This window comes from Triturus cristatus, chromosome 4_1 (genome assembly GCF_964204655.1).
Source record: "Triturus cristatus chromosome 4_1, aTriCri1.1, whole genome shotgun sequence".
In the NCBI taxonomy this organism is placed as follows: domain Eukaryota; kingdom Metazoa; phylum Chordata; class Amphibia; order Caudata; family Salamandridae; genus Triturus; species Triturus cristatus.
Window position 1 is genome coordinate 1,085,004,770 of NC_140585.1, and position 288,358 is coordinate 1,085,293,127.

Genomic DNA, 288,358 nt, shown 5'->3' on the forward strand with positions numbered 1-288,358 from the left:
ATGCGGTACATGGCCATGACGTCAAAGCTCCCGTAACCTTTGGAATCCCTGCCACAGTCCCAGGACAAAGCAGAAGCCAAGGAGAACCACAAGGCACACATGCTGACACCTGCCAACATTGCAGGCCTGAACCTGAAGAGTGGGAGCAGTCACACACACATACACATGTCTCAATCACCGAAAGGTAAAACCTAGGGACAACTACATGATATTATTATTATTATTTCTGAGTTTGTAGAGTGCCTGGTTACACTTACCAGTGTGTCTCCGCGCTATCAAGGATTGCAACAGCACCTACTCAACGAGACCAAGTAAAGCAGAGGGGTTAGCCTTTAGGGAAGAGAAGCGTCTTCAACTCTTTTCGAAAAGTCAGTTCTGATGATTATATCCGTAGACGGGGGGGGAGGGTATTCCATCTACGGGCAGTTAGGGAGTGGAAGGATCTCCCTCCCATCCTAGCCTTCTTAATTCTAGGGGCCGAGAGGAGTCCAGCTCCGAGGGATCGCAACTGTCGAGCAGGAATGTAGGGAGAAAGCAAGTTGCGCAGGAAGCCCGGGCACTTCCCCTGCACTATCCTGTGGGCAATGCATAGAGCCTTGAAATCAATACGTTCCTTGATAGGGAGCCAGTGTAATTTCTCCAAGGCTTTTTTTGAGGGAGCTCTTCTTGGTAGCCGGAGCACCAGGCGAGCAGCGGCGTTTTGCAAACAAACAAGTGCCTTGGGGACCCCTGACTGTGTCCCATCTGCGTCTGACCACATCATCACCACTCCAAACTGACAAATCCCAATAATGAAACACCAATGAACAGTAGTGTGTCATGCACCCACACATCTGGTAGCCCAGGACAAAGATGTGGGATGAACACAGTAGAACTCAGCAAGCATAAACAACAGGAACATATCAAGGGAACACTGCCTGTGTATAAAATGGGATGTGGACACACACACACATGCTCACACAACACACACCATGGGCCCAGGAAATGTCACGAAACAACACACTTACTTGAGGGGACTCAACTCCTGTGGAAGCTCAGCTGTGCCAAACATAATCCCAGCAGGTCTCAGTCATGTCAGCAGAACACTTGGTCAGTCAGCCATTAGTTACCACCCAATGAAGGCTCTGGTCACAACAGCCTGGGTACTGGAGTGTCCCTTAAGTCAGCTGCACATACTCAATACATATGTCTAGCAAGTTGCACAGAGTACCCATTTGCTCCTACACCAATGATGCCCACACCTGCAGGTCCAGTGACGATGTGCCCACAGTCAGGGAAATAGACAAATTGGACAATGGGAAGCACATCATATGTGCATATGTGCAAGCCCCAGATGTGACCATGCAAATAAAATGTTTACAGAGATGTTCACAAATTGTTAATCATGACACACCCAGTTAGCTGCAGAGGATGACATGGATACCGACCAGAATAGGATACATATCTCACGGGCCACATGGAGTACATCACATCAACACCTCAGTATTCAACATTGAAATCCAGCATTATAACTGCAAGGTCATGGTAAACATCAACAACATAATGTACAGCTAAATCAAATTCACAAGGATAAATACAAATTCTTTATTTAGCAAAATTGAAATGCAAATGCAAAGTCCTTTCAAAACAAAGGCCAATGGCCAGTCCATATCCAAATGTCAACAATGTGATTTGAGTGATAACTGTCAGACCTTGCTGGTAAGGACAGGGGGCATCCACTCGGAGGGGCATACATGGGGGCAGGCCAGGCACCACAGGGACAGGATCAGGGCTCAGCAGAAGGAGGCAGTGAAGGGGTGGTGGATGCAGGAGAGTCACTGGTAACTGCAGTGGAGGTGTCTGACATAGTGGGTGCAGTCACAACTGTGGGGCACAAGTCAGATGGGGTGGGTGCCGGCACAACTGCAGTGGTCAGGTCAGATGGAGTGGACTGGGTCCCCACTGCAGTGCCCAAGTCAGACGGGGTGGCCGTGGACTCCACTGCAGTGCCTAACTCCATGGGAGTGCAATGGGGTACAGGTTAGGTCAGCAGGACAGAGGGGTGTCCACGGTCCCCACACCAGTGGCACAAACAGTCTGACCGGAGGGGTGGGGGTGGAAGAGCAAGTGGTGGGGGGAGGGCCGGAGCATTTTGGGGATGGTGTATCTGTGGGTGGGGGAACCTGAGGCAGGGTGTGGCAGGGGAACCTCTGGAGTGGTGGCCTGGGGGATGGAGGACGGAGGCTATGTCGTGGAGCTGCGGGGCGGGGTGGGGTCTTGTTCTTTTGGCTCTGGGGGGGCTTGCGGGTGGGGGCCTCAGTTTGACTGTGCCTCGGGGAGGGTGTCCAGGTGTGAGGGGCACTCCCCTCTGTCTGTGGGGACTTCCTCTTCCCCATGTAAGCTGGATCTGCTGGATCGGTGGGGAAGAGGCCAAGGTCACAGAGGAAGAACTTCTTGGGAGATGGGGTTGCAGCTGAGGCAAGGGAAGGGGTCTTGAAGGGAGAGGTATCGGAGGACTGCAGAGTGGTTGTGGATGCCTGTGTGTGTGTGTTTGCAAACCATCCCCTGTGAGTGTGGTATCAGTCCCCTGGGGTTGCTTGTGTGCACGTCTAGACCTTGTTTTGGGTGTTTGTGTGCTGCCCGTGTCTGTGGGTTTGGGTGAATGTGCTGGTGTGTGTGTGCTTGGGACAGGTAGGGTGCTAGGAATCGTGGCTGGGGCAGGGGTAGGAGGGGTGAGGGACTGTTGGAGGAGGGACACTGCTGCCATCAGGGAGGAGGCCAGGGACTGATTGGTCCTCTGTAGGGCAGACATGCCCGATGAAATGCCCTCCAGTTGTGTCAACAGACTGGTGTGTGCATGGAGGACACTCAGCATTGATATCTGCCCTACATGGATCTGTCAAAGCAATTCCACAGTCTCCACACTCAGGGCAGCAGGGCAGCAGGGGACACTGGGGCAGGGGGTGTGGTGCCTGGCACAAAGGAGACATGCTCCCGAACATGGGAGCCTCCACGGACCTCTGGGATGGGAGCCGATGGGAGGGTGGTGATGGTGGTAGTGGCGGGGACAGCCTCACTAGCTGGGGTTTGGTGGCTGCTGACACCCGCCTCCACAAGGGAGTCATCCTCCGAGATGCTGTGGCCCTCAGTTGGGGTGGATGGTGCTGAGGACTCCTCGGTGTGGCTCCACTCGCCCTCCGTGCCACTGGGTCCCTCCAACTCCTCGCTTTCTGTCCCAGTCTGGCTCTGTGGCTCCTCCTGGTCCGTGGAACTGTCCCCTCCTGTGGCAGTGGATGTATCTGGATAGAATTAGGAAAAAAGAACAACATAAGTCACCTGCACTTGTTGCAGGGATTCTGCTTATGCACAGAACTATGTGCAGTAAACCAGGACCTCAGTGAATTGTGGTGTACCAAAAACTCACCTCAGCACCCAGAACCCCTATCCGACCAGCATCAGTGTCCCATTCATTATCCGTATCATCACGTAGGTCCCAATGTATAGACAACCCAGAACAAGCGACTAAGAGTATTCTCAGGAATGGTGGGAATCGGAAATACCTGTTCGCTATTATACATATATCAATCCACAACAAAGTAATCAGAGACACAGTGAAGTTTAAAAGGTTTATTTTATAAACTATGTGTCCTAAGATGCAGTACTTTGGCTAAAATAAGCAGACAAATGATTATAATTAAAACCATCAGCATTGTTACAATACCATAGAAAATGAAAGGAGAAATCATAGTATAAATGACAGTGGCATACACCCACCTTCCTTTCACTAGTAAACTAATATTATTAGACTAGCAGAAGGTCTCTTAGGCTTGAATGGGGAACCCCATACCGTAAAGATCAGCTTTAGGTTGATCACATCACAGGATCAGCTTTGCTCTGTGCCTGGGAATGTTCTTCTCCAGAATGTGTTTCAAACGCATGCAAACTGTAATATTAAAGGCTCTCGACATTCAGGTATTTGCAGCTGTGTGCATATTATGGCTAGAGAGTGGGCCGATCAACCTGGATTCAAAAACATACATTGTCTGGCTGCTCAAAGTGTTTTGCACACAATGTTCAGACCAAGGTCGCAGTGCACGTCTAGGGAGGTGATCAACAGACGGTTCTCATGTGAAGCAAAGGCAAGCAAGCAGTTTCTCAAATATTAACATGTATCTGCAGCAAAAGTGGCAAGATGGCTTTCTAAAAGCTAACGATCTTATGCTAACATAGCAATGTATGTGGACACCTTCAATACACCCCCCTTGATTGGACTACGAGCAACTAGGGATACAATAAGGAATGCAGAGTTCAAGATCGATAGAGCAGAACCAAGTGCATGTATTGTATATCCAAAAGGAGCAGTGAAAGTTCGAAAAAAACGTTAAAAAAACCAAAATGATGGAAGAAAAAAAAAATGTTTGGTTTGTTTTAGAGGAACGGGACGATAATCAAGTTAATCAATAAATGGGTAAACACAGTATGTAGCAACAGCTTCCAAAAGGAAGTCATTGGAACGAGATGCACAAAATTCCGCCATCCAGTTCAGCAAGGTAAACGAACATACATGTTCTTCGACCACTGGAGCCTCTAGCACGTTCAGAGGACAACTGACGTGTTCTTCTAAATAACTTCGTGCCAAGAAGTAATACGCTGTCGTTCCGATGTCCGAGTTCCAAAGGACTCCATGTGCCGCTCCACAGGCCATAATCCTGACACCAGAACAGTCCAACTCATGAGCCACTAATGGACTCATTAGTCGATCATAATCCGGGGCAGGAGACACCGAGTTTGACAAGCACAAATCCAGAGCCCATTCGAAAGGACAATCTAGGCAATGAAAAACAGGTTGTACGCATTTAAAGTAGGCAAACCGGAAAGATAATCCATAGGCAATGCTCAGGGTTGCCAGAGGTAAATTTCCATAGTATTCAAGCATCCGGTTACGAAGATGGAGAAGCCGGACCAGGCTGTCGCGTGACACAGAGTGTGCAGCCATTGCGCAGTATGCAGACCAACAGCAGTATGCCAGCCACGAGAGCGAGAATCAATGGAAGCCCTCCAAAGACGCTGGAAAAAATAGAATGAAAAAAGGCCGGTATCACACCAAAAATAGTTTGGAAGGAGGTCACGAGGCCGGAGCCCACAATTTTGAAAAAATGCACCAAGCCAGTTGTTGACGAGGCGTTGAATATAGTCTGAATTAGGGCACCAAAATGAAGTGAGAGAGCAGTATTTAAAAGAGCCTGCACCTTGGTACGGGTGTTGGCTACGTGAAGGACAAATGTTTCACGGGACGAAGTCAGAGCGACCTCTTTTTAAGACAATAGAGCCCTTATTCGGCTCATCTTGTTGAACTCTGCTTTCAAGGTTGAAATGGAAGGCCAGATGGATACATCCAGCCGCCCATGCGGGGGTGGGAAAAGGACATTTTTACAGCAAACTACCCTCTGTGATACAGTCACAATGTAGGGAATTCCCACTAGCATTCCGCAGCAAGCCTCGTTATTCAAAAGCAAATAACTACTGTTAGCTAGCAACGTGAAAGAAGGTGTAATAGCTGGCACTGGAATCCCTTTCAGGACGCACGCTAAATTAGGAGCGTGCACATTGCACGCGCCATGCAATTGGATGTGCCTACAGACTACAGAGTGATCAGGTGCGGAAGTACATTCCTCACCTTTCAAGTAGACCTCTTTACCGTCTCTCATGCACCTGTATGTAAATGGGAGTGACCAGATTTCATGCAGAAAAGCAGTACCCAATGGTTCATATCTGCCTAGGGCATAATGTTTCATGCACGAACTGAACTTGAACAATGGAAATGGCAATGTGATTAACCCGTGGATAAGCCACACAGCTGAGTTCAATTCGGCCACTGAGAAAGGTAAAGGTTCTAATTTTTCAATATGCAGTAATGAATATGTTGCATCTTTCATGGACATGAATTGTTGTTTCACAGTTAAATTAAAAGGAAGGAATAACGATGAAGTATTCATATAGTCCCAGGGGACTTTCCCAGCTTTTAACGTTTGCAATGTCCATGCAAACTGCATTATAGAACGCAATTGATTCTGACCATGATATAAAACAGACACTTCATCCTGCACAATATCAACAACAGATGAAACAATATTATCTAATGTGTAAATTCTGGAAGAAAGGGTGTTAATGCTATTATCTATAACAGCTAGCACTTTTTCCATATTGGCTTGATCAATAGCTCTCAATCTGGAAGCAGCTTCAATTTGTGACAATTTCCAAACCTCGTTATAAATAGCATACACCCATCTCTTGGACCTGCCACCCACAGGACCTTTAACAAAATCATTCAAATCTATTTTGTCATGTAATTTAGATAAATTAACTTTAACAGATGCTAAGGTGGAGTGTTGCAGCCAAGACTGGCATAACTTCCCAACAGAGTAGGTAGTAACAGAATGAGAAGACTCAAAGCGGGGGTCTACACGATCTTGCGTATACCCAGGCTTCAGACCCCAAAAACGATGTTGACAGGAATCTGAACGCGTTTGCCAAGTCAACCATCCTTCAGAGTGGAACTTAGAAATATTGAAGGATGAATTAGTAACGTACGACTGCAACGCATCAAGGGACAGATCTGTATGATTATCCCAATTTGGGTAAGCACCCAGATCCGGAATAGATGGGGAATTCAGTTTTTTAGAAGTAGCCAATCCAAAGCAGGTGGTCTGAAAAATAGTCGAATTCAAAAACAACATGAGGTTCGGGATAAGGCAGGCACGATGCAAAGCTTCTGTTCCTTGTACCTGCCAAGGTTTAGAATCCCAGACAGACTTCAGATCAATAGTATCTTTCCACAGATTATAACCCCTGACCGCTAAATCATCCAAATAGGATTTGGAATATAATAATTTAGTGTGTGTCAGCCTAACCTTCGAGGCAGACTCTGCTGCCATTTTAAAATAAAAGGCGGCCGGTTCAGAAATACTGAAATCAGTAAAATAGGCAAATTTGTTCACCAATGTGCTTGAGCTGCCTAACATTGGCGTTGGACAATGTTCCCATTGTGGATAATTTACAAAATTACGAACTGTATTGGCTTTATGTAGGAAATGATTGCCATAATGTTGATAGCAAAACTGCTCTCCATAATTAGCAGTATCTAAATACAAATCCTCAGCATCAAATGCGGCATTATATTTCAAATCAGAAAACAGTGCTTCAATGGTCTGAACGTCCCAATCATCAGAACGGATGTTTTGTTTAACTACATCCCCCATAGAAACACGAAATACATTTGGTACATTGATAACCTCAGTCGGACCATGAATTTGAAATTTAACAGCATCCCACGCAATCCCATCTAACACAGGCCAGGCAGTAATATTCACAAATGTCTGATCCCTTTTCATGATGTGTGACGAGGAGTGAGGGGCCAAAGGTCCATCAATTAGTCTAATTGTAGATCTTTCTTTTAGGTAGTGTCCGTTCACTAGACGAAAAAATACCACTACAAATCCGATGGACATAAATAAAAAAACACATATGAGCATCAGCCAAATGTAAGTCCAAGGAGGAATCAAAAAAGGTTTTTTAAACCAAACAGCAAAAATAGAAACTTTTGATGGGGTTCTGGAAGTCATAGAATTAGTGTCAATGGAGTAACGTGACTGTGTAACTGCGGTAGATTGTAAACCAGGTAATGTTACATCTGCAGGATAAGCATCCTCAGTATCTTCAGGTTGACCACCAGCCGGTGGTAGCAATAAAGGAGCAGTAACTGTATGCATCTCGATGGCAACATCAGGCATGGTGTTAGGAGCTGGAGCCAACACAGATTTTCTCAGCATCGCAGGGCAAGAAACCGCTGGAGTCATACTAAGAAGAATCGGCCACTCGCTGTAGTTTGACATTGTCAATGGAGATGTACCTGTTATCCTTGCGACCAGGAAGTGGAGGTAAAATGACTGTTCTTGTACCCTTCACGCCGAGCACTGGAACCGGGACACGGTAAGAGGGGCCGAACTCCTTCTTGTTCTCCACCTTCTCACGGACCAGGTCACCAACTCGAGGTAGCCAGCCGACTACCGGAATCTGAAGTGCAGCATCAGATGTGGAGGGCATGTGTTCCTTCGCGAGACTGTCTCTGGTCTCTTGTAGAGTCTGTAATACAGCACAGTGATCATCTACGTCAAAGGGTGCGGCAGACGCCACCATGTCTAGACCATCAAGGTCCGGGACAAACATATTTATGCCAAAGAGCATCATGTATGGGGTCCGCCCACCCAGAGACCTTCTAGGGAGATTATTAAGTGCACGTTGGACGTTATACAAATGGGCTAGCCAGTTTCGACCAGTGCCTAAAACCCTAGCTGTCAAAGATTGCATTAAGTCACGGTTCATCCGCTCCACTACACTATTACCCTCAGGCCGGTATGAAGACAAAAATTTGACTTGGACCCCCAAATTTTTCATTGCTTCTTTGTACGCCTTAGAGGCGAACGCAGGGCCCTGATCAGAATGAAAGGTACCACATGCAAAACTTCCCACAAACACACACAAATCCCTGATGACAGTACGGGCATCAGCACTCCTTTGTGGCCATACCCACAGAAAACGTGTGCACGAATCCACTGCAACTAAGATATACTTGTACGCAGTATCAGAAGAGAAAGGACCGCAGTGATCCAAATAAACACACCCAAGTGGTTTATTGGAAATGTACAACTGAGTTTGTGGTGGACGCGCAGCAGTTGAAGGTTTAATCTGCTAGCAAATGTCACAATCAAGAACATTAGTGCGAGTTTGTTTATATAACCCGCGCCACCAGTAATGTTGTTGTAACATAGAAACAGTTGCTGCAACGCCGGCATGGGCAGACGCCATGCCCTCGTGAGCCGCTGATATCAGAGATGGTCTGCAGTCCGCGTTGGGAATCAATCTGTCACCAACGTCGTTAATTCTCACTAATGGGACTTTATCAGGACTTAAGTGATAATGGTAATGAGAAGGGAACCCTCTCGGGTAATTACCTACCTTCTCTGTAGCAGCAATAGCTGCCAAAATGTCATCATCGATCTTACTTTTGGATCTTGTAACTGCCGCTACATTATATGTCGCCACTGCTGTTTTCGCTGCTTCGTCAACTAAGCTGTTTCCGACAGCGTGGACACCAACTCGTTGGTGCCCAAGAGTGTGAATTACATTCACGAGAGGCAGATGTTCTTTAAGTTCTGCGACTCGAACCCAAAGCATTTTATGCTTAATTGTGCTACCTTTGGAATCACGATATTAATTTTGAGACCAAAAGAAAAGATTGTCATTAAATGACTGAACACAGTAAAATGAGTCACTTACTATAATAGTAGTGACTCGAGGATTAGCAAACTCCAGTGCAAGCACCAGAGCACGTAGCTCTGCTAACTGTGCGGTACAATCGCCCAATGTCTGCGTATGCACAACATCAGATAGGAATTCACCATTTACGAAAGTACCTGCCACAATTGCGCAGGCTGCCAAATAGGCATGCTTCGATCCAGTCGCCGGTTGCACCAAACCATCGGTATAAATGACACAATGGTAATCTTCGAGCGGGCGCAAAGACAGAGGAGCAGGATGAACAAACTCATACTGTAAATACTCCTGAGTCTGTAATGAGGCATCAAAGATATAGGTGACATCTGGCGATGTCAACGAAGTGGCCCATTGTATCCAACATGGATGCAAAGCTTTAGAATTAGGTACACTTGCTTTCGTCACTGCCTCCAGGGCAGGATATGGTGTTACCACCAACATGCGTTTTCCTTGCGACAGTGCTCGTTCTTTCAGAATCGCCATCTGTACTGCCGTCATGGAGGAAAAACGCAGTTCTGCCGAAGTGTACAGGTGTGATTTGTATGCAATGGGGACGGTGTCGCCCTCATTGAACGTTAAATACGTGAAACCCACTGCTCCTGGCACAATTCTTATTACCAGGTTTCTGTGGTTATCACGCGTCAGTAAGTACTTTGAAGCAAGAAGATCAGCCTGTAATGATTGCAAAATGGCTGAATGCTCTGGCAGCCAGCTCGATTTGGAAAAAGTAGGTTGTACCAAGGCATAAAGCGGCTTGATACGCTGGGCATAATCAGGAATATACGTACGACCGAAATTCAGAAAGCCCAGCAAAGACTGTCATTTTTTCAATGTTGTCGGAGCACGCAAGCATGCACACTTTTCCAGAAAGTGAGGAGCCAGTCCTCGACCTTCATTGTTGAGCTCGTAGCCCAAAAACAACACTGTATACTCTGCAATGTGAGACTTCGCAAAGTTGAATATGTAACCGAAGTCTGCAAACATTACAATAATGCGATCAACGCGACACAGATGCGGCCACAACTCGTCATCTGTGCGATAGATATCATCAACATACGAGTACGCATCAGGGTCTATGCTCTCCAATAGAGAGACTACACATGCGGCAAAGACGCCAGGGCTGTTTTTATAGCCCATGGCTAATCTTTTAAATAGTTTTTGCTTGCCGCCAGATGTAAATGCTGTCCACTGACTACTAAGTGAGGACAGGTTATGGCTATAAAAGCCATTGGATATGTCAAGTGTGGTTTTAAATCGTTTACGTAAAAGACTATCCACTAGTGCAGAACTGTGGGTATTCTGTACTGCGCATGTCCGGCAATGAGAGTTTAGGTGCCAGTAATCCAAAACCAGGCGGTACGACCCATCAGGCTTCGTCACAGTGAACAAAGGATTATTCATTGGTGACACACATGTTTCAATAACACCCTGATATTCCAATTGATCAAGGATTTCCGCGACGTGAGATCTTGCTTCGCGGTGCATGGGATATTGGGGTTGTGGCTGGGGCATAGACTGTAAGGGAATCTCATGGCTGGCGGACAATTTATCCCAGCCTACCTGAGTACGATACAAAGCCGGTGCAAGCACCTGAGCCCACCCGCGGCAAACCTTTCAGCATGCTCCCTAGGCACAGTATGCGCAAAGGACGGGAGGATAACCTCCTCCCCTCTGGGAGCATCTAAAATGAAAGTCGGGGGTCAGTCCGCCTCCACCAAGAGAATGTCATAGGAAGAGGTCTGATTATCCCAAAAAATCCCTTGAATTGTGCGTTGTATGTCACCTTCTATTAAGAGGACTGTCATATAGTCTGTCAGGGGGAGCCACTCTAGTATCCGCAGTTTCTACAGTAATGAACGTGTCAGGTGCTGTCGCTTCCAGATATGGACGTAGTGCTTGCCGCACTACTGTAACCTCTGCCGCGCTATCGAGCAGCGTTATCGCCCATGTCAGGTTCAGAAGTTGCGTCCGTACTATCTGTGGCATACCTTGCTGTTAATGCAGCAACCTTCTTCTTTTGAAACGGGGGACGTTGACGTGCAAACTTGTCTTGCTTGCCTCTACCTTCAGCCTGACGGGGTTGCTCACGACCTTGCTGGGCACCCCGGCCTCTGCCACATTCTCCTCCACCGGACTGTGAGGCCAATGTATCCTGTGAAGAACGAGGAGAACGTTCAGTAACCTGAAATCTATCAGGTGACTTAATACTAGTGCGATCACGCAAATCGTATGTGCGCTCACTAGGTGGCCGAGTGGGAGACGCAGGACGAGACCCTTGCTTCTGTTGCTGCTTTCCCTGTATCTTTTGTCTCCAATTTTGCTTTGGAAAATTAGGACGATCGTCTTGAACAGACGAGCTCACCTTAGTTTGTTGTATCAGGTCAGGAATTACAATAGTTGGTTTAACCCCTAAACTACTGCGGCCAATTGTTCGATATGCTTCCGCAATAATCTTAGGCAACTCTTTCGGCTTATCGAGTTCATCGACGTGGGCTAAGCCATTAGCCACTTGGAACTGTACCGCATCTCCCTGGACGAGAGCGGCAACTATGTCGGACACCCCGACAAGTCGCATTCCCAACTTAACTGCCGCCTCCGGACTGTGATTATCCTGAACACGTTTAATAACGGAGGGGAGCACAGCCATAGACGGAGTGCTGAAGCACTTCGAGTAGACCGCTGCAAAAACCTTACCCCAGGTGTCACAATCGGAGACTTCTGGGACCAAGTCCTTGGGCAAACTTATGGTGAGTATTCTGTGTTTCTCCACTGTCGTAGAGTGTGGAAACACTGCTTCCGGTTGGTCAAATTTCTCGGCAAGCCAATAAGGCAAATCGTCCTTATTCTGGGGGCGCTTGCCCATCACCGAATTAACTATGACTGGGCTGATAACAACCGCAGGATGACCAGCTTGTAGACATGCAACAGCAGTTGCCCCCACATGCACGTTGCGCGAAACGTATTGCACCAAAGCCCTATATATTGTAATAAGGGCTGTATGGAGTGTACGCAATTCATCCACCGCAATAGTCAAATAGCGGGGATGAGGCGTAATGCCGGCCAGCACCGGCCACGTGGCCCCTGGAATTGACAAAGGGCCGAGTCTAGCCGGTGCAACCACATGGGGAAGTGCGCCATTAAACCAAATCCTATGCTGCCAGGCCGAAAGTGGAATCTCTAGTGTCCTATATGGCGTATAATTGGCTGGGACCCGTGTGTGAGTATACGAGTGAAACGTTTTATCATCCGCATTTACCGCCGGGAGCGTCACCCAAGAGTAAAACAACTCAAAAGGGTGAGAGCCATCAGCACTCACCACAAAAATAACAGCCATCCCATCGTCCGGTACCCCATACTGCGTCAAATGATGCCGCAAAGGCGTACGACTATGCGCTGCAATTTCGACTGCCATAAGGACACAGAGAATAACAACAATGTAATTTACTGTAGCATACAGGTTCAGAAATACAAAAACACCTTTTTAATTTACAAGCTTGTATGAACCTATTATGTTACTAACAGGTAGGTGAAAATCCATCACTCCCGTTATCCGGAAACAAGAGTGAGGGTGTTGTGGAATAATATAAGTGCTACTAAGGCGTTTCAAATCAAAAGACCAAACGTTAGGTGCACCATGTTGCAGGGATTCTGCTTATGCACAGAACTATGCGCAGGAAATCAGGACCTCAGTGAATTGTGGTGTACCTAAAACTCACCTCAGCACCCAGAACCCCTATCCGACCAGCATCAGTGTTCCATTCGTTATCCGTATCATCACGGAGGTCCCAATGTATAGACAACCCAGAACAAGCGACTAAGAGTATTCTCAGGAATGGTGGGAATCGGAAATACCTGTTCGCTATTATACATATATCAATCCACAACAAAGTAATCAGAGACACAGTGAAGTTTAAAAGGTTTATTTTTATAAACTACGTGTCCTAAGATGCAGTACTTTGGCTAACATAAGCAGACAAATGATTATAATTAAAACCATCAGCATTGTTACAATACCATAGAAAATGAAAGGAGAAATCATAGTATAAATGACAGTGGCCTACAGCCACCTTCCTTTCGCTAGTAAACTAATATTATTAGACTAGCAGAAGGTCTCTTAGGCTTGAATGGGGAACCCCATACCGTAAAGATCAGCTTTAGGTTGATCACATCACAGGATCAGCTTTGCTCTGCGCCTGGAAATGTTCTTCTCCAGAATGTGTTTCAAACGCATGCAAACTGTTTATATTAAAGGCTCTCGACATTCAGGTATTTGCAGCTGTGTGCATATTATGGCTAGAGAGTGGGCCGATCAACCTGGATTCAAAAGCATACATTGTTTGGCTGCTCAAAGTGTTTTGCACACAATATTCAGACCAAGGTCGCAGTGCACATCTAGGGAGGTGAACAACAGACGGTTCTCATGTGAAGCAAAGGCAAGCAAGCAGTTTCTCAAATAATAACATGTATCTGCAGTGTCGCGTGCAAAAGCAGCAAAAGTGGCAAGATGGCTTTCTAAAAGCTAACGCGCTTATGCTAACATAGCAATGTATGTGGACACCTTCACTACACACTGACCACACACACCACAGTGAGTACAGCACATCACAGGGCAAGCCCTGGCATCATCAGCTGAACACTGCTCAAAGTGCTCACACTGGTTTGAATAAGCCAATTGTCAGTCTCACCATCAACCATGGCACTCATATCCCTCCTGGACTTGCACCCATATGTCTGTTGCATGTTGGATGCTAATACCCCAATGGCCACACATGCACCACCTACACAATTGTTGGACATGCAAGTGAACATGTAGGAGTATGTTACTGAACACACATCACATCTCTTTCCACTGACTCAGTACAGGTGTCAGGAAGAAGGGATGGCCAGAGCCTCATTTCACATGCTTGTGATGCATACCAGAAACACACACTATGATGTTCTCATGTCCTGATAGTCAATGCCACAATGGGGTGCATGGAGCATATTTGACCCCAATGCAGGATCACTCATAGCAAGTTAAATGCCATGGCATAGGCATGCCTGGAAAGTCAGTCATCACTGTCTCCTGTCACAGGGGCAGGGCATCCAGACAACAACAGTATGCACTGTGTCACAATCATAGGCCATGTGTAAAGCAAACTCTGCAGCTGACAAGTGCACTTGTCCATCCCCTGCAAAAAACATATCCCGGACCCAGATGACCCCACATCATACAAAACAGACATATGAGTATCTGCGAACACAACTCCCTGTACATGAGCACATCACAGTCTGATGTGCATGAAACACAGCTGCCTGAATTTCACAATTGCATACACCATTGTGCACTGTCAAGTGATCACACACCTATATGTCACACAGGTCTTGTCTCCTATAGTCACATCTCAGATGTCCTGCTGACCCTCAAACTCATGAACACCCCACTTGTCCTGGAAAGGAAGCCACACCACAATGACACAGAGGCAGAAACCCGAAGGCACATGTCACTAAGCACAACCTGTAAGTTGATACACAGGAGTGGGATTACAGAGTGTTTCTAAATGCCCTTGAGTAGGCATGACTGCCCAGGTCTATGTGAAACAGTGCATAGCCCTGGACAGTAGGCAGGTGGCTAAGCAAGTGTGACACACTTGATATACATACTCCTGAGGCCCAACATTTGGAGTCCCCTGCTGCATGGGTGTGTTTGAAATACCTCCAGCAATTGGAACACACAGATCACATGTCAGATCTCAGGCATTGTGTAAACAATTGACCCACCCATGAAACACACAACAGAGTCATGGTAACAGATGCTGTCCGGAACCTTAAGCATAGCTGACTGCAGGGACACAGTGCCCTAGTGACACAAGCCACAGACTGTAGGGTCCACACCTGTGGAACAGATGAGGAGGGTGCATCACACAATTGAGGGACATGAGTCCAGGACTACAAGACCTACGAAATATGGAAGTGTGACCAGGCGAAAAGACTGCAAATAGCATGTCAGACATAGTACACAGATTAGGCATGGACTTACCCCCTCCTTGCTGCTCTCTGGCCTTTAGCTGCCCATCCAGGTCGGGGAAGACCACCGCCAGAATCCTGAGCATGTGGGGGGGTCAGGGTCTGGTGTCTGCCCCTCCTGCGAGGAGGCGACAGCTTTAGCTGGACCCTTGCGATCCTCCGGGTCCAGCCCCGAAGGTCCTGCCACCTCTTCTGGCAGTTGCGGATCCAGCGCCTGTAGACCCCCACTGATCGAACTGCCTGGGCGATGGTCAGCCAGATCTCCTGCTTCTGGTAGGCATCAACCTGTGAGGATGACAAAGTTAAAAGTCCTTTATTACACATGCCCCATATTTGTGCTGCAAACAGTTGGATATACATGTCGTCATCACAAAGGAAAATGAGTTACACAGGTAGTGCACCCATGGAAATGGACAAATGCCCTGCATGTCTGACATGTTAACATTGCCTGGGAAGTTGAAGCTTGCACAAATGCACTATTGCTGCAGAACACCTGTTCATCACATGTACCTACACACTTTGGGGGTTGAAAGTACTCAGTGAGTACGCTTGCCACTGGTGTACACACTGCTAGTACTGCTAGTCAGACAACATGCACAATTAGGAAGGCAGTGGACTGCACACTCACCTGCTCCCCTGGTTTCCTATACAGCTTGCAGTACTGTGGAAGGAGCCCGTCCAGCAGGGCCTGGTTCTCCTCCTCAGTGAAGGCTGGGGCCCTCTCCAGAGTGCATGCCATAGCAGTAGCCAGAGGATGCAGAGACAGCAGCAGTGGTAGCAGAGATGTGGTCCAGTAGCATGTAGTGCAGGCAAGTGAGCTCCCTGGGGGCCAGCCAGCCTTATATCTGTGCTGCAGAGGCAGAATCTGTGCCATGTGTCCCAAGTGATAGGTCCAACACGGTTGCATTCTATGAATCTAGCCAATCCATGGAATTGTATGACTCGTACACGTCTTCCGCATCGTTCAAATCTTCACCTTCATAAAACCCTAGAAATTGCAACATTGTTGTAGGCATCCAGCTGAATTTCCAGTGCACGACTCGTACAAGTTTTGAATCCGCGTCCATCTCCATGACAGTCCAGAGCCAATGGGTGCGCATGGCTCAGTCAACTGACTGTACAACGCGTAGTGTGAAAATCCACACGCACCCGTCTCCATACGATTCAATGGCCAAGGTGTGCGCAGGGCTCGGTCCATGCCTGCAGATGCATATGCATGATAGTCACCCGCATCGGTTCTCATTGCAGTCAATGGCCAAGCGTGCGCATGGCTCGGTCCAGAACTGTGCAATGCTTATGCATGATAGTCACCCGTAACAGTTCACATTGCAGTCAATGGCTAAGCATACGCATGGCTCGGTCCATGCCTGCACGACGCATATGCATGATAGTCAGTCGCATCGGTTCACATTGCAGTCAATGGCTAAGCGTACGCACGGCTCGGTCCATGCCTGCACGACGCGTATGCATGATAGTCACCCGCATCGGTTCACATTGCAGTCAATGGCTAAGCGTACTCACGGCTCGGTCCATGCCGGCATGACGCGTATGCATGATAGTCACCTGCATCGGTTCACATTGCAGTCAACGGCTAAGCGTACGCATGGCTCAGTCCATGCCTACACGATGCGTATGCACGATAGTCACCCGCATCGGTTCACATTGCAGTCAATGGCTAAGCGTACGCACGGCTCGGTCCATGCCTGCACGACGCGTATGCATGATAGTCACCCGCATCGGTTCACATTGCAGTCAGTGGCTAAGCGTACGCACGGCTCGGTCCATGCCTGCACGACGCGTATGCATGATAGTCACCTGCATCGGTTCTCATTGCAGTCAATGGCTAAGCGTGCGCACGGCTCGGTCCTGAACTGTGCAATGCTTCTCTGTAGAAGTCACCTGTGTCGGTTGAAATTGGTGTGACTTTTTGACAGCTTCCACACACAATTACTTGCCAGGGACTCAGGTGCACACCTACCACACTACAGCATGTGCCACATTGTGTCCCATGGCATGTAAGGCTGCATTACCTGTGTGTGTGGGGGGGCAATATTTGGTTTGTTGTGTGGCACTTTGGTGCAGCCACTCCCAGGCTGTGCACGTGTTCATGAGGACAGAATCCTTTGTGTGTTGTGCACATTACCACTGTGATGTGCAACAGTACAGTTATGGACATGAGTCATGGACACAGTTGCAGGTTGGATATGTTTAGGACATGGCACATACACCCTGAGTCCTGGGTGGGATGGTATGTACATCACAGTGAGACCCATAGCCACAATTCTGATGTACACCCACAGTATGTGTGCATGTTGTGTCTCAGATGTGTCTAATCAAATGTGCCCAATGGGAGACAGTCTCCACATCCATGTGGTTTGTGCATCAACATTGATGTTGTGTGTGTGTCTACGAGACGTCCATGTAGGGCCTGCAGAGACAACAGTGGCCACTACCTGTGGGACTCATGGTTGTTTTGTGGCGTGTACATGATACGCCATGTCATGCCAGTGTTCATCTGGCAATACAGGGGCCCTGGGTATCTGCATGTCAAAAAGCTGTGAAGCCTGGGAGACATCAGGCCTCACTTGTCACTGTGGTGTGTGTTTGGAACGTGACAGCAGTACATAGTTACCGTGACACAGCCCAATGATTGGCCATTGCACTACATGGAACATATGTAGACATGTGGACTTGAGATGTGAGGTGATGGGCATGTAGGTGACATATGTGTCCATACCCAACAGCACACACCTCAGTACATTGTGTATTGTCATGATGTATCATGTGATATTTTGCTTGGTCATTGCCACATGGGTGAATTAATCGACAATCTTCTTTGTTCATCTCTGTACTGCAGGGCACCAGCTGTCCATAGACCGTTCCCAGACCTTGAAACCATGCAGAAACGCGACTGCATCCGACGGTATCGCTTCACCAGGCCACTGATTGAGGAGTTGGCGGAGCAGTTGGCACCACATCTGCTACCTGGCCGGACATACCCTACAGCACTGACCCCAGAGGTGAAGGTGATGGCAGCCCTGCACTTCTTTGCTGCTGGTACCTTCCAGTACACTGTGGCTACTGCTGGTGGTATGTCGCAAACTATGTTCAGTCGTGTGCTACGCGATATCTTGGAGGGGATGTTGCATTCCCTTGACCTGTACATCACGTTTCCTAGCCCAGGTCAACTCACTGACATAAAGGATGCTTTTTATACACTGGGGAGGATGCCGAACGTCATCGGATCTATTGATGGTACACACGTGGCCCTGGTACCATCACGGGCACATGAGCAGGCATAACGGAACAGGAAACATTTCCACTCCATCAATGCTCTGGTGGTATGTCTTGCAGACATGTGTCTCACACATGTGTGTGCACGTTTCCCCGGTTCTGCGCACGATGCCTACATCATGAGGAGTAGTCGCATTGCAACACTGATGTCACAGATGCCAAACCAGCGTGCCTGGCTTGTCGGTGTGTACTGACTGTTTACCATTGTGTGTGTTTGGCAATGTTGTATTCCACCCTCTTTCAAAACTCAGCTAATTGTTCAATTGTTTGTATGTAGGTGACTGCGGATACCCCAACATGCCGTAGTTGCTGACACCCCTCAGGAACCCTGTGACACCAGCCGAGATGCTCTACAATGAGGCACATGGTCGGACCAGGAGGGTGATTGAACGGAACTTTGATCTCCTGAAAAGCTGCTTCCGCTGCCTGGACAAGACCGGAGGGGCCCTCCCATATGACCCTGCAAAGGTGTGCAAAATTATCCTTGTATGCAGCATGCTACACAACATGGCAGTGTGGAAGAAGTTGCCTCTCATCCAGGATGACGATGACCTACATCCGCCACCTGTGGAGGATCCAGGCCTGGGCTACGATGCCAGTGAAGATGATGATGAGGGTGACATCCGCACAGCTCATCAACAACTTCTTCACCTGAATGTGAGTTTACAGGGTTGTTATGTCAATGTATTGAGTTAGCCTGAAATGTGTTGGGGCTGCTCTGTCGCTGTTTGAGTGTGCCTGTGTGCTACTTGCTGGATGCGTGCAGTGATGTGTCCTTTCAGGTGGTCTGTACTCCACAATAGTGTTAAAATGCTAACTTGTTTCTGTGTAGGTTTCTTTTGACATGTTTTGTGCATGTGTATTGCATTTCTCTCCTGTTCTGCTGTGCTTTTGATGTGTCTTATGTCTGTCCTTCCCAGGGCACTTTGCCTGTTGTTTGGTCAACACTGACCCCCAACACCCAGAATCCATCCCCAGTGTGGAAGTTGTTGATTCCCATCAAGTGATGTACCACACACCCCTAGACTTCAATTCTCCGACACTTTGTGACCGTGTGTCCACTGTCACGTAGAATTACCTTGCAACTGTTGTGGAATAAAAATGTTGCTGATGTGTAATGAACCTGTGTTACGCTTTGTTATGTGCGCTGTCTGTCTTCCCACATCTGACTGACATTTGCTTACCTCACGTGTGGGCTTGTATCCACTGACTGTGGATAGGTGTAGTGTCTGTGCATTCCACTGTATTTCAGGTCAACATCATTGTATGGGATGAGTTACATGGCCATGGTGAGTATGTGTCGTGGTGCCATAGTGGTGTGTTTCCCTCACATGTGTCACATCACCATGACTCACATAACGGTGATCACATTGCTGTAGTATTTGGCATGCACTGTGTTCTTTAGCAGATCAACATCTCCATGACAAATAACAACTTGGAATCACAACAGAAGCAAGTATAGTGTACTGGTGAGTTTATTTACAAACATCTGTGAGGATAGTGCACAGGATGGTGGGTGCTGTACATTGGGTTTTGAATTCAAAGTTCACAGTAGAGTTGGAAGTGTTGGTAGCTGAAATGTCCAGAGTAAAGTCAACAGTCATCTGCTACATTGGACCAACATGAAACCTCCATGTCATGTAGGCGAGTTGTGTTAGATACGACAAGGTGAACGGTTTGTGCACAAAGAACATTTTCCAGAACAGGTTTTGAGGCCCTAGGGGATGTGCATGGCCGTCTGCGTCTCACTTGTCCTTCTTCGGACGGCCCCTCTTCTTCTTCGGGGGGTGGGATCCTCAGGTGCAGGCGTCTGTGGTGCAGAGGACTCTCCGCCAGAGTCATCCTCCCTCCCTCTGGCACTGGCAGATCTTGCGGCAACAGATGTTGTGGCCACACAGGGAGGTGTAGACATGTTGGTGCTTATCTGAGCAGGCATGTGAGTATGTCCCTATGCACCACAGTAAGTGCATCCCACTTTGCCTCCATGCGAGCATGATGGGCAACCTGCTCCTGTTAAATGTCCTTGAGGATCCACTATCTGGCCGAATCCTCCGGTGCTATCCTGGTACTCATCTATGATGCGTGCCAGTTGGGGGTCATCATGCAGTCCAGACCCCTCTGCAAGCCGCGACCTCTGCCTACCACCCCTCCCACCACCCCTAGCAACATGGGCAGCACCTGCGGTGGAACGCACAGGTGACACTGGGCCCCCTTGGGTGTTGTTACTGGTGGTGTTGTCCGTAGCTTCCTGGGGGTCCTGTGTCCCTGTGCTGTCGGTATTCTGTGTCCTTGGTCTGTGCGTCTTGGTGGGGGTGCTCTGTCTGTTGCCAGATGTTGGAGGTGTGGGTACAGGGGGTGCAGATGTTTGTACTGCTGGTGCTGCATGATGACTCACACCGGAGGTGCCAGGTTGTTCTTCTTCATCTGAAGAGGACAGAGATTGATCCACACCAGAGAGCTGAGGGTCCACCGGAGTCTGGGACAGGGACTCCTCTTCATTTGCTGCTGTGTCCCCAGCACCACCTGTGTTTGGAAGAGACACTCAATGTAAGTTATGTTTCTACAGGAATCAATGGTTCACATGCATGACATTTGCTACTGTACGTCAGGATGCGTGCCTGTACAATGCTTTGTCCAAAGTTGTCACGGACAGAGATTTATATTGTTGTAGCACATTGCCCAGCCAACATAAAGCATTTCAATGTGCATGTCGAAGTGTGTGCGTGACCAGCACATGTATAGATTTGGCTGTACATGGCCATTACTACTCAAGGGCCATCACGTTGCTGACACATGTGTGTCATCCCTGTACACATTTGACCTTTAACAAGGACATACGTGCAATTCCACTGAGGATATGTTGTAAGATTGGGGCATGTGTGGTAGCAGATTTTGCTAGTCTTTGTGTGTCACATTGGTGTATTGGTACGACATGGTCACAGTCTGGTATGCCTGTGATCTCTTGGGAGAAAGTGTTTTTTTTACAGTGTTCCTAGTTCCCATCTCATTTCATACAAGTAATGAGTCTGGTGCTGAGTTTTGTACGTGCATATGTGATTTGACTTCTCAATGTTCTCCATGGTGACATGGATTGGGCAAGGAAGCACTCTGGCTTTTCAATGCTCATGACAGTGAGAGCCGGTGTTGTGTGTGTTGCGGTTTGGCTGCTGTGAGTAGCATGTCTCCTCCAGTGCAGTCCAGGTTAGAACGTGTGTCTACAGTGTCTATGTCAGTGAGTGGTGTGTTGTGTGAAGGATGCATATGTTGCAGCACGATGTAGGAGTGGAATGCAGCTCACAACAGCACAGAGTGTGAATGAGACCATGCTACAGTGTCTGCTATATTGGTGTGTCCATTCCATTCACTGTCAGATGTCCCCTGTCAATGATGTATATGTGAGTTCCTGTGTGTTTTGTGCAATGTTATATATATGGGTCTCCACATTTGTCATCTGCAAGACACACCTCCACAGCCAGGCCAGGGGGCACCCCTGGACACTGCATCCCCAGACAGTGAGTTTGAACATATGGTTACAATGGCTGTGTGTACAACCGTGTTTGGTTTTGCCAGTGCATATGTGTGATTTTCAGCCACATCGTTTATCAGGCCCATGTGTCAGACATTTTGCCCGGGCATTATCTTTGTGAGTGACTGGTACCACGTGTGCAATGTGTTTTAGCTTAGAAGGTGTGTGTATGGCCAGCATCTGTGTTATTTGTTTTCAAGTCAGGACCTCCTTCTCCCCCAGGCTAGTTATCCCATCATGAAGCATGCCACCATTGCAGTGGGTGCAGGTTAACTTTCAGGATGTCAATCAGTGCAGTCCTGGTGTTTGTTGGTGCCCAGTTCCCAGCAGGGCCTTGTGCTCCCGACAACAGAGCCCAGTGTCAGACATCTTGTCAGTCCATTTCCACTCCCTGTGAGGTGAGCATGGTTCAGTGTGAGCTTGCTGGGCACTGTGGGTGGGTGGGGATTGTCTGTGACTGCAACTCCCATCATGCTTTTGGCTACACCCCCCTTCCCAGCATGCCCATACTTCCTTCCTTTTGACTCTTCTTCCCTGTGAGGGAGTGTGACAGCAATGGCAAGATGGCTGACTGTGAAGTCCTGGTGTTTGTTTGGCTACAATTCCAAAGAGATCCCCTGTGCTTCACACGGCAGAACACAGTGCGGTGTATCTTTGGGTGATATTTCACTACTGTGTGAGTCAATGCATTATACCCGGGGAGTTGTGTGGAGTTTGTGTTGAGGGGTGTGTGTGTCTACACATGCTGGTAAGTATGGTCAGAGCTGTCAGTCCTCCTTCCCACCCAGCCAGACATCCCACCATAAAACGTGCTTCCATTGGAGGGCGTGCAAGTTGGCTTTCAGGATGTCAGGCAGCAGTGTCCTGCTTCTGATTTGCTCACAACCCCTACCTGGGCCCTGTGCTCCCCACAGCAGGACCCAGTGTCAGCCATCTTGTCAGTCATTTTCCACTCCCTGTGATGTGGGCATGGTTCAGAGAGGTCTTGATGGGCCAATTGGGAGGGGGAGTATTATCTGTGACTACAAACCCCATCATGCTTTTGGATACACTCACTTCACCTGCATACCCACTATTCCTTCCTGTCAGTCAGCTGCACTGTGAGGTAGTGTGTTTGTGGTGGCAAACTGTCTGACAGTGTTTATTGAGCTTTGTGCCACTGCCTTGCTCTATTTGTTGGTAGGTTTGTACATGTCATGACACAGTTACAAGTCACTATGAGATGGCAGGTATTGTGTTTGTCTGACTAGCATACACATCTTGGGATGATTATCTATTGGTTACTGTGGCTTTGCTAACGGTGCATGGTTTCACTGTTCTCTTGCCACACAACATTGAGTATATTGGTTGTGTACTCACCAGGCTCTGGTTTGTCTGATAGACCATGTACGCTCTCTGGTGGTAGGATGTCCCGCACCTTCTCCTCCCAGGACCTGAAGCATACTGATTTGGCAGGAGGGCTACCACCAGTGCACTGACTCAAGGTGTGATCCTTCTCGATGAGTTTCTTGACCCTCCTGCGCACGTCATACCACCTGTTCTGGATATCATCCTTTGTGCGCAATATTGGTGCTTGTGTGTTCACCTTGTCCACAATCCTTGCCCACATCTTTGTTTTCTGTGACATGGGGGTCCTTTGGACCAATGTACCAAACTACTGATGATCTCATCTACCAGCACTTCTAACTCACTATCTGTGAACTTTGGATTCTTCTTTGGGGGCATGGTGATGGGTGGTGGTGGTTAGTGATGTGTGTGTGAGGGTGCAAGTAAGGGTGGGTGAGTGTCAGCTTTGCTAGGTGTATGTGTGAGTGCTTTTGGTGAGGTGCTAATGGTGTGAAAGTTGTGTGATGGGTGAGTTGTGAGTGTGTCTGCTGTCTGATGGTGTTCTCTGCTGGCTGTTCTCTTGAATTTGCAAAGGATCATGGTAGTGATTAGTGTCCTTTATAGAGGTGGAGTTGTGGGTGTGTCTTTGTTCCAAGTTTTTAAAAAATTTTTATTGACTTTGTCATTGCTTGTTTGGTCCTTTTTTTGTATTTTTTCCTTTGGCTTTTCTAGGCATGAAGGAGACTTTCTTCTGACCGAGACGGACGCTGATGTTGGCTCGTGCGGGCTTCTCTGGGTCTTTCACGCTGACTTTCTTCTGTGTTTCATACGCGTCGGTCGCAGAGATCTCTATTGCTTCAGGTCCCTGTTTTCTGTGCGTGTCGGTCATGCGGCTTGGGCTCCGTGCGAGTCGGTCTGGTTTTACACGCATTGCATCATACTGCGCGGATCGGACATCGAGGGTACGTGTCAGTCGGGTTCATTCCTGGTGCGTGTCGGTCGGTGCGAATCGCGTATGGTTTCTGTGCGAATCACTGGCTTCCCTACGGCTCGGTCATACGGCTTATATTCCGTACGTATCGGTATTAATTCACACGTGTTGCATCGTACTGCATGGGTCGTACGGCGCCGGTCCGTGCCGTTCGGTCTCCGTTCCCAGTCCGTATCGATTGGTACATTTTGCGGCCGGAATCGGCCCCTTATTGCTTGTTCTTCGTTTTCTAACTTTTATTCTTTTGATCTTTTAACCTTATCAGACCTGAGATTCTTGCGACTCTCTTTTTTTCTGTATCCATTCTTTGTCATCTCTTATTAGAAATTTTTGAGAGTATATTTGTCTTCAATATAGACTCTATGTAGCGGTGATATAATATGACTGGACTACTTTTTCACTTCTTATTTTTTAATCCTCATTCGTTTATTGTCCTGCATGTCATTCTGTATCTTTTCTCCTTAGCCTGCATAAGTTATCATTTTAATGTATTTGTAACTTTCAACCTGTGTCTTTGTGACCACACTTTGCGATTATTGAATATAAATCTGCATATCATGTGCTCATGTTCTGATTTTTTATCATGTAAACTTTATGCAATCGCAATATGGACATCGAGTGTATCAATTCTGCTCATTGTTCGTTCTAGGCACGTCCCACTACCAATTTGTTCGGTTCATGAGCCCTGAGGAAGGTGAGACCCACACTGGGGTCTAACACGAAACGCGCCGGCGAACGATTAGCAATATGGAGCTTTATGATTGAATCCTCCCTCTGGATATGAATTGCACCTATTATTTGACTATTTAGCTGATCTTTATGTTCTTATTCCTTATTCTACATTTAGTTACACTGATAATCTGTGCAAGGTGTGTAGTATGTGTGGTTATGAATTTGGATGTTTGATGTTTTGAGTGAATGTGGTGTGGGATGTGCTTTTTGACTATTTTATCTTCACATATATTTAAAAAAATGTATTTGCTGAAGTAATAATTAATTAAAAAAAAATATATATCAACTTTGTTAATCCATGTGTGGTGTGATCACATTCAATGGCCAGTGTTGTTAGTCTTCTATTAATTAGTGACTTATTGCACGATATGATTCGTACAGGTAGAGAATTTGCTCTTTGACTCTATTATTGATTTCCCCTGATGCTCTCTATCTATATCCTGTTCCGGGGCCCCCTCTGTATGAGCGGATGTACGGACTCGGTTCAACCGGACTCCCATAGCACTCTATGGGAGCTTGTGTATGGACGCATACACAGGCTCTCATAGCAAAAAAGGGGTGGATTGGGAAAGTTGTACACACCTGGCGGGCACCTCATTTTACCCGCAACACTGTGCATGCCTGGATCGGGGGGACCCATGCGCACGCCCGTGAACGATTCGGAGTGCTCCGGGTGAAGAGGGGCCTGCTCTGGCCCCCAAATTCTGATTCCTACTGCTGCTAACACTCACTGAGACCGAGTCGATAGAGCTGTCTGAATTGTGCATCATGCTTGCCCATTCGGAATCTGGCTACATTGCGTGGCACGATTTGGCTCTGTACGAGTCGGACGGATAGATCTGGGTTCGTAAATGATTCAGTCGGCGTAGACACGATCTTCGCATCGTACTTGGTCATTTGTAACAGGGGACGATTCGGATGGAAAGATAGGCTCCGAATCGGATTTGCTGTTTACGAATCCCCTTTAGAGGCCTTCCTTACGAGATCAGAATCGACCCCCAAGTGTAGGCCAATTGTACCATTTTTTAGAGAGAGCACAAGCACTTTAGCACAAGTTAGCAGGGAAAACGTGCACCTAGTGCCAACAAAACAATTTCAGCTAAGTAAGGGAGGGAAGGCAAAACATTTAGGGGAATAAAATACCAAGGATTTCTGGTCTACCAACTCCCAAGTACAGCCAAGTAGCTTATCCTTCTAAGTGGTCAGCAGTTAAAAAACCTTCCCCTTTCTGTGCTCTGTGGCAGGCCATGGTATTCTGAGCCAGGGTCGTTAACTCTCCCAGCTAGCTGTGGTGCTTTGATGAGCAGCAGTACTGTTTTAAAGCCTAGTCTGATTCAGGCAGCCCTAATCTCCTTATTTATACTGTGACCTTTCCAGTTAAGTTCTAAATAGTCTTATGTTACCATTAAATCAGATTTTAAAAGCTGAGTGGGACACAACTTTCAATGAATTTTGTAGCATTTTCCTTACTGAATTAATTGTTTTAATCACTCTCAGGCCTGTCCTATTGAAGATTTAACTGAAATTACACTGTCTCTTTGAGGGTACAATTTTTAAAGGACCCTATTCACAAAATTGTATCTTACACTTTTGAGTAAATTACATTTTTTTTTAATAATTAACATTTTTGAGTATGTTTACAATTTTTTGGCTATTCACAGTATCTGAGGGTAAATTTACTCCAAAAGTGTAACTTACATGTCTCCACCAATCTGAAGGGCCTGCCTGGTGGCTATCCACAAACTGCAAGGGCTATTTACAATTTTGAATAGTTTACACTTGTAATCTACTTTGAAGCTTCTGAGTAGCTTTGGACTAAAAATTTGTGGATAGTCAAAAGTAGTTATTTTACTCAACTGTGTAAGAGTACATTAGACATGTAAATTAGTCAGATATATAAGTTACCTTTGTGAATCGTTAAAGCATTTTGTAGAACATTTTGTAGTGCTACAATGATACTACAAAATGCAGTTTGTGTGTAGTCACCAGACCATTCAATTTAGTGGAGGCATCTAAATTACATTTTTGGAGTAAATTTACACTTTGATTTTTTTAATAGCCAAAAAGTAGTAAACTTACTTAAAAGTGTAAGTCACCTTTGTGAAACAGGCCCTATGATGTGTCATTTTTAATATATATACTATGCACCATACCTTGCAGGATTAAAAGGCAGACTGGGGGGTGGTTTATTAATATACAAAAACAGGTTTTCCGACATGGCAAATTAACTTTCCCTAGCCATGTGCTGCTGCCGTCCTTTTACACTGCAGTCCAGTTCATGCTCTGTGATGCTCATGGGAACCATTTTTGTCATATATATGGGTGGTGTAAAATACACACTCCAACCTACAGATAATATTTAACTCTGATGCTCTATCTACTATGCCCTTACAGAAACAAAAGTAGACCAAATGTGTGAAATCAATTTTATCAATATTATTTTAGGGCCAGATTACACACATCGAAGAACTAAATAGGAGTGTCACAGTGCAGAGTCCAAAAGCAAGGTCCACAGTAATATGAGCAATTTAGGGTGGCCATGCAGGAAAGGTATATTTGCCATTACAATGTAAAAAGGAAGAATGTGTAGTAAATAAAAGTTGAAGGGCTATGCTCAATGAATGCAGCACAGATAGAGTGAAATAGAATCTTTTTTATTTTTTAAGAGGTAGAATTCTATTTATGATTGTTTTTCTCCATTGAGTTGATAGATGCTGATGTTGTACAGCTGCTGATGTTGTGAGTGCAAATCCCCTAAAGCACTCGTTGCAACATAATTAAATATTAGATTTTCATAAAAGTCAACTTTTTCTTCTGAATATCCTTCTCGGATTTGGCACAGTCAACCAAAACAATGGTTAAGTGTAGCAGAACTTGCAACAGGACATTCCACTCTGTTTAAAATATCGCTTTCATCTAAAAAAATATTTTTCTTTATGAGAAATATGTCCAGCCTCATAAACTATGGTAATGCTTGTTGTAATTCTCTTCCCTATCTGAATGCCAATGCCTACTTCAATGTTTACAACGTGTAAATGAAATGGAAAATAGTGGCAAAGTAAAGTTACGTGAAATTTCTCAAATTTATGCTTTTGAGGGTGTGCACTAACTTCCAAATGGTCACCAAGGGGCCTCTCTGTGAGCAACAAGGACCTTAAACTATTATTGTGGAAATTTTGATGCAGGTTTTCCATGGTAGAGGCTACATCCAACAATGTAAGTGTTGGCAGACCCTGATTCACTGACTCCACACTTGCCATCACTTCACCCTCTTTTTCATCCCATTCCTGATATATGAGGGTGACCCAGCCCCAGAAAAAGGCCCATGTAAGCACTTAAGCCCAGTTTTATGTGTTTTAAACTTCTGACCTTCTATGGGAGAGATAGGAAAGTCAGTTTCTAGAGGAACGTCCCTGTTTTTCCTGTCTCCTATAGAGGCAGAAACCTGGTTACTTTGGCACCTGCCCTGGGTGACTGAAGGGTTATTAATGCTATTGCTACAGCTAATAATATTTTGCTCTTGAGATGGATGCAGCCATAGATGTAGGCTCACTGTATGGCCACTATTATATTGTTAGCTGGTTTCATGATGATCAGAGACTCATCACTTACGGAGTGTTCAGGAAGCAAAGACCTGGTTTCGGAAGTGGAGATGAAAGATCTGCAGGTGTTTCAACAGCAGTGGTAGTTTTAGATTTGGAACAAGGTATAGCTATGTTAACTGTGTTCTGCTAGCTATTGTTGTGATATATTTGCTGACATTGTTTTATGAACTTAAGTTGTCATTGATCGCTCTGAACTGTAGACACTATCTGCTATGTTGCCCTGAGCATTCACTGCTATTCATCCAGGAACAGAATCTTAAAACATTTTCAAATTGCTTCTGATGAAAGGGGCTATAAGAAACATAAGCACCATTGGCATTATCATTCACCCAATCGCTATGGATCGGGACTGGTGATTCCTTCACTCTCTTAACCTCTTGATCAACCTCTTGATCCTGCCACTGATTGTATGTACCTTAAGTCCCTTTACAGTTTAAAGACATAGTGAACCCTGACTTTGAGAAGTGGTTTGCTCCCTAACTGAGGTGTCTTTGTATCACCCTACTGCAAAGCTCTAATAAATGATTCCCAAATGGGAAATAATGTAGATGAACTTGTCTTAAAGTTGTCTCAATGGAGATGATGATAATCATGATACTGAATCTAAAGGACACTATATCAAAACACAGGTACTGGAGGAGATAGTCTTCTCCTCAACTTCCTATTGGGCCAAGTTGTATCCAATGGTTGATCAGGACTTTTCAAATGGCTTTATGGTGAACTTTCTTCCTCTGTGTCTCAATGGCCTCTCATTCATTGCTTCTGAAGGTCCTGAACCTTCAGACTCTATGTACAAAAGGGTCTTATTCTTCTAGAAAATGTAACTTACTGCAGCCTCATTTGCTATTCATTTGTAGGCTTACATCACTGATATTGTCCAGGCCTTGATTAAGGATTCCAAGGCCCATGCTGTGGAAATTGGAGAAGGAACAGATTGTGTTGGTCTTTTGGATATGATAAACAGTTCCAATTTGAGTTTGGTATTGCCTTTCACAATCTCAAATCGTTTTCCTTCAGTGCTGTTTACTTTGTAGTTTTGTGAGACATGACTAGCCCTGCATATGAAGTACAGACCTGGTGCAGAGATCTCTTTGGCCTAAATTACCATTCCTGGGTAAGCACCTACGTGTGCCTTATGCAGAGAAATGCATGAAACAGACAGCAGTTGATAAAGGTTAATTATTCCATTTCATCCATGCCCTTCTCCAGCTGCCTTGTGCAATCCTGCCCCCGAATATCCTTCCCTGTATCTGGCTGTGTCCAGAGAATGATTTTCTAGAGGCCATTGCAGGGGTAGTGGGCTGAGGCCATTTCATGAGATGGTAATCCCCCTTCTGCAGAAAATCAGCATTCCTGACTACACCTAAAATTTCAACATTTTGACTACACAAGGACCTTTGGGGGAGTAGGGGGTGGAGGTTGTGGTCTTTCCTTAGCTCTTGTTTGAAGAATATACTAAACCAATGGGTACTGGCATGATACAGCAAAGACATTCTACTGATATTGCCCAGGACCCACCCTTTCAAACGTTCTGTGCTACTACATAGCTAAAGAATTGCCAGAAACAGGGAGGTCTTCCTCAAGCAATCCATGTCCTACTCAAGAAAGGAGGAACAATTCCATGCCAGTGTCAGAACAGGTGAATACTTTTTATGGTTCAAAGCCTTTATTGTAGTTTCTACCAATTATAAATTTGCGTTAGAATGTCTTAGTTCACATTGTTCCTTTATGGATGAACTCTGCAGTGAGTACCAAAGCTTTCAGGGTAGGCTTGTCTTGTTATCAGTTTTGAGGAGTAGCATGTTGTACATCACATTGTTCCTTTCAGGATGAACACTCTGCAGTTCATCATCGATGGGAGTCCTCTTCTGACTCTAGGTTGTGCACTTTCATCTCATCATCTTGGCAGATCACTAGCACTTATCTTACTTTGAGATTGAAGAGGATCTTTTCCCGTTTCAGTTTCTCTCCTTGGGAAACGGCCTTCACAACACAGGCTTCAGCAAGCGTGTTGTTTTGCAACAAACACTGCTTGCCCTAACCACGCATATGAGTGGTTAAGGCAGTCTGTGTTCTAGCTGTCTGAGCGAATGGGTGGGAAAAGGAACCGAAAGGATTGCAGAAGGACGAAGGAATGGGATGCAGCTTGGTATGTTGGGCTGGGGCCAGGGGAAGGTGGGGGTAGGTTTTAGGGTTGGGGGCAGTTTTTATGGCTCAGGGTGAGGGTGCTGGGGTTGGGATCGTTTTTTGGGCTGGGGGCAAGTTTTAGGGCTCAGGGTAGGGGGTTGGGGTAGTTAATAGGGCTGTGGCAGGTAGATTACAAAGCAGGAGGGCCGAATTTTAGGGCTCAGAGTAGGGGGAGCTGGGGTGGAATCTTTACCACACATATACCTTTACCAATCATGCCTTTACAATTACATTTGTTGTAAAGGCATGCGTGGTGAAGATGCGGTCACTGTAAAGGCTGCATGGTTAAGGCATGCGTGGTTCAGGCATGCTTGGTTGTGTCATACAACCCTCTCTTTTGATCTGATTCCACTCCCATGAGTCACAAAGGCCTTGGTTCTATTGCTATCACTCCTTCACAGAGAAGGGATCCATGTACGTCCATATATGACTAACTAGCTGGTTCACTGTCCCACTTTGCGGAATGCTTCTAAGTACACTCTATCGGTATGTTCTCTGCTGCAGGACCACAGGTCGCAGTTAAACATGGGAAAAATCCTACCTTCCATCAAATCAGACTCCTGAGTTCGGTAGAGACCAGTTTGAGTTGTCTGCTGGGATGTTTTTCTTCTTTCTTATTGGGACCTCATTTGACAAACTCAGCTCCTTTCTCTGTTGGTAAGTACCTTCACCTCATTTTCTCTCTGTCTTTAGGTTAGAGAACACATGGCAACCTCAGTCGTCATGATCCCACGGGCAGGTATCAACACAAATTCCCTGGATTGTCACATTCTGTTTTGCTGGAGCCATTTTTCTTTGGATCTTGAGACATTGATTCTGGTCTCCACAACCCCTTAACCTTCTCTGTAGTAGTGACTTGTAATGGGGAATATTTCCAGGAGAGTGGATCTGACTCATCTTGCTCTAGTGATTTTGACCATGGAAGTCAAAATAAAGGTTTAGGGGAACTCTTGGCCTTGCCACCTGCCAGGGTCCTTTACTAAAGATGGAAACAACAAGATGTGAAAAACTTTCTGGTATTCTGAGAGCTTTATGTCATGTCTCTGCCTCTGTAGAGAGGAGGGGGTCCTTATCTAGACATATAATAATCAGGTGGAAATGTGTTATGTAGATGGTCGGGGAATTTGTTTCCAATCCATGTCAGTAGTGTGCTTTGGCATGTTCATTTAAGATGCTTGACTGCTTCTTAATCCCAGAGTGAATAATGTGGGAGCACACACTTGGAGCATTGCCTTTGCATACTCCATAAACTCCTCTCTGAGTGTGAGCTGTTCTTTTCAGAGGAGGAGGGATCGACCAGTTGCAGGCATGGATACAATAACATCGCCTTGGTCATAAGGTCTGCTGTTTGCATTTTGAATCATTAGGGAAAAAGCCCAGATAATGAACGTGGCAATGCTTGTCACAAGAAGTGCTGATTTCCCTTCCTCAGGGAAAAATCACATTAGCAGGAATGGCTACCTTCAAAATCCTGTCTTTTCTTCATAGGCCTTCCCTCATTTACCCATCCCCGCTGTGCCTTCATTTGACAGTTTGGCCTCTGAAATTCTAGGTCTCTATAGTTGGGTTATCTCTAAGGGAGGGCGGAACTTGCAGAGTTTTACTCCGTGGAATTCCATCGAGTTACATTGAAACTGCGTGAGATTCCACGAGCTCCACCAACAGGCCTAAAATATGCACTTTGCGCTGCCTTCGCTGCAATTTAGTGCCGGTATTATGACTAGTGCTGAAAAATCAGCGCAAACAACACCATGCTAAATGCAATATTGTGCGGCCATTTGAGTTTATTTTGCATCAATTAGAGTAGAAAATCTAATCAAGCAGCAGCAAATCTACATGAGAAGCAACCCTCTGACTGCCCGTGACTACCCACATTAGGAAAGCATGCTAGGGGATGCTAAGTCACACTCGTGCTTGCCAGCTCGCATTTCTGGAGCCTCGCTAGAAAAGGAATTCCACCACACGGTAATTTGTGGTATTCGGCCAGAATCGACAAATTCCACTGATTCCCCCAGTGGAATGAAACATTACACCCACCCCTATTTCTTCCTCTGACATGGACCTGGCTCTACATACAGACCATCTACCTCACCTTCCTATTACCAGCATTGGGTGTGCCTTTGTTAAATGGTTTTCTGCCTGGTGTTTAGTACAAATTTACTGTGCCACAATGCAATACCTTGACTTCTGCGGGAGGGGTTACCTGGGGGCTTGCTGGTTCTTCCTTGGGCAGTCAGCTGGCTGCTTTCCAGGATCTTCACTCCCATGTGTGGCCAGGGCCAGCATTAGTGCTGGTGGCGTCCTGTGCGACAATGTTTTTTGCCCACCTCCCCTTGACCTCCTCCTAGGATTCCATCACTAGCAAGCTGCAAAAATGCTCCTCATCTCTCCATAGCTCCTCTCTCACATGTGTTTCATTTGTTTGAAAGTGCTGGTAGAATCTGGCTTTACTATTCCACTCAGCTATCCACTTTAAATACAGATCTGTTCTTTGCAGTCTGGCTTATGTGCTACTTTATAGGGAGTCAAAACTGCTTACAAATAAGCCCTCTTTGTAGCAGGTGTCTTAATCACAAGAGTTATCTTGACATTTATATTGCTGTCTGAAAGCTGGAAGCACAAAGAGCTCTGCAGCAGGTGCTTTTAAACCTTAAGTTATTGTTTAAGACAGCGTCCCACCTGAGGTTAGTGCCCTCCCCCCTCCAGGTCAGTACTCCCTTCCAGGTCAGCGCCCAGTGCAGCCGCATTGGTTGCTCTGCTCTAAAGCTGGCCCTGTAGGTGGCTTAGATTAAATTCTTGAGCTTGCAACCCACCTTTAGCGCAATTTGGATTTAGTGAGGCCTAATGTGCATTCCAAGTCCTTCTTGTGATCACCCTGTTCTTACAGCTTTTTACTCTTCTACTTTTGAACGTGTAGAGGGGACTCATTCGAAGATCCTCAGGGTTAAGTGTGTGCTTCTTCAAGCCATTACCTTTGTTCATAGGCTGTGGTGTGTTTGTTTTGTTCTTATTTTGATACATGCCTTCATTTTCTTTCCGAGAGGTTTGTCTTCCTTCTGTCATTCAATTTTCTTCTCAAGGTCTTTTCAAGAAGTCTCCTACACTGAGACATTGTCCTTCCATATTTGGGCCCTTGGTGTTTGTCGAGCTTGATTGGCATTCCTTGGATGTTGGCATGGAAATATGGATATATTTGTAGCATAGCTTAGTTTTTTTTAGCTTTGATTCCCTATTTGTCACTTTTGGGGTTGGTAAGCAGGATCAACAACTTTCTGTATAAACTCTTAGGGGCATATTCTCAAGGACACATCGCCGATTTAGCTGCACTTTTCCACCACAAAAGTGGCAATAGATTTATCGCCCTGTTCACAAGCCTGCACTAACAGCTGACATGGCCAGTTTTCCTGCAATAGCTGCCACAAAAAAACATCGCCAAGGCTGACAGCGACAACTAACGCTAATCATATGCAGAGTAGGCGTTTCCGTCCAATAACTCACAATAACACCACTTCGCGATATTCTCAACGACCAGCCAGAACGTCGATGCCAAAAACAGGCGATAAGGCACGCTAGCAGCAGGGACTTAAGACCTGCTTTTTTCTGGTCTTAAGTAGGACGAAAACCTGCAGTAGAAAGGGAGCCCAGCCCAGAGCCACATCTGAAGATGCCAAGGAGCTACTAATTATGCAGCTCGGAGACCCAAGAGGGCCACAACACCCACCACCCCCAGACCCACCCCCAGGACCACCCCGCACAGACTACCACAGAGGCAGCGCAGAACAAGACAGCGGACCTTCTGAAAACGCAGCAGCCTCAGAGACTTAACACCAGGGGGAGTCATTGCCCACTACAGGTTCAAAAGGCCAACCATCCTCTGCATCCTGACCCACATTGCACACAGGCTGACAGTACCAACACAGCGGACAACCAACATCCCTTCGCAGACAAAGCTGCTGGCTGTGCTGCACTTGTTGGCCCCTGGTACCTTCCAACCAACAACTGCCAGAGTTGGAGGAGTCTCACAGCCAGCCCTATCAAAGTTCCTCACACCTGTCTTGGATGCCATCATCAGCTTGATACCCCAGCACCTTCACTTCCCCCACACTGTGCAGGAACAACTGGAGACCAAGCAAGGCATCTATGCCATAGTTGGCTTCCCTCACGTGTTGGGGGCAATTGACTGCACACATGTCCCACTTGTGCCCCCTGCCGACACTGCACACAATTACAGCAACAGAAAGCACATGCATTCCATCAATGTGCAGGCAATGGTGGACCACCAGGGACTGTTCAGCAATGTCGTCGCCAACTTCCCAGGCAGTGTGCATCTTCCAACAGTCCATCATCAACCAGCGCTTTCAGGATGGCACCTATGGGAATGGACTGCTCGTTAGTAAGTACCAACTGAACACACCACACACCTCAACTCCACAATCATACAACTCACAACTGTGGGAATGCACATGTAACAAAATCACATACAACATGCCAAACAACATGCCCACCTACCAGACACGACAACACAAGTAACTGTGGTAACGGGCCAGACATGTAGACAAACCCTCCACAAAGGCATAGCCCCTCTGCCACACAATTGCAGAATGTGGGGAGAGGTGGGAACCAAGTATGTGCGAAGGAGGTAAGTGACCCATGAATAAAGATGTACACAATGCCAAGTGTGAAAGTGATGTGCTGGACAGACTTGAGTATGCAGAGAACAGACATGTCCATGTGGACATATATTGCTGGTGTTTGCAGTGTTGTGGACATTGGATGCAACCATGTTACCTCAGGCAGTGCAGAAGACTTTGGAAATTTAGCTATGTCACCCCGCTGTAAGTGTAAGTGTAGTGGGCTGGGCCGGTGTACGCCAGTCCAGTGTAGGAGTGTGAATAAACACCCCGGGGCTCTGGGCGTGGTTCACTTCCGGGACGGCCCCCAAAGTAACTACTGTGTGTGTCTCTGTGTCTGCAATATCCTGACCATAGGCCTACACACACGTGGCCGACCACCTCCAACTGACAAATCTACACCGGCGACAAGGTGGCTATGTCAGACGTCACCCGGCGCATATCTCGTCATTGCCTGCAGGGGCATGTCTGCCAGGGCAGTGCCCCTCACCCTGCCATGAGGCCGCCACTGTGACCGGTGGTGCCTGTGCGATCTTGTGCGCCTGTTGCACCCCAGCCCACTTGTCTCCAGTTCAGCCGGCACCCAACGGTAATTGCCAGCCCCTGCGCATCCAGGCGTAACTGCTCACCTGACAACACCGATGTGTCTCCAAGAGGGTCCAACATGTGCAGGTGCAATCTACAAGCCTGAGGCTCACGAGCTTGGCAGCTTCCTCCGCTGATCGCTGGCTTCCGCGCACCAGGCCCCCAGCGCACCCAGCGGCACCGCACCATGGAGTTCTGTGTGCGCTGACTGCTCCCTTTGGCCTACACTGCGGTCCAGCAGGTCTCAGACAAATCCATTCCAGTCCGCCCCAATAGGCCTACTGCATCATCGCAGGCTGCACACCCGCTCAGCTCTTCTGGTGGGACTAACTCAGTGCACCACCAATCATCGACACGTGGCGGTAGGCCCGTGCCAGACGCAGTGCCTCAGGTGCCACTACCTCGGTGCACTGCAAGTCATCATCCCATGGGGCTACCCCACAAGTCCACCTCCAGCAGCTAACAGCATTTCCTCGGTAACGCCACTGGAGCCCTTCACAGTCACATGGCCACCCCCGTCTCAGTCAGGCCGCTGGAAAGCCTGGGTGGAATGTCTGGAGACGTACTCTGAAGCGCACGACATCCCAGCGCTGCGGCGTGGGCCCACGTGTAGGCATGTGAGGAGTGTGAAGAAATGGCCCGGGGCTCTGGGCGTGGTTCAGTTCTGAGCTGGCCACAAACGTGACTATTGCGTGTGTCTCTGTTGTAGTGTCGGCACCACCCGGCCCTTAATTGACAATGTTGCAATGTAGCATGCACCCGGAGGGCGGGCTTGCCCGAATGGATAAATAAAAGAGCACAGGACCGCTTGGGGTCTTGGCTCATACCTGCCAACTGTTGTGTGTGTATCTTCATTGCCGCAGCATAAGCCAAAGGCCTAGCCTCAATCACAGCACAAGTTCAGCCAGGCCTGAACTCGTGGCCACCCACCTTCAACGGCCCACATCACAGTGCTGTTGTCAGGCTTGCGGACATGCGCAGACAGGCATGACAATGGTGTGCCGTAGGAGTACAAGTGATGCAACCGTGCAGCGCACACAAGTAAATAGGCTCGGGGGAGGGAGGAGCAGCTGTGAGGCCACGTAATACAGATTGATCCCGCACATTTGCTAGAATCAAATATATGGCCAACATGAATCCCAAAGTCGCACAAATCACACACCACACAACTTGTGAGTATGCCAACACAGCATGCAGTACCACCAATTTACACTAATCTCACTTACCTCTCACAGGTGATCAAGGATATGCACTCTGCCCGTGGATGATGACACCCCTCCAAGCCCCGAACACCCCGGCCCAGAGGCAGTACAATGTGGCCCACAAACACACCACAGGCATTGTTGAGCACACATTTGGTGTGTTAAAGTCACGTTTCAGGTGCCTGGACATCACAGGTGGAAAACTCCTGTACAGCCCAGATACAGTGTGCAAGATGATCATTGCATGTTGTGTGTTGCACAACATATGTGTACGCACCAATGTCCCATGGATCCAAGTGACAGATGCACCCGACAATGATGAGGAAGAAGAGGCAGGTGGACCACACCCCACTGCAGCAGGAATAGCCCGAAGGAACACAATCATTAACAATTTCTTCGCATGAGCACGTCACATTGTGACTGTCCTTAGCAATCATGGAACAGTACAAAATGACCACATGAAGAGCATGTGCAAATAATTTCATTGCAACACACATTCCCTTTGTGCATATCAGTCCTCTGCATTAACACATCACTTTGACAAGTGTAAGTGCAACATTAAGTGCTAACAATCTCACAAATGGCAAATAGATGGTAGGGATGTCACCTCTGTGCAGAGAGGCTGTTTAGGGTGTCACGTATTCGAAATTCTATTTCAAGGTGTGAAATGTAGTACGTAATCCTATTCATCAGCGTATCACATGTGTACAAAAACATGTCATGAAGGCTGTAATTGGTGTTAAAAAATAGACAACAGGGTGTCATTTGGGGTCAGATATGAGATTTCGGGTGTCATTTGGGGTCAAATATGAACCACCCTGATGCAGAGATGCACCTTGTGACTCAAGTCCCACAACATGAGCAGCATGGACATAAGGGGGATGACGTCAGGGGTTGTTTGTGCACATGGATGTGTCAGAGTGTGACCTGCTCCTTTACAGATGTAGTCCACACTCAGCCACCTCAGTGTCGTGGCGTGCACCATTTCATGATAATTGGACTGCAGCCATGCTAATCGTCATGAAGTGTCACTTGCATTGTCAGTGTGGCTCATGGACCTGCAGTTTTGCTGGGTTCAGCACATGTGCATGGGTTTGTAGAGAGATTAGTGAAGTGTGGGGAGGGCCCCCTCTGGGTGCATTGTCGACGGGGGCCTACTTGCTGTTTCTATGTGTACTGCAGTATGCCAAGGAGATCAGGGACATGATCCAGAGTCATTGTGGGTGTGCACTGTGCTATACTTCATTGTGCATGTGTACCATTGTGCCCATCTCTCCCCGTCCCCCCAGTCCCTGGTCTTTACTCACCCTGTTGGGTCAGGTCATGTTGAGCAGTGTCCGATCCCCAACTCCTGCCACCATCTCCCCACTGATGACTGTGGACATCATTTCCTCCATCTCATCCAGCTCCTGCTGTGGCTCTGGACTCCCACCTCCAGTATGCATTGCTGCTTTCCGGTAGTTAGCGAGTTTCAGCTTGGTTTTGCGCTTCACATCATTCCAGCGCTTCTTGGCACTTCACTCCGACTGCATTTACCTTGGCCAAGATGGACTGCCATATTGCATTTCTAGTTGCCAATGACACAAGCGAGGTGATGAACAGTTGTTGGTGGTGTTTTATCGCCCCAGAGACAGAGACGGCACTTCCGTATATATTTTTGGGTTGCAGGAGTATTCCTTAGCTTCGGGTCCTGAAGACGGGCAGAGAACTAGGCAATGCGGCTGGCTGGCTCGGACACAGTAAGTGGCACAGGTTGTACCGGTCAACACGAGGTATGTCTCCTGCAGCGTGACATCGCATTTACTGCTTTTTCTGTCTCCCACCCACCAGCGTGTGGTTTAGAGTTGCCACCCTCTGCCAGGACCCATGCTGCCTAATCTCATCATTCTGAATCGTAAGACTCCTACCTCCTTTTCATGTTGTTCCACCTTGTCAGTATAGGCACTTTTTCTCAAGGCTAGTCTAACATTGACGACCAACTCTGGTCATAGGTAAATACCTAATGACTGTAGAGTTCCTTCACATACAATAAACTTAATTGATATATCGGTACACCCGGCAACCTTAATGCCGCACATGCATAATCATGCCTAGAATCCTACATTAAAGATACTATTAGGCATGATCAAGCGCCTACTGGGCCCATTTGGATTTTTGTTGAACAGAGAAAGCACACAGATGCTTTCTTAAGGGCATTTACAATAGTACTTTATCGCTCATTTGCTAAAATTGTACACAAGGCGATTTGTCTATGTGTGTCTTGTCTTGTGTATCTGTATGTTATTGTTTCTTTTGCCTTACAGATATGCTACACATTCAGAAGTGCTGAAGGCGTGTCTTTCAGAACCATGAGTAAACCGGATCTCTAATTGGCCATAGGTTAGGGTGCTCCTTAGTGAGTGCATACCGCCATGGTCCCTGGTCCTGAAGAAAGCCTCGCGATTGGCACAACGAGGCTGAAACATGTCGACCTAATGTTTTAATTTTGGATGTGGTGATCAATTTAATCAGTCACAACATCCACCATACACTTTTTTAACCTAGTCTTACTACACTGTCATAAAAAAAATGTAAGGAGTAGTAAACACTATTTTAACATCACATTCTACACTATCACTTGCACTCAACACTCAAAAATCCTGCTCCGCTGTAATCAGGCGTTGAAGCACACCGGGGAGGCATTCGGCCTCTCTGGTGGGAGTCCAATGATGAAGCATGTCACCAACCAGGTTGGTGAGTGAGGACCCTTTTCAAAAACATGAGTGATTTTTGTTCATAGACCTTGAAATTCTGGCTTCACTCTTTTGTTGTTTATACATATACCTCTGGGGATTAAGAGTGGAGATAAAGAGTTTCCCTCTCTCTTTGTTTTGATATATATGGTGTTCTATCACCACCATAATCAGGTTCTTGTTTTCCTGCGGACTGAATTGCGGGTTCCTCTTCTTCTTCTCCTTGTCCTTCTCCTTCCCCGAGGTCCCTGGATGGTCCTCCGGGGGGTTTGTGGGGTTCTGGTTGGCCTCTGTAGTTCCTCCAGCTTCCTCCATGATGCTTCTCAGTTCTTTGGGGGTTTTTTTCTTTTCTTTTTTTTGGGCAGCTTTTATGGTGAATTTTCCCGCCTGACGTGGGAATAGCAAGCCTGGCGCTGCTTATTGCTGATATTTTTATCGCTGTTAGACCCATCGCAACTTTTTTCACGTTTGTGTTTCCTTTTTTACCGGCGTCCCGGTAATTTTAATGCAGACATTTGATGCTTTATCGGGGAACTATCGCCTGTTGTTGGTGTGTTGAGAATACACCGTTAAAACGGCATTTGTTTCCCACGATAGACGGCGTTATGTAAAATTGTGTTAGCCTAGGTTGCCGATGATTATCGCACGTTCTTGAGAATATCCCCCATAGTCTCCTGATTCAAACTGCGATATCCATGGAGAATGAATTGTCAGCTGTTACTCTAAATGCATAGGTTCTGGGCGGTTCTGCTCGTGGCCCTTGTGGATGTGTGTGGGCAGCCACGTGGGCCTCGCTTAAAATATTAATTAAACATTGCAGACTTCTGGTTGTGCCTCCTTTTTGTTCTGCTCTTTGTGGTTCCATAGTTATGTGATTGTTCTGTTAGTTGTATTGAATAAATTGCTGCGTGCAACACCATTCTCTTATTATGTTTGATTTCAGTGCTTGTTTTTATTGCATGTTATGTACTCGTAGATTAGTACTCGGACAAGGAAGAGAGGTGAAGTGGTGCTAACCTGATCACTTACTGGTAATTATTCGGTGCTCTCAGATCTAGCCTTCCTCATCCTACTCGTATTTCTCTCAGTGGCATAACACACACTGATGGGGCCTTCCTGCAGAATGTGAAGAAGGACCCCTGAGTCTCCTGTATCTCACTGATATTCATTGGCCTTTAGTGAAAGGGGGACCCTTGAAGGGGTGAGGGCCCCTACTGCACCCCTGATTTTTGTCCCAGCCACACAAGAAGTGGAAGACTTGTACGTTTTTGTCCGTCTTATAGCTACTTGTAGTGTGACCATCTCATCCCTTACAGGGAAGGAGTTTAAAAATGTGTTTAAGGGCTTTCCAGAGCCTGTCTCTGCAGGTGGGTCACCCTCATAGATTAGGACTATGACAAGAAAGAGTAGAACTCAGTGTATACAAGACGACCTGTAAGAAATGGCGTCATTTGCAATCACAAGTGGGTTGAGATTTTTTCACACATAGATTGGCTCTTAGCGTCTATGTGATTAACACTTTAGAGAAATTTCATGAAAGGCTTAATTTATTACTCACAACATTTCAAATACACAGGTCTGGGTTGTTACTCTACAAGAACTAGGGGCACACATAGAAATTACCCCTCATTCTTTTATTGTTGCAAGATTCCATTTATTTACTCAACTGAATTAATTGGTTGCAAATGGGATAGCTTCAATAAATGTAATAAGTGGTGGACAGATAATATGGGTTATTGATTTCCCAGGTGGCACCATGAGCTCAAGCATGCTGTGATCTGAAGCTAGCAGGTTTGAATGCTGGCGTGGTTTAATCAGACGTTTCTCCATACAAGGTGGTAAAGCGAATGTCATAAAATAGGAAAATAGAAAAACCTGTAGTATGCAGCACATTGAAACTGCAGGGGTGTGGTATGAATCATTATATAAAAACACATTATTATTGAACCCATCTCTACGTTTGGATACACTTATGATTCCTGAATTTACAGCAATACAGAACTATTATATGTAATAACATTGAATAACTAGGGTACACAAACATATGAAAACCAGGAAAAATGCCACCATGAAAATAACATTTATATATATCAGGTGTGTAATTTACCCCACAATATAGGGATATTGGACAGAAATGTTTGTACAACCACTCGATTAGGGAAGTCCTTTTTGACGTTTCACTCATACATTAACACATTTAAGGACATAATTCTAATTTCAATTGTTTTTCAGCACCAATGGGTTTTTAAGACAGTCTGCGCAGGTTTCATCTCTATTTATTTCCAGTCACATCACAATATCTGAATATATTCAAGTGTTACTTGATTCAGCTTGTGACACATTACACTTCACAAGTGAACATGACCCCGCAGTCTACTTATGAAAATCCGCCCTGGCCATGTCCGTTTTTACAAACTCTTTTAAGAGAGCTTACTGGCAAGATTAGGTTATCATCGCAGACCATGGCTGTCTTGTGTCACTTCCTCTGAAAATGAGTCTTGACTTCAGGCTTTTGAATAAAGCTTACTGAACTGCTAAACTCCAGGACAGAAACCCTGTTAGAGGATTTGCTGGTTGTTAAAGTTGTGATAAAGGAATTTTGAAGTAAAGGAATTCTGAAGCTGAATAAGGGGATGTAGCTTCACTTAAATATTACAACATGTGTATTTAGTGACTGGGATGCTCCTCTGAATGGTGTGTTACCTTTACTTCGCAGGCTCTGTAGCAAGTTTTTTTTTATAATGTTGCAAAAAGTGCAAATTATCTTGGGAATTCTCTCGGATTATCATTGTCTTCCACTTTTTTATAAAATGTGACTTTTTTGTAGGTTATGAGACCGATGATGCGTCAAATTGGCTAAACCCATAATTATTTTGTAAAGGATGCAGCAACAGAATTGTGTAAATCCTTTGGCCTTCACTGTTGTTCTTTTTTTCATGAAAGGTAAGCCTAATTATTCACTGGGACCCCCAGGCCCAAGAAAAGCGTTTAAAAAATAAATAATGGCAGAATTTGTGCTGAGTGCGCAAATCCCACCGGAAAAAAAAGAACGAAGCACGGGCTCCCGTGCTTCATTTTAATCAGCCCCTGGGTGGGTCAGGTCCCGGGAGCAATAAAAAAATATAGTGTGGGGGCACCCCCGCAGCCCCGGGGATCGCCACCTCCCCAGGGCCATGTTGATTACATGTGGGGGGGCACGCAGCCCCCCGCAGCCCCGGGGACCGCCACCTCCCTGGGGTATTTTTTTAAAATTAAAGGTGTGGGGGGTTCCTGCCCCTGGGCGCTGCCCTGGGGCATATTTGCAAAGTGGTGTAAAAAAGGGGGCGTGGCCTCAGACCATTCTCAGCAATCCAGCTGTGTGGGGCTTACTGGAGGTACCTGGTGGGCTAGTTGGCCCCTAGGACTCTCCGGATTGAAGGGGACTTAATCTACCAATCAAGAACGCGCCAGGAGGCGTGTTTGCAGAGTGGTGGAGAAAGGAGGTGAGGCCTGCTATGAGTACTTACCAATGCTGCTGTGTGGGACTTACCGGAGGTAATAGGAGGAGTAGTTGGCCCCCAAGGTTGTCTTTCGGGGCCAACTACCCCTCCTGTTACCTCCAGTAAGTCCCACACAGTGGGATTGCTAAGAGGTCTTCTGAGGCCATGCCCCCCCCTTTCTCCACCACTCTGCAAATGCACCTCCTGGAACACTACTGGTTGGGGGATGAAGTCCACTTTACTCCTGAGGGTCTTTGGGGGCCAAGAAGCCCTCCTGGTACCTCCTGTAAGTCCTACGCAGCCGAATTCCTGAGCATTGATCAGAGGCCCAGCGCCCTTTCTCCATTACTCTGCAAACATGACCACTATGTTATAGATAAAAATTGCATTTAAAAAACCTTAGCAATTCACTGAAAAAAACATAGAATTCAGGGACGTTATAGTTAGAAATATATATGATTAGTTGGACATTTCACTCGTACAAAACCAGAGAAATTCGGCCATTATAGTTAGTTGAGCTAACTATAACTCGCGTCCCCGCAATGCACTGCTGATAACGTCATATATTACATCACTCATGACATGGTCAGTGACATCACTGATGACATCACTGATGACATCTCAAATGACATCACTGATGGCATCATCCTCTTAATATCTGACGTACCTCATCACACCCTAATATAACCTTTCATACACCCACTCTAAAATACAGACTACCATTCTCGAAACAATAGACACACCAATACCAGTTAGTACATACCCACTCACTGATTCATAGGTCTACACACATCCACTCAGTCACTGATACAATCACTCATACACACAGTCACTCATCAATACAGCCTCTGATATATGCACTCATACACCCATACAGACACTCACATACTGCCACCCATCCTCAGAGATACTCACTCACCTAGTCAGTCACCCAAAGACTCAATCACACTGCCTTTTACTCACCAATACACTTATACACACACCACCTCACTTATTCATACAGATACTACCACATACGTACTCTCTTATACAATCACTGACACAAGCACACTCTCACAGTCCCTCACTCTCACATATAGTTGCTTATATACTCCAACATTCACATATACTGCCTTTCACATATGTAGTTACTCACAGATATACCACTGAGACATCCATTCACTCACCAACACAGTCATATGCACACTCACTCACCCATAGAGGCCCTCACAGACCCACTCATGCACCCACTGAATCACCCACTCACACATCCATGGAGGGAGTCACACACCCCTCACCCAACCACACAGACACTCAGGCACCCATACAGCATACAGGTAATCAGACAACCAATCATTAATCCATATAGACACTCATGTAGCTACTCACTAACCCATGCAGCCACTTACACACCAACTGACAGACTGATACAGACATTCACACAGATTAGTCATTCACCCATGCATTCACTAAGACACGTTTAATCTCTCACTTAAACAGTCATTCACCCACTAAATTGTCCATTCAGACACTCATACACCTACTCATTCTTAAACACACCTTTGAGTATCTGTATTTAACATTCTTAAACTTTTACAAATCACGCAGTGCCTGGATTATGTCATCAGTGATGTCATTTGAGATGGCATCAGTGATGTCACTGACCATGTCATGAGTGATGTAATATGTGGCGTCCTCAGCAGTGCAGTGCATTGCGTGGGCACGGGTTATAGTTAGCTCAACTAACTATAACGGACACATCTCTCTTGTTTTGTACAATTGAAATGTCCAACTAACTATAACATCCCTGAAACCTGTGGTTTTTTTCAGTGAATATCTATCTATCTATCTATCTATCTATCTATCTATCTATCTATCTATCTATCTATCTATCTATCTATCTATCTATCTATCTATCTATCTATCTATCTATAGATAGATAGATAAACTCTATACATTTTACTCCTGCTTACCACTACTAATGGGCTTGTGCCCCCCTTCCAAACATGAGAAAAATATCATAAGCCATATTGGTACAATTCATTTGACTTATTCTCTAGTAAATAAAACAGGTAATGGTGCCCAGAGCCTGTAAATAATTAAATGGCACTAGTGGGCTGCAGCCCTCTTTGTGCCACTCACTAAAGTAGCACTGTAAAACATGACTCAGGCCTGCCATTTCAGCCTGGAGTGCAATTTTGAATTGTCATTTTGACCTGGTAAAACAATCTTTTTACAAGGCTTAAGTCTTCTTTTTTAATACTTATAAATTGGACTTAAATAGGTCCTAAGGTCGCATGGTAGTTCAAAAGTAGGACATGAGTACATACGTTTTAGTGTCTTGGTAGTGAAAAAAAAAAAGTCCTTTACATCTGTGGCAAGGCTGGCCCCACGTAGACTAACATTGGTTTACCTTATTACATTTAATAAGTGACACACTCAGTTTGGGAACAGCTAGAAAAATACTTCTTTCACTCATTTGAATATCTCATTTAAAATCCTCTTTAGTGGTAAAGTTGGATCTTAAATTACTTTTTTGCCATTTTCCTGCCTAAACTACATGTGGCTTTTTGTAAGTGGCCAAGGTCACCTAGCACAACAAAACCTGACCTTGTCCTTTCTGCTGGCCTTTGTAGGAGCGAAACCGGACGCCCAAGTGTTGCCATCAGGGTCCTGGAACCTTGGCTGGTGTCAGAGTTCACTCCCCGCTTGACTGAAAATTTCACCGGATTTGACCAGTGGGGCTGAGTGGAGATTGGGATACTTGATGCCATGGAACTGGTGTCCCCATTCCTATTTCTTCTATGCTGTAGAGGGTGGAGCTGGGTTTACTGGGGAGCATGAGCCTTTCGAGGAAGAGGTGGTGGAGGGTGACCTCTGCACTACAGGGCACACCACAAGGGCCAGCTTGTGACTGAGTGGGGCAGGATTGGGGGTGATGGATCCCCATGCTTCACCATCTGGATGCCTGGGACCGCCTTCGGATCCCCTCGTTCCTTGAGACATTGACCTCATATTCCTGATGTTTGTGAGGGCAGGCAGGGATGCTATGCCGTAGCATCATAGCCCGCACTAAGGGATACAGGTACACAGCGCTGGGATTGCAGCACAACCCCATTGAGTCATGCAAGGGGGCAGTTCCACCAGTTGCTGCGGATAAACTGAACTTGAAAATAAATTTGGTGACTGCAACACATGAGGTGCTGGAAAGCGAGACTGATAAGGTCTCTGTGGACTTGGGAAACATTCAGGATGACCACCTCAAACTTGCTGACAAGGTGAAGCGAAACTCCGAGGCTCTTGAGGATGTAGAGCCCATGGTCCAGGGTCTGCTGAATACGGTGGTGGCCTTCACCCGGTGAATAGACTTGCAGAATAAATGATCGGATAATGCGGAGGGACATAGCCAGTGAAACAACTTTAAAATTGTAGGGCTGCCCGAGAATATAGAGGGGCCTAACATGGTGACCTTTCTTGAGACCTGGCTGTCCAATGTGTTAGCTCCTAGGAGCCTCTCACATTCTTTGCCATGGAGAGGGTGCATAGGGTACCCGCGGTAATGCCACACCCTGGGTGCCCCCCTGCCCAGGTGTTGTACGCTTGCTGCATTTCTGGGACAAGGGCGTCTTTCTACAGAAAACCCAGGAATCCATATTTTTCAAGAAGGAAAATACTGCGGTCTCTATCTTCCTGGACTACACAATGAGGTTCAGCAAACAAGGGCGTCCTTTTCGAGGTCAAGAAAGAACTAAGAGAGGTTGGTGTCCACTACATGCTCTTGTTCCCTGCCTGCCTCAAGGTCACAGCAGGTGACTAGATCATGCTTTTTAATGATCCACCCTCGGTCTAGGAGTGGTTGGAGACTTATAAGAGAGGCACAGGGCGGGGCTCAGACACTGGACCCTTGAAATCGTAACAGCACTGCAGGGGGCTTCTGATATGTGTCCCATGGAACGTCAAGCGGCACATCTGCAGGGTACAATAGTTGTATACAAATTTTTTCCCCTACCTTAAAGTATTGAATAGATAAATAATTTTTTCTCCTCCTTTCATAATCATGCAATGTGTAATGTAAAATTATTTATAGATATAATTAATGCATGAGGGGCACGTTGTTATTGAAAGTTAACTGGTTACCCCTTCTGAGGATATTATTCAAGGTATACCCCATTGGTGATGTAAGGGCCTCACACAACAGCACCTTGCAGCTCCTAAATCATCAACTTTGCTTAATTCAATGCAGAATGGAGCAGGATGAAGCAGGGTCTTGCATCGCATCACTGTGCAGCTCCTGATTGTTGGGCTAACTATATCTAGTGCAGGACAACACAGAATCTTGCATCAGACTCAGAGCTCCTGATCGGTGGCTTTACTGGATCCAACATAGAACTGTTCATCCCAGTACTGCGTAGCTCCTGATTGACAACTGTACGGGCCTGATGAAGAGCGACGCAGAACCTTGCCACGCAGCAATGCACAGCTTCCTCATAAAGGACAAAAGGTGCATCTCCCAGATGGTTGCATGTGGTCCCATACCCGACTGGCACGCCATCACGGTTGACCTGAACTTTTGTCTTTGTCCTGATCTGGCATGACCAGATACCTACAGTTCGGCCTTCGTGCACGTTTGCCACTTTTTTCACTTTAAACTTGTCAAACTCTTAACTCTGGTTCCACTGAGTTTTGTCATTTTGGTGTCATTTTATTTAAGGAAATAATCTCTATTTTTCAAAATTTGTTTGAGATTGTTCTAGGGTTGTGTTATCACTTTATTACTGTTTGAGTGCTGTGTAAATAGTTTATACATTGCCTCTAAATTAAGCCTGACTGCTTTGTGCCAAGCTATCAGTGGGTTAAGCACAGGTTTACTCAGTGACTTTTGTGGTTCATACTGAAAGAATTGTGATTATTAGTTGATGGGGGCTCTCACCCCTCTCAACTAATAGCCTGATTTCTTACACAGAGGTCTGACTGAAAGTAGGTAGTGGCTTAAAGCCAAAGCATTTCCAAAATATCTGTGAGAAAAGCGAGAGCCACTGTTGACAAAAGAATATTCTCCGGTAGATATGTGGACACGTACTCATTCTTAAATTGTAATGGAATGCTATACACAAATCCTATGTGGCAAGGACATTTATATAGGTAGATGTTTTTTGCAGAACATTCATTAAGATTTTGAGGCAACAGCAGATTGTAGAATAATATAGAATGTAGGGGTGTCCCAGTTATATGTGGTTTATCTCACAAAGGTGGTGTAGATATGGCTCTAAAGCTGTATGGCTCAGTAGCATGTGTAATGTATTTTACTAAACCCCGCCATGCCATTTTAAGACAGGAGAAAGAGGAATGGCTGGCTCCTGAGGCAGCTGCTGGAATCGAGCCAGGTGCATCAGAGCCAGCCTCCCTTAGCTTCCCATAGTGAAATGGCTGTTGGTGCTCCAGGTGGAACCAAGGTGCCCGTAGTACAAATAAACAGGAGGCAGTCAAAGACGCCTTACTACCCAGCCAAAGCATTTCTGCATAGCAGCACAGTTGCTCATCTCATATGCATGCTGTACAGCAAGGGATCGCCCTATAAGCTCCCATGCACAATTAAAATTAGCTTATTGACCTCCTAGTGGACTCCACAAAGGGCAGGAACAACACCAGATATATTTTCAGAGTCTTTCGGGGCTGCAGGGAGCACACCAGTTCCCCAGAAATGTGTTTTCTAAAAAGACCTATATATTCAAGCTAGTGTCCTGTTGCGTAATTTGATCTACTCTGCAGTGAAGTGTATCAAGTGAAGTTGATCAGGCAGGGCATCCTTTACTGGATGCAATAACTTCATCAAAGACAGTGCAATGAAAACTTACATAGAAGAAGAAAAACTGTATTTGACTAATGGGCAAATACATACAAAGCAATAAAATAAAAACAATTAATGATAAAGGTTTATGGTGTTGAGACCCTACTCTGTTATTATGTTCTGCTGTTCTATTTTCTCAACCTGGAGAATAACCCTACCTTCATACTTGCTTGTAGGCCACAGCACATAGTCTCAAACTAGATATATTTGTAAATGAAAGGGAAAAGAGGATAAAGGTTTTTCTACTTGTGATAGAATTACAAATCCCCTTGGAAAAAGTTGGGGTTTTCACCCGATTGTTAAACCCACTTTATTCACTAGCCATTCGTGCCCTGTTCTACATTCTTGGTATGACTGACGTTGACCAGTTCTTGCTTCTCGAAGTCATTACCACGCAATCTGAAGAGGTCGATCTCCTTTTTATTCTCATGGTAATGTTCTTGTCGTGCCACTTAAATGCCACGCGACCACTCATGTATTTGCACCTTGGCAACTATTTCAAAGTTCTGAACATGGCTGTGCAATTGTTTTTAACATGGGGTTGGAAAAAGCCTACATCCATCCTTTTTTTACACTCAGCCAGCCATACAAAAGCCTAGATTTACAATGCATTGTGTTGAGTTTGTGTTACTTTTCTAACACAAACCCAATACAAAGTGTTCAGCTGGATTTACAAGCTAACACAAATCATGATTTGTGTAGGATTGTAAAACAAATTTGCGAAATGCACTAATTTTGCTGACTCCTACTACTGATAAGTTGCTTGCACTTTGCTTTATTGTGTGTAAATCTATTTAGTTCAGAGCCTCAATGTCATCAATAATTTAAATGGAGCGTTGTCAAAATGGCAGCCGAATCAGAAGCACTCGGAGGCTGGCCCTCCGTTTATCCTGGGTCCAAACTGGGGTGGCGTGGTGAGCAAAAGAACGATGGATCAAACCCAGATCCTTGTGACTAGTGGTGAGTGTTTACATTGTCCAGCATTCTGTCCATCATTTGTTCCTTTTTCTTTTGTCGCCCTAACTGGGAAGGGTATGCCCAGACTTGGGTCCCATGCTCACATGGGCCACAGGATTCAAGCTAGCCTGGCTGATGAGGGGCGATGCCCCGAAACCGGTCCTAGAATGCTTGTTTCTGGTCTGGGGAGTACCTGGCTTGGCAGTTGAGGTGGACTGTTCCCATGAGGGGCAAGGTCAAGACTACTTTGCTTATGGCTGGGTTAAAACTGGGGTGGCGTGGTGAGCAAAAGAACAATGGCTTAAACCCAGATCCTTGTGACTGTGGGTTGTTTTCATTGTTCAGCATTCTGTCCATCATTTGTTCCTTTTGCTTTTGTCACCTTAAGTGGGAAGGGTATGCCCAGACTTGGGTCCCGTGCTCTGCTCACTACACCACTGGATTCAAGCTAGCCTGGCTGATGAAGGGTGATGCCCTGAAACCGGTCCCAGGATGCTTGTTTGTGATCCAGAGAGGACCTGGCTTGGCATGTCGGGCTGCCCTGTTCCCACAAGGACCAGGGCCAAGACTCATTTGCATGTGTCTGGGTCCCAAACTAGGGTGGTGTGGTGAGCAAAAGAATGATGGATTCAGCCCAGATCCTTGTGACTGGGGGTGAATGTTTGCATTGTCCATCATTCCGTCCATCAATTGTTTCTTTTGCATATGCCGCCCTGAGTGGGAAGGGTATGCCCAGGCGTGGGTCCCGTGCTCACTACACCACTGGATTCAAGCAAGCCTGGTTGATGAAGGGTGATGCCCTGAAACCAGTCCCAGGATGCTTGTTTTTGGTCCAGGGAGGACCTGGCTTGGCAGTTCGGGCTGGACTGTTCCCACAAGGAACAGGGTTAAGACCGATTTGCATATGGCTCGGTCCAAACTGGGGTGGTGAGCAAAAGAATGATGGATTTAATCCAGATCCTTGTGACTGGGGATGAATGTTTGCATTGTTCAGCATTCTGTCCATCATTTGTTTCTTTTGCATATGTCGCCAAATCTTCACCACTCCAGAAGGCGTGTTGACTTGGCTACACACCAAGGGACTGTTCCAGGCTCCTCTTGAGGGTTCAACTGCTGGGGAATGTTTGGTGCCCTGACCTCGACAACGACAGCGGAGATCCAGCAAAACCCGACCTTCTCATGATCGGGTAGTGGCTAAACAGGCATGGGTGGTGCAGGAAGCTTTGCAGCACAAATCCATTTGCATTGTGGCAGACAAAACATTTATTGTAATTCGGCTCTGACACGGGTGGCTCTGGGGGTCCTCGACAGCTGCCGTCCACTGGTGTCCTAAAATTAGCCCACCATTAGCTGATGATTTGTAACAAATACTTCTATGGGCCTTATAGGAGCATGTCTAAACAGTAGGACCATAAGCACAACTGGGCATTTTCAAGGTAAACCATTGCGATTTGAGCGGGCTGGATTTTGAGTACTCTGATTCGGACTCACGTCATGGTGATGTTGGACACTAGAGTTTCCATGCTCCACACAGAGACTCCAAAGTGGACATGTTTTGCCAACTGCATAGTTTGCTAAGTTTTTTGTTGCTTGTTGGGGTCGTATGACCAGGGACTCAACTATCACCTGATCTGGGGAGTAGTTATGCTACTTGTATTGCTTTTTGTTTGTTCCTATAGGAGTCTATATTTACAGTAAGGCATATTTGGGAGCTCTTATTGGTAGTGGCCAGAGATACAGTACATCAGTGTGGAGAGTGTTAGACATGGGGTGCAAGAAGATCTGGTACATCAGCTTATTGCCTGGTACGCACTTTACCATTTCACATCATGGGTACACGCACAAATAGTCTTACCCCTCAATATAATGTGATAACAAGGAATGGGCACAGTACAGAACATCCTGCCAAAAAATACTACCTCAAGCACCGCCACATGCATATTGCCATGTTGCAGGAAATGCATCTCACGGCCACAGAACTCCAGAAGGTCCGCACAATGTGGTGGGGACAGGTTTATGACACGTCCTCATCAGAATATGTGCGAGGAGTGCTTTTATGGATTGATCCATGCATCCCATACATAGTATATCACCACAGTGCAGATGCCAGTGGCAGATATATAATAATAGAGGGGCACTTAGATGGGACTCAGCTGACACTTGTGGGGATCTATGCACCCAACTCCAATCATCATCAGAAAACTTTATTCGATCTTTAATTAAATCAGATCATAAAAGTACATAAAACCACTATATAAAATCCTATCTAAACACAATTCATATTCTAAAAGGTCCAAACTAATCAAGTTCATAAATCCATGCCCCCATTACTACGCACTTAAGGTCATAAAAGATGCAATAGATTTAAAAGAAGTTACTAAAAAGTTTTAAAAAACCGCAAGCAATAAAAGGATCCCCAAAATTAATTCATAAGCCGCGTATTTTCTTTTCTGTTTGCATGCCCATAAAAAGGATGCCACAGCAAAACAAACCAACAGGTTGGGTAATGATTTAAAAAAATGTAATGCAACCCGACATAAGCAAAAGTGGTGCCTCTTTAAGGGAGAGGTTCAGGCACTCATCAACAGTGCCCTTCCCTTGTTGGAATCCATACTGGACCTGCATTAAAATATTCCTGTCTCGAGCCCATAGTTCAAGTCCAGACAGGAGGAGACGACCCATCAATTTGGCTGTCGTGTCTATGAGAGATATGGGTCTATAGTTTTTTGGATTACCCTTATCTCCCTTTTTATGAATGGAGACTATTACACTTGTCCTCCACGAAGGTAGTGGGCCTATTTGCGCAATCTTAATAAAAACATTTGTCAGCAGGGGGACTCAAAGATCCTGATCCTCCTGGAAGAAATCTATGAGAACCCTGTCTGGACCCGGCGCTTTCCCGTGCTGCATGTCTCTAAACCACACTTTACCTCTGAGAGAAAGAACACTAGAGAGTTAGACGCTATTGGGTTGTGGAGACTGGGCGGAGTGTCAATAAGGGAAAAAATACTTGAATAATGAGCCACCAATCTTCTTCACCTACATGAGACTCTAATGTGGGGTCTCCTTGGGTCTTAAAGTAGGGGGCATTAATCGCATAACAGAACTCTTTAATGTTTCCTGTTTCTGAGGTCTCCTTTAGTCTTGCCCAGATCTCCTCCCTTAGTACCCTTTCCCTAGACTTTCTTGCCATTTTAAACTCCCTGCGCAGTGATGCAATTAATAATGCGTCTCTAGGATGGGTCCTGAGTGCAATATCCAGGGCCTTTCTTGATTTTGAACAAGATTTATCAAACCAGCCCTTTGCCCTTTTGGGTCTATAACTTGTTAACTCGCTGCTTATGTTTTCTAGGATTTTCGTAAACCCTAGTAACATTACGCGGGGAGAGATATTCAAGTCCAAGCAGGTTTCGATACAATCAAGAGAGTTGCTCGTCATTTTGAAAACAAATTTAGAACTATCAATCTGGGCCCACTTCAGCTGGTTTCCTTTTCTTCTCGCTATGAGTGGTGGATCAACGTCCTGTTCGGTGGGCACTTCTCTGGAGACAGATCGAAACTTGCAGTTTAAGATGGCATGATCTCTAAAGTCGTGAATTGGGCATCAACGTTGGTTCAAGTCTCATTAAAAGGGTTTAAGACCACGATAAAATTGATAGTTGTTTCGTAGTCAGACCGTCGAAAGCTTTTTAACAAGGAGTCTGAGAGGGAAGAATGCTTATTCACACAATCACCAAATTCCTGGCTGATAGTATTCGATTTAGAATATTACCATAAGTGCAGTGGGAAAAATGACATATCAGAATGACATATCGGATTACCCGTAAGGTCCACCAAACCACATACATTCTCTAGGTTATATTGAGAAGGATGAATGTTAAAATCTCCCAGCCATATAAGATGTATGGGTTCCTTTAACCTTGGTAATATTTCATCCAATTCCCTATTTACTTCGTCAACAGCCAGGTACATATTAGGCCCGAAATTGTTATTGTAGAAGTTAATTAAAAGCCAAATGCCTTGTTTAGCCAACTCAGGAATGAGGATGTGGAAACGCTGGCTCTTGTCTACAAACTTCTTTATTTTCAGGACCAATGTGTTTGAAATCAGTGTTAACAAGCCTCCCTTATATCTCCCCGATGACGACGGAGCAGCCCTAGTTTGAAAAGAGCAATAACCATTTACAAAAATCGCGTCTGTTGCCCAGGTTCCTTTCAAGGAAATTATGTCACAATTCTGCCAAGTTTTTACCCACTGGTTATCACCCAGCTCATTTGGTATACCTGAGACATTACAGGATGCTAATAAAAATGTACTAGCCTCCCTTGACTTCTGCTCAGACGATCTAGTGGACTCGGTAATGTAAGGTGGTACAGTTTGTAGTAGCGAAAGCCCCTCAGGTGGCCTTGGGGGCAGTCAGTCACAGAGGTCCATACCTGAGAGTGGGGCAAATCTATTCGAAGTAGATATGCCCGAGTTTCCCAGGAAGGTAAGATTTGTATGACCCTCCCTATATTACCGTATTGGTTCCAGAGCTATATGAGGGACAGGTGTATAAAAGTGACTTAAATGGAGGGCTACAATCTGGGAGTCCCTGGGTGGTACTCTGTGTAACTGAAACAAAAGCGATCTCCAAGCAATGAGATTTATTTGATTCACTTACCCCAGCACTTTTCTGGGATCCGCATGCACTGGACCTTAGGGGTGAGGACTTCAATTGCTTGCCCGATGTGATCTGAGATCGTTCCCTCCTTCCTCTGTGTAATGTGACATGTATCAGGACAACACAACAATCACTAATGGGTGACTCAAGAGCACTTGTATGATGTGTGGCACCTGAGAAACGCGGAGACTGTGAATATTCATTTTACTCCCCGGTTCATGATATCTACACCAGACTCAATTTGATTCTTTGGACCAACCGACTAGGAACACAGATTACCCGTTCAGAGTACCTGGTCCGCACTCTATCGGACCATTGTCCATTGCAAATAGTCCGGCAGTGGGGCCGACCGTGCCCAAGAATATCCACTTGGCAGTTGCAGACTGAACCACTGCTTGATCCCCCTTTTGGAGACAATATCTCGAAATGCATCACTCAATATTTTGATCTCAATAAGGGATACACCCCATTCAGGTCTTTGGAATGGGATGTGCACATAGTGGTTGTATGGGGGCACTGAATATGGCTGCCATGTGGGGGGTCCTTCACGTGCTTCAGGATGAACTAATGGTGATAGATCGCGAACTGCGCCCCTTGGAGATGGTCGTTGTTGCTCACGAAACATGGATTGGGTGTCTTAGGCAACTCCGTGACCAGTACAGGGAGGCAGAAACAACATTAGGTCAACATGTTATAAATATCAACTGGCCATGTTGCAAGCAGAAGGGGACCAATCGGGCAGAATACTGGCATGGCTGGTTAAAGAGAACCAGCTGTGCACTCCCATTGGAGCAATTAGATGTGATGATGGCTCGTTGGTAGTCACACAGGCTGATCTTAATGCTGCTTTTTGTGGCTATTATTATACCCTCTATTACTTAGGGTTCCCCTGCTCCTGATCTACTGTGCAGGTTCTTTAGCTGACTTCTGTTACCTCACCTATCCCTGCTTCAGAAGGTCAACTTGGATGAGCTCATTCACCCACGCACACAAAGCACTGCACAACACCGGACAAGCGTACCTCAATAGCAGACTCAGCTTCTATACCCACACCCGCCAGCTCCGATCCACCAGCCTCGCCCTCGCTGCTGTCCCCCGCATCCAACGAGCGACCTCCGGTGGCAGAGCCTTCTCCTTCCTCGCCGCCAAGACCTGGAACTCCCTCCCTACCCACCTACGACAGACCCAAGACCTGCTCTCCATAAGAAGACTCCTCAAGACCTGGCTCTTCGAGCAGTAGCGGCACCCCCTCCCCTCAGCGCCTTGAGACCCTCACGGATATGTAGTGCGCTCTACAAGTACATTGATTGATTGATTGATTGATTGATTGATTGATTGGAGGAGATTAGAACAGCCATAACCCAAATTGCCTGCAATTAAATGTCAGTTACAGATGGGCTGCCAATGGATTTTTATGCAACATTCCCCACCCTGGTTTCTCAACACCTCCTAGATGAGTTCAATGAGACTAAGTCCAATGGCCAGCTTCTGGACTTACTCCGCAAGGCGTTGATCATGGTCCTCCCCAATTTGGGACCCGACCCTTTAGATGTGTGTTCATACTGACTGTTGTCCCTCCTTAACCTGGAATGTAAAGCCTTGGGGAAGGTGCTCACATACAGATTGCTCCCTACAATTAGCTCACTGGTATATGATGACCAGTCGGGATTTATACTAGGGCATAACATCTTCCTCAATGCCGGCGGATTTGGCGGATTAGCCATGACACCCCACTGGTGGCACATGGCAGATTGGCGGTGTCTCATGACATCAAAAAAGCTTTTGATACCCTGAGCTGGGAGTTTTTGTTGGCAAGTCTGTAGAGTATGGGATTCGGACCAGGGTTTCTGGGCTGGATTCACACATCGTACTCAGACCAGACGGTTAGAGTTCGCACAGGTCAGTTGATCTCTGACAGATTCCCCATCCAGAGGGGCACTAGGCAAGGGTGCCCATTATTACCATTGCTCTTCGTGATGGAGCCATTAGCTTGCCGTTTGTGCATGCCAGCACAAGAATGGGGATTCAGGAACTGGACATCTATCATATTGTGTTACTCTATACTGATGATGCCCTGGTCTATTTCCGTGAGGTTGGGGCCTCCCTTACGAGCTTGATGCGCTTATTGGATGACTTTGGTGTGGGTTCTCTACTCAGGGTCAAGAGGCCTAAATCCTGTCTCTTCCCTCTTACCCCTGTGCCCTAAAGAGATGCATCAACAGAACACCAGCTTAAATGGTGTCATAATACATTTAAATTCCTGGGCATTCACATATATCACACTGATATGGCCCTTACAGACGGCAACGTGAGTGCTAAGATTGATTTGTGGATCCCTCTCCTTCTGGCGCTCCTTTCCCTTTGCTCCTTTAGGGCAAGTGGCAATTGCCAAGATGCTAGAGCTACCCCGGTTGCTGTATTTTTTTGTGGCACTTCTGCTCGTGCTCGCTCCGTGGCTTTTTTGGCGGTTGAATGGTCTTCTGCTGGACCTGATTTAGGGGGTGGTTCCTTCTCACCATTGCACAAAGATACTTTCTTGAGGCTGGGCTTGGCACTCTAAACTTTGAATTGTATTATGCTGCGGCACAGCTAAAATGCCCACTGTGCTGGTTGGACGTAACTCCATGTCCTAAGCAAATGGCTATCCGACAGGTGCTGAGCCTGATGATGATGGTGCAGACCTGCAGGCATCAGTTTGTGCAATGTAAGAACTCCTCCACTCCTTACTCATCATCAATAGTACAGGGACAACTACTGGGCATTCAGGAATTGGCCGGGAGACTTGATTTAACACCTTGGAGGGCAACAGTAATTGTTAGCATGGGAGATCTTTTTGACAGGGAAGTCCTTAGGACCTTGCAGAATGTCATGGACATGTATTATATAGGTGCTGGATAATTCTTGACGAACCGCGCCATCAAACAAATAGTGTGAAATACTTGGGAGACTGGGGATGTGGAACCGTCCCCATATCCTGTCTTACATGCACTTCTCACGCATGGTGGCACACGTTGAGTAACCTCCAAGTTATACTTAACACTGACATCTGGTGATTTAGGAGACATGGGGAGGGCGCTGACCAGATAGAACTCTGTCCTTCATCAGCCATTGACGTACGAGGCTTGGGCACAGCGCTTCAGCACGTGAAAGTGTCCCGGAATCCCAGATTCTGCTTCACACAATTTAATTACACAAAGCACACTTATTTTTCTCCCCAGTGCTTCAAGCACATGTTCCCCGCATCCACGCCTGAGTGTCCGTGGTGTGGGTTAGTAGAGGCCAGTTTTTATCACACGGTATAGGACTGCTTATCCCTAAAACTGATGTTGGTGAAGGTCATGGCCACCATGGCAGAACTTGATAGGCATGCTTTGGAGCCCACTCCTAAATTCTGTCTCCTGGGCTTTCATACCAAGGCCAAGGGTGATAAACATTTACATTGGTTTCTAGATCTTGCATTTCTACTTTTCAAAATGCTAATTGCAATTACATGAAAGGCACCCTTGGTTTCGGATACCCAGAGGTACAGTGAGCACATGAAGAGGCTAATGCGCTGTGCACTAGGGGAGTGATCAGGGTGGAGGGGACTGGGACACTTATAATGCAAATATTGAGGCAAAGAATGACACCCGTCCACCTTTATTGTCTTGTCCTATGTGGGTACTATTGCTCATCGTTACCTGCCTTTCTCTGTAATATGGTGGTCCCCATGCTCCTCTAGATTGGCACATGATTGCATAGGGTTTCCATCGGTGACAATCATTTACAGTCATAGCGTTAGTGCTGCTGTAGCCACTGAGGTTGTTATCTGACTCGTTGCTTCCTCATCGGTCTTCTGTGTCACACTGCACACCTCAGACATTGCTTTTTGCATGGATTTCCCTACCATTTCTACTCCACAACTATTTCTTTGTTGTCTGTATTATTTATTCCTGCTTGGATATAGTTAAATATGATGTAATGACATGATGTCCTATGCATATGCACAGTATGCCTTTGTTAATGCCTTGAATGCTTTTATGATGACTCCATCGTTGTTAATGATACACAATAAACATATATTTAAAAAAAACTCTGATTTAAATAATTATTCACAAGGCATTGGTGAGCACTTTGTAATCACCTCTGATTCGATAGAATAACAGCTACTTAAGGCATTTTGAGTTAATTTCCTATTCTCTGGGCAGTGGGTTCCTGGCTTACTTCTCATTGTCCAGTGACCCCTCTCTGCCACTATACTGCCAGGTCTCTCGGAATGTTGTTTAATTTTTTCACTTCAGGGCCAAACAGATCTAATCAATGGACTACCACGTCATAACAGGCTGATATCTGTAAAAGTCTGCCCACTGTATTATATTGCTGTATCTATCTATCTATCTATCTATCTATCTATCTATCTATCTATCTATCTATCTATCTATCTATCTATCTATCTATCTATCTATCTATCTATCTATCTATCTATCTGTCTGTCTGTCTGTCTGTCTGTCTGTCTGTCTGTCTGTCTGTCTGTCTGTCTGTCTGTCTGTCTGTCTGTCTGTCTGTCTTTCTATCTATCTATCTATCTATCTATCTATCTATCTATCTATCTATCTATCTATCTATCTATCTATCTATCTATAATTATAAACCATAAAACAGGACACAATACATTAGTAAACTTCACAAGTGGGTATCAACAAGGGAAAGAAAGGCCTGAAAAATAAACAACAGCCTACAGAATGTCAAAGGAGAGTAACAAGTATAATGAACATATTATCGCGCAATAATCACAGCCCACTACTGTTCATTATAGCAGAAAAGGCCACTTTATTAAGACAGTTGAAAATTTCCCATTCGTATAACTATAAACAATATGACATCATAATTAACTTACATTGTTTTGTCACAAAAACTCCTAAACTTTTTCCAATCAACTAAATCAAAACTTCTATAATACACCCCATGTCATTGTTAACCCCAACTTTTCTCTTCCCCACCCCTGCATTCAGTCATTCCCCCCGCCCCCTAGGGGTGCGTAAGGGTGCTCCAGACTTACCACCCCCCAAAGAACGCATCATTAAAATAAGGAAAAAATTGGGAATCTTCAAAACCGTCCTAGAGTGGCAATAACGATTTTTTGTTTGTTTGTTTGTTTTTGTGCTTCTTTTATATCTAGGGTGTGAGGGTGGGACAACGGGAAAACAGGGACACGACACCCCAGGGCACCGCTGATGCAAGTGCCTTAAAGCAAATGCCACCTATACTTATAGCCTTCTAAACTCCTCCCCTCCTACCTAACTAACTACACCTGACCACTCGCGCGGCCGTTCGATTGCGCAAAATAGCCCAGGTGGAGACCGGCTTTGACCATGCTCCACCTGGGTTCCCATTGCGCAATAATCACAGCCCACTACTGTTCATTATAGCAGAAAAGGTCACTTTATTAAGACAGTTGGCAATTTCCCAATTTTATAACTATAAACAATATGACATCATAAATAACTTACATTGTTTTTTCACAAAAAACCCCAAACTTTTTCCAACCAACTCAATCAAAACTTCTATAATACACCCCATGTCATTGTAATCCCCAACTTTTCTCTTCCCCACCCCTGCATTCAGTCATTTCCCCCCCGCCCCCTAGGGGTGGGTAAGGCCGCTCCAGACTCACCACCCCCCCAAAAAAAACACCACCCAGGAAAACTCCTAGAGTTTTCCTGGCCCCACCCAAAACTGTTCTGAAAAGGAAAAACATCAAAAACTGTGATTACACCATATATTCTCATTCCATAAATGTGCAAGCAAATCCCTCATTTCCAACAAATAATAAGCCTGTCCCAGTTTTGATAAATGAACACCATTGTCCCTAAATAGGTGTCCTTTTTCCTTTGTAATGTTATCGTTAGATAGTACTTTAATCCCCATGGCTTGACAAAAAACTTTCATAGCCCGGTTGAGTTTGCGTCTGGCCTTTTCAACTGCTGCATGACTCCTGGCCCCCCTCCAATGTTTCTTGTAAATTAATTCTCTCCAAACTAGACAAGTGCCCACCCAATTGTTTTTGATAACAGCGAGGTCCAGTTTCATTTGTTTGATGAGGACAAACCGGACAACAACACCAAATCATTTCCCCCAGATGTATGATTAACATATCCGGAGGACCCCTAGAGGAAAAAAAGTCAGTCAACGTAGGAAACAAACACTCCCACAGTGTACCACTTTTACCCTTCCATAAAATCTCATGCCCTGCACTTGGAAGTCCATGGGATCTGCCATAGATCTGTTGTTCTGCGAAAATCGCTGCCCACTTTATGAACGAATGGCCCACTATCCAGGTGTTTATTTTCGCTGACAATGGGCCCTGTATGCAACCAAGATGGAAAAACAAAATTAGCAAAGAAGGAAAACAAAAACCAATCATTTCCTAACATAAGGAGCACAACAAGAAGATTTCCACCTCCCAATGCGCCGAATGTCATCCCATGCCCAACCCAACCCAACCTTGCAGCTTCCGTAGCAGCTCCAATACGAAAGGAATGTGTGCCAAACAATGAAGGATTTTGTCCCAACCTAAGGAGAGCCTTTCTTAAATCTGCCAGCAGGTGAGCACTAGTGAGCTTGGAGCCATTCTTATGACAAAATATGGCACCAGAACCAAGACCAACTGCACTGCTAAAGTGTTCCCACTCCACCACTGGGCAACAGTCCTTTCACCACTCCTGTTCAAATATACCCAAGTGCCCCTACCTAACTGGTCTGTTTTAGATGCCCTCAGCTAAATCCTACGTTTTGACTGCTGCAAAAACACCTCATCAATGCAAATGCCGGGTTGACCACGCAATCCCAACAGCTCGGAAACCCTGAATGCTCAAAAAAATAGCCAAATCATACACAAAAGAAAACGAAAAACTTCCCAATCGTCGTAGTAACAAGAAGGCAACAGAAGCAAAAGTTGTTGCAATAGATCAAAAGTCACTGGCTGACGTAAAGTCGCTGTATGTTTCCGCTTCCTGCTAAGGCCTTTTAAAACTTTTTTTACCAAACAACCTACAACTGGGTCATATCCCCACCAAAGCTGACCATAAAATGAAATCCCAGCCAACTTTCCTGCGATAGTGGAGTGAGATAGACCCTTGTTAATTAAATGCAATACGAACCCCAGAATCAACTGTTCAGAAATAACCACCCTCCCGTACTGAAAATCAAAATTGCCATAACTTAGGAACTCCATCCAAACCTGACGATAGTTTCTCCTAGTAAAGGGGGCCACAGATTTTTCCACTAACTCTGTGATCTTCAATCCCCCAACTCCCAAACGCTCTGTGGGATCAAAGTCTTGATGAGGGCTGCCCCTGGCTCCAAACTGTGGAACTTCTGCCAATGGAAGCGAGACAAAGCGTCTGCTGTTGAGTTATTGGTACCAGGAATATGCCAAGCCTTAAAAACAATGTTTAACTGTAAACTCTTTAACATTAAAGCCCACAAGAGACAAAGAACTCTCAGATCCTTAGCTCTTTGTCTGTTGATGAGCTCAACCACTGCCATGTTATCAAGGTGAAAAAGTACCGACCTGTCTCTGAACTCTTCCCCCAAACAATAAGAGCCACAATCAGAGGAAAAAGTTCCTGAAAAGCAATGCTGCGCCCATGCTGCAACCAATGGGAAGGCCAACATTCTGCACACCACCGCCCCTCCCAGAACAGGGCAAAACCATGAGTACCCGACGCATCCGAGTAATGTTGAACCTGCCACAACATGTTGTCTTCAACAAAATACAGGGAGACTCCGTTGAAATCTTTCAGAAAATGCAACCAGATACGGAGATCTTCCCTGACAGCCTTGGAAATCCTGACCTTGTGATGCGGGAGGAAGACCCCAGACATTGACATTCCCAACCGCCTGCAAAAAGTCCTGCCAGCCCTGACCACTCTGCATGCAAAGTTCAAATAACCCAACAAGCGCTGAACCTGCCGGAGTTCCAATTTTGGCTGATCAAGGACCGATATCAAGAATTACCGAATTTCTTGCACTTTCCCTGCGGGCAACCTAGCCATAATGTCCATTGTGTCAATTTCAATCCCTAGAAATGTTAGTCTTGTACTAGGACCCTCTCTTTTCTCAGGAGCTAAAGGGACACCCCATTCCTGAGCCATGTCCTGAAAGCTTTTCAATGCCAAACTACACTGATTAGACTGCCTAGCACCAATGAACATAAATCATCCAAATAGTGGCAGACAAGTGCATGTCCACTGAACTGGGTAAAGCACCACTGTAAAAAAGTGCTAAATCTCTCAAAGAGGGCACAAGAAACAGAACATCCCATGGGAAGGACTTTGTCAAAGTAAAAGGCTCCATAAAAAAACATGCCCAGTAGTTCAAAAGCCGAAGGGTGGTTCGGCAACAGTCGAAAAGCCGATTTAATATTGCTCTTGGCCAACTTCGCCCCAGCCCCCACAAACCTAACCAACTTCAGGGCGTCATCCACAGAAGCGTATAACAAACTGGTGTCTGCTGGGGAAATGAAATCATAGATAGACTGGCCCTCCGGCCAGGATAAGTGATGGATCAAATGATAATCCCCTCTGTTTTCTTGGGGACCACTCCCAAAGGTGAGACAATCAGATTCCCAAAAGGACTCTGCAAGAAGGGGCAAGATATTCTACATGCCTGTGATTCTGCATTGAGATTTTGCTGCACTACCTGAGGAAGCTCCTTAGCAGATTTGAGATTGTCTGCCCATCTGTGCTGACAGGGCCCCTAGTATCCAATTTTAAAACCTTCCCTGAAACCCCAGTACAAACTAGATGCAGCTTCTACATCTGGATAACAGCCCAACCAATGTTCCAGCACTTCCAGTCTAATTGGGGTAGAAGCCCTTTGGTGAATGTGGAAAGGTTGTGCCCCTCCCCCTCTGAAATCTGCCTTGATCTCCGACTTTAGAGCCTGCGAAGCATTGAGTGGCTGGGTGCTTTCACCCACATTGCGAGCATTCGTGCTTGTAACAACAAAATTGTCTGCTACAAAATCCTCTATTAAAATTCCAGCATGCCCCTGGAACCGATGATTGTCCCCTCCCATGCCAACCCACCCTATCCTCAGTGGGGCGATGTCGAAAGGGCCGATATGTGATTGGCAAACCACTGGCAGTATGAGTCGTTGCTGGCGGGTGAGTGGAAGACATCCATTGGAGCCACAGCTCATCGTAGCTTAACCACGCACAGCCACCAAAGTGCATTTGGGCCTTGCGAATGATATCAATATATTTGAACATAGCCACTGCCCTGTCCTGGTGATGTTCGCAATATATGCTCCCATATATGAGGAAAGCAGACGTCCAGTTGTCAATGTTTTTAGTAACCCTAGGCCGTTTGGCAAGCTCCCACTCTTCTTCCTTGGATCCCTCCTTAGCCAGAATGTCCCTATGTAATAACTTGAAAACTTCCACAAACTCATGCATCCAAATCCTATTCTTAGTTTTCTCAGAAAGGTGGGACCCCAAAGGCATTGAAATACCCATATATGGGAGCTTTTTATGAATGTTCCAATATTACTCCTGTATATCTTTCCTAGAATGAGGTAACTCAGCCCCTTGCTTTGGCTGACTGGTAGGAGCCACATCTAACGTGACCCTACCCGTAGCCTTGACTGGCGCAATGGAATTCTGAACTCCCACTCCAGGTTGAGGGGTCAAGTCAGCAACCAACAACCCATCCCCAACACCAATAGAATGCTTACTGTGCTCTCTCATCTCAGAATGAGTCCACCTGTCCCACAATTGTGACTTACCTGATGGTAACTGAGCTGAGCGTTTTTGGAATTCCCTAGGGTCATCCCATTGACAAGGGCCGCTTAGCCATTCTTGATCCGGTGTTCGGTCCGCTCTAGACTTCTGTAACACACTAAGCACAGTTGTTGCCCCCAATGAGCCCCTTTTTACCCCACTCTTCAAGTGCGGAACTGTCAATGGTTCAACACCGCCCACGTCTCTCAACTCCCCCTCTTCCAATTCATCGCTGTCATCCCTGTAAACCAAATTAGCATCATACATATCCAAAACAGCGGTACTCAACCCCGGCTTTTCCCCATCTCCCACACCCCCTCATACGACCTCCTATGATGAGCCACCATCCGCTTCTGATGACCAGCAGTAGAAAGAAAATCCGCACGTGAACTTCCTTGTGTGTCAGACCAGCGCAGCAAAGCCGCATCGTGCTCCACCGTGTGACATGTGGAGCCACCATACTCCGTTGTAACGGATGAAAAAACTTGTGCCTTCCAACCGCTCGTGCTTGAAGAAGGCGTTGTACCTCGTGCCCCCTCCCGACCGTCGCAAAGCCGAGCTTACAGCTGCTGCTGAAGAGACCCCCTCTGAATGTTCCACCCAGACCCACTGGCCAGACTGGGGATCCATGACAGAGCCAAAACAATGAGGAGGCCGTGAAGGGACATGATAAGCTGTAGGCACCTCAAAAACATCCCCCGAAGCCAACCCTACATGCTGGGCACTTGCCACATCCTGACGACTCTGACATAGTGAAAAAACAACCTGCTCACTGTCTGCGTCCCCCATCCTGGTTAACATTCATCAAAGCATCAGACACCTCCACTGGATGAGAGCCCACATATCCTGCACCAGAGAAAACTCCCTCACTAGCGGACAATGGTACTGAAAACTCACCACCCAGGGGAATAGCAGTCACCACTGCAGACGAGTAATAGCTTGTGTTAGCAGGCTCAGCAAAACTCTTCTTCCCGCTGTCGCTGGAATGAGCAACAAGCGAAGAGGAGCAGCGAGAAGAATGTGGAAGGGGCGCAATGTTCACCTTATGTGGGCCAAATTGAACACCTGCCTGGAAAGGCCCAACTGCCACAGCCTTTGGAAAATTATCAGCTTTGAACTGAGGCTTTCCCATGCCAAAAACCAGAGGATGAGACTGAAGACTCAAGTCCCGCCCCCTCCAAGGTAATCCCCGACATAGGGAGTCAGCGCGCTTGGCCCTGGAAGCCCCTCCTCCCCGAGACGTAGAACGCCTCATTTTACGACCCACACATGAGCCAGAAAGACAGGAGAGACGCTCCGCTGCATAGGGGCCAGACTGAGCTGCACTTGAACTGGCCGCGGCAACACGCGGCCCCAAAGAGACGCTCCGGACCGTGTTGAGATCTGCACCGGTAGGCGGGACAAGCGCGGGACGTGGCGGCGCCTTGCCGGCGCTCTGCAACAGCCTTTTCCACCCATTTTGCTGCCTGCCGCTTAGGGCGTGCACATCCCCCATTCCTCACCAGGGACCCCAGGCCGCAGCAAGTCCTCTCACCCCACGGCACACAGCACGCGAATAGCAGCGCGCACCTCCTTATTGCCCACCATACCTGGCCACAATTAACAAAAAATGCTATAGTAAATACCTGGTGTAACTACGCGACAACAACGGGAAAACAGCGACACGACACTCAGGGCACTGCTGACGCAAGTGCCTTCCCGCCAATACCACCTATACTTATAGCCTCCTAAACCACTCCCCTCCTACCTAACTAACTACACCTGACCCCTCGCGCAGCCGTTCGATTGCACGAAATAGCCCAGGTGGAGACCGGCTCATGCCATGCTCCACCTGGGTTCCCATTCTAGCTCTAGTAAATCTCTAAACCACCATCAAAGAGATTACATTTTTGTAACATATTGTGTCAAACCTTCTTCTTCATGGTAGATAATAAGGACATATGTTAATATAAAAAAGAAAACATGACACGAGGGAGCAAGAGAGGAACAAAAGAGGGGGTGGGAGTTCTGCAGGAGCAAATTAACACCCTCAAGTGGTGCAGGAGCAGAAGCAAGGGTTTCAGCAGCAAAGAAGCAACTGAGAAGAGGCTGGGTTAACATTTAAAAAAACAAATGGGCTGTCAGTGACTGAGAAGCAAAGGAATTGCTATGAGCGAGGGGTGGGCAAGGCAGAGAGCATTAGTGCTTGTAAGTAGCCATGAGGAAGAGAGCAAAAGAATACATTCGCATCCATAGAGTGCTGGAAGAAAGGGAAGCAAAAGCAGTTCCATAAATGTAATTAGTGGAACGACACTGGCCATCCACCAAACATAATAAAGATGAAATGCTTAGATGCAGGACAAACAGAGAAAAGTGAGAAATCCATCAAAGACGAGGAAGGGACATGAGCTATACAGTAAAGCCATTCAATGCCACATTTTACATGATTGCGCAAGAAAGAACAGCAGGCATACATACAAGCTTCTCATTCCTGATTTAGTAAATGATTTACATGTTCCTTTAAAGTTAGGAAACATCAGAGAGGCAGATTATGAAAGTAAATAGTGGAAGGCTATCTCAAGAATCCAGAATTATTTCTGTGCTCTTAGGTATGACATCCAGAGAAGCGGCACTATAAAACCTCCTGCCCTGCCCAAGTGCCTTGTAACATACCTGCCGCTTAGTTCATCACTTAAATTCATCCATGCACGTTTGTTGCCTTTTCCCTTTTTAGTTCTATTCCTTTTCCTTTCTTACTTTACCTTAATTGCCTATACCCTTCGACCTACTTATTGAATTTTGAACTTACACTTAGGACTTGTTTACACTTGGCTACCCTCTCCCCTGTTGCCGTCCTGGATCACCAGTCCTCAGGGGCGTAACACAGGCCCCAGCAGCCCCCGTGGTGCGGGGGCCCCTGAACTGTAGGGGGCCCCCTCAGCACAGTACTGACTGAGGCCCGAGAGCTCTGGATGAAACCCGGAGCAAAAAAAAAAAACCTCTGTGTTCAGCAAAATGTTAAAGCATTGGTTAAGCCAATACGTCTGGCTATATGCTTTACTGGCATTGCTTCTTTGTTGCCGAGTTTGTGCTGTGTTTAGTTGCTTCATTGGTGAATCTGAGATTGTGCAAAATGTTGAATGGGTTTGTACATAAATGGATGAATGAGTGTTTCAATGAATGGATAATTGATAGGTAAGTGAATGAATGCATGTATGGATATTTGAATGGGTAATTTCTTGAAAGAATAGTAAATAAAAAAATGGAATATGATTAAAGTGTGATGGCAAGGATGGGTGCAGAGAGGTTAAACCAATCAATGGCAGAAGTGATAATGTTATTAAAATGCTAAGGATTGCCAATATTATGCCAGTGCAAGCATTACACCAAGCATGGGCACCATTATACCAACAATGTCCACAATATATAGAGAATAACCTCAAGTATGGCAATTCAGTCATCTCATAGGAGTGAGCAGTATCCTGCCATGGGAGTCAAAGCTGTTCCAAAGAATTGCAGCCCTAAGGCTATAGCCAGCATTGGGCAAAGGTAAAATAAGGCTTTTGGTCTAAGTTTAGAACAAAAGTCTAACTTTATTACTTGTAGGTATTCACAAAGATGAGTTACGAGTAGTATCTTTATGATTGAGGAGTTTCTGCACTCGGGTGGACCTCTGCCCCAAGTGCGGAGATTCCATTCCGAGTGCAGTGACTCTGCTAGGAGTGTGGAAACTCTGCAGCTGTAAAGATTTTACTTGCAACTTACCTTTGTGCACACTGAAAAGTAGTAAAGTTGGACTTTTGGTCTAAACTTAGACCAAAAGTCTAACTTTGCCTTTGTGAATTGGGCCCATTGTGTTTGAGGTGGGTATGAACATATCAGTGATTTCTACATTCTGTCAAAATTGCCATCATTATGACAAGAATTGCCTTAATAATGCCAGAGACAGAAATATACTAAAGTGGATACCATCATGTCATGGTATCCACAGTATATACAAAGAACTGTTACTATTAAGCTACGGCCTGCATTATGCTGCGGATGGCTTCCATCATGCTTTGAATGCCAACATTACACCTATAGTACATAACCTATAGTCCTTTTGCCCATCACTTTCAGCTACACATACAGACAAAGAATGATGTTTACCTTACCAAAACTATAAACTACTAAGTGAATTTTCTATAAGGTGCAAATGCATACTCATTTGCCAATGCCCTTTTTTGGGTCGAGCCTGTAACAGCGCATGCACTGTTCTGGCGAAGACTTCATGTAGGGGATTTCGAAAACGGACCTAAGAATCGCACACGCTTGTGCGTGTGCTTTTTGTTTTGGCCCACGCTATTGGCCTTTGCGTGCTCCTTTTCAACAAAGACAGCACGCAATTGGCCAAAGGCAGGCGCATTGCTCTTCTCATGGCCTATTGGTGTCGGTTACTAGCAGGGCCGGCATGTGGCTTCAATTATCGTGCCCAGACACGGGCGTGATAATTGAAACCAGATGTCTCGCTGTGGCGCGTGCGCGCGCACCACTCATTCTTTTTTACAGCTGATTAAGCGGGAATTTGCTCATGGAGCGGCCTGCAGGGTCCATGCAGCACGGACTCAGCACTGATTGCTTTTCAAAAAGGTTTGGCGGAGTTCCAAGCATTACTCACCTATGTGTGCCTCGGGGAATGGCCTGTGTGCGTGTATCTATCTGTGTGCAGGACTGCACGCCTGCGCAGGATGTACAAATGTCTTTCTGAATTATTGTGTGTAAGTATACAAGTGTTTGTGTCTGGATGTGTCTCCTTGTCTATGTATGGACGCCTCTCACTGCTTATGTTTCCCTGTGCATGAGTGTGTGTGTGTGTGTTTAAGATAGAATATTCTTTAAAAATAGTTCTCGCGGGTTTTAAGAAAAGGTCTAACAATAAAGACCATATGAAAATGCATATCTGATAACACAATTCGGTGTAGATTATCACATTTCACATAAGCCACAGATCACAGATCACAAAGATGACGTGCTATCGTTTTGCTCAAGGACCGTATGTCACAGAGCGATATCTCACTACAGCTCATTGCATTCCCTTTCTATCTCCCTGTCCTCTCCCTGCTCTCTGTTGCCCAGCCCCCTCTCTCTCTCTCTCTCTCTCTCTCACTCTCTCTCTCTCTCTCTCTCTCTGTTCTGCTGTCTCGCCTTACCCTGCATGGGCGAGGATGCACGCTGTGGGGGGCACTTTCACAGTTGTGCTCTCTCTCCTTATCTTTGTTTTAATCTCTCCCTTCCTCTTGCCTCCTTCTATTACCCCACCCCCATCCACTCCCAGAGATTATCTTGGGTGCCACTGCCACAGATGTCTTACAGCAGCTCCAGACACGTGCAGTAGTTATTTGAACCTACATTGCACTAGAGTTGTGTGTACATCCCTAATGCAGCACACTAAACTAAGAACTGCACCCAAGATGCAGAGCGCTATAGAGGTGTGCACAACCCACTATACTAAACGTCTGTTTGCAGATCATGGACCTACTAAAGCACCCTCAAGTGTGCATATTCATGACCTTATTAACTGAGCCAGTTTGGGTTGTGACAACACTCGACTTGCGTGCACACTTCCCGCTCAGTAACTAGTTTATACAGCTCCAGATGAGGTTGATAGTGAGATGGCTTCCTAATGTATGCATACAAGTGTGTAAAATTACGATGGTACCAGGTCCAATTCTAATACTGGAAAAGTATCTGAAAAAGCAAGATGCTTTAAAAAGCTGTGGAAAAACACAGCATGATGGATGCACTGTGTAATTTCAATGTGTTCATTCAGAACGTGTTATGTCAAGAGCTGCATGATCTACAAAGAAAAGTATTTTCCTGGCTAAGAACATGACAGGTTATGTTCATGGCATGCTCATTGCTTGTGTAAGCCTCACCACGAAGATCTTGGCGTCTGCGCCAGGGCCACACTGACATTGTCACGGGCTTCTTGCCTTAATCAGTGTCCCATCAGCACTGCCAGGGACCCACCGCAATGGTCGGTGTCTTAATACTGACAAAGTGATCATCTGGCAGCCAGGGCCCAGCATGTGTGGCCCCAAATCTACTTCTACTACAAGCCATGCCTGAAATGAGCAGCTTTGTACCTAACTCCATGCCTTCACTGTGCCACTTCATGCCACGCTCACAGAAGGAATAGTAGATTTTGGACCACACACTTCAGCATACGATGTGCAGCTTTGTAGAATACTTTGGGTTGGGTGTGTAGATGTGTAGCCTACTCCTGGGCCTGTGAAGATCTGCTTTATAGCTCACACCTTTTCAGCAATATGCCGCTTTGAAGCTCACTCATACTCAATGTGCAGCTTTGCAGCTCACTCGTCTCCCTGCGTTTTGCGTCTTGGTTGCCTACTACTGGTTATGCGATGTGCAGTTGTGTTGCCCGCGCTGAGGCTTGTGGTGTGCAGCTTTATAGCCCACTGCAGAGACTGAGAAAGATCACTCCAAATATAAGTCTTCCTAACACATTCCAGAAAGGTGACCGACAGCCACGCATTTACTATGGAGTTTTGCCACAGAAAAGAAGCATTTGCAGTGCAATAGGTCTCGCATTTATGCGAGTTTGAGCTATTGGCATTGTAACTGACAATGCCTTTTATTTATGTTTTAAAAAATAAAGCATAAATAAAAGGCATTTTCATTTACAGTGCCAATTGCTCACACTCGCGTAAATGTGTGATCTATTGCATTGCAAATGCTTGTTATAGCAATGTTAGAGGCTCGTGGTGATTTGATACAACACAGAGACCATGATTTAGTATGCCTTTTAGAATGGTCATGTAATCTCAGCTGATGCCACAACACAATGCAACACCACTGCAATAAAACAGCACAGCAAAACAACAGCACACCACAAGGTCAATATACCAAAACATCACAAACATAACAGAATAACAATACAAATTACTGATTACCTTTACTTTGTTGTATGACTCTTATGTTATTGTTTGGCTTTTGTTTTAGTTTTGTAGTACTGTGCTGGGTTGCTATATCAAGTTCTTTGATATACTGTTTTGCTGTTATAGCACTATTTAGTGTTTGTGGTATTTTGTTGCATTTGTATTCTACTGTGTTGTTTTCCAAATGGTTTTTTGTTTTGAATTTGATGTTATTGTATGTCTGCCATGGTGTGTCATTCTGGAGTTATGCTTGCATTTTGTCTCTCATATTTGTTGTGTTTTTGTGCTGTGCTTTTGTAGTTGGTTGAGTTATGTGTCTTGTGTTGATACATTGCTTTGTTGTGTGTGTGCCATTGTTGTGTGTTATTTTTGTGTTTTTGTGCTATGGTTGTTGTGTTTTTTTTCTGTGTTACCTTTGGTTTCTAAGTAGTGTTGTTCTAATGTTGTAATGAATGTGTTGTTAAGGTTGTGTGTTTATGACAATACGTTGTTCTACTGTGTTATTATAATGTTGTGGTACTATAATGTAATATTGTTGAATTTAGTCATTGTTGTGCCTCCACTGCGATCCATCTGCAGTGTGGGTAAGAAGTACAGTGTGGGGTTACAGTGTGACTTTTAGAGGTAGTAGAGCAATGGTGGAGATTGTGTGGTGCTATGACTTTGTACTGCATTGGTAGGGGAGAGGTTGTGGATGTGGTTAGTTTAAGGGAGTTGATAGGTTAGGTGAAAGTACCTTCATGGTGGGTGGAAGGTCAATGGAGGGAAGTGGTAGCATGGTAGTGGGGTTTGGTAGGTTGACGATGGTGGGAATTACTGTGGTTCTGTTAAGTGTTAATAGATTATTGGGTTCATAGTACAACTATGGAGTGTGGTAGTGTAAAGGTGATGGGTGAACTCATGGTACTGGGATATGTGTTTGAAGGAAGGCAATCCCATCGTGGGGTTTATAGCGTGCTGCTATTTCTTGTCATATGGTGCTAGCGCAGAATGTGGTGCCTGGATGTGTGGTATTGTTATGGTGGTCGGTAGTAGTGAGGTATTTTAGTGGGCGACCCATGGACCAAGCACTGCAAAAAGCTCTTACAGGAGAAGAATATAACAGAGTTTATTCAGAAGAGAAAGAATAGATCTGTTCATTTTAGTGGTAAGAGAGAGAGGGAATCATGAGCTCTAAATGGGAAATAAATCTAAGCTTCAGGAAGTGTAGGAAGAAGGTGAGGATTCATTGATGAGAACAATTCATGCTGATTACTAGCCTGAAAAAGGGGCTTTTAGCAGTGTTTTATTTAGTAGCAGAGCAGCTTCGCTTAGTTAAGAACCTGGGAAGGTAGCAGGGTTTAGTAGCAGAGCAGCCTTGCTTAGTTAAGAACCTGGGAAGGTAGCAGGGTGGGTTGTGCTTGCACCGAAGACGGCCAAGAAGAGCCCTCAAGAATGATGTAGAGAGAAGTGGAGCTGGGAGGGGAGAAGTATCCAACAGTAAAGGAGCAGAGGCCTGGAGAAAGAAGCAAAATGCAAATGAAAGGAAGTGAATAAAGGAGGCCTGGGGTTCACAACATGAGAAGGAATAAATGTTCAGTCCCTCCTGAGGTCAGATGTAAGGATTCACACGATTGCAGGACTAGCCCAGATTCCACTTGATACAAAGCTGAGGCCAGAATGTCGAGGGGCACTTTCAGGACCTGACTGGAGCAGGGGCACTTTCAGGACCTGGCAGGAGCAGGCAGAGGTGGACAGGAGCAGGCAGGGGCTGTCAGGAGAAGGCAGGGGAGTGGAGGAGCAGGCAGGAGCAGGCAGGAGCAGACAGGGGCAGACAAGAGCAGGCAGGGCTTGACAGGAGCAGGCAGGGGCGGACAGGAGCAGGCAGGGGCAGGCAGGAGCAGGCAGGGGCAGACAGGGGCAGACAGGAGCAGGCAGGAGCAGGCAGGGGCAGACAGGAGCAGGCAGGGTCAGTCAGGGTCTGACTGGATCAGGCAGTGGCAGACAGGAGCAGAGCAGGCATTGTCTGACAAGGTCAGACACGGACAGGCAGAAAGAGGCAGGGACAGACGGGAGCAGGCAGGACCTGACAAGAGCAGACAGGGGCAGACAAAAGCAGTCAGGATCTGACAGGAGCAGGCAGGGGCAGACAGGAGCAGGCAGGGCCTGACAGGAGCAGGCAGGGGCAGACAGGAGCAGGCAGGGGCAGACAGGAGCAGACAGAACCTGACAGGAGCAGGGGCAGATAGGAGCAGGCAGGGGCAGATAGTAGCATGGGGGCCTAACAAGAGCAGGCAAGGGCAGACAGGAGCAGGTGGGGCAGGCAGGGTCTGACAGGAGCAGGTAGGGGCAGACAAGAGCAGTCAGGATCTGACAGGAGCAGGCAGGGGCAAGCAGGGTCTGACAGGAGCAGGCAGGGGCAGACAGTAGCAGGCAGGGCCTAACAAGAGCAGGCAGGGGCCTACAGGAGCAGGCGGGACAGGCAGGGTCTGACAGGAGCAGACGGGGCAGGCAGGAGCAAGCAAGGCAGGCAGGGGCAAACTGGAGCAGGCGGCAAAGGTAGGGTCTGACAGGAGCAGACGGGCAGGCAGGAGCAGGCGGGGAGGCAGGGTCTGACAGGAGCAGGTGGGGCAGGCAGCAGCAGACAAGAGCAGTCAGGATCTGACAGGAGCAGGCAGGGGCAGGCAGGAGGAGGCAGGAGCAGACAGGTGCAGTCAGGATCTGACAGGAGCAGGCAGGGATAGGCAGGTAGCTTGTTCCACACAGGAGAAAGTTATCCAGCCAAGGGCTTCACACAGGCCGCAGGGCTGAGATCTGGGTGCCGCCGTCTGCCTCCAGTGATAGATCTAACTTCTGGGCCATGCTTTGCAGGGGGCTGTGGAGCTTTCCAGGAACTCTCAAGTATTTCTAGCAAAACTGCAAATCCAGTTGAGAAAGGTATACATATTGTTTCCTCCCGAGAATGTTTGAAGATCTTGGAAAAGTAGTGTTTCAATTAACTGACCCAGAATGTTGAGAGAGATTGGACTGAAGTTATTAATATCCCGAGGGTGCAGCAAACCTTTTTCAGGAGGGGTTTCACAACTGCATTTTTCCAGGCATTGAGGAAGGTGCCTTGTCCTAAAGGAAGACTCAACAATTCCAACAGGGGAACTTGATAAGCAGAAACAGAGCTCCTTTAGCTTCTCCGGGCAGAATCTGAAGGGGGTCCTGTGGGCGCAACCTGCAAGGGTGGCATCAAGGTTGGTTGCATCAACAGGTGCACAGGAGGTACGGTATCAAGGTTGGTTGCATCAACAGGTGCAAAGGAGGTACAGGTGGTAAGATCTTAAAGAAAGGTTGTTGAGTGTAGGTATTATTTCAGTCTGAATGTTTTCATGTATTTGTTTAATCTTAAAAAGAAAGTGCCAGACCTTTGCAAAGTTGTTGAGACTTTTAGAGAGTACCTGAACAAATATTGGGAGATTGCAATCCCTCTAAAAAAATGAAATGACTCTTTTGAGAGGTTCAGAGCTGGAGAGATGCAATCTAAAAAGCACTTGGGAGAGTGTCTCTACCACAAATAAGTGACAAGAGAAAAAGATGAAGGCCTAGTAAGGGAGCAGCAGAATGAATGGCTTCTTCAATGAATGCAAATTCACAGACTCCACATCATGTGAACATGTAAGCGCTGCACAATCAGGAAACTCCAGCCATGAGCTGAGGTCTCCCAGGACCATCATGAGACTCCAGCCATAACCTGAGGTCTCCTAAGACCGTCAGGAGACTCCAGTCACAGCCTGAGGTCTTCCAGGACCTTCAGGAGACTCCAGCCATAAGCTGAGGTCTCCCTGGACCGTCAGGAGACTCCAGCCATAAGCTGAGGTTTACGAGGACTATCAGGAGACTCCAACCATAAGCTGAGGTCACCCAGGACCATCAGCATACTCCAGCCACAACCTGGGATCTCCGAGGACCTTCAGGAGACTCCAGCCATAAGCTGAGGTCTCCCACGACCATCAGGAGACGCCAGCCATAAGCTGAGTCTCCCAGGACCATCAGGAGACTCCAACTATATACCAGGACCATCAGGAGACTCCCGCCATGAGCTGAGGTCTCCCAGGATCATCAGGAGACTCCAACCATAAGCTGAGGTCTCCCAGGACAGTCAGGAGACTCCAGCCATAAGCTGAGGTCTCCAAAGACCATCAGGAGACTCCTGCCATAGCCTGAGGTCTCCCAGGACCATCGGAAGACTCCAGCCATAACCTGAGGTCTCCCAGGACAATCAGAAGTCTCCAGCCATACGCTGGGGTCTCCAAGGAGATGTCCTTTCTGTAGGCCAGAAAAGAACGTTCCTCCACTAAAGAGAAAAGGGTGGAGGTTAAGATGAACATTGAGACCCCGACATTGCCATATCAGAACTGGTTTGTAAAGACCGGGGGCATATTTGTGAGAGCCTTGTGGCAGTGGCGTAACAATGCCTCCGCTGCCTCTGCAGTGCAGAGGGCCCCCAAGCTTCAAGGGTCACCTTCAGGTCAGTGACCCAGCCTGAAAGCTCCTGAGTGACTCCGGAGGGAGCCCCTCCATGTACTTTGCAGGGGGGCCCCCTCATGTATCGTTACGCCACTGCCAGTCCTGGTTGGTCATCGAGCTCATAACAGATCATCACTGCTGAGAAAGGGAGCACCAGCGATGGTGAGTCAATATCCAGTGGCTGTCCGTAACCAGTATCCCTGGTGCCTCTCCCTTTCTCCATTTTCCCCCTGGCTACCAATTGAAAAATTGGCTTGCTATTTCAACTAGAATGGATGAATGAGTAGTATTCTCACTGAGGCCCTTTTGGTTAAATCACACTTTTATCAAAACCTGACATTCAATCAAGAGGAAAGGATTGATGCACACCCCATTATATATATATTTATTTTAATGCTTTCTAGACAAAAGGTCTTTGACAATAGATAGGTAACGGCGAGACCCGAGCTGAAGAATTTCTGTGGGCACAAAGTTAGGAAGTTTAGGGATCGGTTTATGTATGGTAACCTATGATTTCCATATGCAAGTAAATCAACATTTGGTAACCACTATGAGTGTGCAATTTTACAACAAAATTGTGTTTGTTCACAACTAAATTATAATGCTGTTTTTCTTGATCGTTTACGAATAAATACCGAATAATTACAATGACAGCTTTCTCTTGCCTCTCTAACATATAGATGCAAACAATGCCCTAAAAAATAGCTCATTTAAAAGCACTGGAAGTTCAAATTCAATTATCTTGCTGCCAGCAATGCTGAATATTGCAATCAACATGCCCGTCAATTATTTATATGATACAGAAAATAATCTGAGAAACGTGTGTTGAAATAAATTGGGGTGAATGACTTCAAAACTAAATAAATGATTGTTTGCATGTTTTAGATCTCTACAGAAAAACAAACTCATATTTTTTGAAAGTTGACCTGTGGTTAAAAAAAACTATTCAATTGCTGTGAGGATCTAAAGGCTAAATCAGCAGTAGCAATTAGACATCTGGCACCAAAGACAGCCAATAGATAAAACTGGTTATTGGCGTTCCTCTGTGTAAAATGGAACATCACTTCTGGCACAGAAAAAGATGTGGACACAGAGCGTTTGTGGGAGCATATATCCATAACTGGTTTCATTGCACAGCAGGCATTATTTAACACAGTTTTCATGAAACAAGCTGATTTGCTACTGTGTAAAAAACAAAAAAACACCCGGCATATGGACAGGAAAATATGAATGTTTACTGTCATCTTTTACATGTTAAACAGGGAAGTGTGATTGCTTTGTTTAATATAGTGTTAATGATGTGGGATAATTGCCTCCTGACCAGAAAATTAATGATCCTAAAGGGAGCATAGGGAAACTTTCTTCAATAGTGTCTACCTCCTACGGCATTATCTGTTGGAAATCAAATTGTTCACCTAATGGCCACTGTCTGGATCTGCTTTGTGACTCACAAGTTGATTTCTATGACTCATGTCTCATCATAGGTACCTGGGCACAAAATAAGGCATGTTACATAAATACAATCATGATTCAAAACACCTGTGCAGTTAAGTAATTAATAGGCCTGGGCGAAAATTTCGTTCCGTTCGCGGAAATTGCGATAATTTGACATTTTCGCGTTCCGCAGAGAGCGCGAAAATGTCAAAAATTCCGGTTTCTGCAGCTTGGCGATAATTTGTTTCTTGCTCGCGCTGTAAAATAATACATTCTCGCGCGCACGCGATCGCCTTACCTGAATCCCTGCGTTCGCCGACAAGTTTTCTTGATCCGGTCGCGTTCTCCATGAGATGTTGTATTGTTTTTAGCCATTTGCGCTGTCTCGAGACAGTTCGCGCCCGCAGTGACGTCATGCGTCGTGCGATCACGTCTTTCTTCTCGCGATCATGCACCGCGAGACAACTCAAAACAAGATGGCCGCGCCCGCAAGCAACCACTTGGGTAAGTTGGTGACCCGCAACCATGCAGAAAATCTCGCGAACATGCCGGAAAAAAACTTCCGCATCTTCGCGATATTTCCGCTTGTTTGCGATAATTTTAAACATTTTCGCGATAATTTGCGAAAGTTAATTTAGCAAATTCCGCCCACCCCTAGTAATTAACAAATAAGTTAAAAAAAAGTAATAGAAAGTAAAGGTTTTAAAAATGGAGAAAATTCAACGTAGAAATTAAAAGTTAGACCAAACATTTATTGGAACCACCTATTGGGAAGTACAGGTAATTAAAGTAGCTTGAAATAGTTATTTTTATCAGTGCTAGCATTGGAGACGAAGTAGGGATGGCCACTCAGGTGAGGGTAGTCATCTTTCGAGGAGCCTCTGCTGCACCTCAAACTCACAAAGTATGAGCCAACACAGATTTTCAAAAGGCGAACAGAGTGGAGAAAAGGCCCCATTCTGCATCCATTCTTCACACATACATGAGGAGGGAGAAGTCCCCAACACCCCCGGTTCCATAGTGCACTGTGTATGATACCCACTTACAACATGCATGGGATGGGCTATATTCTCCATAATTGGTCTCCCGTGAACACTGTGTAGAATCCAAATGTTAGCCTCTACTGAGGTGAAGGAGCTAGAAGAGGAGTGGGGATGCCACCCACCTATGAGTTTTGTTGAAGGAAAGCCAACCTCATCTGCATGGAGAACATCCTTAATTCTTTGAAATACCACTGAAGAACTGGGTACACCAGCGCACATATCAAAGCATTGTTGTGGGAATGCTGCCATGACACTTCTGTACGCAGTCTTTGAATTTCACCGAAGACATTTGGCCTTCATCAGCCTCCATCACCCTAGAGGTGACCATGTTTCTAAGGGCAATATATACTTGCTGAAGTGAAGGAGTGAGGTTGGCATTGGTGGCCACCTGTGTTCTCCCTCGAAATAGCATTGCACTATTGTTGAATGTGGGGCCACCAAATGTTGTATTAATGGTACACTCTGTATTTGGGGCTGTAATTATGTACCCAATTTCTGTTTCCAACATTATGAAAAGCTCTGCTTTTATGGATCTTCGTTCTTCACGTGAGGCTTATACTTCATAGGGCTATCTACTTCCTTTATGGTAATAAGGTTGCCACATTTTGCTGTGTGATATAGTATCTCGATAAAGGCTAAATGACCCTACATTATTGTCATGACCCCCTCCTATGCCCCATCATGAGCCCTCTGTGTAGTGAGTCTAGCACGTAGGGCCCATGTTGGATTACCACTGTGAAATGTAATGGTTTGCTATGATATACCATGGCTGATGTTCCCCACAGCCTTAAGTTCCATTGCACTTGAGTCGGGCAAGCATTTCCCCTGAACACGAGAATCAATGAAGTACCTTGAACCCATTGTTGCTAAAGCCTTGATGTGGTTTTCCATTGTTTACATTTGAGGAAAAGAGATACATTAGTTTCCTGCTTAATTGGTTCCATCCGCTAAGTTGCCCCTGCCCTTCCTGAAGGGTCAAACTATTGTACTAACACTTGTTTCCTTCAGGGGTCATTGAGAACCTTCCATTCTATTACGTGTTCCAAATGCCACAGGTAAGCCATCTACATCCAGTGATGTCCTCATATGGTATATCAGCTGGGCCCAAACCTGAATCATGGCTTGACCTTGTTCCCTGGCTGAACACTCTTCACCTGTTTTACTCACCAGCAGGATACACCAGAATTGAGTGGAGCTCTTGTCTTCTTGAGTCTCAGTTGAACCCATGGTTCCAGCTCCATCTTCATCTTTGTCATCTCTGCTTCCTGTACCATGACTCCTGTTGCCCTGCGACTCCCTGTGTCAAGGCCTCAAGGTCTTCTTTGAACTTCTTACAAACTGGAAGACAAGGGTAAGTACTTGATATCAGATTAGCACACACTAATCCTCTTATAGTATTAGCAAGACTGAGCTATCATTGCTTTCAAGATTTTAGACATCTCCAAGCTTGAGACACTTCTTGTCAACTTGGCACTTGAACTGTAATAGCGCGAGAACTTAACACCCTACATCTGTGTTTCTCTGACGAACAGTTGTGACAAGAGAAAGCACATGAGTGCTTGATATATGTATTTTCGAGGTAAACCTTTGGAATTCCAGAAACTCCAATCTGTATTTGGAGTGATTTCTAGGGAGTGTCAGAAATTCCAATCTGTGAATTTGGTTATTCTGCTCTCATGCGTTGTTTCTGAATGGAGACTGTAAGTATATGTTACTGAAGTCAAGTATGGTCTTTGTATAACGAAGTTCACTGACGGTAACTGCCTACTCTTGTCATTTGCAGTTTATTTTTTTATGTATTTTTTATTTAAAGAGTTTTATAAAGCAAGGACATATCCCATCAGGGTGTGAGAGCGCTTAACAATCGAGGAACAGGTTATACATACAGAGTGAATAGCAGAGATAGTTATGAGTGAGAGCAGCAACAATTGCAGAGTATACATTTAGTACGTTGAAGCACAATCAAATATAGTCAACAAAAGATTCATCCTGTGTTCCGTAAACCTGTTCATAAAGATATTTGTTCATCAGAAATCTTTTCATTTCTATTTTGAAGGCAGTAATCAAGGGATTGGTTCCGATGGTGGGTGGCAGTGAGTGCCAAATTCTAGGTGCTAGGCAAGAGTATGAGTGGTTATATGTTGTCTTCTTCTTAAGCTTCTGCGGATTCAGCAATAGTGAATAGGCACTTCCCAAAGAGCAACTACCTACTGACCACTCCAGGTTATTAGCTAGGTAAATGAGAGTGTTGTGGTGCATAGCCATATCAGTCATGCAGGCTATTTTCAGATGAATTTGTGCTTCAAGTCGGAGCCGGTTTAAAATGTTTAGATCTAGAATGATGTGATCAAACTTCCTGGATCCAGAGACAAGTCTAGCTGCTGAGTTCAGTACAGGTCTTAATGGTGCTAACCTGGTTTTGGGCAGGCCTGCAAGAGTAGCACTCCCGTGGTCTAATCAGAAAATATCAAGGGTTTGTACTGCCATGTGAAGGTCATCAGGGGGCAGGAAAGGTTTAATTTTATTTAGGATGCTTAGCTGATAGTTGGCTCTCTTTGTTGTTGCGCTGATATGAACTTGCATATTCAGATGTTTGTCCAGAGTTATACCAAGCGATCTCGTGGAGTTGATGATGGTGGGAAAACAGTTGAGAGCTGTAAGTTGTGTGAGCCATACCTGTATTGGGATAGGGCAGTTGTGGGGGGTGATCAGGAGGAATTCCATTTTGAGGGCATTGAGCATGTAGTGGTTGTGAGCTAACCAGTGCTGGGTTTGCAGCAGGTTGTGGTTGAGAGTCTTGACGTCTTCGGGGGTTGAGATTTTCAAGTCTAATTGAGTGTCATCAGCATATATATGATAAAGAATATTTGAGTGCTTTAGAATTTCTGTGAGGGGTTCCATAAACAGATTGAATAGGTAGGAGAGAGAGTGGATCCTTTAGGTACTCTGATGTAGACCGGAGTGGAGTCAGAGAGGGTATGCTTGATTTTTATTCTTTGAGATATGTCATGTAGGAATGATGCTAACCACCTTGCAACGGGTCTGGATAGCCCCATCCTTGTCTCCGGAAGGCTGATCAAGCTGTCATGTTTGACTGTGTCAAATGCAGAGGATAGATCCAGCAGTATAAGTAGGCATGATTCATTTTGATCAAGCAGTCTCAGGGCATCATCAACAATAGGTGTTAGCGCTGTTTCAGTGCTATGACCCTTTCTGAAGCCAGATTGGCAGTCGTCCAGAAGAGAGAGGGAACTTATTGATATGGTCATAGAGCTGTAAATGAACACATTTTTCTAGGACCTTTGCTAGTGTAGGGAGGTTGGTAATAGGACAGAGGATATGGAGGTCAGACTGATCGGCATTAGGCTCTTCGAGTATAGGAGTGACTTGTCCTATTTTTAGACAGTCCAGCATCAGGCCCTGAGATAGGAATGCATTGATAATCCTGGTCCAGAGTGGTAGAATGGAGGTTTTTAGTTCTTTGGTAAGGTTAGCCGGCACAGGTTCAGAGAAATGGTTGGAGGCTTTTAGCGATATTATGATGTTGAGTATGTCGACTTTGTCTGGAATTTGGAAAGCATTCCATCCAGCCTTGTTTTTTGAGGAGGAACTTGTTTGGGGGTATTCCCCAGTTGTTGGATGGGACAGTGATTGGGGAGGGAATGGTTTGGATGATGTTGGGAGGCGGGAAGTAGTTCTGATTCAATCTTCTTTGTTTTATCCCTGAAATGGGTGGAGAAGTCTTTTTCACAGAATGCTGATACTTTATCTCCCAAGTGGGAGTTAGGGTTGTTGGTTGCTTGTTGCTTGATAAGTTCAAAACCTTTGTTGGGTCTATTATGGGCTTCATCTAGTTGTGTCTTGAAGTATTCTGCTTTGGATCTTCAAATGTGTTTTTTAGGAACTTCTTTTCGACCTCAGATGCTTGAGGTGAGAGAGGGAGGGAGAGATTCTATAAGTTCTTTCGGCAAGTCTTGTGTCTTCCTTCATTAGGGTTGCAGTTGAACAAGGGTTTGGATTGATTGAAGGTGAGTCTTTTTTAGCTGTTTCAGAGCAAATGTGTCGAGAAAATCTGACATAGATTGGAAATAGGGATCTGTGACATCGTTAACATTCACCATGTTAGTAGGAGGTTGTAAGATTTTGTAGCTGATAGAGATAGCGCAGTAAGGTTAACATTTTCATGTCTCTGGTCCATTGTTTGGTTTTACGTGGTTGCCCCTGTCACACTAGTGTGTTTTCCAAGATAAGGAACAAAACTAGATAGTGATTAGACCACTCACAAGGGGATATGGATTCCATTTGTAGGACATTATTTTTGGAGATGATAAGGTCGAGGATTGCGCCTCTATTATGTGCAGGGCTACTACATGGGTGGGTGAGATTGAGGTCCAAGAGGAAGACTGTGAAGGTGTTCAATAAATGGTCATTAGTGTCATTCCTGTGAATGTTGAAGTCTCAGAGGAAGATCTGGTGGGTGTTTTTGTCTGATTTAGATACAATGGTCTCTGTTAGCTGTTCGATGATGAAAGGAAGATTGTTGCCTGGTGCATGGTATAGAGTGTGTAGAGTGCATACTATCTTGTTGTGTTCCATGTATCAATACCTAGATATTCACACGAGGGTATTGGAGCAGTGAGAACTTGTTTCAGGGTGACCAAGGAGTGGTAGATGCATGGTGCGCCACCTCCTGTTTTTCTGAGTCTATCTAGTCTGATGATGTAAAAGTTAGGTGGAACTAGAATGTCCTTAATGGGTATGGAAGTATCATTGAGCCAGGTTTCTGCTAAGATTAAGAGGTCAAGGTCTTGGGCAAGGATGAGATCAGCGATGTCTGCCGCATGTTTAACCACTGATCTGCAGTTGTAAAGCATTGACTTGATATGAGATTTGTTAATTAGTGTTTTATGATGAGTAGTTGGGACCTGTAGAAGATTACACCTGTTCAGAGTTTCAAGGTTTAGACTAGGTTCTCTGAGAGGTTTGGAGGGGATGCTCTGGATAGTGAACTGAGAAGGGGATGGGCCTACAGGAATGGGGTTGTAGAAACCTAGTAGGGAGTTAATATCATTGTCAGTAAGATGTTCGGTGATTCTTTGCGGCCTTGTAGAAGCATTGGGATAGGGTCTTGATCTAAAAGGTGTAATAATAGGGTTCTCAGTGTTTGAAGTCATATGCATGGATATGTTGGTACATCTGTTTGTAGTTAGGGTGTGCTGATTAGGGTCTGTAGTTCTGTTGACTTTGGGTGTTTAAGTGTGGTTCCAATGTTTCTTCTGTTTTGAGGTGGTGAGTATATATTTCTGGAGATCTGCTTTGATATGCTGAAGGTCTCTCTCCATGGCGTTGAGTTTGTCCTCCAGGGTAGGGTGACTGATGTTATAGGAGCAGGCATGGCTTGCCTGGGTATAGCAGTAGTGGGCAGATTCTCCAGGGTGGTGGGATAGACAGGAGTGGACTGGTAGGGGGCAGGAGAGGTGTGGGAAGAGGGAGGGGTTAAGGGCCAGAATTATGGGAACTGGGAGTGGTGGTAGGAAGCAGAGATGAGGCAGGAGAGGTGAGGGAAGAGGGAGGGATGTGGGCCAGAGTAATGGGAGCTGGGAAAGATGGTAGGTAGACGAGATGGCAGATGTCTCCCTGTCTCGTCAGTTGCAGGAATTGGGTTTTGCTGGTCATTGAATGTGATTATGCTAGTGGAAGAGGTGGAGTGAATATTCAATATGTTTTCTAAGCATGAGGAGAGGGAGCATCTGTCCCTGGATGGACGGATAGAGGTCCAGGGGCCATTCTATTTGCGGTCTCTGACAGGCTCACAGTCTTGTATATTAGTTTCACTCCTCCTGTGGGATAGAGGAAAGGGCATGAGAGATGGGAGGATGGTAGGAGAGTAGGACGAGACACTGTTATGATGAGATGGTCTGCATTTAATGGAGTTGGTTCTGTTGTTGTAGGAAGGGGAATGGTTGCGAGATGACTTAGGTGGTAAGGTGGGGAAGGAAGAGGGATGCGACTGTGCTTCGGTAGTGAGATGGTAGGCAGAGCTATTGGGGTAGGAGTGGCAATGTTCAAGGCCGTGTTTTTGATCATTTAAAATATTTTGTTGAATCATTTTACATTCCGGTCGGGTGATTGTATGAGTATGTTTCCATTGTTGTATAATGAGATTGTTGCTTCGGCCAGGAAGATAGGTGAAGGTACAATGGAAAAGCGTAGTCCGTGGGGTTTTTCCTTGGAAGAATGAATTCGGAGTAAGGAGTTAATGGATCTCCTCCATTGTGCTCTTCTGTTTGTGAAGATTATGATATCATTAACTAGGGTGCATTTTTTGGGACAGATTTAAGAGTCAGAGATCAGCGTTTCTGAGTTCTGTTCGGGTAATCTGTGTTTGAAATTCTTCGTTGCATTTTTAGGTTTGGAGGGTAGATAATCTTGAAAGCATTGTGGTCCACCCGAGCCAATAAGTTATCATCAGAATTCTGTGTGTATTGTTCAATGTTGAGAGGAAAAAATAATCTAATTCTGTGGAATGGTGGAGATCGCTGACCACTACAAAATGGCTGCCCTATTCGAAAGCTAGTATTCTGACATCATAGTCCTTCACTCCTTTCTAGGGACCTGAAGAGAGAAGTCAGGATTAGTTTTGACTATGAATAGATTATAGGGACACCATTTTGGTAGAGAGGATTCCAGGGCACTGAGAGCCCCAGCATGGTGGACCCAACAGCAGCCACTGATAGCCAGGTGCAGTCCGATATGAAGGGGAGCACCCCAAAGTCTGCTGCCAGACAGACCATACGTTGTAGGCGAGCAGCGGGCGAGGTCTGTAGCTCTTCCCTCCTCAAAGCCTATATATAGTGAAAAACAATGAGGACCCACAATTGTGACCACAGTCCCCTGGTGATGACATTCAGATCACTGCCATGGAGCCACAAGGATGTCCACTACGATAAAACCCCTAAAACGAGTGCTGTGCGGAGCATGAGTGCCCTGCCATTTAACATGGGGGCTACGAGGTTCTCCCCACCAGGGAGAGTCAGAGGCAAGGTGCAGCCTTCCCGGCCCTCGTGCAGGACAGCAAAATGGTGAAATGAGATAAACAAAATCAGAGACAGCAGAGGAACAAAGAGAAAAGCAAAAGCATAACCTGGTCTCACCTCTAATCAGCTCATCCTCTCTGCAACCAGCATGGGGTATCTTTGAGCTGAGACCCTCGGTGGGAAGGACCGTCCAGGGAATCAAATCCCATTTGTGGTCAACTCCATCTCATGGAGATCAGCAGGGAGGCCTCAGCGTCATGTCAGGTAGTTGGTGGTCATCTGGTGGAACCCGCAGCGAGTAGCATCCACTGGGCTGCCCAGCTCCCCAACCAATGATTGAGGACCCTGCAACCGCCAATCCTCATGTCCAAGCTAATCCCATCATGGAGTTCCAGCAGCTGAGTAGGGCGAAGGGCAGGTCCATGACCTGGTCCGGAATCTGCTGTTCAAACTCACCCGGCTCCTATGTGATACCTCACAGAGCCCTGATGTGAGAACGTCGTCTTCACCTGCATGTGGATCTCCAGTGGTAGGGGCGGAGGTCCTGCAGGCACTGGGACCCGTTCCTGCAGTTGACCATCATGATGGATCCCCAGTGCTGTTTCTGCAGGCAAGGAGCTCACTGTTGTCAAATATCTTCGATTCTGTCTGTGGGAGTAGTCAGCTTCCGGGTAAAAGCATGTATATGCAGTGTGTCAGGAGGCCGATATTGTTGATAGCGATGTTGTTGTTGGCGGGGGTAATGCGGGAATATTTACAGATTGTAGATCCCCAACCCGGGAGCCTTCCTAAGGAGCTCCTGCATGGCAGCCATTTTGGGTCAGTGTATTGCAACTTCACAAAACCTGAGGTCATGGTCCAGTGCAAATCTACCTCACAAACACCGAAGTTCTTGGGAGTGTCAAATCCTGTTATCCTGTTATGCAGTGTTGCACAGCCACTGAGCAGACCCAGTACTGCAAGTCTCTCTTTTCTTATTTTATCGCAACCCCCTTTCCCCACAGTGGCAGTACTTGATTTAATGAGCCTGGTTATCAAATGGACGAACTGAGTGCATTACAATTATACTCTACCATGTCTGCTTTTAGGAGCTCTCCCTTAGGAGGGAATACCCCTGAAAACATGTTCCATTGATCAAATTACGATCTAAGGCAAGGTAATCCATTATAAACATTTACATTGAACTGACAGCCTTAGGGTGGTTTCTCCCCAACTTGTTGCCAGCCTCCCTCTATTTCTGACACCATTGTTGCTGGTTTTAGGACTCTGTGAACATTATCACTGCTGACCAGTTCTAAAGGGGTAGTGCTTCCCCCCTAAACTTGGCTTAACCCCAAATGGCATATCTAAGTCACTTATACATCCCTAGTAGTGTGTACTATATGTGCCTAGGGCCTGTAAATGTAATGGTACTAGTGGACCTGCAGCAGTCCTTGTGCTATGCACTTAAGTAGCCCTCTAATCAGTGGCTCAGATCTGCGATTGCAGAGTCTGTATGTACAGTTTAACACTGCTACTTCAACCTGGCATCATAAACCTCCTGCCATGCCTAAACCATCCCTTTTAGACATACAGGTCACCCCCAAGGTAGGTCCTGTATGACCCACAGGGCAGGAGCAATGCATTTAAAAGGCAGGACATGTGTTTTCAAGTTTTACATGTCTTGGTAGTGATAAACTTCCAATTTTGTTTTTCACAACTGCAAGGCCTATCTGTTCCATGGGATAACATTGAGACTACCTCATGTCATGTTTAGGGCTCCCTGTTTTGCCTTTTTACTGATGTTTACAGATAAATACAGACAGAAAAACATTTATTTTCCTGTCTGTATTTATTTTTAAATTTGGATAAAAATGGAAATTGGGTTGTTTTTTGAGCGATTTTAAATGCTATCAATCATGACTACCAGGCAAATAGCTCTGTCGATCGAAAGGTAAGAGGGTTAAAAAAAGAAAGGAATTTTAGTCAAAGAGCCTTAAACATCAATAGATATGCACAACCTTGATATTAAAATGTGCATGTTTTCTTATAAGAGCATATTTTATCATCTGAGTGTGTTTTTATATCCCTGAAACCTGTCAGTCGTTCAGGCATGAGTGTACATTTATTGGTCAAATAAATGTAGAACTATACTAATTTCAGATACATTTTTTCACAAAACCCAAAATAAAAATGGATAAATACAGATAAAATTAGCAAAAAATAAATCTGAATAAATACAGATGGAAATGTCAAAAAAATGAATACCATAAAACCGGGAGCCCTAGTCATGTTATGTTGTTATGTTAGCGGGATTTGTAGAGTCCATTACTCCCCGGAGGCGTCTAAGTGCTATTCAGTTCCAGCTCAGAGTGTTGCAGGACCGCAAAGCTACCAAGGCTTGAACAACCAGGTCTTTACTACTTTCCTGAAGGTAAGGAGACTGGGCGCTGTTTTTATGCAGAGGGGCACAATGCTCTTTCCACCCCACCGTACTTGTTTCAACCTTGGAAGTACTGCTAATTTAGGATTTACTGAAAGAAAATTTCTAACAGGGAGATACAGTTTGAAGCTATGAATCAGAGAGTCAGAACCGAGATCATGAAAATGCTTTATTAACTAGACAGAACACCTAAAAGGTGATACGTTGTTTAATAGGAAGCCAATGCAAATTCTTTATGTCTTGGGACACTGAGCAAAATTTTGGAATTTTTAGCAAACGTCTAGCTGCAGCATCTGAAGTTTTTAATATTGTACTTGTGAGTGGTCAGAAGCAGACTATTACAATAGTCTATTTTAGATAAGATTAGAGAGGTGGCTAATGTATTTTGCAATTTGGCAGGTATAAAAGGCAGAATCTTTTTAATTATTCTAAGGGTATTAAAAGGGGATGAAGTAAGCTTATTTACCTAAGTTAATTTTATTATCAGTAATCACTCCCAAATTTCGAACCTTTGCCACTGGAGGAGGGATAGGGCCCATGATAGCTGGCCTGGCTGATGGGCCCCAAAAGCACGATTGGGGCCCAGAAAGTAGGACATCTGTTTTTCCTGCGTTCAATTTAAGGCAGTTACTGTCCATCCAATCGTGGCCAGCCAGCATGCAGTCAAGAAATCTAAGACCTGTGCCAACATCATTTTCTCCTATGGAAACCACAATTTGAGTGTTGTTAGCATAGGATGTAAGGGAAAAACCAAAGCTTCTTATCAAATTAACTAAAGGGAAAACATAAATATTAAAAAGGGTAGGGCTCAATGAGGATTCTTGCAGGACTCAACATGGAAGGGAAAAAGGATGAGGCAAAGTTCTCACCAATTTTACTACTTGCTCTTAATCCGTTAAGTAGAATTTTAACAAGTTACAAGCCAGGCCTGCGACCCCACAATTTGCTAACCCACCTCGTAGTAATTTGTGACTGACAGTGTCAAAAGCAGCCGAGAGATCAAGCAGAATAAGGGCTGCCCCCTTTCCTTGATCCAAAACTTGCCTGATCTTTTTGATTGCCTTGAGCAAAGCTGTCTCCTTGCTGTGACTTTCCGAAAGTCAAATTGGGTGGTGTCTAGAAGCTTGTTGGACTCAATAAATGTTACCAGCTGGTCATTCAAAAAATATTCAGCTGTTTTAGCTGGTAGTGGAAGACGGGAAACAACGATAATTGGTTGGGTCATTATGGTCAAGTGAGGCTTTTTTTAGAAGGGGGATCAAGGCTGCTTTCTTCCAAATGTTTGGGAGGATGCTAGTTTGACACATGGCTTGATAGATAAGCATTAATTTTGACATGATAACCTCTGCTGCCAGTTTAACTATGTTAGGTGGGCAAGGATCATATGAGGACCCGAAGTAGAAGTTTGCAGTAAGTTTCTAATGTCCGCATTTGGTGGGCCGATAAATTCTCTCAGAATTTTTGTTGTCTCGAAGGGCGGATTACCCATATTGGTGGATGATATAGTGGGCACTGACTTAGATTTTGAGATTTTTTTAAAAATTGTTTCTACTTTTTCTAAAAAGAACTTTGCCAGAGTATCACAAACAAATTGACTAGCAGTCAGGGTTTTATTGCAATTATTAGTTAATTCTGTGATTGTCCGAAAAAGTTCTTTAGTCGAGTCTTTAGCTTACTCAATCTTCTTTGTAAGGTAAGATGCCTCCTTGGCTTTCATTATAGGATCTTTATAAATGGCTATATACTGTTTATATTTTGCCTTCTCTTCCTCTTTATAGGCCATTCTCCATCTTCTTTCCTGTTTTCTACAATTTTGCTTACACTTTCTAAGTTCCAATGAGAAACAAGGGGCAGAGGTACTTTGCCATTTTATTTTAATCGTTCTAGTGGGAGCCACTTGATTTGAAGCAGTTTCCAGCCAATTATTATATTGTTTGGCTGCTGCCTCAACATCATTTACTAGAACTAGGGATGTATTATCCAGTACTTAATTAAGATGGTCTGGCTGTACATTCCGCCAAGCTGGTGAAGGGAAAGTAGATGGTAATTTCTTTATATTAGAATTCAATTGTAGGGGGGGGCGTGGTCTCACGCCGCGTCAAGATGGCGGCTGACCCGTGAGCTCTGTTTTAATGCGGAGGTTTTATATCAACAACAGCCCGTAACCTGGCGGTTGGGAACCTACGGAGGATGCGTTCGGTGTCCTAAAGGGTTGGTGCGGCGATTGGTGTCGTCCTCACCTTGGAATGCGCCTTCCTAAGCCCGGAGAACGTGGCGATGCTCTTCCCTCAGCAACTTCGAGTGACGGCCGCCATTTTGTGTGGACTGCTCGTTTCTGCCTGCATTTCATGAGGTAAACCGGCGCTTTGATAATGTCGCGCTGCAACGTTTTTTTCTTCTCTTTTTTCGCTCTTCCTCCTGTGTTACTATAAATAAAGGACTTTTTGCTTGCTGTCACCGAAATATTGCGGATGGTGATTTTTTTTTTTCACCCTTATTTCATCGTTTGCCCTAGCTGCAGCGTGGTTTTTGAACTAACCTCTTCAGAGTTGTTGCCAGTTGCGCTATTTTCTCCTTCTACTGGATTTTTTTTTTCTCTTTTGCCCTATTTTCACTGTTTGCTTGTCATATTTCCGAGACTCTTATCTACTGCTATGCTATTTTAACGCATAAGGGCATACCACCAATAGAATTGTCATTTTGGTGGCGAATGGGCAGACAGAAGTCCCTATTGAGAATCACCTATCGTTCACCTTGTCATTCCAAGATGGCTACAGGCAACTAGAGCAGTTTCGTCTGGCACCAAATCCAAGAGAGCCAAAAATGACCCTCCTTCACCCATTCTATCATCTCACAATCCGGTTCTCGATACTATTTTGGATGAAGTGCGTGGCCTTAAATCTTTCATGGCCACTACAAATGAGAAGCTCCAATTAATTGAAGATCGTTGGATTACTATGGAGGCTAAGGTATTCGACATGGAGCAGCGCATTAGTGATGTCCAGGACATTTCTACTAAAATCCCACTTTTGGAAAAAGAAATCCATCATCTCAATCTCCTCACTGAGGACCTCGAAAATCGAAATAGGCGCAATAATTTACGCCTTTATGGTTTACCAGAAAATCTTGAGGGCCCAGATATGCTTCTTTTTCTGAAGACATTTTTGACTGAACTTTTAGGTATCGCCCCTGACCCTGCTTTGAACATCCAGCGTGCGCATCGCCTGGGTCGTTTTCAGCCTCATGCTTCTAAGCCCAGGGGTATTATCATGCTTTTTCTAGAGTTTACTGACCTAATGCGAGTCCTCACAGCTGCCAGATCAAAACGTCACCTTACTTGGTCAGGTCACAACATCTTTATTTCACAAGACTTATCGAATGCTACCAACACACGAAGAAAGGAATTTCTGGCACTTCGTCCTCAAATGAGACAGCTGAATATCTGCTACGGAATCCTCCATCCTTGTTTGTGTAAAATCACACATGAAGGCTCTACTCGCTCATTTGATGACCCTCTTAAACTGAAACTGTTCCTTCAATCCATCACTTCACTTCCTGCAACTGGCTCTAATTCCGTTCCCTAATGCCCTCTAATTTGTTTGCTTCTTTTTTTTCTTTCTCATTCGGCTGTGTAGTGTAATATTTTTTTGTTTTTTCATTTTTGCCCTCTGCCGTCCAGTCTTTCGTTGGTGCTGTTACGCCCCATGCATTTGTTTTCGTTTTTGTCTTTTAGGTCTGGAGTTTCTTCCTTGATCTACCTTCTCTTCCTTTATTTTCTATCTTCGCTTTCTTTCTTTGCTTTGATATATTATGCCTTTGTTTGCTTTTTAATCTACCTAATGTTAGTTCGCTTATTACTTATGTCCTTTGGAACTGTGTATTATGTTACTGTCTTTGTTTTTTATTCTAATCAATTATGGTGTCTCTTTTTTTCTAGCTGTTTCCCTGTAGTGTTTCAACTCCTTCCATATTGTACCCCTCCGTCCCTCCATTATGTGTAAGTTTGTTACATGGAACGTTCGTGGTCTTGGCAACCCCGTCAAACGTCAGAAGGTACTCTCTCATTTATCTAAACTTAACTCTCAAATATCTTTCATTCAAGAAACTCATTGTAATGTTGAAGAATCTCTTAAGTTGAAAAGACAATGGGTTGGTCAGGTTGTTCACTCCCCAGCCTCCAGTAAGAAAGGGGGTGTTGCTATATTATTTCACAAATCGTTATCTGTACAAATTGTTTCTACGCAAAATGATTCGGATGGACGATGGGTAATGGCCAAGGTTGTTGTGCAAGGCAAAGATTTGATCTTACTGAATATTTATGGCCCGGTTAAACCTGACCCCAAATTTTGGCATGATATTAAAGTCCTACTTTCCACCTTTGATTGTCCTAATATTATTATTGGGGGTGACTTCAACCAATGGATTGATCCTTTTTCCGATAGGCAATCTAAATCCAAATTCCAACCTGACAAGTCCTATAAGGCTTTTCAATCGGCCATTACCTCTCGTCCTCTATTTGATGTTTGGAAAACATGTAACCCGGACTCTCTGGAATTCACGTTTTTCTCCAATGTGCATCTTACGCGTTCCAGGATTGACTACATCTTAGTTAGCAAATCCCTACTCCCAACGATTCAATCCTCGGAAATTGGTTCAATTTTTATTTCTGACCATGCTCCAGTCCTTACAGTTCTGGACTTTTCGTTGAACCTCCAAAAATCTAGTCGTTGGAAGCTTAACAATGCTTTGCTATCAGACAATACCTACATTACTGAAGCTATTGCCTTTGTTAAAGAGTTTTTCCTTTTTAACAATCCTTCAGCAACCTCTGTTTCTAATAATTGGGACGCTTTTAAGGCCTCCTTTCGGGCTTTTACTATTTCTTATGTGTCTAGGAAAAAGAAAATTGCTCGGAATAAGTATTTAGCTTCTTTTCAAAAGCTTAAACTTCTTGAGCATAATTATTTCACTTCCAAATCACCCTCTGCATTACATGAGCTCATTAAAGCCAAGTCTGACCTTAATAAACTTGCAACTGTGAAAGCTTGTAATATTCTTCTTAAAATTAAGTCTAAATATCATGGGGGCCAAAATAAAGCTGGCAAGATGTTAGCCAATTATTTAAAGCTCAAATCTGAGCGTAAAAATATTGGTCCCATTTTAGACGGGTCTACTAACAGGTTGATGTCCTCCGATGACGATATTGCAAATATCTTTCATGACTATTATGAGGCCCTATATTCTGACGACACCAACCCTTCCAACCAAAATTTGGATACCTTTTTTTCCGGCCTTCCTCCTCCCCCTTCCCTACCTGGTGAATTTGAACTATTGGAGGTTCCGATTACTGCCCATGAAATAATTACTGCCATTAAATCCCTAAAAAAATCTAAGGCCCCTGGGCCTGATGGCCTATCTGTTGAGTTTTACTCTACCTTTGCATCGCTTTTTGTCCCTAAGCTGCTGTCACTGTTCAATTCCTTTATTAATGATGCAAAGGCTTCTGGCTCCTTTATGGATGCTCTTATAATCATCATCCCCAAACCTGACAAAGATCATTCCTTATGCAAAAATTATCGCCCCATTTCACTAATCAACTATGACTGTAAGATATTTGCAAAGATTCTCGCTAGTCGTCTGGAGACTCTTCTTCCATTACTGGTTAAGACTGATCAAGTTGGTTTTATTAAAGGTAGATTGGCAGCTGATAATGCTCGAATGTTTACTAATATTATATCTCTTGCAAAAAAAATGTAAATCTCCTCTTGCAGCATTGTCTCTAGATGCCGAAAAGGCGTTTGACCGCATTAATTGGCAGTTTATGTTTCGAACCCTCCAATGGTTTGGTTTTGGTCCATCCTTCATTTCATATATTAAATTATTGTACTCCTGCCCCCAAGCCAGTATTTTTGTAAACAATCATTTTTCTAAATCTTTTCCTCTCTCTCGTGGTACACGTCAGGGCTGTCCTCTCTCCCCCTTGTTGTTTGTCCTGTGTCTTGAACCCTTCCTTGAGCGTATTCAAGTTAATTCTCATATTTCTGGCTTTACCTATAATTTATTAGAAATTAAATTATCTGCCTATGCTGATGATATTTTAGTGTATATGGCTAATCCAACTACTTCTCTTCCCCCCTTTATGGATGAGGTACGGTTATACTCCAGCATTTCTGGTTATAAACTGAATCTCTCTAAGACAGAAGTTTTACCCCTGAATTCGTTATGTTATCATTATATGTTTAATGACACTAACTTTACTTGGTGCCCCACGAAAATTAAATACCTAGGAGTTTGGTTCTCTGCATCCCTACCTGACACAATTAAATATACATTTGCTGCATTCATTACTAAAATTCAATCTTTGCTTCTTACCTGGTCCCCATTATTTCTATCCTGGTGGGGAAGATTGGATAAAATGATGATAGTACCTCATGTCCTTTATATTTTGTCTATGTTGCCTATTCGCATCCCCAATTCTTATCTATCACGAATTAATTCCATTTGTATAAAATTTTTATGGAATAAGAAACATCCACGTATTTCCCTTCTCAAACTTAAGCGCCCTAAATCCGAAGGTGGAGTGCGTTTCCCAGATTTTAAGGCGTATCACTCAGCTTTTATAATTAAACAGTCCTTTGCCCTATCCTTTGATTTCGCTGACTCTCCTGTACCACGTTGGATTGTTTTTGAGCGCTCCTCTTTAAAGGACTTCTCATTTCAGAATGTGCTTTACATGTCTAATTGCTCTTTCATTTCTCATAACCCTACTATAAAATACTCCCAAAATCTATTATATAATACATTCACTAAGGATTTAACCCCTTTTCAATGTTTACTTTCCTCTACTCTTTGGTATAATAAATTTCTTCGTTACAAGGGTAAATCCTTTTACTACAAACACTGGAAAGAGAAGGGTATTATTTTTGTTCATCAATTAATTTCTCAACACTCTGTTATTTCCTTCCTGGATTTACAGCTACGATTCCAATTACCTGACACCTCTCATTCCGAGTATCTGTTAATTTCAGCTGCTTTACAAACTCAGTTAACATCTTTTGACTCTTCTGTCACCGCACCATCCCTTACTCCTCCTTCACCATTATACAGTCTATTCTCCTTGCATAAACCTAAAGCAGCTCTTGTTTACAAATTATTGTTGTCACATACAACTGAGAGACCCAAATCCTCTATTGAGTTGGCCTGGGAAGTAGACATTTCTCCTTCTCTCATCTCCCAAAAAATTAAATCTGATCTTCTCTGGCTACCTTTCACTTCTTATCTTTCTCTACATACTCCTCTTCCCTATTTTGGTATATCTACCGGATATATTATATGGTCTTAGGACATTTGCTATTCTTTGATTCATATGCTATGATTTTTCGTTCTTTATTGCTTTGACCTTTTTCTCGTCTTTTTACTTTTCTTTCTTTTCTCTCCTTAGTTCGTTTTCTCTCCTTATTTTCTCCTTTTCTGATATTGTTTGATCTCTCTATGGGTTTATTGTACTCTGATTCTTATTTACTGGTTTACTACAATTTGTAAGTGCGATTTTGATTTTTTATCTGATTATATTCTTTATGTATTTTGTGTTTTCTCGTTTTTTAAAAATTCAATAAAAATTTCTTAAACAGAAAAAAGAATTCAATTGTAGAAGAGAAAGTTCAAAGAAGTTCTATGGTCAGACAATTCTACTTGAGATATCTTTACATTGATTAGGTCGTGTTATTAGTAAAATCCCATCCAAGGTGTGACCCGCCTGATGTGTTGATTCTTGTACTATTTGAGCTAAGCCTAACGCCGAGAAAGTTTGTGGAAATGCTGCGGTATCAGGGTCTGAATTCACCTCTTGATGGTAATTGAAATCGCTCAGAACTGTGTAGTTGGTTTCTAGGATAGATTTCTCCAGAAGGCCAGCTGTTTTCCTGAGGAAAGCTTTTTCTGTAACTAGGTGGTCTATATGAGACCACCTAACTTTTAGGTCACATGAGGGACAGTCGACCAATAAATTAAGTGTTAGTAGGGAACAATTGATATTAATACAACTTTCCTTCTTACCTTTATTGAGTGCTCATAGGGCTTCTTGGTTTAGTTGCAAAGTTTTCTGATCTGGTTCCAAAAGACCAGGATTTCGAGCCCTGGGCCAGATCCAGGCTCCGACAGTCGCAGACGGACTTGCCTTATGCACAGCTTTGACGCGCTCGTTGCGTGCCTGTTTTCCATCTGATTAAAAGCCTAATCTCCTGGAAGTTAGAACAAGCATTGGCATAGCCAATAGGTCACGCCTTTGGGACCTCTAAGTGTTTAGCCATGCAAGTTCAAACATCAAAGTGGCCGTGCGGCCGCGAAAGTGAAAGTAATCGCAGTCAAGCGTGGTGCACGCGCCCGTGCACATGCACTGTAGCTCTAGGCTGGCTTGGTAGCACTTTTTGGAGCCCTCTCAAAAAGTCTCGCCAGTCCAGCGCATGCGCTGAGTCAGGCGAGACCTAAAAAAGAGCATATATTAGGAGAAAAAGTCTATTGCTAGAGTTCCACATCTGGCTTCATCGTTCAGAAAGAAAAAAATTAGAAAAGCTCCAACCTTCCCTTTGAAATTACAATTTTTATATTCTATTTCTTGTGAATTAAAGATTTAATTATGTAAAAATGTGTATGATGTTTACTTTTTTCTGTCTTTTGTGTATTTTTTAGAGGTTCAAATCATAGATATCGCTTAGACTGGCGTCCCAAGCTTCAAGTAGTGATTCACTGGGGTCCACAGAAGGCACATTAAGAACTGCTGCCCTAGAGCGTCACTGCCTGAAAACTATGCAACAGTTATGGTTTCTGTATCAAATATATGGATATGAGAAACACGAATTGAACAAAGTAAGCGTCCACAGCCTGTCTTCACACCAATCTGAATGGCATAGAAAAGTTACAACTCCTGCAAAATGTCTCGGGTTCTAAACTAACACCATGGGGACAAGAAAGAAACTAGTTATTCCACACACTGGTGAAAAAATCATACAGGATATATAAACTGAAACACCAACAAATCAAGAAAAAAAATGATTTTTCGGATTAAGTACAACGCACAGATGAATGCATGAAATCTACTGGTTTTCCGATTTTCAACGGAAGAGTTATGTTAAAAACTATCTGACACCAACCACAGGGCAAAAGAACACCATAACTGGTACATGCTAGAAAACTGGGAAATTTCAAGCTGTTAATCAAGTAAAGTCCTAACTTTAATAAAGACACAAATGTGAGAATTATGCATCACGTTCTTGCTACTTTTTTTTGCTAAGAGCAGCCAAAATGAAAACATTCAGATAAAGAAAAAAAGAACACATGAAAATACTGGAGCAGAATTACCTAGCAACACAATATAGGTGTATTAATAAAGAACTTATAAATAGTCATAGGAAAGCCAGTCCTTTCTCTTTCTTGGTGCAACTTCTTATCAAAACTTGTGTAGAAAAAGGATGGAAAACAATTGCAACAAGATGGGAAGCCAGGAGCCACAGCTTTGTCCTCTAAATGTTAATCTGGGAACTAGTGGAATTGTAGTTTGTACAAATCTGAGGAAAACATTGAAAAGCAATAAGGAAAATGATGTATCAGAATTACCAGGCCAAGATTTTCAACACTGCATCCCAGAGAGAAGAATATTTAGATAAAGGAGGCATACTCATCCTAATTCCTGAAGTAATCTGCAGATTAACCAGTGTTTGCCAAAAAGACTGACCTCCATTATGATTGTGATTCAGAGATATTGCAGACCTTTGATTTGTGATGGTTCTGTAAAACCTGCCTTAAGTGACTACCTGGCACATGCATCAACAATGCCATTTGCGACTCCTTATTAGCGAAAAATAAGGATTCGCTAATAAGGAATAGCAAAAGGCTATGCATGTAGAAATCGCTTACAGAATAGCGATTTCTAAACATTCCTTAATTGCGACTTGCAAATTGCGAGTCGCAATTAAGGAATACCTCCCCATTTATTCCTATGGGCCTAGAGGCCCATAGGAATAAATGGGAAGACTTTCTCAATTTGCGATTCTCAATTAGAGAATCGCAAATTGCTTATGCAATTTCAAGGGTGCCAGGGTGTCAAAAGGACACCCTATTGCACCCCTGAAATCTGCATATGAGTACATCTTGCACACACACATGCCCCAAGGGCATGTGTGTGTGTAAAATGGAACTTTGAGAAGTGCACTTTAGTGCATTTTTCAACGTTTTTGCAAATTACCATGAAGTTCAACTTCATGGTAATTTGCTCCCCTATTAGCGAAATCGCTAATATTTTTACTTTAATGCATTGCATTTAAGGAATCTCAATTTGAGATTCCTTAAATGCAGTCGCAATTTAAGTAATCGCAATTTAGAGATCACTTAAATTGCGATTTTTGCATTTGGGATGATGCATCCCAAATGCAAAAATACCGGTCGCAAAGGGGCAGATTCTGAGAATCTGCCCGTTTGCGACCGGTTTTTGCTTTGATGCATGTGGTCCTATACTCCTTAAGAAATTAGCATTGATGGATATAGCTACTGTAAATGGGCCAGAGTTTGATTCCGAACACTAGTGTGATGAGACCGACCATGCAGACTTGCACATTTGATTGCTCGAGGAGCACCACAAACTTGCAATGAGTCTGTCAAATGTTGCCGAAAGTTAACCCATGGTGGCCGACACCTACCAAGGTGCCAGCTGAAGGGGGGCCGAAATGATCAGGCTTCTAAAGGAGAGGACAGAAAACGAGTAGGACTACTGGAAAGTCCACCTGCATCTGGAAGAGATATGGGAAACAAATTTGAAGCAGTAAGAAATCAAAAACTTCTAATACTGTGCTTGATGTCTCTGATCCATCTTACCAGCAGTCTTCTATGCAACAGCAGGAGAAAATACATTCTTGTACTCACTGCTGCTGTTTACCGTGTTCCACTGCAGCCATTTTTTTTGTCTTGCCCAGTATTCTGAAGCCTTATGGATCTGGACAATCCTAACAGCTTTAAGGTTGCTTATGAATAATCAGCAAAGGGATGAGGCATAGTAAGGGGGGGTGTTGTACGTGAATCCTTTCCTGCGCTGTTGAATGTTTTTAGTACTGACTAATCTGGTCAAGAACACTGCACACAGGCTCTTGGTGCCACAACTACACAACCTAAACCATAGCAAGTTAAGGAGCATGTTTAAAAATAAAAAAATAGTTTTGAAGAAGTGCCATATTAGTCTCATAACAAAAAATCTTGCACATTTAGCTCCTGGGCTAAGTTTTGGAGGACATACAAATTCACGTATTATTCAATCTTTGAGTCAGCTGGCTGCTAAGAGACGTTTATTCTCCTTTTGTAGGGTGCATAGGTATGTAAACGTGGTGCATAAGGGGTCAGATCCTAGCCAGGATTACATGCATCACTGTTATCACTATTTGCCACCATGTACAGAATTATACTGCAGCACATCATAATGTATCCCTGCTGCCCATTATGGTATAGATGTGCACTAATTCACCAGTGATTGCCAGCAATGCAACCACGATATGCACATACTTATGAATCATGCTGCAAGGTTTGATCACCAATGCTGTTTTTGGGGTTTTTTAGACCCCATCTGATATATTGTATGGGAGTCATTTTAAGATGCATTCCCCAGTGGAACTTAAACATTTACCTTCATACACACATCAAGACTAGTATTACTACACGCCACGTGTTACAGAACTCACAATACCAATGAGACAGCAGAACAACAAAACTATTGACCCAATGTACCACAAATTACAAGGCTCGTGAGAAATCAACACGATAGCAGCACTACCAAAAAAATACAGAAATCACTATCAGCTGAAAAACAGACAACAAGATAGTGCTACCATACACAAAATACAGAAATTAAGAGCCACAAGAAAGTCACTGGATACCTGTACCACCAGCCAAGTCCAAAAGAAATTGTGTGATCTGGGAGATGGCAGGATAACAAAACTTCTAACCAACGTGCTACAGAAAGCAAAGGTGACGAGTACTCATGAAGAAAGCAGCAATCAAATACCGAAAAAATTTAACTGCCAGAGTATTCTACGTTATCTATACTACATCCCATGCAGAAAAGAGCTACTGTATCATGCATTGAGAGCATTACTAACAACCAGGGCCAGGGATGTGGGTTCATTGCTGCCTGCCAAGAAGAGCAAGAAACTGACTGGACAGCGAATCTACCAATTATTGTGAAAGAATAACATGAAATTAGTGCCCGCCAAAGCGTTACGGAAACCACAAAAAAATAGAGCCTGCTGGATAACAATACTGACAAATACAGTGTTACAGAAATTGCAAAAACTTTAAGAACTTGAAAGGATGACTGCATAGCCTAACAAAGTTATTGAAATTGCCACTGTAGTAGATCGGTCAACCAAACAAAAGAAATTTGAGAAAAGCACGAAAAACAAAATGGCAATGATCACAACCAAGGGTTACGGACTCATGAGACCTGATAAAACCAGACAATACAGGCTTGCTCCCAACCTAAAACTGAATCACATGATATGTCCGAGGACGAAGATAAAGTTATACAGGCACCTACTAAGAGAATCAGAAATCTTGAGATCTGAAAAAGAATTACAGGACAGTACTAGTACTTACCAAATAGAGACATTACAACAGTTATGAGAACGTGTCAGGATTGCAGTTGGCTAATCAAGAGCTACACAAATCAGAATACAGAATGGTAGGTGGCACCGTATGCAGTGATGCCGCCCGCTAACTGAAATACCAACAGCGACTACAGGCCGGCTACATACTCTGAGTTACGCCTGTAACAGATTGTTAGGGAAATCCCAAGAGCTGAGACAATCGTTAGATAGTGGATCTGCCATCAGACGGTCACAGAAATCAAGAGAACAGTGACAGGATAGCGTATTACCTCATAATGTGTTACAGAAGCAAAATGCAAGCAAGCTACAGGACTGCAGCACTGCCAAGACCGGGTGGTGGTAGTAGTACTACTAAGTAACATATTAGAGTAAGAGCTCCTATAGGAATTCAAGACGCTAAGCACTGAGTTAAAAAAAATGCATGTTATGCCAAAACAGAGTGATTACACAGACTTGTTTTGATTCTACCAGTCACTACAGACCAATGACGTTTTGTGAGTTGTACAAGACAATGCTTTATTAAAACGTTAACTCAATTACAACAAGCATTAGCCGCGCGGCTAATAGCGATCGCGATCAAAGCGAAAGTGATCGCGAGGACGGGATGCGCTGTGTGGCAAGCACGCGAGTGGTGCGCGCGTAGCAGTGATTGTCGGCTGCGCGTGTGCACGCTCGCATGCACTCAAGCTTTAAGCCACAGGCAGCACTTTAAAAATCCCACATACAAAATGTCTCTCCGAGCCAGCGCATGCGCTGGGCTCAGCGAGACCTAAAAAGCTGGACTGCCAACAACCAAAAATGGTGGCTGGCAAAAGGGCGGAACTAGATGCACAAAGGAAACTCCCTCTGCTCAATCAGTAAGCACCCGCGGTGGACCAGAGAGTTGGGAGGCAGAAAGGAGGTAAGATTCCCACAGTTAAAAGAAAAGGATTAAATAAAAAACATAAGCACCAAGAGGAATGGTTAAAAGCAACCAATCTCAGTCATCAACTGCAAGGTATTGACCTCCCAAGATCAGGAGAGCATGCAATAAAAACTTTAAGGTTATAACAGCACCTTACTTGTACAAATGTCCGTTGCTCACCCCGGTTTCCATCTGGTTAAAAGCCTAATACCTCAGAAGTTAGAAAAAGATGGACCGCCAAAAATGGCGGCTGGCAAAAGGGCGGAACTAGAGGCACAAAGGAAACTCTCTCCGCTCAATTGGGAAGCACCCTTGGCGAACCAGTGAGTCAGGAGGCAGAAAGGAGGCAAGGTTCCCACTGTTAAGGAGATGAAAAACATACGCACATAGAGGAATGGTTAAAAGCAATCAATATCAGTTGTCAACTGCAAGGTATTGACCCGAGATCAGGAGAGCATACAATAAAAATGTTAAGATTATAACAGCGCCTTATTTGCAAAAATGGCCGCTTATTACATCCTTTAAGTGTAATTTTAAGTTGTAAATAGATATGCTTTTCAAGTTTGGTGTCACTGAATTCACAATTTAAAACCACAAGTTATGGTGATGTTGGATTTTAAGTCACAGTTTAGCAATTGCCACTTTTAGAAAGCTGGCATTTCCTTACTTTAGGCATTCTGTGCCTGCTGTCTGTCTCTGAATACACATCTGGGATGGGTGATGGCTGGCCTTTGTGCATTCCCTCTTGACAGCCACACACAAAGGGAGCTTAGATGTGACTGATGAGCCATCTACATCCTGATGGGCCATCCTGGGCAGGGTGAAAGGGAGGGACTCACACTTACACCGGAATAGCCTGGGTTCTGTCCCGATGCAAAGTGCTGCATACCCCCCTGTAGCGAGTCATTAGCAAGGGCAGGAAGGGAGGCACTCTGCACACTTCAAAGCTTTCTTTGAAGTCTCCCCCACTTCAAGGGTACAACTGGGTTTAAGTACTGGACCTCTGATACCATGACTTCAGTACACTTCTGGACCAGTGACCACTCTGCCAGGAAGAAGAACTGCTGTGCTACTTGAAGGACTGCCACTCTGCTGGACTGTTGCTATGCTGGACTCTTGCCCTGCTGTGTTCTTGCTTTGCTGAGTTGCCCTGCTGTCGCACACGTGGTCACAGCAAAACCTGTCCATTTACCACTTCTATACATACCACTTTGTCCTCAATTAGGTAATTAGTTTTGGAAAGAGTTACGTACATCAAAACCCAATTCCAAGAGAATAAGGACATATTTCATGCAATGCAGGGAAGCCAGTAAAGTTGTTGTACTGCATTGCGTGAAAGGGAGGAAGCAAAAATGCTCTATACATACCAAGATGTTGTGCATTTCTGCTGTCTCTTAGCACTTTTGCACTGCATGCTGCCTAGCGCCAATGCAGGCACCCTTTCACTATGGTGCAAGTGTGCTTGCATTACAGGAAGGATATTTTTTGTGCAGGAATGGCCATCTTCCTGCACACAATAAATCCTTAAAGACATTTTCGTCTATTTATGTGTGCTGCAAAATGCAGCACATGTGGAAAGAGGAATTAACGAGGAGAAATAAATACATATTTCACTTATTCAGCCTCGTTCAGGGAGGTGTAGTATTCTGGCGCAATCCGACGCTTACACACTTTAGTAAATCTTGGATTTCATCAAAACCCATAGGTGGGTGACTAGGAATGTCCCAGCTCCACATATGAAACTTCTCCCTGATGCAAAGTAACACACGGCAGTGTGATGCACTGCCTTGCAATACTTTGTATTTGGTAAACAATGCAAAGTCACACAAAGTGGCTTTGCATGGCATAGTAAACCTCTAAAATGAATTTGTGTTAAAGTTGCGCCACAAAAGTGAAGCATTCATGACATAAAATCTTAAGGGCATATTATCAAGGACGGCATTAAAATTATCACCGGTTTAGCTGCATAAAACTGCCGCTAAAGTGGCGATAATGGGCTTGATAATATGCCCTGGAGAATTCCAATTGAAGCCCATGTTCACACCAGAACATGGACTTCTATTGGAATTCTCCAGGGGCCTTAATAATTCACGCAAAATGCATCAGATACTCACATACTTAGACTGTCACCATATTCAAGTAATCTTTTTGCAGGAAATTCCCCTTACACTTCACACTGATTGCTCATTGGGCGCCTGCTAGGCAGCACATAGAATCACATTGTCTAATTCCTTCCATTCAAGGGGGGTGATGATCCTTTTAAAAACGGAGTCTCCTTCCATCTCATGCACACTCAGGTGGAGGATCAGGAGAGATAAGTGTTCGTGTCAGTACACTTTGAGGCACCCATGTCCCTTTGGTTAAACATATAGCCCCTCTCTTTGCAGATTCCTATCCATACCCATCCACATTTTATGTGGCGTTTTCAGGTTACTGCATTTTTAGACCTGACATTCAGGGATGAAATGCTCTCTGCAATTGATGATTATTTCAGGGAGAACATTAGTTCAGTGTATAGTGCAGGCCACGTTTGAGAGGCATTTAAAGCTGTGCTTCACAAGTTTCATCTTGGATGAATAGGAACTTGTTAAAACTGAACAGCGACAAGACGGAGGTTCTATTAGTGGGTACTCAAACCCACTTGTGGGTTCCTCGTCTGTGGCCACAGGCTATGGATATAATTCCATCACCAGTCCAGGTGGTAAAAAATATGGAAGTATGTCTCAATGACAAGTTGTCTATGAGCCATCTGACTAACAAAGTAGCAGCCACCTATTTCAGCATCCTCAAGTGGTTACATAAAGTTTTGCAGTATCTTCCAGCCCCTACCCAAAGAACGGTCGACCAGGCCCTTGTAATATCTAGATTGGACTACCGCAATGTTCTATACTTGGGGGCTACCCCTTTCTGACTTAAACATTTGCAGACCATACAGAATGCGGTGGCATGGCCTCTTCTCCATGCATCCAGATTCACTGCATCTGCCAGCTTGTTGTACACTCTTCACTGGCTGGCAATTGCACATCGGGTACAATTCAAAGCCTTATGCTATATGCATAAATGCCTCAGACAAACAGGACCTATGTACCTGAGACCTCTTCTATCGTGCTACACACATAAACGCTTGCTCTGCTCTAGCCATCTGGAGCTGGCTGTAGTCCCCAGATTCAAGTGAACCTGTCAAGGAGGATGGACATTTGTATATCTGGGTCCAAAATTGTGGAACACCTTGCCACAAACATTATGAACCTGCAAATCACTCATGGCCTTTCGTAAGCTGCTCAAAACATGGCTGTTTCTATATTCTCATTAACAGTCATCTTATTCTCTGCAATGCGGGTCTAGTGAGGTGCCAAGCCTGGGAAACCTTTGTTAGGTAGCCACGCGCCCTACAAATTGCAGAAATATAATAAATAAATAAAGCCAGTATTTGGGGGTTCTGTATTGGTGCACAGGCTGCTACACTAAAGAGAATGCGCATACAATTGCAGAATGTAGAGCAAACGTTGCACACTCTGGATCACAACTATGAATCTAACAAAGATCCTCATACCCTGGCTGCTATACAAGCTCAGATCTCAAATTTGCATAATACTGCAGATCAAGAACTTTGCTATTTATCAAAATGGCATGTGGTTAGAACTTATGGGGCGAGAGGATTATCACAACGTAGCTTGGCCACTAAATTGAAATCGTTCTGGGCCCAAACGCACACAGTCAAGATCACCTCCCTTGATGGTGCAGATCTTTATGACATTCCAATCATTCTGGCTAGATTTACTGACTTTTATTCTCACCTCTATGGTGCGCATATTATCGTGCCTATAGATGACATAGTGAACTATGTAGATGATATTGCCCAAGTGTGGTTTTGGCTGGTCAGCATGAATACCAATCTCAACCTATCACAATAGATGACATCAAAGGGGCTATAGCTGCCCTGCCCACAGTTAAAACCCCAGGTCTAGGCAGCATGAATAATGAGTTTTCTAATGAGTTTGCCTCTCTCCTTGCACTGTATAAGGTGATGAATGAGGAGCCTATAATAATCACATACACTCACCAACCCTTCAGGAGGCACTCATTATTGCTTTGTTGAAACACGATAAAGCACAGGAACTCCGCAGAGTGCAGAAAACTCCACAAACGCCGCGAACGGAGTGAAGTTCGCTGCCCAGGCCTACTGACAACCTGGGATACCACAAAATACAACACCAATGGCATTGAGCCCAATATAAATGAAAGCAACCAATAATAACAGGAAACTCTTTGTGATGGCGATGCCTCTTCGTAGACAGACATATGGTCCACGTAATATGGGATTGCCAGAAGCTCCCTCTGTACTGGACTGCTGTCTGGAGGGAAATAAAACAGCAGTCAGGAATTGTAGGGGAATTGGGAGTCTCGGTAGTAATTCTGTATGACTTCTCGCAGTACCCAGAAATCACCACACAACACGGGCAATGGTTTGTCACAGCATAACAGTTGCTAAGCTTTGCATTCTCCACTACCGGAAGACTTACACTTTTCCCACGGTTGAATTGTGTTTGATGGAAATGTTTCAAATGTCCTACTATGAAAAACTCATATACAATCTAGTAGACCGATTACCCAGTTTTTAGATACTATGGGACAAATTCCTCACCCATGATTGAGCTCTACTCTTACTGGTGAGACGATCCCAATCGCTTTTCAGACTGACTTGGATTCTTTAACACTAACGTGGTGGTACTTTAAACAGTCATAAACACACGCGCACTGATGCTTGATTAAAGTTGACTTCTAATATGGTATGGACTGTATTGTTGTTAGAATTGCTTAGGCAGAATTGTTAGGTCAGAGATAGCTCCCTGCATATGGGATTTTGATCTCTGCCTTCTTATATGGGGTAATGTCTATGCTGAATCATAGAGACAAACACAAATGCATTTGTCTTTACAACATTTCTTGTTTACCTTCTCTTTAGGACATGTACACTATACAGTTGAAAAATCAATAAAGAATCTGTATTAAAAAAATAAAAGCAATTTTACAGACATGTTGGTCTGCTGACCCCAGCAGGCCATCATTCCTGTGACTAACCAAGTATGGTGGGTCTCAAATTGTTATCTACCTCTTACATATTAATTAAGTATGTTGAACTGCAACCCACAATGAATCAGCATTTAATTAAGCAGCGCATTAAGACATAGGTTGGTTACCAAAATACCATGCCTTCAGTAGATCTACCGAATCCATGTTAGTAAATTTCTAATAAGAAATCACAAAATGCAAATCACTATTTGATGCAATTTACAATTTCTTATTAGAAATATTTGTACATCAGGCCCCAAATTTGCAGTTTTTTCATGCATATGTAACCTCACCTATGTTAGCCTATGTAACTCCTTTACCTGAAATGTACATATCTTGACCTTGAAATAGACAAAAATCCAATGAATTTATTTACGCCATTGTATCCATCACCAGGTCGGTGTTGTCTTCAAATGCACATAGAATCAATTGAGTTTTGCATTGTTGCACATTATATAGTAGATGAACAATAGAAAAATATCCTGTGTGAAACAATGCAATTTTAAATTGCATGTAACAATTTAAGCATAAACACTTTCTTCACATATGTATGCTTTACCTGCATTCTGTGCACCTCCTCCAGAGACATGTACTCAGACAGTTGGTTTACTGGAGTAGCAATAATGGCAACTTGGGTGTCACCTGACCAGCTGACTTAATTTTGAAAGTGATGATCATCTGGAATTTATGTCTGTTTCCAATTTTTATGTGTGCTAAGGATAAATATTCAAAATATACTGATGGAAGATTCTATATAAATATAAATGTCAGCTGACATGTTTCACAGGGAGAGATAGCCATTGGATATTATCAAGGCATGTGATGATTCAAAAGTTTGAAGTAACCAATGCTTTTTGTCTCTCCCATTTTTGATGGTCCATTCAAGTCCTGCATAATGTCTTGGTGGATCTTTGCTTCCACAACAGAAATGACAGAACAAGAGAACTGACTAACTGCTCAGAATTGTGAATGAATAAATTGATGATCAACAATCTAGACAAAATTTAGCATACTTGGCAGCGGTGGCCAGCACGGATTGGAGGTAGGAGGGCGGGAGGTGGGAAGGGGAGTGAAAGTGGGTATTAAAAAATAAAGGAAAAAGAAAAAAGTATCTTCTCCCTGCTTCTTCGCCGCATTTTCCTCTGTAGTATCTGGCTCGGATATCAAGGAAGCACACCCATGCTCTCAGTCAGCCAATCACAACGCTGCCTTAGCAGCGCTTTGATTGGTCTGAGCACTGTGGTTCGGCACTCAGATGCTTACTGGGAGCCTGGGTATTTTCTGCACGCAGGCTGTAATGCAGCCTACATGGAGAAAATGCGAAGAGCACATGACTGTTTGGCCGGCCAGAGAGAACCGGTCAAACAGTCATTGAGCACTTAGGCGAGTGCTACCACTCCTCTCCTGCCCTGCTCTGTGAGCAGAGCAGCCCCGCAAAGCTGTCGGAAGTAGGACAAAATAAAAACAGAACAGAAGTTGTTATCAATAAATGTTCCCTTTATTTCACTGCTAAAAAGCAGTGGGGCGAAGCTTCTCCACCTTAGCGGAGGAGCCGCCACTGATACTTGGAGTGTCCAAGAATATGTAAAAAATAGCTGTCCTTTAAATAGGAGTGCATGTGGCTTGGGTAATATTAGCCGATATTCAGCCACTATGGTGGTCAAAAAGACTAGATGTCTGTAGAACAATTGTGAGAACAAGGCAAAATGAAGGATCCTCTTACACTAACCCTTTATAACATGCTCTTATAAATCTGTCAGAATTACATTCAATATTTGTGTCTGTTTGCTGCCCCTCCTGAGCCTCCAAATGTTCCACACAGTTTTACTAGACCTGCAGGTCCTACCTTCAGGCTCTCATCACACGTTTATCAGAAGACGATGGGGTATTTACCGCACATCGTAAAGTACCATTACTCCAAAGTGAGATATATATATACCACATGTGGTGAATACATCCTACTTCATGTTTTCAATACAAAAATCAATCATTAAATGTGGAATTGGTTTTTCACATACCAAGTGCAGCATTTTCTACATTTTTCTCAGTAGTTTCCAGCATTGCTCGCGGGTGGGGGGGTGGGCATGAGAAGTAGCACGGGGATTCATGGGGGGATAGTGGGGGTGTTGCAGGGAAATGAAATTAAACGTACCTTTCTGTCGGGTCCCGCGCCTTCTCTGCTCCTGCTCTCCTGCTCTCCTGCCTCCGACAGGAGCAGGAAGCAGGCAGCCAGGCTCTCCCCTAAGCCAATCACAACACTGCAATGCAGCACTGTGATTGGTTTGGACGGCGCCCAGTCAGGGGTTAGTGAGGTGGGCATGCTCTCCATGCAGGCTGCAATGTAGCCTGCATAGAGAAGGGTAGAGTGCGCATGACTGGTTTGGGCAGCTTAAGAGGGCCGACCAAATAGTCTTTGCACACTCAGGAGTAGGCAAACCACTCCTCCCCTGCCTTGCTTAAAGAGCAGAGCAGCCCCGCCCACCCGCCTGCCAATGATGAACAAGGCAAACATAAAATGGTAATAACTAAAAGTTATTACCATTTTATGTTTTGGCTTTCTCGCACTGTGACAAGGAAGTGAGGTGACACTCCTCCACCCTAGTGGAGGAGCCGCCCCTGCTATTTCTTGACCTTCTACATTTTAAATTTCAAGAATGTATCAGGGGAAAACTGAAAAAAGTGCAATAATTCCTATATAACTTGTAATTCCGTTCCTGCGCAAACACATGTTTACCCCGAGACAAGCATAATGAGGGCCCATGTCTGTGAGTGTGACTCCTCCTCATACTGTCAGTCTGTGACATATGAAGCAGTGGTAGCAAAAGTGAAAGTGGCCGTGACATCACTGGAAGTTGTTATTGCTAAAAGTAATTCCATAGCCCTTTGGTCATACCGCAACCTGTATTGACAGCAAGCACTGTTTGATGGGACCAGTGAGAGTGGTGTTTGCATCAAATGCCATTCAGTGACAGCATCAGAAAGAATATGGGAATGTGCAAACAGAGTTATCTGAACATTTGCTATTATTTTGGAATTAAGTCAAAATGGCTTAAAATAATGTTAACCTCACAACTTTTGTATTTTTTAAGAGGAGAGAATGGAGCCATGATAAATTGATGCACGTTTTCAATTTCAAATGTATTGTATTATTTTAAAAAACATTCCAAATACACCAACTATGTAAAACTTGAAGCAAGTGAAACACGGGAAACAGCCTTTACCACAAAGCATTTTCTACGCATTACGTTTACAACGATACACTTACCTCGTAAAAGTCTTCACAACGCGTAATGCTTCAACGACCATCTTCACCACGCAAGCAACGTCATCACGGAACAACGTCATCCTAATCCGAAAAAAAGCATAAGTCCGTTTTCAGTGTCGGCGGAGACCTGCGGAAAAAGGAAAAAAAAAAGAAAAAAGGGGGCTTGGGGGGGTCTCCCCCCCCCAAAAAAGAAAAAGCGGAGTAAAGGTAAAAACGAGGTAACGGCAAAGCGTGGAAAACACATTCCGTTGTAACGCATGCGTGGTAAAGGCATGCGTTGCAACGGAATGCGTAGTAACGACATATATTCGTGAAACACACTTTGAGAAACAGTTTACTTTATGACATTATTTTTTGCCACTTTCTTTGAAACTAATTGGAACCAGTTTGCAACTGAGCTTTGTATCTGATACACAGACTGTGTCATCACAGCCCAGATTTACAAAAAAATATGCAAAACTGTATAGTGCAAGAAAAAGTTGTGCTGCGTTATGCAACGTTTTGACCATATAACAAAGCGTAGCACTTTGACGCAAAGCTATGCATGGTAGTGCAAGAAGCTATGACACAATTCCTCCTTGAATGCCACAAACTGGACCTGCATGCCGCAAGGCAGTGTTGTATAATCCTAGATGCTTTTGCGTCACTTCCCCTTTCAAAACAATGCAAATCTCATTCAACGTTTCTGTACTTTCACCGTGCAAAGCAGAAAGATGCTACTATCCAGGAGTTTATTTTCCATGACAGCCCTTTGCAGGATGGTAGCAGAATGAAAAAGGTGAATTTCACTGAAGTAAAAAGGTTTTTTGATTTCTGAGGTGACACAATAAAAGAAGTATTGCAGGTCACCTCCGGATTACCATTATCCAACATGCATTCGCAATGCAATAGGTCTCGCATTTACAAAACTCTCGTAAATACAACACCTATTGAATTGCAAATGCTTGTTTGTAAAAGTGCCCTTGCGGTGCTTTAACAAAAAACTTTTCCTTAGATGAGTGGTGTCTAAAGAAAGGGGCACAGCCGCCATGAAACTGAAAGCGCGGTATGGGGCTCTTTTACAAAAATAATAATTTGTTTCTCATCTTGACAAACAAATGCTTGACAAACCATTAAAGTGAAAGTGCGGCATGGGGTAGTTTAATTATACAAAAAAACAAAAAAAAAACAAAGGCACAACTGCCACTGTATGAGTGTGCCATGCTATAAAAATAAATAAAACTAAAGCAATGGGGGAGAGAGTGTCATACAGGCAAGAGAAAAACATTTAAGAAAATAATGCTTGGAGGCTGTAATTAAAGACTACAGAGTAACAGCACATGTAACAGGGGGTGTCCTCATGGGAGGTTACAAAATGAGACACGGTGTTAATAAAGAGGGACTAGTAAGCCTTTTGACCAAAGAAAATCTACAGTTTCCAAAGGTCAATGACACAAGCCAATGAAAAACACGGGCAGAGAGTGGGCGGAGCTTCAATTCCATGCCTGAATACAGCATGCCTGGCAGAGCAGTGCATGCACTGCCCAAGCTCGACCTAAAAAGGAAGACTTATGGCGAGGGACAGTTTATGTGGCTCACCATGTTTTGTATTTGTACATTAATCTAGCTTGGCCTAGGGTACCTTATATCAATAGACAATTATTTTCTGAATGCAGACATTTTTCAACTCCTGTAATGTAAATCAGAATGTATTCACCATGTGCTCCACCTTGAGCTGAAAACGATTTTTTTTAAACTTACATGAACACATTGAAAAATTATTGAAAACATTTTAATGTTTATCAAATGTTATAAGGTTTTACAATGAGTCAATGTATTATATACATTGGTTCCACATTACACAATGCAACACACTTGTAAGATCACTTAATTCTCCAAGGAATAGGGTACTGTATCAGTCTTTTGTTATCTATTACAATTTTTTGTTGTTTTCATCTGCCTGCTCACTTAGGGCCCGATTGCGATGCTGGTGAGACGGCCACCGACAGCCCGTTGGTGATGGTCCCACCACCATTGGTGACTGAATCACCGCCCGCCACATTAGGATGGTGGGCTGTGTGTTGGCGGTCGGATAGACCAACCGCCACATCTCCGACGGGCTCCTTGAGCCCACCGGTGCGGCGGAGGGTGTTGTAGTCCCTACCACGGTGGCTGTGCCTGCCTGGCACAGCCGTAGGGATTACAATATCCCTTTTTGTTTGCCTTTTCATGGTGGTTAACCCTGTCATGAAAAGGCTGGTGCAAATGGAATTTGGGGGCCCATAGCAGGCACCCCCTTAACCCCAGCACTCCGATGTGGGCAGTGGGGGGGCACCTATGCTGCCCCCTTACATGGCTCTGCACCATGTGGCAGGCACCACATGGTGCCTGCCAAATAGTGCAGGGATAAGTGCAGTATCCCTATTTTGCATTGCAGCTTGTATTGCAGCTAGCAGCACCACTGCAATACAAAGTATAGGCATTGCGACACCCCTGGTGGCGGTCGCATTGTAATGCCTATGTCGGGACCGCCAAATGCCTGACGGAAGGTCCCGATTACCGATAGGATGGCAGGCGGACAAAAGTTCGCCAGCCATTCAAATCAGCCCCTCAGTTATCTACATCAAAATAATGAAATTGATATTACAAAATGTTGAATCATAAATATACAAAGACATCATTCTGCATGAAGTTCATGGTAACTCTGTTGTCAGGCTTAAATTTAGAATTGACCTTCCAATACAGTATGTGAAGATAGTATTATTTTGGGACAATACAATCCCATCAAACATTTCTTTACCTGGAAGGAAGTGTCTCTTAGATGCTGTTGCTTTTAACTATGATGTTTTTTTACAATGAAAAACTTCCTCTAAATAATGAATAAATGACTACTATGTAGGTCATGTATCTCACAGGTGAAGGTGCATTATATGTCAAAGTAGGACATGTAGGAAGTCAACAATAACATGTAATTACAATGAATAACACCCAGAATCTATTTTCCCTGTAAGACGTCTGGCTGGTGCATTGAAAAGGACTAGGATGCTGTATTAAATGTACTTTCTCAATAGTATGTCTACGGACCGACTACACAAAACATAAAAACACTACTTTCAATATCTATTGAAAAAATCAACCTAATGTAGAACTCTACTTTGTGATAGGTATGTATGTAAATGTTTTTTTATGCCTGAAGCTCCTTGAGGATAATTTACATTAGTTTTCCAACGGTCAACTGGCAGATGATTTGTCTGGATTCGGTGTGTTAACTGCTAACAGAAAAGAGAAAATGGAGTATACTGCTGGTTTACTTTCTCCTGCAGGAAGACCAGTTGACCTCGGGGCAGGCACTTTCTTTTTTTGCGAAAGGGGCCCTCCCCTCTCACAAGCACAAGTCCGCTGTCACCTGAACAGGGACCTTCCTTTCTAATCATACTCATGCAGCCAAATAAACTAGTGGGATTAAAGCTATTCCCCAGAATTGTTTTTACACTCACCACAGAAGTGAGGCTGCTCATTACCCTAGTCATACTTCTGTGTAGCCACACAGGCTCAGCACAAGGGTTGGAGTGTTTCGATGTTTTTGATTTAGTGATTGATGGCCACTGTGGTATTGTTAGCAGTAAGGAGCACAGTAACTGCTGGCTAAGTGGGTGCAGTTACCCTTTGAATTTTTATTTCTATTAATTATGTATAGTCCAGAAGTCACCTCCACCCACAAGCTAGTGTCCGGCATAAAGGTGGCACACCAACACACCTTTTTTTCATAAAAAAATCAAGACCTGTGGAACTACAGAAAACAACTGCACCTACTGTTCCAGACATGTTAATAGACATGGAGGACTGGACCTAGAACAGCACTCCAAGGAAAATTTGCAATGGCTTCATGTATATTAGCTTTTTAAATAAAAAAATATAATTTTGAAATAGTAAAACATTTAGTTTACAAGTTATCTAATTTCAATGTATGTAGTTATATTTATATTTGTAAAACAAAACTTGATGACTATTTTTAAGAATAGAAATCAAATTTGCATTAGGGTTTTCTATTATGTACTAATACAGTACATTCGACTAATTCCGTACACCTACATCAAGGCTTACCTATGTAATGCATATGTAGCTCTACATGTAGAAATTGCAATGTAAATAAGGTACATGATTACCTGATTTTACTTTGTAGCTGCATGAAAGTGTGTGACCTTTTACAACACACTATCAAGCATCTACATTTTGTGTGGCTGTACATAGGAAAAGTCACACATTACATTGCAAAAATGCATAAGGCTACTTGAATGATGCAAAGGGAACTGTAATTTTTTTGTTTGGAGTTTCAGTTCTTGTAATGTGAGAAGTTGTTTTGGTGGTCTGGAGAGTGTGTTGCGATTTTGAAGGAGTGTGTTGTGATTGTGCCTGTGACTGTGTTTGTTCTGTTAAGTATTGTCTGTATTTCCATCTCCTTCCTCCACTTTACTTGCACTTTCCTGTTTATTCCAGTCTTTTTTGCCTGTTTTTCCCTGTCGCTGCTGCCCCCGCGGCCCCTCCCTCCCAGCACGACCAGCGTGACCGGCCCAAGCCAGTTCCCCTCCCCGCTCCCGCTTCCCAGTTGTCCAGCCCTCCCCAACCCCTATTAATGGCGGCCGGCGCGCGCAGTGGGCGCACCGTTGGTGCGCCCTAAAGACAAGTCCTTCTGCACCCATCTGCGACCCGACCGCGACCAGCGCCAGGAAACCTGGACCTCCACACCGCTGATGCTATGACCAGCGGCACTCCACGCACTCAACCCAGGACGCAACAACAATTCAAAGCTTGCATCACCAGCCAACACCAACGGATCCTTCAGCTGTCCCGCTGCCGGCACACCTACAGCACCGCCAGGAATTCTGACCCAGCACAACTCACCCGCAAGAACATACCCAAACCAAGGACCCTGTAATGCATCCTCCTCAACGTCCGATCACTCCACAAACACCCCACCAAAATCTGGGACCTCCTCGACAGCACCACCCCGGACGTAGCATTCTTCACCGAAACCTGGACCAACACTCCCTCAGGACCGGACATCGTCATTACCCAAGGATACAAGATCTCCAGGAAGGACCACTCAACTCGCCCTGCAGGGGGAATCGCCATCGTCCACGAATCCACACTCTGCCTGAGCACTCTCCCCGACGAGCCCACAGACCTGATGGAACACCTTCACTTCAAGATACTGACCAGCTCTACCACCACCCTCTGAGGAACCCTCATCTACCGACCCCTTGTACCCCGCGGACCATTCGCCAACTCCATCACGGACATCATCTCCCCGCATGTCATCGCATCCACCAACTACACCCTGCTGGGAGACCTCAACTTCCATCTCGACAAGCAACTGGACCGCAGCACCACATTCCTCCTGGACAGCCTCCGCAACATTGGACTCCGCCAGATTGTGACCGAACCCACGCACTCAGCAGGATACATCCTTGACCCCCTCTTCACAACAGGAAACTCCATCACTTTCAGCCACACGACCGAACTCCCATGGACAGACCACCTATGCGTCCACTTCACCTTCAGAACACCCACCATCCACAGGCACCAGCACCTGCTCCCACGAAGAAACTGGACCAAAAACACCGATGACCAGCTCACCTCCTCACTCAGCAGCTCCATCCCAACCATGGGGAAGACAACGACCCCAACACCGCAGCCCAAACCCTGAACAGATGGATCTCCAACAGCACCAACACCATAGCCCCCCTCAAGAAAAATACAACTCTCATGCCAAGAAAGCCGGATGGTTTACCACTGAACTTCGAGAGTCCAGACGCATGGCCCGCCACCTAGAAAAGGCCTGGAGGAAATCCAAATTCACAGAGGCCCACAACGACTTCAGAGCTGCCACCAACGCCCACCACCAACTCATCAGGAAAAAAGCGATTGAAGACAGAATCTCCACACATGGGCACAACAGCAAAGAACTCTTCAGCATCATCAAGGAGTTCACCCAACCCACCAGCGAGTCTACTGACATCCCTCCCTCACAGGACCTCTGCAACAAACTCAGCACCTTCTTCCACCACAAAATCAAGAACATCTACAACAACTTCGACAAAGACAACCAACACACTGAACCCTCACCAGCCAACAGATGTTTAATTAATTAAACATCTTCTTTTTGGTGTTGATAATAGTAACATTTATTACATTACCCCTTGGTTTATATATGGGTTACATCATATTTTAAATATAATGCAAGTAGAAGTAGAACACATTTAACTGTGACTTTTACCTGATTTACAAATATAGGTTGACCTGTACGTGACCTTCAAAAGTAAGATATTATATCTTAGAAATGGATGGATTAATAAAAGTATCCAACTTCTAGTTTTCAGTAAGTCCGTCACAGGGACAGTACTTAATTGTTACAAGTACATAGGCATGTGTAACATCCTTCCTCTAACGCCCAAGTCAAAAGGAATTATCATGTCAAAAGAAAGAGGGAGATGTGTTGTGAAGTTTTAAAGATTTGTCATGTTATTTTACAGTGTTTATTTAACAATCATACATTGATGAATGTTGATGTTATATTTGTGTTTAGACAATATGGATGAGCAACAAAAAAATACTATTCCAATTTTATTGACTGGAGGCTATTGTTTGGGGTTTTCATTAAATGACAAAAATGTATGAAGCTGCTAGGAGCAAAGATTGATCAAATCTGGCCAACATCAAGAAACAGTTCCCTTAATCCCAGCAACAGCAGCAACAGCAACAGAGGCCCAAGGCCTGGGCACTAAAGGACTAGAGGGGGACAAAACATACTTAGTTTTCTTAAAAAAAATGCACCAGTAACAGCAAGAGACTGAACAATATTGAGAAATACTCTGGGAATGTGAATCTTCAATTACACCAAATAAAAATCATTTTACGGAAATTCTTAAAATTAAATTACATAACTATACAGCAAATTTGGAGACAGCTATTTTTATAAGGTTTGTTTTAATATGAATGTTAGTGGGGCCAGGGTTTTACTTAATTATTGTTTAATTTGTCAGATTAGATTAGAATTAGTTAGAGATTACGTAAAGATAGTGGAGAACTATGTGTAGAAAACTAAGTTATAAGGTAGTAGGTGTGTGGATTAGAGGGGATGGAAAAATGGTTTCATCTACTTTTTTAGATATATATTTAATATATGTTTAGGTTAGAAATATATGTGTAGTTACTTTAGAATATTAAATATGTAAAGTTAATATAGGGGTTTGGGTTTTAGCTAAATAGATGTGTTAGATTTTATTGATACATATTTAAAGTAGTTTTATACTTTTCTACTGGCCATTTGGTAGGAATAGTATGGAATTAGAGTAGTTAGTTTATTAAAGTTTTAAATGTTTGTTATTTATGATAAAATGAACAAAAGTTTATTCTCTATTAATAAAGCATTCTACATATTAAAGAAATTGATTACTAACAACAGATGAATGACAGTATTGAAAGAAACAAAATATTTAAGATTTGAATAATACACATACATATGTTTTAAAGGACGATTTTTATATGGCATTGAATGTGAACAGATTCCGGATGATAGTATGTAAATTATGCTTCACACATTGTGCTGGGCCTGGCCCTCTCTGCAGGGTCACCCTCACATGTTTTGCCATTACACTCCACTTTTTTTGCTGAATTTGTTTTTGTTGGCCTTAGGACTCTGTGCACTTCACAACTGCTAGCCAGAGCTAAAGTGCTTATGCTCTCTCTTTTAAACATGAATTGATTGGCTAACACCTGTTTGGCATATTTAGTTTACTTAAAAGTCCCTTGTGGAGCGGTATTACATGTGCCCAGGGTCTGCAAATGAAATGCTACCAGTGATCCTGCAGCACTTATTGTGCCACCCACTTACTTAACAACCTTAAAACATGGCCTAGACCTCCCACTACAGTCTGAATGCAATTTTTTTAACTGCCATGTCGATTTGGCATTAAACCACCCTTGCTAAGGCTTGCACCCCCTTTCTATTACATATATGCCAACCTGAAGGTAGGCCCTAGGTAGTTCATCAGGCAGGATGCTGTGTAATTGAAAGGCTGTACATGTACATTTAATGTCCTGGTAGTGAAAATAATCTGCATTCGTTTTTCACTACTTTGAGGCCTACCCCTCCATTGGATAACATTGGAGATTTCTTATTATATTTAATAAGCTGTAATTTCCAATTGGTACTATGTTTGATGTCTTTTAGAGTTGTAATGAAATAACCTGTTTAACAGTAAAATCAAGTTTTTTATCACAATTTTTAAAAGGGCACTTTTATATAGTAGCCCCTTTGTGCCTGCAACCTGCCCTTGGTCACATGACTTGGTGTAACTGACAGTTCGCCTTTGTGAATTCCTCCTAGACAGTCTCACAATAGAGGGATTAAGTGTGCCTGAATGGCAATCTGCTGGCAGGATGGGGGCTGAGCAAAGCCACACATGCAACTGAAAAACCTGTGCTCTGCCTTCACCCAAGGGGACTAATGAGCCCACATTGGAGCCAGGGCAGGGGAGACAGGACATTCTATGTACTTCAAAGCAAATTTCTATAAGTTTCTCCCACCTTGCAGAAGGAGGCCATCAAGGTATAAAAATTAACCCTGGGCGTAGTGGCCGTAGTGGGGTTACGTGGAGCAGCGCGTAGTGTGGCAAAATCTACGCACACATGCGCGCTCCGCGTAGCCCCACTACGCGCCGCCCACCTCCCGCCCGCCCTCATACTAAAATACCTTAAAGAATGTAAAAAGTAAATAAAATGACCTTACCTGCAGTGCAGCGTCCCGGGGCTCCCTCTTCTTGCTTGCCGGTAACTTCTTCACACAAATGCGCATGCGCGGGCGTCCACGCATGCGGATTTGTGTGAAGAAGTTACCGGCAAGCAGAAAGAGGGAGTCCCGGGACGCCGCACTGCAGGTAAGGTCTTTTATTTACTTTTTATATTCTTTAAAGTATTTTAAAATGAGGGCAGGCGGGCGACGGGTGGCGGGCAGCTCCGCTTCGCAGCGGTGTAGGCGTCGCGCTGCCTGCTACGCCTACTTCGTAAACGGCGAAGCAGGCAGCGCTATGTGCACTCCATGGGCGAAGCGGAGCATGACGCCCACCCTTAATAAAAATAGTACCTCAGACGCCAAAGTTCAGTAAACTTCTGGACCTGTGGGTACTCTGCCAAGAAGGATCACTGTGCTGCTGGAAGGACTGCCACTCTGCTGTACTGCTGCCCTGTTGCCCTGCTGCTCCACTGCCTACTGCCTGGATACAAGGACTAGATCATCATCTGTCCCAAGACCACCAGAGTGAGTCACAAAAACTAGTTTGCTGGCATCCTGTCTAGAGCCACTGGGACCCAAAAGGCTTCCTGCATCTTGAAGCCACACCTCAACCCAGCCTGATTGAGTTCCGACCATCCAAATGATGCCCTTCCAGCCCTGAACTCTTGGATTTGGTGCAAAGGAACTAGAGAGTTAAAATCCAAAACTGAGGAATTACAAATATTGGCAAAAAATTGCTGTGAGAACCAGAAGGAAACCGGGAGCAACCTGCTTGCTGACTCGCCTGAGGTGCATCGCCAGTCCGAGTGACATTGCGACTCCTCCCACTACATTTTTTTCCGCAGCAGCAAATCCTATTCAGCGTACTTTACCAAAGGGCTATCAGACCTCGTGGAACAGTTTTTATCTACAGCCCTCTGTAGTGTCAGGCTGGAGATTTACAACTTCCCTTTTAGAGACTGAGTTGCTTATTTACAAGCCAGTCTGCATCACGTTTGCACCACACAACGTGGTACATATGCAACACAAACCTTAAGTGTGATTTATGAAGTCACAATAAGGCCATTTTGCGATGCCCTGAGTGGCTCCATAAATCTGGAATAAAGCAACGCAGCACATCTCAAATCGATGTGCTGCAATGCAGGCACTCTTGCAACATGGGCCAAGGGTGCCTGCATTGGCGCTAGGCTGCCTAAAGGGCGCCAGTGCAAGGCAAAAGGTAGGAATGTGCCTTATTGCCTTAAATATGGTGCATTCCTTCCCTTTCCCTGTCACACAGTGCAGCAAGGTGACTTGTTTCACTGCTCGGCATTAAATTCTCATAAATAGGCCCCAAAGTCTGACCATAGAAATCTTCACGGCAGCTCCGACCTAAGGCTATCCAATGATGATGCTCGCTCCTTGGACACCTCCTGCAGCCATGCCCGGCTGAACTTTACCTTCTCAGGCAATTTTTCTCAGAATTTCTTCTAAGTCCGAAGTTAAGTGCTGATTGGGTCCAATCCACATTTTGTATCTGAACCATGGTCCATGGTCTTTGGCAATATTTTTTAGTTTTGTCCCGTTCTCATGTGACCAGATGTCTGCTGTTTGCATTTTGATCGTTAAGGCGCTCATTTTAACTAAAAACTTTAAACATTCATAACTCCTGTTCCTCAGATTGGATTTTTATCATTTTGGTGTCAAATAATGTATTAAAATGTACTCTATTTTTCTAAATTGGATTGGGATTTTTCTTGTATTGTGTTTTCACTTTATTACTGTTCCTGTGCTTCACAAATACTTTATATATTGCTTCTACGTTAAGCCTGACTGCTTGTTTGTGCTAAACTACCCAGGATTAAGCACAGCTTAATTTAGCGACTTTTTGCGGTTCATCCTGCATGGCATTGTTCCTGTTGCTTGACCAGGGCTCACACCCCAGTCAACAAACAGCCCAATTTCCCACACATTTAATACACCATACAAATCTAGTGTATTTTATATGCAACATAATATAATATAGGATAAACATATGCTTAGGTCAAATGTATTCATTTCATTATTTATGTAATTGTTGAAATTTTAAATAGGTACTCAGTGAATAGTAAACGTAAGGGGGCTATTTCTAAAACATTTTAATGTAAAAACAAAATGCATAACTAGGTCTTTTCTTCTTATATGTCCCCCCTAAGAATCCTTTTCAGTTTGTGATTCTGGACTATCACGTCTCTTCATTATCCACAGACAAATCTGCATCTAAATCAATTGAAACTCTGACCGCACAATATCGGGCAGAGTGGCACAACAACTATCTTTTTGCTAGCTTTCTCTTGCGATGATGGTCATTTAACTCCAAACAGCCCATTAATTTGTAGTATTCTTACATGATGTTTTATTCCATATGTTTCTCTACTCTAGCTGCTCAGCCTGTGTGTCTTCTGTATGGAATGTTGGTGAGTGGACCTTCAGTAGAATGCCTGGGTGACTGGATGATGAGTGACAGTTGGTGAGAGGGGCTGAGCAGCTAGCAGGCTGCTCCTGGTGGGGCTGTTTATTACCTGTGATTTACCACCTACAGGACTTATACACCTGTTATGATGACTTGATGAAGACTTTTACTACCTGTGAATAAACCTACTTGGTTTACACCTTACCAGCGTAGCGTGGTTACTACATTAATTTTGGCGACGAGTTGGAGACCTCCACACGCACTACAAGTTGTACTAATAGCCTGAAGTAACTTGAAGATGATTTCCACAACATGTTGGGAAGAAGCTATAGCAAGGAGAAGAAGACAGGCGTAGACAACAGTGACAAGAAAATAAAAACAGGTACCAAAAGATGAAATAAAGAGACTTAAGGAGCAACAAAGAGAACATAATCAGCACGCTGTGCAGCCCCACCAGTGTCCATCAGATCGGACCGCCCCTTCCCAAGCGTGCTGTGTGGTGTTCACCTGGGACATATGGATGTTATTTGCGCATTCAAGAGAAGTAAGCATGATCTTTCTACTTGTATTTGGCTCTTTTAAATCAAATGAATGCTGAGTAAGCACATTTGTTTCGTGTCATATTGCGCCAAACAAGCATGTTGTACCTCATGTTGCATCTCATGAAGACACAATGGCAAGGAATACGTTTACATGTAAAGTATGTCATAATATTTACTCCATAATTACTTGGGGATACATGTTAAAGGTGTTCTGCATGTTCATATTGTTGACATTGGGTAGGATAATTAACAGATTCATGTTGCTACTTGCACATATGCATTTCTTTGGGAGATGAAATTAAAATCTTGCTTGTTTATGTACTTTCTGAGTGAAAATTGTTCTTCTTAGATATACTAACTAAACTTCACATATATTATGTATTGATGGTTCTACCGCTCGATATCTGCAGCCCTAAATCATGAGCAGTGAAGAATAATGCAACACATCGCTGAAATCCAATTTATGAGATCCTAAAAAGAGCATCATAAAAAGCATATTTCTATCAGGAAACTGCATCACCTGGGAAAGTTTTGATATCTTTTTGCCCATCTGCTTGATTTTATTGTTTCACATAAAATGAAATACTTTTTCAGTACAGAATAAAACCGTATGGGAGCACGAATTGTAGGGGTGAAACTATCAAGTGCTGTAATTGAATGAAACTTGTTTCCCCATGTGAAAAACTGCCGGGCACCCTTTCAGGGTGAAATGACCGCGGGCAATTACAAATCATGTCCCACGGCAAAATATTGAAAAATGTGAGGAAATGTTTTGGCAAAAATAAGAACAGTCTGAAATCAAACTGAATACAAAATAATGGTTAATCATTTCAGAAATTTGAGCGCTCTGAATATACATTTTATTTTTAGACTTGCTAACCGAATAAAACTGGCAGAAATAACAAATACACAGACTAAAAACAGCAGGGGTAATGACATCGACTGGCTATATGCCTTGTTTTGATTTGTTTAAAACGGAAAAGCCAATTTTCTGAAAATCTAACTCCTAAATTACATTCAGTCCGGATCTAAACTATTCAGAAAGACCAGGGATCAGAATTTATCGGGTGAGATAAATAGTATTCAATTGCAATTTCTCCCGAGAGTATGGGTCATAACAGAGGTGGTTGATGCTTATTCTGCTAAATATTCGTGTCCATCGCTTTATTTGCCTGGCATTATTCCTACTAATTGCTGTAGGTTTTACTTTTTGAAATTTACCAGAAGAAATTGAAGGGGGGGGTGTGCTTATCCAATACATTGTAATTGCATTAATCTGGCCAACCGTAATGGCTGCCTAAGTGTGAAGCAATACCAACTTTAAGGCCTTCTGTAGGAAAGTGGGTTATTATTTAAGAGAGGTGGAAGCCAAACTCAAATAATAAATGCAATCCTTATCAGAGTGAACCACAAAAGTTACTATATAAACCAGTGCTTAATCCTCTGGTAGTTTGGCACAAAGCAGTCAGTCTTAACAGGTAATGTGTAAAGTATTTATACAGCACTCAAACAGTAATAAAGAACAAGAACAATCCCAAACTAATTTTAGAAAAAAAATTGAATTTTCAATAAAGAGAATGGCACCAAAATGATCAACATCCAATTAGTAGAACCAGAGATAATAGCGCCCAAAAGGCGCAAATCGCAAACTGCAGGTATCTGGTCGCGTTGGATGGGGACAAAATCACAAGTTCAGGCTGGCTGAGAAGGAGTGCAGGCCGGATACAGGACTGGGTTTCTCTCACTGGGAATTGTACTTTATGTACTTGATGCGAGGTCTGTACTGCATTACTTTGAGAGGCTTAGCGTCACTCTGCGTTCCTTTTGAAGAAGCTTTCCGCTGTGCAGCGAGGCTCTGCGGTGCTTTGTATTGTTCGGTGCTGGTTTGATGAAGGTTTCAGTTGGGTGGTGAAGCTTGCATGGCTTTGCTTTGCTTGGCGTCGGATCCAATGAAACTTTCAGCTATGTGGGGAGGCTCTGGAGGACTTCATGTTGCTTGGCATTGGATGAAAGATCTGAGGTAGGAACTGCATGGCTTTGTGAGGCTGAGTTTAGCTTTGCACTTAATATGGTGAAGCTTTTGGGCAGACTCTGTGCTGTGTGGCTCTGCAATGCTTTGCCTTCCTCAGGGTCTGATCCGGTGAAGCCTTCAGTTTGGAACTGCACAGCCTTGCGGCGCCCTGCATTGCCTGACACCAGATTGGAAGGAAGGAGCCTTCAGTTTGTCAGAAAGGAGTACACTCTAATGCCAATCAATGGTCTAGGACACTGGGGGCCACCTCTTTGGGATCAGAACTCACTGCAGTAGAGGCCTGCAGCAGAGCTCAGGCAGGCAAAGTTAGTGTTGGTCAGCTAGCCGGTTGCAGGGCGGGTACTCTGGAAGCACATTGTGTCCCTGTAGCTCACATGGAAGGTCCGCCAACTGACCCTTGAAGTCACTCTGGATAGCCTGGGATGAAGACAAGCAGGTCCAATATTCCTTCTTCAGACAACAAGGCAGTCCTTCTAGGAGCAGGACAGTCCTTCTGGCAGGAGGGCAGCCCTTCTTTTGAAACTTCCACAGGGCCTGGAGTGTTCTGACAAGTGGTTCTGAGGATCCTCTTTGTGTATATGGTGCCAGCTTTTTTGTGGGTTACTGTCCTAACCTGCTCCCAAAACGAGATCTGGTCAGTGTTTTCATTGTCTTGACCCCAAAATGTCTAGGGTGACAAAAACAAGTGTAGGCCTGGTGTCAGCTTTCTTTGTGTATGCTACACGCAGGGCCTGTTGAAATGAAATTAGTGCACGGTACAGCTAATCGCCAACCATCCTGTGAGGAAAACCATCACACTTAGGTTCCCTTTGTCTCACTGTCTGGAAGTAAAACACAAACTCCAACAGCAGAGCCATTCACAGCCATCTGACGCAGGACACTGGCAGAAAGGCACAGTTGGTTGAGACGAGAAAATGACAACTTTATACAAGCGCCATTTTATTTTCAAAAGTGTAACATTACCAATATAAGTAAGCAAAATTCATTTGAATGCAAACAGCACATCTCTATCTGTTCTCAATCTGATTTTAGCACTTATTGGATATATTAAGATAACCAGGACATGGAAAACTTAAACATGTACTATATTTTAAACACCATACCATCCACCCTGCCCTAGCAGTGGTTATGTCCTACTTTAGGGGTTGAATTATAAGTTTTAAAAAGGAAGGTAGAGGCCTGCCAAAAAGGGGATTTTGCCAGGTCAAAATGGCAGTTTAAAACTCCAGTGGCGGACCCGAGACATGTTTTTAAAAGGCTACAATGAGTGCAGCGGCCCACTAGTTGCATTTTATTCACAGGTATTGGGTGCATGTAGTACAATTCACTAGGGGCTAAGAAAATTAAATGTGCCAATAAGATGTAGTCCAAAGTTAACATGTTCTAAGGAGTGAGCACAAGCACTTTAGCATTGGTTAGCAGGGATAAAGTGCACAAAGTAATAATGGCACCAAAAATAAGTTCAGCAGAAATCATGGAGTGAAGGCAAAATGTTTGGGAAAATACCATGGGAAGGATGTCAGGTCTTACACCTTTCAATTAGAATCATTCTAGAGACGGGCATATGTACAACGGTATGAACTTTTCTACTGTCGAAGCTGAACTACTGAAGTTCACTTTTGGCCGGGCTTACAGATGCTGCATAAACATTGTAAAATCCATTTACCACATAGGCCCAAATGATATTGAGATCACTCCTCTATCGCCACACCACCCCTGTCCAAAACCCTGTACACTTTTATTTTGGTTAGTACTGTCTATCATTAACATTCTGCATAAAAACTGTTCACCTCAATCCAGCCACAAAATATAGGACAGATGGAAAGTGTCTTGCTGTCAAATGGCTGTGATATTGTTGCGGGGATTCTGCTCATGCACAGAACTATGCGCAGGAAACCAGGACCTCAGTGAATTGTGGTGTACCAAAAAACTCACCTCAGTCCCCAGAACCCCTATCCGACTAGCATCAGTGTCTCATTCGTTCTCCGTACTATCTTGAAGCTACCAATGATTAGACAACCCAGAACAAACGACTTAGAATACTCTCAGGAATGGTGGGAATCAAGAACAACTTTTCGTTGTTATTCTCATATTAGTCCACAACGTGAGTAATCAGAGACATGGAAAAGTTTAAAATGTTTATTTTTAAGTACGTGCTCTAAGATGCAATTTTGGCTAACATAAGCAAACAAATTATTAGAAATAATACCATCAGCATTGTTACAATTCCTTAGAAAACAAAGGGAGAAATCATATTATAATGACAGTGGAAACAGGTCCTATAATACCTTGTGTACCACCCTCCCCTGGCTAATAAGCTATTTTTTTTAATAATATAGGATGTCTCTAGGTTTGAATGGGGAATCCAATACCTCCAAGATCAGCTTAGGTGAATCACATCACAGGATCAGCACTGCTCTCTGTGTCTGGAAAGGTTTTCTCCAAGAGTGCCAGCATCATGCATGCATTGCAATATTAAAGGCACCCGAGTTTCAGATATTTGCAGCTGTGTGCTTGTTGTGTCTAGAGCGTGGGACGATCAACCTGAATTCAACAGCATACGTTATTATTTGACCTTGACGGTTTCTGCACACAGTGTTCAGACTAAGGTCGCGGTGCACGTCTGGGGATGTGAAAAACAGACCGTTCTCATGTGAAGAAAAAGCAAGCAAGCAGTTTTATTTATAATAACAGCTACCTGTAGTGTCGTGTGCAAAAGAGGCAAGATGGCGTTAACATCCAAAACGCTTATGCTAACATAGCAATGTAGGAACGCAGAGTTCAAGTTTGCGTGAGACAAAACCAAGTTCATATATTGCCAATCCGTATAATTGGTAGTGAAAGTTCAAAATGTTTGTTGGGAAAAAGTAAAAAACAAAAACATTACTCAGGGGCCATATACAGTCCAATCCGGAGTAAAAAACTAAAAGCAAAAAAATTAGAGTAAGTACGTGCGGAAGATGGACAACGGGCAATTTAAACCACCAATGTATAGGTACAGTATGTTGCAACAGCCTCCAAGAGAAAGTCATTGTAATCTTCAGTAAATGATTCAACCATCCAATCTAATAAAGTAAAGGAACATACATGTTCTTCGATAACCGGAGCCTCTAGCACCATCAGAGGACAACTTGCGTGTTCTTCGAGATAACTTTGCGCCAGGAAGTCACAGGCTGCTGCATATATATCCCAATTTCCTAGGATTCCGTGCGCAGCTGCACAGGTCATAATCTCGATACCAGAACAGTCCAACTCATGAGCCGCTAAGGGACTCATTAGTCGATCATAATCCGGGGCAGGAGACACCTTGTTTCACAGGCACAAATCCAGAGCCCATTCAAATGAACAATCTGGGCAAGAGAAAACAGGTTGCATGCAAGTAAAGTATGAGAACCGGAAGGACAATCCATAGGCTACGCTCAAAGTGGCCAGAGGTAGTGTTCCATAGTATTCAAGCATCCGGTTGCGCAGTTGGAGCAGCCGGGGCAGACTGTCGTGTGACACAGATCGCGCAGCCATTGCGGAGCAAACAAATCAACAGCAGCACACCAGCAGTCAAGGCGAGGATTAATGGAAGCCCGACGAAGACGCTGGAAAAAATAGAATGAAAAAATGCCGGTATCACACCAAATATTGTTTGGAACGAGGTCTCAAGGCCGGAGCCCACAACTTTGAAAAAATGTGCCAAGCCAGTTGTTGACGAGGCATTGAATATAGTGTGAATCAGAGCACCGAAATGAAGTGGGAGATCAGTATTTAAAAGAGCATGCACCTCGGTGCGGGTGTTAGCTATGTGAAGGACAAATGTTTCACGAGAGGAAGTTAGGGTGACTTCTTTTATAGACAATAGAGCCCTTATTCTGCTCATCTTGTTGAACTCTGCTTTCAAGGTTGGGATGGAAGGCCAGATGGATACATCGAGTCTCCCATGCGGGGATGCGAAAAGCACATTCTTACAACAGACTAATCGTTGTGAGACAGCTACAATGTATGGAATCCCTGCTAGCATCCCGCAACACGCCTCATTATTTAAAAGCAAATAGCTACCGTTAGCTAATAACGTGAAAGTTGGCGTAATTTCTGGCACAGCATTTCCCTTCAAAATGCAAGCTAAATTCGGGGCGTGAACATTGCAAGCGCCATGCAATTGGATGTTCCTACAAACTATTGAGTGATCAGGAGTGGAAGTGCAATCCTCTCCTTTTAAATAAACCTCTTTCATGTACCTGTATGTAAATGGGAGTGACCAAACTTCATGTAGAAAAGCGGTACCTAATGGTTCATATCTGCCTAAGGCATAGTGTTTCATACATGAACTGAACTTAAACAATGGAAAAGGTAATGTGATTAACACATGGATAAGCCACACAGCTGAGTTCGATTCGGCCACAGAGAATGGTAAAGGTTCCAACTTTTCAATATGCAATAGTGAATATGTTGCATCCTTCATGGACATGAACTGTTGTTTATCAGTCAGATTAAACGGCAGGAAGAAAGAGGATGTATTCATGTAGTCTCAGGGAACTTTCCCAGCCTTCAATGTTTGTAAAGTTCATGCAAACTGCATTATAGAACGCAATTGATTTTGACCATGATATAGGACAGATATGTCATCCTGTACAATATCCACAACAGATGAAACAATATTATCTAATGTGTAAATCCTGGAAGAAAGAGAGTTAATGCTATTATCAATGACAGCAAGCACTTTTTCTATATGTGCTTGATCAATAGCTCTCAATCTAGAAGCAGCTTCAATTTGAGATAATTTCCAAACTTCGTTGTAAATAGCATGTATCCATCTTTTGGACCTGCCACCCACAGGGCCCTTAAAAAAATCATTCAAATCTACATCATCAGTTAATTTGGACAAATGAAGCTTAACTGATACCAAGGTGGAATGTTTAAGCCAGTTTTGACATCATTTTCCTACCGAATAGCTAGTAACAGAATGGGAGGATTCAAACCGGAGGTCAACCCTAACCTGTGTGTAGCCAGATTTCAGCCCCAGAAAACGATGTTGACATGAGTCAGAAGTTTTTTGCCATATCAACCATCCTTGGGGATCTAAGCTGGAAATATTGAAGGATGTATTTGTAATCAGTGACTGCAATTTATCCATGGACAGATCTGTGTGATTATCCCAGGAAGGATAAGCACCCAGATCAGGAATAGTAGGGGTGTTCATCTTTTTAGAAGTAGCCAATTCAAAGCAGGTGGTTTGAAAAATAGTAGAATTTAAAAATAACATATGGTTCAGGATAAGGCACGCACGATGCAAAGACTCAGAGCCTTACAACTGCCAGGTTTTAGAACCCCAAACAGATTTAAGATCAATGGTATTTTTCCACAGCTCATAGCCCCCTATAGCCAAATCATCCATAAAGGACTTTGAATACAGTAATTTTGTATGTGTCAGTCTAACTTTGGAAACTGACCCAGCAGATATTTTAAAATAAAAGGCTTCAGGTTCAGATGAAATCAATAAAATATGTAAATTTCTTCACTAAAGTTTTGGAACTCCTTTCAATGGGAGCTGGAAAATGTTCCCATTGTGTATGATTAAAGATATTTCTAAATGTATTTGCTTTGTGCTGGAAATGATTGCCATAGTGTTGGTAGCAGAACAACTCTCCATAATTTGCTGAGTCTAAATAGAAATCTTCAGCATTAAAAGCAGCATAATATTTCAAATCAGAAAAAAGAGCCTCTACGGCTTGGACATCCCAATCATCAGAGCGTGTGTTTTGTTTCAGAACATCCCCCCATAGAAACACAAAGTACATTGGGGACATTAATCACCTCTGTAGGGCCATGAATTAGAAATTGTACAGCATCCCATACAATCCCATCTAACACAGGCCAGGCAGTGATATTAACAAAAGTCTGGTCCCTCTTCATGATGTGTGAAGAGGAGTGGGGTGCCAAAGTTCCATCAATTAATCTAATTGCAGATCTTTCGGTCAGATAATGTCCATTCACTAGACGAAGAAAGACAACTACAAATCCAATAGACATGAACAAAAAAATAGATATGAGCACCAGCCAAATGTAAGTCCAAGGGGGAATTAAAAAATGTCTTTTAAACCAAACAGCAAAAGTAGAAATTTTCGATGGGGCATTCGATGTTGTAGAGTTAGTGTCAAATGAAAAACGTGACTGGTCAACTGCGCTTGATTGCATACAAGGCAACGACACATCTGTGGGATAGGTATACTCAGTATCTTCATGGGGACCACCAGCCGGTGGAGTCAATAAAGTATTAGTAACTGTATGGATCTCGATGGCAATGTCAGGCCTGTTTGTATTTGCCGGAGCCAAAACAGAATTTCTCAGCATTGCTGGACAAGAGAGCACTGGAGTCATACTAAGAAGAACCGGCCACTCGTTGTAGTTTGACATTGTCAATGGAGAAAGTGGAGGTAAAATGACTGTTCTTGTACCCTGAACGCCAAGCACTGGAACAGGTGCAAGATAAGAGGGGCCGAACTCCCTCTTGTTCTCTACCTTCTCACAGACCAGGTCACCAACTCAGGGTAGCCAGCCAACTACCAGAATCTGAAGTGCAGCATCAGTTGTGGAGGGCAAGTGTTCCTTTGCAAGACTGTCTCCAGTCTCTTGTAGATTCTGTAACACAGCAGAATGATCATCTACGTCAAAGGGTGCGGCTGACGCCGCCATGTCTAAACCATCAAGGTCCGGGACAAACATTGTTATGCCAAAGAGCATTTCGTATGGGGTCCGCCCACCCAGAGACCTTCTAGGGAGATTATTGAGTGCACGTTGAACGCTATACAAATGGGTCAACCAGTTCCTGCCAGTACCTAAAACCCTAGCTGTCAAGGATTGCTTTAAGTCACAGTTCATTCGCTCCACAACAGAATTGCCCTCAGGGCTATATGGAGATGAACATATGACTTAGACCCCCAAAGATCTCATGGCATCCTTGTACGCCTTAGAGGTGAACGCCGGACCCTGGTCCGAATGGAGGGTACCACATGCAAAAATTCCCACAAAGACACACAAATCCCTGATGACAGTTCAAGCATCAGCACTCCTTTGTGGCCAGACCCATAGAGAACGTGTGCACGAGTCCACTGCAACTAAGATGTACTTATAGGCAGTATCAGAGGAGAAAGGACCACAGTGATCTAAATAAGCACATCCAAGTGGTTTATTAGATATGTACAACTGTGTTTGAGGTGGATGCGCAGCAGCCGAAGGTTTAATATGCTGGCAAATGTCACAAGTAAGGACATAATCACAAGTCTGTTTATACAATCCGCGCCACCAGTAATGTTGTTGTAAGATAGTGACAGTCGCAGAGATGCCTGCAGGGGCTGAAGCCATACCTTCGTGAGCGGCTGTTATCAAGGCAAGTCTGCGGTCCGCATTGGGAATCAACCTGTCACCAATGTCGTTAATTCTCACATAGGGAACTTTATCAGGACTTAAATGATAAGAGTATTTAGAAGGGAAACCTCAATGGTAATTATCACCCTTCTCTGTTGCAGCAATGGCTGCAAGATGTCATCATCAATTTTACTTTTGGATCTTGTAACTGCTGCTACCAGATATGTTGCTACTGTTGTTTTCGCTGCTTCGTCAGCTAAACTGTTGCCAACAGCGTTTACCCCTACGCACTGGTGACCAAAAGTATGAAGTACATTCACGAGCGGCAGACGTTGTTTAAGTTCTGCGACTCGAACCCAAAGCATTTTATTTTTGATTGTGCTACCTTTGGAGTCAAGATACTCATTTTGAGACCAAAAGAATAAATTGTCTTTGAAAGACTGTACACAGTAGTATGAGTCACTCATAATAAGAGTAGTCACTCGAGGATCAGCAAACTCCAGTGCAAGCACCAAAGTCCGTAGCTCTGCCAACTGGGCGGTACAATCACCCAATGTCTGCGTATGCACGACATCAGACTTGAATTCTCCATTCACAAAAGTACAAGCCACTATTGTGCAGGCCGCTGAATAAGCATGCTTAGATTCCGTCTCCGGTTGCGCCGAACCATCAGTGTAAATGATACAATGGTAATCCTCAAGCGGGCGCAAAGACAGAGGAGCTGGATGTACAAATTCATACTGTAAATACTCCTGAATCTGCAATGAGGCATCAAAGATGAATGTGACATCCGGAGATGTCAACGAAGTGGCCCATTGTATCCACCGTGGATGCAAAGCTTTAGAATTCGGTACACTGGCCTTCGTCACTGCCTCCAGGGCAGGATACGGTGTGTCAACCAACATGCGTTTTCCTTGTGATAGCACTCTCTCTTTTAGAATCGCCATCTGTACTGCAGTTAACACCTTTTCTACTGTGGAAAAGCACATTTCAGCCGAAGTGTACAAGTGTGACTTGTAAGCAATGGGGACGGTGTCCCCTTCATTAAATGCCAAGTACGTGAAACCCACTGCGCCAGGCACAATTCCTATTACGAGGTTTGTGTGGTAATCACGTGTCAATAAGTATTTTGAAGCAAGACGATAAGCCTGCAACGAGTGCAGCATAGCTGAATGTTCTGGCAGCCAGCAAGATTTGGCAAAAGTAGGTTGTACCAAGGCATATAGCGGCTTGATACGCTGGGCATAATCGGGAATGTAAGTACGCCTGAAATAAAAAAAAACAGCAAAGACTGTAGTTCTTTCAGTGTTGTTGGAGCGTGCAAACATGCGCATTTCTCCAGGAAGTGAGGTGCTAAACCTCGTTCTTCGTTGTTGAGTTAATTGCCCAAAAACAACACTGTGTACTCTGCAATGTGTGATTTTGCAAAGTTAAATTTGTATCCAAAGTCCGCAAACATGACAATGATGCGGTCAACGCGACACAGATGCGGCCATAATTAGTCGTCTGTGAGATAAATATCGTCAACATACAAGTACGCATCAGGGTCTATGCTTTCTAACAGAGAGACTACACGTGCGGCAAAGACTCCTGGACTGTTTTTGTAGCCCATGGCTAATCTTTTAAACTGTTTTGTTTGCCGCCTGAAGTAAAGGCTGCCCATTGACTACTAATAGATGACAGGTTATGGCTATAAAAGCCGATAATCCAAAACGAGGCGGTACAACCCATCAGGATTGGTTACAGTAAAAAGAGGATTATTCATGGGTGACACATGTTTCAATTACACCTTGATATTCCAATTGTTCAAGGATTTCTGTGACGTGAGATCTAGCTTCTCGGCGCATGGGATATTGGGGTTGTGGCTGTGGCATAGACCGTAACGGAATCTCATGGCTTGGTGATAATTTATCCCACCCAACCTGAGTACTGTACAACGCCGGAGTAAGCACCTGTACCCACTCTTCTGCAAAGTTCTGAGCTTGCTCCTTTGGCACAGTGTGCGCAAAAGATGGGAGGATTACCTCCTCCCTTCTAGGAGCTGCCAAAACTAAAGTTGGGGGCCAGTTCACCTCTGCTAACAAAATGTCATATGTAGAGGTCAGATTCTCCCAAAAAATCCCTTTTATGGTACGTTGTATGTCACCTTCAATTAAAAGGACTATGTCATATAGTCTGTCAGGGGGAGCTACTCTAGTGTCAGCAGTTTCTACAGTAATAAATGTGTCAGTTGCTGTCGCCTTCAGAAATGGACGTAGTGCTTGCCGCACTATTGTAACCTCGGCTGCGCTGTCTAGCAGCGTTTGTGCCCATGTCAGGTTCCGAAGCTGTGTTCTCACTATCTGTGGCATACCTCGCTGTTAGTGCAGCAACTTTCTTTTTCTGAAACGGAGGTCGTTGACGTGCAAATTCGTCCTGCTTACCTTTACCATCAGCCGGGCGGGACTGCTCACGTCCTTGAAGGGCACCCCGACCTCAGCCACGTTCTCCTCCACCGGACTGTGAGACCGATGTTTCCTGTGAAGAACGAGGAGAACGTTGATCAGGAATCTGAAATCTGTCAGATCTAATTCTTGTGCGATCGCACAATTCATAAGTGCGTTCAGTAGTCGCTTGTATCGGTGATGCTGGACGAGACCCCTGTTTCTGTTGCTGCGTCCCCTGTTTCTTAGTTTTCCAATTTTGTTTAGGAAAAGCTGGACGGTCGTCTTTAGTAGTCTTAACCGTCTGAGTTTGCGGTTGCGCTGTTGTTTTTGCAAAAGTCTTAACACCCAAACTATTGCGGCAAATGGTCGTATAAGCCTCCGCAATAATTTTTGGTAACTGCCGGGGTTTATCGACGTCGTCGATGAGGCGCAGCGCATTAGACACCTGAAAGTTAATAGTATCTCTCTTGACATAAGCAGGATGAGATCAGCAACTACATCAAACACACCGACAAGTCTCATTCCCTACTCGACTGCGGCCTCCGGACCGTGCTCATCCTGAACACGCTTAATCACGGAGGGCAGTACAGTCATAGACGGTGTGCCGAAGCACTTCGCGTAGACCGCTGCAAATACTTTACCCCAGTTCTCACAATCTGTTACTTCTGGGACTAAGTCTTTCTGCAAACTAATTGTAAGGATCCTGTGTTTTTCCACAGGAGTAGAATTAGGAAATACTGCTTCCAGTTGGTCAAATTTCTCAGCAAGCCAATAAGGCATATCGTCCTTATTCTGGGGGCGCTTGCCCATCACCGAATTTACCATGACGGGGCTAATAATGATTCCGGCCAGTCTAACTGGTTGCGTCCCCACCTGGACATTGCGAGAGACATATTGCACCAAAGCCCCATGTACCGCAATCAAGGCGGTATGTAGTTGACGTAAGTCATCCACCGGGGCTTGCACATATCGTGGATGAGGTGTGAACCCGGCCAAGACTGGCCAAGTGGCCCCAGGAATGGGCAAGGGACCTAACCGAACCGGAGTTACGGTGTGGGGGAGGGCGCCATTGAACCAAATATGATGCTACGAAGCAGAAATAGGAATTTCTTTAGTCCTATACGGCGTGTAATTCGCTGGAACTGCCGTAGGAGTGTACAAGTGGAACATCTTATCATCTGGATTCACTCCCGGAGAGGTAACCCAAGAGTAAAAAAGCTCATAAGGGAACGATGCATCAGTACTCACTACAAAGATAATTGACATTCCATCGTCTGGCACCCCGAACTGCGTCAAATGACGCCGGAGAGGTGCGCGACTATGCGCTGCAATAGCAACTTCAGCCATAAGTACGCAGAGAAGAAAAACAGTCTATATTAAACCGTAGCACAAAAAAGGGTCAGTAAATCAAAAATTAAACCTTTTTAATTGTAAAGCTTGAATGAACCTATAATTCCACTATATAGGTAGGTTTAAACCGTCACTCCCGTCAACCGGAATCAAGAGTGAGGGACTTGTGGACAAATATAAGCACTACTAAGGCGTCTCAATCATAAGACCAAAACGTTAGGTGCGTCATGTTGCGAGGATTCTGCTCATGCACAGAACTATGCGCAGGAAACCAGGACCTCAGTGAATTGTGGTGTACCAAAAAACTCACCTCAGTACCCAGAACCCCTATCTGACTAGCATCAGTGTCTCATTCGTTCTCCGTACTATCTCGAAGCTACCAATGATTAGACAACCCAGAACAAGTGACTTAGAATACTCTCAGGAATGGTGGGAATCAAGAACACCTTTTCATTGTTATTCTCATATCAGTCCCCAAGATGAGTAATCAGAGACACGGAAACGTTTAAAATGTTTATTTTTAACTACGTGCTCTAAGATGCAGTATTTTGGCTAACATAAACAAACAAAATATTAGAAATAATACCATCTGCATTGTTACAATTCCAAAGGGAGAAATCATATTATAATGATTCTGGAAACAGGTCCTATAATACCTTGTGTACCACCCTGCCCTGGCTAATAAGCTAGTTTTATATAGTAATAGAAGGTCTCTAGGTTTGAATGGGGAACCCCATACCTCCAAGATCAGCTTAGGTGAATCATATCACAGGATCAGCACTGTTCTCTGTGTCTGGAAAGGTTTTCTCCAAGAGTGCCAGCATCATGCATGCAATGCAATATTAAAGGCAGCCGAGTTTCAGATATTTGCAGCTGTGTGCTTGTTGTGTCTAGAGTGTGGGCCGATCAACCTGAATTCAACAGCATACATTGTTATTTAACCTTGACGATTTCTGCACACAGTGTTCAGCCTAAGGTCGCTGTGCACGTCTAGGGATGTGAAAAACAGACCGTTCTCATGTGAAGAAAAAGCAAGCAAGCAGTTTTACTTAGAATAACAGCTACCTGTAGTGTCCTGAACAAAAGCAGCAATGTGGCAAGATGGCGTTAACATCCAAAACGCTTATGTTAACATAGCAATGTGTGCAGGCAAAACCCTGTCTTCACTACAATATATGACACAGCAAGAAAGATATATGCCTTGAAATTCTAAACTTGGAAAAAAGGATAAACGTTAAATAAATCTTGCTTCAATTGTGCCTCATAAATAAGCAATATACTGCACACTGAGCTCCAACACGGTCTACCCTCTTAAAGGGGCCAGCAAATACAAATAAACAAATCAAGTCCTCTTCCCAAAGTTGCATCATGGGCAAACACCAACCATAAGTTTCCTGAATCTATCTTTGCAGGATGAACCCCAGTTCATGAAGTCAACTGTGACTTTATGCACTTGATGGCCCCCTTAAATATCAGCAAAGAAAAGAAAACGGAACATGTCTCATTACAAAATTCCTGAACAAGCTTTGATTACCCATGTTCTGCCATTGGGCAATCTGTTGCACTCTGCCTCCCATATTCCAGACCTACCCATTCTTTCCCTGTGTCCAGTCACAGGAATAGCTTAACTACCTATTAAGCATGTGCACACTGGTGCTCTTAGATAGTAACCTCCACACTGCACCCCTCTCCTCAGCACAATCACAAAAGCATTTCCCTAGCCATCCTTCTAGAATGGACCATCAAACCAACATTCACGCTTCACATCAAGAAGCTCAGTGGTTTTGAACGTTTTAACCAGCATATTTTTACATTTTCACTTACCTAAACCCTTTGGTTTTTTCAGTGAATTTCTAAGGTTTTTTTTATCGGAAAGTAATATATTATTACCATATATAAAGCCAAACCCTCCTGCCATACATGCAGTTTGACTGCGGGGCCTGAGGCCAAACCCCTCCCCAACATTCTATGCATAAAGTAGATCTATCATCTTCACAAATCACCAATAATTTCGATCAAATATATTTTTCAATAATAGACATGATGCAATGCTTATTAGTATGGAATATTAAAAAATAATTAATAAAGTTTTACTAAACTGCATGTCTGTGACTCTTTCTTTTTACATAGTTTTTAATATTACATTTTATGAGCGATAAATGAGTAAATAAAAAGTCATAGGCAAATTGTTCTTTTTTGAGAAAAAAAAGATATATATTTTTTTTTTAACATTATCCAGCCCCAAGAAAATAATCATATAATCATTGCGGGTGCAACAGGAGCTTGCATTGCTCTCATCCTATCAAAGCAGTTTTCTTTGGCTACCATAGGGTGTGAGCAATTCAATATATTTCCCTGCATGAGAGCATGGGCAGGAAAATTACAAAGATCTACGACCAGGTGGGAGCAGCTTTGTGATCTCACCAGGTCGGGGAACATTGTATTTTCCCTGCCCAAGCCCATGAGCAGGTAAAGTGATGATTTGCCGGAGATTGGGGACCCCCGGACACCGTACCTGAGCCTGCCCTGGGGGATGGGGTCTCTTTGGTCATTGTGTGGCTCAGGTAGTACAGCCTCCTCCCCATCAACTGATTTGCGACCTCTGGGATGAGGTTCCTGGGGCCTTTTCTGGCTTTGGGAGAAGGGCTATGCAGCCTCCCCTTTATTTAAAACACAGCCCCAGGGGATGAGGTCCTTTTTAAGTTCAGGGAGGTAGGCCACCACCCCCTCCCTTTAAATTGTTTTATAGTCCAGAGGCATTTGAAGGCTTCAAGAGGGGGACCGTATGGCCCTATCCCTTTATTAATTGATACAGCTCCAAGGGGTGGGATCTCTGGTTCCTTTTTAGGCTGAGGGAGGGTGGGTGCATGACCCCTCTCCCGTTCATTGAAATATGGAGGGATGTGTCCTCTTAGAGGTTTGGGGAAGGGAGGAATCGCTGCTTTCTCTACAATTTGCAAATGCACCGCCTCCCTAGTGTATCCCAGAGTATCTTTTCGTTTGTTGGGAGCCCATGTTTTTTTAGAAAAAAAATTCATTGCCGATTTGCAGGAAAATTAAAAAAGATTTTTTTGGGGCCCAATATATATATATTCACTGAAAAACCCATAGGTTTCAGGGACGTTATAGTTTGAAATTAGCATTTAAAAAAACGTAGAAATTTGCTGAAAAAAACCACAGGTTTCAGGGACGTTTTAGTTAGTTGGACACTTCACTCGTACAAAACCAGAGAAATTTGGCCGTTATAGTTAGTTGAGCTAACTATAACTCACGCCCAGCAATGCACTGCTGATGATGTCACATATTACATCATTCATGACATGGTTAGTGACATCACTGATGACATCATAGCTTAACTAACTATAACGGCAACATTTATCTGGTTTTGTACAAGTGAAATGTCCAACTAACTATAACGTCCCTGAAACCTGTGGTTTTTTCAGTGAATTTCCAATGTTTTTAAATGCTAATTTCTAACAATAATGTCCCTGAAGCCTATTGTTTTTTAAGTGAATTTCAAAGGTTTTTTAGATGCTAATTTCAAATTTGAACGTCCCTTAAACCTATGTTTTTTCCAGTAAATTTATAAGGTGTTTTAAATGCTAATTTCTAACTATGCCTTCAAAGGTAGGACATGTGCAGAAAGAGGAAGAAAGGCACAGAAAAAAGCAAGATAAATGCAGAAAGAGGCAACAGAAGTCCATAAAGAGGAAGAAAGATGCAGAAAGAAGCAAGAAATATGAAAAAAGAACCAACAGAGGTGCAGAAAGAGGCCTTGTTGCAAAGTCATCCTGTGCCCTGGGTACCCCCTAACATTTTGCTGACTGGTACTGGTAGTAACTGACTCTTACTGACCCTGGGTTCTGCCTTACCAGACTGGGGCCAGTGCTATGCTGAAAGACACTTAGAATACAGTGAAACCACCTACATACACTAGGGTATACTACGGGTTGGGATAACCCTGTGGTTGGCATGACCTCCCCTGTAAGGCCCTAGTACATAATAGGACAGGGGGATTAAAACTACCTCTAAGTGCCTAGCATATAATAGGGCATGGCAGTTTAGAGGCCAGCAGCCCTTTTCTGCACTTGCATGTGTTCACTGCTGAGCCTGAGGTCTGTTTAAAAGTAGCCCTTTGTGTGCAGAAAGAGTCAAGAGAGGTGCAAAAAAGAGAGAAGAAGGGTGCAGAAAGAGGCAAGAGAGGTGCAGAAAGAAGCAAGAGAGGTGCACAAAGAAGCAAGAGAAGTACAGAAACAAGCAACAGAGGTGCGGTAAGAGGGCTGCAGAAAGAGGCAAGATAAGGGCAGAAAGAAGCAACAGAGGTGCAGAAAGAGGAAAGAGAAGTTCAGAAAGAGGCAAAAGAAGAGCAGAAACAAGCAAAAGAGATGTGGGAAAATGCTAGAGGGTTGCAGAAAGAGGCAAGTGAGGACCAGAAAGAGGCAAGAGAGGTGCACAAAGAGGGGAAAAGGGTGCAAAAAGAGGCAAGTGGGGTGCAGAAAGAGGCAAAAAAGCAGAACCAAGCAAAAGAGATGCCGAAAGAGGCAAGAGGGGTCCAGAAAGAGGCAAGAGAAGTGTAGAAAGAAGCAAAAGAGGTGCAGAAAGAGGCTAGAGGGGTGCAGAAAGAGGCAAGAGCAGTGCAGAAAGAACCAAGAGACGTGCAGGAAAAGGAAAGAAGGGTGCAGAAAGAGGCATGAGGGGTGCAGAAAGAAGCAAGAGAGGTGTAGAAAGAAGCAAGAAAAGTGCAGAAAGGAGCAAAAGAGGTGCAGAAAGAGGCAAGAGCAGTGCAGAAAGAACCAAGAGATGTGCAGGAAAAGGAAAGAAGGGTGCAGAAAGAGGCACAGGGGGTGTAGAAAGAAGCAAGGGAGGTGTAGAAAGAAGCAAGAGAAGTGCAGAAAGAAGCAACAGAGGTGCAGAAAGATGAACAAGGGGTGCAGAAAGAGGCAAGAGAAGTGCAGAAAGAAGCAACAGAGGTGCAGAAAGAGGAAAGAAAAGTGTAGAAAGAGGCTAGAGAGTTACAGAAACAGGCAAAAGAGGTGTGCAAAGAGGTAACAGGGTGCACACAGAGGCAAGAGAGGTGCAGTAATGTGCAAGAGAGTAGCAGACAGAAGCAAGAGCAGTGCAGAAAAAAACCAACAGAGGCAAGAGGGGTGCAGAAAGAAGCAAGAGAAGTGCAGAAAGAAGGAACAGAGGTGAAGAAAGAGGCAAGAGGGGTGTAGACAGAGCCCTCAGTTGTCTTTCTTGACAATTGTATGTAGTTATAACTCTGGCTGTAGTGTCATCTGTCTCAATAGGTGGTTTAGGCACCTGATTATTGTCACTTCTGTTTTTCTTTTGTACTAGGAGGTTTTTCAATCAGCATTGTTCAGTGCTAGTCTTAATGTTTTATCATCATCGCACCAAAGTGAGAATCTTTCCCTAACTTCTTGTTGACATTTCTCAAGATCTGCAAATTCATCGAAGTATAAGAAATTCACCGTAAGGGATGCTATTTATGAGCTGTTTTGGATGAAAACTCCTAGCATGCAGTGTGGAGTTGCCTGCTGTATGTTTTTGATGCAGTGTAGTCTCTAGTTTCTTATTGGAGACATATGCTTTAACATCCAGGAATTCGATAGACTGGTCACTAACATGCAATGTGAATTTTAAGTTCACGTTGTTCTTATTAATTCCATTGATGAAATTTAGTGCACTTTCTTTGTTGCCTTTCCATATAATGAATACATCGTCTATAAATCTCAGCCAACGAATAACATGTGCATTATAGAGCTCACAGAGGATTTTTCTCAGAACCTGTTCCTCCCACCAGTCCACATGTAAACATGCGCAGCTGGGAGAGAAACAGGCTCCCATCGCTACTCCCTCATCTGTCTGAAAATCTCTTTGCTAAAAAGAAAAAAGTTATTATGTAGACAACACCTAATAGATCTAAAAGCATGGAGTTATGGCTGTACATGCTTCACAGCTGTCAACCCCACATGGTGTTCAATGCTTGTATAAAACAATGTTAAATTTAGTGTTATAAGCAATAAACCTTTCGTCCATTCAACTTCTCTGATTTTGGTCAAAAAGTCTCCAGTGTCCTTGATATAAGAGGGTAGTGCTTCAACATGTTCCAGGAGAAAGTAATCCACATATTGAGTCACATTTTCACAAAATCCATTATTAGCAGAGATGATCGGTCTGCCCGGGATAGATGTTTCCTTCTTGTGGATTTTTGGTATGAAAGAGATGAAGGGTAGAACAGGGAATTCTTTGTACATGAAAATATATTCATCATTCGAGATTAACCTGTGTCTCTTCCACTGTAACAGTTCCTTCTTTAAACCATCTTTGGCTTTGTTATATTCCTTCATGCTGGATCTTTCATAGCATTCCTTGTCATCAAGTTGGCATTATGCCTCCTGGAGATACTGTTGTTTTCGGCCGAAGCACTATATTTCCCCCTTTGCACAATTTGTCAATTACAATTTCATTATCATTTTTCAACTTTTTCATCAGGTTCGCATATTGTAATACCTGATATTTCATCTTCCGTGTTTGGTACCTCATCTTTAGTGTTATGTGCTACAGCGAGCCTTTCTCGGATAAGCCATGGGATCTGACGATATCCACAAAAAGCATCATGTAGATGTTGAAGAGTGCTGGCCTGAGCGACGATTCTTGAAGGACTCTGCAAATGAGTTTCTTGGGTTCTGAGGTGTAGGGGGAAATCTAACTCATTGAGTTCTGTCTATGAGGAAGGAGGATATCCACATGAGGGTCGGTTCACAGATACCCATGTGCTAAAGCTTTTTGATGAGTAACTTGTGGGAGACCATATCAAAAGCTGCTGAGAGGTCGAGGAGGATGAGTGTGACGATTTTTCATCATTCAAGGATGCTTCTGATGTCATTGGTGGCCAAAATTAGGGCTGTCTCTGTGCTGAGGTTGGTGTAAAAGCCAGATTGAGAGCTGCCTAGGAGTTGATGGAGTTCTAGGTGATCTACGAGTTGGGTATTGATGGCTTTTTCAATTACTTCAACTGAAACAGGCAGGAGTGAGATTAGTCTGTAGCTGCTGAGGATGTTGGGGTCCACTGTTGGTTTCTTCAACAGGGCACTGACTTCTGCATTTTTCCAGGAGGATGGTAAGGTGGCAGTGGTTACGGAGGTGTTAATGATAGTGGTGAGCACGTGGTGTTGACGGTTCTTCCAAGGTTGTATATGAAGTGGGGGCATGTGTCTGAGGGGGCTCCCAAGTGCAGGGTATTCATCAGGGCAGTGGTTTCTTTGCTCGAGAGGGGCTTCCATTTGCTTAGCTGCTGTTTGGAGAGAAAGGAGGTGTATGGCTGGTTGTGGGAGTTCAGTGTGCTGTGGGTTTAAAGTGTTGTCGATCTTGGTAATCTTCTGTTCAAAGAAGTTTGAGAGGTAGTTGCTGAGTGCGTGAGATGGTACGATGCCTTTTTTGGCAGCTGCGGATTGGAGAACTCCTTGACAATGATGAAGAGTTCATTGCCGTTGCTGGAGCTGGCTTTGTGTCTGAGAGTTGGGGACTTTTTCTTTGTGTCTCATCGTTATTGGTGCTAAAGGTTGTTTTTGTTGAGTCTCCCTTTTCTCTCAAGTTGTTTGCAGTGGCACTGGGACTCTCTGAGGCTGTTTGTGTATCAGCTGCGTCATTTGTTTTTTTTGTAGGTCTTGTTTCTGGTTGGAGCTGTGGAGTCTGCAAGCCAATTACTGAAGAGCTTGGTGTCAACATAGTATGGTTGGATGGGCATTCCTGTAGGGTCTTAGTACAGTTTTCTTTGGATATTTTGCCCCTGTGCCTTGATGGTGCTTTCAGGTTTTTTCGTGGGGTGGCTTGGTGGGTGGATATCTTAAAATGTATAATGTGGTGTCAGGCCATGAGAGTGTGGTAGTTTGTGTGGTGGCGATGCTGTTGTTGGAGGAGAATATAGGGTCAAGGGTGTGGCCTGCTGGGTGGGTTGATGCTTTGAAGTGCTGGGTGAGTCAGAGGTTGCTGGAGCAGTCGAGGAAGGTCGTGGAGTTAGGTTCAAAGGTGTTTTCCAGGTGGAAATTGTGGACCCTGAGGAGAATGTAGTTGGTTGATCTGAGGGAGAGGGCAGTGATGAAGTCTGTGATGTGGATGTAAAATTCCACTCGGGTCTGTGGGACGGTAGGCAAGGGTTCCTTTAAGGGTGGCATTGTAGTCCAATAATATTTTGAAGTGTAGGTGTTTCATGAAGTTGGTGTCCCAGTCCGTCGATGCAGTGCAGTCAATCGTGTTTTTGTAGAGGATCGCAAGTTCTCCTCAGGGTTTGTAGGTTTAGTCCTGGTGTATGATTCTGTATGCAAGCAGGATGGCTGCTTTGATGTCTGCGGTGGTGGCTTGGTTGAACCATGTTTCATTCAGGAAGATAAGGTTGCAGATTCCTAATTTAGGTGGTGTGTTTCCTGAGGTATCGTATGTTTAGGACCATGGCGGACAGTTGGTGTGGGGTAGTGGTGGTGGCAAGTGCTAGTTGTTTGGAGGTAGTGTTGACAGCAACTGAGGTGTTGAAGGTGGAATCCCAATTGGTGCTGGAGAAAGGTGCTACTATGGTGCTGGGGAAGGCGCGGCAGCAGTGTGTCTGCCAGTTTGTGTTGTTGAGGTTGCGGAGGATGACGGAGCAGTAGTGGCGCCGTTTTTAGCTCTGGTGGCAGCTGTGGTTGTCGTATTGCTTTGGATGGTTGTGGGGCCAGGGTGCCTGGCACTGGGTGCAGTTTAGGAACTGACAGATAGAGACAGGCTTGCCTTTGGCACACCTTCGGCATGCCAGCAATGCAGTCACACTGCGGCATGCATTAAGGAGGTCTGTTGGCGGGAAGAACAGTGAGTGGGAAAAAACAGGGCAGAAAAACCTGCAAATGCATGGTAAAGGATGCGTACTTAAGGCATTCATTGTGAACACATGCGTTATGTGGGGGTAGGAAATGGGAAGCAAATGTTACACCCTTCCACAGAACACAGTAGGTGCCCTGAAGAGGGCTGAGGATGGTTGAGGAAGGGTGCACTGTGATCAATTGGTGTAGGAATGGGCCACGGACCACAGTGGGCCTGTCGGCACTATACTGGGCATGCAGGCCAGGAAACATGTTTTTTCTGAGGGGAATCATTTAACTCTGAGTGGGTAAGCGGAGAACAGGGTGGATAGCTACTGAGCAGCATTAGGGATATAAAATGCTGCATGTCTTAGTGCCCTGAATGACCACTCAATTTTAGGTCTCGCCTGCGACTGCACATGCAAAGCAAGAGCTCTTGCTTTTAAGATATATTGTATACAAGAAGAGGCTTGCTTAACGTTCATTGGCTTTATTGGCCCTCTTATTTGCTGAGTCTTATCGTACAACATGTGCAGGTTTCCCTTTCTCTTCTTTCGGCTACAGCATGGACCAAGTACTGATTGCTTCAGCTTCATAACTGACTTTTTACTGATCACACTGTAATGGAAGCACTACTTATATTTGTATGTTTTGCCTGACATCCTTGTTGAAAAAGTTGCCATTTGTAGCCAAGTTTCACTATGCCACAATCACTTTAAAGAAGCCCTTTCCTCCTTTGATCGGGATGTTTATCGTGACAAAATATGTCTTCTGCTTTTTATTGTGTCAACAGATGTTATCTGCTTTCAAATATATTTTCAATAAGACTTGGACATAGATGCAATAGCTTTATTTATGGAATAGGAATGTTTGCCAAATGCCATATTTTTCTTCATTTTCTCGCATGGTGAGATTAACTTATTTGCTCAGCATCACAGGGTTATTGTGCCTAAACCTAACAAGCATTGGCAAAGACAATCGATCTCTCCTTTGAGACTATTGGCTGTGCAATTGCTTTTGTTTGTGTTTTACAGCAGGCGCATTGCTGACTTTGTCAATGATTTGTCGGCATGCTATATAGCAGTGTGGCTTAAAATAATAATTCAAAAAAGTACTATGATGCATCCAGCGCCAAAGCAATTTTATAAAAACAAGCTCATTAGTACTGGTTGCAGAGTGTTAAGGTAAAAAGAGAATGGTCCTGAGATCCTGAGTCTGGATATGAATCCCTAAAGTTCTGGAGGAGTTTTGCTCAAGGCTCTGGAACCTTTCAGCCTCAAAACAAGTAAAGAGAGGGTTGTGAGTATATGTTCCTCCTTTCCAAACACATATATGTATCCAATTAGTAGGCTAATTCCTTTTTGGATGTAACACAGTACAAGTAGGTTGAAGTGAAAGTAGTATTATTTTTTTTTTGTCACTGAGTCAATTTCCCTCATTGTAGGTTTTTCATAGAAAACATTGTAAAAGAGAGAAAGAGAGAACAAGCGACACGTGTTTCGCCCCATGTGGCGAGTGAGGCCAGGATTTTTTCAAGGCTGTTGATGGAAAAAAGAGAAGTGTCAGTATTGGGGCACTTGGCTCCCAGAAAAGAAGAGGGGGAACACCAGCCAAGTGTTAGAGTGAAGAAGGGCATTAGACGGTGTTTTTACAGTGTCATCGTTTTCTTACTAAATCCAAAAAGTGTCATTAGTGAGAGGTATAAAGAGTGAAAGATTAATTGCATTTAACCAGAACTGTAGAAGATTGAAAGAAAAAGGTACCAAGAGAAAAAGGTCATTAAGTCTCATGTCCATTCCGATGATTCCGAACTAAAAGCAAATGTTTGAAAATAGATAGTTACAGACAGCAAGAGATAGAAGTGCTGGCATGCAGCATATTGCCAAATATTTCTGTGCCAATAATACACGAGCGTGGTGGAAGTGGCGAAAAAACTGACTAGTCCCATTATAGTCTTAGCCAGAGATCTGGAGCATATAGTATTAGGAGGAGAGTCATGCAGGATCAGAGCATGCTTGGTAGTAACGAAGGCTAGATAAATAAAGGTATAATACCTATTTATATTATTCCAGCAAAGCATCTTATCAATGTTAAAAACGTACATTTTCGATAATGATTGTGTAACATTGTTAAAACATCCAAATATGTAAGGATAAAACATGTTTTGTAAACAAAGCATAGTCGGCATTTGAAGAGTTGAAGAAAAAAAATCTGAAAGATTATTCAACTTTGTATACAGAGATACCTAAGAAATACCAATCACAGTCCATTTGGTTAAAGAATACGATCCCTTTTAAAGATGGCATACTTAGTTAGGGAGGGTCATATTCTTTAAGAATATACTGTTTGTTGAGAGGCTGACAGTTGCACAGGTTTCTACTTTATACAATCCAAGGCGTTTTTTAATAATGATCTAGGGCCAGATGTAGGTGGCCAAATAGCGAACGCTAACGCTGAAATTCGCAGAATTTCATCGCTTGCGATCGCTAATAAAACATGTTAAATGTAGAGGCAGAAACACCGAATTGCTAACTAAGGAATCGCTAAAAACAACGGAAAACAACTAGTGATTCCTTATGTAGCGAAAATGCCACACCGACTCACCATTTAGTGATTAGCAATATAATGCATCTCTAGAAAAATTCGCTAAGCAAAGTACATAAACTCGCTATTACCAAATTCTTAAAAAATCGCAAATTAAGAGTCGCTAACTACCACGAACTCAAAGCAGTTGGTAACCAGGTGCACAGCATATAAACAGCCCCAGAATGCATCAGCCTGATCACAATGGCGGCCCTCTATGTCATTGCAAGGCGGTTACGGATAAGAGCTGCAGCACAAAGGATCTGGAGCCGACAGGAATGCGTATACAGATTGCACATCACCCTATTACAACTCTCAGAGGCTGAAATCCATGAGAGATACAGGCTTCACCCAAACATTATCCTGCACCCAATCCTGGAGCACCAGACACCAAGGGCGCACGCAATATGCAATACCTCCACATGTACAGGTACTCTGTTGCCTGCACCTACTGGCATTCGGCAGTTACCAGGGGGTAATAGCTGCAGCAGGTGGAGTCTTGCAGAGTTACCTGTCACATTTCTTCAATACATTCCTGGATGCCATTTTGCAAAGGATGCCACACTATATCCAATTCCCCAGCACACAGGCAGAACTGCATAAGACAAAGATGGACTTTTATCAGAAGGCCCAGTTCCCACATTTCATAGGGTGCGTTGACGGGACACATATACCAATCTCGCCCCCCTCTGCGACTGAGAACATCTACCGCAACCACAAATCCACACATTCAATCAATGTACAGGTTATATGTGATGCTTCTCAGATCATCACCGACATAGTTGCAAAATTCCCAGGGAGCACGCATGATTCCTACATGTTCAGGAACAGTGGGATCTATACCTGTCTTGTTGGGGGTGAATTTGGAGAAGGCTACCTGCTAGGAAAATCCATGTGACACACCCTGAAGTATACATTTGATGCAACGATTGCTGACTGTGAATAATTTTCCTTTCTTTTACACTTAGGTGATAGCGCATATGTGGTGCGTGCTTTCATCCTGACTCCATACCTCAACCTATCTACCCCAAGTGAAAGGAGATATAATGTGGTACATAAATCTACGCGCAATGTGGTGGACCGTACATTTGGACTCCTCAAAAGCAGGTTCCACTGCCTCCACAAAAGTGGAGGTGCACAGCAGTACCGGCCCCTGATCTGCTGCAAAAGAATAGCTACATGGGCCATGCTGCATAACCTTGCCACAAAGAGGGGGACACCCGTGGAAATCAGTGAATCAGATGATGAGGATGAGAAATGTCCCCAGCCACAGCACAGCGCTGCAGGTGTCGCAGCTGCACCAGATGGGCAGAGGTCACACACAACTATTTCTGAGTAAGTAATGAGACAAAGCTATTAACTGCAATTGTGTGACGGTGTTTAATTGACCTTCAGTCAGGCAATTGGACAGCACACCGCAACACTATGATGGCCTCACAGTGCCTGGCCAAGCCAAACATGGCATAGTTACTCCACCATGCAACATCCCTAGTCCCATCATTGTGTCAAATGGGTTACGTCACCCACCACACAATGGAATGTGATGGCAGTGCTTATCTTCTGCGCCCACGCGCAGCACTGCTGCGTTCAGCAGGCACACTGTCCTCCCCAGTGCTGTGTCCTGCGGCTGATCCGTGCCTACCACTACGCCTCTTGGTCTCCTGTAATGGGGGCGGTGATGCTGCTGCAGCTTGTTGAATCCTCACTCTCAGCCCCATCGCCCGATCCCATGGCAGCAATTTGGTTGGTCTGAAGCACCTCCAAGGCACTGGTGACTGTTACCAACCCCTGAGTGACATCACAGCTGCACTTGGCCATCTCCAATTGCATGGCCACCGAGCACCTGCTGAGGACATGGGTAGCATAGCACAGCCTGTTAACTGCCTTAGTGTACCCTTCCAGTCTCTGTCTGTCCCTGCGCCTTGCACCACAGTCTCTATCAATCTTGCTACATAGCAGCCTAACAGCATCAGACATCTCCCTCATGCCCTCAGCTATGGTGTTTTGGCAGTATATGGCCTCCTTCATTTCGTTAATGTTTTTATTGTTGGCCACCATCTGGCGTTGCATTGCCCTCATTGTTTTGCCTTGCAGTTGCTGCACTTTAAGCATCTTCCCCTCCAGACCAGAGAAGAAACTGGACTTCTCTGCCTCAGGACTGTGTGCCCTTTGTCAGCGTCTTCGTGCACCTGTACTGCTAACCTCCATGGGGGACTGTGTTACAGATGAGTGTATATCATCATCCTGGGGGGTCTGTTGTGCTCCCTGGCTCTCATCCTCTGTTCCCTCTATCTCCTGGAGGCTACCCACTGTATACCTCTTGGCTCATGGTGGTGGTGGTGGTGATGGTGGTGTGACGTCAGCAGGTGATTGGACATCCTCCTCCAGTGTGTTTTGCTCCCTGGAAGCCTCTTCTGTCTCCCCTTCTGCAGCCTGGTGTGATGTTGTGCCTGTGGATACAGGATGTACTATTACTCACTTGTCTGGCAGCATTTGCCTACAAATACATTTCATGACTGCCAATCTAGCTGTCTGTCCCCCGCTTGCTCATCTATTGATGTGTGTGACATGCATATGCTCTTTGTTCATTGACTGATATGCTATTAGTTGATGGGGACTACATCTCCCATGATGCATTGCTGATTTTAGGCAAAACATGGTCTGGAGTGGGATTCATGTAGGGGGATTGGGGTTAGGGAGAGGGGCACAGCATGCTGTGCATGCATCTGACCTTGTCTGTTGGACCCTGTGTCTGAACTGTCCACGTCTCCAATGCCACTGACGCTCTCTGGCTGGAGGGTGGACTCCACCATTTGTTCCAATGCAGTCGTGCAGGCGCTGTTGATGTCCCCCCACCTGTCTTTCTGGCTTGTTTGAGCTATTCGGTCACCCTCTCCTTGGCACGTTTCCAGAGATCGTACCAGCGCTTCTTGAGGTCCTCTGTTGAGCGATGGGTGACGCCAATGGCATTGATTTTATGCTGGATCACTAGCCAAATCTTCTGTTTTTGTGACTCAGGGACATGCAGGAATTTTTTACCGAAGAGCTGGTTGTGATCCTTCACCACCTCCTTTAGTAGAACCCCCAACTCCCTCTCACTGAACTTGTGTTTACGCTTTCTTTCTCCAGCATCCTTCCCCTTCTCCTGTGAGTCCATGGTTCTGTTTTGGTGAATCAGCTAGGTGGTAGCTGTGCAGCTCCTGTGCTTTTGCTCCTGCTCCCTGCCTTTCCAACAGCTTCAGGATCAGTGTAGCTGCATGGGTGTGCCAACTTCCTGGTTGTGAGGTCATCAGAAAGCACAGGATTGGCTGATTTACTGCTTTGCTATTTTTTGAAATACTGGATTCGCTAATTACCGATTTGGTAATATGGAATCGGTAATACCGATTCGGTAATGAGGATTCGGTATTTTTAATAGCAAATGTTACTGAATCGTTAACTTTTAGCGATTTTTTTATCTACATCGCATATAACGAGTTCTTAATAGCGAATCGGTAAATTTCGCGGGAACGCCACTTATTGCAACATGACGATGCTTCGTTATCATTTCTGGGATCAGAGTTGTCATATTTTCAATATACTGGTACTTGAACTGGACAGCTTATCACTATCAAAGCAGGGAAGGCAGTGGTTACGTGTTAATAATAGTGTAGGTTTAAATTCGGTTTAGAGCCCTTTGAAACACGGTTTGAATTAGGGCAAAGACAGAGTTATGCAAGAAAAGAGAACAACCCATAGTTAACGCGTTACGCAGCAGAAATGCTGCGTGATTCTCTCTATCACTGTACTAACCCGAGCATGGAACAACAAAGGACAACGAAGGAGTCACTTACTTCAGAATTGAGTCAATGTAGGTTATCGTCTGATCACCGGGTAAATCCACTACGCTGTATGTTAGTGTAGGGATGGCCATTTTTAAAAGCCCTGTGTGGCCGCGTTAACCCGGAAATGACCCATCCCTCGTGATCGGGATGGGTTCCTAAGCAACAAGGAACACGCGGAAATTGTGTGTGTGCCGTATGGTACTCTAATAATACACTGTGTGTGCCTATGATAAAGAAGTGCTTGAAAAGCATTGTAGAGGGTTGCTCGAAAGGCATTGTAGAGTGCATACATACTCGTAATTCGATGATTGCTTAGAATAGGAAACGGCCACAAAAAAACATAGATGCCATATGTGATATATATGCCAGGATTAAGGGCTGCTTTGGTAGCCTTCAGGTGCGATGAATACCCATAATTCTACAGTTTGGTAACCCACAAAACAAAACCCTGAGTTGCAAACAGGGAGTATTGTGGAGTGTGTATCTGTGGCCGCCATATTGGAATAGGCAGGGAAAAGAATGGTGCATATTGTAATCTCAGCCGTGCGCTTTCACAGGAAACGGGTATCAGGACTGGCAGAAAGTAAGGCTGTGGCTGACACTGTCATCAAGGTTCATAAAGGGTTGTGCCCTCAGGTAGGACACCCAATAGGTCTTTATTTGGGCCGTAGATGCAATGTCAAGAGCAGGGTATTGCAAGTAATGCGGGCAAAGTTGGTTTGGACAGCTCAAAATCATTAAACAGACAAGAGATAAAGAGATCTACATTCGTGCCGTATTATTTAAGACCAGCATTTAAAAGGGTGTTCTCAGCTGTGAGTCACGGACCAATTCTGTGTGATATGCCGATTTCATTTTTTGTGTACATGATAGCATTACGTAAAAGTTAGTAAAAAGAATTAACTATGGGCCAAGGACTGATTATATTGGATGTAACAGTATCGTTTTTAACTTGCACAGGAGGAGCAAGATGCATGTCATAAACACTAGCAACCAGCATGGTCTCCCCAATTAGGGATGGCATGATTGTTGTGTTAACGCACATGTTGCTTAACATCGATTGCATTAATGCACAGATTTTTTTGACATGTGAAATTAATTGGGACCATATCAGACAAGGTGCATAAGTCCAATGTTCCAGTGGTCTCTGTGTCAAATTTGTGATTCGTTTGATTACTTACAACCAGTGATGCCACTCATGTTCTATGTTGAGACCCTTTTTCACCATTTCAAGGCCTATAATGAGTGCGCTCTCTTCTTTGCGGAGGCGTAGTTCCAAGTTTCCGCCTCGTTTGTGTTTTTTCACTTTTTTAGGCTAATAAACGTGACGTTTCGTTGATGGTAATGATGTGTCAAAAAGTGTTCCACCAAAAGTTGTCGAGTGTCTGATTTATGAATATTGTGATTGTGCTCTTGGATGCGGATTTTCAATGGCCTGATGGTACTCCCAATGTAATGTTGATTACAGGGCAGGAAATTAGGTAGATTATGTTGGTACTCTCACAATTGATAAAATCATTTATTTTGTACATATTGCCAATGATAATGATTTCTTTTGTAACAAGCTTGCATACCGAGCAGTTTAAAAAGGTGTAGAGGCCTTTTGGTTGTTGTAAAAACTTCATGGGTTCTTGTTTTATATCCAAAAAGGATGGGCATAGAATGTCCCTCAGGTTTTTGCTTCTAGAGAAGCTGAGCTGTGGATTTTCATGGAGCACTTCTGATATGGTGGGATTTTCCTTCAAAATATGCCAATTTTTGTTAAGTGTTTTACGGATGTATTGATGTCCATTATTATATTGTGTGGAAAACGGATCATTGATTTGTTTTCTCTGGTGCGATTGTTGTGTAGTAGTAGATGTTGTTTATTATCAGCAACCATCTTTCGGGCAGTGTTTAGAACTCGTGTTTTGTATCCTCCATTTTTTAGTCGATGGGTTATTTCATTGGAGTTGGCCGTGTAGTCTTCAGTAGAGCTACAGTTCATACGAGCTCAGTGGTATTCACCTGCAGGGATATTGGTGATGGTATGATTTGGATGACAACTGGATGCATGGAGAATTGAGTTGCACTGGTTGGTTTCCTGTGAATTTTTGTTTGCAGTTTATTGTTCTCAATGTAAATGGTGAGGTCCAGAAATTCGATTTCAGTTGTTGAGATGGTGTAATTAATCTCACAACCCTCTCTTTACTGGTTGCAGGGTGTTGTGTTGAGACCGAACAAGCATTGGCAAAGCCAGTAGGTCTCACCTTGTAGCCCGTTGGCTCTGCCACTGCCTTTAGTTCATGCTGTACAGCTTAGGCAATATCAACTTTGGCAATTATTTGGAGCAATTCTGTATAGAAGTGTGGTTGCTGGGCAACATGGCTAAGAATAACAGTTTTAAAAAATTGGACTATGATGGATCCAGCACTAATGCACTTTAAAAAGAAAAAAAGAAGGCGCATCAGCCCTGGGTGCATCATAGCGCTTTTTAAAATTAGTTCTAGCTACACTGCAAAGCATCTGCGCTGCTGTACAACAGGGCTGCTAAACATTGCCAAATCCAATAGCTCTCAAAGATGAGACCTATTAGCTTTCCCAGTGTTTTTGTATACTAGGAATGGTTACACACTTTACATAGCTAGACATAGTATAAAAGGAAATACGCAATTTTGGCATTTGTCTTTACCTATGTAGAGACCACCTTTGCATATCTGAAAGACTTGACAGCGAATTGAGTATAAATTACAGTTGTTGGTAGGTAGCATGTCTGTTCTCTATTACCTGAAGGTGGACTGTTTCAGGGATTGTGAGGGCATACCCTGCAATGACATTAGTTGAATGGAATGATATAAAGAGGTTCCAGGCACACTCATCTCTTCAATGTAGGCAACGAGGACAAATGTACAGAATTTAGGTATCACCAAAGTATTGTTGCTGCAGAAGCACTTTTTTGGAGGGGTTTCTTGCTCTGGGCATATACTATACTGTTTTAGACTTAGCCCCTTCACTCACTTTCTATATTTCACTCTCAGAGGCATTGGTCCTCAGATGGGACTTTCTTCGTCATAGTGAGGGGTGAGAAATCTCAGGATGTCTCTCTGTCGGCAACACAATGAGGACCAATAATTGGTAGCCAACTCACAGATTTGAAATCAAGTTCAAATATACTACTCTCAGAACCATGTTATAGAAATAGAGTGTTGCAATTGGAAGAGCCAAACTCCTAAAGAAGATCAATCTGACAAGAACTATGCAAACCAATAGCTCTGCTGTGGTTACACAAAACAAGAGCAAAAGAACCTGATATTCTAAAAATAATCTATGATTTTCTCTATCATGCATTTAGAAATCAGATCGGATTAAGCATAGATTCTGCGGAAAGAACATTAAGTCATAATAATTTGGTTATTGCATTAAAGATCCAATATCAGTGCATATAAGTAACATTTTAAGTAACTCTGTCATGAGTCTGACAGCTCATAGAAAAAACCCACATATTTAGTCAAAGTAAATCTATTGCTAAAATATAAGAATCCACAAGAGGATAGTTCTGAGTTAGAGATTTCTACCCCCTACAAAGGGAGGAGGATGGTTCGAAATGATTCCCCTAGCCTGGGCAAAGTGATCAAGTTAGAGTCCACTAAGGAAAAGTCCATGGGCATGTGCAAGGTAGAGTGCAGCAATAATCAGGAAAGTTCAGGTCTGGTCTCTCACTAGACAGCTCCAAATCATCCAGCAGGCAAGTTCATCAGCAAAGGGAAAAAGACTAGGGGCATGTAAAGATAGTCCGGCAGGAAGTCAGCAATGGAGGAAACTAAAGCCCTCCTCCTCCTAGGAAAGTCACTTTTGTACTTCAAATCATCCATTTGTGACATCCATTTTCACCATACGATGGCCTGACCATCATGTGACCCTTCTCCACTTTACCAGGTACAAAATTCGTACTCCGACATATTTTCCCATATTTCTCATGAGAAACGATGGTTCATTATGTCCTCATAGGTTGGGTAATAATGAGCTTATTTACTTTGTTTATCTTCATGGATTAAGTCGAGAGGTTGAGTTCCCAACAGTTTACGCACAATAAAGTACTAGGAAAAATGTTCTGTTGATTAAAGAATGTTGTATAAACAAAATAGATAAAACAACATTTGAGGAAATGTAACAAAAGTCCATTACACCAGGCTATGAAATAATGCAGCCTAAGGAAAAAGGTATTTCAATGTTTTTTTAAAGTTAGGATTTCTTATTTAGCAAAATAGACTCATAATTAAGTTCAAGCATAATCACTTAAATCAAACATATCGTATATGAGAAGCCTTGTAATATTGTCAGTGGATTTTACACAGAAATGTTCAACTCTAATTATGTACTGCAACCACAATTTCAAAAATATCTATATATAAACTATTCCTAAAATTCACTAAAAGAAAATAATTTCCTGGGGTTATAAGATCCTAATAATCTTAGGCACTTATACTGAAAGTTTCTGTCATATAGCACATTACATGATTCTTTTGCACCACTTTCTATATTGCTTGGTGCATTGCACTTCAGTAAATAAAAATGCTAAGTTTCATCATTCATTTTCATAATGGCTTTGTTAATCAGTTAATAAACATGCCAAATTCATTATTTTATTAATCCTGCTATCAATTTTTACTTAATCAAACACATTTTACGGTGCTGGGTCTTCAACTTTTCCTAATTTCAGCGTCGTTTTTTCTAGACGTGCGCAAAGTGTACCTCAGAATCTTCGTTGTCATAATTGGTTTGTGTCTCATATAAAGAATAATCAGCTTTTACGCTGCATCAAGCCCCCCTCTGATGGTGAATCAAGACATCACAAAATCCACATCAGATCATATTAAATTACAGTTTTGTTGTCTTAAGGCTTTTTCTTCTGGACTCTTCCAGACATTTTATTTAATTTCATCAAAGTCTTTACATTGTTCGTCTTCTAGTTCAAGATCCTCAGTCACACATTCATGGAAAACATCAATAGCACAATTCCCATGTTACTCCCATACCATCCTTTCAGCAATTTAGGGAAAGCATTCATTCCACAAATATAATACACTCCAGGAAAGATAGGATTGTCTCCCTCTAGATATCCTCCCTTTGGTCTCAGAAACATCAAATGCATGTTCATATTCACTAAAACCTACAAAGCTTGGGCCCATATGAATAAATAGGAATTGCATGCGTAATTTGCGAATACCCATCAGGTACTCGCAAATTGGCATGCAATTTCAAGGGTGAAAGGGTGCCAAAAGGACACCCTGTTGCACCCCTGAAATTGTAATGCGGACCCATGTTGCAAACACACATGCCCCAAGGGCCTGTGTGTGTGTCACATGTAACTTTGAAAAATGCATTTTAGTGAATTTTTCAAAGAATCGCTAATTACCATTCAGGTATAATTTTCCGGTAATTAGCGGACCCTAATAGTGAAATCGCTATTTTTAATGGCATCTTGCATTGCATTCAAGGCATCGTAATTTGCGATTCCTTAAATGCAATCTCAATTTGCGATTTTTGCATTTGGGATGAAGCATCCCAAATGCAAAGATACCAGTCTTAAAGGGGCAGATTCAGAGAATCTGCCCATTTGCGACCGGTTTTTAGTTTGATGCATGGGGCCCTATATGAGCTCTCAGTTTGAGAAAAATCAAGATGTTAAGAATTGTCATTCAAAGCATTAGAATCAGTGCTACTTGTTTTGGCAGTTTTGAAAGAAATTGTAAGCTTAGGATCTTAATCGGGAACCTAATGCGGCAAGTTTAGTATAATAAGCAATAAGCAATAATATCAAGACAATAACAGAAAAGATTCCTGCATATACACATTTGCATCTAAGAGAGATTTCAGTGTTAGGCTTCAAGGCTTCTCCTAATTGAGACCTTTTACCTAAATATTTATATTAGCAGCAAGTGGTTTGAGCAATTCAGCAAAGTTTGGCACAAAAATACCAAGGAACAGTTTAATTTTTCTATTCAGTATGGGAAATATGTCGATCAGCTTTGTTGATGAATATATTTAGGATAAATTGTGTCAACCTTCAAGTGGTATACCAAGATTGAAATTTAAATCCACATACACAACAAAGTTTGTTTCAAGGAGGTTCGGTTGGACTCGTATTGTTAAAGCAAAAGGCAGCAAACTCCTGCTTCCATTGATTTGCGGCCTGATATTTCCATTCAATAGAAGAGTACTTGTGGCTGGTTGCTCTCACTCTTTTTGATCTCCTTATACCTTGGTCCATATTGACTTTATGGAGCGACAATACTGTCCTCCTGTCTGGTGTACTTCTCAAACTTATCAACACAAGAGGCAGTGCATTCTGCCACTTCAAAGTCATTGAAGCACACACCTTCGCCAATCTGGATTTCAAAGTATCATTTATCTGCTCCTCTAGTCCAGAGGCCTCTGGAGGGTAATTGCAAAGGGGCTTCTGCTCAACTTGTAGTGCTGCACATAACATTTTAAGGACCTCACTGTTAAAATTAGTTCCTCGGTCTGGCTCAAGATAAGCTGGAAATCCAAACCATGAAATCAACTCTCTTAACAACAATTTAGCTACGGTGTGAATATAATTTCTTCATGTTGGATAAGCTTCTACCCATTTTGAGAAAATGCAATCAATGATTAAAATATATTTCAAACCATTGCAATGGGGCATTTCTATGAAGTCCATCTGCATTTTGTTAAGGGGCCTATTGATTTCCCTACATGACTCATTGTGACAGGTGTTCTCTTTCTAGCATTTTACTGTTGACACACTATGCAGCGATGACAAAGACTTTCAGAAATCTATCTGAATCTGGGGTTAAATCACACCTGTCAAAAGTGACACATCATTGCACCTCTTCCTTCATGTGCAGGACCATGATAATGTCTAGCCATATGTTGTTACAAACTATCAGGTTATACAGGTCTGCCATTAGTGTAAACCCAAACCTCATCTTCCATTTTGATGCATCCAGCTCGCACCCAACTTTGCTGTTCAGCTTCTGTCACCTCTTCCTGCAATTTCCTAACCTCTTTCGATGTATCTATAGCAGTTAACAACAGGCTGCAATTTGTGACTTCTGATGTTTCATTACTCAAATCCTCATTAAGGAATGGGAATTTATGGCTGAGTATTTGGCCATCTCGTCGGCTTATCTATTTCTGACAGTCACGTAGTCAGTGCCCTGCCTATGAGCTACACACCTGACTACTGCAATTTAGGCAGGCAATTGTAGGGACTGCTAAGGTTCCTCACACTCTCTCCATTTCGTATAGGTGATCGGGAGGAAGTCATGAACCCACGGTGTGACCTCAATTGCCCGAAGTCATGTACGACTCCATAGCCGTACTGACTATTCATCTCTGAGGTGTTTTGAAATGCTGCAAGCCCGCCTCAAGGCAACCAACTCGGCAACCAGTGCCAAAGACACTCCTTGCAACCATGCCGCTTCCACAACATCTGCAACTGTACAAACAGCATTAGAAGCATTCAGATTTCCTTCATTGTCTCACAATCAAGAGCTATCAACAAAAAATACATGATCAGATTCAGGCAAAGGTTCATCTTGTATATCAGGTCAGGGCTTTGTACATAACTCAGTCCCATCCAAACAATCATGTTCAACTTTACCAGCCACAGTTTCATTTCCAGACAGTGGCAACACAGTGGTTGTGTTAAATTAGTGCATCTTTAAAGTATTATGTTCTCTGTGCCCAAAAGTATTTGCTTATAACATTGTAAGTCGACTATTGGTTAGATACTGTGACTGAGTATGGGTCAACAGTATTTCCAATGAGTGGGGCACAAACAAAGTCAGTGGATGTCCCATGAGTATGTTTTTATACTGTTCAAGACTCGCACATGTAGATGCAACCGCTTTTAAACATCCAGGAAATGCGGCTGCAGGATCAATAGTCACCGAAAAATATGCAACAGGCCTGCGATTGTTTTCATGCATATGTGTCAGTACTGAAAGAGCCCAGCCTTCCCTTTCCCTCCAAAACAACAAAAAGCACTTGTATTCAGGCATTCCCAGAGACAGTACCCTACAAAGGAATTCTCCCAGCCCAGTGAGGGCATCCATACAACTGTCATCCCAAGGTAGCAGATCAGACACGTCTTTGTGTGTAAACCTCTGGAGAGGTTTTGCTGTTAATGAAAAGTTTGGAATCCATTGCCAACAGTAGCCGACCATTCGTAAGAACATACAGACTTCTTTTTGGGTAGTTGGAAGACTCATGTTATGAATTGCACAGATTCTTTCTTGTGACACTTTCCTTGCTCCTTTTTCAATGTGGTGTCCAAAGTACAGGACTTCAGTTTCGCAAAACTGTATCTTAGTTGGGATACTTTATGTCCTTTTTCAGTCAGATTATTCAGAATGGCAATAGTATCAGTCTTGCAAGCATTTTTTAGTATTTGACCCTACCAGTAGGTCGTCAACATACTGTACTAGCACTAAGTGATTTGGCATTACCAGAGATTCAAGATTCTTTTTGAGAATATGATTAAAGAGTAAGGTGCTTTCCGTATAACCTTATGGACCTCAGGACCATGCCAAAACAGGATTGCTGAAACCAAAAGCAAAAAGAAACTGACTATTCTCATACATAGGGATAAAAAAGAAGCCCTGGTGCAAGTCAATGACTGAAAACCACTCGGCCTCGCAAGGATTCTGAAACAATATCACAGCTGGATTTGTATGTTCAGAAGGTATATCCCTAATAGAGCTTTACGATCTGCAAATTCCCAAAATTCTGTAATTCCCAAAATCAAAAAGGCAAACTGTAGAGGCAGGAGTATCATATTCTGCACAGCAAAATTATGGAATGGCCTCCCAGCACATATCAGAGCCATTCCTTCTTTGTTGGCATTTAGGAAGGAGATTAAGACCTGGCTTTTAAACAACTAAGGGGCTGATTATGATGTAGGTCGGAGAGGCTCCGAACAGCATTCACATTCTCTCATTAACAGTTTCGGAACCTATGTTTCCGACTGACTTGGAAACATTTCTGAGCGACCGATTACAATGGAATGGTAACCATTCTTTCAGTCTGAATCGGTTCCAACCGGCATTCGGAGACTCCAAGTCAGTCAAAGACGAATTGTACAGATCTATTGACAGGGATTCCGACCGACGCATTATGATGTCAGATTCGGACAGCCTTCCCGAATCGGTCTGTTTGACATGGAACGACTGTCGGAATCTGACTTTGGGGGCCTGCAGCAGGCCCCACTTCATACTGAGGCATCCAGGTAGGGTCTGTGGTGATACCCAAGGGACCCCCCCTTTAAACAATGTACAGTGTGGCAGGCACCATGGGGTGTCCGTGATAGGGTGCAAGGTTCTCAGCAACCACCCCTTTTTTCAACGGGAGCCTGTTTTTTACGGTCAGAACATTGAAGTCAATTGAAGACTTTCCAAATGGAGTTCGGAACCATCATAATCGTTCAGGAGGATCCGCCAAATTCGATTCGGTCAGAACCAAATTCGAGATGATGTCGGTCAGAAGTGTTTCCGACCAACATCGTAATGAGGCCCAAAATGTGTTATCTTAACATGCTCAGCTTTTAGACAGCGCCAAGACACCCAAGGGTAATCGTATGCTTTATACATTTCCTTAGCATAACATACCACAGGACAACATGGAACAACTATTGCATTCACCTTCTGCAAATCCTATACAATACCATACTTGCCATTCCACTTCTGTAAGCCCATAATGAGAGAGTTACATGGACTCCCCATTATTTCCTTTAGGATTCCTAGCTCAATCATTGAGCCAATCACAGGAGTAATTCTGGCATTAGTATCTGGACTCAAATTGTATTGTGTATTCTTGGAAACTCTCCATTTGGTTTGACAGTGATACAATGTATTTACCTGTAAAGTCCCAGACTCTAGGTAGCACAGTGTCTCTCAATTTAATGGGCAAATCATTCTTCGTCAGGAGAGGTTGCTTTCCCATGTCAAATCACTGTTGGGCAAGTTTCAAACCAACGTCCTCATCATTGATATGAAATTCAATACCTTTTGGAGTGCTCTGGATGGAACAATTTAGCTTGTACAGTTCAACACATTCAAGTAGATTCACTGGACTTTAATCACACACCACAAATTGATGTTGATCCTCAAAGGACTCTAATTTAACAGTAGCTGCTTCTGAAATTGAGTTGGACAACCTTTGAAACTCCTACAACTTGGATACTTTCTGCCAAGAGGGGTAGGTTAGGAACCTCTGCTTTTCTTATATTGGAGCAGGAAGCATCAGTGTTAATGAGGAATGAGACGTGACTCCCATTTACCTCTCCATAGACATCTGGACCACTTTGGCCCACCTCTAAGGCTGCACCAAGCACGCAGTTCTCCTCCCCCTCAGGCACCGTTAGGCTGACGGGTCCTGGTTGAAATCATCTGTCTGACTCAAATACTGTTGTGATGCATTTTGATTTGGGGTAAGAGTTTCTGTTCATCTGCGGACTCTGATTTATATAGTAACTTTATACCTGAACATTCTGTTGAGGCATCGGAGCTTGCGGTATCTGAATTGATTGTGATGTATTACGATTTTGAACTCTGTCTTTGTGTCTTTTGAGTCTGCACTATGTTATTACCCTGAGACTGTGCATACCCTGTATTCTGTATCTGATTTCCAGGATTGTTCACATTAAATCTACACACACATTTCCAATGCCCACATGTTCTGCATACATGACATGGATTCCTTTTCTTTAAGGCTGATATATCAACACACATTCTAGAGTCTACTGGAACACCACAATCTCTACTCTGTGACTGAAAATTCTGCTGTTGAAACCCATTTCTACCTTGCATTACAGAAACGGACTTAAATCCTCCCTGTGCTGGCAATATGTTGTCAAAACCCAAAGTAGTCTGACTTCTTTGTCCTGCTTTCACTGGGTTATCATTAGCTTTTTCTTATGTTTCACTTCTAATTTGTCTCCACAGTATTTGTGTAACACAAAATGTAATCAGTCAGTCTGTTCTAGCAGCATAGTAAACACTGATGATTCATGGAAGAAATCTCAAAACTCCAACCATCCAAAAATCTGTAAACAAAACCTCCCATGTCCTTTTCTGCCACATTTTCCTTTCCACTGTAATGTTAAAAAATCTTAATCAATCTCTCGTAATATGGATGGACTGATTCTTTACGTTCTTGGGTCATTCTGTCAATTTTTACCCAATCCATTTCTTTAGGAGAAATCTTGGTTTTCAGAAAAGTAATTTCTTGGTTACATTTCTTGATTACCACCGGAAATGGGGCACCCATTCTAGGATCCCTCTCTGGTTCTGCTTAGGTCAATCTAAAGAAGTTTTACACTCTGTCCAAAAGTCTCCAGGTACCACATTATCAAGCAGTTTATTGAAGTCTATCCACAGAACTTTCAAAATGTTCACAAACCTTTCAATCGGTCTGTACCATTCCATCAGATTATCTCTCAATTTCAGGAATACATTTGTGAATGACAAAATATTAGCCCTAGTCCAAGGCACATGCATATACCCTCCATTGGGTAATTCCCTCATAGAAAGCATATGTATTTTTCCAACTCCTCCATCGAGCACAACTGGAGGTGTCTGCATATGGCCTGGGTGGAGTTCCACAACATGGAACTCCGCCAAGTGACCAACAAACTCTACTGTGGCACGTGGACTTCTGCAAGCGGCGGAGTGCGTTAGGTTGTGCAGTTCACGATGATTTTTAGCACCAGGCATTTGTCCCATGCCGGATGGCACCATGTGCAAAGCAAGAGAGCACTTCTTCTTTCTGCTGCATGAGTAGATGTTCTACGTGAATCATCCGTGTTGAGAAATCTCACTGGGGAGGTGGTCTGGACAAAGATTTTCCTTGTTCACACTCGCCAACTTAACATTGGTGTGCAAGGAAAAATCTCTGCTCTGATACAAGCAGCGTGGTTTTTCAGAACTCCGCGGACTACGTGGAGCAGGGAGTAGGAAAAACTCTGCGAGCTGAGTGGAATTTCTTGCTCAGGCCTAGTTTGCACCCTAACTCCTTGTGTTTTCCTCTTCTTTTACCATATACCTTTTAATTTCTCTCTCTCACTCCATTTTTGATCAGTGTCATTAGTTACCTAATCTGTATTTTCATTCCAGCTGGCCTCATGTTAGTAAAATCTGTATTTTGCAAAACCTTTGATCTTTGAACATCAATTGCATATTTTTGAGCCAATTCAACTAGCTTCTTGTGTGTTCTAGCTCATTGGGTAATGTCTTCACAAAGAAACAATAGTACTTCCTCCTGGTAGGTATCTAATGAAGATGGACTAAGATTTTCCAAAATCATTTCTTGTATCTTTAGCTTGGCCACATGTAATATGTTTCCCTTTACTGGGACTGAAACAGCTTCCGAACATAAATGATTAATTGGGGTACTAAATCCTCCAAGGAAATCATTAAAATCTTGAGGAATAAATCCAGATTGTTCTCTTGAAATATTTAAATGTGAATCTCCATTAGTCAAATCGCTACTTGTTTCAGGTTGCATATTTAATGCGGACTTATCAGGAACTGAGATTCCCATGGCACAGCCATTTTAATGAAGCATGGTAACTTATTAGAGGAGGCTCACTCGTTCTGAAAAAGTAAAAAGGTGACAACTTCTGAATCATTCTGCCTCTAGGATCAAATTGTTTCTGATTTAAAATAGAGCTTGTACTCTTAGTATCTGTAGTATTACTTCAAGTCAGAACCATAGGCATCTGAAGCTAGAATCTTATCAAATCTAATGGATTACCAGGTGCAGTATTCAGTCCAGCAGATATAGTCAGAGTATGGACATCATTTACCTGTGACCCAGATTTATAAAGAGGTACAACAGGACCAATAGTAACAGAAATGGTAAAGCTTCTGGAGCATTCAAAACAAATGGGTTCAATGGAGCTGTTATTTCTGCCACTCCCTTACAGGAGAAACACATGTAGTATCTTTTGGTATTTCAGGATTTACAGGGGCATTTGGAATCTCAAATGTATTTCTATATATCAAACTGTCACTCTGTGGTTATTTGTATGGTGGTGGGCAATTCAACAAGTCAATTAAAAGATCAACATCTATGTCACTACATTTTTCTTCTGTTTTAGCATCACTATTTTCTGTTTCAATATGTTTTCTTTTCTCTTTTTGTTTTCCCCTATACTTCTCCTTCAACTGCAATCAAAGGGCACATTCTTGTCCTTTGAATAACATCTGCTCTCCATACTTTCTGTTGCAGATCCCATCTAGCTTCTGCATACTGATCCATGGTTCTTCTATATCTTCCCTGATATTTTTCTTTCTCTTTTTGAAGAGCTATGTGTTCCCAAGTACTTCATGCCTCACATTGAGCAGGTCTAGGAGGTGGTCACTTTTTGCATAGTTTCCTCTCAATATTTCTCAGATTAAATGTCCCTTAACGTGGACATTTTTGGACCTCGTCTTTCTCTTTCATTATTGCCTATTATTCTAACCAAATACATGGATGTAATCCCCTTATACATCAGTACGGTGTGTCCTGTCATACCCTCAGGTGGTGCGTCTTTTACTACTCTAACAGGTATGGTCAGACCTCCTTGTATTATTTTTTTAAAGATTCAATTTCGGATTTCACAAATGACTTACACAAAACCAGGAAATGAAAATATCTCACAATTCTCTAGTTTGACTATCACAATGACCAACACACAACTTTCTATGACATAATTAACGTGTGACACACTGTGACGTAGATCTTGCTCTTTGCAGCAGCTTATCCTCCTTTACAATTTTCTTTGGCTTGTTTTCTAATCAAATGCACAATACAATGCAAGCGAATTCAACAACTAAAACTGTCTATTAAAAATGTAATACAAAATAATATTTTTTCTATGCCTATCTTTATCATTCACTTCAAATGAAATCTCAAACAGCAGAATTCCCCCTAATTGATACAGTTATTCTCTGTGCACCTGAGATGAACTATACCAACCACTTACCACTAACACACAAATTAATGTCCCTGTCTAAAAAAAATTGTTGATGACGTCTCATGACAAACACAACACAGCAGACAACTTACTTAGTGTCTTCTACACTAAGATCACCATGTAGGTATATATCCTGAGATGTTAGGCCACAAATGGACCCAATAACAACTTCAACTTCTTTGAATTAAGTGATGTAGCACACACAATTGTTTTCAACTTCACATAACATCACACATCCATTTTAAAATACTGCAATCTAAGCCAGAGCAATCACAACGAGGATCTCTATTATTACTCACACTCATTCGCTGCTACAAGTCATTGGAATCCATCAGTACTTCATCGATCCTTTGCTGGACCATGGGATTTTGGGCACCCTAAATGATTTACATCCTTAGACAAAACCACGTCTCTGCTAACAAGTTTTGTTGAAGCTGAAGCACTTTTTAGGCTTTTATTCACTTAGGACATACAATACTTTTAAGACCCCTTCCCTCTGATTCTATAATTCACCCTCAGATGGATTGGTCCTCAGATAGACATTTCTTCATCATAGTGAGGGGTGAGAAATTAGGATGTCCCACTGTCGGCCACCTAATGAGGACCAATAATTGGTAGTCAACTCACAGATTTGAAATCAAGTGCAAATACACTACTCTCAGAACCATGCTATAGAAAGAGTATTGCAATTGGAAGAACAACCTCCTAAAGAAGGTCTGTCTGACAAGAATGATACAAATCAAAACCTCTGCTGTGGCTAAACAAGAGCAGAAATAATGGATGTTCTAAAAATAGTCTATGACTCTCTATTTAATGTATGTCGAAATCAGATAGTTGTAAACACAGTTTCTGCAAAAAGAACATTAAGATACAATAAAAGAAAAATATAGATAATTTGGATATTGTATTCTGGACTCTGTTGACCTTCCAAATTGTGAAGCTGCTTTGTTCAAACTTACACTTACGCCCAATTTCGAATATGAGACATTATTTCGCATGACATTACTTCGCATGCTTTTACTACGCGGTTATTACTTAGCAATAACCGTTACTACGCAAGTTTTTACTTTGCATACCATTACAATGAAAGTGTTATGGTATGCGAAGTAAAAACTTACCTAGTAATAATAATGGTATGCGGAATAACGTGTCATACTACACTTAACCCTAAAACTCTACACTACACTTCACTAACACACAACACTACCCTTAACCCTAAAACACTAACCCCCCGACACTACACTAAACCCTAAAACACTACCCTATACTTCACTAACCCACAACACTACCCTAAACCCCAAATCACTAACCCCACGACACTACACTAAACCCTAAAACACTAACCCCACGACACTACAATAAACCCTAAAACACTAACCTAGACTACACTAACCCACAACACTACCCTAAACCCTAAAACAATAACCCCCCGACACTACACTAAACCCTAAAACACTAACCTAGACTTCAATAACCTACACCCCTACCCTAAACCCTAAAACACTAACCCAACGACACTTCACTAAACCATAATACACTACACAAGTACACAACCCTGCACTACCCTACACAGCCCCTACACAGCCCCACTTACCTCTTAACACATGTGGTTCAAATCTTCTCCCCCATCATGCTTCCACCGGCTTCCTCCGTCAGACTCTCTTTGCAAATGTCCGCCGTGACTAGTACCCGCCCCCTACGCATGCGTTGTACAACGCATGCGATGTAACAGCATGCGTACTAAAGGGACGCGTTGTTACATCGCATGCGTACTAACGCTTGCGTAGTAACGGTACGCGAAGAAATGTCCGCGCACCAGTGGATGTTTCCCCAATTTCTCTTTCTCTGGGCTCTTGGTTTATCGCCCTCCATGTCCCTCCTCTTCGTGGTCTGCTACTCTGCCTGTTTTGGTATCTTCCTTGCTTATGAATTCTACTAATTTCTCTCTAATTGGTGATTTGAACCTTCATTTGGAAGACGCCACAAATTCTATATGCTCTAATTTCATCACTGATCTTTTAGCTATGAATATCACTCTTTGCAATTCCGGCCCTACACATAAGGCTGGCCACTTTTTAGATCCTATTTTTTCTAATCTTTCTTCTATTGAATGTGAACCAGCAATACCTATTCTTTGGTCGGATCACTTCTTATTGAAGTTCAAATTTCCGGCTCCTGTTAGTTTGGCCTCTGCTTTCCACCAGTCCTTGTTTCTTAATAGGGACTGGAAAAAAATTGATATCACCACTTTGAACAACTTGCTTAGTGAAAATACTCCTATTGTTACTTCGCAGGTACACGCTTCTGCTAAAAATATTCATAACTGCCTGTCCCATGCTGTTGATGAATGCCTTCCTCTAACAAGGAAAAAATGTACTTTTAATCACCCTCCAGCTCCATGGTATACTGATACTCGCAAAGTCGAAAAATCTAAATGCAAAGCACTAGAAAGGAAATGGCAAAGAAACTATGTTCTTGATTTGAAAATAGTTTATAAAAAAGCTCTTAAAACATATCATGATTTATGTAAATCTACGCGTGCCGCGTACATTAGTAAAACTATCACTACTGCTACAAACCGTCCCAAGACACTTTTTAGTTTAGTAAAAAATCTCGCTGGTGCTCAAACCATAGCTAAGCCTCCTCCATTAGACAAGAACTTATGTGAGGATCTTGCTCTTTTCTTTAAAGATAAAATTGAGAATATTCATTCTGAAATAGCCAATTCCTCTCGGACCTGCATGATGTCATCTTCAACTTCGGTTAGCTCGGTTCTGGAACATCTTAATGTCTCTTCTCAATTGGCCTTTTGGCCTCCTTTGGAACCGGACTCTTTTGTTTCCATTCTTGATACAATAAAATGTGGTTCCCGCAATGATCCGTTACCCATTTCCATTATAAAACAACTTGATCCCATTCATCTTCAGGTTATTATGGAAATGCTTAACTCTTCTTTGCAAGCGTCTACTGTTCCGCCTGCCTGGAAGCACTCAATGGTTGTCCCTCTGTTATAAAAGCCTGCCGCTGACCCTAAAGTCCTTGCGAATTTCCGACCTATTTCCCTTCTGTCTATCTTTTCTAAGTTTTTGCAAGGACATATTTATATACACCTTTCAAAGTTTGTTGAAACTGCTCCCGCCCATTTTAGTATCCGTCAATTATCTACTAGAACCCACTCTGGTCGGATGGAACTTTTTACTTGCCCAATAGCGTGGAGGGAATAAACACAATTATCAGAAAATGCGGTCCGCAATTTGTCATAATCAAGGACTCGAGACTTAATCTCTTGGCTCTCTGGCTTTTATTATCAGCATAAAGATTTGAAGGTACAAACTCCTCAATACAAGGCACAACAAGTACATAGGCACTAACACAAATGCTACTCTACGAAGAATCCGCATACGGCTAAAAATAACTAAAAGCACAATTTCTAAAAGCATGAGGTAGAAAACTACCAAGCCAATGTCGATATTAGGGACACTGGACCATACCATCTCTGTCCCTACTCTGTACTGGATGACATCCCTACTTAGCAATCCCTTGAGACCCTCAATCGAGAAAAAGGTGTCAGAGTGAAACTTCCTAAGAAGTCTTCACTTAGAGAGCTTGATCTATAAAAATGCCCCCTCTATCTCTTCGCCTAACCCTTCTCTGCTCTGGGCTGCTCTGATCTGCCTCCACCCTCGGGGCGCTTTCCCTAATACAGAACCCCAAGTCCCAGAACACGCCCTTTTGCACCTCCTCTCGTCTTTCAGTAATTTTCCATAGAGCGCTGTCCAGTCCCATCGTCCATCAGCTTGGCCTTGAGTCCCAGACACTGTCCGCACTAGGAGTTACGATTGGCACATTCCAATGCACTCCCATGTCTGGCTTTAACTACATAAGTCAATTCGTGAACAAAGAACTTCTCTACTAACGAGCAACTGTCCTTGCACCTGGGGTGAGATCATGCAAGGCAGACATACTTTACATCTTTTAACTTTGCAATTTACTACAGCCTAAAACCTCTACTGGAATAAATCCTTCTTGGCCTATTGCCCTCAGCTAACATAAGAAAATAACAGGCCTTTCGCCTCAACGATATATGTGAATTCTGGCCACTACTTCGGTTACACAAGCATGTCTAAATCACACTATTGACATTTACGTCTTTCTTTTCATGTATGGTTAAACTAAACAGTCTGCAATCACATATTCTAGGCTACACATTTTAACATCGCCTGGAGTTTATATATACCAAGCTCTTATGCATTTCTCTAATAGATTCACAATATGCTTGTACATAGCTAACACTTCTATTTAAATCGATATAGGTTATACAATTCTTAATACCTTGCACACAAAATACCTGAGTACACATTTGATTATATGCGGGTGCCGACTAACAGTGAATATAACGCACCCCTACAATTTTCAACCTTTTAAACGCTACATCAGTTCCCCCCTTTGATGACATCTGTCATCACACCATTACAATCTTCCTTCTTTAGAACTGATTTAAACCGTACTGGTCATGACTCTGCCATGTCGAACTCCCTCCATTCTCTTAAGACTCTCATATTGCTGATCCTGAAACTTCGCCATCCTTTTCTCATTGGCTCTAAGAGCTCTTTCAACTTTGCCTCCTTGATACCACTTCCACACTTTCACGCATCCCCGCAAACAAATCACACAAACAACTGCAATGATAATTGGCTTCAACACCGATCCATGAAATCCTCTTCCCAAATTCGCAAACCAAGTTCCCACTCTTTCAAATCCTTGTCCAATCTTTTCCCACACATTCTCCTCTGTCAAATCCATAATTTCCTTGTGAATAGTTGTGATGTTGTCTATGTACTTCCCCAACCCCTTCGTATTGTCTGGAATATAGGTGCAGCATTCTTGAACCTTCAATAATTTACAGACCCCACCCTCCTTAGCTAATAACACGTCTAACGCAAGTCGATTCTGCATAACCATATTCCGTATCGACAACATCTCTCCAGTCACCAACAACAAAGACCTCGCCGTATTCATAGACAGCTCATCAACTACAGTCGCCAACCTTCTGATCTTAACGTCATTCAACACCACACCCATACTAGGTATCATTGCTCCATATTAATCACCAATCACTGCACCTGCCTTTACAGTCCTTCGTCTCCTAGAATGTTGTCTCGTCTCTAACAACTCCAAGTCCTCCGTGTGATAAATCTTCGGGAATATGATGGCCAAATAACATATGCCATACCAATTTGCAGGCAATCTGACATAAGCATTCTTCCCACATACATAATACACTGTCGGAATCACTTCTACTGGACCTTGCATAAAGTCCTTAACAGAAGCCTCCATAGTGAAGGTCTGAGAGCAAGTGCTATGTCCTACTGCGACCTTCTCCGTAGCTGATTGAGGCCGTCCAATACACAAATTCCCTTTCTGCACTTCATCTAATGCTATTGGTCCATTGCTTCCCTTGGACTTGTGAGATTTCTCCTCCTCAGTCCAATCTACTGGACTATCTCCGGTGTCTCGTGTCTGGGTCAACTTTCTATATCTGTCCTCTACCTGATCAATGAACTTCCGCTCCGTCTCAGATAACGCACATGTCAGGTTGTGTCGGTGAGCATGCGCACTATCTAACTTCACAGTAGGTCTAAAATACTTCAGGAGTCTGTCCTCTTTCTTATAATAATTGTATTTATTCAAATGCTTGATTGCTGGAACTTCAGGAAGTACCGTATCAAAATTTGAAAAGAAATACTCGAACTGTCTCCTGTCATAAAATAAACTAAGCAATAAACTACAAGAAATCCCATATGTCAATGGGAGGTGATGATACTTGATACCTTCATCTACTGAAGCGGGCAACTGCATACACACATAACAATCCTTTACATCCATCGCATCAACATATTCGTACAACAACTTCGCATAAGCATTAAGTTTAAAATCACCCTTCGACAAATCCATGTGGAGTCTGCGATCCTCCCTTAACTTCGATGTTCCCTGTTCTCTGATACTGACACTTCTCTGTCCTGGGGTAATAGGTGTAGGGGCTCCCTGAACCTCCCCCTCCTGCCTGCGAGCCACCATGTACGAACTTATCACTACTGCAAATATAGTGGCTATCACAACTCCTACCAATGTGCCTATTATCAATCTAGCCCTACGATGTGTGTTTACAGGATCTGCCATCTTCGGAATATACTCAATGTCCAATACAGTCTCTGAAATGGTGAGTCTCTTCCTCATTAATGTCTCTTTTGCGAACTTTGGCAAAACCTCCCTAGCTTTTCTTCGTTCTACAACGGAAAGTCCCTAATTTTATTCTTCTTCCGCTCGGATCTAAGTTATCTTCCTTTTTCCTGCTTTACAACGCTCTTGAATCAGTCCAGAATAACTGCTGGTCCCAACAGTTCCAGGACCCCCTGCAATATTTCGAGCTTAAGAATGGTCAGTTCTTGTGGAGCTGGCGCAACTGTGAACGTCGGGAAATCCAAAGTGTCCAAGATCATACCACGAATGAGGCTTAGAAATGGTGGATTCGGGATGTTGATGGTCAGGATTCCATCGATCTCCAATCCCGGAATTCTCAGCAACACTTCTACTCTCGGAAACGGAGCACTGCTGACCAATGTCATTGACCTCAATCTTCCCGTGCTCGGTAAGCCTGGCATCAGTCACTGGATATGCCCACTCTGGTGAAGCGTACTTCCAACTTGGCACTCTAGTTCTCTTTGACCTTCTCAAAGTACCTTGAGGATGCTCCTCGTCACTCGATTCTGCTTCTGGATCCTCCGAAACTGGTGCAAGATCTGTGCCCGGTGCCAACCTCAGGTTTACCCGTTTCTGTTTTGCGGGCCAAACCCTTTCTGCTTCAGTGGCACCACCGATCTTCCCTTCGATACCCTGTGCACTGTCCTCCTCCTCCTCGGCAGAACTCGATTCTGCCCTGCCCACTGCACCTCTTATTCCTTCACCTGTTTCTGGGTCTGTGCTTCTCTCTCGTTCTTCCTCAGCTTGATTCAGTGCACCATCAACTGCTTCAGCAACCCTTACAGCTTGACTGGCCCTCTCAGGTGGTTCTGTCGGCTCAGCTGGGTTTTCGTTCTCGAGAGGGGCTGTATCTTCTAAGGGTGCTGGAACTCTGCGGGTATGGGAAGCATGCACCCAGTTCGGTAAACCTCCACACTTGACTGCTGTGTTCGTGATGAGAATCACTTGAAACGGGCCTCGCCACCTAGCATCCAGGCAACTCTTCCTCACGTGCTTTCAGACTAGGACCCAATCTCCTGGGCATAAGTCGTGGCACAGGTCACTCGCAGCTGGAACCGTTGCTGTCTGCACCTGCTGAGACACAGAACGGACCACGTCAGCAAGGCCTTTACAATAGTCCAGGATCATATCATCAGTGATATTTATCAGAGCAGTGGCAGGTATTGCAGGCAAACGCATCGCTCTCCCCATGAGGATTTCATGGGGTGACAATCCAGTCCTTCTATCAGGCACACTTCGGAGGCTCATGAGGTCCAAAGGTAATGCGTCAGGCCATTTCAGGGACGTTGACGAACACACTTTCACCATCCGAGCCTTCAGAGTTCCATTCACCTGCTCCACTATCCCTGAAGCTTCTGGTCTATAGCTACAGTGTAACCTCTGATCTATATTTAAGGCAGCACAAAGCAACTTCATGACTTCACTGTGGAAATGAGTTCCTCTGTCCGATTCAAAGGACGTCGGGAACCCGTACCTTGGAATGAGTTCTCTCAATAATAGTTTTGCTACCGTGAGTGTGTCACATCTGCGTGTAGGGTATGCCTCCACCCACCTGGAAAAGACACATACTATCACTAATATGTACCTCAACCCATTACACTTCGGCATTTCAACGAAATCCAGCTGCATCCTATTGAAAGGTCCACCTGACCTCCCTATGTGACTCAACGTCATAGCTGTCCTCTTTCCTACATTCATCTGTTGACAAGTGACACACCTCTGGCACACGGTTTCGGCCACCGCCCGAAACTTCGGGTTGTACCAAGTCTGACGAAACACTCTCATCATTGCGTCTCTACCAAGATGTACAGCACCATGTATCAACCTCGCCATGGGATTCAATAAACATTCCGGCAACACTGCTCGTCCATCATTCGAAACCCATATATCCACATCTCCTTTCTCACACCCAGCTCGTATCCAACTGTCTCGCTCCTGATCCGAAACCTCTTCCTGAAGCTGCTTCAGTTCCTCCCATGAGTCTGCCATTGCTAACATCTGATCATACACCGTTTTCTCCTCAGTTTCCTCAATGTGCTTCTCCGTGTAACTACATCCCTGCTCTGCACAAAACCGAGCTACTTCGTCGGCATAATTGTTACCCAATGAAACAAAATCATTTCCCTTCGTGTGTGCGGCACATTTAACAACAGCAATTTCGTCAGGACCTTGCAATGCTTCAAGCAATTTTCGCACATGGTCACCATTTCTTATGGGTGAACCTGAAGACGTCATAAACCCTCTCTGGGACCATAGTTGTCCGAAGTCATGAACCACACCAAACCCATACTGGCTGTCCGTGTAAATAGTTACACGGATCTTATCAGCTGCCACACTGGCACGAGTCAAGGCAATAAGCTCAGCCACCTGTGCGGAGTGTACTCCTTCTAAACAAGCGGCTTCAACCACCCCCGCGATGGTGCATACAGCAAACGCTGCTCTCAATCGACCGACACTGTCTCTTAAGCATGAACCGTCCACAAAGAAGATCTCATCTGAAACTGGGAGCGGTTCATCGACAATGTCAGGTCTCGGTTTGGTGGATAGTTCAGTCACGTCGAGACAATCATGGTCCTCACAATCTCCATCATCATCTACATTTGGGACAGGTAACAATGTAGCAGGATTTAAAACAGCACACCTCTTCAATACCACATTATCGGCTGCAAGGATAACTTGCTCATAACGAGTCAGCCTATTATTCGTGAGGTGCTGTGTTTTAGTCCTAGTCATCAACAATTCAACAGAATGTGGCATATGTACAGTAAGAGGATGACCCATCACAATGCTCTCACATCTCTCGATGCTAACACCTGTTGCCGCAACGGATCTGAGACATCCGGGCAACGCAGAAGCTACTGGATCTAGAGTAGCTGAGAAATAGGCAACTGGTCTACGGACACCTCCATGATTCTGGGTTAACACTGCTAACGCGCAACCTTCTCTTTCGCAGCAGAATAACGCAAATGCCTTGTTGTAATCCGGCATTCCCAACGCAGGAGCGCTACATAAGGCTTCTCTCAGCCTCAGAAATGATTTCAAACAGTCGTCGTCCCATGGTACCGGATCACTTACGTCCTTTCGCGTCAGCCGCTGTAAAGGCTTCGCTTCAAAGGAAAAGTTTGGGATCCACTGGCGGCAATAACCCACCATTCCCAAAAACATTCTAACTTCCCTCTGCGTCGAGGGAACTGGCATTCTCAGAATCGCATCAATGCGATCTGGGGACACCTTCCTTTTACCCTTCTCAATTCTGTGCCCCAAATACTGTACCTCAGGTAAACAGTATTGCAGCTTGTTTGGGGACACCTTGTGACCATTCTCTCCCAGGAAATTCAACAACGCAATTGTCTCAGTTCTGCAAGCGTCTTCTGTTTCCGACGCAACAAGCAGATCATCAATGTATTGCACTAAAACAGAGTTTTGTGGCAACACAAGACTTTCAAGGTTTTTCTTCAAAAGTTGATAAAAAATCGATGGGCTCTCTGTATACCCCTGTGGGATACGACACCACGTTAATACACGGTTTTCTAGTCTAAATGCAAAAAGAAATCTGCTCTCTTCATGTAGGGGAATCGAAAAAAATGCTTGACACAAGTCAATCACTGTGAACCATTCAGCTTCACATGGGATCTGGAACAGTATCACAGATGGATTCGGTACCACTGGACAACATGGAACAACTATGTCGTTTATTTTTCGCAAATCTTGTACTATCCTGAACTTCCCACTTGGCTTCTGCAGTCCCATAATGGGCGAATTGCATGGACTACCCATGATTTCCACCAGTATTCCCTGCTTGATCATGGACTCGATCACAGGTTTAATCCCTGCAATCGTCTCAGGGGATAATTCATACTGAGGGGTTCTCGGGAATTCCGCGTTTGTCTTGACCTGTATCTTCACTGGTTCCACTCCCCTGACTAAACCAATCTCCTCTCCACTTAGGTCCCACACATCAGTCGATACTGACTCCCTCAAATCAAGTGGGAGCTCCTCCACTGTCAAAGCTGGGTACATTTCCACACACACCCGCTGATTTGCAACCTTAAAGGTCGCATCATCATCCCTTGTCTGTACCTCTACTCCTTTCGGGGTACAGTAGATTGTGCAATTGAGTTTACACAATAAGTCTCTCCCCAACAAACAAACAGGACTAGAATCGCACACCACGAACTGGTGTCGATCCCTAAAGTTTCCTATCCTGACTGGAATCGGTTCTGTCAAAGGGCTAACTAGCCTCTTATTCGCCACTCCAACCACCTGTATACTTTCCCCGGAAAGGGCTACACCTGGAACTACTGCCGAACTTATAGTCGACCTAGTAGCCCCCGGATCAACCAAAAAGGTAGTAGGGTGTCCGTCAAGCTCTGCTTCCACAAAGGGTCCTCTCTGGTCTACTTCTAAGATGGCCCTAAGTATGCAGTCATCATCTTGGCTTAAACTCAACCGGGCCAGCAAATCTATATCCCTCTCCTCGCTTACTTCAAACATGGGCATCTGCAAATAAGTTCGAGCTCCCTGCTGTATGTTCTGTATCCTGGGTGGCTGGGGAACCTGCACTTGCGGGATGCCAGTCCCCCCTTGCATCATTCTCGGTGTAGTCACCGTCTGTACCTGTTCCGCCCCAGGGACCTGAGCTATTCCTCCCTCCATCTGTTGCTGGTTGCAGGGGTTCAGGGGACACTCGCGCCTCCAGTGTCCCACCTAGTGACACTGGTGACAAGCAGTCGTCTTTTTCAGTATCGCAACATCCATGCCTGTTCTAGGGTCTATAGGCCTCGGCCTCCCCTGCCCCTGGACATTCTGATTCCCTACCTGATAGTTTCCCTGTCTCCTTACCATGGGTCCCCCATTCGGCGGTCCCTGCGCGGCTTGCATCTGAATAAACAACAAATTATCTTTCATCTTCTTGTGCTTCGACTCAATCTCATCCGTGCAGTACCTGGCGTACCGCAAGATTTCATCCACGGGCTTATTCTGCCAACAGATCAAATGCTGCTGTATCATGAGACTAACCTCGGGCTTCAAACCCAGCACGAACTTAGAAACGAACTGTCCCATATCTTTCGTTTCTAACTCGTCTAGGTCACTGTACTGCTTGAAAGCCTTCAAAAGTCTCTCATAAAACTCATGTACTGTCTCCTTTGGTTCTTGCACGGTCCTGTCTATCTTCACCCAATCAATATCTTGGGGTGAAACCTTCGATTTCAACCAGGTAATTACCTTATCATACAGCCTCATCACCGCTGGCGACGGGCCATTTGTAATCCTGTTCCTATCAGGCTCATAGTCCGGCCAATCAACAGCAACCTTACATGCGTTCCACAAATCTCCTGGAACCACAATATCAAATAAGGTATTCAGATCGATCCATAATACCTTCAAAATCTTAACGAAGCGCTCAACTTGCTTGTACCACTCTGCAGGCTTCTCCCTGAGCCTGGGAAAATAATTCGTAAATGATGCCAAATCCCCCCTGCTCCATGGTACATGCACATATCCTCCATTCGCCACTTCCCTCAGGGGAAAGGTCCTTGCTAGTAGCAACCCTTCACCCGGAGTTCCTCCTTCCGCTCCCTTAGAGGTCTTTTTCTTAGACCATCTCTCTTCCCATTTATCAAGCATCAACCATGGTGGCAGGGCTAGAATCAGTTCTCTAGCATGAGACCTTAATCCAACAACCCTTTTCTTCTCTAGCTCCCGCTCGGTATAATGCATCCTATGACTTCCTTGCAACGCCCTAGTCTTGGTTAAATCCACATCATATTCTTTCGCCAATCCCCTTAATTTCTCATGTGCAATTCGTGCCTTACGAGTCACATCTTTCGCTACAAAAAACAGCTCATCCAGGTTGTGGGTTACTATTCTCTCAAGAGGTAGACTTTCATATATTATTTCATCTACCTCTGCCTTGAGCCTTACTATGTCTATCATCCCTGCTCTCAAGGCTCCTTTCAACACCTGACAGCTTGCTCCACGTCCCTCATCATATTCACATTCCGGTTCCTTCTCTCTCCTCTCTTCTGGTGCTTCTATAGGAGCAGAATAACTCCTAAAGTTATCCCAAGCTCTCTCCGATTTGACCACATTCGGGTTCTGATGCCTCTCTGACGGTACCCATGACCTTAAATCTGATCTCGACTCCATCAGATTTCTCGGCCTCACCGGTCTCTGTTCCTCTTCGCCCCTAGATGTATCGGACACCGCTACCAATGGTGTACTCCATTGTACAGGGCTTGGAGGTCGGGCCATTGTCCCTTCCAACCCACTTTCCTCGCTTTCCCTCCTCGTTCTTTCCACTACCTGTTCGGACCTCTTCCTTTCCTCCGATTCCGGACTATAAATCGACACAATCGGCCCAATGGTGACCGGTACCCTCAATGCATCCGGTAACCTCATCTCTCTCTCAATCCTCCCACTAGCCTCAGACTGACTCTGTGGACTCTCTGTTCCAAACGAAACCAACCCTTCCACTCGAGTCTCGGGTTGTATTGTCACTCTTCTAGTTTCCCCTCTCTCGCCCCACCTGTCGTCTGCTTTCTCTGGATTATAAGGAGGTGGTCTCTCCTCCAACAATCTTTGCAATACTCCGTCATCGGAGTCACTCTCTTCATCCTGTGCTTTCACATGCCTTATCCCCGTCGAGTCTATCAATAAGAGATACAGTTTCTCTTCCTCAATTGCCTGCACTCTCCATCTTTTCTCCGCTGCATCCCACTTGGCATCCTGAAATGCCCTGATCGATTTTCTCATCCTTTCCTGACTCCTTCCCTTTTCTTTATCATGCGCTGCTCTAATCCACGCATGTAGTGCTTCGAACTGTGTTGGTCTTGGCAAGGGTCTTAAGGACCCCATCACCGACTTCAGCTGGTACAGCACCGCTAGTCTAAATGAGCAATACCTCGGGAAAGCTAGTTCCCCTTCACCTTGTGTAATCTTGTGCCAATTCTCGATCCAAACTATAGTATGTAACCCCACGTTCTTTGCCATGTAGTGTGCTGGGGTATCCTCGGGAGGGGCTTCTTCTCCCTTCCGAGTGACCACATGCTTGTCGCCGCTACACAATTCCCGTAAAACCTTAAGACACTTCATGACGAGCAAATTCGATCTCGCGCTCTGTTTACTTCTTGCTCTTAAATCCTCCAATAACAGCGCGACTCACGCCAACCGGCCTATCACAGCGCGACACTCTCTGACGTCACCTTCCTTCGTTCACAGCAGTTCCCTTCTCCAAACACGTTTCACGCCTACTCTCGTCTCATTCATACACTGAAATAACCGATTAAGTTACTTCTCTGGCTGTCCGTCCACAGCCTCTGACTGTTTGTCCACAGTCTCTCGACCTTGTTGACCTCGATTGGCGACCGTCTGCCCCCGTCCGGCCAGACAAATCGCCACTGATAGGTTACTAACACTCCAATCCACACACAACAACCCACGACCAGCATCAAGCTGCCATACACACACACGTTCGCTCCCCCTATCTCGGTCCAGGTGATCGATGGTACCTCACGATCCCCTTTGGATGGTCAACAAAATCTATCTCAGGTGTATTCTACACCACAACTCCCGGGCTGCCCGCGCTCACAGCCTGATCTCACAATCACACAACATACACATCAACTCCGCAAGACATCACACAACAAATCAACACCGCAATCTACAACATCTCATTTTGTTCATACTCACTCCTGGAACTGCTGCTTCCTGCCGCACTGCTACTCGTCGTCGATGCTCATCTGCCGCCGTCTGCTGCTCGCCATCTGATGATTCACCATCACTTATCGTCTATGGGCCTCAAGGATCACTTATCCTTATCTAATCTAATCGTCCCTCGCTATCGGAAGTAACCATCCGTCTCTGCTACCAACTGCTCCGGCCCATTTTAGTATCCGTCAATTATCTACTAGAACCCACTCTGGTCGGATGGAACTTTTTACTTGCCCAATAGCGTGGAGGGAATAAACACAATTATCAGAAAATGCGGTCCGCAATTTGTCATAATCAAGGACTCGAGACTTAATCTCTTGGCTCTCTGGCTTTTATTATCAGCATAAAGATTTGAAGGTACAAACTCCTCAATACAAGGCACAACAAGTACATAGGCACTAACACAAATGCTACTCTACGAAGAATCCGCATACGACTAAAAATAACTAAAAGCAAAATTCTAAAAGCATGAGGTAGAAAACTACCAAGCCAATGTCGATATTAGGGACACTGGACCATACCATCTCTGTCCCTACTCTGTACTGGATGACATCCCTACTTAGCAATCCCTTGAGACCCTCAATTGAGAAAAATGCCCCCTCTATCTCTTCGCCTAACCCTTCTCTGCTCTGGGCTGCTCTAATCTGCCTCCACCCTCAGGGCGCTTTCCCTAATACAGAACCCCAAGTCCCAGAACACGCCCTTTTGCACCTCCTCTTCAGCTGGGTCGTCTTTCAGTAATTTTCCATAGAGCGCTGTCCAGTCCCATCGTCCATCAGCTTGGCCTTGAGTCCCAGACACCGTCCGCACTAGGAGTTACGATTGGCACATTCCAATGCACTCCCATGTCTGGCTTTAACTACATAAGTCAATTCATGAACAAAGAACTTCTCTACTAACGAGCAACTGTCCTTGCACCTGGGGTGAGATCATGCAAGGCAGACATACTTTACATCTTTTAACTTTGCAATTTACTACAGCCTAAAACCTCTACTGGAATAAATTCTTCTTGGCCTATTGCCCTCAGCTAACATAAGAAAATAACAGGCCTTTCGCCTCAACGATATATGTGAATTCTGGCCACTACTTCGGTTACACAAGCATGTCTAAATCACACTATTGACATTCACGTCTTTCTTTTCATGTATGGTTAAACTAAACAGTCTGCAATCACGTATTCTAGGCTACACATTTTAACATCGCCTGGAGTTTATATATACCAAGCTCTTATGCATTTCTCTAATACATTCACAATATGCTTGTACATAGCTAACACTTCTATTTAAATCGATATAGGTTATACAATTCTTAATACATTGCACACAAAATACCTGAGTACACATTTGATTATATGCGGGTGCCGACTAACAGTGAATATAACGCACCCCTACAATTTTCAACCTTTTAAACGCTACATCAAAACTAACAAAATACTTCATTCCTCACAATCTGGTTTTCGTGCTGGCTTCTCGACTGAGACCACGCTCTTAGGGGTTACTGAAAGACTACGACTTCTTTTGGATGCTGGAGATACAGTCGCGCTCATATTATTAGATCTGAGCGCGGCATTTAACACTATCTCCCATCCTTTACTAATTAACACTCTGAAATCTTTTGGAATCTGCGGTTCGGCTTTGGACTGGTTAACTTCCTTCCTAGCTGACCGCAGTTTTCAAGTCTTTTCTGCGTCGGATAGCTCTAAGGTCTTTTCATCACCTTTTGGAGTTCCTCAAGGCTCCATTCTGAGCCCCTTGCTCTTTAATCTGTATGTCAGGCCTCTTGCTGATATTGCTGACAATGCTGGACTGTCTCTCTTTACATATTCTGATGATTCTCAAATCATCTTCTCGCTTTCGAAATCTGACTCCTGCTCCATTTCTACCCTCCAGTCGGGCTTACGCCAAATTGCTATTTGGATGAGTAAAAATTACCTGAAACTCAATGCCAATAAAACTGAGGTCCTTATTTTAGGCAAGCAGAAAGATCTTTGGGGCTCCTTTCATTGGCCGAATGAGTTAGGTACTCTTCCTCGGCCTGTTGATCATGTTCGTAACCTGGGCTTTTATATTGATGACTCTTTAACAATGCAGCATCAAGCAGTCAAAGTTGCTGCTACTTGTTTCACCATCCTGAAATGGTTGTATAAAATTCTTTGGATTTTGCCTAGTGATACCCAAAAAACCGTAGTCCATGCTCTTATTACATCACGGCTGGACTACGGTAACGTCCTGTTCTTGGGTGCGAATAAGGCTGTGTCCCGTAGGCTCCAACTTGTACAGAACTCTGCTGCCAGACTCCTTTGTGGGGTTCCCAGATGCTCTTCTATCTCTGAACATCTTCGGGATCTACATTGGCTTCGAATTGAAAAGCGGATCGAGTTTAAAGCATTGAGCTTTATGTTTAAAATCAAATGGGGTCTAGCACCGGACTATTTACAGACTCTTGTCTGTCCCTATGTTCCGACCCGTCATCTTCGCTCTGCTCTACTTCAAAAATTTCAAGTTCCTAGGGTTAAACTTTCCAGAATGGGTGGTCGATCCTTTTCCTTTCTGGGTCCTACTCTTTGGAACTCTATTCCTCTTCCCATATGTAGGGAAACTTTGTATCCCCAGTTTCGTCGTTTACTGAAGACCTGGCTATTTAATCAATAATTATCACTACTTAGCTTGTTGTCCAGGCGCCGGGAAACCCTTATTGGGTAGCTGTTGCGCCATACAAATTTAATAAATAAATAATAAAATATAAATAAATATTAAAGATCAAAAATCAATGCATATAAGTCGCATATTAAGTAACTCTGTTATGAGTCTTACAGCTCATAAAATACAACACACATTTAGTCAAAGTAAATGTATTCGCTAAAATGAAAGAATCCATAAGAGGACAGCTCAGACTTAGTGATTCCTACCACCAGCAAAGGCATGAGGATGGTTCAAAATAATCTCCTAGCATGGGTAAAGGGATCAAGTTAGAGTCCACCAAGTAAAAGTCCATGGGCAAGGGGAGTGGAGCAATAATCAGGAAGTTCAGGTCTGGTCTCATCAAACAGCTCAAAATCATCAAGCAGGTAAGTTCATCAGTAAAGGAAAAGACAAAAGGGGCATGTAAAGACAGTCCAGCAGGCAGTCGGCAGTGTAGGAAAAGGAAGCACTCCTCCTCCTAGGAAAGTCACTTTTTATACCCTAAATCATCCATCTGTGACATCAATTGCCACCATATGATGGTCTGACCATCTTGTGACCATTCGTCCGTTCACCAGGTACTAAACTGATACTCCAACATATTTTACCATGTTGCTCATGAGAAACAACTGTCCATTCTGCCCTCACAGGTTAGTTGACCTCACAGGTTGGTTGACAAAGAGATTATTTACTTTGTTTCTCTTCATGGATTAAGTCACGAGGTTGAGTTCCCATCAATTCACACACAATGAAGTACTAGGAAAAATGTCTTGTTGATTAAAAAATGTTGCATAAACAGAACATATCAACAAACATTTGAGGAAACATAACAAAAGTCCATTACACCAGTTTATGAAATAATTTATCCTAAGGAAAAAGGCAATTCAATGTTTTTTAAAGTTAGCACCTCTTATTTAGTACAATAGACCCATAATTTATATGAGAATACTTGTAATATTGTCAGTGATTTTTACACAGAAATGTTCAACTCTAATTATGGCCTGCTAGAATTATAGGATCCTAATAATGTTAGGCACCTATTAAATTTTCAGTCATCTAGCACATTACATGAACCTTTTGCACCACTTTCTATATTGCTATGGCGTATTACAATGATTTCAATAAAAATGCTAAGTTTCATCATTAATTTTCATAACAACTTTGTTAATCAGTTAATAAACATGTTAAATTAATGATTTTATTAATCCTGCCATTTTTCCTTTTTTAAGCACACTTTTTCTTTATCATAATCCGTTTGTGTGTTGAGTAACACTGAGTCAGCTTCAAGTACAAAAGGCTTGTGAGTCACCTGATGGCAGCAGCGGCCTGTGCTGGTAAGAACGGTCCAACCGGTTTGGAAGGTGGGACTCAATAGACGACCAGGAGCGAAAATTAAATAAATAATTCATTTTCCTTCATCCTCATCTGTCGAAATCCCCCACCGCTCTTACCTGCACTGGCCGTGGCTGCCTGATGGTTAATTTCTCTGGAGAATTTCTTGTTTTTGTCGGCCGTGACTTGATTTTTTTTTTTATTTTATTGCTGGATGTTCAGCAGGCGCACAGAGATGTTTCTGATTTAAATGGTGGCATTGTGAGTGTTTGGGTTGCTATATGTGCCACACCTGGCCTGTGAGAGTTTTGCTGTCTTGGATCACACACGTGCAATCGGCACTCGAGCTCAGTGCCCAGTTCCATTTGAGCTGGTGAGCTTTGGCAACAGACAACTGATTTACAGCCTTGCCAGTATATTATTTTAAAAACGTTTTGGACATTACTTACTGGTGAGTCTTTCTGACCCCACGTTGTTTCTTCTTGCACTGTGCTGGCACGCCGGTTCTTCTTGCTCTCTACTTCCACGCTGTTTCCTCGGATCCTGAACGCAGAAACAGGAGCACAGAGTTAAATGACACAAGTGTACCTGGAACCTCTTTACATGATTCAATTTTACTGATGTCATTGCATTCTGTGCTCCACTCATTGGAATAGCATCACCACAGTCCCATTCCGGAGGAGCCATTCCACCTTCTCCTTATTTGTTCTGTGAGCACTGTATATAAGACGAGGTTTCAATGCCTTGCAGGGCCGGACTGGCCATAGCGGGCACTGGGCAATCCCCCGGTGGGCCGCACGGTTGGGGGCCGGTTTTGGGCCCCTGGGGGCTGTTTTTGTTAGAGGGCTGATTTTGCAGCCCTGTAACAAAATCGGTGGAAAACCGGCCCTGGCAAAGAGGTTGGTGGCACACCCAACCCCTGGGGGGCGGGGGGGGGGGCAGCCGAGCATTTTGCCAGGGCCGGTTGTGGTTCCCAGTCCGACCCTGATGCCTTGAGGCTAAAAACCAGTGATTAATTTCAGCTGGTGCTAAAATTAGGGCCCAGCATGGTGCCCAGACTTATTTTTAATCATAGACTCTGAATCAGAACAAGAAAAATAACAACAGAAAAGGGGGAAAGAGGGAGGAAGAGAAAGGAAAAAACAGTGGCAAAGGAAGATAGCAGCTTTGAAGAGAAACCTTTGAGGGTGCGATATAGTGGCAGGGAGAGCATATTGGTGGATAATGATGCATGAGGTCAAATACATTCTAGGTAGTCTTTTAATATTTAGTGTTCAGCAACTCCGATATTCAGCATCAGCGGTGGCAGGCTTCTTAGAAAGAAATTGAGCCGAGCGCTTATTCTTTTATAAATTAAACAGTACTAAAAACATTAAAATGATACACGGAGTAACTTGTCATAACAATTTAAAATGGAAACCTAGGAGTAGAGGTGTCTCTCGTTTGGTAGAAGCGTATAAAAACAGCTATTTGTTGCTGCTTAATAATATGTTTTAGAAAAAAAGAAGTTTTCAAAATATTATCCTTTGGAACCTTGTGTTGTTACTTATATCATGGTCCCTGTCGGAATAGATAATTACCTCATAGTTTTAACCAGCAAAACTCAAAGCAATTATTGTGTATTTTCTGCAGGTCTAAAACACGACCATTTACAGTGCGCATTTGAGTCAGGACTTATATATATATATATATATACATATATATATAAACTTTGACTATATTATGGCTAATTTATATTGCTAAGAGAACTCTTAAACGCTGCTTAAGATTTGATAGCTCCTGCCACAACAGAGAAAACGAAAATAAATTGTGTGCATTTGTTTTCTAAGAGACAAGGCAGTTGTTTTCCAAGCCTCTCATCATTGCAGTTCTCCTGTACCAGCGACGGCAGTCACAGCAGTGATCAGCACATTCCTCATGGCCCAGCAGATTGGGATGTGGAAGAAGAGGCTGAATTATTTCACTCAATGGGAAATTCCAACATTAAAGATGTTTCACATTATGCATGCATTTCTACCAGTCTCTGCTCTCAGGCACCCAAGGGTAAAAATTATTCTTACTGTTCACAGAACTAAATAAGCACTTCAGAAGGCCAATTTCATCTGAGTCTGAAATCAGAAGACTGTGCCCAATGGTAATAATTCCATGCCTTATTATAGATTTGAAAATACAGCATAATAAAAGGAAATTGATGTTTGAGAGAACAAAAAATAATGCAAAAAGGCAGATTGCAAAGAATGCTGCCTTTTCAAAGGGCGTTTATTTGAATTGCAACTGTAGCCATGTTTGTTAAAAACAGCAACCATAAAAAAAATGAAATCGGAGGAAAGTGGAAGAGTTGTTCTCATTATTTCTCCTCTTTGTGTGCCAAATACTCAATAAAATCATACACTTACTAGGTACATGCCTTCATATGTGAGTACACCTTTAATGCAGCTATTGAGGCAGGAGTAGTCCTGGAATGTTGAGATAATTCACCAAAATCTTGAAATCTAATATGTTTAATGCATTTAGTAAGTTTAAAATTACATCTACTGTGGAAAGAATATCGGTGTAAATTTATGCATGCATAAATACTTTTTGATTTGGAGGTGTTCCCTCCTCTTTCCCATCAAGAAAACATATTTGCTCATTTCCTTGACTGTAGAAAATCTTTGATTGGCCTAAGGGGGGCACACCACTTGCAAATCCTTGCAAATACTCATGTGTTTCGATTTTTACCTACTTTCCAATATATCCCTACTGTGGAACACCTTCTCTCACTTTTTGGGGTGTAGGGAAAGATGCTATTGCACAAATGCAATGACATTGCAAGGATTAGACATCATTTGACATGCTCGAACTGCAATTCTCAGAAAATTGCCTGTGCGAAAGACCAACTCATCATCCAGGGTAAGTAATCTCAAGTAAGCGTTTTCCAAGCTGATGGCCATATGCTTTTTAAAATACGAAGTTAAAAGCCACTTAATATACTTTAAATAGTATTTACAAAAAGTGTAAAATAGATTGGCCGCTCTGGCCATCACACGGGCAAGGTATGCAATCAAGATCAGAGTGGTGACCATGGGAAAACATAATACAAATTTAAAAGTACCATCCCTTAAATGAAACAAAAGGCTCCTCTCCCAATGGCTCATCGGCAGGGTAATGAAATTAGCCAGCGGGTGTACAAAATTTTCAATAGCCATATATCTATGAACAAGGGATTTTTTGGATTCCTTTTTGAACCTTTCTGCTCTATATAGCGAATAGAGCCCACTCCTGAGCTCACTTTTATTCGCTGCCATTGCTGCTTTAGGATCTGAATAAATCCTTCCCTTACTAACACTACAAAGGCTGTGATACACCCCTGACAGCCATGGTATGTCCTTCCCTTTTGCACATCCTATTGAGTCACTGATAATCTCTCTCGTTAGGGATATGGACGGTTTTTCCAGACCGATAACCAGAAAAGGGCAGGGCGAGCCCTAATAAATTCTTCAATAAAATGTAAGTTAAGTTCCTTATGGCAGGTATATTGGGGTGTGGAGATTGGGACGCCTAATAACTTCCTGCAAAATCTGTTCTCTTCCTGTTGGATGCAGGTACTATTGGCGAAGCCCCAAACCTCAGCGCCATACGTAACTGTTGACACAAATTGGGACTTCAATTTTTTCTAAATGGCAAAAATGGCACCTGTTCTCTTTGGGCGCAGGAGACTAAGAATCGAGTTGGAGGCCTTTGAGAACTGGCTCCTAGAGTGGGTCATAAGCTCACTCCAGGAGCCATTCACAGCAAAGACCACCCCAAGATAAGGGAAGGTGCTGGTACTCATCAGCTTCTGGTTACCCACAGATATGGAACTGAGTAGACGTTTCTTTAGACCACACGACATTATAAAATACTTTTTAAAATTAGTGCATAGGTCCAGGCTGTCCATATGGTTAACAAAGCCCCGCACTAGCGCACATAAGGAGTTCGGAGTGCGGCCCATAAGGACCGCATCATCCGCATAGAGTAGTACTAGGAGTGATTTTCCATTGATTTTTGGGACGTCTTTGGTTGATGATTTTAGAGTTTTATTCAGTCCATTAATGTAGATAATAAAAAAAGGGGGGCCAGAACATAACCCTGTCTGACCCCCCTACCTACATGGCTTCAATAACTTCACCCCCGCATACAATCCTCACCCGGGCTTTAAGATCTTTGTGAAGGTGTGCTAGGAAATACACCAGGGGCTCATCCAATCCATAGGTCAGAAGGATAGACCAGAGCTTTGACCTATTAACAAGGTCAAAAGCAGAGGTCAAATCCATAAAGGCCAGGTAGATTGGAGAAGCCTGCGGAATGGTGTATTTGCCCATAATTAGATTAAGGTTAAGTAAGGTGGTGCCCACCTTACTTCGAAAGTCCAGTTGACAGGGATCTAAAATTCCATTTTCCTCAGACCACTCTAAAATCTTATTGTATAGGACTCTAACTAAAAGTTTTAGAGTATTGTCAATAAGGGAGATAGGCCTATAACAATTGGGTTGAGAACGATCCCCTTTAAAAAAAATCGGAACGATAATGCCTGTGGACCAGGAACTGGGTAACGGAGCATACATTAAGTTGTTAACAAAATTTAAAAGTAGGGGCACCCAGAAGTCTGGCTTGTGTTTAATGAGGTCAATGGGTAGACCATCTGGTCCGGGGGCTTTGTTACACATGCTCTGATGAATCGCTTCTTCCAACTCAGGTAGGGTCATCTGTATTCTGGTAAGTGGCCCTGGCTCAAAATGATCTGCCTCTTGTGTGGGTGCAGCATAGATTTCTGTAAAGTGCTTTTCCCAGGACTCACTCACAATAGTGCAGCTAATAGGGGTGAGAAGCTGCCCCATAGATTGCAAATCCCTCACAGCTGACCAAAATCTATCACCCTTTTTGGTGTTTGCCGCTATCACTGGTGCCGCCCAATGTTTTTTTTAGATGTCCCCTTTCCGGTTGGAGATCACAATTTTATACCTCTGCCTAGCCAATTTCACTTCAAGAGTACATCTTGGATCAGATGATAAGGCTCTGTGCAGATGTTTGTTAGCCTCAGAGCACTCGTGATCAAACCATTTGGGGTCATGTTTCACACGAGAAGTGGGTCTTGACAAAATAATTTTTATAGCTGCCCAAAGTTTATTAAAATCATTAACAGCTTTAGGGAGTGGGTCTTGGGCTGATAAGCATGAGTTTATAAGATGCATGTTTTCTTTTACCACTGTCTGAAACAGATCATTATTATCTACGCCCTTCCATATTGATCTCAAGTTGTCAGTGGTCCCCTTGACTCGTGACAATGACTTCACCTTCCCTTAAATGGTCGGTGAGATTGGGGGATATAAAAAAGAAATCTATGGTAGAGGAACACCCCCTTCCTCTAAATGTTGGCACGGGGTGGTTATTTACGTGATTTGCGCCAACAATGTCCATGACATTGGTGAAATTATGCATGCTCAAAAACGTGGCCAACTCAGGGCCCCTACGGCAGGTTGAGCTGGAGTTATGAGACACTGAGCTGTGTGGCCTATCCATTAGTTTCACATTAAAATCATCCCCCCAGACACTTGTTTCTAGGTGTAACCTGGGGAAAACTTGTGAATTCATGAAAATAATAAATCTACACCCATGTGACACTGTAGAATTTGTGAGTGCAAATTAGATTATTCTTTTTGTAATCAGGCCGATTATTTCCAAGATCTAATTCACATTTCCTTACTGTAATTTCTGTTCTACACTAGGACATTCCCATTGTGTAATATGATGGTTTACCTCTCTTCCTCTAAGAATTGAATTGTCTACTCTCTAAATGCCAGCAGTCTGGAGGATTGTTCATGGGTCTTAATTACAGATACTTTTACTCTCGATAAGTGTTCTTTGTGAAGACCCACACGCCTAACACTGGCAACGACTGGGAAAATAACCACATGAAAGGAGATTGGAGATAAAATGGATCTACTTCAAGAAACTAAGAACAAAGAGATTGAAGTTTTAAGAAGAAAAGAGAAATGCCTAGAAAGTCCCACCAGTGTCTTTTCAACCAGACAGCTGCAGTCAACTCAAGTATGAAGGGGTTTTGGAGCTGCTTAACTTTCAAATGTTTGCTGACTCTGTATCATGACTCTGGTGGCAACAACACTATACAGCTTTGTGGTGAATTAACTGGAAGCTGTTGTGGCAGTGTAACAGAGGAGGGCAGCATGTAACTCATGCAGCATGCTGTTGTTAGCACTAAGACTGTGTATTTACATTTGATTCACTGAGAGCCCCAGGTGCAATTTATGTACTGTTCTTAGGAGGGGGCATGGCTTAGCGTGCAACCAAGACAGCTGTATTTTCTTGAGCTCTGCGGTATCACCAGTGCGGATGCTCAAGTTGGCATGTGTTTGGGGTGATTCCTGATCACCTTTGAATGGCAGACAGCAGCAGAACAGTCTGTGAGCTCTGGGGACAGCTCAGAAGTGTTCTGGACTGTCTTACTGGGTGCTGCTGCATGTGAGGTATTTTTACCACAACAGAGCTCTGAAATGGTGCCCACTGCGGAAGCCTCGTCAGGGCACAGCGAACAGGAATTAGAGTCTCCTTATATGTTCCTAATAGAGGCTTATTTCCCATGCTGGTTAAGAGGTACTGTATGCACCAATTTTTCAACATTAGACCACAGGTGCTTGCTTCTTGCGTCATTAGAATCTACAAAATGGTGGCCAAAGACAGGCAACCTTCCGTGTGATACAATTCCCAATCACAGGCCCTAATATTATTGTTGGGATATAATTCAATGTATGTGGACCACCACAAGTGCAGTATTTCGGCTGTGGCAATGCTTTGATTTGGTGTACGTTGTTACAGCTTTGTCACAGTGAATAAGAGCTGGAGCCACCTTTCAAACCCCTCATGGAAATTTATTTTTTAGTCGAAACAAAAGGTCCTGTGTGCAACATCTTTGAATAATAGAGCACTGATCTTTGAATGTATTTCTTTTAGTGCTGGATGTGCGTGTTTCTTTTATTATTGGAGGCTACAAAATGGTGGCCGTTGTCAGGAACTTTACTGTGTGGCGCATCTCCTGCTGACAGACTCTAATCTTTTTAGTGAATCATAACTCAGTGCTTGATTTTTGCCACATATTCCTCAGATGTGTTGGCCTTTTTACTGTCTGGCACTAGTGCCTCTCTCCTCATGAATAATTCCTGCGTCGCTTTGGACATGTGTGTTACAGTGTAAATTTTCAACTCACAGCTGGTATATTTTTTACCCTGACCTTAGTGGCTTTATATTGCCTTGCTTGCTCCTCTTAAACATACTAAGGCTATCTGGTTGTGGTTATTACGCATTTTCCCAATGGCCGAAGGCATGGGTGTTAGCACTAAAGACAGAGATTCCAAATGGAACCTGAAATGCTCCAAACAGGCCTCACATACCCCGGACTCACCAGCTAACGGTAGTCTTTTCTCTGCCTCAACTTTAGAAGCTGTATTACTCAAGCTCAATACCGTCCACAATATGTCTCAAAGTACCAAAACTAATATGGATCTGCTTCAGGTAAAGGTGGTTGCAATTCATAATGACCTTAAAAATCTTTCATTGCGTGTTTGTAACGCTGAAACGAGAATAAGTAGTGTGGAAGATTTTACAAATATACAAGTAAAGCCATCCAAAATTTGGAGCGTTCCATTACTTCGTGAAGGCGAGATCGAACAGAACAGGAAGATCGGAATCACAGAAGTAATCTTTGTATTTTTGGATTACCGGAGGAGAGTGAGAATTCTGCTCCTTCAGTGATTGACTTCTTGCTTACTTGGATCCCAAATGCCCTGAATCTCTCTTTAAAAAAAGACTTTGAGATAGAACGAGCTTACAGGGTTCCAACCTTTAAACTCAGAACTATATCATTGATTTTTTAACCTTTGCGTCATCAACATACATATCAAATCCTGACACAAATGAGGAAGATGAGGACAATAGAATGGGAAGGTCATATAATCTCTATTTCACAAGATTTTGCCAGAGACACTGTAATTCATCGCAAACGCTTCCTAAATCTACGCAAAAGGCTCATTGATGTGAACATTCCATTCTCTTTTTCTAGGCCTTCAAGATTCTGGAGCATTTTAAAAGGTCATCCACAGATTTTGTATGAACCTTTAGATCTTTCGATATTCTTGGAGAATCAATCTGAATCCCAGATGGACTGAGTTTATCTTCCTGGTACTTCTCTCTCCTAATGATCTGTATCTATTTACCTGGCCTGTTTCTAACATTTTTCCATATATCCAATTTCTTTGTATCACTGATTAGGATTTGGTCATATCATTGCATATTCCTTTGTTATAAGAATCTATATAACTCTGTATATGCTAGTTCAATTGAATATTTTGTTTGCAATCTCTGTTGTGTTTTTGATAGATTTTGAGTCTAGTATACATTTTGTGGCAATTGTACTGATGCTTTTTTGACTGTAGATTAGCCACACTCTACTAATTGATATTTTCTACAGTACTATGCAGTACCCTGAGCTGTATTTAGTTCTATTTGGGACTACGCTCCTACAGCTATGTCCTATATATTGTTGGTTTACCTAGTTGATATGGTCCCTTTCAGGTATATTGTTCTAACTGAATTACTTTATTTATGTACTTATTCTCTTATTCATCTATATTTTCTCTCTTATAATTCCTTTGCTATAGGTAAATATTCTACCTGATATTCTACCTCTTATCCTTTATCTGTGCCCTTTTTCTCTTTGGTAATTTATGTATATGTTATATATTATTTAATGACATCATTGATCACCAATGAAATGATTATTTTATAATGCTATATGTATCAATTTGAAATGTATCAATTTGAAATTGATTTGATCATCTTTTGATATAGTTTTAAGTATGTCTAAACTAGAATTTATATGTTATTACAGTTATGATTGGCTTGTTTATGAAATGGTATCTTATGATAGATGTTCCATTTACATCTAACTTCTTTTTTAAGTTCAGAAAGATTTTATTGAGAAGAAATATAATGCATCACATCATTGTTCAACAAGTGAAATACAACTCGCACAAAAAAGGAGTTACAATACAAGTAATGAATTGGGTTGAAAAATAAAAGCAAAAGGAATAATTAAAATAATGCTGCACATACTGAAGTATCAAATAATAGAGGAACAATTAGGGGTATTTTAGGGGGGTTTTGAAACTTCCTGTTGGTCTGGATGAGGCAGAAAAGAACAGAGAGCACTAGTATTTAAACACAATGTAATAGGCGACCATAAATCCAGTCTTTTCGACGCCAAATGTATAGGGTATACAAAAGATGTATCCAACCTGTGGTTATGGCAAACAGCGTACCACCATGCCCTGTAAGAGAGCTTAGAAAAGTCTTTCCAGTTTGCTGTGATCTGCTGGAATGCAATTCCGAGTAGTAAATCAACAATTTGAACATTAGACAAACTGTTCGCCCAGCAAGGTGCTAGACTCCCTAGGAAAACATGAGTGTAAGAAAAGGGAAATGCAGTACCAAAAATCAAGTTAATTTGAGACCAAATTCGCTTCCAAAGATCAAATACAATAGGACAAGAAAATAACATGTGAAATAGATCAGCTTTTTCAGAAGAACAGGTCCAACAAGTATCAGGTATTGTGGTGTAATTTTTGCTCAGAACCTTAGGTGACAGCAAGAGTCTATTATACACAAAAAACAATGTTTGCGTCGTGTTTGCGGCTCTGGAAGATTTACGTATCTTAATCCATAACTTATCCCATAAAGACACTGACCAAGAGATCATGAAGTCCCGTTCCCAAGCCTCTTCGGTTGTAGATTTCTGCCGGACTTTGCCCTCAACATGCAGAAAGTTATACAATGTGGAAGCTTTGGAAGCTGTGACTAAAAGAGTTCGCAATTGTGACGAGGAGGCTGGGAGATTTGAAGCAACGGGTGTCGCTGTCAAATGAGTCAATGCGTCCAACACAGCTTGCTTGAGAATGAAATACTTATGCATGAATGAGGCAGGTAAGTTGAAAGAATGGCTGAGTAAGGAAAAGGGTAAAAAATGTGAGTTTGAAAAAAGTTGAGAAATCCAAATGAGACCTCTTCGGTGCCAAGTCTTCCAGTAGAATGGTTTGTTCCGAATAAGCAAATTTTTATTATGCCATATTGTAGAACCAAGAAATGAGTCAACAGTATTATGGGGAAAAGGGAATAATGGCAATAAAAGCTTGGAAGTCGTTTTAATAATGGGAGTAGATAGGGCCTGAGGTTTGCGTGAAAAGGAAAGGTATTCATTGAAGGAAAAAGGGGATACAAACAGGCGCTCAATTGTGGTCCACATAGGGCAATTCTCTTTAGGATCGCGCAACCAAAAAGAAGCTTGACGTAAAAGGAATGCCTTTTGATATGTCGGGAAGTCGGGAAAACTGACTCCGCCTTCAATTTTGGGACGAGTTAACCTAAGTATTGACATTCGGGGTTTCTTCTTATTCCAAAGAAAAGAAGAAAGAATGGAATTGATCTTCCTGAAGAATTTTGCTGGGATAAGAATTGGGATGTTGGAAATGGTGTAAATAATTATGGGTGATAACATCATTTTAATAGTATCTAATCGACCCCACCATGATAAATAGAGGGGGTGCCATTTAGTAGTGAGGTCCGAAATCTTTTGTATGCATTTATCCATGCACAAGGATATTGTATCTGAAAGTGAATGTGTGATATGGAGCCCCAAGTATTTGATGTGATTGGAACTCCAAGTAAAATGAGATGCCGTAAAGTCAGGTTTAAAGGTATATTTTGTTAACGGCAGAATCTCACACTTATCATTATTTAACTTATAACCCGAAATACTAGAATAAGCTTGTACTTCCGATAAAAAAGCAGGAATTTAATCAATAGGTTGAGAAATAAAGAGCAAAATGTCGTCTACATAAGCTGCTAGTTTAACATGCGACTGGAGTGTTTCAAAGCCATGCAAGCTGGGATTCTGACGTAATTTTGAAAGGAATGGTTCCAAAGCCAAATTAAAAAGGAAGGGTGAAAGAGGACAGCCTTGACGCACACCCCTTCCTAGATCAAAAAATGGGGATACCAATCCATTGGCGCAGACAGCCGCTCTAGGATTGGAATAAAGAAGATAAATCAAGGCAATAAAATTGGAACCAAAGCCAAACCATTTGAGAGTATAAAACAGGTATCTCCATTCGACTCTATCGAACGCCTTTTCAGCGTCTAATGCTATAGCAGCTCGAGAATCTTTAACACGTGAAGATTTCGACAATACATTAAACAGGAGGCGAGTATGATCAGTTATATAGCGGCCCTTAACAAATCCAGATTGTTCTATCCCTAGGAGATCTGGTAGAAATGAATCTAGTCGTAAGGCTAATGCCTTAGAGAAGATCTTATAGTCAATGTTTACCAAAGAAATAGGCCTATAATTCTTACAATACTTAGAGTCTTTACCCTCTTTGGGAATTAAACAAATATGAGCCTCTGAGAAGGAGCCAGATGAGTGTCCTAACGTGGTGAAGAAATGTATTAGCGAATACAATTTAGGTAATAAAAGTTTAGAGAAATGGGAATAGAATTCAACAGTGAAACCATCAGGGCCAGGTGCTTTGTCATGTTTGAGAGACTGCAGGGCGGTCATCAACTCTTGCTGTGTTAAATCTAATTCTAATGAAGATAAATCCGGTAAAGTGTCTTGGGGTTTTTGAATAGTAGAGAAAAATTCCGATAGAGCTTGTTCAGAGGGTTGCGTTTCAGAAGTGTATAGTGTTTTATAAGAAAGAGAAAATTCGTGTAGAATATCATCATCTTTAAACTTTAAATCTAAATTTGCATCATAAATAGATTCAATGTTTAGTTTATTGTGCTTGAGTAATTAGCCAAAATTCTCTTATTCTTACCCCCATAAAAGTTTGCGCTAGATTTTAACAGATAAAGAGAAGCATCCTCCGTAGAGCTCTTGTTAAATTGCATTTTGGCTTTGATAAGAGCATTTAAACAGTCTTTTGAATGTGAAGTATAATAAGAGTGCTCCAGTCTCTTGATGTCTTGAAGAAGGATTGCAATCTGTTTACGTGCAACCTTGCGCTTCCTCGCAACAAAGGATAGTATAAAATCTCTAGCTGAGGCCTTAAAGGCATCCCACAGGGTAGGAAAGGGCATGGAATCAGTTTGATTAATCGCGTAAAATTCCTGGAAGAAATTGGTGAAGGAGGCAGTGAATTTTGGATCTAAGAGAAGGGAATTGTTAAAGCGCCATCTCCTTGGGCCTACAATGTGAGGCAAAATGTCAAGACCAATTGAAACTGGGGCATGGTCAGACAGCAAAATGGGGCCAATTTCTGCACGAGTGAGAGTTTGTGAAATATTATGGGAGACAAAAATATAGTCGATTCTTGATTGAGAGTGATGAGACGGGGAATAGAAGGTGAATTCCCTGATGGTTGGATTACACAATCGCCACGCATCAAGGAGTTTATGTTGAGTTATGGTGTGGACAAAGGATTTGTGAGGCTTTTTGGGTACAAAAGGAATCTTTGAATTCCTATCAATGAAAGGATCAAAAACCTGATTACAGTCACCAGCAAGAATAAAGTTATTGCTGATGCAGTGAGAAATTTGTTTGGCAAGTGTGGGCCAAAAGGAAGGTTCTCCACAAGTAGGGGCATAGACATTTAGAAGAGAGACTGGAACACCCTTAAAAGATAACTTAACATATATCCATCTACCACAAGTGTCCGATTCTTGAAACAGGAGTGGGAACGAAAGCGATTTGCGACACAGTATCATTACACCATTATGTTTGCCATCACCCGGGGAGAAGAAAACCTCACCAACCCAACCCCTCTTTAACTTCAAGGACTCGACATCTGAAAGGTGAGTTTCTTGTAAAAAGACAATGTCCGCATTCAATTTTGCTAAGTGAGTCAAAACCCGTTGTCTTTTAATGGGAGAATTAAAACCCCTTACGTTCCAGGTAATCAAATTTAAAGACATGACTTAATAGTGGCATAATAAATGAACCATAGTAAATAAAAACCCAATTCAGGCAGAGAAAAATGTAAAATACTAGAAAAAGAAAAAACAACAATTAATCCATTTTCAAAAAAGGGGAGGAAACGAAAGCTGTGAAGGAAAAGCCAAAGAAAAAGCGAGTTTAATAGATTAACACCAGAAACAAGAAAAATTATATCTGAGAAGGAGAAAGAATAGAACAAAGTGATAATGAGAAGGCAAGTGAGGATGAATATAGAAAGGAAATAAAGAAAAGAATAGCCAAAGAAAATATTGAGGACAACAGAGAAGCAAATGTATAAGAGTTGTGGAACAGACTGAAAAAGTACAATGAATGTGACACAGAAAACAATAATAAAGAACAAAATAAAAAACATACATAAGAAGGGAGGATGTGGAGGAGGGGGAGGTGAGACCACAAGGACATACGGGACATCCGAACGTGGACACACAGGAAACCAGGGAGGAACCACGCCATAAGAAAACAGGATCTATTGGAGTAATGAGCAGTCAATTAAACAGATGAATAATAAAAACAAAACACATATTCCAGACTAAGTCAAGACCATAATGGAACATAACCTGCGAACAGCCAGATAAGGGAAGTGAACCATAACAATAGACTATAGGACCTATGCAAAACCGTGGAGGCACTATCAAGACAATCATTAATGACAAGAAAAAATCAAGTATTAAAGGACGATGAAGAGGCTGAGGAATCCATGTTGACTGGTCTGCAAGAATTAATGAAGCTCTGTAGTCTCACCGGATATTCATATGTAGTAGTCTTGTTGTTGTAAGTAACCTTGAAGAGGCAGGGATGAAAAAGACCATAACGAGCCCCTAGAGAACGAAGATCGGGTCTCATACTTAGAAATGCTTTATGCTTGTTTGCTGTGGATTTAGCGTAATCTTGAGCAAAAAATACAGTAGAACCAGACCATGTGATTTTTGGGATGGCTTTGGCAGCTGATAACACTTTGATCAAATCCGTATACTCCAAGAAGTACAGGATTACACCTCTCAGCCGCTGCGGTAACGAAGCGTTAGAAGCAGCTCTGCCCAGTCTATGTGCCCTTTGGATATTAAGTGCGGTATCATCTGGTAGGTGAAGCAACTGAGGAAGAAAAGGTTTGAAAAAGGAGACAGCGTCCGACCCTTCAAGTCCTTCAACTAAACCATAAATTCGTAGGTTGTTCCACCGATTTCGATTCTCAAGGTCCTCAACCTGGCGCTGGAGCACAGAGACTTGGGAATGCCAATGAGAAACACTTTCGCATGAAGCCTTGAGTGATGAAACACTGTGCTCAACTGCCGAGACTCTGGTATCCAACTGAGACCAGTTATCTGTGAGGACTTGCAGCTTAACATTAGTCTCCTCCATAAAGGGACGGAGAGCTCTAATTTCCTCTAACAAGAGCTCCATAGAGACTGGTGAGGCAGATTTAGGGAAGGAGGGTCCTTTTTCAATCGCTTCGTGACAGACTTCCCTGAAACTGCTGAAGGAGGATCCATTTTAGAATCAAGAGGCGGCTGCGTAGACAAGAGTGAATCCTCAAACGTAGAGAATTTTGTGAAGATTCTTTGACAAAAGATTGCTTCACTTTAGCAGAGTTTCTGATTCTGCCCATCAAAAAATAGAAATTAATGAAAACCCCAAGGGAAAAAATTAGGTGTCAATGGTGAAGATACACCCAGACGAGTTACAAGTTCCAAGGCGACCAGTATATCCTGTCTTTCCCTAGACGGTTGATGCAAAATATTAGTGTTTAAAATTAAGGATACACAAAAAGAGAGGTAGAACCAATGACAGGACAGCAGAAGGCACACAGCTGTCTGCAACACTCCCCAGAAAGCATGTAGCACAAAAAAGATGCTATTCACTCCTCGCCATAGAAAGGCTTATATGGCTGAGATTACATGAGGACGTGAGGACGAGGATGACAGAAACTCCATTTGAAATGTCCAGAAAAAATTAATCTAGGATAAAATAGGTAGAGCAAAAAATAGCCAGGAACCCTTTCTCTAAAAACTAATGTTGAAAGAATGAGGAGTGGTGTAAAATTCGCCAAACAACATACCATCGATTTTGCAGACAGATCTCCTTGTAAATGAGCTCCATAAAATGGCGGCCAGTAATTCCATGACACAATGAGGAGAAGCACACAGAAATGCTGTTTCATGCAGCTGGGGTAAAGATGTTAAATGAAGAGGAGGAACATTAAAATAGCATCATTCATTGTTCTGCAGCATGTTGAAGCAGCCAGCATACGAAAACGAGCCTCATTTCTCGTAAACTCCAGACACGGCAAAGGGCTAAAATGGCGGCTGTTACCGAGCGTCTCTGCTGAGAGACCTTCGAGTCAATTAATATAATGGATTTAGCGTGCGCGCGAAGATGGCATTGCGCGCATCAGAAGCAGCATGCCTTCAAATGTCCATTTTCAAAGAAAGACTCCTAGATGAACGGCGGAGAGCGCGGTTTCGCCGAGGTGAGCCTGGAGCCTCACTCGGACGCCGCCATACTCCGTGGGCGCAAGCCACGCCCCCTACATCTAACTTCTTATCTAATATTTGTTCTAATTGCATGATATTGTTCATGAAATGTTTTCTTTTCGTAACTCTATATTTTGTTTAATAGCCGCTTTAGTTTAGGTAAGTATTCTATCTCTTATTCTATCTCTTACTCTACCTCTTATCCTTTATCTTCTCTCCCTTTAGCTATGGGAGTTTGGTGACCGGTTTTGCATATTATTTACTATCTTCATTGATTTTTAATGATCTGTCTTATTCTCTACTAACATATTTCTATTATTTTATATATTTATGTATTTCTGTCCTCAGAGCAACAATCAATGTTATTTCATTTATGAGTTGCATCATCAATATTTATGTTCACAACTTAATATAACTTCACAGTTGGATAAATATTTTATATATTGTACGTACCATTGTAGATCTTATCTGACTGAACTTTATGGATGGGTTGATTATGTATACGCTGGTATTTATGTGCTAATATAGTCATGTTTTATTTGCTTATGAAATGTCATCTTTTTTCAGATGTTCTAGTTACATTATATTTATTAAGTCTCATGTTACCTATTGTTACTAGCAAGAGATATATGTGATAAAGTTATGCATTTGAGATGGTAACACTAGTTCCGCTGCTCTGCGGCTTGTTTATTCTTGAGCTGCCTACACCGACAATGATAGCCTCTGCTGTTGCTCCTCCACATTGATTCCCCATACAATATGTCTCTTACAGACATCCCCTGGTGGGGTTGGACTTTGATGTTGCTCAGTTTTTTCTTGGAGTGCATTTGATCCCTATTTTCTTCTTCCTACTATGCATTCCTTCCCTCAATCTCCACTTTAATGTAGGGACATATGCTTCATTTCCTTTAGTTGCTAACTATATTTTAACTGCCCTGGCACTCTTTTACCAGAAGTATTCACTTTTTTTAATCCATGTATATCAATGCCCGGATTAAATGTAGTTTCTCTTAATGTTAGGGGTTTTACCACCCTGTTAAGAGGGCCAAATTTTAGATTATTGTAAGAGTTTATCTGGTGATGTGGTCGTACTCCAAGAGACTAAGATAGGTTTTAAAGAAGCTCTTCTTATGAGGACAGATTGAGTTTTAGATGTTACATGTTCTGAAGCTTTTGGAAAGAAAAACGGGGTTATAACCCTTATCTCTAAAAGTTCTGGTTTGTTCTAGTTGCAACTGAATATAATACCAATGGTAGATGGTTACTTACTTGTTTGACTAATGGTTCGGATGATCTATATGTTATAAATGTATATGCTCCGAATATAGATGATCCACTTTTCTGGTGGGCAATAAATAAAACATTTACTGACAATCCACAAAATTCAAGAACAATTGTTGGAGGTGATTTTATCTTATTTTGGATAGACACTCTGCTTTTACATTTTTACCTCCTAGGGCACACAAACATATGCTTAATATGTGCTCGTCTGATCATCTTTGGGATGCATGGAGATTCTTCAATCCTATGGGTAATGATTTCACATTTTTCTCCTCCCCACAATCTAGTTTCTCTCCTATTGATTAACTATTAGTTGACGCCTCTCTTTTAAAACAACTCTCTTTTAAAACATACTATAAATGTTATGATTTATCCAATAGTTTGTCTCTGACCATGCTGCGCTCTCTTTAACCATCTTTAATCTTATGAATACTAAAGGCCCCCGTAATTGGCGTCCAAACACAGAAATCTTAGATGACAATGAGGTAAAAGAACTTAATGATGGGATTGACCTCAGTGGATTCTCTAATAGTACGATGGGATGCATTTATATAAGAGGTCACATTATTAAAAAAATGGCCAAAAGAAACAGTGACATTAGGAAATCTATTCAGTCTTTGGGAGATGACATTAAACGGAAAGAGGAATTCTATAGACATACTAATGACAAATTGCTCTTACAGAATATAAAACATTGCTTATATTGGAGTGCGCGCTCAAAAATCTTGTCAATTACTGTTATGGAATAGAGTTCGTAGGTTGTTAGCTGCTACTCCAAAATATCAGGATACAAATACCAATGTTACTCATATTACTCATATTACTGATAAAACCGGCTCAAAAAAGTTTCATTCCCAAGAAATTCTTGGGGTCTTTCTGGAATTCTATGAAAATCTATATACCCTTGGGATCAGTATACTAAGCTTACCTGCCAACTGTCCCTTTATTCTCTCCCTATTAATGCTATTTCGCATGACGATATGATCGAGCTGGGAAAGCCAATCGATATTGATGAGATTATTCAGGCTATTAAGGCTACGCATTCGGGGAAAGCTCCCGGACTAGACGGGTCTCCTATTGACTTTTATAAAACATTTACTTCTTCAATAATTACATATCTTAAGAAGATTTTCGATAATTAATGTTCTTTCTGGCAAGGTTTCAGGTACGGCTGCTGAGGCTACTATTGTAGTCATACCAAAAGAAGTTAAGGATCACTCTGATCCAAAACACTTCCATCCCATTTTCTTATTAAATATGGTAGCAAAAATGTTAGCAAACATTTTAGCAAACCATCCAGAAGGTCATATTCCTAATCTCATCCATGATTCCCAAACAGTTTTTTTCAAGGGTAGGCTTGCTAGAGACAACATTCATACATTCTGTCACCTTAATGAAAAAGCAAAACTGTCCTCATTACCATCGGCGGCAATTGCCCTTGATGCCGAACAGTCTTTTGACAAAGTTCTTGGCCTTTTTTACAATCAGTGTTAAAATCTCAAAGCCTTGGTAATTCTTTTATTAATATGGTTATGGCTCTCTAAGCGCAAAAAAAGCTAATATTTGGATTAATGGTACAACGTCCTCTTTTTTTAATCGTTGCCAAGGTACTAGACAAGGGTGTCCTCTTTCACCCTATTCTTTTTCTCCTATCCATTGATCCACTTCTTTGCTTACTTAATCTGAACCTGGATATTAAAGGTTTCCAGTTTGGATTGCATAGACTTAAAGCTGCTTACACCAATGATGTTCTTATTTTTTCAGAAGATATTCAATCAGCGATCCCTTCTATCTCTAATATTATTCGTGTATTTCGGTTGTTTATGGCTATACTCTTAACAAAGAGAAAACAGAATTTGTTCCACTAAATCCTTTGTGTTTTCCTTTTCACCTGGGTGATTCAGGTTTTAAATAGCAGTCTGCTCGTATTAAATATTTAGGGATCTGGTTCTGAAAAGATCTTTCAGATACTGTTACTTATAATGAATCCCCGATCATAACTAAAGTTAAGGATCTTTTGTCCTTCTGGTCTCCTAAATATATTTCTTGGCGGGGTCGGTTACAAACTCTTAAATTCATGATAACCCCAATCATTAATTATTTGTTTTCCATGCTACCTATAAAGCTTTCTTCCTCTTTCTTTCATGAGATTAATTTAATCACTTCAAGATTCTTATGAAATGATAAGAGAGCCAGAATTGCTTACAAATATCTTCGGAAGCCTTCTGTACTGGGTGGCTATAACCTCCCGGATTGGAATCTATACCAAATTTATTTTTTGGCCGCTCAAGGTGCAATTTGGTTCTTACCAGAATCCCAATATATACCTCCATGGATTCATATTGAAAGAATTATGCGCTCCTTTTTTCACTCTTTCTTTAATCACAGCCTCCAAACTTACTTTAGAACATTCTCAGCATATTACATAAGACATGGTTAATGCATTGAAATATATTGATAAGAAAGTATCAAAACTGTTCATAAATCAAGGTGGTCACCTTTATGATTTAATCCTACATTTCTTACAGACATTGATCCTAACACTGCTCTTTTGTAGGCTGCCAAAGGTGTCAGACTTGTGAAAGACCTCTATGATACTAATCATGATCCTCTTCCTTTTTCTTTCTTAGCCCAAAAATATAATCTCAGTAACATGGATTTTTATTCTTTTTTCGAACTAAAGGTCAAACTCTCAAAAATAACCCTTTCTACAGATCTGGTTATTGTCTTACTTCTTTTTGTGTGGGTACATTCAGGCCATATCACTTCTAAAATGAATACATTTTTATATGCTCTACTGCTTTCACAATCTACAATTACTTGTGTTAAATGGTCTCACCATTTTGAAGACAAGATAAACATATATCGTAAGATACCTGGCAACTGATTGGGAAATTATCCCTACATAACAAAATTGCTCCTTCACTGGTCCAATCTAAATTCTTCACATTAAATCTCTTACACTGGACCCCTGCTCGCTTGCACAAGTTGAAGTTCCAAGATAGTGATCTTTGTTGGAATTGTAATTCAGTACCAGGCACCCATCAACATATGTTCTTTGAATTTACATTATTAAATTCCTTTTGGGGCCTGATACAGAAGCATTTATCACTGATCTTTAATACATCTCTAGTTCTCTCTTTACCTATGATTTTGCTAGGTCCATGGGCTACAGTTACCCCTTTACGTCTTGACAATACAGATTTGGAGCTCTTAGATTTGCTCTTATCCATTGCAGTTAAAATTATACTCACTGAGTGGAAATCTTTTCATCTTCTTTCTTAACATACCTGGTTTGCGTGGGTTTCATATCTTCGTGGAGCTCATACTGTGGTGGAAAAGAAACAATATTCACCTTCAATTGCTAGCAATGTATGTCGTTCTTTGGATAATTGTGTGTACTTGTCTACTCAAGAGTTGGCAGCTCAATATCCCTTTGAATCCCTTTTTTAATGTAATTTGTTATAGTTGTAGCAGATCTCCCTTCCCCATCATTTTATGTCTCTTCCTTTCTTCAAATTCTGCTCCTCTTTCTCTCTTCCTTTCTCTCTCCCTATTTCATTTCTTCCCCTGCTGATGTATCTTATTCACTAACCAATACAGACTCATATTTGACTTTGCTGGGATATTTATAGATATGCCTTCTGTCCCATCGTTCTGGGGTTTAAACTTAATAGTTGATGAATTTGTAATACCAGTTTTCTCTCATTGTATTTCTCTGATATTTTTAATATGATAACTTATAATTCTATTTAATCCCTGTCCAGGTGTTATTTTCTATGTATTCTTTTTTAATTTATTTTAACTCTTCACCATCATAGATCAATTTCTGATTTTTATGTATTGCGAATGCTTTCAACATGTACTTCATTTTTTAATTTATAAAATATATTTGAACACAAAAATGTACTCATGTATGGTTCAAATAATGTGCCAAAACTAAAGTAACTGGCAATTTTATCAATTAATGTATTGGCCTTGGCGCACAAGACTGTGAACTGTGACTAACTGTATGCAAAGCTGTTATTACCTTGTGCACGTTAAGTAGTCGTTATCTGGTGAAAAAGAGTTGAGTTGGACTGTGCGCGTGTCTAGACGTGAGCTGAAGGGGATCCAGGATGAAAGTGCTTGTGGCACGAGATCCTACAAGTGTTGTGAGTAAGGGCGGGCAGAATTCACCGAGTTGCACTACGAGGAATTCTGCTGAGTTGCATCAAAACTCTGTGGAATTCTGCGAAATCACAAGAGGCGATAGATTACTAACATGCAACATGGTGCTCAGGATTCAAATATTACATTAGTAATGTTAGCATTTGAGTTCCATTTCAGAATTCTAAACAAGGAAGTGTGTGGGCTGCTGGACAAGGAACGGGCCCTGAAGCATTCAGGCTGAACAGAGTCACAGAAGCTACAAATATGCGTGTTCAAAGCTCTAAGACCGCTGTGGTCTAGAGATTTCCTTGCTTCAAGGACCCTTTTACCGAGATCTTTCAATTACCACCATTTGGCCATCCTTGCACTAAAGTAATGAGGCCTCCAAGGAACATGCCCACTTACAGTTGGCAGAGAGGAGGACACTACAGGTGAACATTCATGCTTTACTGGTAACCAATGAGAAGCTGGCAAACATTTCTTCATCCCCTCACAAACCACAATACATGCATCTGAGAGCTCTTACAGCCAATGAACAGAGAGTACTTCCTGGCCAATCCTGTTACATGAATTCATCCAACGATTCCACGGTCATTATGCTTTTCAGTACAAACAGAATATGTTTCCTACAATGTGATTTTTAAACCAGGGGTGCGTGCTGCTGCCTTCCCTGCACCTACCCGAAGGAGCTCCACTCACCTTGCTTCGCTTGTTCATCAGGGGATGGAGCCGCGCAGACACTTTCATGTCAGGGCCACTCATCCCTCTTCCTGCCTTCTTTCCTCTCCTTCCAACTGCTTATGGGATAGAGAAAAGAAGACAAGAACAAGAGTCGGCGGGGCCAGGGGTGATAGGTGTGGTATTGGGAGGGTGGAAGTCACCCTCAAATAATAAACACTGCATTTATGTGCTGTTTACTTTTGGCCCAGTAGAGGAGGTGATGAATAAGGTAGTAATTGGCCGTCGGCAGCTTCTAGGCTCCAGTTGTACAGTGCGCCCTATCGCAGGGGTCTGTAAGTAAATTCCCCTTGCTCTAGAAAGCAGAGGTTGTAAACACTGCTACTAATAGTCCAAACTATAGTGCATATGATTGCTTTTAGGAGTGGGCGGTGGGAGCAAACTCTGTCATGTGGCGAAATCATAGTTTTTGTCCGAACTCCACGCTCCCAGCAGAACGCAGAGTTGGGAAAACTCTGCAACCTCCGCTGGCGGAGCAGAGTTAACTGCCAACTCTTTGGGCCAGATTACAATATCAGCTGGACCTGAGTCCGTCCGGCATCATTTGGGAACTGATACCGGTTGACCTCATGTCGTGGGTCCCAACCCAGCAAGCAGGATGTGACCAAACATTGTTCGGTAGCAATCCTATTTCTTACAATGGGAGCATGCATTCCAACTGGAATTCATGCTCTTATTGTAAAGAACTGAGGTGCAGTTCCTCCCTGCACCTGGTGGCAGGCACCTCAAGGTGCCACAACCCAGAGGCCTTGCACCCGTGGGGGTCCTGCAGGAGGCTCCCGATAAAAGATTCCCACAGTGTTTCTGTGTCATAAAGGCTGGCACAGAAAGGCTATGGGAATCTGCCATCATAATTCCTCTGGCAGAAAGAGCCACCTGAGGGATTACTGGAGGCTTTCTGAATGGCAGACGGGCTCTCCAAGCCCGTCGGAGGCCATTTGGAAAACCGTTTGGATTCCTTTTTGTTCGACCCCATCAAAATGGTTCATTTGGAAAGCAATCTGAGCAGCCAATTACGATGCTGTAGGAACGTCTCCGACCGAGGGTCAGAGCTGTTTCCTGTGGCATCGTAATCGGGCCCTTAGTTGTGAGGCGAGCCGCAGCAGAAGTGAAACACTCGACGTTGTAATACTGAGAACCCCAGTGTGAATCTGTAATGCCATTAGGTAAACTAGTCACAAGCCACACAACCCCATTCCCTGGAAACTATGTTGTTAAGTAGGTGAGAGCAGGGTTTATTGCTCTATTATTTGTTTTTCAGCGTGTACATTGAGGTCAGAGAGGATGTTGCTCCTAACCCCTTAGCCGTGATTCACTTGTAAGTGACTCGACAGAAGGTGAGCTCAGGATGTAGCATTTTAGTGTTTTTACAGGAGCAGCACTTCTTTTAACATGGGAGGGGCATATCTTAAAAAAACAGCACTCATTTTAACATGGGAGCAGCATTTTTCATGACTTCTCAAGGTGTCAAAGTGGAAGAAGTAACTGCCACATCGAGATTGTCGGACTGAATCTTGGTGCCATCTGTGATCAGTGAGGTGTGTCTATTTTAGCCTCACTCAAAGCGAGAAATGGAACAGTACTCTATGATTTCGTATATTCAGACAGTTTCAATGAGTGAGGAGTCGCTCACCGGGCTGAAGGGCGAGTTACCTGTCAGAGAGAGAATGTCTACTGTTGTTATCTTTAGATATGCTATCAAGTGTATTGGTGCTATACTGAATATGCTATGCTATTGTTTTATTTTCAATGCTATGTGGAAAGTTTACACATGATGTCTGTGATGCTTTGCTGCCAGAGAGAACTTTTAATGTTGTGATCTTTAGATATGCTTTAAAGTGTATTGATGTTATATTAAATATGCTATGCTGGATGTGTAAGTTAGTGTATTGTCTTGCTGTTCAAATTATGTGGAATGCACACATACCCATGGTCCTGTTGAGACTAAGCAGAAGGGGGTATACCTTTTAGCCTGCATCTGCTATGCCGTAAAGGGTGGGTTTGTGGGTGTTGCTTCTTCCCCAGAGGTTGAGGAGTTGTTGTAGGGTCACATGGAGTTCACCCTATTTTTTTGACTATGTGTGCAGTAGTGGGGTTTATTAGTTCCCTGGACCTGTGGTTGTGGGAATTTCCTGGCCTGCTGCGTCCTTCCTAAGGAGTTAAGAATTGTCATGGTTGAAATGTATTGTTTGTGATTCATTTGATTTGCATCGTCCTCCCTCAAGTGTTGAGATGTTAGTGGGTGATGTTGTGTTGCACCCTAATTTTCAGTGTCTTTCTCTAGTGGTTAAGGATCGTTAGGATTGTGTTGTGTTGCAATCTTAGCTTGCTATGCCCTTCCTCAGTGTCTAGGGATATGCAAGTTTCCATGTTGTTTGGTACTCCATCTTTACTATCCTACTAAACTGGCTACCTGACCCTGCCTACCAAGAGGGTATCCTTTTAACTACAACACTGTTGATGACCACAAAGCAAACCAATGTGTCAGACAGATACTGATGAAAAGAAAGAAGTGATGGTAGATTGAAGACAAAGCGAACCTAAACATGAGAAAAAACTGATAAACAAAGAAAAGGTAGATTGAAGACATAAGAAAAGAAAAGAGACCTGTACCCCACCAGTGTTTTTTCCAACAGACTGAAGTCTTGTATGTGGACTGTTGATCTTCAAATGTGCACATATTGATAAAGATGATCATCTAACTAGTGCCACAAGTGGAGTTTAACGAGTTCAAATAAGAATCAAATGTTGGATTACATCGTTTACACTGGAAAATGCTGATGAGCAGCTACTGTTTTTGAAACCCTGCGTGAACTATTTAATAGCACATTTAACTGGTGGTGAGTAAATTCAGATATATGGAATTGAAAGTGCTATTTATTTTTTACATTTACTCGTTGAGTTATTGCGGACCTCAGAGGGCAAGACTTGATATGCCATTATTAAGATAAATGCTACACAAACAAATGATGGACAGAAAGCTGTATAAATCATACATTCACCCCCAGTCACGAGTTCTGGGTTAAATCCATTGTTCTTTTTCACACCCTACCACACCAGTTTAGATCCAGCCATATGCAAATCCGTTTTGACCCTGCTTCTCATGGGAACAGTCCAGCCAGAACTGCGAAGCCAAGCCCTCTCTGGACTGGAAACAAGCATCCTGGGACTGGTTTTGGGGTATTACCCCTCATCAGCCAGGCTTGCTTGAATTCAGTTGCACAGTGAGCTTTGCTGAGAGGAGTGATGTTTTTATTGGGCCCATTGCCAAGTGTAGCATGTGAGCAGATGTTTTTTGACGAGCACATGACAGCAGAAGAGGGCTGTGTGTGTCATCCTTCCTGGACATACCACCGCAGCCGACAATTCAGTCAATGTGGCAGCTACCTGAAGTAGTGGGACATTTTAAGTGTTGGAATTGTAAGGCCTGTTGCCTGACAATTGAAACTAAACAGTTCAGTCACAGCAACTGCACGGTCAGTCTTAAAACTCTAACTAACTGTAACACAAAAAATGTCATATACGCGATGTTATGCCCGTGCGATAAGATCTACGTAGGGCAGACAACCCAAAAGGTGAAATGTAGGATCCTGCAGCACTGCAGCAGGATCAGATGCAGAACCATGGGGGCTCCAATGGTCGAACATTTCCAAACATCCAACCATCCCCCTGATTCTTTTAGATGGCTGATCATTGAAGTAGTCACATTGGGTCTCCGGGGTGGTGACCTGGGACTGATACTGAATACCAGAGAGTGTAAATGGATGGATCAATTTAAGTCTGTACGGGATGGCTTGAATGAACTCGATGCCACATATGCCCAACTCTCCTTACTAAATGGCCCCTAGTGAAAGCGGACTTCCGTTTTTTGAGCAAATGAAAGGTACGGTTGAATATTTGAGGTTTTGTGAACACCACTATGGTGTTTCCACGCACATACACTGCTGTAAACATCGGGCGCACTTTGGCCCACGAGTTAAATGAACTTACGTACTGCAACATTTTGAGTGGTTTTACCACCGAATTGTGCTCTATTCTAGGTAGCGAGCTGATTATGATTCTCATTAATATTGTCCATGTATCATTCATAACGGTTGATATATGTTTGTTACACTCTCTTTACAACCTCATCACAGATTGTGCGCTAACATGGTTAGACAGACCCCTGTGTGTGTATTCTACAATTATTACTGTCATCTGTTTCCTGCTTAAAATAACTATATATGCCAAATTTTTAGAGCCTGCCCAAATCCAATTCTAGGCACACCTTTATCTTAATTTTCTCCACCCCATCTGCCCAATGTAACAATTCGCATCATTTTGCGTGCAAACCGCTTTAAATGAGAGCTTTATCCCTGTCCTGTGATCGATGCGTTGCCTGTGGCAACCGATCCCAGGAGCACCAATCAGGCATTGACACACACGTATAACATGCAAATTCGTGACAACTATTTAAGTGCCCACGTGACACCTTGGAGGGTTAGCTGTCAAAGTTCTCTGACACCTTGCCGAGAGGTAGGTCACTTCTACAACTCGAGTGCGCTTTATTTAAAAGCTTCCAATACTGACCGTTCCCGGTTACCATCGGGCCGCGCGGCCTTTAAACTGAGCACACGCGCCTTACCGCTAGCACTTGCCCGCGTAATTAATTTCTCCTCCGTTTAACAGGTTCCATGGCTTAGAACCCAATGCGCTTCAGTACGAATGTGTTGACTTGATCGGACATATCAGCGCCTTAATAATGCTGAATGTACCAGTTTTCTCTTTTTTCTTTTTAACAATCGCTTTCATTCCCTTAGTCATAGATCGCTAGATGTGCGCTGCATTTTTCCAAATTGCCTTCCATCCGGGGCTGTGCGTATTCACTTTCTAACCGCCTGCTTAAACCTTCTTAGCAGAGACGTCTTTACTCTACTTCACTAGCGTCTTGCTAAGCAGGATTCCGCCTTGCTATATGCGTTTTTAATCATCAAACGTTTGCAACCATCATGTTCTTCTTTGTACCCCTTGACACCAGTTAACAATCCCTCCGAGTGTTAACTTATTTGGTCTGCTGTCTAGGACCGTTTCTATCCTCTAGCTGTTACACTGCGTGGTTCTGACCAACATCAATACGATGATGTGGATCTAATACGGACCCTTTCCTTTTGTTTTACTCACCCTGCTACAGGTTACCAATGAACCCAGTGCCAATTTGACTGCTTAATTCAGTCCAACATAGCTCACTCTGATCCTATGTCGTATACTCTTCGCAATTATCAGTGAGTATATGTCTTTACTGTAGTCATTAGGACCGGTAATATTTTGACCCTAGCATCATCCTCTATACCTTCTGTCTCTATTATTTTGCAGGAGCCGTTAAGGCCCGCAACTCAGTCTTCCAGCACGTGGGACCCTGCTGATACTGGTAAATCACAATGCTTGACATATACCCCGTGGCTTTACTCCATTTTCATGACACACCCCAGTAATTTATATGTTTGTCCTCAGGTGCTTCAACCCCCCCCCATCACCCTTGTCCTCCTGTCCTGAAGAAGACCCCACCTCCAAGACGTTCAGTTGGCTGGTCCACAAAGGGGTCGAAACGTTGACTTTTCCTTCATTTTACATCAAAACTGGATGACAGTGAAATAATAACTGTGGCAGTTGTTTATGATTTTACATTTATTGGATGTGCCAGAAATCTGACTGGATAGGTATCCTACCATTGTATTTTGATGTATATATACGCACTACCTCTCCACGCACAATCACTCGCACTGACCCCACTCCTAGCACTTATCACCCCACGATCTGCACCGATATTTCAAATTTGTAAAAATGTGAATTAGAATCTGTCTTGTAAATTATTGATCTATTGACAATTCTCTTCTAAATCTAATAAAGCGTGTTCGTTTACTGTATGTCATTTTTGGTGTTGTCTTAATGTCCTCTGTTACTTGATCATATATTGTCTGTTGATACACTATGAATAATTTCCACTGTGACTATCTTTTCTGTACTACTGTGTGTGTCATCATAGGCATGTGTTTACAAGTATACGCTCAGCCGGGAAGAGAGCATTTGAGGAGAGGAGCGTGTGTGTGTATCAATCGTTGCCAAGAGCTACCTTTTTATTTTATTTTTTTATTTTTTATTTTAACATTTCAACAGAGGGTACTGTACTTTCAAAATAAATATACAGAAGGAGGAAAAAAAGAAAAAGAAAACTATAACAAAGTACAATACATTTTTTTTTTAATTACATCCTGCTCGACAGTTATTAAAACAAAGATGTCAATAGACGTACCTAAATCAGGATAACCACCTCCTTCAATCAAAAAATGTCCATATTGGACCAAATTTTTGCAATGAGCATATAGTTCTTGTTTTGGCTAATGCTCGTTCTCTTTCATATATGTCTTTCATAAAAATCACCCATTCATAGAAAGTAGGAGGATTCGAAGAGATCCATTCTCTCGCAATGCAAAGACGGGCAGCTACTAGTACAATAGATAAAAAACTCCTAGTTGCCAGGTTATCACAAGCCTTTAGCCCCAGCATTATCTCTTTTGTGGGAAAAGATAAACTAATTCCTACATATTGACCAGCATATTGTGTAACCTTCTACCAAAAGTCCCGTAACATAGAACAAGTGTTAAACATATGAAGAATATCAGCACAGCTTTGCCCACATTTAGGACAGCAGGTTTTATCCACCCCAGCTCGAAAAAGTCCCTGTAATGGTTGTTGCCACTTACTGATTTTCTTAGGAGTATAATATAGCACACAAATAGTGCGAAATTGTTGCAACTTTAGATTGACAGAATGAATGGAGTTCTTTAGTGTCTCCAAAGCTGACACAGTCTCAGAGGTATCCGATGGTATACCAAGTATCTGGCTCCATTTATTAGCTAAGTGAGCAGTTTCAGCACTTTTCAAATTACAAAGCTGTATATATGTTGTGCTGATTCTAGCTTTCAGTGTGAGGTTTAGTAAATTTGTTAACAATTCATGAGAATATGGGAGTTGCAACAGTTGCTGTTTTAGAAAATAATCTCTAATTTGCAAATATTAAAAAAATGACTGATGTGGGAGACCAAAAGCAGATTGTAAAGATGCAAATGAAGGAAAACCATTGTGATCATATAGCTGGCCCAAACTTTCGATCCCAAATTCTACCCAGCTACAAGCAGTGAGATAATGAAATATGCCCAGGAGAGATAGATTATTCCCAGTTTAAGTTGATCATGTTTTGTGAGGTTTTCAAAAGTAAGTGATAAATAGTCGAGATCTTCATGCCATATATGAACCATATCTCTAAGAGTCTTAAACCGTACTCTCTTATAATAGTTGGGATCATTAATCCTGTACAAGAACATTTTACTATCTGTGCCAAGTGCAAAAGTGAGGACGAAATATGGTTGTTTATCAGTTAGAAGGCTTTGCAGACGCCCCGTAAATGCTGCCCAAAAATAAAGTTTAAAGTCGAAGAGTTGCAAGCCTTCAAACTTGTAGGGAAATTTGAGAAATCGTATAGCCCGGCGTGCTTGCTTATAGCCCCAAATAAAACTACTGATTACACCTTCAAGTTTTTGAAAAAAATAGTTTGGGACTCGTATGGGACTAGCATGAAATAGATATAAAAACTGAGGTAAAACTGTCATTTTAATTATATTGACTCTGCCCATATTGGAAGATTATTCCAGCTCCTTATTTTTTTTCTAACCAATTTAAGTAATGTTTCATAGTTAAGTCGTCATGTTTGTTTCACAGTAGCAGTGATCCGAGCCCCCAAATATGCAACAGTGCAGCCTCCAGTTATAGGTGCTGGTAATTCTATATTATGCAAAACTTGATTTTTATGTGCATTTAATTTATATCCTGAAAAGGACCCAAATATTTTCACCTCCTCCTATATTTCCTTCAATGCTATTCTTGGGTTAGATGTAAATACAGCGATATCGTCAGCGTATGCACCAGCCTTAAGTTGACACGTTCCGTTGATAAATGGGGCAATATGAATATTCTGATTTAATGCATTATTAAATGGTTCTATATATAAGGCGAACAGTAAAGGAGAAAGTGGGCACCCCTGTCTTGATCCACGCTGTATCGGAAATGGAGCAGAATACGAGTTAGCATATACAAGTTGAGCCTGTGGACTAATATATAACGCACGGATCCATTTAAAAAATTGGCCTGACAGAGCATTACTAATCAGTATCTTCCATAGCGCATCCCATACCACCCCGATCGAATGCTTTTTCAGCATCTAACAGGAAAATCCCCAGGTTACAGGATGTCCTACTTGCAATATCAAAAGCAGTGACAGCTGTGTTAACATGTGCAGTAGTATCCCTACCAGTAATAAATCTGTGTTGATGTTCAGGTACTAAATTAGGCATATAAGGTGCCAGGCGATTAGCCAGCACTTTCGCAAACATTTTAGCATCAGAGTTGATGAGTGATATAGGTCAATAAGACCTCATCCGCTGCCTTCCCTTTTTTAAGAAAAAAAATAATATTAGTTAGATCCCAAGATCTAGGAGCTTCCATACATGCCCCAATCTGATGTATGACCAGACTAAGTAGAGGAAGAACAGTACCTTTAAAAATTTTATAAAATTCAATTGGTAATGTATCATCCCCTGCCGCCTTACCAGATGGCAGCGCTGCTATAGCAGATGAAATTTCTTCTTCAGTAATATCTTGTTGGAGATATTCAGCAGCCTCCGAATTAAGAGAGCAGGATTACCTCATTGTAGTATTCTTCCAATAAAGTTACATCAACTACATCTGGCAGAGTGTATAGCTCGATATAAAATTGGGTAAATTGTTCCAAAATAGTATCAGTAGAAGTATACAACTGCCCATCTCTGCCCCTAATTGGATCAATCCGAGTTTTAGCTTTTTTATCTGCAATCTGGTAAACTAATACCTTCCCAACGTACTCCTCGTACTCATATTGGTTAGCACGATTTCCATTGTAGACTGCTGCGCTCTTTTCTTTAAACATCCTGGTCAAAAGCCTCTGTGTATTTATTAAAGAAATATATATTGACTCACTGTTTGAACCATTAGTCATAAGCTCCTCCGCATGTGCTAGCTCTAATTTTTTTATGTATCACAAGCTTCATTCAAGCTATTTTGTGAAGTCTTGTTTAGATTATATATATATATACTGCTGAGTAGAACCACGTATATAAGCTTGCATTGCATCCCATATATTAAGTGGCGATGCAGTATCCATATTAAATTGTAAAAACTCATTAAAAGCCCCTTTAAGATGTGTGACATATTGAAGATCAGACAGCAGATACCTTGGGAATGAAAAGAGCCGGCTACTCTTTTCCTCAAGTGATAACTGGAAACAAATCAGAAGCAGGTTGTGATCAGATGTTATCCGTGGACAAACCTCCATTCGTGTTGGAGCTAAAATGCTACTGCTCACAAAGACTAAATCTATTCTTGAATAATGTCGATGGGGCCCGGAATAGTATGTGTAGCATGGTACTATAGGATGCAGTGTCCGCCATAAATCTAATAGCCCATGAAACCGTGCCAATTCATAAATTAACTTTCAAACCCTACTCATTATCGGGAAAGCAGAACGATTTGTTGAATCAATAGCATTGTTTAAAGTACAGTTAGAATCCCCCATAATGATTACTTCTCCCTGCCATTCAAGCAGCTCCAACAACAATCTGTTAAAAATAGTAGGGTCATCCAAACTTCTTGCTGCTCCAAGCTATTGCTATTAAAGCTTAGTCTACTACGCTAGTGACAGTTGAGTCATTTTCCATCACTGCAAGATCTGATCTATTTAAAAGTACAATGGAAAAGAGATGGAGGATGCAGCAGCTTATTGATCCTTGGAAAGCTCTTGGTGCTTTGGTCTACTTGCAAAAGCCCGCTTGACTACAGGTCATCAGGGATGGCTACTCCCAGATTTATCATTCGGAATTTCGGACAAGGAAGCTAAACTGGCGCTCTATAAACTGCAACATAGGCCTAAATAGTAATCTGAACAGAAAGATTTAAGCAGCTTTTTGATGTTTGGTATTTTGCTTATGCTTATGTTATGATATCTTGGGTGCTATTTCTCCTTGCGTTTGCATTTTCAAATCTTTCGGATTGGTCTAACATACTACTATATTACTATCTAAGTAGGGAGGCTCTCGGAGGGCACTGCCTCTCTTTTTGCTGTCTTAGATCGACAGCAGTTTAGTGGGGGTGATTCCTTTTCTAGAATACTAGGTGGGAGGGTGGGGAATCGGTTTCGATTCAGGGGTGGGGGTTGTGGTTGATCAATGTTTGGAAAAATAGAAATGCACTGGTATCGGGGGTGTAAAAAACAGGGGGTGCAGGTTAAGTTAACAGTAAGTAAGGAGATAAGGTACAATGATTTAATTTGTCAGAGGAATGAGATTATTCTTTTATTGATCGTGCTCCAAAACCTTTTGTCTTCGAATTTTTTTATTAATTCTTTGAGGGATAATTTTTTGGGACAAGTTCAAATCAGGTACGAGCCCGTATCATTACATGCTTTATTATGGGGATAGTTAGATGTATCAGCTGGAATGTGGCTGGGCTAAATTCCTCTACTAAGAGGCAATTGGTTAGAGAAGAGCTTTAGATATACAAACTACATTTGGTAATTTTGGACGAGACACATTTGGCCTATAAGGACAGAGGCCTGTTTAAACAGCTAGGCTTTAAAGTGATGGAGTGTACCTCACAGGGGGTAGCAATTAGAGGGGTAGCAATACTTAAAGGCAAACAATTTGTCTGTAAAAGTGTAAAAATGTACAATAAAAAATTGGTCTTCTGTGCATTATATGCCAAGAGCTACCAAGAGCAGAGGCATACACATGCACTGAACATGTGACTGTCATTACTGCTGTGTGGCAAGTGTATACTCAGCCAGAAAATGAGCGTATGACAAGAGAGCATGTGAGGAAAGATCGGCTTAGTGAAGGGAATCGCGCTCTGACATAAACAGCTAGTAAACCATTAAAAACACAGTGCTGTGCTCCAAGAATTTTGGGGGCATGAACCTAGCCTTGTAGATCTGCTCAACATGGAAATTAAAGAGGAGTTACGTTGTGGTGTCTGGTGGTTCTCCCCGACGAACAGTGGTGAAAAGAAAGCAAACAAAATGTTGCTCCACCCCTTATCCAGCGGGGATTACTATTGGACAACTAGCATCAAGCAGTAGGAACCTACACTGCTAACCTGTTTTGAGAGTGAGAAAACAGTTGTGTGCACACTTGTGAGAACGTTACATTCTGGAGTCAACATTTGATCCTGAAATAGTATTTGGGGGTAATGAATGCACTGTTTCGATTGCTTCTACAGTCAGTGTTCTGTGTGGCATATTCGGGTTAGATATCACTCACCATAGTGGATAACTTTGGGTTTGCCACTGGCGGTTATTTTTGTGTGACATATTTGAGTGAGATATCGCTCACCACAGTGGAAAACTTTGGGCTGTGTGCGACAATTGTGTGAATAATTGTTAGGACCTATCTAAGCCAGTCTTTTATGGCTCTGTTGTGTTTCCATCAGTGCTGTTGTATTTTTATTATTTTTCTAAGGGAAGGAGATGTGTTATAACCTACTGTTAGTTGTGATACATTGTCACCATCGATAATATGGTTTCTGCTGCTCAGCCAGTTTGTGATGTCATGAAATGATGAAGAGTGCCTGTCGGAGTGTCATTTAGAGAGAGTGAGCTGAGCAGAGAGGATGCTGCCCCTGGTGGTTTATTTAGTATGTTACTTGTATCCTGTAACCTAAGCTATAACTTCTGCAATAAACCTACAACCTGCTATCCATAAAAAAAAATGTGAGTGTTAACCAGGGGTTGAGGGGATGTTATTGGGGTCATGTTGTGTTGAACCCTAAGTTTGAGAGTCCTTCCTCAGTCGTTAAGGATCGTTAGGATTATGCAGTGTTGCAGACTTAGCCTGCTATATCCTTCCTCATTGGCTAGGGATATGCAAGTTTCCATGTTGTGTGGTGATCTATCTTTGATTACTACTTTAGTTGGTTGAGGAATCATCCACATGGTATACTGGGCTATATTTGTTCCTCCTTCAATGGTTGAGGAACCATCTTTCCATGTAAGATTACGTGCGGATATACTCTGTAGTTACATATGTGTGCATGTGTGTGTGTGTGAGGGTGTTGTTATTTGGATTGTTTGAATAATGTATAGTGTTGAATAACTTTATAGGACTTATAAACTTGCAGGAGTTGGAATATTTGTGGGACTTATTGATTAATATATTTTCTATTTTACGTCCTGTTATATTTTCATGTTTTTCTTTAAGGGTAGGAGATATGTTGTAGCCTGATGTTATTATAATGCATCCTTCCATAGTTCCTCAGTTCCCTGATGCTTAGCCAGTGTGTGTGTGGTATAAGTGCAATGTTGATGAGTGCCTGTGCCGAAAGAGCAGTGAGGATGCTGCTCTGGTGGGGCATTCACCTATAACCTGTAACATTAGAGGTATCTTCTACAATAAATCTACATCCTATAATCTAAATGACTTGACTACCTGACTCCTATGTACAGGAGGAATCTTGTATTTACAACAGAGACCTATTCACAAATGGCAAAGTAGACAAGACCATAGCATTAGGGCCACTAGGGACATCTCCTACATGGACACATTTCTCTGCCACCGTAACCACAGCACTCTCTGCAAAAACCTAGCTGCTCCCTCACTTCACTTTAGTGATATCAAACACCAACACTACCAAGCTTATCTCCCGCCTCTTTTTCTCCTGCTTAGCACTCAAACCAACATGTGCACTCCCATCATGGGCGGCGTGGGGTATCCAATCCCCAACAAGACCGCTCTGCTGCTGGACACAACCAAATTAGTGTCCATCAACTGTAAGCACAAACTGCTTCACTATAAGTACCTTCATTGAACTTACAATACTCTTGCAGCATTAGTGTGATATGATCCCTCACATTCACATCATTGCCCCAAATGTGTGGCTGATAATGCTGATTTTGTACATTTAACTTGGAAACTGCACTGTTATACATGCCTATTGCGGGCTATATACGCTTTCATTTCTACAATGTTGAAGCAGACTGTTGATCCTGATCCACTCATGGCACTTCTGCAATATGTTAAGCCACTGAGTCTGGGACTTCGACGATTTACCGCTACGGCTCTACTACTAACTAAACGGTGAATAACCCTCCTGTGGGCCAGTAACGGTGACTGGCTGAAAGACATGACATACTGCGATATCACTAATGAAATATATGCATCATTGCAGCCTCCAACTTCTAGGTGTAAGACATTTGGGCCCCTCTTCCTACCTGCCTCCTTTCAGTGGATTCTGATACATGGGATGCCGCTGTTCACTAGTAGACCTGTGCTCTATTCTCATGTCGGATGCACCATTAGTTGAACAATGGATTTCCCTTTCAGGTAGTGTTCCCCCAACCCCCGTTGCCACCCTTGCTCCTGGTCTTGTCAAGCTCATAATCCTCCCCTTTGCCTTGGATTACCACTGCATTGACTGGACATGTGTACACACTCATATGTTTTTCTGTATGAGTCTGTGGATGTAATGTATGCTATGGTATCCTTCACAGATTTACACAGCAATGTTTGTTGTTTATTGGAGAAAATAATTAATACATTTGAAAAATAAAATGATGAAATGCACACTCTCCCACCTTCTTAGGCCCTAAGTAGGAGTGGGTCATTAAATTTGTGTATATGCTGTAACTCTTGCCACACATTTCAGAATTACAGAATTACAGAATTACATGTATTGCGGTGAAAATTGCATCCTCTGAATAAATGATGGCTGGTCAAACCTGATGGCTTTATTAGGGGAAAACTTCCAGGTAAAAACAGGTACATGTGGATTTTGGTGCACAAAGCACCAGAATCTGCATGTTATTTCATATTTTTTTGGGTGTGATAAATATCCCATCAATCACCAGCCAAATTATAATGATGAGTTTCTTTTCCACGTTGAACATATGCCGTGCAGTATATTCTCCTCCAGTGTGGCATCCTAGCCGATACCACTGGCATCTGCCATGATGATTGTTGGAGGATAATTTTAAAGTGACACCCCCTCCATTAGATGTTGACTCTGCAGCCATCACAAAAGTTCCTCTCTCTTATGACCTATGATAATGGAATCGTAATCTTCTAATTCTAAATCGCTAGAACGAATAATGAAAGAGTATGCTTCAAGGCCTTGATAAGGTGACATCAGGACCATGGAAATGCTGTCATGACCTCTCAAAACCGGTAATCATGCTCTCGCGGGACAATCATCGCTCCAAAGAGCTATCTGATACCATAGGTTGTTTTCTATCTTCTGATCAAGAAGGAAAACTAGCCCCAGGTCTGGTAAAAAATCTGCTCAATTGTATTCCATACCCTGGGCAGGAATGGGATGAGGCTTCTCCCAGTCGGATAGTAGACCATGGTTCTGCTGAAATTAGATCAATTCTCTAATATCCTTTATTGCCAGCACAGGCATCTGTGCTAATATTTCTATTATAGTTATAAAAAGAGCATGCCTATGGAGAATGTTCAATTTGTAAATAAATCATGTGCACCACTTTGATGTACAAGCAAAGTTTTGCTCTCCTCCATCGGGATGTTGTCAGTAAAGTCAAGTCTGCAATGGATGTGGATGTCCCTGCTGTGCTGGAAGTTTGTGGGGGTACAGACGGGGGGCACATGTTTTACCCCACTGAATGTATCCCCATTGCCGGGGGCTCTGGGGGCCCTGTAGGGCCCCCTTTGGTCCCGCACCGCCAGCCTTTTCATAGTGGGGTTCCCCCATGGAAAGTCTGGCGGTCCAAGAACTCGTAATATGCTGAGTGGGACAGCACCAGTTCCCACTCAGCATATTGCATTGTGGCGCACCTGCACCACCACCAGGGAACGACTGTTCCCTGGTACAGCTGACGGTCCACTGCCACATCGACTTTAGAAGTCGTAATGTGGCGGACAGTGGACCGCCACTGCTGTGCTACCTATGAGTCTGAGGGTCAGAAGACCGCCAGACTCGTAATCAGGCCCTAGGTCCCCACACACTGGAGGTAAATTTTGATATATGGGGACATATATGCCAAAATGCTCGTGCTGACTTATTGGAGGTTTTTCTTGGCATAAAAAAATTAAGAAGAGCTCATTCGGCATATGTGTGACAGTGGGCTCTGAATGAAAAATTCTGGCTCTGGCAAACTAGGGGTTATTCTTTTTGGAATACACCTATGGCAAAATGCTGGATGTGCTGCATGTATTTTTAAATACGAGAGCATCAATGGAATTTGGGGAGGATCCATGGTAAAATTCTGGCATATTGTAGGTAATTATTGCTATTAGGAGGGGACCCATATACAAACTGCTTCTCTTGAGGTTTGTGAAGTAATTATCAAACAAGAGGGCACCCATGTCAAAACCTTTGCCTCTCGCTCAGGAGGTATTATTGAGATATGGAGGCACCCAAACCAAAAGTACTGTTTCATCTCACACCATGAAAGTACCAAAATATTTGAAGAGTGTCCCAACAGTGATTTTAGCAAATTTATGTAATGTCCAGACCTGCTTTTTGTTATCTACTGAAATCAGTTATCAGGCAATAGGGCAGCAACGAAATAAAAAATGTAATGCTGCATTGAGTTATAGATTTATGGGTTCACTCTATGTGGCACAGAGGATGCAACACTCTTAGCCAGCACTTTCTTTAACAAACCGTTATAATCTGGTATTTAATCCCTATTGGTCCATTTAATGTGAATGATGACAGGCCTCGATTATGAGTGCAGCAGAACATTTTTCATTATTTCCCCACTCCAAAATATTAGTTATTGAGGGTCCAGATGTATTTCAGACATGGAAACAACCGGAATTTTAAGTTTTAGAGCAATAACACACGGAAATTGAAGTTCCTTCGAGCTTTCACTTGCACATTTTTCTCCTCGTGAAAAACACATTTTGAGAAAATATTGATCTGCCCTGTAAGTTTTGTTAGCACACCCATGGGAATTTATGGGCCACTAGTAATGAGGGCCTGCCTATAAGTTCCTGAATGCATGAGGCTGCAAAAGAATACCCACGCCATAAGTATTATCAGGGGTGTAACATCGGTCCGTGCAGCCCCAGCTGTGCGGTCAGGGGGGGGTTCTCATTTTGGAGGGGGTCCCCTCACTCTCTAAGCCATGCCAGTGCATGCCTTGCAGAAATGCATGCAATGGCATGGAAAAAGAAAGAGTTAAACGCACGGGAAAATCACCCTGCTTTCCCAAGAAAGCCCCTGCAAAGGGGGGGCAAGCATTCAAGGGCCCCCATTGAGCCCGGTTGAACAACGGTACAACGCAGGTAAAGACATCGTATGCCTTTACCACGCATGTTTTCACCACGAACATGCTTTTACAACGCATGCCATTACCACGCATTGTTTTTATATATAAAAACAATGTATTTGTGGGTGGAGATCCCCCACACCCACAAACTTACCTTAAATGCATGGTAAAGGCATGCGTTGTTGTAAAGGCATGCACGTGGTAAAAATATGCGTGCTACAAAATGTGTGGTAAAGGCACAACGAGGTAAAAACCTCGTTGTAAAGACTGTTTCCCATTGAGCTCAAGACCCATGATTGTCTGTGCGATCTGGGAGACACCGGGGCCCCTCATCGTATTATGTCATCAGTGTAATAACATCATATGATAACTCTTGAACCAAGGGATTTCAGCATATAAACCATTTCTAGTAGTCAGAAAACAGACAATGGATGCAGAGCCTGAGGCTCACCAAACCTCTGACCATTCCGTTCTTAAGATGTCAAAATTAATTTTACATGGAAACAGGAAGAAGGATCTACTTAAATTATGTCATGTATTAATTCAGCATCTCACGAAAACAGCTCCTGAGCTATACATTGAAAATGAAATTCTAGATCCCACATGTTTTAAAAGAATTGTTCAATAAATTACCCTTGAGAATATGTGCCTGTATTAATAATTATATCACAAAAAGTCTCTTTCAGCAAAGTCTAACAATACATGCAGGGACATCATTAGTTAATAAGTGGAATATGTATCGAATTGTAATGATGGTCTTAGTGTTAAAATAGATTTAAATGCAAGATTTATCAACTTATTTTTTTACATATGTACTAGATTCTATTTAACCTATATTCATTACATATGTCTGTTCACTCCTTATTCCAACAGCACCATATTCGTTTTATTGCCTGCCGGAAATAAACACATTTCTGAAGCAATTACATTGTTACAACTAAATATGGAACACCTTTTCTCAGTACACTTGCTAATTAGCAGTAGTTGTCTTTGGAAATAAGATTAAAAACAGATGTTGTTATATTTCATGCATTGAGAAGGCTATCAACAAAGCTAATGATGCTTTATGTTATTTTTATTCAGACAGTATGCACCAACATGCGATCAGATACTAATTTTTTTTTATGTTGGTAACAATATTTTTTTATTGCTGTCTCGATAAAAAACATGAAAAAAGTAGCTCTTGTAATTTAAACAGAATTCAGTACATCAGCATTTTAACAACCTCTGCCTATTTTTTCACACTGTTATAATTTAGCTTTTATTAATAAATGTTTCTAATTGCTATAGGGACAAAACGCATTGAAGAGTTTCAATCTACTGCCGGACCTTTAAGTCAGGCCCCAAAACGCTAGGACGTCATGGAGGAAGTTGTATTAAAATGTTGAAAGGATGCTGTGTGTTGCTCCATTCTAATATGTATTGCTTACCATTTGGGAAAAACCAACTATACATGAACAACTTCTTACAAGAGTGCAACTCCATGAAGTTCCATGACGACAAATCCTTCAATATATATCTGCATAGGAACATCCCTCCGTGAGATGCCAGCCTGTGCCTAGGATGGCACAGGCTGCCCATGCTTTGTCCAACTGTTGAAGGACTGACAGAATACCAGAATGGTCTCTGAGAGAAATCCTTCTCCTCAATGCAGCAACTCTATATACCTTCTAGTGCCTTGAAAGCAAAGATATATTTTTTCTATTACAGAACTATCTTTCTTTCGATAATATTTCCACATGTGGTAGGAGACTGCTAGATTCTTAGAAAGGAACACTAGAGCCTATTTTCAATCAATACAATTCGGGCTTATGGCCAGCACATGGTAGAGAAACTGCTGTAAGTGCTCAACTAGACAGTAACGAACTTGCGCTGAATGAAGGAAGCCTCACTTACCATATTTTATTAGACTTTTCTGCAGCGTTTGACACTGTCAGTCATTCAGTCATGTATATACAAGGCACAGTCCAATTATCACACGCAAAGACTTAGGCTGGGTTAAATGTAATGTAACGGAGACAGCTAAGGCAAGCTCTATGTAGTAGGATCAACATTCCAAACAGTGGTAACAACAAGGGTAGACCACTACACTCTAATCTCTTTTTCATTCGGAATCCAGGTCTGGTGAAGTGCCTTGTGGCTCTGCCCTAAGCCCCACATATCAATATTTCTGTTATCTATCTTGGCAGTCTAATCAGAGCATATGGCTTCTGTTTTTACACCTACTCCAATCACACCCAACATTTATTGGGAGGCTCCAAGGCGGATGAAGCTGATCCATTTACAGACAGATAAGATCAATCTTATCTGTCTGCAGTGGTAGGATGGTTGGAAACCAGAACATGGATTGTGTTGAATATTGGCCTGCCAATATCTTTATTCCACTGTATTAACTGCAAACATCATCAAGGTAAGTAGATGGGAAGATGATCATAATAAATGTATGCTTTCCTATCCATGTTTAGCCTATTTTGGAAGTCTTTAAGAGGAGGTGATTCATATTTTGACCTAGATATTGTGACCTACAATCACGCTTTTTAGTTTGGAAGTTCTCTTATAGTATGGATAATGGCTTGGTAGCTGACTCAACTGGGACCCTTGCCTACTGCTTTCGGAAATGCTTGCAATATAGGAGTCCGGTTTGACTATGCTCTATACGTTGTCTCACAAATTCATATATGCGCATCATCCTCTTTCTCAATCCTACAGGAAACAAACTAATGATTGGGTAGTATTATCTTCTTAAATATCTTGTCACTCAAATGCAGAAGGGGCAGAACTCTGCCACGTACCTTCTTCTTGAACAGCCTTGAACAGAGGGTATGATTGAACACCTTGGTTTTTTACATTGACTGCCAGTGACAAAAGAATAGTTTTTAAAGCAATATACATGACACATTAACATGTGTAAGCCAGTGGACCTACTTGTCTTTCCAGCGGATTCCTGCAGTATCTTTCTTCTTTTGTCTGCTTCCCTCCAATAGGTGATTTTCCCACACATGAGAAAAGTCTACCACTTAAACTTTGGGTAGTCCTTAACCATCTTAGCTTTTGCAAGGAACTTGAAACCTACCATTTTTTTTTCATCTCAATGACTAGTTTCCTCTTGCTTCAGTTAGCGCCAGGACAACTTAGGTAACCATGTGCTTTAGAAACCGGTGCAAGATCACAAGCAGACTTTAGTTGCACGTAAATAACTCAATCAATCTCATGTGTATTGGAGAGAATCTTTGTCATGCCCTATTCCATCTGGACTAGGGGTGTGGCTCAGTTTGAAAGCCATGTGTACACTAGAACTCTCTGCTTGCATGTGAGATTTCCTGTGTCTCCAGCTCTCCTCTGTGGCTCTACCTCTTTCTTGGGAGTGACTCAGCATGAAAGCCACATCCTATCTAGACCTCTATTCATGCCTGTGAGACGTCTGAACAGGAGGCAACCAGGCGCGGTGCGTCCATTGGGGCGTGGGGGCGTAGTCCCCCCGCCCACGCACCACCCGCGCTTAGTTTACTTTCAGAGATGCCGAGGGTGGGGACGGAGAACTCAACTGACAATGCATGTCAGTGAGTCATCATGACGTCGGACCGTGGGCGGTCCGGCGTCATGTTGACTGACATGCATTGCGGCAGCACAGCACAAGTGCGCATGAGTGGGCATGGTGAGCTAGTTTTTAGCCCGTGCCCAGTCATGCGCACTTGTGTTTTCACGGATTTGCGCATGCCCATTAGGAGCCCCTCGGTCTCCTAATGGGCAGGCGGCGGGCGAGGAGTAGGCTGTGCCCTCAGCCAATCCTGGTGCTGCAGCAGCGCCAGGATTGGCTGACAGGCTGAGGGGTTGCCACTGCAGCGCTGACGTGACGACGTCAGCTCCAGTTTGAAGAGGGCAGAGGCGGTCAGGTAAGGTGGGCTGTAGGCGCCAACGGACGGACCCGAGGCGGCGCGGACGTGCTGAGGACCTCAGGTAGGATTTAAATTTTTTTTATTTTAACACCCCCCGCGCGACTTCCCCCCCCACACGCGACTTCCCCCCCCTGAGAGCCGCGACTGGAGGGTAGCCGGGATCGATATTATTAGACGTGCGTAAGTCCGTGTGTTCACTACATGTAGGCTTAGTATTTTATGTTCGGGTGTGTTTCTTCCTGAAGATAGCGCAGTTCTGTAGTGCTACAGATAAGAGTTACGGTACCTTCGGGGACCCTGTCCCTGATCTAGTAGTCAGATACATTTTGAGAAAATTGATCGCAGTTTATTGCTGGCCATTAGGGTACCGGTGCAGTGTTAACCTGCTGTCGGTGCCTGAATTAAGTGCGGCATGAGGCACTATATAGGCTGCAGGTCTCGCCATTCACCTACACATCGTGTTTGTTGCCTGTCTGTACCCAAAGGTCCCCCTCCCTAGTGAGTCCCCTACAACGTTAAGGAATACGGTTTCATTGAGCACTTATGGATGCGTGGCTGGTTCGTGGTCTGAACTTTACGCCATCTTGCCCCCTTACTTGTTTTTCCTCCTTGAGGCAACACCCAGCAAGTGCAGGATTGGGTGCGTGGGCCGTCTTGATTATCTCCTAACCCGCTAATCTTACATTTAGGAAAAAAGTGTTTGTTTAATCTATCATAGTTTGTTTATTGCTGTGTAACTCATATTTATTAAATTTTTCTGGTGTGTTTATTAACGCTGAAATAAATATGGCTGACTAATGGAAATGTGATGGCCATCCAGTATTTTTCTACAAATTACAAGTTTCTATCCATCCATACATGTGAAAATCGCCTTGCATGCTGCATGTGCTTTTAAGGTGTGCATTGTAAATGACGTTCAGTGTTGCGACTGGAATGTGGAATGTATTAAGAGCACGGCAAAATATTTCAGTGTGCGGTGAAGAACGTCATTAGAGCAGTTCTAATTAACGCAACTTTTATTACACTTTGCATAGTTACAGCTGTTGTACTACTATGGTTCTAATAATCTGCATAAAGGCACGTGGTGCTGTTGTTCCAGGCATGAAACATCACACTAATATTTTTGCTGTTTGTCAGTTAATGTTTCTATTCTTTTGTGGCACACGGTAGATTACAAGATGTACCTGAAGAACATGTTAATAACAGTGTGGTGAAAATACTAAGCAATAACTGCGGGGCACATATTAGAGTAAGAATTTGGAGACTGGGGTGAGGCACGGAATGGCTGAAATTAAAAAGTACGGTGTTTTTGGATGGACACCGGCTGACCTGGACTAGAGGGTTTCAGACGTAGGGGATTTTGTGCTCCACCACACATTTTACGCCCACCACTTTCAAATGTCACCAGCCGCCCCTGGAGGCAACAGCATGTTTTCAGGATGCAGCTCTTCAGATGTCAGACTGGCTGATCACATCACTTCACCCACCGTCCTGTGGTTCTTTATTATGCACTCCATTTCTATTGTCAGTGCACTAGGAATCTTCAGCTCCAGAGTTCCAGGTCCAGCACCTGATTCAAAGTTCCTGCTGGATGTTCAAACTAAGATTAGTAAGGTAGAGATTCGCTTTGCATGCACTTTTAGTTTTTTCCACCTAAAGACTGCATTATTATTATTATTATACTTTTTTTTGTGTGTAGTTTTATATAGTGCAAACTAGACCTGAAGGTATCAGAGCACTTTACATGAGCACCAGTTACATTACAGACTGACACATTTATTTTTGTTAGGCACGGGGAGATTTAGGTGATTTGCTCAGAATCACAGAATGTTGAGCGTCCCTGCCGAGACTCGGACCCAGTTCCCCAGCTCCGAGGTCGACTGTCCTAGCCGTTAAGCCACATTCTCTCCCCATTTGGAAATATTGTGCGATCTGCACCTAGAGTCACAGTGCTACGAATGTGCCTTTCTGTGCATCATTCAACACTCGTTTGTTTCAACGTAGTTTGCCCGTTCTCTGAACACTATACATGCTTTACTTGATATTTTATATGTTGAGAACTTCAGCACTCTATGTTTTCATCTCAGTGCATAAAATAAGGCATAAGAGCAGAAGGCACGTTAGAACCTTCTACCATGAGTCTGTACCAGTTTTTTGTTGATATCATTCCAGTAACTGCTATAATAGGCCTTAGTTATCCTTGGACTCATTACATTCACATCAGAATCGAATACCCAGAGGCAACTAGCAGTATGCACTATACTTTACACAAAGAGCAGGACACGCCTGTTTAATGGGAAAACGCCTTTATAACACTGGGGCAGATTTACAATAACTGGTGCATCCCTGCATATCAGCAGGGATGCGCCAGTTATTGTGCGTCACGGCTCCGCCACCATGGATGCGCCGCATTTACAATGCGGCGCACCATGGGGCAAAAATGGACAGATGCGTGAGGCATTTGCTGCCGTAAAGGCGGCGCATTACTGGAGTTGCGTCGCAAGCGCGATGCAGCTCCAGCAAGGCTCAGGGGTGCCCTATCTTTAAAATTCTGCGTCAATCCTTACGCCTGCTTCAAGCAGGCGCAGTGTTTTGACGCAGCATGGCCTTAAAAGTGGCTGAGTGAAATCTTGTAGATTTCACTCAGTCACTTTTAGGAGGCGTTCCTGCGCCGAAACGCCCCCCTCCCCGTGCCGGATCGCCTACATGTGGCGCAGGGCTTTACAACGTGACGCATCTCCCAGATGCATTACGTTGTAAGTACCCCACACCATGGCGCTGGCTTTGTGCCGCCGCTGCATCACAAAAGTGACGCAACGGCGGTGTAGAAGAGGCGCAAGGGGCTTGTGAATCTGCCCCTATGTCTTTACCACTTAATGCCTTTACCACGAAACCTTTAGCACTCAGTTAAGTACCATGAAGGTAAGTATTACGATGCACATCTTTACCATGCAGGTAAGTATATGTTTTAAAGACATAATTACTTTATTATTTAAAAAAAGGGTTTTAGTAAGGGTAGTGGTAAAAAGAGGTAAGGGTAGTTTTAGAGCTAGGGCATTGGATAGAGGTAAATGGAAGTAAGGGTAATTTTTACGGTTTAGGGTTGGACAAGAAAGAAGTGATTCAAACAGATTAACTCACCAAAGAACACAAATACTACAACGTTGGTTTGTTCAGTGTATGCACAGATCCCAATGCAAAAAAAATTCTTGATGTTTGTACTACCTTTCGGGGAGCAGAACGAAAAGTAAAATAATTAAGCCTGGATGCAAAGTCAAAATAGTATCAAACAATTGCAATAAAATGAATAAGAGCTGCAATTAAAGGCTATAAGAATGACAAAGCAAGCGATGGAAACATTTTGCAGAATGATGCTGTGTAAACGTTTTATTATTAGCCATTTCACAGTTTTGGAATATATTACTCTCTAGCCGCTCTCTTAGCTCCAAGGAAGCATTCCTATCAACAATACCGAGATTTAGGTCCACCCGGTCTGGAGGGTGGGCCTTTTTGGTGGAGGCAGTCAAGCCTGGGAACACACATCCTCTTACTCTGCATAAAACACACCGCATGCTGTAGTTCAAGAAAGCCTCAAAGACCTCGCTTTATAGAACCTAGGGCCATATTATCAAGAACGGCGATAACATTACCGCCACTTTAGCGGCAGGAAACTGCCGCTAAAGCGGCGATAACGGGCTTGATAATATGCCCTTGAGAATTCCAAAAGAAGCCCAGGTTCACACCAGAACATGGGCTTCTATTGGAATTCTCAAAGGCATATTATCAAGCCCCTTATCGCCGCTTTAGCGGCAGTTTCTTGCCGCTAAACTGGCGATAAAGTTATCGCCGTTCTTGATAATATGGCCCCTAGTCTTCTGTTTTTTTAGTGATCATCTTTGTCTACTCAGTTCTTTCGGCACCAAAACACCCGTATAGGTATTTGCGTGCTTTAGAAATCCTATAACTTAACATAACATAACATATAGTTTGTGAGGGGGTAAACAGTCCACTAATCTCTAAATCAGTCCCTAAACGACCTAAAATGTACAAACACTGCCAGCAGTGAACTGAGCCATAAAAGGGAAAGTTATATTGGATGATACTCCTGGTGTGGAACTGCTTTACTGAATTTCTTTTCCTCAGTCACACTAAATACAGTCTGTATTGTTTAATGACAGATGCAAAACACTGCTTCCCTCCAGCTGCTTCCTGATTGGACTGCAGTGCACTTCAACGATATAATAATGTTTTGCCATAATTCTCATATGTATCTACCACGAGAAATAGTGGTAAATTACCTTCAAAAATGACTCTTTCCTCACATTGTAAATGATGACGTTTTTATGAGATTTCCAAATATACAGATACAAAAACACTTGGGGACAAACTTATGAGAGGCTTGCCTCACTTTTGCAAGACAGAAAGTGGTACATGCATGAGACAAGCCTCAAAATCTGATTTATGAAACCTAGCAAAGCTGCTTTGCTTGGCTTTTAATGACTTCAATAATCTGGAGTAAGGCAACGCAGTGCAAATCATTGCGCTGCCTTACTCTGCGCAAGGGAGGCATTCCATGGGCGGTGCGCTTGTTGGTGTTCCCACGCAACTCCCTTGGTTTTTAATGCATTCCCATATTTAGAAGGATTTCTCAAACTGGGATTGCACAAAAACTGTACAGCTCCCTAGGTGAGGTGTATCGAGGAGAAATACCCTAATTTCTCCTAGTTTTTGTCCTCTTTCTACATGTGTTGCATTTGTGCATTGTGTTATTTCTTTAGATGGGGACACACTGCAATCCACCTGTTTTATCCACTTTTACAATTGATTTAATACCCCCTGTCTCTTAGCTCCTAATTATTGATCTTTTTTTGTAGGAGCACAGTTTCATACTTTCATTCTTTCTCTTATTCCTTTACCTATACTTCTTCCATATTTTACCCCATTTCAATCTTAAAGCTGTGATCCATAATAAGGATCTGCGAAGTTCTTTAATTAATTTGAGTTTAAAGAAGAGCTTTAAGTAAATGAGTAATGTTTTTTCAAAAATGTTTCTATTACTTTTGACTCAACTGTATTACTCCTAATTGGTTTTCCAACAAACTAGACTTTTGATTGTTTGGCTTCTCAAATTGTTTTCAAACATTAAGATTTCTATGAATTTACATATAGGGGCCGATTAGGATGTCGGTCTGAAAGTCTCTAACCACAGGTCGGAAGCCTTCTGACTGATATCCTAGGTTTAAACTCTGACCGCCTAATTACAAAGAAGGTGGTCAGAATTTAAACTAGGGGTGGGCGGAATTTGCAAAATTCACTTTCGCAAACTATAGCAAAAATGTTAAAAATCTCCGCAAACACGCGGAAATATCGCGAAGACGCGGAAGTTTTTTTCCCGCCCGTTCGCGTTATTTTCTGCGTGATCGCGGCTCGCCAATGTACCCATGCGGTTGCTCACGGGCGCGGCCATCTTGTTTTCACTTGTCCTACCCGCTCGCGTTCAATATGACGTGCCCGCGTCCTCACTCTCTCGCTCGCGGTGGAGAATGACGTGTGCGAGATCTCAAGCATCTCATACTCTCGCAGTGCATGATCGCGAGAAGGAAGACATGATCAAGCGACGAATGACGTGATCGCGCAACAAATGACGTTAATGCGGGCGCGAACTGTCGCGAGACAGCGCAAATGGCTACAAACAATCCAACATCTCGTGGAGAACGCGACCGGATCGGGAAAACTTGTCGGCGAACGTGGGAATTCAGGTAAGGCGATCGTGCGCACGCGAGAATGTATTTTTTTACAGCGCGGGCAAGAAAAAAAATTCTGGTAAGATTGCGGAAATTTTGACATTTTCGCGCTTTCCGTGGAACGCGAACATTTCAAATTATCGCAATTTCCGTGAGCGGAACGGATTTTTCGCACAGGCCTAATTTAAACCAGTCGGTCATACTAGCTGGCTTCCGATGGGCTCAAGGAGCACGTCAGCCAGTCGTAGGTAACTCATAATGCATTTAGGATGGCATTTATGCCGTCAGGATTGTGATATCGGTTTCAGACAGGTTTACCATGTTAAGCTTTCCAACATGGTAAGTCTGCCAGAAAGCGAATTAGGGGACCCCTGGCAGGCCACCCAACCCTCTGTGGTCTCTGGTTGGGATTCGAGGGGGCACCTATGATACCCCCTGTAAATTCCTGCACCATGTGTCTGCCACGCAGTGCAGGGATTCACACAAATTCCCATTTCTCTATGGGAGCTTGTGCTGTGGCCAGTTTCCGATCACAACACAAGCTCCCATAGAGAAATGGGAGTTTGCAACCGCACCACATGTGGTCGTATTGTAAAAGGGGGTGCACAACCGCCAACCTATGGTCGGTCGGTTCTTTTTTCTTTTGACGACGTACGCCCGGCATCGTATTAGGCCCCATAATCAATACACACCATTCTAAACATGGCTTGATACTCAGAAATGAAATCAAAATGATGTGTACTGGAAAAAATAGTCATCTTACCACTTTTTATAGGCATGACACATATTTATTTGTAGGAATTTCAAACCAATCCTGTTAAATAACTGATAGACGCTTCAAAGCATATTCACAAAACAAACAGTAGTACATTTGTGGCAATAGAAGTACACCTGTGTATGGGTGCAGATTTAATTTTTGTTATTCACCAATATTACTAGTAGTATGCCTGGAAAGCTGTGCTAGGGTTTGGTTTCAATATATATTACTGATAATGTTGTGTCATATTTCCCACAGGGTCCTAATCCCCATGTGTGGAATTGTACATTGCATAGGATCTCCCACAGGGGAGAATTAGGTTTCTCCATAGCAACATTTTTTTTTCCTTGAGAGGAAGTGTAGGAAATCCACCTTTTCTGCATGAGCACCCTTGATTGTTCCACATTTGCTGGACCCTATTTTTGTGTTTGACTTTAGAACCATGTGCACTGTGAATATTTAAAAAGTTGATGTCAATAAGAATATTGATATATTCATGTACAAAACGAAATTACATCCTTATTGACAAATTTGTCCATTGTGAAATCTATGTTGTAGTCAGGCAGGCCCTGAGACCCAGGCCCAAGGTCACTGATTGACAGATCGCATGTGGGGTGGCACGTAGTCAGCAGACAAACGCATGGATAGCAGATCCCAGATCAATCCCACAGATAGGCGCAGTAACACCCAAATGGTCCAGTAAATTTGGCCCTAATAAAGCAAACATGGCCGGAGGGAAGTGGGTGTTCCCAAAACACTATAAAGTCAGATGCCACATGAAGTTAGGAACACATAGCCAATCAGGACACAGTACAGGCAGTGATCATGCACTCCCCATGCTGGACATCTGGACACGTTACCCGCTGGCTGTATTGTGTCCATGCAAGGTTCGAGGCCCTCCTGGATTCCTTATTCAATACATTCATTGATGACGCCTAAGACAAAGGTTTACATTCCTTTCAAAAAAAGGATCACAGAATCTATTTTATGGCACACCGAATGGAAATTGAGACAGTACTCAGACCCTATGCCTTTGGCTCATTTCCCAGACACACTGTTTAAATAAAGGAACTGTTCCTTTTTTGCCAAAAGTTTATTCAAGGTATTCATGTTCAAGCAGCAGCACTTTACACCTCCCAACCAGTGGTAAAGTTCTTTAGCTCCTTTTTTAAGAGCATGGTTGAATCGCATATTCCTAATTGTCATATTTAACTTGCATATAAGGACCCAGTGCATGGCACAAAGTGCACCCAGGGCCTGAAGTTAAATACCACTAGAGGACTCCATCACCTACTGTGCCACCCAGTACAGAGCCAGTACAAACATGACTTTAGGCCTGACATTGTAGCCTGATTTTATCAGATTAAAGACTGCAATTTGACCTGTCAATATATACACTTTTGACAGATCAAAACCTCCCTTTTAAATATTAATACATCACCACTACGTAAGCTTTGTAGGAGAAAAAGGCAGCGTGCATGCATTTAAAAGTGGGACATGTAGAAAACAAATACTACCATGTGTCCACAGAGACACAGTTCTAAAATATTTATCTACTGTGGCAGGCCTAGTTGACATATGAAGCATGTCAGACTACATATTACAATACTAATACTATATCTAGCTAAAACATAATTAAACAACTATTTTAATAGTTATCAAATTTAAGAGTGAAGCTGGATGTTTTATAAACATTAAGGAAAAATCATTTTTAGACAGCTACCCGTTCCCTGCCTGACGTTTCTGGAGGCTAACTTGCATTGCTCCTCCTAGTCAATGATTAGCCTTGAATAGGTGTGAAGAAAACAGTACAAGTTTAGTGAGGCAGAAGATTTTCATCATCTTGAAAATGCCAGTTTGGGCTTGTTTGCAGTATGGAAAACAGGAACTACTAAAAAAGTAGGTAGGTTTGGCACCAGGAAATTTACCCCATTGGTTAGGGAGGGGCAAGGAGTCACTCCATCAACAAACTCATGCCAGGCATAAATGTGGCATCTACTGGCATCCAATACATTTTCTGAATCTGGACCTGCTGTTGGTGAATTTAGAGGAGCTCTGAAGCACAGTAGCGGCCCGTGGAGGAAGTGCCGTGGTGCGGCGGGGAGGGGCAGGGTGGGGGGTAGTAAACTCCGGTCATGGCCGGCCGGAGTAATGTAAACAAATAAATAAATAAAACAAATTTTGTTGCGCATGCTGAAACGCCAAATGCTTTTCAGCTCGCACAATGAAATTTGTTTTATTTATTTATTTGTTTACATTACTCTGGTCGACCGTGACCAGAGTTTACTACCCCCCACATTGCCCCTCCCCTGCCCCGCCCCACTGACCCATGGCACTCCTTCCACGGGATGCTACTGCTGAAGCATGGCACCTGCTCCGTCTTGTACTCAGGACAAGGAAATGGACTCCAAGGGTCAGTTGACTGACCTTCTGTGTGGCTACACGGAGACAACAAGCTGCAAGAAACATTTTTCCAGAACGCAGCTAACTACTGGTAACTGGACCGGAAGGTAAAATGTTTGACCAAGATGAACCTACGTGGAGTAGGCAACCATAACTCCGAGCCTTACTCCATGGCGTTCAGCCTTAATTCGCGCCTAGGTCTACTTCTAAACAAATTACTGCAACCATTGAGTGGCTGTGGTCTAGACAATATCACTGTCTAGTTAATTTATGTGCAGGGTATATTATGGGTGAGCAATGTTGTCAAAATGTGTGGTGTTGCACTCTTGGTATCAGACAACCTGCAACTCACTGGGTGTAGGTTAGATAGTAAACCCTAGGGTTTATCATACATCAATTAAATATGAGTCAATACTCAAGCACTCCTACTTTAGTAATCACATATATAAAAGTCCACAATGCAGGGTTCAGTAACAAAATATGGTCACATTTAATCCATTTGAAGTATCAAACTGGTCCAATAGCCTATTGGCATTTACGACACCTGGAAGCTGACACGTGCATCATCAATGGAGACTTTTTCAAGGAAACAAATGTATAAAGCTCATATAACTAAAAATATAACCTTGTTGTTATAGAATATCATGTTCTTAATTGCTAGTATGAAAAAAGGTTTGGAGAGAAATAGGATGATCCAAAAAGAAAAAAAACACCCTTTGATCCATGGGTGGCGATAAGAAACACAGCCCAGCCGTGGTAGTGATTTAAAACAAAAAAGTAAATATTTGGTAAACATGTGGAAAACCTGTGCAAATACCAGAAGTAAAGTTCAGGCCTCACCGTAAAGTGCTGTGATAAAAGAATATATATAGAGTGAGTGAAATCCTCAGTGTCCCAAAAAATTATGGGGCAGATTTATGTTCCCTGGCGCATCCCTGCAAATCAGCACGGATGCGCCAGGGGAGATGCGTCATGCAAGTTTGCCCTTGCGCCACCGCAGATGTGCCTCATTTACAATGCGGCGCATCGTGGCGCAAGGACAAGCAGATACATGACGCATCTGCCGGCGTCAGGTTGGCGCAGTGCTGAAGTTGCGTCGCAAGCGCGACGCAACTCCAGCACTGTTCCAACCTTTCCTATCCCTAACATGGTGCGTCAAGCCTTACGCCTGCTTCAAGCATGCGCAGGGTTTTGACGCATCAGCGTTGGGAAAGTGACTCAGTGAAATGTTATAGATTTCACTGAGTCACATTTCAGGGGTGTTCCTGCGACGGAACGCCCCCCCCTGCGTGGAAACGCCCACATGAAACCTGACGCAGGTTTCATGTGGCGCAGGGCTTTACACCGTGACACATCTCCATAGATGCGCCACAATGTAAATAGGGCGCAACGTGGCGCAGGGTTTACGCCGCCGCTGCGTCACAAAAGTGACGCAACGGCGGCGTAAAAGTGGCGCAACTGCAACATAGATCTGACCCTATGTCCATTTAATTTAAGGTCAAATGAAGTCACAAAAAGGCATACCTGAAAAGTAAATTGTTAGCTATGGTAATGTTGTCCAAATTTGTCTGTGTAGTACCATAGAAAACAATGGTATCTTGCCTATGAAATTCTGAAAGGGAAATTGTTTAAGCATAAGTCAAAGAGAAGATTCTAAAAAAAATCCCTTTGCTAAGTAATAGATCAAATTAAATGCCAGAACTATTAACAGTGTGTAAACGCGGCAAATATATATGCCAGTAAAACGTATTCAGTGAATAACGCTGCCAGAATGTATCAAACATAAACAGAGGAGACCGTAGTGAGCTCCCACCTGTACGGATCGAAAAATGGAGTAGAGTAGTTCCATTGTAAGAGGTGTAAGCTAAAAAAGCATGAAGAACATTTACAATCTTAACCTAAGCAAAGGTAGTGCATACCTGTGTGGTTTGCAGGCAAGGTTTCAGTCCTTCAGTGATTCTTGCAGTTTGCAAATGCCAAGAAATAGCCTATTGTAAGTGAAAATAAAAAGGGGACTATGTTGCCATCGGCGAAGCGTGATCACCATGTTAGGTCAAAATCCATAGAGGATGATTAAGTAAAAAGTCAAACCCACGAATAAGATGGTCATGTCAGTATAGTTAGTAGAGGCTTAGAAAATGTTTGCCATCTTTTAAGATAATCGAGAATAAGTTACATTCAACAGGAGCGAAGCAGCAAAAATGATGTGTAAACTGTAAGAACAGAAAGGATAATATAACTTCTTTAGGTGAAATGCATTCTCCATTTTGGGTTAAATTCAATGTCTAATCTTCAGTATATGATCTGTATATTAAACTCTAAAGGAGGGACGTGACCCGTGAGGTTAATGGAGAAAAACAGTACCAAATCAAAAAAGGGGGGTTCCCCTATCAGAGTTTTCTATCCAGTGAGAAATTTACGTAAAAATGTCCAAGAAAAATTCGACAAAACATTGTAGAATTTGATGAGTTACATGAAAAGGAAATGAAAACTGTTTGATGTCCATTAAGGGCACATATTAGTACATGTTGATGTTAGCAACATGAAGATTCTCAGAGTTTAATAAGGCCTAACACCTAGTACTAGGAACTTGTGAAAGGATGGAGATGACCACTCTGCAAGGACAAATTGATAATATGTATAATGTTGCTCACACTATGTATGTCACACAATGTAAATGTTATAGATTTGGCATTTCTGACACAATACAAAATAGAGCAGCAACATATGAGGAAAAAATAACAGAATATTGCTGTGGGCAAAACCAAAATAACAATTTGTCAATCCATTAACAAAACATGTAATTCTCTGTCCATGTTGAGTCCTTTGTCCGCAGACCTAAGTTTGATGATCCATGTGATCTCCACTTTTCCAAGCACTAAGGTTCTGTATCACCCTCTTGGGTTAGGTTCTGCAAGTGCAATGCAGTGGAATCCTATAACTTGAGAGCGAGGATGACTGGAGTAGTAATGTACTGGCAATTGACAGTTGGTGTTTCCATTTCTAATCCTTAATAGGTCTAATAGTGATACCTACATAGATTTGTTGACAATATCACAAACAATACAATAAACCACATATTTTGTTTTGCAATTGATGACATTTTTATATTGTGATACTTCATCTTAGTGTTATATTGAAAACATGGAGTTTTATTGATTGCATATTGGCAAGCAATGCAATGACACACTTGAAGAAACCTTTGGGTTACTCTGGAAGCCACGTATGAACAGCATCATGACAGCGAGAGTCCAGAAAAATCTGGCACAAGATGTTACATAAAATATGTCCTCTGCTATGCGTAATACAGGGTTTAACAGGTGGACAAAAGTCTAGAATAGTGTTAAATTTTTGCAACTGCCAATGTTTTGAAAGATCTAATAGATTGAGTGCTGAGACAGCTGTATGATGAAAGGAATGCTATTTTTCTGTCATTACCAGCCTTGTGTTTGCTGTTCTGAAAGAGAGTGTTGCCTTTGGTCTTCGAGATTTTCCCCTTGGCCTTGGTAAGCATTGTTTTAGAGTAACCACTATTCCGGAAACATTCCTCCAATGAACGTAATTCCTCTACATAAATGGAATTGTCACTGCAATTCTGTCTGAGTCGTGTCATCTCATTGCATTGCTTGCCAATATGCATGCAATAAGAATCTGTTTTCAACATAGTAGTAAGATTAATTAGACGTAAAACGTTTAATCTATTGCAATACAAAATATGTGGTTTATTGTATTGTTTGTGAGTGTCAACAAATATGAAGGTAGCGCTATTAGACCTATTCGTCTATTCCACTCACATGTTTCCGGATCCCCTTTTTGGACTTTTGCCATTTTGGTGTTTGGTTTTTGTAATATTTTGCCTTTGACTTTATTCCTTTTTGGTACTGCATTTATATTTAGCACATTGTTTTTTTTTAAGCCAGGTTGCACTCTACAATGGATATCAGGGTGTTGAGCTCAGGTTAACTTAGTGACTTTGAGGGTTCGTCCTGAGTGATTATTCCTTAGGGTGGGTAGCCACCTACCCCAAATAATAATAATAATAATAATAATAATCACATTACTTGAAGGGATTTCCTCCTGCTCTTGGCTTGAGTAAATCTCAAGCGCCTTATATGGTGGGAAGGGGTCAGACTTGGGTTGGTACGCAAACATACATACTTCCATTTCCTACTCCTTCACTGGGAATCAATACTGTGGATTTCTCTGCATTCATGGCAGAGGAATCCACAGGAGTGAATTGATTTAGCATGCCAGGAATACCTTGGTAAATTCATGGCTACCATAAATTGAGGAGCTTTAGGCTGTAAACATACAGTCAGAGATAAAAATTCCTTTGTAAAAAGCCCTATGTGAGTAGGTGCAGGGATACAGGGTGTGCAGCTGAAAACAGAAGCAGATCAGTTCAGTTGTGGTAGGGGCACAGAGAACTGTAAGCAGCGTACTAGCGGCTTCACCATCTTTCCTGCACCAGATGCTAGCTTGGTGGTATGTCCATTGAGTAGGTAGTGATGGCAATGGTTTCTTGATAGCAGTCATTCTATGGAACTCAATTGTGTTCCTCTTTATTGATTATATTTCCAGACAATTGTTGTAAACGAATTCTTCTCCCATCTAAATAGTCTTATATCTTCAGGTTTCGAAACCAAGATGGCTGCCAAATGGTTCCAAAAGTGCATGTTTCAAGATTTTAAGACATAATTTCACACCAACAACAAAACAGTTATAATGAGCAAATGAAAACCATACAAATTCAAAAATGATTCCTGCTCCTTGAATATAATCTGGCACATCATTATTAGCCGAGGCTAAAATATGAACATGTATAGCTTTTGTTGAATAGAGGAATTTCAAGACTTCTGAATTATCAACACCTTTATACATTGGCTGTACGACATTGTTGTTACAGTTGACATTAGGTTCATTTTTTAAAACGATTGGAAAATACTTGTCTGCGTTTTGCTAAATGAATTGCAACTGCTGTTTGAAACATAATTGGATAAGAGTGTTGCATTTCCAAAGTAATGGACACGGGTTGTTGTCATGCGATTCTTAATTAATGCATTATAGTTAATTATGTTGTTGAAGCACATGTGGAAATGGAGAAGATTCTGCCGATTACGAAAAGAGCTATGTAAAATGCGTGGAGACTCGCTTTGCAATCCCGCCTGCACTTTTCTGCAATTAAATCATAGCCTGCTATTCCTACTGACTGCCGTGTTAAATCTTTTTTTTCCCCTTTGGTTCTTTTTGCGTAGGAGTTCCAAGCCATCTGTGCATTTCTGTAGCGGAGTACCAGCGTTTGTGCTCTTCCTGTGGATAATATCTTTCTGGCCAGGGCTTATTTTTGAATAATTTTGTATGTATTTTTCTTTTATTTAGCAACAGTTATTTTTCGATTCGAAACGTTTTACTTAGCAACTATAGTATCAATTAAGAAGCTGAGGTTTTCCTACCTTTTTTCGAGTAATATAATTGAGGAGTGGAATAATTATTTAAATTAACGAAGGAAACCCTATAACTAAATGATATTTCTTTAGCTAACGGAACATATAAACATTAAAAATACACATTGGTGTTTAAATAACATTGCCATTACCACTGCTTGCAAATTAACTGGCGTAGATGCCATCATATCCTGTTAGCTGCAGCAGTTATCCTGGGGCTAATAAGTCATTGGCTTCAAAAGCGATGGTGCATGCAGTAATTTCACATTAGATCCTAGGTCCAGGAGCTCCAAGCAGAGTCTGCCTTGCCCGTATAGCGCCCTAGGTGGAAAGACATTTGGCGCCCCAGCTTCAACTGGTGAATCCAATGAAGCAGCAGGGGGCCCATTTTGTGTTCAGAGTTCAGTCATACATCAAAGCAGTGACTGGCCTTTCAGCGCAAACTTCTCTGGACCTCCTCAAATATTCTGATTCAATCACTGCGGTAGCTTGATCACCCTAGTACTTAACTTTTACCTGCACCAAAACACACAGGCCACTGTGGCAGTATGCCTGTGTTTGGTGAGGGGACTCTTAGGGTGGAATAATATATGCAGCAGCCCTTATAGACCCTCTCTAGTCACAAGGCCCATGATACCACTGATACCTTTTACAAGGGACTTATATGTGAGCCAGAGGTGTGCAAATAGTGGAAACAAAGGAGAACTTTTGGGAAAGAACACAGGCACTGAGAACCTGGCTAGGAGGGACCCAGTGCAAACTTAAGCAAAGATGCATCAGAGTCAGGCAAAAAGTGTGGGGTAACCATGCCAAAAAGGGTACTTTTCTACACCATGTCCTGATATGCCAGAGACAGCTACCTGTTCATCGCTCACTTCACGCAGCTGCTAGCGAAGGCCCAACTTGTCTTTTCTACTACACATGGCATCCGAGCAGCGTTGTGCAGGAATGAGAGACAAAGAAAAGAAACATTACAAGTACAGATGTGAGGAAGTGTGCAGGATGTGGAGGGACAGTAATGTATGTCAGATTGTCCAGGAGCTGATGTATTGCAATGGGAAACGGTGCAATGGGAGAGTGGGGGTGATTTCCTTGTTTGGCAGTGGAATGTGTAAAAGAGAATGGAGTAGGAGCAGTCAAGTGTTGTAGTATGGGCAAGGCGTGCCCAAAATGATAAACATTTAGGGAGAGAAAATAAAAGCACTAAGTGTGAAAGTGCAATCACAAGTGTGAGGCGGGTATAGACGTGGATACAGTAGATGGGCTGTTTACATAGAATAGCACAGGGTGGTGCAAGAAAGGAGCCATATTGGAAGGTGGGTTAGCGTGGTGAAGATGGTGCTGAGAGTGAGGGAGGTCCAGGACAGGGTGGAGTGACAAAGGTGCAGGAGAGTGAGAAGAACCCTGAATCATGAGTGGAATATGCCACGGTGAGAAGTCAGAACAAGACAGCAGGAGAAGGAGATTAATCCCACACAGGGGTGGAGAGAGCAGGAGCGGATAGAGTGCTGAAGATGCAAGAGAGGGAGGAGAGCCCTGGTGTGGGAGTGAAAATGATGCAGAGACAGAAGGAGTGGGATTTGAGATCCCCACAGGGATTAAGGTGCAGGAGAGGCAGCTACTGAGGAATATTCCATGATTAGAAGGGTGCAGGAGACAGTGGGAGTTGAATACTCCATAGGGGAGGAGATTGTAGGAGTGGGTGGCCAGGCTGCTCTTGAGAGGAGTCTGCACCTCAGTGGCAGGCACGGCTTGTACCAGCACACCCCATAGTGCAGGTGAAGCAGCAGGAATGTTTTGAGGGCGGTATCCAGGGTGTCAGGTGCAGCAGTAGAGCCGAGCAGACGAGGTGCATCTGGCCGAGAGGCTCTGAACTTAAGCCAACAGCTCCAGCCAGGGCTCTGCAGGGGTGCCAGCCAGTACCGTGCCACCCAGACTGGGGTTGGGACAGACCAATTCACCCTGCACAGAGTCATGGGCTGAAACACATTGATTTGCCTGCTAAGCAGAAGATAATGATCTGTTGACAAGTACCTGTGTGCCGCTCTGAGTGCGCCTGTTTGTAGTAAGTAGGAGATGTCTCCCTGTCTGGGGAAAAGTATCTGGACTCATCCTCTGCATTAAAGTGGTGCTTGGGAGGAGGGATAAGGGTGGGGGGCAACATGAGGGACAGAGAGAGCCAAGCACATGGCAGAAGCAAGCACATGGAAGTGTTGGGCTGCTGAGTCTGGTACTATGCATGCACACACAAAAAGCACTTCTCACTGCAATGCAGCCCTGCACAAACAGAAGCTAGTTTACAAAGCCTACAAACCCTGTGCACTCACGCAAAGCCAATATACACTTCTAAAACAGTGTAGTCTCCCAATTTCTGATTAGCGTGACTGCTGGCAGTCTCCAAGATAGCCGCAGTCTCACAAGGGCAGAGACAAGGATATGTTAAAATGATTGATGGTTGTCATTAAAGTGGTGCCTGGTAGTAGGGAAAGGGGGAAGCAACATGAAGGACAGAGAGAGCCATGCACTCAGCAGAAAGTCAAAAAAGCTTTAAGAAAAATAGTTCCACAAAGAGGTTGAAAATAGTACTTGGAGCTCAGGACACAGATAAGAGAAACACACAGAAGAACAACAGGAAATAGTATGCTACAGCTAATAGATATGGAGGATAAGGAGGTGGCAAGCACAGGAACCAATTCAAAGCATGGAAGCAAGGAAGCAAGGAAGGGGATGTAAGACCCTTTTAAGATTTTATTGAATACAATAGAGTTCACCTAGAAATGATTAAAAGCTAGTCAGTATGCACCATTGGAGTCAAGAGGGATGCTGCTGACTGCAGGACTTTAATACAGACAGCTTTTTGTGCCTCTCTGAAGAATGGAGCCCTGGACCTGGGCCCACCTCGCCCGTGCAAAATCCAGGCCTTGCTCCAGGTTGGGCAAAGTGCATGAAGTCCTGCACATCTGAACTGAACAATTTATTTTAATCACAAGCATCCCCACTTGCAAAGCTAACAAATATGTAAAAAAGCAAAAAGTTCCATCTTCTGTAAAATGCTTTTCAGTTGTGCTGTCTTTGAGTGGAACTATGCACCTTTTCTTTCCTCATTTGCTGATATTTTAAGGTATGAAATCTGCTAGAGGGGAATTGAGTATGCACAGCTTCCAAGTAGGCTAGGCACTGTGAACAACTCTACTGTGCATATCTAAAAAAGGTTCACAGTGGGTTTGGGTAGTTGGAAATTCAGAGCCAGGAATGGCCACAGGCCAAGCCCTGCAGTCAAACCCAGTTGTACATGGCCAAAGAAAAAAGGCCCTGCGCAGCAGGGGTTTGGCTGCATGTAGCTTATGGTAAGGGCCAGTGTGCAAGTGGAATATTTAAATATGGGTTTTAGGTTTATTTATTTAAAAAAATTATTGAATAATCTTGTTAAAGATTGGTTAAGGTATCTCATAACCGATTAATGTATGTTTACAAAAGCATCAGAAATTAATCGAATTAAGATGGCATCTGTGTAAGCAGTTCTGTTGGCTGCTCCTCCGCCTCGTGGAGCCCTGATTAAAGGAAAAATAGGGGCTATTGGCACGGCTGGGATGGCGCTAACAACAGTGAGGAACAGATGTCCTATCTGCAGTCACGGTTTCAGTCTGGGGACCAGCTGTGCAAAGCAATTTCTGCTTAGGACTGCCTCACTGCTCACCAGAGGGGTGGTAAAGCTTGGGTGGTTCGCGGCAGAGGACTGCACCCAGAAAAGAAGTGAGGATAGGAAGCATCCCAAAGCGGCTCACATGGTGCGCAAAAAGACAGCAAATGCCTCAGTGGTGTCAGCCAACAAAAGACTGACTTGCACCAAGCGCCCCAAGAGTGCCTGGGCTAGTGCCTCAATGATCAACAACAGCAGTAACACTAGCAGCAAGCTGAGCCAAAGGGGCTCAAAAGGCTCTGGGACTGGCAGTGCAACAGAAAGGAAGAAAAAGGCTGACTACCTTTCATGTGGAGAGAAGGAATTCACCTAGGAAACACAATTGTAGCCACAAACACAGCCACCACAACAGCATAGTATAACAGAATACTTCCCGGCAGTAACAACAGCTATTGTGATAACAGTTGGGAACACTCAGGGGGCAGCATCAGAAGGCAATGGGGAAAGAATTACTGGGATGCCATTGGGGTAGGCTACTCGGCCACAGACCGCAATATGGATAGGGTGAAGGGAGGAGCAGATGGTCTTCCATGTAATTTAACAGTTGGTTATGGTCAATGGGGCCCCCTAGGCGGCTGGAAAGACTCCCAGAGGATCCCGCTCATGGGGCAGAACAGGACGATAATGATAATATCGAACAAACTACTACTCTCCGTGGACACCATATCAAGGAAACAAATGGCCAGATGATACTCATTGAAAATAGCAGCCAAACAGCCCTATCACCACAAACCCCCTTTGTGGAGAAATGTGGAGACCAATGTTCTGGCTGAAGGGGCTAAAGGGCCCAAAGGTCTAGAGGATTCACAGGATCTGGAGATAAGTTCTTCTCTCTTACAGATGGTTCGGACATTAGCTCCAGTGACTCTGAGGCTGGGAGTATTTTACATACCTCTAGCTGCAGCGCAGGTAGCCAGTATGATGGTCTTGGCACTACAATAAAAAAGGCAATCCAAATGTAACAAAGATACCATGCTGCAAGGACATGCTTCTGATGAGCTACAAAGGCATGGGTCAGGTGTCACATTAAAATCGGATTACTCAGCCACTGGTAAATTCTATCAGGATTCACAGGAAGGGACTCATACCAATGCTGCGTATGTCCAAGATGGGGATCCCTTCCTAAAACTGATCTATGAGACTATAAAACAACATCAGAAAGAGACTCAAGCTGATGGCAAAAAAAGCTGACTGGTCACGAAACAACTACAAGGAGCAGTCATGAAAGTGGCTAAAGCATGCTCCGAGTTCAATGAGAGTCTCATATCGATAGAAGAATGATCACCCACCCTGGAAAATGATGTCACCATGACTCAAAAGTTTTCAGAAGTACAAGGTGCACAAATGTCTAATATTCTTTGGTAACTTGAAGACGTTGAAAACAGTCAGCGCCGTAATAACCTTAGAGTCCTAGGCATTGATGAAGGGGTTGAAGGAAAAGATATTTGGGACTATATGATGAATCTGACAATGGAATTGGGAGCTGGAAATCCAACGAGTACATCATGTTCCTCTTAGTTTGAAAGTATCTGGTCAGCCACATACTGGAGAAGCACAGAATCCCAGGGCAATCATCATCTACTTTGGAATTTTTTACTCCTCAAAGCTGTGTTCATTAAGGCACGTCCAGATGCTAGAAGGACCTACAAAGGTCGATCTTTTTTTTTTACTAATACTGACTTTTGCCTTGTTGCCGTTGAGAGATGCTGAAGGCTGAGACAGCTGATAAAACCATGTCAGGCACTGGGGCGGAAGCCTATCTCCTGAATCCTGCTCGCCTGAAAAGAATTTATAAAAAACAAACAAGAGTTTTTTCCTCAGAGATAAAAGCTAAAGAATGTATGGAGGAAATGGCGTAACATGGCAGAGCAAAAAACTTTTTTTTCTTTTGTCCCTCTACTTTATGGTTCGCAAAATGGATGCAGTCTGGCACAGGCCAGTAACTTTGATGGGTCAGTTCTCTTTTAAACCCAGGTGTAACTGCAATCGCACTGCTTGAGTCGAGGGGGAGGTTCCAAGCACAGACTGCATCACCCAGACCTCATTGGTCTGCCTGCCTTCAGGGATATGAGTAGGGGGTGGAGGGAAAATCTAAGAAACTGGTTGAAGGATGAGGAAGCGGCTGATGTATCTGAGAGAAGGGCCAGGTGGTAAAGATAAAGGGGTCTGCCTCATTCAAAACATCATACTGCTTTAGATGACTAGAAGCCAAATTGCACCGTTGAAAATAGGTGGTCTAAATTATCATGCCAAAAGTCGGAAAGTAGAAATAGATCTAAAAGTACTTTACAACAATATTTTATGTTTACAAGAAACCCATATTGAGGGTGCGAGGCGGAAGCTCATGGATCAGCTTGGGTATAATCTTATTGCTAATACCACACAAGGAAGCAGAACCAAAGGGTTGGCCATCTTATCCCGGAGGACGGATATCATTTTTAAAAGGCATGGCTCGGGTAAATATGGGCGCTGGGTGCAAATTGAATGCTGCAATTATAAACACGTTTTTACCATCTGTTCTCATAAATGGGTCTACCGAAGATGATCATGAGGTTGTTTGAATTACTCAACAATGAGTTAGCGCTGGAGCCAACACTGATTATACTCTGTTGGGATTTGAATATTAACAGTATGGGTGGGCTATGGGGCAGTATTACCAGCAATAATGCTGGTCAGAACAAAATGTATTTAGAGCCCTTACATCCCTAACAGGAGACAACAGGCTAGTCGATGTGTGGAAATATTTAAAGCCTCTCAACCCTGGCAGTACCTATTTTTTAGCCCCCCATTACTCTGTAGCAAGGCTTGACAATTTTTTTGTCACCCAGCAGCTAGTCTCGAGCTGTAGTATAGAAAAATACCCCCAAATTATGTCGGATCACAACCCCTTGGTGTTGAAAGCAACCGTTACAGGGGTGGAAAGAATGGAATACATCTGGACGTTTGAAATGGACATGCTGCAGGATCAAAGTGATATCTCACATATGAATAAATGGATTGAGGAGTTTTTGGAGATTAATATAAATAATGCAGGTAGTGGTGTGATCTGGGATGTGTTTAAGGCAGGAGTAAGGGGGAGACACTCAGCTATAATCTGCAGCGAAAAAGGAAGGAAACACAGTACCTAATGGCTCTATACAAAGTGCTGGCAGATGTTGAGGAGGAGCTTATCGGTGCTATAACCATGGGGGCGTTCACAGAGAATACTGCTTAAACTTGTCTTTGCAAGAACTGCAATAGGAGAAATCTCTGTAGGTAGAGCGGCGGAAAAGTATCTTGCACGTCGTTAGGATTGTCATGAGCTCAATGAATGGTTTGGACAGATGCTGGCAGTTCGGTGCAGGCAGAAAACAATCAGGGGAGAGATCCTTGAGATTAAAAACAAGAGGGACAACTTAGTAACTGGTCCCACAGCTATTGGGGAGGAATTCCAGTCGTATTATGAGAACCTATACCGGGAGGTTCAGCAAATCACACATAGCCTATTTACGGAGTATCTTAGTTGTATACAACTGGAGCAGTTTCCCCCCGAAGATGCTGAATATTTAGATGCTCCACTCACAAAAGATTAACTAAACAGACCACTTAAGGATTTTCCCTGTGGAAAGGCTGTGGGACCAGACCAAATTCCTTTGGAATTTTATAAGACCTTTCTTACTATCTTAGGGCCAGACCTTGTGTAAATGCTCAGCCAGGCTCTAGTGGGGTTTTCCGCCCCAGAGTCATGGGATTGGGCCATCATCACCATTTTTTTAAAGAAGGTGAAGCCTCCAACCACACCTGGGTCATACAGACCCATAACGCTTATGAGTAGAAATGCAAAGATATTTTCACTGGTATTTGTTGCACGGCTAAGCCTTATAATTGGCAAAGTGATATCTCCTCTGCTGCATAGTTTCATACCAGGCAGAAGCACAACCGAGCACCTATGAAGGGTGGTAACACTGTTTGATGCAGCAGAAACCTCGGGAGACCCTATGGTGCTGATCTTGCTTGATGCGGAAATAGCATTCGGTAGGATCTCCTGGGATTATCTTTGAGCCATTCTTAAGTGGTTCTGTATCGGAAAGGGTTTCATTGATGCAATCTGGGTCTTGGATCTGGCCCCTGCCACCGAGCTCTGCTTAAATGGGCAATATACAGAACCACTCTTGATTACAAGGGGGACAAGACAAGGCTGTCCTTGCTCCCCTCTTCTCTTAGCGTGCTATATAGATCCCCTGATTCAGAGAATTGACGCTAATAGGAATATTAGATCAATGTGTTTCCAAGGTCGTGAAGCCAAAATCCTGGGTTATGCTGATGACTTGGCGGTAGTAACAGCCGATTTCCAACCAGCACGTGCAGGGATTGGGGAGGAGGCCCGGGTATTTGCGATGATCTCAGGATACTGACTCGATCATCAAAAAACTCATATAGCTATAAATAACTTAGAAGACCCCCGGGTGACACAGACAGCCCTATTTAGGGATAAATATCACATCAGTACTGGAGCAAATTGTGGAACAAAATGTGTCCGGTCATTTACAAAGGAAAGAAAGATCTTGATAGAATGAATAATCTCCATCTATCTATTGTCAGCCGGTGCAATATAATCAAGATTATTTTTTTAACCAAAATCCTTGACCTCTTCAGGGCTATACCCTTGGAAGGTAAAAAGCGTTGGTTTAAGGGGTTGGAAGATATGTTTGACAGATTTATCTGGACTTCCGGAAAGACAAGGAGAGCACTGAGGTTCAAGAGACTCACAAGAGAGAGGGGTGGATGGGCAGTGCAAGATCTCAGAATATTTTACTTGGCCACAGCTCTACAGTATATGCAGGGTCTTGTGGGTGAGAATTCAGCGGACCCCTGGAGCAGGACGGGGGTCACTAGATGAGTTACTGTTAGGAGATGAGGTTCAAAATTGGTTCCTGAAATATAATGAACCTAGCTATTATAAAAGAGCTAGATTTAAAACATTATCAGCTGCATTCCAGGTATGGGTGGCTTTTAAGAGGGAAATAGGGCTTGGCAGGATGAATTTTTACACTCAGCGTTTTAGGAACCTGGCATTTTTTCATAATATAGTTATGTGAAACTGGGAGGGTTTGGAAATCCGGAGGATTGGGGAACTAATGGTTGCGGATGGTACTGAGGCATTTAATGTTGTTCAAGCTAACTTTGGGATTGAGAGGAAATACGTTTTTTAGGTACCTGCAAATACAGAGCTTCCTCGAAAAGAAGAAAGGGGACCCAAAGGGATTTAGTCAAAACTCTATCATGAATGTTGTTAGGGCTAATGAGGGGTGCACCATCAGTCATATATTGGAGGGGCTGACTCAACTGAAGCAGGACGATCTCGAGAAGCAGATGGAAAAATGGAAACAAAAGCTAGGCACAGATTGTGGCTGCTTCTTAGCTACTTTGGAGTTAGGAAATACCATTGTGTGCTCTGCCGGATTACAAGCACAGCACTACACTATTTTCTCGCTATACTATACCCCGGCTAAGATATCTCAAAGGGGGGACAATCGGAGGTCAACTGTCCCCAATGTAGTAAAGAAGCAGATCAAATACATATGATTTCAACATGTTCCCTCCTAGAAACTCTAAAGAGGGATATTGAAAAGTTTTCAGATCAATCCCTGAAAATAAAAGCAATCTTAATTCCACAATTAATGGTGCTAGGGGTCAGCAGCGATGCACTGCCTAGGTCACATCAATATTTTCTGTTTCTGGCTATGGTAGTGGTTAGAATTTGTTTATCCTCGGTGTGGCTGGATCCATTTGCCCCAACACTTCAGCAATGGCTTGGGGGGATGTTGATCTTGAAAAGGGGATGTATGAAAGGAAGGGGCAGAGGGCTAGAAATTAGGCAAATGTATTTGGGCCCAGCTGTACAGCTGGAAAAAAAATCCGCCAATAGGTCACAGCTGATTATTTGATATATTTTAAGTATGCCATGTGATCAATTGTTGCTTTTTAAACTAATGGCATCCAAACTCCATAGGTTCCACTATATAATATTGTATTTTATTTATTACTTGTGTAGGTTGAATCTCCTCATGAACTAAATTTGTATTCTATATATATGATGGTGAATTTTTTATTTTTATTAAATGGGCACTAGCACCACAGCAAGAGCTCTGCTCCTGGCTAGGGGGGACGTCATTAATAAGACAAATTGGTCTATCCCTTGACTGGCTTTATCCCCAACTGTTAATGATGGTCTTGATGTGGTTACCTCTTTTGCTCCTTTATGCTTTGACAAAGACACTATTCACTTTCAACTTGTAAATCAGCCGGGAGAAAGCTAATTAGTGCCAATGCAATACGTTCTTGGCCTGAACCTTGTTTGGGTATCCATCATGAGCACACTGCTCCAGTTTCCCTTTTTTTGGCTGCAGAGCCAGTGGTTAGTGAGTGTTCGCCCTTCCAGTCAAATGCTCCTCCATTTAAATTTTTGGCATGGAATGTTGCTGGAATCTCAAAATTGCTTCCTGATTTGGACTGGGGTAACTTTATTTATTCCCATGAATGTTTGCCTCTTTCAAGAGACCTGGGCTTTGTCACCTATCCATAGATGTAGGCTAACGTCGTTAAATGTAAACACAACCCGGTGTGGAAAGGGCAGACTGTCACGTGGCCTTGGGATTTGGGTTAAAACCTACCTTCACTGCCAAATTAAGAGAATTCATATTGACTCATTAGATATGATGGTGGTAGTGCATATTCTGCCCTCTGGCATGGCTTTAAGCCTTTTTAATATTTAGAATAGAGCGAGTCCTGGCCCAGCAGAGTTGTCTGTTTTAAATATCTTTGAGATGTTCATCACAGAACAAATTGGGAGGGGCAGCCTTTTGGTGGCAGGAGACTATAATACAACATTCGAACCCCATATCAATAACCAAATGGAATTGACAGCAGATTGTGAAGGTCCGTGGGGTATTCCCCAGTTGGATTTACTTCCAGTACTCTGGTCAGGTTATGGCCCTACACACTAAATTTTTATTCAAGAGTTGCAAATGGCAAGACTCCATCTGATCATTTGGCTAAAATTACCTTTAATAGACCTGGTTATGAGTGTGGTATTGATTACTTTCTTACAGAGGTGAAGTTATGGTCACATATAATTGATGTGGAAGTGGTCGGTAGATCGAACAATGACCACCATGCATTAACTCTAGTCCTGCCTGATCACTTTAGGATACTTCCAGCCCCAAAGAGACTCTTTGAATAGGGCTGGCTTTCTGCATCTAACAACCAAAAAGATATAGGGCCATATGTAGGTAGCATACAAGTTACCACTTCTTAAATACCGAACTTTACCGATTCGGTATTTAAGAAGTGGTAACCTGTATGTAGGTAATCATTCGGTAAATATTACCGAATCGGAGAAATTCGGTAATTACCGAATCGGTATTTACCGATTCGGTAATGAGGCATACCTTCCCATTGATTGAATCAATGGGAAGGTATGCCTCATTACCGAATTGGTAAATACCGATTCGGTAATGGGGGGAGCACATTCAAGGGTGGCAGGGTGTCACATTGACACCCTGTTGCATCCCTGATTCCTGCATGTGTGCACATGTGGCGCACATACATGCCCTAAGGGCATGTATGTCTGCCACATGGCACTGTTAGTCCAGCAAAATATTGCTTTTTGCAATGAATTCGGTATTTAGCACCAAGATATATTTGGTGCTAAATACCGAATTATTTTCCCTACACATCACTCATTTGAGTGTCACCTACATCTCATTTCAGGATTCGGTATTTACCGAATCGGTAAAATTACCGATTCGGTAATTTTACCGATTCGGTAAATTTCCGAATCCTGAAATGTTCCCCCTACATAGCAAAAGCCTAAATACCGGTCGGTAACGGTATATTTACCGAAAATCGGCCGTTACCGACCGGTATTAGGCTACCTACATATGGCCCATAGAGGCTGATTCCGATGTCGGATGGACCTGAGTCTGTCAGACATTGGTCAGGAACCGTGACCGACCGACCTACTGTCGTTGGTTACGGCCCTGCAAGTACGATGTGACCGAACCCTGTTCGGCCGCACTCATATGTTTCACAATGGGAGCATGCATTCCGAGGGAAAAGCATGCCCGCATTGTGAAATGTTGGGGTGCAGTTCATCCCTGCACCCTGTGGCCAGCACCCCAAGGTGCCTGTCTCCGGGTGCAAGTATCAACCCCCAGGTTGCCATTCGGCAGCCTCGTACCCATGGGGCCCCTACTGGGGGCCCCCAAAGACAGTTTCCATCTGCCTTTTCGTGCCGGAAACACTGCCACAAAAAGGCAGTGGAAAACTGCCATTGTACTCCCTCGGTCGTAAAGAGGGGGCCGAGAAGTACTGAAGGATTTCCGGATGACAGACGGGCACGAAGCCGTCCGGAAATCCGAGGCGGATTCCTTTCTGACTGAACCTATTGGAATGGCTCAGTCGGAAAGGAATCCGAAGAACACCTTCCGATGCGGACGGATGGGCTTCGACCGCCAGTCGGAGTCCTTCCATCCAACATCGGAATCGACCCCATAGTGTGAAATCCATTAACTCTTGAGGTTGTAGTTACAAAAGTAAGAACTGAAGTAGAGTTTCTTTCATTCCTCACCAAATCCACCAGATGTAAGGTGCTGGAGTTGGGACGCATTGCACTTTTTAACTGGATCAGGGATCTGCTGGGTAAATCGCCAAAGGTGGTTGTGAGTTTACCTAAGGTGAACCCATGGTACAATTGCTTCTGTAGGTTAGCCAAAAGCAAGTTATTGGTGACAGTGAAATCCAATATGCGACCTAATATAACCAGCTGAAGGTCCAAATATAGACAGGCTCTGTCAAGGGCAAGGAAGGAGTGGGAAGATAAAATGTGGTTAACTCTCCATGAGGCCATGATTAATAAAGATAGCTTCACATTTTGGCGCCTGGCCTCTACGTGCACAACTGGTAGCCAAACTAAATTGGATCTTTGTGTACAACCTGACGATTGGGTAGACCCTTTCAGAAAGCTATATTCTAGCAGTGGAGCATTAGCTATGAATGATAAAGTGAGCGAATGTATCTATGCTAAGGTTTATAATAACACTCTTGTTTTTACTCTATCTGAGACTCTGAATACTAATAATTCATGCATTCCTGTCTGTGCCCCTGGTCCAGACAGGATTCCTAACTATTTATGTAAAGTCAATACTGAAGTGTGGGGTCAGTAAAGAAAAACTCTATTGAATGTTATATTGTCTGAACTTGCAATTCCACACTCCTGGAAGTTTGCAGACATTCTGCCCATCAACCAGAAGGGGGATCGGGCAAGCCCGGCGAACTATAGTCTCATCAGTTTGATAGATTCACTGCAAAACATTTCTGCAAAGAAGTATTGTTTCATTTGCAGAACTGGATTAATAAGGAGGGAAGCCTGTCTGACTTCCAGGCAAGATTTTACACAGGTATCACTAACCTGGATCAGGTCCTTAGGTTCCTGTGTCTATATTGGTGCGAGGTGTTACTCCATGAGGGAAAGCTGTATGTCGCTTTTATAGATCTGCATACAGCATTCAACCTTGTTCCCTGGGAAAGTATGTGGAGAATACTGGAAACCCTGGTATTCTCCCCTGACTTTTGAACATTTTAGTGAGACTCCATGTGGGAAATAAGGCTAAGGTTTGATGGGGAGTCAGATAGAGCTGTGTTTTAGCTCCCACTCTTTTTTTCTTTGTGTATTAATGGGTTGATTGACCCCCTTAGTAAGGAGGGGTGTGATGTACCAAGACTTGGGGGGAGGGAGGGTTCCAGCTCCTGTTTTTCGCTGATGAAACCTTATTGATTTTTAAGACTCGCCAAGGCCTGCAATTGTCCTAGAATCAGTTGTCTTAATGCTGTGCTGAGAGGGGCATTGATCTAAATAGTACCAACAACAAATGCATGTTTCTCTCTAAGGCCAGACATTTTCATTGTAGCAGACATATCTTGGTGGAAAACATGGCTATCGATCGTGTGTACTCCTTTGATTACTTAGGCGTTCAGTTAACACCAAACCTGTGCTGTGCCCTGCAGATTAAAAAGGTTGATTCTTACCCAACAGTCTGTAAATCTGGTGTAGGTTCACCATGGAACTTCTTCCAGGCTAGTGGCTTCTGTTCTGGAGATGTATAACATTAAAGTTATTGGGTCTGCATTGTAAGGTGCCAAAGTATGGGGATCATCAAACCATACTAGACTTGATATGGCTGAGCATAGGTTTATGAAGTCCATTCTTTCACTCCCAATGAGTACACCTTTTGTCCCCCAGTTTTTAGATCTTGCTCAGAGGAAAATATCGAACAAATCTGAATGTTAAATGTTACTTTTCTGGTATCATTTATTGACCTCAGCCGATCTTGAACCCTATCGTGAAGGTGTCAGAGATTTGTTGACCCACTAAGGTGTAATCAAAATCCCTTGGTTCCATGTTATCAAAATTCTCTTACAGAGTTTGAGCCTACATGATTATTTGATTTTCGCCAAACAATTGTGTCAGTTATCTAGAGAAAAGATCAAACATTTGTATTGGGAAGCATCAGCTATGGAGTAGGACATAGTGACGAGTAGCACAGATAGTCTCACTTTCTCTTTTATTGATTTTAAACTATTTATGATCTTTGAGACATCCATTGATTAAATCGAATCCTCTTTTGTATGCAAACTATGTGCTGTTTAGATATCGTATCCTACCAGTCCAGTCTTTGATTTCTTACTGGTCCATAGTGAATGGGTGTGGTGATGACCAATACCCGGCATGTAATGGGGGGTACTGAAACATTGGAACACTTATTAATCTTTTGTCCCCAGTACAGTAGGTGACAAGCAAAAAGCAATACAGTTAGGCACTGTCTTCGGGTGTGGCCAAATTTCTTATGGCAACCTGGATAAGGTGCTCTAAATGCCTATTGGAAGTGTAAGTCAATTCCCGAGCAGCTATAACTGAGACAAATACAGTGGAATGTTTTGTAAATTTTATATGTGTAAGTCCACAAAATAAAGTATTTTGACTGAATTGAATTAAATAACACTATTGAATTGTTATTATGTGTCCTATGCAAACCTCAAAACCTTTGAAATTCGGCAGATATGGTATGCTGCATAAATCAAAACTCACATACAGATGTATCCTGAAGGCCATCTTGAAGGTATGCAAAATGACATTCCAACATAACCACCTACAGTTGTTGGCTTTGCAAATATTTCTTTGCAATTCTACTATAGGCAAAGCCAATAGCTACAGCTGTAGGTGTTGGTGTCAGCATTAGGAGGTGGCAGCAGGCAGAGCAGCAGGTGGTGGCATTGGGTGGAGTGTCAGCAGGGGTGTCGGAGGGAGAGACACGCGAAGCTAGCAATGTTTGGGTTCATAAGAGTAGGAGGGGAAGCAGATGGAAAGAGAGAGAGAGAGTGATTTGGAGTGTATGCAAGTCTGTCTATCGATGTTTGAGGAGGTGGCAAATGGAGGGAGATATGGGCTAGAGAGAGTCATGCACTTCCATCAAGAACTAAAGCTGAAGTGTCACAGAAGATTGCCAAAGCACAACTACTACCCAGAAGTCACCAGTGGAAGAATACATAGAATCAATAAAGGTTAGAGTGAAACCTAAATGCTCAAGGAGCAGAACAAACACAAGAATATTATGGGAAAGCCAGGGCTGACCAAAAGGTCACTTAGAGTATAATACACATTGAAAAGTTAATGCACTAAGACCGGAACAACTTTATATGTAATAGACATCTATCAAAGCTAAACCTTGACCTACAAGAATCCTTCAACGTGGCCCAGTTCAGTCTCTGCTGCTGGCACAACTAAAGTCTTTGGTCCATTTAGATGTGCCTATAATTGTAAAACACAAACAATATCTGTGTTTGAGATGAATATGGTGAATGATATATAAATGTGAAGCCTTAGGTACACAGTGGCTGATCTCTTGAACAGGAAAAATATGGGACCTGTACCCAACCACCTGCTAATGCACTACTCACCACTGCGCCTGGCCTTCAGCCATGCACAGTATGTGATAGGGCACAATGCCTGGCCTGCAGCCAGGCCGTGCACCCAACACCCTCACACAGAGTACAGTCTTCTGGGATGCACAGCAAGTGGTTGCTCTTGCAGATCCTGACCACACTCAGGCAAACTTACTGACTTTGTAATATAAAAAGTGGGCCTATTGGCCTTATCAAGTAGTGAAATATAAATTTAAAAAGAAAATCTATCATCTATCATCTTTCTTCAAAAATCAATATGTTTTTTAAATCAAGTGTGTTATAATTTATACAATACAATGTTTAATAATACTGAATATTATAAAAATATTTCATTCAGTTTTAATTAAAATAAATAAACATGTCTGTGAGTCTTCCTTTCAACCTAGTTTTTATGATTGAATATTGTGGGCTTTAAACTTTTAAACAAAAACAGACATAAAAAAAACTTGGAGTCTTTCTTTTAACATTTTTAGTCTACAACATCCAATCATAAAAATAACCATTAGAGTGCCTTGCATTCCAGCTGAAAAGGATAGAGCTACTCTTTGGAGTACTTTGAAAAACATGTTAAGTTCTCCTGGGGTCATTGATTCAATGACCCCAGTTCTCAAATATCTTCCTCATCGATTTCATTCTGCCAGCCAGGAGCATGTGCTTTCAGTATCACCAGCAGCCTGCCAGTTAACTGCCTGGTGATCAACTGCAACTTTAATATGTGTTAAACTGAGCAACTGCAGACATTTTGGAACATCTGAGCACCATCTTGATGGAATCAAATCTGTAAAACTTCATTTACTGCAGATCCTCAGTAGGAGTTACTGAGGATCTGCAGCAAATGAAGAAAAGAGGAAGCTTGAACACAGAGATGTCTCACAAGATTGCAATCGTCAAAAAAAGAGCCCAAACGTAGTCAAAAGATCACATTCAAATATAGCCCAATGATGAAAGTGTGTGAAACTCTTATGTAACTTGTCCAACAAATAATAAGCTGATCAAGTTAATAAAAAAAAAAAAAATAGCCGCAAGAGTAAAAGCTCTTTGGTGCTTTTTAAGAACTCATAAAACATTTCCTCATTTTAACAAACTGAGCATGCAGGGGTGGGAGAGGGAAAATGGCAGCACATCAGACCACATAGGTAAGGCAGGAGGGGCAGTGGCAGCACAATGGATGATCTAGAGCACGAGGGAGGGGGTAGAGAATATGCACATACACAACAGAGGACAGGAGAAAGGCTGGGGCAGCAAGCTAACTACACAGGGCAGACGGGAAGAGCAATGGCAGCAAAATGGACCACACTGGTATGAAGTGAGGGGGCATGGGCATGGACTCAGACAATGGGGTAAGAAGAGAGGGCAGTGGCAGGGCAGGTGGGATGGGCAGTGGCAGCACCTAAGCGACCCCTCATCCCAACCATGCACAATCTGGCAGGCACCATGGGGTACCTACTACAGGGTGCAAGCTTTTCCCCAACCACCACTTTTATTCAATGGAAGACTGTGTTCTCGTTCAGAACACAGGCTCCCATTGAAGTCAATGCGAGTCCAACCGAATGATGTTGGGAAGCATCACAATCGGTCATTTAGACTCGCAGGACCCGATTGGTTTGGAAACGATCCCAAGAGCGATTAGTTCGGAACAGTTTCCGAATGACATCGTAAATGCCCCCTAGGTTGTAAACTTAAATGTGTGAGGATCTTCCAATAGAAAAGATAAGACAGGTGGAGGTACAGATTTACACTCATAGGTTTGTGGGTTGCGTTTTGCAGCAAGTAAGAAGTATAACTGTAGCACTATTTTACGTACTACACAATGCAGTTTGTGAATTAGGCCAATGTCTCCAAATGTAAGAAGCATAAACTCATGATTTCTTATACGGCTCATTAATGTACTTTAATGCCCCAACTTTGAAAAATGACAGATGTGACCTGTAGGACACAAGGATGGTAAGGGAGTCCAAATTGATACCTCGCTTGGAAAAGATAGAAACCAAGCATGATGGGAAATGGAAATATTCTATAGCATACTAAAACAAGTACGCTGGCAAAACGTTTGCTATGTCGTGCAGCACTTTGTATTCTTTATTGGGGTTTGGAAAGCTTTTCACATGTGTCAATAATGGAATTTGAAAATATAATGAATGATCATCATCTTATGGTCCAATTTCCCTATTTCGGATTAAAGTTGGGGAACATATTTTTTAATCATGTCATTGATAGGACAAGAATTCTGAAAGGATCAACAATTGGTATTCCCTATTCTAACTTGCTATACAGCAACTATATCAAATCTAATTAATATCAAAACAAAACATGTTGATATAAAACAATTATCAACATCAGAGTTACACTGTGGTCAATTATATTCAGAGTCATTACATTGCAGTGAGCACATCAGGAGTACCTTTAGATCACAGTTTGTTGCATACATGAATTTAAATAAATTATCTTAATTACTAAGTACAATTTCATCTCGAAATAACTACAAATATGAAGGTTACTTTAATAGTTTTATTTTAGAACTATTAGAGGAAAGGTCCCCTTCCTTGAACCCTAAAATACCCTTATCACACTAAAGACACCTCAACACCTTAAAAATCTCTTACCACACTTACAAACTACTCATCCCTTAACCATAAGAACCCATTACTACCACTAAAGACTGCCGATCCCTGAACCCTAAAAACTCCTTGCCACTCCTAACAACTCTCAATCCCTGATCTCTAAATGCCACCCAAATCTGAACCCTAAAAACACCTTACCAGCCCAGTAAGCAACCCATCCCTGAAACCTAAAAACTACACATCCCGGAAACCAAGAAACTTCTTACCACTTTAAAACTACCCATACTTCATCCCTAAAAATTCCTTACCTCCCCTAAAAACTACCCATCCATGAACCCTAAAAGCTCATTACAATTCCCTAAAAATAACCTATCTTGGAACACCAAAAATTCTATATCACCCCAAAAAAATCCCATATATATATCTATATATTATCTACTGGCGGTCGCCAGTAGATAGTTATAGTTAGGACCGTGTTTCCATAGGAAATCTGAAAATTCTATTTTGAATAACTTTGGCGCCGGTTGACGGATCCTCGCAAAATTTTCAAAACTAATGGGGCGCTCCGCTCAGCTCCTACCCTGGAAGTCTCGGGTGATTCGTCAAGCGGGGGCTGAGTAAAAAGGGGGGTCCCAAAATGCGTTTTCCCCATGCATTTTCCCATAGGACCTTTAGTCGAAGGTACAGCCCGAATGGCTGAACAGAATTACTTGAAATTTGGCAAAGAGGTAGTCCTCAGGTCAGGGATGTGCCTTTTGCATATATGGTGTCAATCTGTTCAGCAGTTCCTGAGAAAATTGCAGTTAAAAGTACATAAATATCTATAAGCGCGCACCGTGCGCGCACCATGCGCGCACCGTAACGTGCGTGAGCGTAATTCTGATTGGTGGTTACATGTCAGTCAACATTCGAATCAGTCGAAATCAGGAAGTGTTGTCCGCCATTTTGTGTGTGTCAGTAAAAAAGAAAGGTGGAGAACGTGAAAAGGGGGCAGGGTACAGAGTTCCTGACCCCCTAGCTTTTGTCAGGGGGTCCCTGAAGGACCATGAAGGGTGAAAAAAACATTTTATTTTTTTTAAAAAACACCACGAGGTGCGTGCACGGTGTGCGCATGGCGGAAAAAAAATCATAAAGAAAATAGAATTAAAAATCAAATTTACGTGTTTAGATGTTAGGTGGCTCTAAAAAGAGCCGTTGTGTTAATTGAGGAACAGAGGAACAAAAAAATGACAAAAATTATAGGGTGCCACACGTGTGCTGCTGTATCTTGCTCTCTATTAGGGGAATGCTGGTGTCCCCATAAGAGAGAAGAGCATTGCACGCATTGCACCGTATATGCACCCTCTTAAACAGAGGGTGTATATCCAGAGGAACAGAAGCAGGTGAAGCTGCCGCCGCAGATGAAGTGCTCGGCTGAGCTGCCGATGATGTGCTCGGCTGAGCTGCTGCGGATGTGTTCGGCTGAGCTGCTGGAGGGTTTTCTCTAGCAGCTCGAGCATAAGCCACAGGATGCACATCTCAAACGTGCCTGATCATAGTGAAGATACTAAAAGAGTATTTCTTTTTAGGATCTCCTCTTGATAAGACACCATTACAAATAGTGCAGGTGACTTTTGGAGCATTCACCTTCCTCTGCCCCTCTGGAAAAGTGAAAAATTGCCATATAAAAGAGTTTTTCTGTTTCCTCTGTCTCTGTGGCACAAGGGTCTCCTGCTCACTCCCAGAAGATGACTGCTGCTCTGCCATTCTCAAGTACTGGAGTACTGGAAAAGCTGCTGAGCTCCTTCTCCCAGGGAATCAGAAGTAATAATGAGGGGAGTGGGTGTGGTGTTGGAAGTTTCTGGAACTGAAACTACTATAAACCAATGAAAAGTGTTGTTTATTAATCACATGACCTGAAACTACTATAAACCAATGAAAAGTGTTGTTTCTTCTAAATCACATGACTTGCCGTGCACGCACGAAGCACGCACGCACGCATGCGCGTACGCGTACGGAGCACGCACGCATGCGCGTACGGAGCACGCGCGCATGTGCGTACGCACACGGAGCACCCACACATGCGCGTACGGAGCACGCGCGCATGCGCATACGGAGCACGCGCGTACAGGGCACGCGCTCATGCACATACAGAGCACGCGCGCATGTGCGTACGGAGCACGCGAGTACGGAGCACGCACGACGTACACATGCGCACATGGAGCACGTACGCATGCGCACACGGAGCACGTACGCATCCGCGCACCATGCGCGCACGGTCAAAAACACTTAAAAAAAAGATAATTAAAAGTGTTTATAAGTTTATAGAAGATATTAACTATGCTGTTCAACTCTATCCAAATAAAAAAAAAAAAAAAAACTGAGCCATTCCATATTACAGGATAAAGTTAATCTATAACTATATATATAGGTAGCTTATTGTAAAATAAATATTTAAAAAATATAATAATACATTCATAAATTAGCATTTAAAAAACCTTGCAAATTCACTTAAAAACACCATAGGTTTCACACACGTTATAGTTAGGAATTAGCATTTAAAAAACCTTGCAAATTCACTGAAAAAACCAATGGTTTCACACACGTTATAGTTAGGAATTAGCATTTAAAAAACCTTGCAAATTCACTGAAAAAACCATAGGTTTCACACATGTTATAGTTAGCTGGACATTTCACTCATAAAAAAACAATGAAATTCCCTCGTTATAGTTAGTTCAGCTAACTATAACTCGCGCGCCCGCAATCCACTGCTGATGACGTCACATATTACATCACTCATGACATGGTCAGTGACATCACTCATGACATCACTGATGACGGCATCCATGTGATAAATTACCACATCTTCTCACACCCTAATATAACCTTTGATACACTGACTCAAAATGTAAGAGTATAACTACATACCCACTTATTAACTCTTAGGTCTACATACACCTCCACTCATTCACCTGTACAGTCACTCATACTTACAGTCACTCCATACAAAACTATCATATGCATTTATACACCTATATAGACACTCACACACTACCAATCATCCATAGAGGTACTCTCACACTTACTCAGTCATGCAAATAATCACACTCCCATTTACTCACCTATGCGGTTATACACACTCAAGTTCACTTACTCATAAAAATAGTATCACATTCTTACTCTCTTATAGAATCATTGATACAAGCACACACTCATCCATACAGTCACTCTCACAATCACACACTCTCACATCTACCCACTTATATACTCTTACACGCATATATACTGCCTTTCACATATGTAGTTAGTCAAAAATGTACCACTGAGATATACATTCAATCCCTAACACACCCATACATACACTCACTCAACCATACAGTCCATCACAGATGCACTCTTAAAACCATGCACCCATAGAATCACCCACTCACACATCTATGCATAGAGTCACACACACCCTACCCACACAAACACTCAGGAACCCATACAGATACTGAGACAAGCAATCAATAACTCATATAGACACTTATATAGGTATTCACAAAATCATGCCGCCACTTATACACCAACATACAGACACATACAAACATTTACATAGTTTAGTCACTAGTCTGCTGTAAGATACATTTAATGACTCACTTATAGAGTCAGTTACGCACCACAGAAAATCATCCATTTACACACTTGTACACCCACTCATTCTTCAACAGGCCTTTCCCTATATATATTAAACATATTAAAATTGTTCAAAAACACATACTCAATGGATGATGTCATCAGTGATGTCATCAGTGATGTCATTTGAAATGTCATCAGTGATGTCATGAGTGATGTCACTGACCATGTCATGAGTGATGTAATATGTGACGTCATCAGCAGTGGATTGCGGGCGCGGAGTTATAGTTAGCTGAACTAACTATAACGGGGGAATTTCATTGGTTTTTTACGAGTGAAATGTCCAGCTAACTATAACATGTGTGAAACCTATGGTTTTTTTCAGTGAATTTGCAAGGTTTTTTAAATGCTAATTCCTAACTATAACATGTGTGAAACCTATGGTTTTTTCAGTGAATATATATATATGTTCACTAAAAAAAACATAGGTTTCAGGGACGTTATAGTTAGTTGAACATTTGACTCATACAAAACCAGAGAAATTCGCCTATTATAGTTAGTTGAGCTAAATATAACTCACGCGCCCACAATGCACTGCTGATGATGTCACATATTACATCACTCATGACATGGTCAGTGACATCACTGATGACATCACTGATGACATCTCAAATGACATCACTGATGAGTGATGTAATATGTGACATCATCTAAACGTATGGTTTTTTCAGTGAATTTCGAAGGTTTTTGAAATGTTCATTTCATATTTTAATGTTTGTAAAACCTATATTTTTTCTATTATATTTTTAAATATTTTGGAACTCTATTATACTTCTTGTTTTTAACTTGAAAAATCATTTAATGTTTTATATCTTCCCCAAAAATTATGTATATATTTTTTTGGGGGGGAGAAAACTGCACTCCCATACCGATAGCGTACCAAGCTCCATCACCACACGAATCCTATCCGCCATATTGCTAAACTCGTAAACGATGCGCATTTCATATCCGGCGAGTTTGTGGCACTGTGTCCCGCGTAACATCATATACGCATGGTCACCCCAGGTACTACTTTGGTATCCGACGGGTATGCAGTACCAAGCCACGCGTCACGTCATGTACGTATGGGGTCGCACCTGCTGCGCATTGCGCATTCGACGAGTACACGCTGCCAGGCCCTGTGTTACATCACAGATGTATAGTATCGCGCCGGGTACGCCATTCCCTTTTTTTTTTTTGTCTCAAAAGTAGATCTAAATAACTTTAAACAGTACAAGAGAGCACACGAAAATCTACATTATTTTAAACATTTATATATTTCTAACTGTAATAAACTGATATCATGATAAACATATTTTGTCAAAATTGCGTCGGGTGCGGCCTCCCTGCGCGCTCGGTGCGCGATTGCCATGTGACCTTAAAAAAAGCATTTGATTGGTTCATAACATTTCCCATTGTAACAGTTGTACGAGCCCACCCATTTTACTCATTCTTTCTACAGCGTTTGATGAGAGACACCTCTTCTGCTTAGAAAGCTTTTTTGAAAAGTGTTTTCCTGTATACACATATCTTATACTACACACAACATGCAATGATCATCTTGATAAATATTCTGTACATTAGCCTTCCAATGCATCTCAAACGTTCCATTAAAAAACAAACATGTGTTACACGATGCCCCTGGTGTGTGTGTCTGCACATTATGGTGCTGCCTTTCGGCCTGGGTATTGCTGGCTCTAAGGAGCATCATCAGTCACGGGCAGACTGCACATCCTAGATCACATGCCATCTCATTAGCGATAGTTTCCGCTCTCCCGACACATGCTACACTAATCTAAATTACACACTCTGCGAGGTCAAAACTACAAAAGAAACCCGCATCCTGGCCAGGCAGGAACTGTACAACGCCCAAGTCCCCAGAATAATTATTCACACCCCTACATTGGCCTGGCGTACGCAAGCCCAGCCCACTTTGCGTACATATAAATAGGATAACCACGACGCCACACGTCCCTCTTCTTCCACACTACCTCAAATGATTTGCCGCATCCACCTCGCATATCACAATGCGCAATAAAAAAAAGAAATGGATCTATGAGGTGTGCTCCATCCTGGTAGTCAACACGGGCTCTAAATTGTGAGCCCTACTGCCCGTCATCTACGAAAGGGATCCATGAGGTGTACACTCTCCTGCAATCAACACTCCATCTGAATTGTGAGCACTGCTGCCCGTAGTGTTTGCTCACACAAAAATGACAGCAGGTAAGCAGAGCAGCCTGGGTGCACAGGGCCTCCAATTGAGCACACTGCGGCAAGAGGGGTGGGGTGCTTCAGCCTAGCTGCGCAGGTCCGAACAAACGATATTGCCATGTGTTATGATGTGATCTTTGACCTCATTCAGTCACACCTCTGTCTCATTTTAAACACCTGCTGGATTGTACTGTAGGCCTGAGCCAGCGGGCAGTGCTGCCCTACAGACACCTCTTCAGCGCGGTGCTGTGGAAGGGATGGGATGCATCAGCCAGACTGCGCACGTGCGAATAAGCGATATTGCCATGTGTTATCATGTGATCTTTGACCTCATTCAGTCACATCTCTGTCTCATTTTAAAGACCTGCTATACCATAAGGTAAGCCTGAACCTACGGGCAGCGCTGCCCTAAAGACACCTGTTGAGGGCGGTTCTGCAGGAGGGGTGGGGTGCATCACCCTGAGTGCGCACGTGTGAAAATGCGATGTTGCCGTGCATAATGATGTGATCTCTGACCTCATTCAGTCACATCGGTCTAATTTTAAGGACCTGCTGGACCGTTCTGTAGGCCTGAGCCAGTGGGCAGCGCTGCCCTACAGACATGTAGCGTTGGCTTTTAGGACACTGTAGTGAGCTCCTTACTAAGTGTACATGCACACAGGCTCCCACCACTGCATTACACGTGCACATTATGCTTCTAGCATGCGCTCTGTTCCTTTGTATGTGAACGTTGGCATAACATATTATTATTTAACCTTGTGTACTCCTGTGCACTCCAACTCGTCTTTGAACCACGATTACCACTAACAGTTGGTAGATCGTACTTCAAAACGAAGGAAGCACTCAACTCCTATTTTCTATCCAGCTTGAAATAAACCTTCATTTACCTCCAGACGTTTCCACCATTAAATTATTTCTCCCTTTTCAGGCACTCCATGGACTGCCACAAGAAGGGTGGAGCGGGAGCTGACCCCGCAATGATGCCCTGGCATTCTGGCACCTTCCATCGTGGTATCAAGACACCGTCCCCGACCGGAGACCTGGTCTATCGTACAAACATACTCCGGACTAGGAGCTTGCACCAACACAATCTGGGACAGGTGAGCAGTGAAGCCTCGGTGTGCAAGACCTACAATTGAGCACAGTGTGGGGGAAGGGGTTGGGGTGCAGCACCCTGGGTGCACAAGTGCATGCAAGCGATTTTCCCGTAGCTAATAATGTAGGACTATATTATCAAACAACGGCGATAACATTATCACCACTTTAGCGACAGGAAACTGCCGCTAAAGGAACGATTAGGGGTTGATAATATGCCCTTGTAAATTCCCATAGAAGCCCTTCCTTCATAATATGGCCCATAATCTCTGGCATCATGTATTTAATTTTAAGGACTTGCTGAACCACACACGCAGACCCCAGCATCCTAGACAAACGGGTGACGGAGGGTAAACACTAAGGGCTGGGTGCAATAGGCCGACGCTCTGTCTCCTCCTCCCTCTCTTCTTTTGACTCTCCCTCCCCTTCTCCCTTCCACCCACTTCCCCTCCCTTCAATTCTCACAATGGCCCTTTCATTCGGACTACTTTTCTTTACCTCTTCCACATAGCACACATACTTATGTTTCATTTTTGTCTTGCAGCTTTCCTACGCTGCTTCCACTGGAGTCCAACCCAGGTTTTTTTTATTATACTGTTCTATTAAAGTTACATTTCTATTTATTTCTGTTTTATTAAACATAATCTAACTGACTATTAGACAAATGAAGCCTGGGTAATTGTACAACTGCAAGAGTACTATGAGTGTATCAATTTACAACACCATAAGTACTGCCTGTGTGATTACAGAACAAATAAGGCACTGCCTAGGGCCACCGAGGCTTCAGGGACTGCTGAGGCCCACCCTGCATATTTAAATAAAGGCCCGGTGTGTGGCGATCCCCGGACTTCAGTTGGCCTCGAACCCACCGAACAATTAGTAAACAATACCCGGGAAGGTGGCGCTCCCCGAGGCTGCAAAATGTCTCTGTGCCCTTTCGTGCCTAATTTACATGTGACATTAAGATCCCCTGTCTTACAGAGACCCCGCAATATAATAATTGGATTGGCCACGGATCATTACCCACCCACCAGGGGCCTCATTTAAAAGAACGGGTGAGACCCCACATTTTTAGTTTTTTGTTCTTTTCTCTCCATTTTTACCATCCGCATCCCCTCTATTACAGCGATACGAGGTTTTCCTCCTCTCGCTTCAAGTAGTCTAGCAAGTATTTGCTATCACAAGGTGGAAGCCATGCACCACCCTCTAATAGCAAACACAAATGTCCAGCGAATGCACACCCCGGGACATTGTATGAGCTGCGCCTGAGAGGTCGCCCTCCCTACTACCATGATGTATTTGTTAGTATAAACGCATACTAACACTACTTACACATTTGTAGTACAGCGACCAGAATGCAGTGAAGAAGCAGAGGAAGCGCAAAATCAAAAAATATAAATCCTACCAGAAGTCGGATGAAATAGTTCAATGAGCCAACGACCCTGGGATGAGTAGAAACAGCTACACGAACAAAACGGGTCTTCAGCACAACGCAAGCAATTTTGAAATATTGCTGAGTGGTGCCTTCTTTTTGCCTTCTCCCACTAGTCGCCAAATTTATGTAGTGAAGAGGCAGACAGCAGTGAATCCAATAAGTAAATTTATTACAAGAAAACAAGACACCTGAAACAACCACCAACAGGAGCAGACAGCAAAGCAACCGTCTAATCCAGCACCGTGTACAAACTCCGCAAGGTTCTCCTCATGACAGCCCTACATTCTAACATTACATACTGAGGACCATATTATCAAGGAACGGCGTTAAAATTATCGCCGCTTAAGCGGCAGGAAACTGCCGCTAAAATGGCGATAATGGGTTTGATAATATGCCGTAGAGAATCCCAATAGAAGCCCATGTTCTTGTGTTAACATGGGCTTTTATTGGAATTCTCTATGGCATATTATCAAGCCCATTATCACCGTTTTAGCGGCAGTTTTCTGCTGCTAAAGCAGCGATAATTTTAACGCCGTTCCTTGATAATATGCCCCTTAGATTCTAGTAGAATTACATACTAACATTCTACTATGATTTACAATGGAATACTACACAGAGCACATGACTTTACAGCAATGAGCTCATAGTTTCATCCACGAGTGTTGACACCGGTAGGGGTAAGACTTTTGCTTCCCACTCCCTATATTGTATAAACGTAAACTAACACTTCTTCCACAAGTATGCTGCAGCGCCCAGAGCACATCACTTTACAGCAATGAGCTCACAATTTAGGCTCACGGTTTAATCCCAGAGTCTTCACACCAGTAGGGATGAGTAGTGTGCTTCCCACTCCCTATATTCTATAAACGCACACTAACACTACTTACACACTTAAACTACAGCGGCTAGTATCCTACACTGCCCAGAGCCCATCAGTTTACAGCAATCAGCTCGGTTTCATCCCCAAGTCTTCAAACCGGTAGACGTAACTACTTTGCTTCCCGCTTCTGGTATACTATCAACACACAGTAGCGGTCAGTAGTTCGCTTCCCACTCACTGTATGGTCTAAACGCCTACTAACACTACTTGCACATGTATGCTACTGTTGCAGCGCGGAAACCTGGGTAACGGGAATTAGGACAAAGACCTGTACCAAACTATCCTCCCTTCGTCACAGACCAAATATCACATTAACACATTCACTCATACAATCATTGGTGGGGCCCATAACACCAACATTCACACTTCACTTCTCACTGGTCTGCACTTACAGGAGAGATGAATGTTCCAAGCACTGACATGAAAGGAATACCTTATAACCTAGAGAAAATATTTATTTTACACATCTATATACAATTATCCTTACACCTACACATCTCAATCCTAAACATTAAGATACTCCTCCCACGTAATCAATGGATCATTTAGTTGGATCAGTAAGGTGATTTAGTCCTGCTAAAACACATTTGAGATTTTGATCAATCCTCTCTCAATAAACGACAAAACACATTTGCTTGTTAATCAATATTTGTTTATCTAATTATCATAAGAAATTAGTTCCATCTAGTAAGTTTATTTACATGTTACGCAAATCACAGAACACCATATTTACCTAATCTGGCTATTTGTCGTCCTCTAAGTCATCAAATTTAGTCGTCAATCAGTCAGAATTCTGGAGTTCTTCGTGCAGCACGCTACAGTCCCAAGAACGGACAAGGACCAAAGACGTACAAGCTTCTATCAGTGCCCATAGGTTGTATTAAGTTCTTAGTTTGTCAAAGAAATGGGCAGCATTCAGTCTATCAAGGATTCAGGAACGCAACAATCACGTAGCGTCACCGTCGTCTCTGTCAGCAAAAAGGAAAGAGATATGAAGAGCGAGCGAGAGAGTCCTCTCATTCTACCGTCACTTTTATAATAAAGTAAAGTCAAGATGTTACAATTTGCAAAATTTGGTCTCATCCCATTGGTCGGTTGGGATCGTCCGGTGAGGTTTCACACTGTTCAGAAGGTTATGTCACTATACATGATCTTACAAAAAAGGGGGGAGGAACCAAGAGCTTTTTATATATGAGGTCCTGCACTGTGCTCCAGACGTATAATACACAAAACCAGGGGTACAGTTCCTCTAGGCAGGGAGGGAAGGGAGGGAGGTGGAAGAGAGATTTGTCTCTATATAGTGCCCTCACACACCTAGCAAGGTGTCATGCTTCATCATACGGCTGTGCTCCTCGTCGGGCCGGCGCTGCAATGCCCGACGGGCTCCCGCGAAGGGGCTCTTTCTCCGAGATCTTTTTAGAGACAGCCGTATGGGTGCGTGGGGGTAAGTGTAACAAGTGTAGTGAGAAAAAGTGAGGTGGGTTAAAATAGGTCTGGTATTGCCAATTCTTTGCAACCGTGATCCTATCGTGGCTTGGGCTTCCGTCACGGAAGCCCAAGCCACGATAGGATCACGGTTGCGAGCAAGCCCAAAATTGGCGAGCCCCGTTTTACTGGCTTTGAGGCGAACCCGTACAGCTAATTGCTGTCCCTCAGGGGGTGGCACAACAGTGGGTCCATCCCCCCCCCGTGGGAACCAATGGACGCACCCGGTGAAGTACTAATTTTACTATCACCCACCATGTAGTAGAGATTAATCAATTTTTCGAGCACCGTTCTCACTTGGTCCTGAAGAATTGCCACCGACCCGTTCTGGGCATATGGCAAGAAACATGTCGACCTTCTTACTGCCCGGGGGAGCATCATAATCCCCATGGGAGTCACCTTTTTTAATTAGGCTGGTATACCACCAGAATAAAATTGTTCCTCGTTTGGCAATACCAGACCTATTTTAACCCACCTCACTTTTTCTCACTACACTTGTTACACTTACCCCCACGCACCCATACGGCTGTCTCTAAAAAGATCTCCGAGAAAGAGCCCCTTCGCGGGAGCCCGTCGGGCATTGCAGCGCCGGCCCAACGAGGAGCACAGCCCTATGATGAAGCATGACACCTTGCTAGGTGTGTGAGGGCACTATATAGAGACAAATCTCTCTTCCACCTCCCTCCCTTCCCTCCCTGCCTAGAGGAACTATACATGATCTCTCCGGTTCCTTGTGTCTCTCCTTTCTTAGAGTACTTGGTGGGCTTCCCACCGTGACCTTGCTTGAGCACAGTTTGACAAGGGTCATGACGAGACCACAGAAACATGTTGTAGCGCAGGCGCACTTCGCCCAAAACCTCGTGGAATGGTGGCCATCACGTCAGGTTACATCGGCGGCCATCTTTGGTTTAGGCCCAATGGACAACTTAAGCGAAACAAACACAAAAGAGTAATTAATACATAGAAATAATGAATGAAATGTTAAACCCTTACTAATTACCCTATGTGCTTGTAATTATCTAGCGTATAGCGACACTTAAAGCGTTCATATTCACCCATTGATATCACTTGGTGCGACATTACGAAAACGTCACAAAAGCAACATATACCATGCGATAATCTATTTTCTACTGTTAGTATACGTACATATGTTAATTACAAATTATTTAGCCATGCAAATAGCAAATCCCACGTGTTTTCCGTACATTAGTAATGTTGATTAAATGTCATGCAAATGCATTAATAGTATTATAATTAATAGATTATCCTAATTAGTATAAACATGCAGAATAGGGGGGTATACAAACTTTTGTACTACCCGCTCCATCAATCCCCCCTTTGGTGATTTTATCACCACACCATTCAAATCTTTGTATTACTTTTCATGGAGTTGAAATGAGTTCTTGCTTTTATTTACATCTTAGTTTCCCCAATATCTTCTCTTCTGGCTGTCTTATACATATTTTCCTTTACTTCTTTTAATTCTATTTCTTCTAATTCCCTCTTTCGTTTCTTATCATTTCTTCTTAAATTTTCTCTTTTTAACTTTTTCTGAATTTTCTTCCTTTTATGACAGAGGCATCCTAATCTTAATATTAAGACTAAGAAAATCACACATGTTAATGGAAATAAGATTTTACCTAAAAAGGTACTACCTAGGTTTACTAAGAAATTTTTAATAGAAGATATTTTCTTTCCAATCTTTTCCCAAACACTTTCAACCTCCAGTGGTGCAATTTCCTCATGCAGATCAGTTATATTTTTAATATACATTTTCTAATCTTTACTTTTCTTCTGGAATGTAAGTACAACAATGTTGAACTTTCAGCATTCCACAGACTCCACCCACTTTTGCCAATAATATATCAAGGGCAAGTTGATTTTGCATTACCATGGCACGCATGGCAACCATTTCTGTATTAACCAATAAAAATCCTCCAGCGGTGCTTGTTGACAAGCGATCCACTACTGTTGATAGTCTTCTAATTTTGTTTGCATTCAGAGATATGCCCACTGCTGGTATCAATGCTCCAAAGATATCACCTACAATTTCTGACCAAGATTCTCTCTTTCTACATGCTAAATAACTACCTAACTTATGTACACCATCTTCTCCTCTTTCCATGTGAAAAATCTTTGGGAAAACCAGGCCTACGTAACATGTGCCATACCAATGGTCTGGCAAACGATAATATGCCTTGCTCCCGCAAATAAAATATAACCCAGGAAAAACTGGATCATTTCCTCCTTTAAATCCCCATCCACCCCTGATTCGGTATGTATAATGGCACTCACTGTTACCTACAAAGCAATTATCATATGCAGTTTGATTCCTTCTAATACACAATTTCCCTTTCTGAGGCCAATCTAAAGCCATAGTTGGACTAGCTTCTCCATTCAAGTGTTTTTCAATTTCAACATCCCAAACTGTCTTTTCCCCCCTTCCTTCAGATGCTTTCCTTTGTATTTTTAATCTTCGCGGGTGCCGCTCGTAGGCGCGGACTTTGCCTCCTGTTTTAAAACCATTTTAATCTCTTTGCACAGAGGCACTCTTCCCGGCCCCTCCTCCAAGTGCCTCGCCTACATAACGCCTCGCGGCCCACTCGTAGGCGCGGACTTTGCCTCCTGTTTTAAAACCATTTTAATCTCTTTGCACAGAGGACCTTCTGGGACACTCTTCACAGCGCTGCTACTTTCGGAGCCTGTTGGTGTTGCTGGGACTGCGAGGCCCAGGGTGCCCTGCCACGAAATAGCTTAGCGCACCTGGTCACTCTTCCCGGCCCCTCCCCCTCCCGCTACATAACTCACGCCTACTATCACGTGAGCGGGACACGTGCGGGGCGCAGTCCGGGGCGAAGCCCGGGCAAAGGGCGGGCCCGTTTAAGCCCGTTCAAGCACGGTCAAGACTGGACCGGGCCCTGTCCCTTCGTCCCTTTGCTTTGTTACATTGACGCCTTTGTGTCTGAGCAAGCCCGATACCATGGATACTCGTAGTAAATTATTAAGACCCCAACCTATTGTATCTGGTACTCTGGACAATTTCATCATCAGGGCTAACTCTGTAATTCAGGGGGAACTGAATATGTTAGAAAGGCGCTTATCTGATGGGATTGTAAGCGCACGGAGGTCTTCACTGGGTCTAATTGCAACTGTAGGGTCTCCTTCGAACCTTGATGATTCACAGGCAGCACTAATGGATAGTATTGACCATACAATTGAATCTGTATTACATGATCTAAGATCTAGTTCCCCCTCACGCAGAGACACTCTTCAATCTATCCCTGAGTGTACAGATCAAATTACGCACCCACTATCACCCGACTTGACGCCGACTTGTGCCCAGTATATTAAGCTGGGGGACTGGGGGAGAATGTCTGCATTGTCAGCATTCCGTCCATCATTTGTTTGTTGTAACGCTTTTTGCCCTAAGTGGGATGGGTATTCCCAGACGTGGGACCCGTGCTCACTACGCCACTGGAGTCAAGCTATCCTGGCTGATGACGGCTGATAGCCAGAAACCGGTCCTAGGATGCTTGATTCCGGTCCAGGGAAGACATGGCTTGGCAGTTCGGGCTGGACTGTTCCCATGAGGCACAGGGTCAAGACTGATTTGCATATGGCCATGTCTGAACTGGGGTGGCGTAGTGGGCAAAAGAACGATGGATTTAACCCAGATCTCTTGACTGGGGGAGAATGTCTGCATTGTCAGCATTCCGTCCATCATTTGTTTGTTGTAACGCTTTTTGCCCTAAGTGGGATGGGTATTCCCAGACGTGGGACCCGTGCTCACTACGCCACTGGAGTCAAGCTATCCTGGCTGATGACGGCTGATAGCCAGAAACCGGTCCTAGGATGCTTGATTCCGGTCCAGGGAAGACATGGCTTGGCAGTTCGGGCTGGACTGTTCCCATGAGGCACAGGGTCAAGACTGATTTGCATATGGCCATGTCTGAACTGGGGTGGCGTAGTGGGCAAAAGAACGATGGATTTAACCCAGATCTCTTGACTGGGGGAGAATGTCTGCATTGTCAGCATTCCGTCCATCATTTGTTTGTTGTAACGCTTTTTGCCCTAAGTGGGATGGGTATTCCCAGACGTGGGACCCGTGCTCACTACGCCACTGGAGTCAAGCTATCCTGGCTGATGACGGCTGATAGCCAGAAACCGGTCCTAGGATGCTTGATTCCGGTCCAGGGAAGACATGGCTTGGCAGTTCGGGCTGGACTGTTCCCATGAGGCACAGGGTCAAGACTGATTTGCATATGGCCATGTCTGAACTGGGGTGGCGTAGTGGGCAAAAGAACGATGGATTTAACCCAGATCTCTTGACTGGGGGAGAATGTCTGCATTGTCAGCATTCCGTCCATCATTTGTTTGTTGTAACGCTTTTTGCCCTAAGTGGGATGGGTATTCCCAGACGTGGGACCCGTGCTCACTACGCCACTGGAGTCAAGCTATCCTGGCTGATGACGGCTGATAGCCAGAAACCGGTCCTAGGATGCTTGATTCCGGTCCAGGGAAGACATGGCTTGGCAGTTCGGGCTGGACTGTTCCCATGAGGCACAGGGTCAAGACTGATTTGCATATGGCCATGTCTGAACTGGGGTGGCGTAGTGGGCAAAAGAACGATGGATTTAACCCAGATCTCTTGACTGGGGGAGAATGTCTGCATTGTCAGCATTCCGTCCATCATTTGTTTGTTGTAACGCTTTTTGCCCTAAGTGGGATGGGTATTCCCAGACATGGGACCCGTGCTCACTACGCCACTGGAGTCAAGCTATCCTGGCTGATGACGGCTGATAGCCAGAAACCGGTCCTAGGATGCTTGATTCCGGTCCAGGGAAGACATGGCTTGGCAGTTCGGGCTGGACTGTTCCCATGAGGCACAGGGTCAAGACTGATTTGCATATGGCCATGTCTGAACTGGGGTGGCGTAGTGGGCAAAAGAACGATGGATTTAACCCAGATCTCTTGACTGGGGGAGAATGTCTGCATTGTCAGCATTCCGTCCATCATTTGTTTGTTGTAACGCTTTTTGCCCTAAGTGGGATGGGTATTCCCAGACGTGGGACCCGTGCTCACTACGCCACTGGAGTCAAGCTATCCTGGCTGATGACGGCTGATAGCCAGAAACCGGTCCTAGGATGCTTGATTCCGGTCCAGGGAAGACATGGCTTGGCAGTTCGGGCTGGACTGTTCCCATGAGGCACAGGGTCAAGACTGATTTGCATATGGCCATGTCTGAACTGGGGTGGCGTAGTGGGCAAAAGAACGATGGATTTAACCCAGATCTCTTGACTGGGGGAGAATGTCTGCATTGTCAGCATTCCGTCCATCATTTGTTTGTTGTAACGCTTTTTGCCCTAAGTGGGATGGGTATTCCCAGACGTGGGACCCGTGCTCACTACGCCACTGGAGTCAAGCTATCCTGGCTGATGACGGCTGATAGCCAGAAACCGGTCCTAGGATGCTTGATTCCGGTCCAGGGAAGACATGGCTTGGCAGTTCGGGCTGGACTGTTCCCATGAGGCACAGGGTCAAGACTGATTTGCATATGGCCATGTCTGAACTGGGGTGGCGTAGTGGGCAAAAGAACGATGGATTTAACCCAGATCTCTTGACTGGGGGAGAATGTCTGCATTGTCAGCATTCCGTCCATCATTTGTTTGTTGTAACGCTTTTTGCCCTAAGTGGGATGGGTATTCCCAGACGTGGGACCCGTGCTCACTACGCCACTGGAGTCAAGCTATCCTGGCTGATGACGGCTGATAGCCAGAAACCGGTCCTAGGATGCTTGATTCCGGTCCAGGGAAGACATGGCTTGGCAGTTCGGGCTGGACTGTTCCCATGAGGCACAGGGTCAAGACTGATTTGCATATGGCCATGTCTGAACTGGGGTGGCGTAGTGGGCAAAAGAACGATGGATTTAACCCAGATCTCTTGACTGGGGGAGAATGTCTGCATTGTCAGCATTCCGTCCATCATTTGTTTGTTGTAACGCTTTTTGCCCTAAGTGGGATGGGTATTCCCAGACGTGGGACCCGTGCTCACTACGCCACTGGAGTCAAGCTATCCTGGCTGATGACGGCTGATAGCCAGAAACCGGTCCTAGGATGCTTGATTCCGGTCCAGGGAAGACATGGCTTGGCAGTTCGGGCTGGACTGTTCCCATGAGGCACAGGGTCAAGACTGATTTGCATATGGCCATGTCTGAACTGGGGTGGCGTAGTGGGCAAAAGAACGATGGATTTAACCCAGATCTCTTGACTGGGGGAGAATGTCTGCATTGTCAGCATTCCGTCCATCATTTGTTTGTTGTAACGCTTTTTGCCCTAAGTGGGATGGGTATTCCCAGACGTGGGACCCGTGCTCACTACGCCACTGGAGTCAAGCTATCCTGGCTGATGACGGCTGATAGCCAGAAACCGGTCCTAGGATGCTTGATTCCGGTCCAGGGAAGACATGGCTTGGCAGTTCGGGCTGGACTGTTCCCATGAGGCACAGGGTCAAGACTGATTTGCATATGGCCATGTCTGAACTGGGGTGGCGTAGTGGGCAAAAGAACGATGGATTTAACCCAGATCTCTTGACTGGGGGAGAATGTCTGCATTGTCAGCATTCCGTCCATCATTTGTTTGTTGTAACGCTTTTTGCCCTAAGTGGGATGGGTATTCCCAGACGTGGGACCCGTGCTCACTACGCCACTGGAGTCAAGCTATCCTGGCTGATGACGGCTGATAGCCAGAAACCGGTCCTAGGATGCTTGATTCCGGTCCAGGGAAGACATGGCTTGGCAGTTCGGGCTGGACTGTTCCCATGAGGCACAGGGTCAAGACTGATTTGCATATGGCCATGTCTGAACTGGGGTGGCGTAGTGGGCAAAAGAACGATGGATTTAACCCAGATCTCTTGACTGGGGGAGAATGTCTGCATTGTCAGCATTCCGTCCATCATTTGTTTGTTGTAACGCTTTTTGCCCTAAGTGGGATGGGTATTCCCAGACGTGGGACCCGTGCTCACTACGCCACTGGAGTCAAGCTATCCTGGCTGATGACGGCTGATAGCCAGAAACCGGTCCTAGGATGCTTGATTCCGGTCCAGGGAAGACATGGCTTGGCAGTTCGGGCTGGACTGTTCCCATGAGGCACAGGGTCAAGACTGATTTGCATATGGCCATGTCTGAACTGGGGTGGCGTAGTGGGCAAAAGAACGATGGATTTAACCCAGATCTCTTGACTGGGGGAGAATGTCTGCATTGTCAGCATTCCGTCCATCATTTGTTTGTTGTAACGCTTTTTGCCCTAAGTGGGATGGGTATTCCCAGACGTGGGACCCGTGCTCACTACGCCACTGGAGTCAAGCTATCCTGGCTGATGACGGCTGATAGCCAGAAACCGGTCCTAGGATGCTTGATTCCGGTCCAGGGAAGACATGGCTTGGCAGTTCGGGCTGGACTGTTCCCATGAGGCACAGGGTCAAGACTGATTTGCATATGGCCATGTCTGAACTGGGGTGGCGTAGTGGGCAAAAGAACGATGGATTTAACCCAGATCTCTTGACTGGGGGAGAATGTCTGCATTGTCAGCATTCCGTCCATCATTTGTTTGTTGTAACGCTTTTTGCCCTAAGTGGGATGGGTATTCCCAGACGTGGGACCCGTGCTCACTACGCCACTGGAGTCAAGCTATCCTGGCTGATGACGGCTGATAGCCAGAAACCGGTCCTAGGATGCTTGATTCCGGTCCAGGGAAGACATGGCTTGGCAGTTCGGGCTTGACTGTTCCCATGAGGCACAGGGTCAAGACTGATTTGCATATGGCCATGTCTGAACTGGGGTGGCGTAGTGGGCAAAAGAACGATGGATTTAACCCAGATCTCTTGACTGGGGGAGAATGTCTGCATTGTCAGCATTCCGTCCATCATTTGTTTGTTGTAACGCTTTTTGCCCTAAGTGGGATGGGTATTCCCAGACGTGGGACCCGTGCTCACTACGCCACTGGAGTCAAGCTATCCTGGCTGATGACGGCTGATAGCCAGAAACCGGTCCTAGGATGCTTGATTCCGGTCCAGGGAAGACATGGCTTGGCAGTTCGGGCTGGACTGTTCCCATGAGGCACAGGGTCAAGACTGATTTGCATATGGCCATGTCTGAACTGGGGTGGCGTAGTGGGCAAAAGAACGATGGATTTAACCCAGATCTCTTGACTGGGGGAGAATGTCTGCATTGTCAGCATTCCATCCATCATTTGTTTGTTGTAACGCAGTATATTAAGCAGGGCGCAGTCCCTAAAAGAAAATACGTGGGGAGTATTAGGAGAGGGAAGAAAGCTAGACTTAATAGATCTCAGACTAGTGTTGTTAATGCATCTACTTCAACACGTACTAGATCTGTACAAGTTACCAGTGGTACTTCAACACTACCATCGGTATTAATTTCACCAAAACCTAATACTCCTATACTTGCTTCTGACCGTGATCACGGACCCAATGAGGGGCATGCCCGACTTACTGAAAGTATAAATACTGCTCTTAAGGGATTTTTTATCCCGCTGTTTGCTAGGTTTGATGCTATTGATGTAAGGCTCAAAGAAATAGAAAGGGCCTTATCAGCACCTGTAAATTTATCTGAGAGTAGAGGCAAGCCGCATGACGCATGTGAAACGAGTAAGATTGACTCTCATTTTCTTTCCCGGCCCACATCCTCAGGCTTGGTAAATTCTCTCTCTAGAAAGGATATCCTCTCATCAAGAATTTCAGGCTCTACACCTAATCTTCCCTCGCACATATCCTCTGCTCCCCCAACTTCTATTTCTGTTCCTGCCCAATGCCAATCACAAATCTTAACCAAGAACCTCATTTCAGTACCTAATCCAAAATATATAGACGTGGGTCAAATCACTGGGGATTCAGGTGCTAGCATTCACTCAAATATGGCTAGAGCAAATAGGAAAAATGTAATTAATCTCCCTCCAGAAGCCTCACCCTATGTTGTAATCCTAACTGGCGTCCCAGAATTTACCAATCCTGAGTCTGAATCATATGCCTCCTTAAAAAATAAAGTCATCAATTGGCTCAATACGCATAGACCTCTCCCCCCAAATATCAGGTCGGAGGTTTTAATGGTTAGGAGGGTACCTTGGCTAGGAAGCACTATGAAGAATATTAAGGGTGACTGCATTTTGGTTAATTTTAGCAATTCTCTGACTGCTCCCTATATTTTTAATTGGATTGGAAGTACTGGCACCTCTTCCATTAACCCCTTACCACTGTCTTCATTTTATCCCCCAACTGACATTTTTTCTCAGGTTGAGCCGGATGGTAATTGGTCTAAAGTTGGCCCTAATTCAATGAGAGGTAGACTGAGACACACCCGCTTTGGCGAACCTTCACGTGTTGACTATTTAACTCACAACAGGTATGCCTGTCTTGAAGATGTTGATTGACTCAGGCAGGCGGTTCCCGTTCTTGTTCCCTCCCCGGATGTGTCTCCACCTCTTAAACAGCAGTCTCCCTGTTCTGCCTCTACTTCTGTTCCCTCTATCACCACTACCTCGCTGAATTTGTGTGACCCTCCTCTTTGTAGAACCCCCGCTGCTGCTTCTAATTGTATAGCTAGACACAAAGTCCTGTCATGGAATATAGCTGGATTAGCCAGTAAACTTGATTGTCCAATATGGGGCTCCTTTATAGATCTCCATCAGATCTGTTGTTTCCAAGAAACTTGGGCAAGACAAGATTATCATCGGGTAGGCTTTGCCACTTATTCAATTCCGGCTGTGTGGGGTGGTCGAGGCCGTCCCTCTGGAGGTTTAACTACTTGGGTTGCCACTCATTTGGGATGTACTGTTACGAACTTTGAAACTGGCTCTGATGATATTCTATGTTTGATATTGGATTGGGGCTTAGATACTAAGCTAGCGGTGATTAATGTGTATGCTAGGCCCGTGAATCCTTGTGTGGAATCGAGGGTGATTGATGCCCTGTCAAATGTCCTAACCAAGATCCCCGATCGCATAATGCTCCTTATAGCTGGTGATTTGAATTCTCATTTTGAACCACTTGAGGTTCTGGTGGACCAAATAAATCTTGAGGAGGATGAAATCTGGAATATTCCCCAGGTGGCGGGCCCAATGGTTAGGGCCTGGGCCCCTCTAGCTATCCAGATCACTTCCCTGACAATGGTTCATTCGATTAGGGCTTGTAACGGATGAACCATCTCAGATAATCCCCCAAGGCCCACATTTAATAGGTCAGGTAGGGAGGCCAGACTCGATTACATCTTTGTACAGACCAAGGAATGGAATAGAGTTTCTGATTTTCAGGTGATCTCTAGGGGGGAGAGTGATCATAACCCCCTGATATTAGATGTTTCCCTAGCGGGTCTGAGCCCTCTTGATTTAGTGCCACCAGTTAACACGGAGACATTAGACTCAGCCACCCTTACAAACAATAAACGTAGAATTAAATGGAATAAACTGGTCGGTAACCAGCAAGAATTATCCAAAGTCTACGCAGTAGTGGCCTTTGCACTAAACAATGTAGTAGAAATTTTAGAGCAGTATTCCTCTTCTACTTATTTTGGAAAATTGGTCAGCACTAATGAGGAACTATTCTCCACATTGTCTTGTCTATTAAATCCAACTGTCCCCCGTAAAAAAGGATCTGCAAATCGGCCTCATTGGTACAATAGGACCTGCAGATTGGCCAAGAGTGCTTTGTTGGAGGCAATAAAAAAGAAAGCTTGTAGGCCTGATATCCAACACAAGAGAAAGATCTATAGATCCTTAATACACTATGCTAAATTGGAGTGGGCTTCTGAAAATTGGGATAATTTAACATCTGCCCTACAATCTAGGGATGCACAGAGATTTTGGTTGATTGTGTCAAATGGCACAACCGAACCTCCTGCAATTCTAAAAACAAATATTGCTCCTGAAGTTTGGGAAAGTCACTTCAGCTCTCTCTATAAGGGGTTATCATTTGCTTCGGAGGCCCCATCATATGCCGCACCTGGTCAGGATCAGATAAATTTCACGCTGAGTGAGATTCAACTCGCAATTTCTTTGCTCCCTCCAGGTAAGGCACCCGGATTGGATGGGGTCCCAGGAGACCTGTACAAACATGAACCAAGAGTCTGGGTACCTTATCTTACATTATTATTTAACGCAATTCTTGATGGTTTCCCTGTCCCTCCTACCTGGCTCGGTGCTGAAGTTGTGCCTATTTTCAAAAAAGGGTCCCCCTTGTTGCCTGGAAATTATAGGCCTATCAGTCTGATAGATGTCGCCCAGAAACTCTTCTCGAGGCTGATCCTGAACCGTATCATGGATTGGACAGAGATTTCTGGGATTCTGAGCAACTACCAGGCTGGTTTCAGAAAGAGCGTCTCTACAACTGACCAGATCTTTAGATTATGCATGCTCTTTTGGAAAACAGTAAAGATAGACAGGGGTTCCATTTACACAGTCTTTGTTGACCTGCGTGCGGCCTTCGATTTAGTCCCACGCACGAAACTGTGGACTGTGTTACAAGACTTAGGCCTTCCGGGTCCTCTTCTGCACATATTAGTCCGCCTTCATTCTAATAATTATGCGAAGGTAAGATGTGGTAGAGATGGTACCCTATCAGCTAGCTTCCCTGTCGAAAGAGGGGTACGGCAGGGTTGCGTCTTGGCCCCCACGCTGTTTTGTCTTTACGTAAATGGTCTTATTTCTCATCTAAACTATGTGCCAAATAGAGATGCTCCACGGCTTGCGGGCATTGGCATTTCTGCCATTATGTTCGCTGACGACACCCTGCTCCTATCCAAGACCCCTATGGGGCTCCAACGAGTCTTAGACAGTTTCGTCTCTTTCTGTATTGATCGGGGGCTAGAGATCAATACGGCAAAGACAAAATTTATGATTTTTAATCCCCCTAGGTCTCTTCGCCCTAACCCCACCATAAATGGCATTAGCCTAGAGAGAGTCCATACTTTCGAGTATCTGGGACTAACTTTGAATGAAAAAATGTCTTGGTCCCATCATCAGATAAAATCTAACCTAAAGCTAACTCAAAGGGTGGGGGGCATTCTGAAACTATGGAATCAATCCATGACCCATCCTATCGGTCCTCCTCTGGAAATCTATAAAATGCAGGCACGTGGGGCTTTAACATATGGCGGTGAACTCTGGGGCATTGACTGTGCCCCGGAAATTACCGCCACAGAAAACAAGTTCTTACGGAACTTGGCTACCCTTCCAACAAGCACGCCGCTTCTTCCCCTAAGGCTCGACATGGGTTTGAGACCAATGAAGGAGGAACTTGGTGTGAAGCCCCTAACTTTCTGGAGGCGCCTTTGGATAACCCCTGAACTCCTGAATTATCGTTCCGAACTTATGGAACTCTACCTACACCCAGCTCTATGCAACATTCCATGGCTTAAGTACGTCAAAAGCGAACTTTCTAGGTTGGGCCTTTTGACCCTGTGGACAAAACCTCTGGAGGCCTGTGCAACTATATCGCGCAAAGAATTGGTTGCATTATATCACAACTACAATCTCTCGGCATCCCTTGTAAGTGATAAACTGGGACCAATGACCATCACCTTCTTAACTATGAAGGATTATTACAACCTGGAAACAGTGCTGGATGATATTAATCCTATCACCTTGAGAAAATTATTTCTACAATGGAGATATAATGCACTCCCAATAAGAGCCCTCTCTAGTAAATGGCACCCGCCCACTCTAAAAAACTGTCCTGCTTGCTCCTGCGAGCTAGAGGACGATATTCATTTATTGTTTTGTTGTCCCTCGTACATTAAGTCTAGGAAAAAGTGGATAATTCCTATTTGTAGGAATTGGGGTTTTAGGCACCATTTAGATGCCTATAGGCTGCTGAAAAGTGATTTATCCCCCCATCACCAAGTACCTAGCAGCTGCATGGAATATTAGAAGAATTTATTTATCGAATTGAAATTTAAAATTCTTCATTCTGTGGTTCTTTTATGTTGAAATACTCCTGTAACTGCTGCTGTATCTACTCTAGATTATAGATGTTTTTATTATTGTAATTTTGTTTTTTTTGTGATTGTATGTTTATGATTTCTTTTATGATTCCTTGAATCGAAATAAAGATTTGAAAGAAAGATTTTATCACCACACCATTCAAATCTTTGTATTACTTTTCATGGAGTTGAAATGAGTTCTTGCTTTTATTTACATCTTAGTTTCCCCAATATCTTCTCTTCTGGCTGTCTTATACATATTTTCCTTTACTTCTTTTAATTCTATTTCTTCTAATTCCCTCTCTCGTTTCTTATCATTTCTTCTTAAATGTTCTCTTTTTAACTTTTTCTGAATTTTCTTCCTTTTATGACAGAGGCATCCTAATCTTAATATTAAGACTAAGAAAATCACACATGTTAATGGAAATAAGATTTTACCTAAAAAGGTACTACCTAGGTTTACTAAGAAATTTTTAATAGAAGATATTTTCTTTCCAATCTTTTCCCAAACACTTTCAACCTCCAGTGGTGCAATTTCCTCATGCAGATCAGTTATATTTTTAATATCAATTTTCTAATCTTTACTTTTCTTCTGGAATGTAAGTACAACAATGTTGAACTTTCAGCATTCCACAGACTCCACCCACTGTTGCCAATAATATATCAAGGGCAAGTTGATTTTGCATTACCATGGCACGCATGGCAACCATTTCTGTATTAACCAATAAAAATCCTCCAGCGGTGCTTGTTGACAAGCGATCCACTACTGTTGATAGTCTTCTAATTTTGTTTGCATTCAGAGATATGCCCACTGCTGGTATCAATGCTCCAAAGATATCACCTACAATTTCTGACCAAGATTCTCTCTTTCTACGTGCTAAATAACTACCTAACTTATGTACACAATCTTCTCCTCTTTCCATGTGAAAAATCTTTGGGAAAACCAGGCCTACGTAACATGTGCCATACCAATGGTCTGGCAAACGATAATATGCCTTGCTCCCGCAAATAAAATATAACCCAGGAAAAACTGGATCATTTCCTCCTTTAAATCCCCATCCACCCATGATTCGGTATGTATAATGGCACTCACTGTTACCTACAAAGTAATTATCATATGCAGTTTGATTCCTTCTAATACACAATTTCCCTTTCTGAGGCCAATCTAAAGCCATAGTTGGACTAGCTTCACCATTCAAGTGTTTTTCAATTTCAACATCCCAAACTGTCTTTTCCCCCCTTCCGTCTTTTCTTCTTTCTTTAAACTGCAAGTCAAATTATTTCTAAAAATATATTCTTATGTTAGTTCTTTAGTCTCTAAGAAAAATTAACCTAATACCTTGGCAGGTTTTACCTTGTTTAGCTTGTTAATTGAGGGTATTTGTGAAAATATGTTATCTACATCTGAAAAATAATATTCTAACTTCCCTGTTTGGTAAAATAAACTAGCTATTACACTACAAGGTATTCCATATGTTACTGGAAGGTGGTGATAAGTCACTCCCTCGGATACAGATGCAGGTAACTGCATACAAACGTAGCAGTTTCTTACATCCATTGTCTTTACATATTCATACAATAATTTTGAAAAAACATTGTTAGAAAAATCAGTTATGGACCTATCTTTATGCAAATAATTTCTATCTATTTTAGTCGGAAGTATCTTTTGAATCTTTTCTATGTTGGTTTTGTTCTCACTATGTCCTTCTATTGTATCCATAGTAACCTTAAATGGGATCATCAGAGCTAGTATACTCCACAGAAGCATTAGTAATCCTGTACAACAACAACACATCTTACACCATTGCTTCAAAAATATACATTTACCTTTTCTACTATCTGTGTTTGCCATTTCTGCAAAAATGAGCAGTGTCTTTTGACTGAGCCTCTTCTACTTCACAACTAGTTTGTCTAACCCAAGGCTCTAGGCACCTACTTGGTCCTACCAGTTTTTGTCTTTTTCCTGTATTTTACTGTCATTCCATTAGCAGCTTTCTTGTCTCATTCAGTTTGGCATCTCATCATCTTTCACCTTTCCTTCGTGATCTGAATACAGAATGTCCTGAACATCTGCTTCTTCTCCAATATCGGACAAGATAACTCTCAGGATTTCCGATTCCTCGTCTTCCTCAACCACTTCCGGTACAGTCACCTCTGGGTTTCTTTGTCTATCCGCCTCTTCTTTTATTTCAGGCAGAGCTACATACGTCCATTCCGGCGACTTATACTTCTGGTTAGGTTTCCTTGTTCTTTTGCTTTCTCCAATTACAACTATTTCTTTGTCTTTCGATTTTTCTTGACTTGTTACTTCATTCACCTGTTCAGCTCTTGGTGAATTTACTTGTGTCAGTCGATATCTCAGTCTTTTTATTTTATTCGGCCAAGCTTCGTCTTTTGCTGCTCTTTTCAGTTTACTTCCTTTATCTTTCTTTTCAGTTCTCCAAGCTCTCTTTCTTAAGACTCGACCTTCTGGTACTTCGTCTTCACTTTCCTCTGACTCTGGTTCAACTTGCTTTTTACTTTCAACCGCTTTTCTTTCCACAGCTTCTTTTGTTTTCCCTACTTTTGTCCCTCCTTGAGTTTCCGACGTACAATCTTCCTGCTGACTACTTGTCCCTTCCTCTAACTGGATGTTGGAGTTTCCTACACCTCCTCTGGGGTCTTCTGCAAGACTCTTTCCCTCTCTCTCTGTATCTGGCACTTGTCCATCTAAATTTGTTATCTCAGATGGAATTTCTCGCAGTTTTTCATCTGGAACTTCTTTATCAACAATTTCTTTAATTGTCTTTTCACTGTCTTTTTCTTTTCTTGAACGTAGAATTCCTTGTTCAGTCTCTGAGTCTGAGCTGGTATCAGAAATCTGTAACCTTCTCCTCAGTGAAATACTTCTTGGGACAAAAGTTAGTTCTGACTCTGATTCCCCCCTTTCAGAGTTTTCTTTTGTTCTTCTCTCTTCATCATCTGATTCAGTACTAGATTCTGATTCATCAAAATATTCTCTTTCTGCACTATCCACTGGATTTGGAATTCTCAATGTGTGACTTGAATGAATCCAGTTCTTGATCCCAGCACACTTCACAGCTGTTGTTGTAGTCAAAATCACTTGTCGTGGGCGATAGGCACAATGTAGTTTTTGTCGTACATTCAATGCTTCACAAATCAATTTTATGATCTCATTATGGAAATGTCTTCCTCGGTTTGATTCAATTGTTACTGGGAACCAGAATCTGGGAATAAATTCCCTCAAAAGCAATTTTGCCACTGTGATTACATCATTTCTATTGTTGGGTATGCTTCTACCCATCTAGAAAACAAACAGACCATAACTAGAACATACCTCAACCTGCTACAGGGAGACATTTCAATTAAATCTACTTGCATTCTGGTAAAAGGTCCTCCTTCTCGACCTATTGTTCCCAGACTCACCACCGTATTTCTTCCAGGGTTGTATTGCTGACATATAAGGCATCTCTGACAAAGACTTTCTGCTACAAGTCTAAATTTGGCCTTGTACCAGGTCTGCTTAAATGACCTGATCATAGCATCTCTCCCTATGTGTCCCTGACCATGAACCATCAAGTACATCCAGACCATCATGATCCGCTTCGTCTCCCACTTCCACATTCTCAGCATCAGGCAACAACGTTGAAGGATGCACGTTCAAGCATCTCACAAAACTCACATTTGTTGCACCCAATATGACTTTCTCATACTTAGTCAGCCGACTCCTTGTTAAAAGGATAGCCGTATCATGAGGTACAAACAATTTCACAGGATATCCCATCACAATTCTTTCACTCTGTTCCAAACTCCGACAGGTAGTAGCCACTGCTTTCAAGCACCCAGGTAAGGCTACAGCTACTGGGTCTAGCATCGATGAGAAGTATGCAATTGGTCTCCTCAGTTGTTCATGCTTCTTTATTAATACAGAAAGTGCACATCCATTCCTTTTACTGCAATACAACTCAAACTCCTTCTCGTAATCAGACATTCCTAATGCCGGTGCTTCACACAAACCATCTCTCAATCGTTTAAAAAGCTGCCAATTCCTCTTTGTTTAAATCAATGGGATCTCTCACATCACTTCTTGTCAAGCGTACCAATGGCTTTGCAATCAGAGAGAAATTGCTTATCCACTGGCGACAGTATCCAACCATTCCAAGAAACATTCTCACCTCTCTTTGCGTCATAGGAGCTCTCATTCCTTTTATGATCCTGATTCTGTCTATTGTTATCTTTCTCAGTCCCTTTTTGATATTATGGCCTAAATAATGTACTTCCTTTGGGCAAAATTGTAACTTTGATGGTGACACTTTAAGTCCTCCATCCGCCAGATGATTCAGCAAGGCTATAGTGTCCATTACACAGGCTTCACGAGTCTTCGACGCCACAAGAAGGTCATCAATATATTGTACTAACACTGAATTCTCGGGCATCTCTAAACTTTCTAAGGATTTCTTCTGCAATATCTGATTAAAGATTGAGGGGATTTCTGTATACCCCTGTGGAATTCGGCACCAAGCCAAAATCGCCAAAACGAAATGCAAACATTTGCTGGCTGTCATGGTGCAATGGAATGGAAAAGAAAGCATGGTATAAATCAATCACAGTATACCATTCTGCATCATGGGGAATCTGATACAAAATCACAGATGAATTTGGTACAATGGGACAACACGACACACTGATTTTGTTTATCTTTCTCAAATCTTGCACTATCCTGAACTTTCCATTAGGCTTTTTCAGTCCCATAATCGGGGAATTACATAGACTACTCATTATTTCTCTCAAAATGCCTTGTTTTATCATCTTCTCAATCACAGGAGTAACTCCTTCAATTATCTTAGGTGTCAATTTATATTGAGGGACATTTGGATAGCTTATTCCTTCCTTCATTGTTATTTTTACTGGGTCTGCATTTCTCATTAGTCCCACATCTTCCCCCGTGAAATCCCAGACTTCTGCCTTTACAGTCTGTTTCAACTCTTTAGGTAATTCATCAGGGTTAAATACAGCATAGGTTTCAGTAACCTCAGTTTCCCTGTTTGCCATAGTCATTTTATACAACATATCTTCATCAGGGGTCTCAAATGTTATCCTATCAGGGGTACAGAAAATAGTGCAATTCATTTTGAACAGCAAATCCCTACCTAACAAATTCACAGGACTTGTATCGCACACAACAAAGCGGTGCATTTCAGAGAATTTCCCTATGCTAACTTTCACTGGTTCTGTAAGATAAGTTTTAATCTGTCTGTTGGATACACAAACTACTTGGATCGCTTCATCCGAGAGAGGAAGATTCTTAACATCAGCTGACCTAACAGTTGATCGAGTAGCACCAGTATCGACTAAGAAATTAATACTTTCTTTATTTATTTTTCCATCCACAAATGGGCCTGTCTGGTCTACTTCTAGAGTTGCGCCAAGTACGCACTCTTCTTCCTCTCTTCGGCACCGTCAATAGCCCTCTTCTGACTCGCTCTCATCACATTGTAGCCAATACTGCAAAACAGCGCTAGCGCGCGACGGCTTAATTACCTGTTCTTCGTTGTAGAATCCTGTCTCATTACTGTATTTCTGTGAATTTTTGTTTTGTGGAAAAGGCGGTTTTGGCTCCTGATGCTGTTGGGTAACAACCTGCTGCTGTTGCTGCGGTTGTCCACTCACCTCATTCTGCACCTGTGGATTCAATGATGCATTTTCATTATTAGCACTTGGGGGAAATTTACACTCGGATTTCCAATACCCTACTCTACTGCAATTATGACATGGGAATTTCTTTTTCGCTTCTTCTATGTTAAAATTTCCCTTACCTTTCCCAGTTGTGAATTTTGGTCTGGGGCCTGTATTATTCGCTTGTTCCACTAACTGAGCTTCCTGTCTTTCTGCCACTTTTACTTGTGCTCACATAGCTTTCTCTTTTAATTTACGCTGTTTAGCTTCAATCTCATCACTGAAATATTTTGCATGTCTCAATACTTCATCTATTTTCTTGTTTTGCCAATCTACAGTATGTTGTTTGATCATCTCACTAATTTCTGGACGTAGACCATATACAAATCTGTATACAAAATGACTCATATCCTTTTCACTCAACTTTTCATCACCACTGAACTGTTTAAAGGCCAAAATTAATCTCTCGTAGTACGCATGTACCGACTCTTTACTTTCCTGATGAGTTCTGTCAATTTTCACCCAATCAGTCTCTTTGGGAGGTACTTTATTTTTCAGAAAGGCAATAATCTGTTCGTATTTCTTCGTTACCTCGGGGTCAGGGGCTCCTGTCTTTGGATCCCTAGGGTATTCCTGTGTAGGCCAATTTATCATCAACCTACACTCTGTCCATAAATCTGCTGGTACTATTATGTCAAATAAACTACTCAGATCAATCCATAATACTTTAGATAATTTCACAAATCTGTCCACTTGCCTATACCACTTGACGGGCTTTTCGCGCAGTCGAGGGAAATCATTTTTAAATGAAAAAATATCTTGTCTAGTCCATGGAACATGTACATATCCTCCTCCTGGAATTTCTCTCATGGGGCATTCTGTTACTACCTTTTCTTTTTCTCTAACAGGGAACGCTGCAAATGGTTTATCTGAGGCATCATCTCGTTTTCGGTACCACCTGCTTCTCCATTTATCCACATCTCCCCATTTTCTCAACAAAATAATTATCTCCTTAATCTGACCTATTCGTCCTGTGGTATTCAAAATGTCAATATCTTTTTCAGTAAAATCTATTCAATATGGTTTTTGTAAAGCCTTCACCTTTTCAATATCTATACCCATTTCATTTGCTACTTCTCCTAATCTTTCATGCAGATTTTTTGCTCTCCATGTTACGCTTTTGCACAGAAACAGTAATTCCTCATCCTGATAAGTTTTTAACTTCTCTGTGGGGATAGTTCCTACTATTAACTCTTCTAGTACCATTCGTAATTTGGCAACATCTATTGATTGGGATTCTGTGTCTTTTCTCTGCAAACTTCTCAACCATTCGCTCAATTCCTCTGAAGTTGGACCTACTGGTTTCTCTATTTTACTTTGTTTTAATTCCCTTTGAGTCTCTGATACTGATTCCATTGACACTGTATGTCTGTCTGCTATATTTAGACCTAGAAACGGGTTATTCGAAATGTTTGCTCGATCATACTCATTGTCTGTCTCCATGGATTTTCCTTTAGGCTCTGCTCTGGCTTCTCAGTCTGTTTATTACTGTTATAAAGAACTGTTAAACAATGTTCACTATCTTTTTGTTTATCAAAAATAGGCATCACAGGGCCTATAGTCACTGGAACAGTTACAGCTTCTAAATTGTTTGTCAATTCTCTTATCTTTTCAGTTAATTCTAAAGTTGTTTTTGCTAATTCTGCCGAATTTTCACCATTCACTTTATTTTCTGATTTTCTGTCTATCTCTCTGATGGAATTATTTTTCCCTAATTCTTGGGATACTGGTTCAGTCTTAATGATTCACAAAGTTTCTCTCATTGGGGCACTTGGTGTTAACATTTCAGATTCTGGTTGATACGGAGGTGGATTTTTATAAAACATGTCATCAAGAACATTATCCTCTGCTTCATGCACTCCATACCCTCCTGATTCTTTATTATGTCTCTTTTCTGTACATTTTCTACCTCCAACTTCTTCAGCAGTTCTTACAGGAAACAGACCTTCAGTCATACTTGCATTCCGCCACCTTCTCATTCTCTCATCATGAGTGTCATGCCCGTATCTACCAAACATGTACTTATACCTTCCGTCACTCCTCTGTCTCTCTCTGTCATGCATCTCATCTTCCCACTCTGTCAGTGCTTCAAACTGTGTTGATCTAGGTCTTGGTTCTAGATTCATCATTTTCTCTCTCACATTTCTCAAAACCGCTAAATTAATCGAACCATGCTCTG